This window comes from Lepus europaeus, chromosome 1 (assembly GCF_033115175.1).
Source record: "Lepus europaeus isolate LE1 chromosome 1, mLepTim1.pri, whole genome shotgun sequence".
NCBI lineage: Eukaryota > Metazoa > Chordata > Mammalia > Lagomorpha > Leporidae > Lepus > Lepus europaeus.
The window spans coordinates 160,757,777-160,963,551 of record NC_084827.1 but is presented as its reverse complement, the minus strand read 5'-3'; the positions used below and the strand labels follow the sequence as shown (position 1 = coordinate 160,963,551).

Sequence of the window (205,775 nt, the reverse complement as noted above, 5' to 3'; positions counted from 1 at the left end):
TCATGCTGCATCAGCCTGGGTAGGCCGGTTTGCCAATATCTGGTGACAGTTTTAACCTCAAGGGTTATAATTTTTCCAAGAGGGGCTGGTCCTTTTCTCTTTTAACTAACAAACCAAATGAGGCAAAGGTAGTTCCTGAGTTAATTGGTTGCTTGTCATGCACACGGAAGCAAATAAGCAAAAGGAATATATGAAAACGTAGGCAAAGAAATGGGTAAAAGAACATTATTCCAGCACAGAGTGCTAATCAAACAGTGTGTCCAGGAAGTCATTGTCCAGTGGGCCAGGGACTAAGTGCCTCCCCTGGGTCCAGAGGCTGCCAAGCCCTCAGCACTGCAGGAAAGCATTTTTGACTCCAGCGTAGCCTCTGACAGCCCATGCCTTTGCAGAGTAAATGTTCACAAAGAATGGAGTCACAGTGACATGTGGCTCAAATGGCGGTTTCAAGGCACTGGTATGAACCACCCCAGGAGGTGCATCATCTCAGCTGCCGAAGCCAGCCTTGGTGGGAAACGTCCTGGGCCCAAACTCTGTGATTTGCAGGTTGGGGCACAGTTGTCAGTGTGGCTGAACAGCCAGCCAGTGTAAGGTGAGTAACAGTCAGCCAGTTACAGCTGGTCACAAGAAAATGCTCAAAATGAAGTCAGTGCTATCAAATATTTGGGGCTGAGTAACACCCCACCCCACCCCCCGCTGCCAGGGGACTCAAGAGTTCCCACTGGACTCGGACCCCCAACTAGAATTAGTCCACATTCTTATCTTCCAGCATGTAAGAATACAACCAGGGGCCAGTGCTGTGGTGTAGTGGGTAAAGACACCGCCTGCAGTGCTGGCATCCCATATGGGTGCCGGTTCAAGTCCCAGCTGCTCCATTTCCAATCCAACTCTCTGCTACGACCTGGGAAAGCAATAGAAGATGGCCCAAGTCCTTGGGACCCTGCACCCGCATGGGAGACTTGGAGGAAGCTCCTGGCTCCTGGCTTTGGATCAGCACAACTCCGGCCACTGCAGCCATCTGGGCAGTGAACCAGCAGATGGAAGACCTCTCTCTCTACTTCTCCTTCTCTCTCTGCGTAACTCTGAGTTTCAAATAAATAAATAAATTTTTAAAACATTCAACCAGGAGACATAGATAAAGGTGAGAAGAAAAGGCCAAGGGACAGCACACACTCAGTGCCAGTGTGGGCAACCTTGAGAGAGAGAACTTCCACCAAGCAGGCTGGAATTGTCCTTTTTATGGGGTAGGGCTGATGCTCAGGGCAGGGACTGGCTGAAGACCCAAAGGAGGCAGAGTTTGAGGTGGGACTGCCCATGGATCTCCAAGAAGGTATCCTGGTGCCCGGAGCATGAGGGAGAGGCAGATAGGGAGTGGGTGTGCCGTCGCAGCCATGTGGAATCAGAAGGTGATAGGATTTGGGTGGTGCTGATGGCTTTGCTCTTGGCAGTCCTTAGCTCCCTGTCCCTCACTGGCTCTGTGCCTCGCCCACCTCAAAGCCATAGTGATGTTAGTCATAATTAAAATAGCAATTAGATCCACAAAAATTGTAACACAGAAAACACATATCACAACACTCTGGTCTGAAGGAAAAATTAGTATCTGAGACTTTCGGAGTCCATCCACCCAACTTCTGGGCACCAGTATCTGTTCCTCTGCACCATCAGATTAGTGGTAGATTTCATATTTCTTTACCACCAATACGTGTGCAAATGTTGCTGTTGTCCTGTATTCAAATGTGAATCATTCAAAAACAAAGACGTAGACCTTGACTGAAGGATTTGTTAACATGACCAAGACAAAATTGCTGAGAAAAATAAGCAATTTTGTACATTTGGAAAAAAAAAATTAAGAAAAAGGAAACCAGGCAATGTGTTCAGTTTGATCCATTAAGAAAAAGAGGAAGAAGAAAAAAGAAATTCTCATCTTTGCGTGAATGTAAACCACTGGAAAACATCTGGGAAGGAAATTTGAAAACTCACAAAACTATTTGGGAGCAAGCATGGCAGGGTAGAGTACACTTTGAAATTTTTTAGTCTCTATTTTCTGAATTATTTGAACCTGCTTTTTTTTTTTTTTTTAAAAAAAGACTATTTATTTGAAAGGCAAATTTACACAGAGTGGCAGAGGCAGAGAGAGAGAGAGAGAGATCTTCATCCTCTCGTTCACTCCCCAAATGGTTGCAGCAGCCGGATCTGTGCCAATCCGAAGCCAGGAGCCAGGAGCTTCTTCCAGGTCTCCCATGCAGGTGCAGGGGCCCAAGGACTTGGACCATCTTCTACTGATTTCTCAGGCCACAGCAGAGAGCTGTATTGGACGTGGAGCGGCTGATATTTGAACCGGCGCCCATATGGGATGCTGACATTGCAGGTGGTGACTTTACCCACTACGCCACAGTGCAGGCCCCTGAATCTGCTTTTTAATAATCATATAGAACTGTGTGACTTGAAACAATAAGTCATGTTTTAAGTGCCAAACACATTGACTGTATTATGAACTTAAGGGAGGTTTAACAATAGAAAGGTGTTCAAATGTCAACTCTACCTCCCTTTATTGGCCTTGCAACCACAGTAACTGCGCCTTTATTTTCTTGTCTAAAGCAAAGGTAGATGACAATCCCACCTTGATAAATCTTGTTGTTAGGATGGAAACAAGATAATGTGGGGAAAGTGTTTAGTGAACTGCAAAATCCCAGAACAGATGGGAGAAGATGTTGCTCTTATTTGAGGCAAATCGTCTTCGGTCTTTTCATTTCCCAACACCCAGCACCCATTTCCTACCATCTAAAGGGAACAGAAACTCATTAGCGAACACCTGTCTCTGCTTTTCCTATCTCCCAGCAGGGTCAGTTAATTTGCTAAGAAAGCTGGGTATGGTGCTCTTCACCAGTGTCTGCCAACAGCTCACAGTGGCTTTGTTCTACTGGGCTTCAGTTGTTTCTCCTGCAAAAAGATGGGCGGATCCTAATCTTGAATCCCAGAATTCCCACAAATTCAGGGGACTTAACCCCAAAATCCCAATTCAGTACATCTGGAATTGGACTAGATGTGATTACCTTTCCAGCTCTAACATTTTAGAATTCTATGGATAGGAAATTAAAATCAGAAGCTTTTTAAAAATATTTTACTTACTTGAAAGGCAGAGTTACAGAGAGGGAGAGGGAGAAAGAGAGAGAGAATGAGAGAGGGAGGGTGGGGGGACTGGGACTGGGCCAGGCCGAAGCCAGGATCCAGGAGCTTTTTCTAGGTCTCCCACGTGGGTGCAGGGGCACAAACACTTGGGCCATCTTCCACTGCTTCCCCAAACACATTAGCAGGGAGCTGGATTGGAAGTGGTGCAGCCAGAACTCGAACCAGTACACATATGGGATGCCAGCACTGCAGGTGATGGCTTTGTCTGCTATGCCAAATGCCAGCCTCCCAAGAATTCCGTCTAAAAACCATCTTCAGAAAGTAAACTAGTCAGATCTCACTAAACAGACACATCATTTGCTTTGGCAACAGCATTGTTTATTGAGGCCTTACTGTTTGCAAGACTTTTTATATTTTTCAATCTCTATTCTTCAGAAACTCTTAAAGCAAATTCTATGAAAATGCACTCAATAAAGTTTAAAGACTGGAAGGAAGCTCAGAGGCCAAGGAATGATAGCAGAGAAGAGCCATAGCAGCTGATCTGCAGTTTGGTCCTGAGCTTCTTGGCAGCAAAAGCAAAACTGTCAAGAACTTGTGCAAACCCGTCAACTAAACACAGCCAGCTAAAGTTCCCAAACATGCTAGCAAGACACTATCAGGCTTATCTGAAGCTTTACCTGCCTAAGAAACAAAAGGACAATGTGATAAATGTTTGTGTCAAGCTAAATCTTCATAATTAAATATAAAATCTGCAGAGGGTTGTATTAGCTTCTCATCACTATGATGAAATACCCGAGGCATGCTAATTCTGTAAAGAAAAAGTTTCCTTTGGCTCATGCTCTCAGAGGTGCAAGGTCTGGCGCCCTCACCTGGCGGGAGTCCTGAGGTGCAGGACACGGCAAGAGGCAGTGGGTGTGTCTATCTGAATCGCCTCTTTTAAAGCCACCAGGATTCAGCCATGAATCTTCCTAGGACCTCCGAGTCGCATGCATTTATGGCTTTGGGGTTTAAATTCCTGCATGAGCTCAGGGGCTGGATTCACACCATAGTAAGTTTGTTTTGTAGTTTTTAGTGTTTAAGAGCTTTTCTTTAGTAAAGTGGCAAGGATTTTAAATACCTTTATTTGGCAAAAATACAAAATTGTTTATCCATGTAAAAAAAAAATCAAATAATGTTTAGCTTGTGAAATCCAAAAATCTGGCAAATTCTATTGTCGGGGACATTCCAAGGTAAGTCAAATCTAATCCCGGTTCTTCCAAGGGGTTGATGTTTGGAGAACAAAAGACAAATCGCTGGGGTTGCCAGGTTTAGCAAATGTCCCAAATATTTGTCCCAAATATTGCCTGAGACACACTAAAAATAGGGATTCATTCTTTATCTAAAATTCAAATTTACCTGGTGTCCTGTATTTTTATCTGACAACAATGGAAACAGTGCACTCCTACTGTCAGGGGTTCAGGACTGAGTTGAACAGTGAGCAAATGTGCATTGATAAACAGATGATGAACACTGGAATTTCAATCTAGAAAGCCTTTAAAGTCCATGTGGCATCAGAGGTGGAGGAATAGAGGCCAGATGAGCTGCTGGTCCACCTGGTCGCTGCGTTTCTTTGCTGGGGCTGCCATCACCAAGTGCCATAGACTGGACAGCACTTCCTTCCTTGCCTGTAGTTTTGGAGGGTGGGGAGTCCAAGATCAGGTGTTGTTTATGGTGGGAATTCTCTTGCAGGATGTGTTATCTCCCGACACAGCAAGAGAGGGAGAGTTAGAGGGAAAAAGGAGAGAGAGCACACATATGCGAGCAAGAGAGCTCTGATGATATCTGCTTCTTCTTCTTCTTCTTCTTCTTTTTTTTTTTTTGACAGGCAGTTAAACAGTGAGAGAGAGAGAAAGGCAGAAAGAAAGGTCTTCTTCCATTGGTTCGCCCCCAGATGGCTGCTATGGCCGGCGCACTGCGCCAATCCGAAGCCAGGAGCCGGGTGCTTCCTCCTGGTCTCCCATGTGGGTGCAGGGCCCAAGCACTTGGGCCATCCTCCACTGCACTCCCAGGCCGCAGCAGAGAGCTGGACTGAAAGAGGAGCAACCAGGACAGAATCTGGCGCCCCAACCAGGACTAGAACCCGGGGTGCTGGCGCTGCAGGCGGAGGATTAGTCAAGTGAGCCGTGGCGCTGGCTGATATCTTCTTTTTTAAAGATTTCTTTATTTATTTGAAAGTCAGACTGGTGGAGAAGGAGTGAGATCTTCCATCTGCTGGTTCACTCCCTAAATGGCCACAACAGCCAGGGCTGGGCCAAGCAGAAGCCAGGAGCCTGGAACTCCATCTGGGTCTCCCATGGGGATGGCAGGGGCCAGAGTACTTGGTCCATCCTCTGTTGCCTTCCCAGACACATTAGTAAGGAACTGGACCAGAAGTGGACCATGCAGGACATGAACTGGCACTCAGATATGGGATGCTCGTGTCCCAAGGAGCAGCTTCACGTGCTGTGCCACAGCCCAGGCCCCGATGTCTGTCCTTTCATATCAGAGCCCCATCCTTTTGACCTCACTTATAGTATCATTTTATAGGCCCTATCTCCAAATACAGGTACGTTGAGGGCTTTACGGTTTAGACAAGATTTGGCTCTGCAAGCTCATGCAGACATTTAACCAGTCTCACACTTGATGCGTGAATGGATTCAGGGAGAAGGTTTGCTCTCACTACCGGAGTTGGAAGGTGGGCCCCGTAGGAGGTCCTGAGGTCCCTGGGGGCTTGTCATGGGAAGGCAGTCCTCACAAGAGGCTTGGTAAGAAGAGTGAGCTTGGGGAATTGCTCCGCCTCCTGGCTTTCCGTGAGCTCATCCCTCTGCATTGCCCTGCCTTGGCCAAGCCTCCACCAGGTGCCAGACTGATGTGGCCACCCCATCTTGGACTGTGCACCTCCAAGCTGTAAGCTGAAATAAACCTGCTCTCCTAAGGGGCTCCTCTCGAGTATCTGAGCTCAAATAATGACAAGCTGACTAATCCGAGGGACAGACCTTGACCTTATAAAGTTTAGGGAGACCCAATTTAGTTCCTCCCAGGACCTTTGTGAGTTATAAAAGCACACCCCTTCCTCCCAGAGCAGTAGTCTTGTCCCGGGGTTCACCACAGACCCCAGAGGGAACCTTGTGGAGACACAAGCTGGTCAAATGTAACTGGCAGTCTTTTTATTTTAGAAAGCTTTTATTTAATAAATACAAATTTCATAAGTACAACTTTTGGATTATAGCAGTCCTTCCCCCCATACCTGCCCTCCCACCCCCAAATCCTCCACCTCCTACTCCATCTCCCATCCCATTCTTCATTAAGATTAATTTTTAATTATCTTTATATACAGAAGACCAACTCTATACTAGGTAAAGATTTGGCAGTCTTGATGTCACCTCCGATAGGTAACATGATCTCACTAGTTCCTTATGTGGAAAGACTCTGCTTTGTTTTTTTTTTTTTTTTTTTAAGATTTTTTTTTTTTTTACAGAGTTCCGGAGAGAGGGGAGGAAAGAGAGAGAGAGGGAGAGAGAGCGAGAGAGAGAGAGCGAGCGAGCACTTCCATCTGCTGGTTTACTCCCCAAATGGCTGCAGACAGGAGCTTGGAACTTGACCCAGGTCTCCCACATGGATGGAGGGGCCCAAGCACTGAGAGATCTTCTGTGGCTTTCCCAGATGCAATAGCAAGGAGCTGGACTGGGAGTGGAGGCCTCCAGGGGGTGCTCATATGGGATGCCGCTGTTGCAGGTAGCAGCTTAAACTGCTTTGCCATGGCACCAGTCCAGGACTCTGTTTTTCTTCTTTCTTGGGAAGAACTGTCTCTTTCCATTTTATGCATCTTCTGGAGAGTGTTAATCAAAGGATTTGACCCTCTGCAAAGTGGTGGGTGCAGGATTTCAGTGGAATCAACCAGACTCTCGCCTTTCGTCTTGGGATGGGTGTGGGGTGATACACACCAGCCACAACTTTGAGCGCAGATTATCGCTTAGTGCCCGCTGTCCAGCTTTCCAGAGCTGACCTGACCCTGATATCCCAGAGACCTGATTCCTCTATTCAAGGCCTGCCTATGGTCTTCCAGGGCATTCTTGGTTCTGAGGTGGGGACAGGCGTGGAGAGCATAATTTAACCAAGGTCAGTTTCTGTTGCTTGCATCCAAAGAACCCTGACTTCTCTGAAGTCCGAGGGTTCTGCCCTCCCTCCCTTCCTTGCCTTCCTCCAGCCTTCCTTTCTAATACTATTTAGCTCAGAATTTACTATCAAATAGGATCTTAAACGTCAATGTTTACAAAAGGATCCAAAACCGTGTGAGTTTGTCATTCTCAGGTTCAAATCAAATCCCTTAGGTTTCCATAGTATTGTCTCTTTGGTTGGCCTGGACTCTGGCCCCTGGAGGATATGGGCTGCCTCCAAGACATATTCTTTGTAGTCTATGAATTCTCCAGTTTGTATGCTCTGAATTGTTCCGTGACTAATACATTTCTAGAGAACGTCTCTCGTTTTCTTTTCTTAACCCATAAAGTGAAATTTAGAGATGGTCTTAGCGACCGTTAATCTCCTCCCAGGGAAGTTCGTTATGCCTGATGCCACACGCCAGGCTGGAAGGAGGCTGGTAGGGGGCGTCTCAGTCTCACAACTGCACTCTTCCTACAGCTGGAATCAAATGCACAAAGCACAAGGTGTCTGGATGTCTACAGCAGATTGTCTCCCTGGAGCTCCCCTGCCGGGGATGACAGCGATGGGATTTCCTCCTCCCTCCCGGGCAGATTCCCTTTGGGGAGGGACTTTGACAGCTCATGGGCATGTCACTGCTGGGGTTAATTACAGCCTGAGCGTGGGGTAGACTTCAGGAGCAGCGCAAGACTTCGGGTGGATAAGGAGGCTGTTCCCTCCTCGGATGCTGCCAGTGGGGAAAGCCATTTGCTTACCCAAAGCACAGAGGAGCAACGGGAAGGTTTATAAGCCAGGAAACTCACCTTCCTTAGCGGTTGTTCCGTTCTGATGGGCTTAACAGCTCTGAGCCTGACGGTCGGGTTTTCCTGCCTCCTCTTGTCCGCCTCCTCCACGCCCTCCTCCCTCCCAGACGCCGAATGTCCTATGAGGACAGACCCCCGTCGCATTTCTACCCCGTGTTCTGCGATTTGGTGTGCGGGTTCTCCAAGAGCCTGAATTTCTCAACTGTTTGGGCTTGGTGGCTGTGCTTACTTCACAAGCCTCCCTCTCAAACGTGGCACATTTCCTGCTGGGATGATTCTGTATGCATGTCCTGTGCCAAAAACATCCCCCTCGACACCCTGCTCCAGTTTTCTTAGACTTGCAAAAATGTCACTTTTCTGTTCCTCCACTCTCACACATTTCACTTTATTCATCCATTCATTCATGTACAGTTGTCCCTTGGTGTCCACAGGGGATTGAAGGATGGGGTGGGCTTGTGGCTCAGCGCTTACTAAGTCGCTGCTTGGGACGCCTGTGTCCCATGTCGGAGTGCCTGGATCAAAGGTACAGGAGCTCAAGCCCCTTGTGTAAAACGGCACAGTGTTCACATAGAACCTCTTTGCATCCTCTGTATACTTTAAATCATCTCTGGATCACTTACTATCTAATGCAATTTCTATGAAAATAGGTGGTGTACTGTATTATGTAGGGACACCTGACAAGAAAAAAAAAAGGCTCTATGTGTTGATGAGTAATGAAATCTTTTAATTATTTACTTAAATAGAGAGCGAGGGAGAGAGAATCTGTCATCAATTGGTTCACTCCCCAAATGCCCACAACAGCCAGTGCTGGGTCTGGGCCAGAGCCAGGACCTGGAAACTCAATCTAAGTTGGCTTTTTGGGTGACAGAAAGTCAACTACTTGAGCCATCACTGCTGCCTCCCAGGGTCCGCAATGCAACTTAAAAATTATTTTTGATCTGGACTTGTTTGAATCTAAGATTCAGAACTTGCAAATACAGAGGGCCGACCATACTCACTTGACAAAAATCCAAGGACTGGGGCCCGCATTTACTGGGTGCTTAAGTCATTGCTTGGGATGCCTACTTCCTGTACAAGGGTGCCTGATTCCAGTCCCAGCTACTCTGCTTCCGATTCAGCTCCCTGCTAATACACAGGAGGCAGCAGGTGATCGTTTAAGTATTTGGGTCCCTGCCACTCACATGGGAGACCCAGATGGAGTTGCTAGCCCCTGGTTGTTTTTTTTTTTTTTTTTTTTTGACAAGCAGAGTGGACAGTGAGAGAGAGACAGAGAGAAAGGTCTTCCTTTTGCCGTTGGTTCACCCTCCAATGGCCGCCGCGGTAGGCGCACTGCGGCTGGCGCACCGCGCTGATCCGATGGCAGGAGCCAGGTGCTTATCCTGTCTCCCATGGGGTGCAGGGCCCAAGCACTTGGGCCATCCTCCACTGCACTCCCTGGCCACAGCAGAGAGCTGGCCTGGAAGAGGGGCAGCCGGGACAGGATCGGTGCCCCGACCGGGACTAGAACCTGGTGTGCCGGCGCCGCCTAGCCCCTGGTTTTGTCCTGGCTTGGGCCCTGGCTGTTGTGGACATTTGGGGAGTGAACCATAGGATGGAATCTCTTTCCCTCTCTCTCTGTCTTTTGAATAAGATCAAACAAATAAATAATGTGTATTTTTAAATTCAAGGACTCACTGAGGGCAAACACACTGTGCCAGGGCAGCAGGGTTGCCAACGTGCATAAAAATGCCACCATTTCTTCATAGAACGAGTTGGGGAGGCAGATCAAAGAGGGAAGAAAGGAAACAAATGGGGGGCAGCATGGTGGTGTAGTAGGTTAAGCCTCTGCCTGCGGCGCTGGCATCTCGCATGAGCACCGGTTTGAGTCCTGGCTGCTCTACTTCTAAGCCAGAGGCAATGTGGGCACTGCTGTACCCAGCAGTGAGGGCTGGGCCAATTTGAGAAGCTGCAGGGAGGCAGGTGCTCTGGAGGATGGTACAAGAGAAGGCAGGGGCTTAAGACGAGGCTGCAGAGGCAAGGACACAGTCACTTCCAGAGCCGTGGAATTTAGGTTTTGTGCTGAGCACGATGGGAAAAGCCACCCAGAGGGGTCCCACTGGCATGGAGTGATCTGATGTGTGTCCTCAGAAGGTTGCTCTGGCTGCCTGCAGGAAGTAGAGTCATTACAGAAGGAGGCTTTAGGAAGCCATCGCAGAGATGGGCTGGACAGCCAGATGGAAAGGGAGGGTGTTTGCAGGGTGCCTCAGTTTTCTGCTGCTAATGACACAATGCCATAGCCTAAGTTACAGTGAAAAGAGGTTACTCGGGGCTCGGGACAGATCTGAGTCCAGGTCAAGGGGCTGCATCTGCTGGTGGTGTTTTCACTGGCAGAGTCCTGAGGTAGCCCAGAGCATCCAGTGGCTGGAGACTGGGGTTGTGTGAGATGCGATCCAACTGGCTTTTATAACAGACCCATTCCCCAGATAACCCACCAACCCGTTCATGTCATGCTTGGATTGATCCCTTCATGAGGTGTAGAGCCCTGACCACCCCTTAAAGCTCTCACCTCTTAATATTTTGGTTGAGATTAAATTTGAACATGAGTTTTAAAGGGAACAACTCACAATCAAACTGTAGCCAAGGACCATTTCTCCAGCCCAGCATCCAGACTGTCTGAATCTAGTGCGCGCACGCACGCACACACACACACACACACACCTCCCCATTGGTGGCAATGGACATGGCATAATATGTTTTTCTGGATACTGTTTGTTTGTTTTTTACAGGAACATGAGTTGGGAAAATGATGTTCTTTCCTGATTGTTAAGGTAAAATTAAGACACAGGGAGCTAAGCAGCTGTTCAAGGGTATAAATATAACATGGGAGTCAGAGGAGCTGGCGCTGTGGTATAGCAGGGTGCTGGTTCTAGTCCTGGCTACTCTACCTCCCATCCAATTTCCTGCTAATGCTCCTGAGAAAGTAGTAGAAGGTGGCCCAACTGCTTGGGCCCCTGCACCCACGTAGGAGACCCAGAAGAAGCTCTTGGCTCCTGGCTTCAGATTGGCCCAGCTCCAGCTGTTGCATCCATTTGGGGAGTGAACCAGTGGATGGAAGGTCTCTGTCTCTCCCTCTCTCCCTCTCTGTAACTCTGCCTTTCGAATAAGTAAATAGATCTTAAAAAACAAAAACAGAAAGCAAACCATGGGAGTCAGAGCTAGATCTCCAATGTCCTAGTTGCTGCTGCTAGTCCAGTGCTGCTCTGCAGGTCCACAGCAGGAGGAGAGCCACAGCCTTTGCTCGGAGGCCTGCTGCTGATGTGATTTCATTCATCCCCTGGGAAATTGCCTCAGTCGTGACTTCCCATTTGTGATACAGATGTGATGTTGGATGGTCATTGGCTGGCTGACTGCAGTATCCCTGAATGCCACAAGGGGGCAAATAAAATTCCAGAAAGGTTGTCTGTCCCTCTGCACAAGCCCCTCTCTACTCCACGGGTCTGTGGAATGGTTATGTGCTGTCTCTTATGTCTTTCTTTTAATTTTAAGGTATATTCCTTTATTTTTATCTTTCCCTCTCTCTCTTTTAAAAAAAATCTATTTATTTGAAAGTCAGAGCTGCAGAGAGAGACAGAGACCACCTACTGGTTCACTTCCCAAATGGTCACAATGGCCAGGACTGGGCCAGACTGAAGCCAAGAGCTTCATCTGGGTCTCCTACAAGGGTGCAGGGGAATAAGCACTTGGGCCATCTTTTGCTGCCTTCCCAGACTACTAGCAAGGCATTGGATCGAAGGTGTAGCAGCCTGGACATGAACTGGTGCCCACATGGAATTCCAGTGTTGTGTGTTATGGCTTTACCTGCTTTACCACAATGTCAACCCTGCATCCATCATTCTCTGTCTCTGTATTTTTTTTTTTACTCTGTTCTTCTAACCCTATATTCAGCCTGGCTGCAGCATGAAACTAGTTTTTATTTTTAAAAATATTTATTTAATTGTTTGTAAAGCAGAGTTACAGAGAAAGAGAGGTAGGGAGGGAGAGACAGAGAGAGATCTTCCATCTGCTGGTTCTGTCCCCAGATGGCTACAACAGCTGGAGCTGGACTTACCTGAAGCCAGGAGCCAGGAGCTTCTTCCAGGTCTCCAATGTGGGTAACAGGGGCCCAAGGACTTGGTCCATCTTCTGCTGCTTTTGCCAGACACACTAGCAGGGAGCTGAATCAGAAGTGGGGCAGCTAGAATGCAAACTGGTGCCCATATGGGATGCTGGCTTTGCAGGCAGCAGCTTTACTGACTATGCCACAGCACTGGCCCCTAAAGTTTATTTTTAGTAGTAGTTGCAGTATGTGTTGAAGTGCTTCTGGTTTTCAGTTATATTCTTAGTAGAACAACAAGTTAAACACTGTGTCTTCCCTCCCACAGCTTTTCACCATCCTAATTTGTCTGATATTTACTTATATGGCTACTAATTTTGTCAAGTCCCCACCCCCAGTATTACTCAGCTTTTTGCTACTACAATGAAATACCTGGGGCAGCACAACTTTATGAAGAAAAGAGGTTTCTTTTGGCTAACAGTTTGGGAGGGTCACAGGCCAAGCTCAGTCAGGCCTCACTGGTTCAGTCCCTGGCTTCTTGCTGGCAGAGTCCTGAGATGGCCAGGGCATCATACGGGAAGCGACAGGGAGTGTGCGATTCTGTCTTATCTCTCTGCCTTTGTGTCCCTCCTCATAGAGCCACCAAGATTCAGTGATGAGGGCCCCACCCCAACGACCTAATCCAGTTTAGTCACTTTCCAAAGGCTCCCCCTCTAAACACCATGGTTGGAGGAAGGTTCCACACTTTCAGGACCATCAACACAGACTTTGGGGTTTGAACTCCTGAGTAAGGCAGGGAGCCAAATCATATTCCAACTACAGCGCCCCCTTAGACCTAGGTGGTCTTCAAAAGAAAAAAAAGGGGGCTCCACCCCTGTCTGGAATAAAACTGCACACACACACACACAAAGTCATTCAGTTGTTAAGGAATTTCAAGAGTAGAGAAAGATTTAAGAGACCCCGAGGCCTGCATCCTATCTCTGCTGTAACTAAGATGGCGTCTGGGTTTTCTATGGATCTGGGGAAAAGGCAGGGTTTTCTTTCCCACTGTAGAATTTCTGATTTCTTAGTGTCAGGATATTCCTCTTAGTATCCACTCCAAATTCTCTGCAAATCAGCTTTGTCCTGTCCATGGGAGACATATATACAGAGGGAGCTGTGGACTGTTTTATGCCCATGATGACCTGGGGGGTGTGGAGAGCCAGCCTGCCAGCTGCAGGGTCAGGCCTGAGGGTGGTGAGGCCACGAGTCTGGCTTTCTACAGCAAACACAGTGATTCACACCTGCATCTGATGGAGGCACGTTCAGACCAAATCAGGGAGATGGCACGGTCCCATTCATCACAAGGGTGAATGACCCTGGGTGAGTGTCTGAAAGCATGCATGCTTTCTAGGCAGTACTGCTGCTCCCGGCTGCAGTAACAGAAAACCGTGGCCATCAGATCCATTTGGGAAGAGCATCAGCATCCTATTTGCCTGCCTCCTTGGTCCTCAGCAGTGGTTTCCAGGAACTCAGCTCCCTCTTAGCAAGCAGTTCAATACGATTTGAGTTTTTATTTTATTTTTCTCATGTTAGCCTCTGAAACAAGATATTTGAGCTCCAGTTCCTATTCCATGTTATCCGTGTCCTTGAACAAGCTGTCTAGCTCCCTCTGCCTTAGTTTTACCTTAACTCATGTGTATAGCAATGGAGGCAAATTCCAGCAAGTAGCTCATATTCAACCTCCTTAGACTTCTGAATGAGGGAGCCAAGTCCCCACCTCCCACTACCTGGCTCTCTGAAACAGACAGTTCCAGAATTCCTCCTTGGGCCCCTTCCGGCTTGCTGCCTGTGGACAAATGAAAACATTTACTCGCTTGATTTTTGACAAATGTAGAAGATCTGTTTCATGCTGTCAGTTGGAGAAATGGCTCTTAAGAGAATATCAGTTTAAAAACATATGGTTTTGAGTATGCAATGCATTTACATGATTCAAACCCCATGTCCACATAGAATGAGGAACGGTGCACTGTTTCATTTCTGCCAGGAACAGATGAAGAATATGAAGCTGTTGAAGCTGCAGCCTCAGAGACCCTCATTTGCTTACACCCCTTCCAGGGCCGTGCACCTAACTTTGTATTCATGATTTTGTGTTAGCATTTTTGTAAAATGCCTCCTAAATTGTATTAGCTTCAGTGCACCCACAACTTGATTCTGGACTGCTCCCATCCCTGTCCCCAAGCAGTACCATTCCCTTCCCAGCAGGCAACAAATGCTATCCATTTCTTGCATATGTTCCAGATGTATTTTAGCCACATTTGAGTACAAAAACATATATTTATCCTCCTTTCCTATTTATTCAGATGAGAGCCCACTGCTGTACACACGGTTCTGCACTTTTCTCTTTGCATTTGTCTGGAAGACGATCTCTTTAAATTTTGCTTTCCCATCTACAAGGTAGACATATTGTGACTCTCTTGTTGACTTCCTCTTAGGATTAAATGAGATTATGTAAAGCATCTAACCCATTTCCTGGAGCACAGTAAGTAGTAGATAAATGTTGTTATTATTTAAGGTTTTTTAAAATTTATTTGAAGGGCAGATACAGCGAGTGAGTGAGAGAGAGAGAAAGAGAAAGACAGAGGTCCCTTCTGCCAGCAATAGTTGGAACTATGCCCAGGCCAAAGCCAGGAGCCAGGAACTCAACCCGGGTCTCCCATGTGGGTGGCAGTAACACAATACCTTGCATCATCACTGCTGTCTCCCAGAGTCTGCATCAGGAGGAAACTGGAGTTGGGAACTGAACCAGGGAATCAAACCCAGGTACTCCAATGTGGAAGGAGGGCATCTTAACCACCAGGCTAAACATCCACCTCTAAGTAATTTCACTGTTCCTATTTAGAAGATGCTACAAAGAAAGCCACAGCAAGGGAAACAATGTGCTTTTGATAACACAATGCAGACAGAGGAAACAAAGTAAGAAGGCTCTGCAACTCAGTCTTCATTATTTGAGTGCAAAATGCCATTGCCAATGATGGGATACAAACATGCAACAGAAAAAGAAAAGAAGGTTTTGTCTCAAGGAGCCCCTTGAGTTTGACATCCCCATCTAACTCTCAACTGCAAATAAAGAGGAAACAACACTTTATTATTTTTTGAAGTAATATATTTTTAATTTACATTATAAGGACCGGTATGGTGGCACAGCCAGTTAAGCTGCCACCTGTGATGCTGCATCCCATATGTGCACTGGCTCCAGTCCTGGCTGCTCCACTTCTGATCTAGCTCCCTAGTGTGCTTCAGAAAGCAGTGGAAGATGGCCCAAGTGCTTGGGTCCCTGCCACCCATGTGGGTGACCCAGATGGAGTTCCAGGCTCCTGGCATCAGGCTGGCCCTACCTGGCCATGGCGTCTATTTGGGGAGTGAATCAGGGGCTGAATGATCTCTGTCTGTCTGTCTGTCTCTGTGTGTGTGTCTTTCAAATAAATAAATGAAATAAATCTTGAAAAAAATTACATTTTAATCAAAGGCTTAATGGCTCTACTAACTAAAGAGTTCAGCAAATAAAAACTACAAAAGACCATAGTCCAGTAGGAAAATAGGCAAAGGTTATAAAAAAATCAAATGAAAAGATATTCAACTTCACTCCTATAAACTTTAAAATAATGACAAAATCATTAAAACCGTAGTAGTATATAATTCCTATCAATTTGTTTGACAAAGACTTAAAACGAAGTTAGTATCAATATATCTTTTTAAAGATTTGTTTATTTATTTGAAAGTCAGAGTTACACAGAGAGAGGAGAGCAGAGAAGAGAGCGGTCTTTTATCTGATGGTTCACTCCCCAATTGGCCGCAATAGCCAGAGCTGCGCCGATCCCAAGTCAGGAGCCAGGAGCTTCTCCTGGGTCTCCACATGGGTGCAGGGGCCTAATGACTTGGTCCATCTTCTACTGCTATCCCAGGCCATAGCAGAGAGCTGGATTGGAAGAGGAGCAGCTAGGACTAGAACTGGCGCCCATAGGGGATGCCAGCACCTCAGGCCAGGGCTTTAACCTGCTGCGCTAAAGCGCCGATCTCCCAACGGGCATCTTAATCACTCTGCCAAATGCCTGTCCCACCATGCTACGTTTGATAATGGTGCCTACCATTTGTTGAACACTTACAGCATGTAAGACACTGACCCAAACACTTTATATGCTTTATCTCATTTAATCTTCACAACAAACTATTGTTTTTAATTTATTTTTATTTTTTATTTATTTGACAGGTAGAGTTACAGACAGTGAGAGAGACTTCTTTTTTTTAAAATTTATTTTAAGGTAGAGTTATAGACAGTGAGAGAGAGACAAAGAGAAAGGTCTTCCTCCCGTTGGTTCAACCCCAAATGGCCACCATGGCTGGCACTGTGCCAATCAGAAGCCAGGAGCCAGGTGCTTCCTCCTGGTCTCCCATGCGGGTGCAGGGGCCCAAGTACTTGGGCCATCCTCCACTGCCCTCCTGGGCCACAGCAGAGAGCTGGACTGGAAGAGGAGCAACCGGGACTAGAACCCGGTGCCCATATGGGATGCCAGCGCCGCAGGCAGAGGGTTAACCAAGTGAGCCATGGCGTCAGCCCCAAACTATTGTTAAGATACTCCTTTTTAAAAAAGATTTATTTTATTTATTTGAAAGACAGGGTTACAGAGAGAGGCAGAGACAGAGAGAGAGAGGTCTTCCATCTGCTGGTTCACTCCCCAGATGGCCAGAGCTGCACCGATCCAAAGCCAGGAGCCAGGAGTTTCTTCTGGATCTCCCATGTAGGTGCAGGGGCCAATGCACTTGGGCCATCTTCTACTGCTTTCCCAGGCCATAGCAGAGAGCTGGGTCAGAAGAGGAGCAGCTGGGACTAGAACCGGCGCCCATATGGGATGCCAGCACTTCAGGCCAGGGTGTTATCCCGCTGCGCCACAGTGCCAGCCACAATGTTTTTACTTTAAAAAAAAAAAAAACTGTATTTTTTTGAGAAGTAGAAAGAGAGAGGAATCTCCTGCCTGCTGGTTCACTCCCCAAATGACCACAAAACCTGGGAGTAGGCCATACCTAAGCCAGGAACCCAGAACTCAATACGATTCTCCCATGTGGGTGGCAGGGACCCAATTACTTAAACCATCACCTACTGCCTCCCCAGGTGCACATTAGCAGGAAGTGGAGCTAGGAATTCAATCCAGGCCCTCCAACATGGCCTAGGTAGTGCTTAATTACTGTGCCAAACACCCATCCCAGTATCAATACTAATAAAACCAATCTGTCATACATAAACTCAAAGCCTAATCTTTAGCTAGCACTTTATCAATAATGTGTCCTAATTACATCTGAAGCTTTGAAAATATGCCTCAGTATGATAATTGCTGCAGAGCAGATTCTAGCTGAAAGGCTTATAAATTGCAGTTGTACAGAAGAAATAGGAAGCTTGGTAGCATCATCTGATTGCAGATGCAGATACTGATGGTACAGTGGGTGCCTCCAGGCCCTCCTCGCCCAGCCCCCATGTATCAAGTGTATAAGTAACATCACATATGCAAAATGGTCCAAAGGCCACCTGGCCATACCCTAAGGCCATACGGAGCGTTGGAGAAACTGAGGACAAAGCCATGTGTCAGTTGAAATGAAGCTTGTATCTTCATTCCATAAATTTGAAAGCCTGCAGCTAAGTGGGCTTCCAGACACACTCAGACCCCAGAGAAGAGCCGGTTCCCCAAGGCTTTGCCATTGGTTTGAGCTCATTTCCATTCTGAAGAGGAGGGAGCCCCTGAAGCTGAGCCCACCCCGCTACACACAGGGTGGGCTTCTTCTGTCCATCTGGCACCTCTTTTTCTAACTCTCTTTCAGTCTAGATTGCCCTGGGCTCCGAGTCCTTGCCCAACCCGTGTGTGCTGTTTGTGTGATCAGCAAGCCATTTAGGGAAAAGCCTTTTAATTAAGAGGAGAGCAACAAATTATTAAATCAGAGTCATTTATTACCCTGCCATCTGGCCAGAACTCCTTCTGGCCCCTCTTTCTCTCCAAGCCTGCACAGGCATAAAAAGTGATGAAGAGAATGGAAAAAGAAGAGACAGGTCTCTGTCAGGCTGACTTCCCAAAAGCAGGATGAGGGTTCTAGGAGGACGTTTCAGAGCCCTGTCTATATTGTCGAAGTGGAGCTTCGGTTTTCTGATCTGTAAAATGGGGATGATAATGTCTACTTCAATGCTGTGGGATGCCTGGCACCGTGGCTGGCATTGAGAAGGTGCTTGGGAAATGGGAGATGAATCTGAAAGCTATAAATGACAAGCTCTGATGGGTGATGGTGGCATTGATGGCCTGAGGGAGGTGCTAAATGTTTCCTCCCTGTGAATCCCAACAGTCCTCTTTTTGCTGTGGTCCACAGTGGCATATCTCTCTGTGCCCGCCTCTTTGTCTTTCAAATAAATAAATAAATAAATAAATAAATAAATATTTTTTAAAAAAAAGAGCTGAGAAGAACAAAGGATGTGTGATCTTTCCTTAACTACACAGTACATTCATTCTCATGTTCATTATCATTATATATGCAATGCTATTTTTCAAAAAAGATTTTGTTTATTAGAGAGGCAGAGTTACCGATAGAGAAGGAGACACAGAGAGAAAGGTCTTCCATCTGCTGGTTCACTCCCCAAATGGTTGCAACGGCTGGAGCTGGACTGATCTGAAGCCAGGAATCAGGAGCTTCCTCTGGGTCTCCCACATGGATGCAGGGGCCCAAGCACTTGGGCCAACCTCTATTGAACTGAATGAGAAGAAGAGTAGCTGGGCACCAATCAGCATCCTTATGGGATTCCAGCGCTGCAGGTGGAGGTTTAGCCTAATACACTACAGTGCCAAACTGCAACACTTCTTTTCTTAAAAGTCTGTTTACCTATAAAATAAAGTTACATCCTAAAGCTCAGATGACTGTAAGTAAATTTTCACCTCTATCGATACCTAGTGGGAGGTTTGAAAGTTGGGTGGAGCATGTGGTAAGTCCCCTGCAGGATTGTCTCACAAATTGCAAAAGATTGAGCTGCCTGGGGTCCCAGCTTCTACTTGTCAGGAGTGAGCCTCCTGCCCATCACTGGGACCACCAAAACCACTCCACATTTTTCCAAAATTCTCCCTATGTGGTTATGCCTTACTAGACTAAAAATTAAAATGTATGGGATGGCATTGTAGCGCAGTGGATTAAGCTGCCACCTAAAATGCCAGCATCCCTTAAACCAGCACCAGTTTGAGTCCCAGCCATTCCACTTCCAATCCAGCTCCCTGCTAATGTGCCTGAGAAAGTAGCAGAAGATGGCACAAGTACTTAAGCCCCTGCCACTCATGTGGGAGACCTGGATAGAATTCCAGGTTCCTGCCTTCAGCCTGGCCCATTCCCAGCTGTTGTAGCCATTTGGGGTGTGAACCAGTGGATGTGTCTCTCTGTCTTTCTCCATCACTCTGCACCTCAAATAATTAAAATTATATCTTAAAAATTTTAAATGTAAATCAAACAAAATTAAAAGAAAAAAAGCCACTTTGACAAATCAAGAGATTTTGCATCTTCATAGAGAGTACGCAATTGTTTATTTTGTTAGGTATGATAATAAAATGGTCTAAAGTTAATTTTTATTTATTGGAGATACAGAGAGTCCCCATCTGCTGGTTTACTCCCCCAGGTGCCTGCAATAACTGAGCCAAAGCCCAGACCAGGTCTCCTGAATAGGTGACAGGCACTCAGTCACTTGAGCCATCATCACTGCTTCCTAGGGTCCAAACTAGGAAACTGGAGTCAGGAGACAACAGTGGGTACCAAACTCAGGCACTCCAGCCAAAATCTGAACCACCAGATTGAAATGGCTTCATTAAAAGCCTGCATACATATGCATAAATGAATAGAAAAGTCAGTCTCACAGTACAACCTCAGTAGCAGACCACCTGAGTACAGAATGCCCATGATCTTTGTAGAAAATATTTCTTGAGGGTGGCTGCTCAGCTCCCAAAGGCTCACTCTTTGGGACACTCTTTGGGAGTGTTCTTAAGGTCATGTGCGAGATGAACCTCGGTTGTACAGTTTGAACTCTTACTCTCCTGTCCCTACATGATTGCCCAACTGCGGGTAGGACACTCCTGACCCAATTCAAGTCTACCAGTTCTCCTTCACTGGAATCTGGCATTGTGAAAGGAGAGAGGGGCGGGGTGTGGGAACCGAGTCCAACAGATGGCGACTCCTGGAGAAGAGCCATGTCCCACAGGTGTTGAGGTCTCCAGGGGTACCTTGCTGATCAGGAGTACCTGATCTTGTTGTTTGCAGGTAAACCCTACAAAGGGGAATGTGATTGAACTTTTCTATCTGCATAGATTGGAAGTTGTCCTTTAAATAGAATAGTTGTGACAGCCAGCTCCAAAGGGGTCTCCAGTGGTGCTCGCTGCTTGGTGTTCACATTCTTATTTCATCTCCTCCCCTATTGAGTAGGGATGACCTGTGCACTTCATGAAATATTGCAAAAAATTGCATGTTGAGTATAAAATATTGCATTGATATGAAAGACTTTGAGGCCTCTACTTTGTTCACTCCTGGATCACTTGTCAGGGAGGGAAGACGGTCCTCATGTCCTGAACACTTTCTAGGAGCCCTGTGGAGATAGACATGTGGTGAGGAGCTAAGGCTTTCTGCCAACAGCCAGCACCACTTTGCCAGGCACGTGAGCCCCTTTGGAAGCAGATCCTCCATCCCTAGCCAAGAGCCCTGAAATGAATATAGCTCCTGGCCAATCTCTTGATTACAATCTCTTGAGAGATGCTGGACCACTGAAACTGTGAAATAATACAGAGTTGCTATTGTTTTCAGGCATTGTTTTGAGAAAATTTACACTCCAGTAGGGAAATGATCTAACATAACAATTGAACTCACAATGATGGACAAAACCCTAGGTGTTCTGTCCCCTTCCTTTCAGCTACATCTTTGATGTCACCTCCTAGTCCTCTCACTCTTAGATTCTGCTTTGGGTATATGGGTCATCCTGTTTCCTTGGCACTTGCTCCCATCACACTTATGTTCTTGGAAACACTTGTGCCTCAGACACTTTGTGGAGCTCTCTGCCTGAACCATTCTCCTAGATATTTGACTTGCGCCTCTTACATCCCTCAATTATTTTTTTTAAAGATTTATTTATTTATTTGAAAGTCAGAGTTACACAGAGAGAGGAGAGGCAGAGAGAGAGAGAGAGAGAGAGAGAGAGAGAGAGAGGTCTTCCATCTGCTGGTTCACTCCCCAATTGGCTGCAATGGCCAGAGCTGCTCTGATCCGAAGCCAGGAACCAGGAGCTTCCTCTGGGTCTCCCACGTGGGTGCAGGTGCCCAAGAACTTGGACCATTTTTAACTGCTTTCCCAGGCCATAGGAGAGAGCTGGATTGGAAGTAGAGCAGCCAGGACTTGAACCGGTGACCATATGGGATACTGGCACTGTAGGCAGCGGCTTTACTCGCTTTGCCGATGCGCTAGCCCCGTCTCTCAAGTCTTGATTCAAATCTTGCTTCTCAATGCAGCCTCCCCCAGTCACCGTCTTGAAAATGAAAATCCTTTCCTTCATTTGCAAGTCCCATCCCCCAGTTATTTTCTCTATTATCCTTATCACCAGTGAACATACTAAATATTTTACTTCTCTGTCTTTACCTCCATGAGGGAAAAGGTTTGTTTGGATTTTCTTCATTGTTTCCTTAGTATCCAGAATGATGCTTAGCATACAGGAAGCTCTCAATAACTATCTGTTAAGTAAATGATTCAATGAATTAATCCAGTCAGCTTAAAACATGAGCAATGTGGTATGTGTTCCTTATAGACAAATTAGAAACAATAAGGCTTAGGAAGGGAATAGGAACTGCCTTCTGGAAATGCCAACGCTAATATTTCTCTCTGCATCCTTCCTGTCTGCTTTCATCTGTGCCCTTTGAACTCCAAGGAAGGGGCCTCCACTCTGGCTGACCCTAACAACGGGATATTAATGAAAGCCTGCAGTGGACTCTAGGGAGAACCACAAAGCACAGAATGCCTCTGGGCATTAAGGAGACCAGATTCCAGCAGACATTGGGGCTGCTCTCTCTGGCTCTAGGCTTTAGGCCCTTCCTCCTTTGGCATTTCTGCATCCTGTCTTCCACTGTGCTCTCCACAGACCATTTAGTTCCCACGTGGTCCCCATGTCTGTCCTGGGGCTTCTGTAATCTTTCAGTTTCACTGGCCCAGTCATTAATTGTCTCAGTTCCAAGTTCTAAGAAGACTGTTACCTTGCCAGCTTGGTGGATAGGGTCACAAACCTCTATTAGTTTTCTAGGACCATCGTAATAAGTACCAAAAACTAGGTAGCTCAAGCAGTAGAAACATATTTTTTCATGGTTCTGGCAGTTAGAAATCTGAGACCAAAGTGCCAATAGTGTTGGTTACACATTCCATGCCTCTCCTGGCTTCTGGTGTTTGCTGCAAGTCTTTGGAATTTCTTGGTTTCTACCACATCACCCTGATCCTTGCCTTCATCTTCACATGATGAAGTTACACAGAGAGAGAAGAGGCAGAGAGAGAGAGAGAGAGAGAGAGAGAGAGAGGTCTTCCATCTGCTGGTTCACACCCTAATTGGCTGCAGCAGCTGAAGCTGTGCCAATCTGAAGCCAAGAGCCAGAAGCTTCTTCCGGGTCTCCCACACGGGTACAGGGGCCCAAGGTCTTGGGCCATCTTCTACTGCTTTCCCAGGCCATAGCAGAGAGCTGGATAGGAAGTGGAGCAGCAGGTCTTGAACTGGTGCCTATATGGGATGCTGGCACCTCAGGCCAGTGCGTTAACCCACTGCACCATAGCACCGGCCCCCAAATAAACTCTTTTCTTTGGAGAGCCTATCTTTCTGGGTTTCTTTTTTTAAAAGTTACAATCTTTTTTTGATTGTTTGTTTGTTTGCAATGGTTTTTAAAATTAATGAAGTTTGAACTCTATCGGAATTTTTCTTTCTGCTTCCTTTCAATCCTATAATGCTCCAGAGAGGTCCTTCCACAGAAAGGATAAGCAATCATGTATGTTTCTTACTCTCAACCACTGTTCTTTTCTTGTTTGTTTAAAATGTTAGTTTTTATATGTTCTTATTCCTCTGATAAATTAAAAAGTGGCTATAAATCCTTTGCTACTCTTTGAGAGGTGGAGTCTAATTCTTCTCTTGTATCTGTTGTGGCTTTAGGAACTTGATTGGCCAATGGAATGTGGTAGGACTGAAGTTCTGGGAATTCTGAAGCTAGGTCATATTGCACAGGCATGTAGAGTCCCAAGTTTCCAACAAAGAAGTCTAACTACCTTAAGCCACATGCTGGAGAGGCTACATAAAAGCCCTTGACCTTCTCAACTGAGTTCAGAATTCCCATCAAATGCACAAAAGTAGCAGAAATGCAAGTGAATCCACTTTTGGTTTTTACTATCCCAGCTTATCTGAAAATCAAGTATCACCCCTGTCAATATTAAGTGGAGCAGAAGAATCACCCAGCAGAGCCCTGCCAAATTCTTGACCCATAAACTCATGAGACATAATGTACACAATTGTTCTTTTAAACCACTGATTTTTAGGGTCATTTGTTATGAACAATAGATAATTGGAACATTTCCTTATCTTTTGCTTTGAGTGTTGTAACATAGTTACAATCCTCTCTAAGATGTAGGAAAAGCACTAGAATTGCAGAAAAATGGAAGAGTTAAGAACTTCAAAAATACTCTCATCAACTGGTAATGACTGATGATATTAAAACCAGCAGAGTTTATAGCTAACATGAGCTTTGAGGCAGAAAAAAGGCAAATCAACATCAACCCCTGCAGATTTTGAAAAAAAAAAAAGCTTTCTTTTTATTATTGAAATATTTGGAGTATTTAAAATCTTTCAGACATAGAGATAAGCCCTTGATGCAGGTTCTTAAAAAATTTAATTTTCAACTGACTCCCTGAGAGTTGATGCATCATTGTCCCAATTTTATAGATGAGGAAATAGAGTCTTTAGAAGGTTCATGCCTGTGGTCCCTGAGCTGGCAGTAGGACTTGAATCCTGGTGTCTGTGCCTGCACACTTGGCCACAGCCTTCAGCTCCTCCCCTCTGCCTCTGAGTGAGGTTGATGCTCAGATATAAACTTGTAGAAAGTACCACTTTTATCAGTGAGAAGGTTTGAAACCCTCCTTCCCACCATACTCAATCATAGCATCTCTAAATCTGAAATCAGAGAGTTGAGCCAGACGCTGTCAAACCTCTTGTCAAGATCCTACAAGTCTCTAGTTCCTGAAGTCAAGCTACCAGCCTGGCACCATGGAAGGTGCACAGGAAAACAAGTGGTCATTCTGAGGCCAGGATTCAGTATGCCTTTTTTTTCCCCCAGCAGGCTTTGGTTCCAGGCACTGGAGGGACAGAACAAAGTGATTTGGGAGGGGAAGGTCTCTGAGGGTGGAGGTCATGGCTAATCCATTTTTGTCCTTAAGGCCAACATAATGTCAGTCCCCTCAGGACATGTTCCATGTGTAAGAGAAAGTATCTCAAAGCACAGTGGCTTGAGCAGAGACTTCAGACCCCAGAGATTCTCAAAGCATTTCAGAAAGTTCCCTGGATTGCTGCCTTATACATGTCCAGAAGTAAGTACAAGAGGTTATCTCACTCTACCTTGTCCCCTAGCCACTACCTCATCTACTGACTTTTCGTTGCCATCTGACTGGGTACAGCTGCCCTGCCACTGCTGCCAACTGCACTTCTGTGGCCTCTAGGAAGCGGATGCAGTGCACTGCTCTGTTGCTTGATCCAAGTGGGTGTCACTCTTCCCCCTTGCCCACTATAGCATCACTGAGATGTAGCTGTAAATATTTTTATTTTTAAAAAGATTTATTTCATTTATTTGAAAGACAGAGTTAGAGAGAGAGAGAGAGAGAGAATCTTCTATCTACTGGTTCACTCCCCAAATGGCCACAAAGACCAGGGCTGGGTCAGGCCAAAGCCAGAAGCCAGGAGCCAGGAGCTTCTTCTGGGTCTCCCACATGGGTACAAGGACCTAAGTGCTTGGGCCATCTTCTGCTGCTTTCCCAGGCATATTAGCAGGGAGCTAGATCAAAGTGGAGTAACTGGGAATCAAACCAGCGTCCATATGTGATACCGGCACTGCAGGTGGTGGCTTAACCTGATACACCACAAAGCTGACAACAAATCTTTTTTTTTTTTTTAAAGGAATTTATTTTGGGTTGGTGCTGTGGTACAGCAGGTTAAGCTACCATCAGCAGCACTGGCATCCAATATGGATGTCAGTTCGAGTCCTGGATGTTCCATTTCCTGTCCAGCTTCTTGCTAATGTGCCTGGGAAAGTAGCAGAAAATGGTCCAAGTGCTTGGGCCCCTGTACCCATATAGGAGACTCAAAAGAAGCTGTGGGCTCCTGGCTTCAGCCTGGCCCAGTTCCACCCCTCATGGTTATTTGGGGAGTAAACCAGCAAACCAGCTGAGGGAAGATTCTCTCTCTCTCTCTCTCTCTCTCTCTCTCTATATATATATATATATATATATATATGTAACAGTTGTATATCTTAAGGAAACTTCTAACTCTGGGACTAGTAAGAGGAAGTGATGCAAACAGAATAACCAAAATCTCTTGCCCCATATAAGGCTCATCCTTAGACTCTGCTTCCTTTCTAGGCTCCTGGTCTGCTTATGTTTAACAACAGGACAGCTGTTCTCCTGCCCCTGCACTTACCAGGAGAGAACCCAGGCCCCTCTTGGCTTTCAAATACCAGTTGGAACGATATCCTGCTCTAGAGAAAAGGAATACTTCTTTTCTTTCCAACATAAGCCCCTCCTATTTATATCCTTATAGCCAACAGCAAATTAAACTCTTGCTTAGATGATTGACAATGATTTCAAAACAAAGCCTACTTATCCCACCTCCAGGGTGTTGCTGGCCCAGATGAGATAATCACAAAGCAGTCTGACGTTAATCAGTTCCTCCAACTGGGGGGGGGGGTCTTTAGTCATATCCATGTGTCCCTTGTTAATGAACAGATGAGTGATCTGGCCAAAATCAAGTTGCTCAATCTGATTCTGACTAGCAAGTCCTATACCAAGTATCTTGTTAAGAATTCAGACAGCTTCCCCTTGAACCAGTACTTATAAATTCTCAGCACAACACACAACCCATCAACACTATTCTCCCCTCCTCTGGCCGTTGTCTTCAACTCATGCCCAGGATCATTAATCACTCTGCCGCCTGGCAGACCCTTGCTGACCCTCCCTGTCAGTCTCTCCGCTTTGCTCCAGCCTCTGACAGAGCTGAGTCGATGCTTCCACCTGTTGGAATGGGGTAGACAAAACCAATCAATGGGACTGTGACTCTCCCAGACAGCTGACCCCTGCTCCTGATATTTCATCCCTTTGCTCCTCAATTGCATGCCAGGGCCTGACACATTGGATTCTTAATTTTCTTCTGGGGCTGGCCAAGGGGTGACCAGAAGTTTTGAAGAACTTAAGAAGAAAGAGCAATGCTTGGAGGGGCCTGCAGAACTCTGGGACCACTCTGATATCTGCCCCAAGCACATGGATGAGCACTCTACCTGAGAAGCAGACACCTGCGGAAGAAGCCAGTTTCCTTGTGATTGCAAAGGAGAGGCTGCATGTGATACTTCACTCGCAGGGCTGCTGCCTTGTTTTCTATGTGGCCTGCTGCCCAATTTCTCAAGACCCTGGTCATGGGGCATGAATGCCTTGAGTGACTTGTGTCTCAGCAAGAGGCAAAATTGTAAAGCAGGCTGCTCCTGTCTTCTCTGAGGTTCTGGCAGTATTAGCTCTTTTTGTTGCAAGGGGGCAGACTCAAGGGCTTCCTGTCCACTCCCAGGAAACCTGCTTTAATGGTGATCTGCTGGGAAACATGTCCCATCCTTTGTCATCTAAAGCCTCAGCAATTCTAATGGTAGGCAATGTCGGCTTGATAGAAAGGGAGGCGATCCTGGGCAGGTGGGTAGAGGAGATATTTTTAGGCTAACAAAGCCATCAAATCACAGAAGCCCGCCTACTCCACCTGTGTGTCAGCTTTAAGTTTAGATTAATTTTTGGTGGCACAAAAATTCCATGCCTCTTGCCACTGGGAGAGACTATTCTCCCAATCTGCTGTCCCTGGCAATTCTGCCCCACACGCATCAAACTGGCTTGAGTCAGCCGAAAGAGTGGTCATGTGACCCAGCCGAGGGTAATGGTCCTGCTCATCCCAGGGCCTTCCAGGGCTGCTTCAAGAAGATTTGAAGGCCTGTGTTCCCATAGGTACTGCTGGCAGACAACTTGGGTGCATCAAGTGTCTGGCTAGATGATCTATGCAATACCTCTAATGATTCAATCAAGTTTGAAATTACAACCAGTGGGGCCAGCACTGTGCTGCAGAGGGTTAACGCCCTGGCCTAAGTGCTGGCATCCCATATGGGTACTGGTTCTAGTCCCGGCTACTCCTCTTCCAATTCAGCTCTCTGCTATGGTCTGGGATAGCAGTAGAAGATGGCCCAAGTCCTTGGGCCCTTGCACCCATGTGGGAGATCCAGAGGAGGCTCCTGGCTTCTGGCTTCAGATCGGCTCAGCTCTGGCAGTTGCGGCCATCTGGGGAGTGAGCCAGCAGATGGAAGTCCTCTCTCTCTATCTCTTCCTCTCTCTGTAACTATGTATTTCAAATAAATAAAAATAAATCTTTAAAAAAAAAGAAAGAAATTACAACTGGTGCCCAGATTTTTAGCCTACATTTTCCTTAGTTCTATTAATTCTTACACAGGAGCATTTTGTTGTATTTTGGAAAAGTGAGGAGGGGGAATGTTGCTTGTGCTTCATTCGACTTTATTTGCTCATATGGACACAACCAAAGGGTTTAGATGAATTTGGGTAGATTGACATCCAAAGTCTTTATATTTGTTCTCTGCTCTGAGAGGAATTCCTGATGCTTGAGGCTATATTCTTATCCTCTAGGTCACTTTTTGTTGCAAGAGACAGAAAACCCAACTTTAAAGCAATTTTTAAAAAGATTTGTTTATTTGAAAGGCAGCGAGAGAGACAGACAAAGAAAGATTGTCCATCTGCTGGTTCACTTCCCCAAATGTCTGCAACAGCCAGGATTGGGCCAGGTTGAAGTCAGGAGCTAGGAACTCCACTAAGGTCTCCCACATGGGTGTCAGGGACCCAAGCACTTGGGCCATCTTCTGTTGCTTTCTTAGGCACATTAGCAGGGAGCTGGATCAGAAGTAGAGCAGCTGGGACTTGAACCTGGCATTTATATGGAACGCTGGTGTTGCAGGTCACAGCTTAACAATGTGGGCCCTGAAAACCCAACTTGAAGGGACTAAAGCCAAGCAAAGATAAGGCATGGTCTTGTATGTCTGAATCTTTGTCTCTAAGATCCTCTTCTTTTCTCCCTTCTCTGCTCTACATCTTCTGTATTTTCTCAATTCCTAGATAGAATCTCCCTTATGATTAGAAGAGAACTTCCAGAAATTCCCATGGCTACATACATCCATATTGAGTCTATATCAACTGGGATAATTTGACTTACAAGCAGGAGAAAATCTTGCTCAAAGTTGTTTAAACAATGCAGAAATTTTTCATTTCCCAAAACAAGAAACCCAAAGATTGTAATGTGATCCAGAGTGGTTAATTAAGTGCCTCAACGAGGTGCCAAGTTTTTTCTACTCTTATTTTCAATGTCAAGTCATCTCTCAGGATGGCTTCCCTCATGGTCATCCAATGACTGTTGAAATTCTAGGTGTCATATTCAGACACTTCAATGTATAGAAAAAGAAATGAAATGATATCTTCCCTCTGTTCTTTATCTGGAAAAAGGAAATATTTCTCAGAATTTCCTCATAGACCTCATGTCTTATGGTATAGAATTGCATCATATGCCTATTCCTCAACCACCCATTGACAAGTTGGCCAACACTTACATGGTTAGCTTAGTCCAGTGGTTCTCAGGCATGGGAGATGTTGCTGCAGTAAGATCTATTGACAATATTCATAGTCCTTTTTCATTGCCCTAACTGTACAGGGGGATGCTACTGGCTTCTAGTGGGTAGACATCAATATGTTTATCAACAGCCAATAATACATAAAATAGCCCTCCCACAAGAAAAAATATCTTGTCAAAAATGTTAGTAGTGCTGAGGTTGAGAAGCTCTGGCTTAGACTATCACTTGGCTTAGACCATCATCTCTGCAGTGCCAGACCTGGAGAAAAACATTCTTTGCACTGGCATTTCTAGCAAAATCTCCTTTTGCTTTATTGGCTCTTATTGCATCACATATGTAGCCTTGAGCCATCTGAATACTGGTTACAGGAAAGTGGAATGCAATGATTGGCTTAAGCTTAGGTCACCTGAGCCATACTTGAGTCAACACTACCTAAAGCACATGAGTAGAGTGGGGTAGCTGGGAAGCCACAGAATCCTTGGATGTCTATGACTCCAGTCCTCTTACTGAGAAACTATGGGATAGACTTGTGTTTCTTCTTCAACTCAACTTAGCAGCAGCAGCAGATCACTAGACTGCCTGGGAGAACTTGGGGCTGGTGTCTGTGAATTGCTTATTCCACAAAGTGGGTGGAAGTTCTGTGGCTTTAATTGCCTCCATCCAGGCAGCACTTTTTACCTAAGATGAAACTCAGTCAATCTAACCAAGTAAAAGCAGGATGGGCAGAGAAGGATATGGGAAAAGAGGAGGTGGAAGCTGAGAACAGTGCAGTGAGAGGGAGAGCTGGGGCATAGCCACACTGTTTTCCCCTAACTCCAGATGATGTCTGCCTGAGAGCAAATTTCTATGACCTAAGACCAAGCCTCCCTCATCCTATAGCCCTCACTTGTGTTTGGCCAATGCGAGACATCAAGGAATAAGAGAGTAAGGGAAGAGAGTTGAATATTTCTTCTTCTCTAATTTGTCACAGTTCTGGCAGTGACTGCATCTCACCATGATTAGTGCTTTTGTAGGTGATTCCCCATAATGCCACTTCCTCCCATGGTTCCTTCAGGTCTAGAGATGATATTAACTTCCTAATGGCATCTTCTTGGGTAACTGAATACTTTCCATTGGTTCCATTTAATCCTATCTAGACACTTGTAAATATTACCTTCATCAGAAAGTCTCTGAGTGTGTCATCTGATTCCTATGCAAATCCTAACTGATATAACACGCAGGTGGCAGGCATAAGAGTCACTAGTCCCAACTGTCATGCCAGAGCACCACGTGGCTTGATCACACCCAGTGCTCCCTGAGCCTAAAGAATGGTCACTCACATGTTCTTTTGGACCTGGCTTTCTTTGGAAGCATGATGGACTTGAGAATTATTCTCTTTTCATCCAATCTCTGCCTGCTTCTTCTCCCAATTATATAAGCAAGTAGAAACTATAGGAACCATACCAGATTTTTCAAAAATTTTATTTATTTGAAAGACACTCAGAAAGAGATAGTGAGAGATTTTTCATCCACTGGTTCACTCCAGAAATGATGGCAACAGCTGTGGCTATATCAGGCCAAAGTTAGAAGCTGAGAACTCAGTCCAGGTCTCCCAGATGGGTGGCAGGGACCCAATACTTGAACTATCACTTGTTGCCTTTCAGGATGTATGTTAGCAGGAAACTGGAAAATGGAGCCAGGACTGAATTCATTCACCTTGATATAGGATGCGGGCACCCCAAGGGGCATCGTAAGCACTATGCCAAATGCCTGTCCCACCATGCTACGTTTGATAATGGTGTCTACCATTTGTTGAACACTTACAATATGTCAGACACTGTCCCAAGCACTTTATATACTTTATCTCATTTAATCTTCACAACAAAATATTGTTAAGATACTTTATTTTTTGACAGGAAGAGTTAGACAATGAGAGAGAGACAGAGAGACAGAGAGACAGAGAGAAAGGTCTTCGTCCAGTTGGTTCATCCCCCAAATGGCCGCTATGGCCGGCACGCTGCGCCGATCCGAAGCCAGGAGCCAAGAGCTTCTTCCAGATCTCCCATGTGGGTGCAGAGGCCCAGGGACTTGGACCATCTTCTACTGCTATCCCAGGCCATAGCAGAGAGCTGGATCAGAAGAGGAGCACCGACTGGCGTCGTGGCTCAATAGGCTAATCCTCCGCCTGAGGCGCTGGCACACCAGGTTCTAGTCCCGATCGGGGTGCCGGATTCTGTCCTGGTTGCCCCTCTTCCAGGCCAGCTCCCTGCTGTGGCCCAGGAATGCAGTGGAGGATGGCCCAAGTGCTTGGGCCCTGCACCCCATGGGAGACCAGGATAAGCACCTGGCTCCTGCTTTCAGATCAGCGCGGTGCACCCAGTGCGCTGCGGCGGCCATTGGAGAGTGAACCAACAGCAAAAGGAAGACCTTTCTCTCTGTCTCTCTCTCTCACTGTCCACTCTGCCTGTCAAAAAAAAAAAAAAAAAAAAAAAAAAAGAAGAAGAAGAGCAGCTGGGACTAGAACTGGCACCCATATGGGATGCCGGCACTTCAAGCCGGAACTTTACCCCACTGTGCCACAGTGCTCGCACTGTGTTCTCTTACTTTTCCCATTTCATACATGAGGAAACTAAGGATCAAAGAATTAAGGAACTTGTTCAAGAGCAAACATGACAAATGGCTATGGTAGTTAACAATGGTCACAGTACGTATGATTTTCTTTCCTTTCCTAATTACATGGAAAACTCTATTTCCCATCTCTCTTTGTAATCAGGTAGGGTCCTGTAACCCTGTAACTAGTTTTGCCAATATCTGTGACTTTGAGTGATAGGTACACCTCAGCTGATCTTTCAAGTTTTATTGCTCTGCCAAAGCAGTACCAGAAGCATGGTTAAATGGAAGTGCCAAAAGATTCAAGCAACCCAGTTGCTAAGGCCTCATATGAAGGCGTTTACTCTCATGTCACATAGGCCTGTAGAGTCACTGACACCTGAACTGACCTGGTGTGAAGGCAAAAGGAGCTTTACATGTGTCAAGAAGCCAAACATTCAGCTGTGCACGTTATTGAAATAAAACCTAACATATCCTCACTGAAACAGTAGAACAGCTGAGGTCAAAACCAACTTTTCCTGAACCAAAAGTTAGTGTCTTTAACCTCTGGGCAAAGCTATTTCTCCCTGTTTCTTTATCCAAGGAGATTTCTTGGGAGCTGTGGCCTTGGGAGAATGAGAGAAAGGGGACAAAAGGAAGCGATTCCCATGAGAACTAATGCTAGAGTAAGAAAAGAATTGGGAGGGAATCATGCCTATATTTTCTTTGGTCCCTCTATCAATCTAAAAACAAGGAAAATAAAAAAATCTTTAGACAAATGTTTATAGACAGCACTTCCAGGATTTTTGCTCTTGGCCAGGGAACTCATTCTGACTGCTCCTCAGCAAGAATAGATGCATCCTCCTTCTAGAGAATCATGAATGGGGATGCTGACTGCCTTGGGAGAGATTCTCCAAGTCACAGTCCTCCTGAAAGCAGGATAGCATCTCCATTCAAGTTATCATCTCCTTGTGTGGTTTATCTCTTTCTTGGTCCAATAAAGGTGATTTGTTGCTTTTAGGCCATTTATTAGTCTTAACCACCTCCTCCTTTCAGCCCTCTACCACCCACCACTCTCAAATGCCAAGGACTGAAAGGTTGTGTTGTTGTGTAAACAACCCAGGAGATGAGGCCAGTGTCCATCCATCTAAAAGCACTTTGTGCAATAAAAAACAGACTTTCAAGGTTATTAGGAAACCTGAGTTTAAAGGATTACATAGGAAACCATGATGCTACAATGACCTCTTTTGTTAGTGAAGAAAATGATACTGTCTATTGAAAAACCAAAAATTTGACAAAGCAGGTGGTACCCATTGGCTACATACTGTTTTACCTGTGGATGAGAACATGAGTGCCCAGTCTTATTCATATTCCTGGGCATGCACACATGGTCCTCAAAGTGGGAACAGTTATGAGAAGATTAGCTAACTAGCTCATGTGTACAACTTTTTGTCAACTATAACTACATGTTTATTAGAACACAGGCTTCACTATTCACTACAGTCATTATGATCTGTCAATAAGAAAAAATGTACTTGAATTTCACAAATATATGTAAATTGTACAAATCTTGCTAGCTCTTGCTAGGACCAACTCAATGAAAATGATCAGAGAAGAAAACTCTCCAGGAAGTACAGGATTTTATTTTGGTTCAATAAGGAGTTATCTGCCCCAACATAACTGCAAACCCTCTTTGAAGGGAGGAAATTGTAGCTTATTTAGTTATAACTCACGGCTCTTTCTAGTAATGTCAGTGCCAGGCGCTGTGTTAGTTACTGACTTGGTATTTGTGTTCTCATTTCCATTTCCACAGAAACTCTGTAATGTAGGAATAAACAGTCCCATTTTCTAGATAATAAAACTAAAGCTCAGAGAAGACAAAGTGACTTGCACTGAGGGACATGCTTAGAATCTATAAGCACACACACACACACACACACTCCCCACTCAGAGAGCACACTGGCAGAATGAGCTTTTCCTGCCTACATAACCTCAGATGTGTGTACAGGGGGAAATTACTGGGAGGGACAGGACCTGGAGGTAGAGTCTCTAGATCAGGGAGGAAGTGTGGTAAGGTAGGGGTACTGGTGATGAGAAGACGTGGTGCTGTTTGCTGAGGAAGTTAGAAAATCTGATGATATGCTGCCGAGTTAGAAGACCAAACTTTACTGGTTTGGCTATTGTGGATGGAATTGGACAAACAGGGCATTAAAGTCCCTATTTAGGTTTCTGGCTAAATCTAATCCTTTCTACTTTTGCAGATGTTCTGGGGAGCAGAACTTGTGGCTCAAAAATGGTACTGTGTATTGAGAGGGTCTCTGTGCCATTGCCAGGAGTTAGGAGTGGCTATGATTGTATTAGTAACAGCCAACTGTCACTGAGAATTATGTGCCAGCCACCATGCAAAATGCTGTACATTGCTTTCCTCATTTCATCCTTCTATGGCTCTGTGAGGGCACTTCTATTTTGTTTGCAGGTTAGCACAAAAAGGTTCAATGCCCAAGGTAACAACCTTGAATTATCAGAATCACAGATCAGTGCCCAGCCTTATCTGGAGTAACAGTTCTGAGATAGGCTCCCTAATTTATGTGCTTTCTATGGTTTGGATGTCAAATGCCCCCAGTTACCCAAGTGTCAGAGTGTCACTGCTGGGAGGTGGTGGAAGCTTTGGGAGGTGGGTCCTTTGTGGGAGGGCCTTCACTGGAGGTGTGCCCTTAGAAGGGTGCTCTCACATGACTCCTTGAATTCTCATGAGAGAGTTGTTACAAATCCCTGAATTTGCAGCAACCCTCTCTTTGTCCTTGACTTGGGGTGTGACCACTCGCCTAATATATGCTTGGGGTCTCCCGCCTTGTGATGTTTGCACCATCTCAGAATTCTGCAGCAAGAACGCCATCACCAGAGGCCGAACCAACGGCCTGTGAACCTCTAGAACCCATGAGCTAAAAGAAACCCCTTTCTTTATAAAGTTAGGCTCCTTCAGGTTCTTTTATTATAGCCACTAAAAGCCGATGAATTCCTTATTACCCTGGCCCCAGTTTATGAGACTGTATTCTGATTTCAACAGGCAACTTTTCTTTTTCTTGCTTTTTTTCTGGTGAGGTATTTACTTATAAATAGTGAAGTGCATGGATTTTTAAGTAGATAGCTTAATGGATTTTTACCCATTTATATAGCCATATAATAGCTCTTGATTTCAGTATCTAAATCTAATCTGAAAAGGTAGAGAAGACAAATATTGCAAGAAGTGCAGTTTTTAAAATCTCTAGGTAGTATTATTCAGAACACAGTTATATAGCATGCATATGTATTGTATTACATGCAAATTCTTGTTACAAGTCATATAATTCAAGTCTCTCTCATTTTGGAAGCTCAGGGTGTATGAGGTGCAGAGCATAAACCAGAATGTTATAGGACTTTCTTTGTCCTGTAATTAATTCTGCTTCATACCTCATGCATAGGTAAATGCGTGTGCTTTCCTCACAGGGGAAACTCAAAATATCCTGCAAATTCCCTTGGAGAAGGAGGTTATATAAATTCAAGGTTTTACTATTGTTATGTATGTGTCTAAAAATCAATATTTCTATCTGTCCAACTATCAACCTACATGTGCACATTGGATAGTCATTTCAAACAGGCTCTTTTTAAAGGCAAGTTGCATTAAGTGAACCTTCTGTTAAAATGGATCATGTATCATAGCTAAAGTTTGCAAGATGTGGGGATTATTGTATACACGTGAGCTGGGGGAGTTTGGGCTAAATATGGGTTATGTTTCCATTTAGGACCATGTGTGTATATATACATACACATCTCACTTATAAGCCCAAGTTACTTGAACAAGATAACATGTCACCTGTGAGAGATGCTTTGTGAGGGATTTGTATCCATGTTCCAAAGCTCTCACCTTCTGGGACTCCATTGGAAGAGCCCTTGGAAGCATTGGCCAAAACTACCCTTCCTTTGTCCCACCCTGACTCAGTGGGAAGCTTCCCTCAGCACAACTGAGAAGCAGGTTCTGCCTATCATGTCCACTGCCTCATTGCAGTCTTACTGAATATTTAATGTACCACTCACCTTCCCAGAAAAAGAGCTCTGAGAAGCCTGCGTGGGTACAGGAGATGGGCAACAGGGCTGGTGCTGACACAAAGCAGGCTGGTCAGTCATGTTTTCCAAGAACAACACCAAACTAGGAGCCACAGATGAGCCCTCTGGGTGGTCTCAGGCAATTGTCAGGAGATTTAGAAGAAGTGCTGAGCCGGTGTCCAGTGACCTTGACACAGAGTGAGCTGCAAACCAGAGGCTTATTACCTACTCATGTAGAAGAGCTTGATTTGAATTCAGGTCACCACATTCTTGGAATGGTGAGGCTGGACAGAACTGTATTGCTCATTTGATCCCCAGCCAGCATTTTACAAATTAGGAAACTGAGGACCAGGTTGACAGTAATATCTGGAGTCCTACAACTGATATATGGTGCAGCTGCTTCCATTCTGGCCTATTTCCTGTCCATTCCTTACTCAGTAAACAAACCAATCTTTTAAAAAAACTCTAAATCCATTACTTAAAATCCTTCAGTGACTTGCCAGCTCACTTAGAATTGGATGAAATCTCTTTCTCCCTTGTTACAGGAGCCTACATAGGACTCAAGTCCTCTCCAGTTTCATCTTCCACATTTGCCCCCACACTTCAATCCCTTGCCTCCTTGTCTTTTTTTGCTCCTCTTACGTGTCACATGATTCCATCCTCAGCTCCATTCTGGCCAGCTTCTCTGATGGGAACTCTCTGTCTCTGATGTTCACACCATTAGTTCTTTCTCTCCTTTTAGGTCTGAATTAATGCAAGCCTCCCCTGCCCTGAACATCTATTTTCCTCCCATCAACACAGAGGCTAGTAGGCCATTCATTCCCTATCATGTGACTCTGTTAGTTTCCTTGTAGCACTTATCACCATAGGAAATAAACTCACTTTATTTATTTGTGTTCTTCTCTGTCTTTTACACTGGACTGTGAACTTTGTGAGAACAAAAGCTCCATCTATTTTGCTGCCTGCTGTATGTCTACTGCTGGGAATGGTACAGGGCTCCCCTGGTGAATGGGCAAATCTCTGTTCAACACTTTTCTGTCTCACCATGTTGCCTCTTGTTGACATTGATTTGGAAATTGCTCTTTGCTCACTCATGTCCAGACAGTCATATTAACTTGTGGCAGGAGTAGCTGAGCCTGTTCACATGGCGGTTGATAACTGGAGGGTGAGGTCCTGGCTCTGAGTTTTATTGGCTAAGTCAGTGTTCTTCACAGTGGAGCTCAAGCACCACCCATCTCAGAATTGCCTCAGAAACTAGTTGTAGGCACATATCCTGGATTCTACACTAGATATACAAAATCAGAACCTCTGCAGGTGAGAGTCTATCCAGGAATCCACATTTTAAACAAGTACCACAAACGATCCTTGAAGCATATTCCTGGAGTAGGCATTGCAGCACAGCAATTAACATGCTGTTTGGAACACCCACATCCCATGTAAGAGTGTCTGAGTTCTAGTCTGGCTCTGTTTCCAATCCAGCTTCCTAATGATGCCCAGCCTGGGAGGCAGCAGGTGATGACTCAAATGATCGAGTCCCTGCTACCCATGTGGGAGATGAAGACTGAGTTCTGAGCTACCGGCTTCAGCCTGGCCCAGCCCTATTTGTTGAGGTATTTGAGGAGTGAACCAGCAGATGGAAGATGTCTATCTTTCTCTTTCCCTCTTTCTGTCTCTCAACTTTTCTTTTTTTTGTTTTTTTTTCTTTCTTTCTTTTCATTCAATCTTTCAAATATATACAAAATTCCCAAGTCCAGGTCCAACAATTAAGCATGCCAGGAGACTTTTCTTCCCCTGATGGGTTGTCATATTTACATTTGCAATGACTTGCATATGATCAGACTATCTGTGTGAGGTCAGTAGGAGTACCTTGAGGCACAAAAATCATGGGTATACTTATTGGTGCTCTGAGTGCCCTTGTGTGTGAGTGAGTTATCAACTGCTTTGTATCAAATTACCTCAAAGCTTAGTGTGCTCCTGTCATTTCGAGACACTTTTCTGCTTCCTAGAAACTTCCTGAGAAGGACACTGTAGGGTGATATGAGTCAAGAGCAGAATCAGGAGATGATATGAAAAAAATCCATTTCAGATCACCCCTTGCTAGCAGCTCAGTGAAAGGCTTGGATTGGGAGGAGGCTGTATATATTGGTTAAGGTGAGACTGTGGGGCCGACATTGTGGCACAGCAGGTAAAGCTGCCACCTACAATCCTTGCATCCCATATGGGTAGCTTCACTTCCAATCCAGCTCCCTGCTAATAGACTGGGAGAAGCAGCAGAAGATGGTCCAAGTGTTTGAGCTCTTGCCACTCATCTGAGAGACTTTGAAAAAGTTCCTGGCTCCTAGTTTGGTCTGTCCCACTCCTGGACATTGTGGCCTTCTGGGGAGTGAACCATTGGATGGAGGGTCTCTTTCTGTGTCTACTCCTTGGTCTGTAACTCTAACTTTCAAACAAATAAATAAACCTTTCTCTCTCTCTCTCTCTCTCTCTCTCTCTCTCTCTTTCTCCATCCTCCCTCCCTCCCTTCCTTCTTTTTCCTTCGACAGGCAGAGTTAGACAGAGAGAGAGAAAGACAGAGAGAAAGGTCTTTCTTCCGCTGGTTCACTCCCCAAATGGCCTTTACTGCCGGCACTCTGTGGCTGGCTCACTGTGCCAATCTGAAGCCAGGAGCCAGGTGCTTCCTCTTGGTCTCCCATGCGGGTGCAGGGCCCAAGCACTTGGGCCATCCTCCACTACATTCTGGGGCCACAGCAGAGAGCTGGACTGGAAGAGGAGCAACAGGGACAGAATCCGGCGCCCCAACTGGGACTAGAAGCTGGGGTGCTGGCGCCGCAGGTGGAGGACTAGCCAAGTGAACTGCAGCGCTGGCCCCTTCTTCTTTTTAAAGATGAGGCTGTAATTTTGCTCTGGGTTTCCTATGATCCCTAAGTAAAGTACGAATAGGCATGGCATAGTGATGACTATGGTTATGGTAGACATGATCCATTCAACAAACATTTTTGAGCACCTACTATAGACCATCACTGACATGGGATCAAAACAGAACAACAAGAACAACAAAAATCCCTGTTCTATGGAGTTAAAATTCTAGAAGAGGAAATGGGGAAAATGGAGGCAGCATTCTTTTCCCAATTTGTTGCTTTTCTTTCTCTAGGGTTCTTAATCATTAGGAACTCAGTCTCCATGAGGTTCAATGAGGTATTTCCAAAACATTTTCTCTTCTGAAGCTTGCAGACTGTTACCTGTTCAACTTACTCGCAGAGAAATGGACTCTGGCTGAGTGTAGTTATCTCTGTCAATGTGTTAGTGGTGGGGGCTGTGATATAGCACAGGGGTTACAACAGTTTCTGTGGGTTAGGAATTCAGGCACAGCTTAGCTGAGCCCTCTGGCTTAGATGCTTTCATGAGGTTACAATCAAGAAGTTGGCTAAGGCTGCACTCACTTCAATGTCCAGAGGGGAAGGCAGCCACTTCCAAGCTCACTCACATGGCTGCTGGCACTGTTGATTTCCTCATGGGCTGTGGGATTCAGTGCCTTGGTTCCTCTCTGGCTGTTAGATGTAGGCTATTCTCAAGTCCTCACCACATGGGTCTCTCTATAGGGCAGCTCACAACACAACAGCTATTTCCCATAATAGTGAGCAGTGAGAGGAGCGAGCAAGAGAGAGAGTGAATGAGAGAGGATGAGAGAGAAAGGTGGAAGTCACAGTCTTTTGTAACCTGCTCTCTGAGGTGACATCCCATCACTTTTGCTATATTCTGTTTATTAAAATAAGTCACTAAGTCCAACTACATTTAAGAGTAGGAGATTATTCAAGGGTATGAGTGCTAAGAGGCCAGGATCATTAGGAGTCATTTTAGAAACATCATACTTAGTGAAATAAGCCAGTCCCAAAAGGACAAATATCATATGTTCTCCCTGATCTGTGATAACAAATAGAGCTCCTAAAATGTAATCTATAGAAGTGAAATTAACATTTCGAGATGCAATGACTTTGAATAGCTTTTGTCTTAACTGTTGAGGAACAGTATTTTTTGCATACTATTTGTTGAACTTTTTACTTATTATAGAATTAATCATATGTGTATAAAGTTAATTGAAAATAGATCTTAGTAAAAAATAAGAATGGGAATAGGAGAAGGAGGAGGATGAGGGGTGAGAGTGTGAGTGGGAGGGCGGGTATGGTGGGAAGAATCACTATGTTTCTAAAGTTGTACTTATGAAATGCATGAAGTTTATATTCCTTAAATAAAAAGTTTTCAGGGAAAAAAGCTCCCTGCCTGAATTTTAAACTATAGGAGACAGTATGTGGAGATTCCAAGAGGTACCTTGAAGTTTTAAAAATTTTGTTTATGTATTTGAGAGGGAAAGAGACAGAGACAAAGAAGGAAAGAGAGAGAGAGAGAGAGAGAGAGAGTCCTGAAATGTTGATTCACTCTTCAAATTCCCCAATGGATGGTACTGGGCTGGAACCAGAGCCAGAAGCCAGGAATGCAATTTAGGTCTCCCACCTGGGTGGCAGGAACCCAATTACTTGAGCCATCACCAGTGCTTCCCAGAGTTTACATTAGCAGGATGCTGGAGCAGGAGTCAGAGCCAGATATCAAATCCAGGCACTTTAATATTGGACACTGATGCCTTAACTGGGTATCTTTTCTTTTTCTTTTTTTTTTTAACTTTTATTTAATGAATATAAATTTCCAGTGTACAGCTTATGGATTACAGTGGCTTCCCCCTCCCATAACTTCCCTCCCACCCGCAACCCTCCCCTCTCCCGCTCCCTCTCCCCTTCCATTTGCATCAAGATTCATTTTCAATTCTCTTTATATACAGAAGATCAATTTAGTATAAAGATTTCAACAGTTTGCACCCACATAGAAACACAAAGTGAAACATACTGTTTGAGTACTAGTTATAGCATTAAATCACAATGTACAGCACATTAAGGACAGAGATCCCACATGAGGAGCAAGTGCACAGTGGCTCCTGTTGTTGACCCAACAAATTGACACTCTAGTTTATGGCGCCAGTAACCATCCTAGGCTGTCGTCATGAGTTGCCAAGGCTATGGAAGCCTTCCAAGTTTACCGACTCTGATCATATTTAGACAAGGTCATAAAAGACAGAGTGAGGATAGTAATCAATGATCCTAAGAGTGGTATTTACCAGGTTTGAACAATTATACAGCATTAAGTGGGGAAGAGGACCATCAGTACACACAGGTTGGGAGTAGAGCCATTGGAGGTAGAGTAGAGGTTATGATTACAAATGAATGAGGCCCAAGTGCACTAGACAGGGCCTAGAACAAAGGACAGAGTCATTATTAGAGGAGCTAAGAAAGGTGCTGTCTAAGCTACAATTAAGTTTTCTGATTGAGAGGCAAATAGAACCTGATAGAAGGGGCTTGATAATAATCTGGTGGGTTTTAGGCCTTGTAAATTCAGAGGTCCAGACCTATCTATCTCTTCACATGGGGTATATCCTAAGGGAGGTGTGAACCTCCTAGGGGAAGGCACTCTGTTGACTTTCATTACTTGGCTGGCCTGGGAGGAGAGCTGGCCAGGTAAAGGCAAGGGGCATCTCTAACAAGAAATTTACAATTCTGCCTGCAATGTTGCTGACCCTACTTGACCATACCCTCAGCTGCAGTGGTCACTTTGGAAGTTGGGCTGAGTGAAGGGCTTTTCAGCTTAGAGCCAATAAGATCTGTGGCTCTGACCTGGGCATCCTTTGACTCCAGGGCAGGTCCATTTCCAGTGATCCAACTCTTGGCAGAGCTGCCAGGGCTCTTCACAAGCTGACTTCTGCTGAAGCCCAGGCTTACCACTTTGAAAGCCACTGCAGTGGACTGGCCTGTTGGGTCTGCTTGAGGGCAGATCACTGTACAGATCAGCCATTAATAGGCCTGCCACCCATTGCTTCTGATGCCGAGCTTTCTTTTCCTCCTGGTTTGTGTTAAAGCAGACCAGAGGATGCAAGTCAAGGGAGTGCCCGTTTCCCATCTCTAATCTTCGGTGGCCTGAACTACAAGTCTATAGTCACAGGCATGTTCTGTAGTAGTTTTTCTAAGGTAGACAATGCCCATGAGGAAAATTATATTCTCACTTTAACACTTTCTTTCCCTTTGGTCTGAAAGGGAGGTTTTTTCTACTTACTGTATACTTCGCTGATGGCGAAGTGAATCTAGCTATGAGATTATTAGTTAAGTTCTTATTTTGGCTATGCTATTACAGAAAAATGTTAGCCACCTCTTTTATAAGGTCTAAAGATTAAATTGTGCATCCTACAGATTCCTTCATAATAGAATTAGTTTCCTACCTTGAAGAGAATAGAGAAATGAAAGAACAAGTTGGGCTTAGAATAGAGAAATGAGGGAGCAAGTCCTAGATCGCTTGCTGACAATAGCAATATCACATGAATACTTAGCAAACCGTTTCAACCACTAGATAACAACTTAAGAAAACATTTACCAGAAGGTCCAATGCCTTCTATAAATTTTAAGAATCATGTATTTGGAAACACCTCTTAAATATCTAACATGGTGTAGTTTGTTTAGCCAGTAAACTTAAGCACAACCATATAAAATGTTTTTAGTTTCTTTCTACCAACACGTTTAAAACATATGATACACAGATTCAGGTCACTCAAATTAAAATGTATCTTTCATTGATTTTAGCAGCTTAAATTTATGGACAATCTTATCTATAAGCCATTTAAAATAAAACTCTTAATAAAATTTCCCCATGTGGACATACAATATGTACACACATATAATATAGCATAATAGACCAATATAGCAATTTTAATAATAGCTTTTAAAATCTTTAACTCTTTTTGTAGATTGCCAATTGATTTGAATTGCTTTTTGTTTTTAGTAACCTCAGTTAACCATACTTTCTCTCAGTTGGTACTGTTATTACATTATTGGCTTCATCTGTTTACAGAGCCATCCCAAAGTACTGAATACAATAGAAGTGGCTGGAAAAAGTCCATAGGAACCTATAGGAGGACAGCTAAACACAGAACCCACAACGCTTTAGTTTTATGAGCAGCACATCATATATAACTGTGGATGACAAAAGACTTTAAGTCGCCATGTTTAAAATTATAAACTCATCAACCAACAAGAGGCACTTGCTTACTTCACAGTATTTTTGAAAGCACCTGTAGGATTTTACAAGTATTTAACCCTTTAGGCCTCTGGGGCTTTCTCATTAAGATAACTATCATGTCTAGTAACACAAGATCATTAGACTTTTTAATTCTCAAACATTTGTATTAATAGCATTTTCCATTATAGAAACTTAAAGTTTGGTACCACATCACATCTTGACAGTCCTTCTAATATACTCCAAATAGACTGATTAGTTGGTGTCTCTATAAGATGAGAGACATAGGTCCTTCGATTTTTTCAGTTGGGCCCAAACTGGGAAAACCAAAGTCCAGGATTTACTGGAAATTTTAGAGACCAGATTGTTTGAAACTTTGATTTTTTGAATGCCTGTCAAGAATGCCAAGAAGGCTCAAAATGCAAAATATCTGGTTGAAATAAGATTTCTTAAAATCATGACATAACATAGACCAAATTTGATCATTGTTACAAGGTGATTATTCAAATTTTTGAACAAAGCACATATTTAAATAACCCATAGCTCTTAATAAAAATTCAGCTGTTTTTGAACAATTAGAATTTAACAGACATCAAGAGAACATAATAGATTACTTTAACACATTGCTTTAACAGAGCATCAGAGTTTAATTCTATGTCAAAGAGAAATTGAGCTTCCTGTGATCTTTTGCTGTGAGGTTTCCTTCCTTTACCTTCTTTCATATTGGTGACCATGTTTCTGTGTTTCTGTGTGTAAGACATCTTTAAGCATCTTTTGCAGGGCAGGATGAGTGGCAACAAGTTCTTTCAATTTCTGTTTGCTATGAAAAGTCTTAATTTCACCTTCATTCACAAATGAGAGCTTTGCAGGATATAGTATTCTGGGCTGGCAGTTTTTCTCTCTTAGTACCTGGGCTATGTCTCGCCATTCCCTTCTAGCTTGTAGGGTTTCTGATGAGAAGTCTGCTGTGAGTCTAATTGGAGATCCTCTAAGAGTAATCTGACGTTTCTCTCTTGCACATTTTAGGATCTTTTCTTTATGTTTCACTGTGGTGAGTTTGATTACAACATGTCGTGGTGAGGATCTCTTTTGGTCATGTTTATTAGGGGTTCTATAAGCTTCCTGTACTAAGATGCCTCTGTCCTTCTCCAAACCTGGGAAATTTTCTGCTAGTATCTCACTGAAAATGCCTTCTAATCCTTTCTCCCTCTCCATGCCTTCAGGAACTCCTAGAACCCGAATGTTGGTTTTTTAAATAGTATCCTGTAGATTCCCGACAATATTTTTTAGATTTCTAATTTCTTCTTCTTTTCTTTGGTTTGCCTGTTTCCTTTCCTGTTCTCTGTCTTCTAAGTCTGATATTCTCTCTTCTGCTTCGCTCATTCTGTTTTTAAGGCTCTCTAATGTGTTTGTCATTTGATCTATTGAATTCTTCATTTCATTATGATTTCTCGTCACTATCAGAGTTTCTTGTTCCACTAGTTGTTTCATTTCATTTTGATTCCTCCTTAATATTTCACTTTCACGAGAGAGATTTTCTATCTTGTCCATGAAGGATTTCTGTAGTTCAAGAATTTGTTTTTGAGAACTTCTTAATGTTCTTATCAATTTTTTGAGATCTGCTTCTTGCATTTCTTCGATCTCATCATCTTCATAATCTTGAATTGGGGTGTCTTTTTCATTTGGGGGCGTCATAGTGTCTTCCTTGTTCTTGTTAGCTTGGTTTTTGCGTTTGTTGTTTGGCATGTTGGAGATATTTGGTTTCTTCACTGTGGTGTTTTTTCTTGTTACACTATGGCTCTATATTAAGTGGACTGTCTGCTTTCAGTGGAGCCTTAGAGGCTTGAGATGAGTGTGGACTGAGAGCTGTGTTTGGTTCCTCAGGGTTGAGGGTGTGTCAAAGATGACACTCCCAGGTTAGGTGTGGTAAATCTCTCTTTCTTTTTTTGATTCATAAGGGAAGTAATTCCGCACAGCTGAACGGAATTGGAGGTAGTTAGCAGGCAAATGATATACCCACAGGAGCCAGAGATTGGAATCTCTTTCCCAAGGACCACACAGGGAATCTCTGCTGCCCTCAGTGTGGGCTCCAATTCTCCTGCAGTCTCCCACTGGGTTGCCAAGTTAGATGCTAATCTCCTGTTATTTCACCTCTCCCCCCAGAGTCAGGTTTTTCTGCTAGGCTCAGGGCTGGTGCAGACCTGAGGTTGCTCTGCTTATGACGTATGTCCAAAATGGCGCCTGCTCTGTCTTGCTTGCCTTTGAGAGGTGAGCGGAGAGAAACTTGTGTCTGTATCGGTCACTTTTTTTATTTTTTTCCTATCTCTCTTCTAGTTAGCCTGGTGAATTTTTCCCCACGGAGTTTCAAGCCTCATTCCCTCTAGCCTCCTCTTTCTGCTTGCCCGCTGGTGTCTCGGGCTATTGAGGTTCGGCTCACCTCGCGTTCCAGCGCTGGTGTGTTGAGTCTGCCGCTGGTGTCCCGAACTTGGGCTCCCACGCTCTCCACGCAGGTCCACTGTGAATCACTAGTTCTGGAAGTGTTTCCTCTGCTGTTTCATCCCCTACTCTTCCTTGACCCTGCAATATCTCCACTTATATTAAACTTTCTCTCCCCCCGGACTAATAGTGTGCTCCCTGCCTATTCCGCCATCTTGCCACTCTCTTAACTGGGTATCTTTGTCACTAAGCTACATGCTTACCCCAGAAACCTATAAATTTAATTTAAAAAGCAATGTTATATAGTGAACAGAGCATCACTTTCAGGTCCAGTGACCTATGTAGAAACTCAACTTTGGTGTTCACCAACTACATGACCTTGGACAGCTTCTCCAATTCTCCTTTTTCTTACCTGAAAAATGTGGGCAAAAAACACTACCATCTAATGAATTTTAAGAATCAAAAAAATCACTTGGTAGGGCCAGTGTTGTGTTGTGGTGCAGTGGGTTAAGCCACTGCTGTAACACAAGCATCCCATATCTGAGTGCTGATTTGCATCCCAGCTGTTCCACTTCTGATCCAACTCCCTGTAAAGCTCCTGAGAAGGCAGTGAAAGATGGCCCAAGTACTTGGGCCCCTGCCACTCATTTGGGAGACTTGGATGGAACTCCTGGACCCTGACTTGGGATTCTTGGGATTGGTTCAGACCTCTCTGTTGTGGCCATTTGAGAAATGAACCAGCAGATGGAAGACACCTCTCTCTCTCTCTCTCTCTCTCTCTCTCTCCCTCCCCCTCTCTGTTGCTCTGCATTTCACATAACCAAATCAATCTTTTTAACAAGCCACTTGGGTAAGAAACTCATCAAAATGTGGATTCTTAGATTCCATCTCCTTCTTCCCACCCAGTAGACTTTAGGGTGGCACTTAGGATTTTCTTTTTCTTTTTTTATTTGGGAGGTAGAGTTATAGACAGAGAGAGAGAGACAGAGAGAAAGGTCTTCCTTCCATTGGTTCACTCCCCTAGTGGCCGCTAGGGCCGGTGCTACACCAATCCAAAGCCGGGAGCTGGGTGCTTCCTCCTGGTCTCCCATGCAGGTGCAGGGACCCAAGCACTTGGGCCATCCTCTGCTGCCCTCCTGGGCCACAGCAGAGAGCTGGACTGGAAGAGGAGCAACCGAGACTAGTACCCTGCGTCCCAACCGGGACTAGAACCCAGGGTGCCAGCGCTGCAGGTGGAGGATTTTTTTAGCCAAGTGAGCCATGGTGCTGGCCAGGATTTTCAGTTTTTAACAGGTACCCAGGTATTTCTTTTCTTTTCTTTAAATATTTATTTATTTATTTGAAATGCAGAGTCACAGAGAAAGAAGGAGAGAGCGAGAGTGAAAGTGAGAGAGAGAAATATCTTTCTTCACTGATTCACTTCCCAAATGGCTGCAACAGCCCAGGAGGATGGGACAAGCTGAAGCCAGGAACCAGGAGCTACCTCTGGGTCTCCCATGTGGGTGGCAGGGGCCCAGGAACTTGGACCATCTTCTACTGCTTTCCCAGGCACATTAGCAGGGAGTTGGATCAGAAGTGGAGCAGCTGGGACAAGACCTGGTGCTCTTATGGGATGCCCACACTGTAGACAGTAACCCAACCAGCCGTGTCACAGCACCGGCCCTGGTACCCAGGTATTTCTAAGTACACCTGAAAAGAATGTGTGGCCCAGTATGTGGTAACTGTTGAGATGTACAGATCAGCAGAAACTTCACAATTATTCTTGAGGAACTATATGATGAGAGTCAACTTTGGTATAGTAGAAAGCAGGCTGCCTTGAGGGTTAGAAGATGTATGACCTCCAATCCCTATGTGACACTTTACATCTAGATCTTAGGCACAAAACTGTCTAATTGTTCTGCACTTCTTTCTTCTAAAAACTGTAAAATCCTCTCTAGCCATGGTGCCCTCTGTCCAGGCAAAGGAGAAACAATATAGCTCCCTTGGTTGGAGATTCAAGTACAATAGGTTTCTTAATGAGTCTTTTTTGAATCTCTGGTCTCCCAATATTTCTTCCTGAAGCTTATTTCTTGGAGCCTTTCATTCCTCGTCTTTTCTTCTAATTCATATGACCCCAGCATCTCTGTATGTAATGAAATATATCTGAAAACAACCTCATTTAAAAGAATAAATCTATTAAGGATCTGAGTAGTTTCTGGCATGAAATGAAAAATATTGATTGCTTTCCACCTGTTAGCAATGAAATCTCATCCAGTTAATTAACCTGCTCAGAGATAAAGTTTATTTTTGCCCTTCACCTTCAGCTTCAAATCTTTAAAACCATTAAAACAAGTACTTGGTCAATGAATAAATCTTCTCCCAGAGTGGCATTTAGGTTCTTCTGTAAGCTGGCTACAGCCTACTTTTCTTTTCTTTTTTTCTTTTAAAGATGTATTTATTTATTTGAAAGGTAGAGTTACAGAGAGAAAGAAGGAGAGACAGAGATTCCTTCTGCTGGTTTACTCCCCAAGTGGCCACAACAACCAGGGTTGGGCCAGGCCAAAGCCAGGAGCCAGGATTTTTTCCACGTCTCCCATGTGGGTGCAGGGACTCAGGGACTTGGGCTAATCTCTGCTGCTTTCCCAGGCACATTATCAGGGAGCTGAATCATAAGTGGAGCAGCCAGGACTCGAACAGGCTCCCATAAGAAATGCCAGTGCTGCAGCTGCAGCTTAATCCACTGTAACACAGCGCAGACCCCTCCAGCCTATCTTCCTGTCTTCAATAGCTACTTATCTTCAAGCTCTCCCAAATTGAACAGCTAGAGTATTCAGTATTCCTACTGCCAGGAATACACATCCCTCCTCTGAATTACACATATTTTAACTCAGTTCAAACCACTTCTCAAAAAAGGCTTTCCTAGAGCACTGGCATTTATTTGCATCTCCCTCTACCTTTCCTGATTGATGTGAATCTGCAAGCACTACTTTCCTGTGCTGATCATTCCTAAACTTTTTATACCTTTGTAGCAGTTATTATTGTAAATCTTATCCCTATTTTGTGACTATGTGCATATTTATGATACTAGATCCTTGAGGATGCAATTCCCACCAACTTTATTTCTATGCTCCCCGTGTCTTCCAACATCATTCTTCATATATGATTGGTGTTCAATAAATATTTTTTGATTGTTTTGATGGACTCCCATTGGTTTAACATGTTTTTATGGTAGTTTTTACTCTTGGTGATCATGATTCAACACCAACATAAAGAGAATCTGACTCAGAGAGGTGTTTTTCAGGATTCACATTTTATTCAAAATAAGACTTGCGTGCCTCTCTCAGGCTTTCCAAAGAGAATCCTGTTATTGTTTCCCACTCGTAAAGGTTTTCTGTTCCTATACATCTGTTTCCTTTCAGTCAGAGAGTTGGGAAAGCCAGTCTTCTTTTGTACATAGGCCATTTCAATGACTTTGTGGTGAAGAAAAAGAACTTGCAGAAGCCTGCACAGTCAAAGGAACAGGAGGTAGGCATCTGGGCTGCTGCTATGGCTTTTATATCTCTTGTCCAACTTACTGCACAACATACGAGGCACTAGCATTTTATAAGCATAATACATTAAAACTCAATTTTTGGTAAGGCATCTATTCAGTCTCATATGAAAAAACTTATGTACATGTCCAAGCTGAAAGACCAAAATCTGAGTGCTTCGCTGAAACAAAAAGGCCATTTATTCATGCACAGTCCATTTTGTTGATCATCTACTGGACTTCAGGCACTATGTTATGTGCTGATGTAAAAATATAAATACTGCATTCAAGGAGCTCTGAGTCACAGGAAGGGAGATGAATGTATGATGAGATAATTATTATAGAGTGTGATTTGCACAATAACAGAGGCAGATACAAGATGAGTGGAGTATAGAAGATTTTCTTTGAGGGCAAAGGAATTTTCTAAATAAAGAGGTTCTCTTTTATAGCACAGTATTCATACCAGTACATAAGTATTATTTTGTGGTTATTAAAACATCACTGTCATTTTCAAATCACTCACCTGGAGCTTGGTCTTGGCATCCTTAGTGGTTGATGGGTCATGATTCAGACCTGTAGCCACTCTGGGTTAACTAAGATCCAGACAGGTTCTCACTCCTTAAGGATTACAGAAATGAATCATTGATGGAGATGGCAGCAAATGAGTAGTTTTCTTATGATTCATTGGGCTGAACTTCATGCCAGTGATATTCTGGTGTAGATTTTGCATGCTCCTTGATGGCTCCAGTATTTCTAAAGGCATTACCACAGCTGTGCAGATGACTCATTGGAATGCATTCTCCAAGTCTAGGACCCTAGAGGTGTGTCTGTGTGTGTGTGTGTGTGTGTAAGAGAGACAGAGACATAGAGAGACAGAGGCAAAAAAAAGCAATCCAAACTTTTAAGTGATACAAATCTACAGGTGCAAGTACTGAAAATGTATGTAGACAACTTTAAGTTTCCTTCCTTTTCTAGCTCTTCACATTAGGGACACTTTTCTGCTCACTTGGGAAGGATCAGGTAAGGTGATATGAGTCAGAGCAGGTGCAGGAGAGGAAATTAAAATCCATTTTCAAATTACCTTTTGCCAGTGGCTCAGTGAAAGGCTTGGATAGAAGGGGCTGTAATATTGCTCTAGCTTTCTGTGACTCACAATTGAAAGAACTTAGCTCAGAGCAATGATAGCTGTAGTGATGGAGGCCACAGCCCTTTCAACGTGATGTATGCAGAGCAAGTGTGACATGCCACCCCTGACTGAGGGCCAGAGGATCCAAGTGGACCAAACGAGCCTCCAGCCCTGCCCACTGCAACTTAAATTTCTTGAGGAAGAAACTGAGACAAAATTAGTGCCAATATCCTTCTCGCTGTTTGAAGGTTGCAAGCACTTCCTTCTTTTGAGGTCTTCGTCAGCACTGAGGTCTTCGTCAGCACTTGTCTCCTAGCCCCAGCTCCATTGTGGAAGTCACACAACTTTATCTCCTCCAAGGCTTGCAGACTGGCATCGTCTCCAAACGTTTCTCTGGGTAGGGGAATGGACTCTGGCTGGGAGGTGACTGCCTGCACGTGTCGAGGGGGACAGGGACAGTGCACAGCGGGCAGAAATCCTGCAACCAGTCCATCCACAGGAGTACTTTGCAGCTGCGGGCAGAGGCAGGAGTTAGCGCGGAACTCGCGTCCCTGCAGCCCAGTTGCCTTTTCCTTTGACTCTGTACTTGGCTCCCTCTTCCTTCCCTCCGTGAAGCCCTCCTTCGAGAGGTTACCTCCCTTGCTCTCGGTCCCTCCCCATTCCCGGCTGCTGCTCGACGCCCTCTTGCTCCAGCCCCTTTCCCTCTCGCCCCCTCTCCCTCCTCCACCTCTCGGCGGCGTCGGCGTCTGCGTCAGGCCCCCACCGGCGTGACGCGGCCCGGGCGGGAGCTGTCCACTCGCCCGGGTGCTGAATGCAGCAGCGGCTTCGCGGCGGCCGCGGAGATCGCCGAGAGCCTTCCGGGCTCTGGGCAGCCGGAGCTCCAGTCCGCGCGGGCGGCCGCCGCCCCACCACCTCCCTTCCAGCGCCACCCCTCTGGGAAACGAGCCAGGGGGGCAGCAGTCGTGGCGGCGGGTGCCGAGCAACGGCGGAGGACAACACCTGGCGGCAGCCCGGGCTGCGCTCTGCTCCTCCGCGTCTCTTCCAAGCTATCTATTTATACACGGTTTCGGGGCGCCTCGAGGACCAAGCTGGAGCCAAGTGTCGGCTGCCTCCCACCTGGGCCGCGCTGCTTTGCCTGCGCCTGCCCACCTTCAGCCGGCGCTGCCAGCGAGCCTCACCTCGCTGCGACTGAGAGGAGAGAGGTAGCAGCCGCGAGCGGAGCCGACCCGAGACAGCGCGGAGCAGGGAGGGGCGCGCCGGGGCTGGGGGTCGAAAGCGGGCCGAGGCCGCCCTGGGCGGGGGCAGCGGGGGCAGAGCTGCTGAGACCTGCCAGCCGCCCTCCTTCTCCCCCACCCTCCGGAGCACCCTTCGCTCATTATTTGAGGACCGGATTATTGCACTAGTGTTATTGCATTTTTCCTTGCCCCCGCCCCGCCTCACTCCCCAGCCGCTCCCACCCCCACGCGCGCCTCGCCGCTGGTTGCATGGCAGCGCTGCCCGGGCGCCGGGGCTCAGGGCCGGCCCCCCGGGAAGGAGGAGGAGGAGGCGGAGGATCATGAAGCCGGGAGTCGCGGCCGCGCCGGACGGCGGGCAGCAGCCAGAGGACGAGGCGGAGCAGCCCCCGCCCCGGAGACACCCGGGCGCCGAGCAGCAGTCTGCGCCGACACAGCATCAGCCGCGGGCGCGGGCAGACTCGGAGAGGGACGAGGCGGGCCACGACGACCCAGAGGAGGACGAGGAGGACAGGGCGAGGCCGCTCGCCCGCGTGCACCTGCCCCTTTCGGGGCCCTTGCACCTCTCCCGAAGGGACCGTTGATGGAACCCAGCGGAGTGGGCCGCGGATTTAAGGACTGCAGCAGGGCTGGGTCAGGGGCTGAGAGAATGTAACTATTCCTTTCTCCTGTCCTCTCCCACACGCCCCTCTTCTCTTCCTCTTTGCTCTGCTCCGCCGCCTTCCCACCCCCACGCACGGATCTTAGCGCTCAGGAAGGAGGCGGTCCCGCAAGGGTTAAACTATCTTTTCTTTTTCTTCCTCCCCAACCTTCTGTCTTCCCACCTCTGCTCTCCTAATTGGCTCTCCTCTCTTCTGCGTAGCCCCTCGGCTGCACAGGCCAAGCACAAGCCCACTGCCCAGTTTCACCCTCAACCTATTCCCTAGCTCACCCGACTTCTCTCTTAAAAGCAACTCTGGTGCTTCTGGGGCTTCATTGCCCCAGTTTTCTGCCCAGCAGAATTAAAACTTCCCCCAACCTACCCTCCTGCACCGCCTTGCTCCCCACCCCTCAAACAACCCCCTCCTACTTGAGGAAAACTATCTTTTCTTTCCCACAGAACAACCTCGGTTCTTCATTGAACTAGTTTTCCATAAGCCCAGCTCAATCCATTCCAAATTTGGTTTATAATCTTCCCTACCGTTTTATAGAAAAGAGATTCCTCACTGCCTAGGGATTTGAGAAGGAATTCCTTCCTGGGGAACTTTTAGACATTGATCTTCAGGCTCCACCAGCCCCACCCTCAACAGTTCTTCCGTTGCCCTGCTCCTAGCAGCATCCTGGGTCAAGAGCAGAAAGGAGACACCTTGAGCCAAGCATGAAGTTGAAGTGAAGGTGCCAGGGCAAGGAAAACTTGTTTGTTGTTCAGAATCAGAGACTCACAGTTCTCAGTCCTGGGAGCCATCTATTTGCTGCTTGGAGGGGTTGCAAGAACAACCAGAGAGAAAGTGGATTTCCCCATTACACAGAAACACTGTGGACCCCCAAACCCAGCGTGCTCCTCTCTTCAAAGACTCCAGCTGCCACTCTCAGGCTCACTGCTTCCTCCAGGCACATGCTTTTGCCCCTGAGTGGGCTGCTCTGGTGGTGGTGGTGCTGCTGCTGTGGCTGGTACTGCTGTGAATTGTGCGCCCCAGCTCCCCAGATGTTGCGCCACCAGGGTCTCCTCAAGTGCCGCTGCCGCATGCTCTTCAATGACCTGAAGGTTTTTCTACTGCGGCGCCCTCCTCCAGCGCCCCTGCCCATGCACGGCAACCCCCAGCCCCCCCATTTGGCGGCCAACAATAACACCCTTCCGGCTCTGGGGGCCGGGGGGTGGCAAGGCTGGAGGGGTCCCCGAGAGGTAATGGGCAGGGAGACCCCTCCTCTGCCACCTCCACCACCTTTGCCGCCTTCTTCTGTGGAAGATGACTGGGGTGGCCCAGCCACAGAGCCACTTGGCTCCCTTCCCAGCAGCACCTCCTCTGATGACTTCTTCAAGGAGAAGGCTGAGGATCGCTACTCACTGGGCAGCAGCTTGGACAGTGGTATGAGAACCCCACTCTGCCGTATCTGCTTCCAAGGACCAGAACAGGTGAGTTCCTCTTTCCTTTCTGCCACTTTTTTGAGGTGTCTCCAGGTCTTGCAGATTGCTACTCGCCTATTTGCTCCGGGGGAACATTATGCTATCTGTAGTATGAGGACTAAGTTTTGAAAGCTCCTCAATGATATTTTTTGTGGTTAAGTTTGCCCATAGGTGTCTGGTTCCTGATGGAGCCTGTTTGTGGCTCAGTTAAAACCTAGGTTCGCATTTTTCTTCCAATGATAGTGTCTTCAATTCTATCAAAGATCCCATAAGCCTCTGCAGAACAGAAGATCTAAAAGGTGGTGCAGTGAAGGCACTTGGTGGTGTATTCATACTCGTTTCAAAGGTATCCTTTCATGTTATTTGTTAGTAAAATTAGTCTATGGTTTGCTAAGATACTTTTTTGGCCATCTCAAATTCTCCTATGTTGAAAATAGATAGGTAAGTCAGAGAGAGAGAGAGAGAGAGAGAGAGAATTTAAATGTCATGGAGAAGGGAGGAGGGGATTTTGTCATACCTGTTCATCATCCACCAGAAGTACATCAACTTAGAATATCTCATAAACTCTCCCCATCAAGGGTGAGAAATGCCAAATACTTCATGGACTAGAACTTTCTTGGTCTGGCAGGTTCTCTCCACTATATTCATTCAAATCTTCACAGTCACACCTCCTGTTCCACTCACAATCTTGTGTCTGCAAGGCTGCATAACATGCATGTATTCTTCAAGAGTCACGGGTTGTCAAAACACTTTCCAAACAATCCCAGATAGAAAAGGCTCACCTGAAAACCTGGTAGAATTAGAAGATTGGGTTGAAATGTAGGTAGGGTTATATGTCCATGTCATCTACTTCTTTAGTAGTTCCTCCAGTAGAGGGAAGGTCACCAGGTGTTCCCTGTCAAGTGGCAATGCAGCAGGTTGCCATGCTGGTGCTCCTGACTGGCTTATGTTCTTGCATAGGGCTTGCTTTGAGAAATGCTGACTTAGCTGACATCTTCATTCATTTGTATTTTTGCTATTAATGGACAAAGCACTTTGGGGACCAGTAATGCCTGGGCCCACAACTTGGAACATTATAAGAGGGAATGATGTAGATTACAATATGAGTAGATGTCTGATGGATCCAGACTGAGGGATGAGGTCCTCCTTCTTGAGAGTTGGACCATCTAAAAATATCAAATGCAGTGTTGCCTTGAGTTGAAAACTGCTGTTAGGCAAAAGTTCCAGGGTGCCTGCTCAGTACCTTCTGTCCACTTCCAGGGCTGAACCTTCAGTAGAGCTACAGGGTATGGTGGCTTGGCTGACAGCAAGGGTGAACTTCACTTTGGGTGTTCTGCATCAGGATCTTGCCCCAGCGGGCAACCTCATCTTTTATTTTTTTAAATTATCTTCCTATCTCCTTTAGCTATTTCTTTCTTCTCTCCATGGACTGACTCAGTCTGTATGCCACAAGGGTGCTGGGAATGTGGCTTCTGACAAAACATTATTGTCTCTTTAAAATGCAAGGACTTGGAATGTGTCCTGGATTAACATTTCACCTGCTAGGTGAGTGTCTTCTAATAGCTCCACAACTCTAGACCCTTCCCCAACTTATCTTATTTGAAGACAGCATTTTCTGACCCCTCCTTTCCCTATAAGTGTGTTGGGAAGATTCAGTAGATGATGAGCATGAAAATACCTAAGAAGGGATGAATATATGATGAGCATGTGCTTTGATAGTAGGAAAGCTATATTTTATCACAAAAAGAAAAGATTCATTAGCAATATCATGAAATGCTCTCATGTGCTACAAGGTCCAGTTGGAGGTTAGGCACTTTCCTTTCTTGTTCATTATTTTTACTATGTGTCATATGTAAAGCATTGAAGAAAAAAGCTCAGACTAATAAAGGAATGGGTTCTATTATGAAGGGAGGACCAGGGGGCCATGTCTGCATTAGGATTGGATCAAATGAAGCATATCCTGCACATGATTATTATGTTTTAGGGGTTTATTTTATCTGTGCAGGAGCTGGGAGGTTTTAATGGGATTGTGTTATACTTGGAATAAAAGCAGGGTGAATACTACCTTGGATGTGGAGAACACAGTTTCCCACTTTCTTCTCAGTTTTCTTTACAACATTTCAATGAGGAAGAGAGACAAAGGAGAGGATGTGTATGAAACTCTAGAAAAGAGGAGGAGAGAGAGAGAGAGAGAGAGAGAGAGAGAGAGAGAGAGAGAGAGAGGCTGAGATTTCTGTATTTTATCTTCTGTTCAGGGACAGAGCTATCCAGCAATTGCATACGCATGGCTGAGAGGGAGTATAGACAGCCTACAATCTCAGTAGCTGAATGTCTTGGTCTTTCTCCTGCCCAAACAAAGGAACTAAACAGCTGCTCCTCCCACTCATCGCCCTAGTCGTTTGCTCCTGTTCTAAGGGCTAAAACATTGACCGGAATGAAGATCTGGTCTCTTCCTGTGAAGAGCTTGCATTATATGTGGAGCAGGGAAGTGGGAGGATCCAGTTAGCTCCATCTTTGCACAAAAGTATCTACAAAGGACAGTAGATGCACTCACCCATACATACATTTATTTAACAAATATTTATTGGGCTCCTACAGTGTGCCAGATGCTGTTCCAGGTACTGAACATCCAGGAGTGAACAAAACAAATAAGATCTAAGCTTTCTTGAAGCTGACGTTCTGTGGGAGACATGAAGTAGACAAGTACACTGATAGATAAAGTAATTTCAGATAGCGTTGTGTGCTCTGATGACACTAACACAGGGAAATGAGGCAAAATGAAAGGGAGTGGCTGGAAAAGGTACAGCGAAGTTAGAGAGGGTGATCAGGAAAAGCTTCCCTACAGCCATGTGAGCCAACACCTATGTGATAGGGACCCAGAAATGCATAGGTATGAGCATGAGCACTCCAAATGAAGGAAAGAGTGAGTTCAAAAGTCTGAATGTGAACAAGCTTAGCATGTTTGAAAAACAGAAGAGAAGACAGGAGGAGACAAGGATGGGCTGTGAAAAAATGCTTTGAAAACCCATTTGGCTCCATGTAGGAAAGCTACTAAGTGGCCAACTGTCTTTCTCCCAGACATTGATTCATACTGCACAAGGGTCAGGGACCCTGGAGAGTAAGGGAAAGAGCCCAGTTAGCAGCTCATCGCTTTCTATGTTTGTTTGAAGCTACACTCATCTGCCTTGAGGGATGGTGTCAAGGGTAGGCAAGCTGAAGTCTTTGAAGCCAGGTGGTCCTAGATGAACACTCGGGCAAGTTGCACAGCCTCTCTGTACCTTGGATTCCTCACTTTAAAAACTGGAGTGTGGGCTGGCATTGTGGAGCAGTGGGTTGAGCTGCCACTTGTAAAGCCAGTGTCCCAGACTGCTGGTTTGCGTCCCTGTTGCTTTGCTTCCTGTCCAGGTCCTTGCTGATGTACCTGAGAGGGCAAAGAGGATACCCAAGGGCTTGTACTCTTGCTGACCATATGGGAAGCCTATATGGAGCTCCTGGCTTCTGCCTTCAGTCTGGCCCAACTCAAGGTGTTGCAGACATTTGGGGAGTGAACTACTGAATGGAAGATCTCTTTCACTTTCTCTCTCACTCTGCTTTTCAAATAAGTTAATAAATAGTTTAAAAACTGCGATAATGATAATAGGCCTTACGTCATAAGATTATTCTGAATATCAAGTCAATCAGCATCATTAGAGCAGTGCTATCACAGTGTTACATTATTATTATTACTATTGTTATTATAGTCTTGGATGCAAGAGTGTATTCTCCCTTCCTGTCTCAAGGGAAGAGTGTGCCCAGCCATCAGGCAGGCAGGAGGGCTGCTATGATTGTGGTCTGACTGTGATAGTGGATTGCTTCTTGTGCACTTTCAGTGCTTGAGGCATAGAGGGCTGCTCTGTTTCCGTCATCAAAGTCTTTATTAAACACCTACCTATGCTGAGCAAGGTCCAGGGACACGGGGTAGATGGAGCCCTGCCCTCTGGAAGCATTGCGATCTAACCCAGACATCATAGGGGCTGATAGAGATCAAGAACATACAGACAGTGAGCCTGAGTGAATTACAGTAATGTCAGGTACAATAGAAAGAGATGCAGCTGGTGGGCGGGGTGCCTATTCAGAGACGCAAGTCAGGGAATTTGCTACCTTTTCTCCAAATTAGTCAGGAATGGCTTCTCCGTGGCTGCTGAAGACCAAGTGAGAAGACATTGATTTAGGCTGCAAGGCTGAGTTTAGACAGATGGAAGCAGAAGAAATGTAAGACACGTGGACACAAAGAGGTGAAATTGCCTGCCAGTCTGGGCAGCTGTGTGGTGCCTAGAGGTAGGGACAAGGACGAAATTCACCGTGTTGGGCAGGAGTTAAGGTATGTCCAGAAGGGGTAAGAATTGTATAGAATATTTTAGCCAGTGTTCTGGGTTGTTGGGAAGGAAGATAAGGGTTTTACAGGGTTCAGGGAAACTTGGCAACCCTGAGAAGCACAAGAACCCAGGCAACGGAGAGTCAGATAGAGAATTTTAATGGAGACCTAGATGGTGTACTTTTTCTTAGTACTCTGGCTCAATTTTACATTTTTTGTGTGGTTATTTAATTAATGCCTATCTTCACAAAGCATAGATCCACCCCTACAATTTTGAGGCCTTAGGGAAATAGTATAATGGGGGTTCACATATCAGGCCAAAATATTTAGGAGTAATAAATCTAATTAATTGTCAGCTAACCAAAAGAATGCTATCCTATCCTTCAAAAAAGCCTCAAGATTTGAATTCAGAACTCTGAAATTTCTGTGAAATCCAGGCTAGTAAAGTGGGGATACCTGGCCTTGTTCACAGGCCACTCTGATTCTCTTTCCACCACTGACTGTATTCCACACCAAGGAACCTTGGCACACGTGTGTATACATTCCGGATGCCTCTGTGCATACCACCCAAACAACCACCCTTAGTGTATTCACCTAGGAAGGACCAGTTGATGGACCAGAAGAAGGGAGCCCTGCAGCTCTTAAGAGAAGGTTTGATGCTGTCTAAACAGGAGTTCCAAGGTAGCAGGTGATGGGAGCACAGTCCAGAAGAGGGGCATGGCTCCTTGTTCCTGTAGACTACCCCTTGGGGAAGAGGTGCAGATGAAGAGAAATGGGCAGAGTGAGGCCCTGCAAACCCGGGGGCTCCACTGCCTGTATTTAAAGGAGATACTGCAAAGGGACTGTGAGATCCCTGGAGGGAATGATTTGTATGTCCATGTTTGTCATTGGATGATGAACTCTCAGTCCAGTACCTTGCACCTGCTTCATGCTCTATAAATATTTGTTGAATGAACAAGCCTTCAGAGCTAATCCAATGGGTAACTCCACAGGTAGGGTTACTAATGAAAAGAGAACAGTCAGGAGAAAAATAACTGCTGAAAATGTGCTGTTCAGAAGAAGGGGCACAAAGGACAGTGCCTTGATCTGTGATGGAATATCCAGGAATTCAACTCTGGTTTTTATATTAGAAAGATCTTTCTATCAAAGCTGTCCCCAGACAGCTTAGGTTGCTTTAGAAGGGGAAGCATATAGGTGGCTGGGCCTGGGTGACCCTTAAGAACCCCTTCGAACTTGAGAGTTGAGGTTCATACAATGAGATTATTGTAGGGCTCAGGGAGATTTTAAAACAAGTAGAAAGTGATAACCCTTCATTCTTTCCAATTCAAGGGGTCATTGCATCCCAGGACATCTTGTCCTGGTGTACATATTAAATAGCATATGCAAATGCGTCTTCAGCAAATATTGCAAACAAATCTCTGTCCTGTGTTTATAGAAGTTCATAGTCATGTGATTGCTGCAACTGTAATTTGAACCATACACAAACCATTATAGGAAGGCAAACCCTTTGTGACCAATAGGCAACAGACATCATTGTGGATCTAAGGCTAAAGAACCATCTCAGAAAAGGGCAAACCCAGTTACCCCTGAGACTCATGAGATTTTTCACTGTAGCCTTTCCATTTCTTGCTATACCAAGCCTGGTCCTGCTTAAACTGGAAGCTCTAAAGACCATTTCTTTGTGGAAGGCTCTAACTAGTGCCCTAAATGTCTGTTGGGAGTTGGTGCAAGGTTGTTCAGCCATGACGATTAGGTCACCGGTTATTTCACAGGTTTAGATATTATTTACATGCATATGGATAAACACAAATAAAACATGGACTGCATCAGCCTTGTGTTCATAGACCGAACTCAGAGTGGGTGGAGGGGAGACACCTGGTGTCTTGACAGTTGTGGACAGTTCTCAAATCAATTGTCTGTGGATTCTTAACAGTATTCGCTTTGGAGCAATCCTTTGCTTGCCAGCCTGCATCACCGTGGGCTGGGTTGGCTAATTTATTAGGTGTGGCTTCTAAGGCCCTCATATGAAGAGTTACTTAATAAGACTGATAGGGGGAGAGTGAAATATGGATTTCAGAAGAGACTGTGAAAAGTAAAGAGAAATATGGGTTCTCACTCGCTCGCTCTCCTCCCTCCTCTTCCCTCTCTTCTCCCTCCTCTTCCTTTTCCAGCTGGTGTGTTGGAGAAGCCCAGCTGTGGTCTGTGTGTTAGGGGAGGGAGAGTATGTTGGAGGGGGAGGAGAGACTCAGAGGAATGTGGGAATGAGCGGGCTGCTTCTTGTTTGCTGGGCAGGAAGCCAAGTTGGAAGTAAGCCTGGATGTAAAGGAGCTGGCAAGCGAATATGTATGGCCCGAGCTGCACACCATCCCCCCTTGGAGATGCAGCCTGTGTAAGCTGGAGTTTCTGTGTGCACATTATGAATAGTGCATTTTGATACCTTCCTCTGTTGGTTAAAAGCTAAAGTGGGGTGCGCACGGGCCTGATCACCTCATGACAAAATGGCACAGTTGAATAATTTACAATCTTAGTTCCAGGTAGATGTAAATTGTCAGGGAAAAAAATAGAGTCTGCAAATATAGGCTCTGTCCAGTCCCCTGACCCAAGGAATGACCTCACACCCTAGAAGGGGGACAGATGGGCCCCAGTCTTGGACACAGGTGATTGTGCTCCTAAGTCTTTCTCCAGAGTCTGTTTGTAGAACTACTGGGGAGGACAAGCAAATTTTCCTTTCTGATGGAAGGATTATTATCATGTAAAGACTCTTGAGCAGTGCTCCAGAGGAACCTTTCTGAGGCCTCCTTTGTGGCTAGCAGATGGCTTTGTACACAGTAGGAGCTTTCATCATTTGTTCCTTGCTTTTGGCACACATGCACTCCAGAGTAGTAGTGCTATTTTTGTCCCTGGTATGTTCATGGTAGTGGTATGTAATGTGTGTGTGTGTGTGTGTGTGTATAAACTAAAATATCATCCAAAGGGGAGATGATGATCCCTTGAGGTCTCAGCCAACCTTTTTTTCTGATTCTGTAATGACAAGTGATGATTATCCCTGTCCTGGAATCATACTGATGATTATCTTGGCCTGAGGCCACTTGGCCGGAAGACCCTTGCTCACTGTATTGCAAAATGAGGAGAAGAATATGGGGTTTGAAGACAGAACCATGTCGGCTTCATTCCCATTGGTTGGACTTTCAAGCCAGGTGATCATTGGCTACTTATTTAATGTCCATGAACCTGTATTTCAGTGTTTTAGAAACAGGGATAGGGCCAGCACTGTGGCACAGTGAGTAAAGTCATTGCCTGCAGTGCCAGCATCCCACATAGCTGGCATCTCGAGTCCTGGCTGCTCCACTTTTGATCCAGCTCTCTGCAATGGCTGGGAAGCAGTAGAAGATGACCCAAGTGCTTGGGCCTCTGCGCCTGCATGGGAGCCCTGGAGGAAGCTCCTGGCTCCTTGCTTTGGATTGGCCCAGCTCCGACTGTTGCTGCTATTTGGGGAGTGAACCAGTGGATGGAAAATATCTCTCTATAACTCCACCTTAAATAAATCTTTAAAAAACAGGGATAAAATACTGAACTTGCATGCTTGTAAGGGGTCAAAAAGACGTAATAAATATCTAGGCATCCAACAACTGCTTATGAAATGGGAGTGATATTTACCCCATTCTGTTAGAGTTTCTCAGAATCCTGCAGTTGGGCCCCTAGACCAGAAGTCTGCTCTTCCTATTTCCCTTTCTTACTGGAGCCTTAAACGTTCAGATGCTCTAAGGCTATGCTTGGATCACAGTGAATGCCAGCTTCTTTTCTACCTGGCAATCAGGGTTATGTATTGAGACCCAGCGTCTCTATTTAACAGACTTTCTGCCTCTGTGGTACCTGGCTCAGCTGAACTCTGTCCTCTTCTCCCTAGGTCCCTCACTGCTTCAGAGTTGTCTTTATTCATTTCCATCATCACTGCATCCCTGGAAGATCTTTATTAGGCAGTGTTCTTTGCTTGGCAGGAACTGTGCAGAAAGATACTTTCCTGGACTCTGAATCCCTAGAGGCCAGGGGCAGTCCAAGCATGCAGAGGAGCGTGTAGAGGAAGAGGCAGGGGAAAAGCTTGCTCAACGTGTTACAGCAAGGTGTTTGCACTCAGGGTTGCCCCTAAACTAGTGTTTTTGGGACTCCAGGGTGCAATGGACAACCCCAGACAGATACAATGTTAAATAACATTGACCTCCAAATGGGAAGGTTGTTCTCTTTTCAGTTTGTTTTGTGTCTCACGATTGTGTCCAGGAGAAAATTATCACAGTGATAATATGTCTTTAGCACCTTTCCAGTGCTGTCAGTCTCTTTCGCAAACAAAACAAAGGTGCCAGACTTGGAGCCTTTGGACAGACACCAATATCTTGGTAGAATTTGTCAATCTTGTATTCTTTATATTTGTGTATATCTATTATCTGTCTTTTTTTTTTTTTAGAAAATAAGCTTTATTTTTAGAGCAGTTTTAGAGTCACAGCAAAATTGATCAGAAAGTACAGAGAGTTTCTACACACTGCCTGCCTCCCCACCACCAATAGCCTCCACGGATCACTATGTTTGTAATAAGATGAAACAGCATCCGCACGTCATTATCACTCAAAGTTCATAGTTCACTCTTGGTGTTCTAAGGGTTTTGACAAATGTGTAGTGACATGTACCACCATCTTAGTATCATGCAAAATAGTTTCATTGCCCTAGAAATCCCTTGTGATCCACCCATTCATCCTACTGCTTCCATTCCAAATGCCCACCACTATATTTTTGCCTTTTCCAGAATGTCATACAGTTGGACTCTGTAGCCTTTTCACGTCAGCTTTTTCAATGAGTGATAGACACTTAGGCTCCATCCTTGTCTTTTGTAGTCTGATAGCACATTTCTTTTTAACCCTAAAATACATTGCCTGGATGCCATACAGTTTGTCAATCCTCTTTTTTTTTAAATAAAAGTTGCTTATTCATTTATTTGAAAGGCAGGGAGAGGAAGACAGAGGGAGAGAGATATCTCCCAGCCCCTGGTTCACTATCCAAATGTCTGCAACAGCCAAGGCTGGGTCAGGTTGTAGCTAGGAGCCCAGAACTGAATCTAGGTATCCCAAATGGAATACTGGAACCCGAATAACTTAAGACATCATTTATTGATTCCTGGAGTGTGCTTTAGCAGGAAGATAATGGAAAAGGAGCCAGGATTCAAACCCAGGCAATCTGACAGAGTATGCCGAACTTCTTTTTTTTTTTTTTAACTTTTATTTAATGAATATAAATTTCCAGTATACAGCTTATGGATTACAATGGCTTCCCCTTCCCATAATTTCCCTCCCACCCGCAACCCTCCCCTCTCCCGCCCCCCTCTCCCTTTCCATTCACATCAAGGGCTTAGTGGCTGCACCAAACATCCGTTTCTACTTATTTTTTTATGGTCAATGATGACAGTTTTTCATTTATGGCAGTGTCAAAAAAATCTCCTTTATAAATAGATATATTGGGATCAGCATTGTGGGTTAAGCTGCCATCTGCAAAGGTGGCATCCCATATGGCCTCCGGTTCACGGCCAGGATGCTCTACTTCTGATCCAGCTCATTGCTAATGTACCTGAGAAAGCAATTCAAGGTAGCCCAAATCCTTGAGCCCTTGCACCTATGTGGGAAGCCTGGATGGAGTTTCAGGCTTCTGAATTTGACCTGGCCTTAGCCCCAGGCTGCTGCAGCCATTTGGGGAGCAAACCAGCAGATGGAAGATCTCTCTCTCTCTCTCTCTCTCTGTCTCTCTCTCTGTGTCTCTCCCTCTCTCTCTGTAATTCTCTTTCAAAATAAAGAAATAAATATTTAGAAGTAGATTTACTGATGTAAAATTGTGAGACATTTAGAGACAAATGTTAAGCTGGAAAAAAAATACTATAGCCAGTAAACCAACAATTCAAAGAGCGTAAATGCCTGAAATTCAAGTTATACTGTCCTAGGCTGCACACATTAAAATTGTTCTGAAATATTCATGGGAACCAAGAGGTGCCTCAGGAAGGGGATAAAATGAAGAGTCCTGGGCCAAGGTGCTGGGGAAGCGCCCGAGAAGCTGCATTTTCAACCTTTAGTTTTGGAATTCTAAAGTAGGTAACTCCGTTAGTATTGCTGTGGATTTGAAGGCAGCCAAATGGGAGAAGAAACTGCTGCATCAGACGTGAGGTTTTCAGACGGACATACAAGGATCGGGGACATTGGCCCCGGAGAAGTGGGGGTGCACAGCACCATGTGAGTAGGAAGGAAGTGTGTGTGTCACTCAGGGTAGAGGCAGAAGGCAGTGCCTCTTGCATTTCTCTCTTGCTCTGCCTCAGTGGTGTGAATGGTTTGAAATTATTTAGGCATGAAAAGTTAAAAAATAAAAGTAATTTAAAAGGAAGGAATTTCTCAGGCTTGGACAAATTCAGAATTATTACTATAGGAAAAATGGTATGGGTTTGGTGATTAGAAAAACCTAGTTAGAATCCTGACTCTTGTATGAGGATACTTCAAAATGTTCCTGGAAAATGGAATCAAAAGATAAGTTTATCTTGATGCAAGAAAATTCTGAAACCCAGGCATAGTTCTTTCATTTTGCATCAACTTTTGAAGACCTTTCAAATGCATAGATCTCAAATTTTTTGACAACAAAATAACTTAACCTTTAATTCTATTTTCCACAGACTTTTTCAAGTACCTTCATGTTTATTAGCTCTGTGGCTTTGGGAAAATCAGATAAATCCTCTGAACTCCAGTGTCCTCTATCTGTAACATGAAGCTAATAAAAAGAAACACTTTCAAAATCAATTTTGAGAATTTAAGCCATCAACACCACACACAGTGCGTACAGGGGACTCCTGAGAAGCATCAGTTCTCTGGTCCAAAGAGATGATAAATACACTTTGTTCATTCCCCCTGATATAAGTACTGTGTGCTGAGTGCTTTGAGATTGACAGGGTGACTCCTGAACAGTGCACAGCATTGAGAGGGCACGAAAGTTTTCCCAATATGGGGTATTAAGTATGTAAACAGAATTAACATGCATCAGCATAAACAGCATTGGCCATTATACAGTGTCTTTAACACTTGTTAACCTGCCACCCCAAAAGGAGCACTTTGACACGTTGAGTGAGTGTGGGCTGTGTATTTTGATTCATCCTGTGGCGATCCTTCCAGAAGCCACAGATTAAAGCCTCCGTGGAACAACGTGGTGCTTTGCAAAGAAAAGCTTTCTAGTCCTGGGGCTCTCGGCTCTCTAACGTGTTTGGAAAACAGCTGCCAGAAGCAGGCAGCTGCAGGTGAATGAGCAGGCGTGAGTGGGTGTGCAGAGGTTTCGCTGCTATTGTGTGCGCTTGTGGGTGGGAGAGAGTGAGAAGTGGGGCGGAGGAGGGGGGCGGGTGTCTGTGTGGAATACATGCGTTTACAGAAGAAAAAGGCACTTGAGGGGGTTGGTCCATTTGGCTGCACCTGCCTTCTGCTCATCTCTGTTCCAGAGAGAGCCCAGGGTCCTGGATTTTGTAAAGTCAATGTTGACACGCCATGTGACACTCACGGCCTTGTTTCTTGCTCCTGACATCCATTAACTGTTTGCCTCCAAAAAAATCAGTTAGGGATACTGAAAGAGTATATGATATAATTTTAAAGGTTTCCCACTATCGCTTCCTTCCCCCAAAAGAAACAATTTACCAGGAAATGAACCCAGAGAGACATTCCTCATAATTTAAATTAATTTTCATCCCTCCTGTGAATGAAACTCAAATCAGAAAGTATTTGACATGATGACTGTAATTTGTTTCAAAGTAATATAGTGACTTCAGGTGAAACGAGACTGGCCATGTGTATAATTGTTGTAGCTGGGTGATGGGTACATGCGTTTTATTCTAATGCTATTATAACTTCCTTTATGTGTGTTTGAAATGTTCTAGAATAAAATGACACGACCAATTGTTTGGTGAATAAAATCGGTGCTGGCATTTGGTGCAGTGGTTAAGATGCTGTTTGTGACATGCCACATCCCGTATCGGAGGTCATGGCTTCAATTCTCAGCTGTGTTTTTGATTGCAGCTTCGAGCTAATGCACACTCTGGGAGGCAGTAGATGATGACTCAAGCATTTGGGTCCCTACCACCCACGTGAAAGACCAGGATTGAGTTCTGGGCTCCTGTCTTTGGCCTTGCCCAGCTGACTATTGTAGGTATTTAGGGAGTGAGACTGCAACAATGAATAGCTAATCTTTGCCTGTGTCTTTCTTTGTCTCTGGACATAGCAAATAAAACTAAACAAATAAGCAAATGAAAAATTTCTAAAAATTACCAAACAGGATTTGCAATAAAGCAACTGGAGCTTGCTGACGGTGGACAAGGTGGCTTTGGGCACAATTATGTTGAAGACCACAGTCAAAGACAGGCAGGAACCAAGTAAGTCCTACTGTATTTCATCAGTCTTGCTCCATGAGGAAAGCACATTTGATGGCCTCTTAGGAGAGCTTCCATCCCCAAAGGTCATGATATAAAGGATGGAATGTCCTGTTATCCATTTCCTTTGGGGCACCTGATCTGGTGGTGGTGAAAAGACCAGTATGACTGCTCACTTTGCAGACATGGAGTGAACACGCTGGGTGCCAGGCTCTGGGAAGGCAGAGATAAGGTAGGAATGCATGTTTAGTGCAGAAGAATGATGTGTGAAGCAGCTGCAAGAGCAGCCGATGAGTGCCTTGGACCAGGGCTGCTCACATCTTCCTGAAAGACAAGTCAGGCCTGGGAGAGCTGCAGAAGGACCCCAGGAAACTAACTTTGAGTGAGCCAGCAGGAATGAGTAGAGATAAAAGGTAGTGAGGGGGAATTCTCCAACTTGCTTCCCAAAGTTGACTGCTATGGTTTTTTTTTTTTTTTTTGGACAAGCAGAGTTAGACAGTGAGAGAGAGAGAGAGAGAGACAGAGAGAAAGGTCTTCCTTTCCATTGGTTCACCCCCCAAGTGGCCTCTATGGCCCATGTGCTGCGCCAATCCGAAGCCAGGAGCCAGGTGCTTCTCCTGGTCTCCCACACGAGTGCAGGGCCCAAGCACTTGGGCCATCCCTCACTGCCTTCCCAGGCCACAGCAGAGAGCTGGACTGGAAGAGGAACAACCAGGACAGAACTGGCATCCCAACCGGGACTAGAAACCTGGGTGCCAGCACTGCAGGCAGAGGATTAGCCTAGTGAGCCTCGGTACTGGCCCAAATCTGTAATTTTTATTTCAGATTTTATTATTGAAAATTTTTATAAAATGTGGGTCTGCATTGCAGTGTTTTTGGACATTCCCTCAAGTGTCATTGATTTTGAAGAGTGTGCTTCTAGAAGACACAGGAAATAAACCTCTGGCTCCACAGATATCCTGTAGAAGCTTGGGGGGGTTTATTTAGACTGTGCTATCAACTCCTTTTACCTGTCTCCCATGTGAGTGGAGACAATTTCTGATTCATGTATTCAGCAAATGTGCAAGTGTTCACTGAGTGGCTGTCATGTGCCAGAGCTGTGTTGAGCCTTCTGATACCCTGGTGCTCTAGAACATAGTTCCTGGGCTTTTGGAGCTTTACCAATCTTGTGAATCCAAATGGGACAATGAAGACACACAGTGACATGGCTAAGAATTGTGAAAAATGCTGTGGGACACCAGACCTGAGGAGCTGGAAGACTGTGCAAGAGGAAGTATCTATAGTGGGTTGAACTTGGTCAAAACAAGGGAGTAGAAGGAGGAGCTTTTTGAAAATCGCGGAGGGAAGAGAGGAGTGTCTTAGGAGGAATGGAAAGGCCCACGTGGCTTTGAGACATGAGAACTCACTCTTCCGCCTTTCTCAGCACTCGTTGGCCCAGTAAAACTGCATCTGTCTCCCTGGTGCAGCAGTTGGAGAAGCTGTGAATTTTGCTCAACCTGCTTCTCCCAGCCTGATTCTTCCACTGGGCAGCTGTGTTTCTTAGCCTATTTGAGGATGGGGAGGCAAGGGGTCCCTCCGTGTGGAGTTTTCACCGTGGCACAGTCTCTTCAGGCTGCTGGGGAGGGAAATATATTGACAAGGGGGAGAGGTGCCCGAGGACGCTAAACATGGCAAGGCACTTACAGCGTGCTTGGTACAGTGTCTGACTCAGCGCCCAGGCACATGTTTATTTCATATCTCTTACCCAGAGGCCATTTTCTGGCCAGAGAAGATGTCAGCAAATGTGATGCCTGCCATACCATGTCTCCAGCACGTTGGCCTCTCCATCTCTGACATCTCCCTGTGCTTGCTCATCCCTGTGGAGAGCTGGTAGACACAGAACCAGGGGACTGTGTTTTCCGTTTTAAAAATTGTTATCCCCCAGTTGTCACCAGCATTATTACTACCTACCCTCAGACTAGCAAATGGTAACAGGTATGGTTGCTTATAGAAAAATACACTTAGAGAAAAGGATCTTCCTTCATTTTTTTAAGAGAAGTAAGCTTTTATTTCCCTGTTTCACAAATAAACCTGGGAGTGTTGGCTGCTTTTTGTGACTATGCAAAGAAACCAAATCTCATATCTTTGTCCAACCCTTCCAACTCTTTCTTGGCCTCAACTTTGGCTGGGGGGTGGGGGCTGCAGCAGCAGCAGGCACAGCAGTAGGTGCAGCAGCCCCAGGTACAGCAGCCACAGATGCAGATGGATCATCCAGGAAGGCCCTGACCTTTTCAGCAAGTGGGAAGGTGTACTCAGTCTCCACAGACAAAGCCAGGACCCACTTGTACCCATTGGTGATAGAATGGGGTACTGATGCAACAGTCAGATAACCAATCTGCAGACAAACACTAGCATCATTGTGGACATCCTCCAGGAAGCATGAGGGCAGGGTTTCCTCGGTGATGCCCAGCACTTCGGGGTTGTAGATGCTGCCATTGTTAAACACCTGCTAGGTGATCAACCCAAAGAAAGGCTAGATGTTCAGCATGTTCAGCAGTGTGACTTCACTGGCTCCCACTTTGTCTCCAGTCTTCATCAGCTGCACATTGCTCAGGATTTCAATGGTGCCCCTGGAGATTTTAGTGGTGATGCCCAAAGCCTGGAAAAAGGAGGTCTTCTTAGGCTCCAAACCAGTGTTCTGAGCTGGCAGTGACCTCACAGGGGAGCAGTGTCACCAGCACAGGCAGCAGTGGGCACCTTATTGGCCAACAGCATATCCCTGATGTCATTGAGGTCCTCCTTGGTGAACACAAAGCCCACATTTCCCTGGATATGAGGCAGGAGCTTCTCCAGGGCCAGGTTGTTTTCCAGATGCCTTTGGATGGCCTTGCGCATCATGGTGTTCTTGCCCATTAGCACCACAGCCTTCCCTTGGAGCAACATGCAGACCTGCTGCACCTGCTTGGAGCCCACATTGTCTGCTCCCACAGTGAAGCATTTGGAGAATCATCCAGAAGTTGGATGATCTTAAGAAAGTAGTCGGACTTCCAGGTGCCCCTGTCTTCCCTGGGCATCACAATGTGCATCACGTATTGTCAGGTGGGGTTTAAAACGATGTCACTCTCACAAGAACACCTGCCAAGAGAAAGGCCCTTCCTTTGCTTTTGAGATAAGAGTATCAAGACCCCAACAAAGGTGAAGTGATGGGTTCATGTTTCTGCTATGGACAGACACTAGGCCAGCCATATACAGTCATGAACAAGACAGATGCAGCCTCCACTTTTATGGAGCCTTCTGATCTAGCAGGACTGTGGCCCTCAGGTACTGAGAGTGGTCTTGAGAGCAATCCTAGGAGCCCTTGTGTGGGGCCAACTCCACCTTCTTGGCACTGTTCTGTTGTAGCTCTTGCCATCCCTCTGTTGACATATCTTCATCTTCTTGGATAAAATTGACAATTTTGGGGTCACCCTTCAGATTTGTTCTCCACTGCACTTCTGCCTCAAACATTCAAGACACCCTTTGTCTAGCACTCGCTGATGTCCGGCATGCAGCAGCCTCCCAGTGGCATTCATATCTGATCCTGTGTGTTGCCACCCTACAGATTCTATTGACTCTGAATAAATCATTATGGGTGAGGTTAGAGTGATGGGCAGGAATGTATCTATTCTGCTCCAGGAGTAGAATAAGATTGTCCAGGACAAATGACAAAATAGATATGATCATTCCTCGCTCCTTGTGTAGGAGGCAGATTGACTCAGAAAAGTCAGGCAACTTCTTTGTCAATAGCAGCTGTAAGTTTTGGATTCTGGTCTCCTGGCTACAAGTCCAGTGCTGTTTCTACTGCTTAATTAAACATAGTCAAACATTTTAGAAAAGGATTTGCTTATTTTATTTGAAAGGCAGAGAGAAGGAGAGAGAGAATATCTTTCATCAGCTGGTTCACTCCCTACATGCCTGCATCAGCCAGGGCTAGGCCAGGTCAAGGCCAGGAGTCAGGAACTCCATCTGGGTTTCCCACTTGGGCAGCAGTGACCCAAGCTCTTGCACTATTATCTTCTGTCTCCCGGGTGCATTAGCAGGAGGCTGGATCAGAAGCACAGTCCAAGATACCATTACCAGGGAGCCTCTTGGAGTACTAGGCTTCTATTTTCACTCTTATTTTCTCCATTCTGTTCTCTACAGGATTGTAGTATTTGACCATTCTTCATGCAAGTCTGGTTCTAAAGTTGGCTCAATGCTGGTTAAGATGCTGTCATCCCGTGTTGGAGTGCCTGTGTTTGATGCCCAGCATTGTCTACTGTTTCTAGCTTCCTTCTAATATACACCCTGGAAGACTGCAGGTGATGGTTCATGTAGCTGAGTCCCTGTGACTCATGTAGGAGATCCAGACTGAGTTCCTAGTGTTCAGCTTCAGCCCAGCCCCAGCCATTGTGGGCATTTAGGGACTGAACCAACAGCTGAGAGCATGCTCTCTCTCATAAGCAAATTAATTAATTAATTAGTTAATTAATTTAAAAATTGGCTTAAATCTCTTGTGGATTCGCTTCCCTTAAGATCACATCCCGTTGACTTGTTTTACAAGGTTGTTCATAGGCTGGCCTCTGCCTACCTCTCCAGGCTGATTCATTGTCCAGCCTTCTTTCCCACCTTCCATAGGATTTCCTTGGAGATCTTCACTCTCTTTCAGGTTCCAAGGAACCATGCTCTCAGCTTGTGGACCACTAGACTCTCTGTGTAGATATCTCTATTCCCCTCAACTGATACTTTCTCCCATCCCGCAGAACTTCTGGGCCAGTGTATGGTTTCCTTGCTCTTCCTGCAACCTTTCGCATGCATTCTTCTGTCTATAGCCTCTCTCTTCCCCTTGCACACCATCACTTCTGTATTCCCCTCTACAGGATAATCCTCCGAGGGCAGGTTTCCTTTCTATCTTGGTAACGTTGCTTCCCAGGACCTTACAGAGAGGATGGGATGCCAAATGATGAATTTTTGCTGAATGAATGAACCATCATTTTTAAAGCACTAACTGGATGCACAAAACACCAAAATCTCTTAGCTGTGTGTATTTGTGTGAGGGTGGTAGGCATCAAAGAGGCAGATCTGACCTTTGACAGTGTGTATATGTGGGGGGGGGGGTTAAAACCAGTTCAAATAATATAATGTAGAGCAACCAACCATTCCAGTTTGCCTGGGACTTATGAATTCCCTAAGATGTGAGACTTATGGTTCTAAAACTGGAAAAGTCCTGGACAAATCTGGACAGTTGGTCACCCTACAAGAATGGTCTAACTACACTGGAGACTGTTAAAGCCAAGAGACACCACTCTGACACAGAGGGTCTGCTTGCCCTTATGTCAGGAAGCATTTGACCATGATTGGTTGGTTGATGTCCATTTTCACACTTTCAGGGAAAACAGCCATCGGCTCTTTTGCCAGGCTTCTTAGTGATAAGGGGGTGTGACTCTGAGACTCTGTGGCTTGGGATGTGTAAAAGGATTAAAGAGATAAGAGCTCCAGCCCAGAGCTTCTCAGAACTCAGTGTGCATATGAATCACCTGAGATACATGTAGAAAATGCAGATTCCTTTTTTAAGATTTATTTTATTTATTTGAAAAGCAGAATTACAGAGACAGAGAGAGAGAGAGAGAGGAAATGAGAGAGATAGATATTTGATCTGCTGGTTCACTCCTCAAATGGCTGCAATGGCTGGGAATGAACCAAGACGAATCTAGGAACTGGGGGCTTCTTCCAGGTCTCCCATGTGTGTACAGAGGCCCAAGCACTTGGACCATCTTCCACTGCTTTCCCAGGCACATTATCAGGGAGCGGTGTTGGAAGTGGAGTAGCTGGGAATCTAACCAGTACCCATATGGGATGCTGGCATCACAGGTAGCAGCTTAACCTGTTACATCACAATGCTCACCCCAGAAATGCAGATTCTGATAGAGCAGGTGTGGGCTAGAGCCCGAGATTCTGCATTCCTAGAGGAACCCACATCAGCATGGATACTTCTGGTTCACAGACCGCACTTTGAGAAGTGGAGAAGAGGTTATCTTCCTTCACTGACAGACTTGACTTATTGAGGAGGAAGATTTTTACCCAGATGCCCAGCCACAAAACAAGACCAATTAAGTTAATCCCTGGGGTGGGACCAAGCATTGGTATTTTTAACTTTCCCCAAGCAATCCCAGTGTGCAGACAGGGTTGAAAATACCAGGAAGGGGAAGTGGAGAAAAATGCTGCTCAGTGATCACGGCTGATTGATTGGTCCAGATGGGTGAGGCTGTGCTGTCAAGAGATTTATTGGAAGTAGAGTCAGAAATCTAAAAGAAGGAGCTTATTTTGGAAACCCTAGCGGCAAGATTCCTTAAAAAAAGAAAATCAGAGTAGTATAATGGTTTGTGCTCCTTGGCTGTTTCATGGGGAATCAACAACACTCCCCGAGCCCGCACGGTGATGGAGGCTGCTATGCAGCCTTGGAGAGGCAAGGGTGCCCCTGCTACCCAACAGGACAGGGTAGGCACCCTTGGACACCAGCCAACCACAGGTTTCCCAGACCAGGGCAGAAGCACGGTCCTCTGAGTGTTCAGAATTTCTTTTACTTCCTTGCTTGTGGTTGCTTCCTAGAAGCTGTCCTGAGCATTTCCCATTCACATCGAATTGCCAACCTCATTCTCAGCAGATGACCTTGCCTCCTACTTTACTGAGAAAATTGGGGTCACCTGTTCTCATTCCATCAGCTCCCCCACCTGCCTCGCATCACTCCCTCTTCTCTTCTGCAAATGCCCATCTTTCCCTACCCTGTCCCCTTCTTTGTCTCCTTCCCAAGGTGATCTATACCAATAGATCTATGTCCCTGCTCACCCCAGCACCTTCTGCCTCCATGTGTACATGGCTTCATCTGCCACCACCTGCACCCACACACACCCCTCAGGCATATCTTCAGGCACTTCCTCCTCACCGGTTCCCTGTCCTCCACGTGCAAGTGTGTGTCTTTAATGCCCTTCTCCCTTTCATCTCTTCAGGGCCACCCCTACTTGTTGGTCCTGTTTCCACTTCCACCACAGACTGAAAGTGTTCCCTGGAAAGTCCCTGATGACTTAATTTGTAGAAATAAGTGGCTTTTAGGAGCCCCACCCTCTTTGATTTCTCTGCACATGTATTTTCTCCTTTTTTACCAATATTCTTTCCTTAGTTGGTTCTGTCTTTTTTAAAAGGATTTATTTGAAAGGCAGAATTACAGCCAGGTAAAGGCATGCAGAGGGAGAAGAATTGAGAGAGGGAAAGGGAGAGGGAGAGGGAGAGAGAGAAAGAGAAAGAGAGAGATCTCCCATCTGCTTGTTCACTCCCCAGATGGCCACATGGCCAGAGCTGTGCCGATCCGAAGCCAGGAGCCAGGAGCCAGGTCTCCCATGTGGGTTCAGGGGCCCAAAGATTTGGGCCATCTTCTAATGATTTCCCAGGCCATAGCAGAGAGCTGGATAGGAAGTGGAGCAGCCGGAACTCAAGTCAGAGCCCATTCGGGATGCAGGCAGCAGCTCCACCCACTACGCTTCAGCGCCAGCCCTTCTTCTTCTTCTTTTTTCTTTTTTAAGAGGAAGCAGGATTTATTTAAGTTGGAAACCTCCTGTCAAAGCAGCCAGGATAGGGTTCCAGAGAGGAATACCCAAAGGGGCTGATGGTAGTGGGGTTTTTAAGCATAATTTTCCTCACCAAATTCTTATGTCGAAATCCTAACCTCAATATAATAGAGTTTAGATGAAGTCATAAGAATAGAGTCCTCTGATGGAATTAGTGTCCATATAAGAAGAAGAATAGACTAAAGCTCTCTCTCTCTCAGCCATGTGAGGATTCAACAAGAAGCTATTATCTCAAGCCAGGAAGAGAGACTCACCAGAATCCAACCATGCTAGGACCCTGATCTTCACTTTTTCAATCTGAGAACCATGGAAAATAAATGTCTGTTGTTTAAGCCACCCAGACTTTGATATTTTATTACAGTTGCCTGAACTAAAACAGATACTCTGCTACCAAACCTTCTATGGCTGCCTGTTGCCCACTGAATAAAATATCTCAAATCTTTTCCTAGTCCCTTAAAGGTCTATCAGCTTGACCACAGCCTTCCATTAAGCCTTTGCTTTCTGCCAGTCACCGTCCTTCTGGACAGTGGGACAGTGTGCCATCTTCCACTAGACCTTCTCCTTCTTGTCTCTCTATTTTTCCCCCAGGTACTTCTTTGTGCCTGCTTCACCCTTCCCTCAGTCCCACCTCTCTCCCATAGATGTCATTACAGAACAGTCCTGCAGAAGGTGATCACAGGAGCCACCTCCTGGCTGGTGGGCCCTCTGGGACTCTGGGGAGCAGACTGGGCTGGAATCCAGGTGCAGCAGGTGTCCTGGAAGGCAAGTGTACTGCTGCGCATGCTAATCAGCTCCCTGGGGCCCAGTGCAGAGAAGGCAGTGTGTGGGCCATTCTGCTAGTGTGGGAAAGAAAAGCTTGGGGGAGGGCAGTTGGTCCCTGATTCCTGCACCAGGACCCAAGTTTGTTCATCCCTTTGTCTGGAATATGCTCCAGAATCTGTCACCCTTGCTACCACTCCCATAGTCATCCCAAGCCAGTCATAGCCATCCCTGGCAGGCTAGGGCCCATCTGCAGGACTGCCCTAGCCCCAGCCCATCCATCAGCATGTCAGGTGCTGTTTGGAGCACAGAAGTACTTGTGCACCCGAGAGGGTCCTTTCTCCCCTTGGGAGCCAGGCAAATTTAGGTTCAACAAGCTGCCGTCTCTTGTACCAGACAGGTGTCCTCATGGGCTCCCGTCACTTACTAGAAAGCAGATCCTTGGCTTTCTCATTGTTCGAGTAGAAAGAACAAAGGGGTTGTTATAGGTGGTTGTAAGGATTAGCTGCAGTTGTAACCTGGGAAGTTCATCACAGTTCCTGGCACCCTAAGGCCAGACAGCTCTGTGTAGGCCAAAGATACATTTTCTTTGACCCAGACTGAGTATGTAATTTTTTAAAAAATCAAGTATTCTTACAACACACACACACAGATACACACAGATGCACATCCCAAATCTGACTCCTCTTGAAAACTCCAGAACCAATGAGCCTCTTCCTCCCACGAGACAACTGTGGGTTGGTCCTGAACAGTGGTTGCCCCTAACCATGGGCAGTGGCCCAGAGTTACCCCCAAACCCCCATCAGGCCCTCTGTGTGCATGGCCAATAGTTAATATGGCATCATATTGCCTAAATTCTGTGCTGGTTGACAAGCAGGTGCTGTGCATGGTTTCACAATCCCAGCTACCCTAGCTCCACCCTTGGGACTCTGCCTCTCTGACCTCACCAGGATCCAGCAACAAAGTGTTAGTGCCCGGCACAATAGGGGACCTCTGGGACCCTTTTCTGGGCCATAGGGCAGCCGATTGGCTAGTGCCTGTTCAGGCTCAGTCATTCAACCTTTGGAATGATACCCCTTCCCAATGTGCATCGGAGTTGCCCCCTGTGTTCACTGCTGGGTCCCAAGCATTGAGTGCAGGGTCTGGCACAGAGCAGGCCCCTGGATGCTGACAGAGTCCTGCCTAGGCCTTCAGCCCTGCGGTTTCCTCTCCCTTGCTTCCATCTGCTCTTCCTGTGAAGCTAACAGAACACTGGCTGCCTCAGACCTCCATCTCCTGGCTCCCCTTTTCCCAGGCTCCATGCATAACCAACTGCAGGGGTGGTATGGGGTGGGGGACTCCTGGCCAGAGCCCCTCAGCAGCAAGCAGGTCTCTTCCAGAAGCCAGAGACAGAGGGCCCCAGATGGTGCCTTCTGCCTGGTGGGCAGCTGAAGTGGAGTCGTTCGCAGGAGACTGTGGGTGTAATCCAAGCCATTTCATCTCTCAGACAATGGAAACAAACAGAGCAGCCGTCTCAATCAGGACAGGGAAGCATCAGCAGGGAGCAGGCAGACTGGAGGAGCTGCAAAATGGTATAAATTAATGAAAATGATTCCACTGGTGCATTTCACTGCCTGCTTAGAAGGTTCTGGCACATACTTTCCTGGGCATCCACTCTCAGGGGCCAGGTATTCGGGGGTGGATGGGTGGGTGGGCAGACACTTGAGACCCAGGAAGAGTGAGGATAAGATGAGGCAGTGGAACTGGTTGACAACAGCAGAGTAGCCCTGGATGGAAACATTCCATTTGGGAAGCCAGGAGCCTTTCTTGTGAGCCTTGGCCTGCCCCTGGCTGGCTGTGTGATCTTGGGCAAGGTACACACCTCTCTGGGCCCTGCTTTGCACACCACTGAGAAGACTGGACTGGAAGGGCCAGCCCTGACATTGTGCAGTTCCCACTCCACTCTCGCTAGTATCTCATTCACTATTTTCCCAAAACTCTCCTCGGACAGGGGCTGCTCATGAGCCAAGTTCTCTTCCTGTCCCTGTTGGATCCTTAGACTAATCTTAGAGACTGCTCAGTGTTCACAGAGGCTGCTCAGCACACACAGAGGATGCACAGTGCACTGGGCTGAGGGATGGGTTAGCTGCAGCGTGGCTGGCAGGGTGCAGGCGGCAGCCCTGCAGGGCCGTTGGCAGGGGAAGGGTGAGGGTGGGCAGGCTTGGTTGAAATCACTGGTTTCACTGGATGGAGGTGAGGCTCCTTAGGTTCCTTCGGTTCCCCCTGCCAGCCTTTTTCCCCCTCTTCAAAGGTGAAGGGCCAAGGAGGAGCCATGTGAGTTCCTGGTTGAAATCGAGCTGCCAAACCTTCAAATTCATTTTGGGGTCTATATTCATCTATTGTCCTGGGTTAAACAAACTCAGGTGGGACATTCCCCCCAAGCTCCTCCAGAGACCCCTCATTTTTGCCCCCTCCATTTTAGAGTAGGTATCTGCATGGCTCCAAGAGCCCAGGCTGAAAAACGAATCTAGCAGCAGTCTTGGTGGACCCCAGCCTCTTGACTTCCTGTTTTCTGTTTGGGGTTTAGAGGTGTGGCGTGGAGGAGAGAGGCAGCTGAGGCTAGCAATTTGGCGTCTCCATCCCTGCAAACACGAAGGAACAGGAGGTGGGTGTTGGGGCATGAGCCCAGTGGGGAGGTGAGGCAGCTGCTGCTTGATTTAAGGAGTTTGTTTTTGAATCACCCCAGCAGGAGACCAAAGAAATTAAGTGCATCGTTCTCCTGAGACTCTGTGGTACCCGATTGCTCTGCCTGAGTCCCGGGTGATAATGGGGTCTCCTGAAGGGTCTCTGTGGGATCCCTGGTGATGTCAGCCTTACAGTTGAGAGACTCCAGTGACAGTCCAGAGCCCAAAGTCAGTGCCGGCCCCATAGTGGGCAAATGAATGAACGACTGAACAGATGGATGAATGACCAGGAGGGCAAATGAGGATTTGAAAGGATTGTAAAACTGCCAGACTCCCCGTGTTAATGCCACTTTCACTCTTGCTGAAGAAAAACACTTCTTGGCTCAACAGCTAAGACAGAACAAGCATGTTGCACAAAAGGAGGGGAGGAGGGGTAGAGAGAGAAGAATGAATGGATTTTGTGTTTTGACATATTTACTAAGAAATGTGAAAGCTATTTAGCACCTGCTAATTAGAGTCAGAGCAACCTGAATTCCCTGCGAAGTGCAAATGCCAACTGAGCTGGGGCCCGAGGATGGGTGGATTTCCCACGGGGGACCAGGGGCTTCTCCCAGCAGAGGATGGAGCACGTGGCAAGTGGGAGGGTAGAGGTGAAGAATGGGGGGAGATACTGAGAAGGGCAGGGTCCTTAACACCACGCCTTAGATTTCTTGGCATCTTTTTCTTCTTCAGAGGCCAAGCTTTTTTTTTTTTTTTTCCTCAAAGATAGGGCAGCTTCTGGGGGGCCCTGGGGACAGGGTCTTTTGGACTGGGTCTGTCCTCTGAAACCATCGCTCAGAACAATAGTCCGGAGCTCAAAGGACTGGTCCGAGGTCTTGGGCTCTTTCTCTGTGATGAGAGATGTTTCTCATCTCTCCTGAGAATCGCTCACACCCCCCTTCTCCCTTGTGTCCACCAAGAGAGAGCTGAGTGGTTGGGAACATGGGGCTGCGGTCCAGCTCTTCCTCCCCTACTCTCTTGCTGTGTCTTTTGTGAACATTTTTTGGGCTCCAGCTTCTTCTCTTGTCAGTGGGAGATAATAACAGCACTCACTTCATGGGCTTGTTGTGAGGATTAAATGAGATGATCCATTACCTAATACCCTGCCAGGACTCCATGAATATGGGCTGTGACCTCTGAAGACTTCGGAGTCCACAAAATACGATATCCTAGCTGACTGCGACTGTATCCTGGGTAAGTGGTGATTGTTGAAGAAAACAGGCCATACTTGGTGGTTCAAGGAGGGATTTGAATACAGGGAACTAGTTCTTTTTAAAGGTGTCGGTGGTGCCGTGTGTCCCGTAGGAGACATTGAGGCAGCTCAGGCAGGTGGTGCCATCTCCCAAGCTGGAGGGGGAGAATCCAGGCTTGTTATGTGGGAGGCAGTCTCACTGAGGATCAGCTGTCAGAGGTTGGAGTGTGGAACCAAGGAGACAAACAGCTACTGAGGAAGCTGCTCCCTGGAGGTCAGAGGAAGCCAGAGGAACTACCGTGGTTCTCCCTAGTCTCCATCCTGCCACCTCCCAATGGGCTGGACCAGTTGGCAATGGCACCTTGGAAGCGTAGGCCACAGGGCTCAGTGCCATGTGACAGCAGAAGAGGGCAGGGCCAGGAATGACCTGCACAGTGATCCAGGCAAATCATGCATGCTCTTGTACCTTGCTGTTCTCAACTGCTTAAGAAAAAATATGTGTGGGGGTAGGAGGGACAGCGCTGTGGCGTAGCAGGTAAAGCCACTGCCTGCAGTGCCTGCATCCCATATGGGATTGAGCCAGTTTGAGTCCCGGCTGCTCCACTTCTGATCCAGCTCTCTGCTGTGGTCTGGGAAAGCCATGGAAGCTGGCCCAAGTCTTTGGGCCCCTGCACCTGTGTGGGAGAACCAGAAGACACTCCTGGCTCCTGGCTTTGGATCAGCCCAGCTTTGGCCATTGTGGCCAATTGGGGAGTGAACCAGTAGATGGAAGACCTCTCTCTCTCTCTCTCTCTCTCTCTCTGTTTGCTTCTGCCTCTCTGTAACTGCCTTTCAAATAATAAATAAATAAGTAAATATTTACAAAATAGCTAAGCTGCGATGACCAATTGTAGTGCTAAGACTGACACTGTTTTTTTTTTAAAAAAAAAAAAAAAGAATAGAAACGTGGGGAAGAAAGAAGAAGATGCCTGGTATGGCTGCTGGGGGGATTCTGTGAGATAAGATGTGGAAAGGTCTCAGATCAGTGTCTGCTGGTCGGTACACGCAGCTTGTGCTGTGCCTCCCGTCTAGACCCAGCTCCCACGTGTGCTCTTTGAGAAGTCACTGCTGGCCTCTGTGATTTTATTTCACTCATTGTCTCATCAGAGCGTTTCTCACATCGCAGCACCATCTCTTCTACTAGAGTACAGGCTCCTGGGAGTGTCTTCCTTCTCTTAGTGTCCTTTGCTCCTGGAGTGCCTGCTGTGCAACAGGTGCTAGACGCAAACCCTTGATGTCAACACGTGATGTTCATGTTCAGAACTGTCTCCAAGCCATGCTGGAGCTTGTGGGGTTTGGATTTCTAGAATGAGTCACTCACAGAATTTATGAGGAGGGAAGAGATATGTGCTTTCCTGTCTTCAAGGAAGGTGAGAAGTACAGAGGCTTCGAGACAGATGGAGGGGTGTCTTCAAGATCACACACGTGGTGAGAGTTGTCAGGTCTCCTGGTTTCTAAGCTAATGGGTGATTAAAAACTTTTTTCCCCTCTTATAAAAACATCCACATATGCAGTGTGAAATTTTAGAAAATTCAGGTAAACAAAAAGAAAAAAATAAGCAGTAGTCATAATGCCAACCCCCAAAATAACAGTAAATATTTTGGAGTTTATTCACTTAGTCACACATATGGCATTTCTTTTTTACTACAGATATGTCAGTCTGTTACACAACAGCTTAACAATAATGCTTGAACAACTTTCCAAGACATTAACTATTCTTTCATGGCACAGATTTTAAAGTTTCATAATAGTCCATTGTACTGTTTGATTTATTTAGCCAATCCCCTCTTATTAAAATTTTAACATGTCTTTAATATTGTATTATATGAGATAATTCCATTAAGATAGCCTCGTAGCCTAATATTTTTGAATGTTGCTATTATTTCTTTGGTATAATCTCCTAGAAGAGGAGTTGTCAGTCAATAAAATGCTCAGGTTCACAGCTTCTAACAAGGGTTGCCAGGAAGCTTTGGGTGTGTTTTTTAACCTCGTGCTAGAGAAAATGGTTCTGGATAAATTTACCAACACTGAACTGATCTAAAGCCATTTTGTCAAAAATCAAATCATCAAATGACCAATTCATAAAATAGCCAGTTAAGAAAAATACATAATTATGTAGATAGATAGATATAGATGATAGAAGATAGATGATAGAATAGAATCGAATGGAATAAAATAGAGGCTCAGCCAATTCATGAAATTACTAATTAACAGAATACATAATTTGGCAAATCTAACGATTCAAGAGTTATAAAGAATTTCTTTTGTGTAGGAAGGTTTTCATGTTGCTTTTGGAGATGGCCATCAAGTTTGAGTGGACTGGTTCATTTTGTTCTTAAGACTGTGGCTTACAGATTATTTAGTTTGTTGAGATGATGGAATTTGGAAGTATCTTTAAATTCAAAAAGGGTATTTCCTTATTAGATACCAGAATGCTCTCTGTTTAAATGGGGCTCTGGGCTGGCGCCGCGGCACCTGTGGCACTGGCACCCTGGGTTCTAGTCCTGGTTGGGGCGCTGGATTCTGTCCCGGTTTCTCCTCTTCCAGTCCAGCTCTTTGCTGTGGCCCGGGAGTGCAGTGGAGGATGGCCCATGTCCTTGGACCCTGCACCCGCATGGGAGACCAGGAGGAAGCACCTGGCTTCGGATTGGCGAGGTGTGCCGGCTGCAACGTGCCAGTCGCAACAGCCACTGGGGGGGGGGGTGAACCAACGGAAAAATGAAGACCTTTCTCTCTGTCTCTCTCTCTCACTGTCTAACTCTGCCTGTCCAAAAAAAAAAAAAAAAAAAAAAAAAAAATGGGGCTCTGTCTGTTTTTACTGATTTCTCTTGAATTACTTTTTATGTCATCTTCCATTGTCACACTTAAAATTTTTAACAAGTCTTCAGCTACTTTCTCGATACTTTCTCAGTTTACTAATTTCAAGCAATTAGTAGACAAAAGTTCTTATTTGGTATGGGTGTCACTTCTTAGTTCCCCTTTTGCTTACTAATTATCTAGTCTTTTTAAGACTAGTAACTGATTTACTTATCTTTCCTCCACGGTTTTATTTTGGTGATGAATGTTTATCATCTTTGAGGCACTCATCACACTGTTGATTAGAGCAATCTCTTCTGCAGTCTTGGACTCTTTTCTGTTGCTTTGAACAGTGTACTCTTTCATGTCAGTTCTTCTACCCAATTGCTCCTAAGTCCATATCTCCCAATTACTCCCAGCTAGACACCAGAATGTCAGGATTTCATATTAGGTGTGACTCTTTCTTTTGATTTCTATAGTAAGCTGGTGAATGTCTTCAAAAATTTTCAATTATATACATTTCTACCATTCATTTCCTAATTCTTCAAATTGCCTATCAGCTTTAATGCATTCCCAGCAGTTAAATTTTTTCCATTTCAGCATTTCCCCTGTGAAGGGATTGTTTCGGACACTTTGACATGCCATTTTCCATTTACCCACTCTCTTGTCATTTGGGGCATTCTTTCATCAGTTCCTCAAGTGGATATCAGCTTTAATTTTGACTTTCTGGAATTAAACTGATGTGATTCCTTCTGCCTTTTTGTTGCTTAGCTTATCTTGTGTTTATAAGAGCTGGGGTCGGCCAAGTTTGGCTCCTGCCCCAGCTTCTTCTTATTTATGGTGAACCTGCATCCAGAGTTGTGTCACTGATACATTCTTTTATGTATTTGAACAGTTTTGTGATGAATTGTGAGCTCTATGGCTTGTCTGCAGATTGCTACAAGCTGATAGTACCACTTGCTTTTTTTTGCACCTGGAAATCATGCCTGATTACTAGAACTAGCAATAATCATTGAGGCAGTGGGAAAGTTCTAAAGGCTCCACCCCACATCAGTCCCCACAGTGTTCCAGAAGGCACTGGTTACTGTCAGTGCTGTTGTTTCAGATCCGTCAGTTTCCTACATCTGCTGATAACTGACTTCACTAATGGGCTATTTGGACTATCCATGTTTTAATGAAATGTCTTCTGGGAAAGCTGGCTGCTTTCTTTGCAAAGTACTATTTCCTTGCTTCCTTGTCAGCTGTATTAGTTTTCCACAGCTGCTGTCCTAAATTGCTTCAAACTAGGCAGCTTTAAACGCTACAAATTTGTTTTCTTAGCATTCTGTAGGTCAGAAGTCTGGGATGGGGCTCATGGGGTTAGAATCAAGATGCTGGCATACTGCATCCCTTTCTAGAGGCCCTAGGGCAAAACTCATTTTCTGCTCATTCAGGTTGTTGACAGAATTCAAGTCCTTGTGATTGGGGGAACAAAGTCTCCATTTTCTTACAGGTTATAAAAGGAGGGATATTCCCTCAACACCCCCCATGAAGGAATTGCTTCACACACTTTAATGTACCATGTTCTGCTTTCCCAGTCTTTAGTCACTTGGGGCACTCTTTCACCGGCTCTTCAAATGGCATATCAGCTTTAATTTTTGATCACTGCAAATTAAACAGAGGGAGGTCACCACGCTTCTCGGCCCATGGTCCCCTTTTTCTGTCTTCAAAGTCAGCCACAGCCGTCAGTCCTTCTCACGGAATCTGTCTGACCCACTCTTTTTTTTTATTTAATAAATGTGAATTTACAAAGTGCAACTTTTGCATTGTTGTGGCTCCCCCCCCCGCCCGCCCCAGCCTCCCTCCCTCCGGCAGCCCTCCCATCCCACTGTTCATCAAGTTTCATTTTCAATTATCTTTATATATAGAAGGTCAACTTAGTACATACTAAACAAAGATTTCAACAGACTGCACCCACACAACTGCACAAGGTATAGAATATTGTTCGATTAGTAGTGTTATCATTAACTCTCATAGTAACACACATTAAGGACAGAGATCCTACGTGGGGAGCATGTGCCCAGTGACTCCCGTTGTTGATTTAACAATTGATACTCTTATTTATGACATCAGTAATCCCCCGAGGCTCTTGCCATGAGCTGTCAAGGCTCTGGAGGCCCCTTGAGTTCACCAACTCTGAACTTGTTTAGTCAAGGCCATATCACAGTGGAGGTTCCTTCCTCCCTTCAGAGAAAGGTGCCACCTTCTTTGATGGCCCATTCTTTCTGCCGAGGTCTTGTTCACCGAGACCTTTCATTCAGGTTGTTTTTGCCACAGTGTCTTGGCTTTCCATGCCTGTGAGACTCTCATGGGCCTTTTAGCCAGATCCAAATGCCCCAAGGGTTGATTCTGAGGCCGGAGTGCTGTTTAGGGCATTTGCCATTCTATGAGTCTGCTGTGTGTCCCACTTCTCCCGCAGGATCATTCTCTCCCTTTTAATTCTATCCTTCATTATTTGCAGACACTAGACTTACTTGTGAAATCTCTTCGACACTTACTCTATCTTTTTGATCGGTTATGTATTTATACTTATCACTTTACCAAGTGAGCTGGCATTGGTACATGCCTCCTTGATAAGACTGAGTTGGAATCCCCTGGCACATTTCTAGCTCTACCATTGGAGGTAAGTCCAAGTGAGCATGTGCCGACCTGTATATCTCCTCCCTCTCTTATTCCCACTCTTATATTTAACAGAGATCACTCTTCTGTTAATTTTAAATGCCTAAGAATAATTGTGTATTAATTACAGAGTTCAACCAGTGGTATTAAGTAGGACAAAAAGAACAACAACAACAAAAATACTAAAAGGAATAAAATAGTAAGTTGTTCCTCAACAGTCAAGACAAGGGCTAATCATCTGACCCACTCTTCTACCTTCTTCCACATTTGAGGGACTGAGTGATGATTTAGAATAATCTGTCTATTTTAAGACGAGCTGGTTAGCAAACTTAGATCCCTTTGTTATGCAAGGTAGTATATTCACAGCTTCCATGGGTTAGTATATAGACATTTTTAGAGAACCAATTTTTCCCTACCTACCAAGCCAACAATAGGTACTACTGTTAGAGAGAGAGAGAGAGACTTGTACTAGGCTATTTCAGACATGAATTTAGGGGGAGTGATATGGGATACCCAGTGATTTCGTTGGCATTGTGTCACAAGGAAGTTCTCCTTCCAGTCCTATCTGGGAGTGATTCCAGTCTGTGATTTGCATTGAGCTGTGTCCCTGGTGTCTCTCAAAGGGCTGTATGAGCAAAATATAGGAGAAGAGATGCTCCTATTATGATCCTGAGGGAGAACAGGTGAGAAGAAATGTGGAGGATTCCAGAGAAAATGGGATCAAAGCAATCATTAGAGGAATGAGTCAAGCAGGAGCAACCAAGGAGCCAATTTTGTGATGCATGTCCCCAGCAATTGCTGGGAAAGTGAGGGTGTGTGATCAGCGGTGGAGCCTACTGAACAGCTATCCACATTTGTTGTACAGTTACACTCCTACCAGATATGATGCTCCACAGCTTCTCTAGGATGTGGCATCTTACATTGTTTTGATTTTAGTCAATCAAGTGGGGGTGATATAGCAGCTTATTATAATTTTAAATTCATTTTTCCATGATTACTGAAGCTGAGCACTTTTTCATAAATTTATCAACCCTTTGGCCATCTTCTTTTGTGAAGCACTTGTTCAAGCCTCTTGCTTATTTTTCTATAGGGTCATCAGTTTCTTTATTTTTGTTCTGTAAGAAAGAGTTCTCTTCATATTCTGGATTCCAATCCTTTGTCAGATATGTTTTTATAAATATCTTCTATTCTGGACCTTGTGCTTTTATTCTCTAAATTAAATCTTTGGATGAACGAATGTTCTTCCTTTTACCAATTTTCCCTCTATGTGGTTAATGTTGTTTGAGTGCTGTTTAAGAAAACTTTGCATGTCCCAAAGATCTTGAAAATATTATTTTTTTCTGGAGATTTTATAGAATTTCCTTTCACATTTAATCCATCGTGAATTGATTTTTGTCTATGGTTGAGGTGGGTTCCAGATTACTTTTTTGGGGGCTAGCATTTTGGTGTAGGGTCAGCTTGTGATGCCAGAGTCCTATATAGGAGCCAGTCCTTGCTCTTCCACTTCCTATCCAGCTCCTTGCTGGATAAGTAACAGAGGATGACCCAAGTACTTGGTTCCTGCCACACATGTGGGAGACCCAGATGGAGTTCGAGTCTCCTGGCTTTGGTGTGGCCCAGCCCCAGACATTGTGGCCATTTAGGAAGTGAACCAGCCAATTGAAGATTCTCTCTCTCTCTCTTTCTCTCTCTCTCTCCTTCTCCCTCTCCCTCTCCCTCTCTCTGTCACTCTGCCTTTCAGATAAATGAATCTAAAAAAATTTTTTTCTTTCCCCCTTGTATGGATCTACAGTTGACATAGGATAATTTATTGAGAAGATTAACTTTCCCCACTGCCCTACAATTCTACATTTGTCATAAGTCAAGTAAGCGTGTGCCTGTCTATGTGAGCCCGTGTCTGGTCACTGCTCTGCCTCAGTGGACTCTTTTAACTCAATTCAATGTTACACTGAATTAACTTCTATGGATTAATTGCTGGTTTTGATGTCTGATGGTGCAAACAGATTCATTCTTCTTTTTCGAAACTGTGTTGGTTACTCATGGCCATTTGCATGTCCACATAAATTTTCTACAGAAAAGGTGGGATTTTGATTAGGATTGCATTGAATCTGTGGATGCGCTTGGGGAGATTTCCCTCAGCAATTTTGTAGCTTTCAATAAAAGGGTCTTAAACATTTTTTATCAGATTTATTTTTAAGTAGTTGAGATTTTTGATACTATTGTAAATAAAGTCATGTAAAAATTCTTACTTTTTGGGAGCCAGCGCTGTGGCACAGTAGGTTAATCCTCCGCTTGTAGTGCCAGCATCCCATATGGGCGCCAGTTTGAGTCCCGGCTGCTCCTCTTCTGATTCAGCTCTCTGTTATGGCCTGGAAAAGCAATGGAAGATGGTCCAACACTTGGGTCCCTGCACCCACATGGGAGACCCAGAGGAAGCTCCTGGCTGTTGGCTTTGGTTCGGTTCAGTTCTGGCCGTTGTGGCCACTTGAAGAGTGAACCAGCAGATAGAAGACCTTTCTCTCTGTCTCTCCCTCTCACTGTCTGTAACTCTACCTTTCAAATAAGTAAACAAAATCTTTTTTTAAAAAAGTTACGTACTGTTTGCTACTGATAATATAAATTGTTTTTTATTTTAACCTTAAACTAAAGAAATTTTGGCAAATTCACATTTTTAATCATAAATTTTATGTTTTCCTGTATACATCCAATTCTTTTTTAAAAAAGATTTATTTATTTATTTGAAAGGCAGCATTAGAGAGAGAGAGAGAGAGAGAGAGAGAGAGAGATCTTCTATCTGCTGGTTCACTCCCCAACTGACTGCAATGGACAAGAATGAGCCAGACCGATGGCAGGAGCCAGGAGCTTCTTCTAGGTCTCTCATGTGGGTGCAGGGGCCCAAGCACTTGGGCCATCTTCTGCTGCTTTCCCAGAAGCATCAGCATGGAGATGGATCAGAAGTGGAGCTGCCGAGACTTGAACCGGCACCCATACGATATGCTGGTGTTGCATGAGGCAGCTTTACTTACTATGCCACAATGCTAACCCCTCTAATTCTTAAGTAATTTTTAAAGATTATTTTACTGAAGTGGCTAGGACTTCCAGTATAGTATGAATATAAATGGTGACAGTGAACAACTTTTTTTTTTAAAAGATTGATTTATTTATTTGAAAGTCAGAGTTACACAGAGAGAGGAGAGGCAGAGAGAGAAAGAGAGAGAGAGAGAGAGGTCTTCCATCCACTGGTTCACTCCCCAATTGGCCAAAATGGCCAGAGCTGTGCCCATCCAAAGCCAGGAGCCAGGAGCCAGGAGCCAGGAGCTTCCTCCAGATCTCCAATGTGGGTGCAGGGGCCCAAGGACTTGGACCATCTTCCACTGCTTTTCCAGACTTTAGCAGAGAACTGGATTGGAAGTGGAGCAGCCAGGATATGAACCAGTGCCCATATGGGATGCTGGCATTGAAGGTGGCGGCTTTACCTGCTATGCCACAATGCCAGCCCCAACAGTGAGCATCTTTTCTTAATTTCTGATTTCAGAGGGAAATCTTTCACTATTTTTGAAGTATTATTTTTGTTTTCTGCTTTTGGCAGATATTCTTTAAAAGATTTGGAATTCTTGTTTAGTTCTGGTTCATTAAGGACTTTCGTTATGAATGAGTGTTAACTTATTAACTCTTTTCCTTCATTTGTAAGATGGTCGTATGGTTTTTCTCCTTTATTCTGTTTATGACATCATTCGCACTAGCTGACTCTTATTTGTAATCTGAACAAACCAACTGGATCTTGATGTGCTGTTCATTTTGTGCAACACTAGATTCAGTTTGCTGATATTTTCTTTAGGATTTTAGTGTCAAATTCTCGGAAGAGATTGAGTAGATGTTTTTCTTTTAATGTTTGTGTTCAGTATTGATAGCAAAGTTGTACAGGCTTTATAGAACGTAATATTTCCTGGTTTTCAACTTTGCATAATATCAATTTTTAAATATTTGAGATGATTCACTGTTGAAGCCACTGGGGCCTAGCATTTTCTTTTTGTGAGATTTTAAACTACAGATTTAATTTATTGAGGAGATATAGAAATATTCAGATTTTCTATTTCTGCTATGTTGGTTTTATAAGTTGTGCTTTTCGGCCAGTGCCGTGGCTCACTAGGCTAATCCTCCACCTGCGGTACCGGCACCCCGGGTTCTAGTCCTGGTCGAGGCGCTGGATTCTGTCTCGGTTGCTCCTCTTCCAGTCCAACTCTTTGCTGTGGCCTGGAAGTGCAGTGGAGGATGGCCCAGGTTCTTGGGCCCTGTACCCGCATGGGAGACCAGGAGGAAGCACCTGGCTCCTGGCTTCAGATCGGCGCAGCGCGCCAGCCGCAGCGTGCTGGCCATAGTGGCCACTTAGGAGATGAACCAACAGAAAAAGGAAGATCTTTCTCTCTGTCTCTCTCCCTCTCACTGTCTAACTCTGCCTGTCAAAAAAAAAAGTTGTGCTTTTCTAGAAATTTGTCCATTTGACCTAAAATTTTTAAGCTTTTTGGCATAAAGACTTATAGTATTCTAGTATTAACTTATTTTTTCTGGAAAGTTTACAACCTTCATTCATTTCATAAATACAGTTTTAGGAACATATTGATTCTTCCCACCCTCCCACTCACTCTCCTACCCTTTCCCTCCCTCTTCTGTTTCCAGTCCTATTTTTCTCTAAGATCTATTTTCAATTAACTTTATACACAGAAGATTAACTCTATTATAAGTAAAAAGTTCAACAAATAGTATATATAGATATACATATATATACATATACTATATATATATATAAACTGTTCTTCAACAGTCAAGACAGGGCTGTTTAAAGTCATAGCATCTCAAAGTGTCAATTTCAATTCTATAGATTACCTTTTAGGTGCTCTATTAGTTACCGCAGATCAGGGAGAACATGATATTTGTCCTTTTGGGACTGGCTCATTGCACTAAGTATAATGTTTTCCAATTGTATCCGTTTTGTTGCCCAAGACAGTATTTCATTTTTTAAAAGCTTTTTTTTAAAGCTGTGTAGTATTCCATGGTGTACATACTCCATAATTTCTTTATCCAGTCTTCAGTTGACAGACATTTGGGTTGATTCCATATCTTAGCTATTGTGAGCTGCATATTATTAACTTTTTAATGTCTAAAATGTTTGTGGTGAACTTGATTTCTGATATAAGTAGTTTATGCTTTCCTCTTTTTCAAAAATATCTCCGTGAGTGTTGCTCTCCATCCATCTTATTATCCTTCTTTGATGACCCAATTTTTGGTTTTGTTGGTTTTCTCTATTTTCTATATCATTAATTTCTAATCTTATTTGTATGATGTATTTCCTTCTACTTTAGTTTGCTATTCTTTTTCTAAACTATTCAGATGAATACTTAGATTTTTATTTTTAACCTGTCTTCATTTCTAATATAATTGTATAAAGATATAAGTAAAGCTTTAATTGCATAACATATTTTAATGTAGTATATTTTTGTTATTGAGTGGAAATTTCCACTGTGATTTCTTCTTTGATTTATGATTATTTAGAAACTTATTACTTACTCTCCAAATACTTGGTGATAGCCTAGGTTTCTTTTTGCTATTGTTTCTTAATTTCATTGGACACAGTCAGAGAGAAATATGAGTGATTTCAGTTCGTGGAATTTTCTTAGAACTTTCTTTTTGGCACTATATATGTCCAAAATTTGAGAAATGTCTTATATACATTTGGAGGTATATTGTGTCAGCATTATGGACAGTTACATATCTATATGTCGTTTATTTTTCAATTTTTTTCAAGATCTTTCATATTCTCACTGTTTTCGTTTTGTCTGATTATTTTATCAGTTATCAGTGGAGATGTGTTAATAGTTCCCTTTGTGATTGTGGCTTTATCTTTTTTCCTTTTAGCTATGTTGACTTTTTGCTTTATATACTTTGAATTATATGAAAGTTATGTGGAAATTAAAAATTGTTATATATTTTTCTGTTATATATATACCATATTATCAATATTAAATTATTATCTTTGAAAAAATTGACCATACTAGTATTGTGAAATGAATAACCAAATTCATTATCACAGAATGAGTTTCTAGAAGTGCTTCCTGTTGTGAAGTACACGTCAGTATCAATTTCTTCTGTTAGTGTTTACAGGCATAGTTTTTTTTTAAAAATACTTATTTATTTATTTGAAAGAGTTACAGAGAGGCAGAGGCAGAGAGAGAGAGAGACATAGAGACAGAGAGGTCTTCCATCTGATGGTTCACTCCCCAGATGCCCACAACAGCCAGAGCTATGCTTTCCAAAGCCAGGGACCAGGAGCTTCTTTCCAGGTCTCCCATGCGGGTGCAGGGGCTCAAGCACTTGGGCCATCTTCTACTGCTTTCCCAGGCCACAGCAGAAAGCTGGATCAGAAGTAGAGCCAGCTGGGACACGAACCCGTTCCCATATGGGATGCTGGCACGGCAGGTGGCGACTTTACCTGCTACTACACAGTGCTGGCCTCTTGTCCTTACATTTCAAGAACAGGTAGTTGAATTTCCACTGTCTAATCTGGCCATATTTATAATTTAATTGAAGCATTCCATTTATATTAAGGTAAATACTGGTATGGTTGGATTTATATTTACTATATTTCTATTTGATTTCTATTTTTTAACTTGTCCTACTAATTTTATGTATTTATGCTTGTTTTTCTCATCTCTTGCCTTCTTCTGAACACAGTATTTCTCCTCTATTAGCGATTTTATTATAAATTTTTTTATTTCTTCTTCTAATGATCACCCTTGCTCTGTACAGTGTAACGTGAGTTGGTACTTTTCCCATTTCTGACACAATGCCAAGATTGAATGTTTAAGTCTGTCAACCACCTCTGGTTATTTTTGTTGTTTTTATCATAGATTTTAGGTCTGAAAATATTTAAGACTCTGTAAGATGTCATTGTTATTGCTTTGTGCCATCAATATTCTATTGTATTTGGCCACATATTTACATCCTGAGTTGCGCCTCATTTTTTCCTGCATTTCCCACAAACAATTAATAAACTACTGGTGGTGGCCTCATTCACCAAGAGGTGGACAAAGACTCTCACAGCCCTGGAGGGCAAAGCTAGGAGGGGTCAGGAGCCACAGAACCATAAGGCTTGAGCAGCTCAGTCAATGTTTCTGATCCTCAGTTTTTTCATCTTTGAAAGTGAAGGTTAGGCATTTGCTTGCCCTACCCATCTTGCCGGTAAATCTAAGATTAAATGAGAGACTAGATATAAAGACACCAGTAACTAAAGCCAATGCTGCATTGGCTGCAGGTAGAGAGTAGATGAATTTCTTTGGCCTACAGAGTGGTTTTTTTTTTTTTTTAATTTAAACCAAGACAATGGTAAAAACTATATTTCATATCAAAACACAGATTTCTGTCTTTCTCTACAGAAAAGCAAAATCTGAATACGTGACTGATAACTACAGACCCACCCCTTCATTTCTGGGGATGGGTGGAGCTGAGTAGAGCTCTCTTCCTGCCTGAGAACAAGCTCAGTGTGGAACTGCCGTGTGTATGGCACACAGGTGCGCTCACATTGCCGCATCTACGCCCCCCACCTTTTTCCTGGCTGTGGCCCTGGCTAGGTGTTATATTAGTGTTAGTTGTCATTACTCACTTCAAAACCAGGGACACATAGGCACAGAGCTTTCTAGTGTTAAGTGTTGCTAGGCGCTGAAACAGATGACTGAGGGAGGTTGTAGCAACACCGTCCCTGGGGACCTAAAGCTAAAACAGTTTTATTTCATCTCTTTGGGAGGCAAAGGAAGGGAAAAATGACTACACCAAATTCCTTCTGGGTTCTAAGCTGGACCAGGGAGGGGAAGAGCTGTTTTAGAATCTGTTTTGGAGGAAGAAGGGGTGGAGTTCTTTCACATAAAGGTTTTTCTATGACTTTTATCAGAAAGAGACGTGGATTTGTCAGAACTCATTGAACTGTTCATGTGAAGGCTCTGCATTTTGTTGTATTTCTCAATTTTTAAAAGGCACAAACTAAAAACATTTACAAAAGAGGCAATTACACTTTCCACCTGTATCAGGCATTTATTATGTGATAGCTACTGTAGTGGGTGGTGATTAATTGGATTATTTTATGCTCAAAATATCTTATAAAATTCATATGATATCATCCCCATTTTACCAAGTGCTGAAACTGAAGTGTGGGATGATTACATTACATACTGCTTTCTTTCGCTAGTTGGAAGAGCCAAATCTAAACTCCAGGTTGAAAAATGCAGATGCTCAGGTTCTTAATCTATGTCCTAATCATTTGGATGATTACAAAGGAGAAAATTAATGGCTACAAGCTTGTGGAGGAGGGATAATGTAAACGAAGTGAACACTCTTTGAGTGAACATTCTTTGCTTACTCAATACTTGGTAGCTTCATTCAGAAAAGCCAAGCCACCAAGGGTGTTACCATTGGGTCCTTACAGTCAATTGAAGCAGACTCCATTCCAGAGAGAAACATTCTTCTTCACTTTGGTCGTGACTTCCCAAAGGATGTTGCAGCATCTTTGACCTTAAGGTAAAGAGCTTTGTTTTCTGATTTTATGACAAGATACTTCGATCTTCACAGAATACAGTGTCACACCCAGCCAGGTCATATGTGTATCTTGATACCAGTTCTTATTTTCTGAATCTGATGAATGCTAATAACTCTTCCATAGAAACAGTGTGCATATGCACATGTGTGCAAAATAATACTACAATTTTAGTAGGTTTCTATACCCCCTGAAAGTCATTGGTGAACACCAAGTATAAAATTCTGTGCTCTAAACCAAAATGCGGCAAGATGTGAGGGAGCCTAAACTAGTTTTCAACTTCTCTGATTCTTCCAAGCACCTCATCTGGTAGGCTCATCATCTAATTTTAGTTGTCTTCTATCCAAATAATTAGCTTTTTCCTTTTCTCCTTGTAAGCTGGTTCTGATGGACATACTCCAGGAGACACGGGCTTTGCTACTTCTCATTTATGCTACTCTCCTTGGTCATGTCTGGCAATTTATATGTGTTCAGCAGGGAACACACACACACACAACACACACACACACACGCCTAAGTATGCATCATCATACACAATGCTATTGATCAGTCTAGTCCTTGTTTCACAATCATCTCAGTTCCTGGACTTGTATAACAAAGGTTTGTTCACAGGTGCACCACTTCTGGACATGCAGGTTATTCACTGACCCAGAGCAGCTGGTTTGAGTTAGGACAGTTTGTCACTGGGTTAGAAATCTAGCCCATGCTTTCCTCCTCAAAGTCAGTGCCCTGACTCAAGGCTAGTTTTTCTTGAATGAACCGACATCTTTTCCTATTGATACAGTATTTGGGACAATGACAATTTTGCCTGATTAGCAGTATCACCAAGGTGCATAGCAGAAAGACATTTCTGAGGATAAAATACCAGTGTCCCTATTCTAGTGTTGGATCACCAGCCACCTTGTCTCTTCTTTCTTCTCAGTGAGTAAAACTTTCCATGTTCCTAGGGCTACATTTGCTTGGAAGAATGAGAGCTAAAGGATCCGCTTCTTGTATTGCCCTATCTTCATTTCACAGGACTCAGGTTTCTGCCATGGCAAGCTGAGAGGGAGAAGGGACAGGAATGGCTGGATAATGCAAGTAAAGTTTTCCCTCCTCTCTTTGCCTAATTAATTCCCAGCTATCGCTCGTACCTTGGCTCAGGCATCACTTCTTCAAGGACAGGTCAATCCCCTCACACTGCTCTTGTAGCACCCCATTTAATCTCTTGTGCAGTGGACTTAATGCCATTGCAATATAATATTTATTTTAGATATCAGTGAATAAATAATCTGTATGTAATCTCCCTCAAAACCACAAACATCATGGGAATGGGGGCCACACTTTTTACTTGCCATTGCAATCTGATTGCCTGGTGCATGGTAGGTGTATAATTAAATATTTATTTGAATGGATAGGTGGGAGGTAATTAGTGCAGACTGTGGGATGCCTTAGAGCCTTGACTGAGGGGTTAAGGCCCTCCTACAGATAGTAGGAAGCCTATTTCCCAGATTAAACAACCTTCTTGTCTCAACCCTATCATCTGTCTTCGAAGTGTATATTAGAGTCCTGGCTGTCCAACATTATTATTCCTCTTCACTCTAGCCTAACTGCCTAGAAATTTCATAGAGCTTACTTGAAGGAAAATGGACTACGACTATACATTGTTATCTGCTCTGAGAAGCTATGTTGGCTGGTGGTTTAAAATAAGAGTTTTGAAATCAGGTAGACATATGTTTTAAACCCCGGTTGCCCACTTGCTGAGTGAGTGATTTTAAACAAGTGACTTAATGTCTTCAGTCCTATTACTTCGATCTGCAGAATGAGAATAATATCTTCCTTATCTGACCAAGTGATTTAATCTACGTGAACTGTTTATCAGCGATCCTGACCTGTAGTAGGCCTCTAGTCATAGAGGTTTTCCTTTTCAATTAGACTGGATCCTCATAAGACAGGTGGAGAACCAAGTGTCCACAGGAACTAGCCAAGAAGAGTTAATATGAAACATCCTCCATTCTTATGTGTTTCCCATCAAATATGGAAGGAAGAATACCTTGACAGCTGATGTAATGTATGGGTTTATTTAGTATTAGGTCCTTGGTGTTCCGTAAATGTCCTTGCGTCTTACAATGGTTCTAGGTCTTCACCTTCCCCTTGACATGCAGCACACTGGGGAGCTGCGGGAAAAACTGAACCAAGGCATTGCCTAATGATGCAGTTCATAAGCCCAGAGAGGCTTCCAGATTAAAGGAGCCTGTCAAGGAGCACCCTGGCAGCAGTGAGGGTCCCGGTTAGGAGTTTGGGTCCCTCACATGACACTGGCAAGTGCTGCCTGAGGGGTTCAGCTAAGCAATTGGAAGCATGGTTTCGTCTATGCTGCAGAGAGGTGAGCCCGTGATGGTTGGCACCTTGGTCCTTGGGGAATAAGACAGTGTGATGGGCTGGGAAATTAAATTCCAGCGTCTAGTGGAGATTTCCTAATCCAATTTTGTTTCTTTCATTATCAGTTTTAGCAGAAAGTCTCACTGCTTGTTTTTCCCACCATGTTTTCATCAGAAAGTCCAGTAGCCTGAAGTCATGGAGGAAGCTTATTGTGTTTCCCAAGAGGCAAATAGCTTCCCTGATCAGAATCATAGCATTTGTCCAATCATCAAACTCTACAGAGCATGGATAATTTAAGCAGAGCAGAACTCTAAGGCTGAGGAGCTAGGATTATGGTGAGCTGTTTCAGGAAGGGCCTGAGGAGTTTCTTGTTCTTGGGCTCCAGGCAGGGAGTACAACCCATCTTGAGAGTTACATCTCAGTTCCATGGCATTTATGAGTGTCTGCCTTGCATTGGGTTCAGTTCCAACCCCTCGGGATAAAAAAACAGCCCCCTGCCCTGATGGTGGATTTGCAGCTGTCACACTTTTTTAAAAGATAAATAAATTCCCCCATCCCACCTTCCTAACATAGACTACTTTTAGCTTCATGTGCTTCTTTATTAACATCTTTGTTCTTTAGAAATATTTAATGAAATAGGTTTGTTGATTTAGATTTTAGATGTTTCTGTGTGTAGCACATTCTTAATCATCTTTTGTAAGGCTGGACGGGTGGTGACAAATTCTTTCAATTTCTGTGTAAGTTATGAAAGGTCTTCATTTCACCTTCATTCATAATTGAGAGGTTTGCAGGGTACAGTATTCTGAGTTGATAGGTTTTTTTTTTTTTTTTTTCCTCTTAAGACGTGGAATATATCTTGCCATTCTCTCTTAGCCTATAGGGTTTCTGATGAGAAGGTAGTTGTGAGTTTTAACTGGAGATCCTCTGAAAGTAATCTGGCGTTTCTCTAGTGTACATTTTAGAATCTTTTCTTTATGTTTTACTGTGGAGAGTTTGACTACAATGTGTCATGGCAAAGATCTTTTCTGGTCATGTCTATTAGGAATTATATGTGCTTCCTGTACTTGGACATTCCTTTCTTTCGACAATTTAGGAAAGTTGTCTGTAATTATTTCACTAAAAAGGTCTACTAATCCAATCTCTTTCTACACTTTCAGGAACTCCTAATACCCATAGATCCCATAGATCTCCAACACTGTTTTTTAAGTTTTCTAATTTCTTCTCTCTCTCTCTCTTTTTTTTTTTTTTGGCCTGACTGTAAAATTTTCAGAGATTTTTCTTCTGCTGCCTCACTGATTCTGTTGTTAAGGCTTTCCACCACATTTTTTATTTGATCTATTGAATTCTTCTTTTCCAATATTTCATTTTGATTTCTCTTTAAAATCTCAATTTCGTGAGAAAAGTTTTCTTTCATGTCATGTATGGATTTTTTTAGTTCATGGATTTGCTTCTGATTACTTCTAACTAATCCTATGATCAAATTTTTAAATTCTGTTTCTGGCATTTTTTCAATCTCTTCATCCTCACATTCTAGTATTGAAGTGTTGTTACGCTCCTTTCAGAGTGTCATGTTGTCTTCCTTATTCTTGCTTCTTGAATTGCTGCATTTATTTTTAGGCATTTATAGAGATACTTGTTGGTTTATTTTTTCCCCCTGTAATGGCTTTTATCTTTGGATTATGCCTCTGTGGATTAGTGGAGTGTCTGCTGTTTCAGTGAGTACCCAGAGGCATGTGCTGGGTGTGGCCAGGAAGCTCTGTTCAGTTCTCCAGAGTGAAGGATGTGTCCAAGGTGACTCCAAAATTGGGCATGGTAAATCTTCTCTTAATTTTTTTTTTTATCAGAGGGAGTTTTTTTCAGATCTGTTGGCATAGTCAGACTCACCTCCTCTCCCCCAAGGAGACCAATGAGTGGGCGCTAACCCCAGTGAGTACAATATTCATCCACACTACCACAAGAACCAAAAAAAGGATCTGTGCAGTCCTTGGTGTGAGCACAGATCCTGCAGCAATGACCCTCACCAGGGAATCAGGGAGCCCTGAGTGTGTAGAGCTGCCCATAGTGACTGCCCAAAGACCCAGTCACACCCCTGTGCCCTCACATACAGCCAGTGTTTTCACAGTCCCTACACACAAGGCTCCCTCAGTATTGAGCACCCAGCTCCCTGTCAGTTCTCCCAGCCAGGCTCAGGCATCTCCTCTCTGCTGGTTGCTGGGCATGCAGACATGAGCTGGTGTAGCTGTTATGTATGTACACAATGGTGCCTGCCTGCTCTCTGCTAATTACAGGACACCAGTGCCTGGTGGCCAGGGAGAGAGAAACAGCCCCCCCCCCTTTTCCCTCTAGGTTGGCAGATATACTGTCCCCCATGGGGTTCCAAGCCAGACTCATGCCAGGCTCTTCCTGCAGCTTTATTGCCAGTGGCTTGGTCTGCTGTAGTATGGTCTCACCTTATTCTACAAAGCTGGTGCTGAGGCTCTCAGCTGCTGGGGAACTGAGTCGTGCACATCCACACCCTCCACGTAGATCCACAGTGTCCCTCTAATTTGCATGGAATTTTGTCTACCATTTTCTCCCTAACTCTCCCCTGAAATTGCACTCTTTCCACTTTTTTTAAAAACTATCTTCCCCTAGACTAGAGCAGTAAGCTCCCTCCCTATTCCTCCATCTTGGTGCCTCCCATGTATATCACCATATATATTTTTAAAGTCCTTGTTTATAATCTATCTCCTTTGGTTGGTATGAGTCACCTGAGAACAAAGGATTTGTCTGATTTATTCACTGCTATGTCTCCAACCCTTAGAGTAGTAGCCAGCCCAAGAGAAGCCCTTATTGACTCATTGAAAGATGCTTCTACTTTGGTTCCTTTCCCTTATATTTTGCTAAGCAGAGGTTGTGAGGCCCTGCCTGCCTCCCTTGGCATAACATTCCTTTAGAGATAAATTATGCATAGGTGGGGAAAGCTAAGATATAAGCATTAACTTGCAGGGTCTTCAGATTAAAGAAGCCTACTCTGCTTTCCGTGGGTGACTTGCCTGGAACTTTAAGAAGGGATGATGCTGTGAGTACAGCCCACTACCGTTTCCATGGTCAGCAGGGAAGGGGTCATTGTATTTGCTTGGCAGACCTTCTGTTCCTGGAGCACAGGACCTGCTCAGGTTGGACAGCTGGAGCAATGGCCAAGATTTCCTCACTACCTTTCATCAGCACAAAAGGCACGGGATTGCAGAATTCTCTAGATACTCAATGTGTTCACTGCTCACTCTTTCATTTATATCCTCCATATCCTTTCCACATGACCTGATCTGTATCTTTCCTCTCTTGAACTTGCCTATGGAAAAGCGCAACATGAATTTGCTTTAAAATATACATGGGCACCTCCATTAGCCTTTAGGAAGAGAGAGGGTTTAGTGACCACAGAAATTGGGTTTGGTGTTTTGGAGCTCAACAACCCTGCTGTACTTCCCTGTGGAGATATGAGAAAAGCTAAATACGTACACACACAAATATTCCTGTTGCACTAGAAACTTCTGTGAAAATAAGAAAAATCACATAGCTATAGCTCTGCTATAGGGTAATTGTTCAACCAAGGCATCAGTAGAGAGAAGGCCCTCTGTAAAGACAACAATAAAAGATTATGGCTTGGGAGTGCATGTTTAGCTTAGTTGTTAGGATGCCTGTGTCCCATGTCAGAGTAGCTGGGTTCAGTTCAGGCTCTGGCTCCTGACTCCAGCTTCCTGATACTGCAGAGCCTAGGAGGCAGCAGTGATAACTCAAGCAGTTGGGTTCCTGCCATCCATATGGGAAACCTAGATTACATTTGCATTACCCACCTTCAGCACTGGCCCAATCCTGGCCATTACAGGCATTTAGGAGAGTAAACCAGCAGCTGGGAGCCCTCTCTGTCTGTCTTTCTTTTTTTTTTTAATTTTTTTAACTTTTATTTAATGAATATAATTTCCAAAGTATCTGTCTGCCTGTCTTTTTCTCTCTCTTGTTGTTTGTGTCTCTCTGCATCTCAATTTATAGTTATATATGTATATGCATATTTTATTACACATATATAAAATATTTTTTAAAAGATTTATTTTGTTGAAAGTCAGAGTTACAGGGAGAGAGAGAGAGAGAGAGAGAGAGAGAGAGAGATCATTCCTCAAATGGTCACAAGGTCAGGGACTGGGTCAGGCTAAATCCAGCAGCCAGGAACTCCATCTTGGCCTCCCACATGGATGGGAGGCAAATGCTCAAGTACTTGGGCCACCCTCTGCTGCCTTCCCAGGTGTATTAGCAGGGATCTGGGTCTGATGTGGAGCAGCCAGGACTTGAACCAACATTTCCATATGGGATGGTGGTACCACAACACTGGCCTGAGCTCCTAATTTCTTGCACAGGTTCATCCTCATCTCTTGGGATGGTATTCTTAGGCAAGATACACAGACTCCTCCTTCCAAATCATCCTGGGTGCTTTTTCTTGGATTGTGCATACCCAGGCAGTACTTCTGACCTGCAGAACCAGTGTCTGGGGTGGAGCCAGAAGCACATCCCCGTTGGAGAATTCCAGAGTAGCTTTGTGCACTGCTCTTAATTCTTTGCTCTGATGGTGTGTGATTTTGGGGTATGTCTATTCTTTTCTGCTCTGTTGTTCTTTGCCTGTTCCCACACACTCTGCTCCTCAGGACTGCATATTTCTTTTCTCCAGATTTGCAGTTTTCTTCTTCCACCATGCAACACCATTCCTAGGAATTCACCTTGCGTCTGTTTTGTTGAATCAGAGAGCTACCCTGTTTCTACAAGGTTCTGCAACCCTTGGCAGTTTTTCTCCCCCATCATCAGGAAAGACTGGGAGGAAGTTAGAGCCAGGATTCTAAGGGGCTAAGGCAGCAGGGCCTCCCCCCAGGAAGCACAATTAAGAATGTTCCCAGCAGGAGGGCTGTTCTCTGGGAAGTGCAGAGAGCTGTCAGGACAAGTGACCTTTCTAATCACGCCTGACATTTCACAGCCTCCAGGACGGAAGGGCTGCCCTTATTCCAGAGGGGTGATGTCGCACTGTGTCTCCCCAGACACCTGCGTCTAAGGCTGCAGTGACTTGGCCTCCAACTGAGCGGTGAATCAGAGCATGCAAAGGGCTTTGTTTCCCAGGAAAAGAGAAAACACCGAGCAGGGGGCTTATGTGGCAGGTGACCGCGACTAAACCAAGGCTAGCAAAGCGTCCGAGGAGGATGTTGCCTCCCCTGGGGCTTAGCCCTGATCTGCAGAGCTCAGGGATGCTGATCAGGTCTGCCGAGGAAAAGCAGAAGAAATTGAGGGGATCATCCTCCAGCCCCTTCTGGCCCAAGGGCACCGTGATGACTCACTTTTCACCCCTCTCAGTAGGAGAACAATTTTTTCCTTAGGATAAGGATGTGCTGATTGGAAAAAGGTCATACAACATGTAAAGGTATAAGGAAGAAAGTAAGAACCAATACAATCCCATCACTTGGCGATAACCATTACTAACATTTCAAGGCCATTTCTGTGTGAAAATATAATACTTTAAAACAAGGTTCAGTCCTATCATAAAGATTGTTTTGTAAGCTGCATTTTTTGTTTAATGCCTTGAGCACATTCCTTTGTCAACAAAATATAAATTTAACAAAGTCATTCTTAACGATTTCTCTGTATTCCATTGTACAAATGCAAGGGACCCCACAAAGTGCATGGGAAAATGGAATTAAAAGGCAGTGCAAATTTGCCATGAGCTTTTTGAAGCCTCATGAGGTTTTCAGTCATTATAAAATTTATGTTCATGAACATCCTCATAATTTTTTTAGAGAAAGAGTTCTTTATTTTTAAAGACTTATTCATTTATTTATTTGAAAGTCAGAGTTACAGAGAGAGGGACAGAGAGAAAGAGAGAGAGAGAGAGAGAGATATCTTGCATTCACTGGTTCACTCTCCAAATGGCCACAACAGCTAGGGCTGGGGTGGGCCTAAACCAGGAGCCAGGAGCTCCATCTGGGTCTTCCATGTGGGTGCAGGAGCCCAAGAACTCGGGCCATCTTCTGCTGCTTTTCCAGACACTTTAGCAGGGAGCTGGACTGGAAGTGGAGCTGCTGGGACTTGAACAGGTGCCCATATGGGATGCTGGCATTGTAGGTGGTATCTTAACCCATTATACCACAATGCTGGTCCCTGTAGTTATGTAAATTATTTGTCTACTTATTCAATGTCTGCATCGGCATCTGCACTGTTGAATCTATGGAAGGCAGCAGTCACATTTGTTTTGTGTTCCAAGCACCTGACCTAGTGTCTGGCACAGGTTAGATATACAAAAGGTATTTTCTAAGTCCTTGAATGTAAAATCTATCTAGAATTTATTTTGGTGTAAAATGTGAGCTAGATATGTACTTTACATTTTTTGAAGTAGTATCTTGTAAGTACAGCACACACAACTCCAGTGCACACTGGCTCTCTTCTCATCCCTGTTTCACCTGTCGCTAAGAAACCCAGGAAGCAGGAAGGGGGAGAATCGACAGTTCTCGCTCTTGCTATTCTCCAGTGCCATCATTTCCTCTCTCTACAGTGACTTCCCTTTCTCCATTATTGCCTTAGCCCTAAGTGCTTCCCATAATGTGTATTTCAGGGCTTCACCTAGGGTGGATCCGTAATTAATGCTATTTACTGGCTGATTCAAGTCATTTAAATGGCAAGGGCATGAGCTACCCCGGATGTGTTTCTTACCATGCTCACATCAGCTTTTGGAAGCCCTGGAAAAAAAAAAATCTATGCTCCCTCCACAGCTCCCAGAAACTGGACTTCCTGGCACACCTTCTGTACCTGTCAATTGTGAATAAATCCAAAAGTGGGGGAGAGTTGTCAGAGACGGGGGGGAGGAAGGTGGTGACATTCGCCGATGTGTACATTGAGCACTTCCAGTGCCCTCGGTCACCTGCTTCACCACTGGGTGAGGAGCAGCTCTGGCAGCTCTGCAGACAGGCCTAGGGAAGCCACAGCTTTTAGTCTTTAAAAATTTAATAGTTAACTTTTTCCAATTCATGAAAGTGATATCTTAGGCTTAAAATAGTGGAAGAAGCTGCAAAAAAGTCTATTATTCTCCATTTGAAAATTGTTCTAATGAACCTAGCAATCAAAGGAGTGTAACTTAAATAATAGAGCTCTTTTGCTGCAAGTGATGGAAAGTCAACTGAAATGGTATCATACAAAGTAGCAATGAAGTAGCTAAAAACAGAGAAGCTGAAGGGAATGGACTTGTTCCTATTCCCATGCCTGAGTTGGTGTACCTGGTCTGGCTGCTTCCAGAGAGAGAGCCTCTTTGTGTGGAAGTGAGATGGCTTCCGACAGCCTGCAGCTCATGCTGTAGCTGCAGTTCCTACCAAGAGAGCATCTTCCCATAAAGCTTAACAGGCATCCTTGGGAAGACCTTCTTGAATGATCTGGGTCATGTGACCCCTTCCTAAACCGACTGCTGTGTCCCAGGATGGGAGCCCTCTGATTAGTGAGGCTGGGTCACGTGCAAACCATTGGGATCTGGTGTGGTGAGGACAAGTGAGCCTCACATGGACCACTTGGGTCTAAACAGGCTACAGAAAGTAAAGTGTCTCATCTCCACTACAGGGAGATCTTGCCTGTGTTAAAAATATTTCGGGAAAAGAGAGGTACCAGCTACCATAGCAATCTATTTCATGTCCACGCCATCTGGCAATTCTACCTCTCTTCTATCTTGAATTCCTTCTGCTGTAATCTTGTTCAATGGCATCTTCAGGGTAGATTTAGATCCAAACCTCTTCCTCACAGACACACTGTGAGGATTAATTAGATTTTCTAGGAGCTGTCTGTGAGGAGCCATGGGATCATCAGGACCAGATGCATGATAAAGACACGTTGCCATTAGGATCAGTTCTTCATTTTTTGTGCTTTATGGGAGATGGGAGAACAAAGATAGATCAGAAGACAAGGAGGTGGAATTTACAAATCATCCTAAAACTTCATTTTCACTGTGATGCCTGTTCTCTTCCCTCTCAGGGTACTGTGTCTCTGCAGGTCACTAGGAGCAAACATGAATTTCGTGGTGGGTTTGAACGTCCACAAGTTTGTCTGAGAGAAATAGGAAACCTGGGGGAACAGGGAGCCAAGAGTGGCTAACCAGGTTGTATAATCCAAACGAAGCCAGGATCAGTGCCTGCAGGACTGGCAGCTGGCAGTGTCCAGTGACTTTCCTTTTATAGCTCAGGTTAATGAGCTATGAATGATATATAACTCTCTGGGCGGTATGCAAACATCGTAGTCTGGGCTCCTCTGTCGTCCTTTCTGGGACTGTCAGGGACCAATGCTGAAAAGCAAAGAGAGTTAGTGGGAGAATCACAAATCAGGATTCAGGAAACAAAGTACAACCTGGCCCACAAACCACACCTGAGGCTGGGCAGGGTACACTGGAGGGCTCGTCTGTGCAGCCTGCTTGCTTGGGTTGCAGGGGCCTGTTATCACCATTCCAAGACACAGGTCGCCTTGGCTCTTCTAGGGAGCAAGGTCTGGAGTCCAGGACAGGGCTCTGTGTGCCTGATTTTTTGTTGTTGTTTTTTTTTTTTAAAATTCCCCCCTAAATTTAGTTTTAAAACATTCAAACACAGAAAAGTTGAAAGAATGATACTATAAAACTCATACGCCCTCTACCCAGATTCTACATTTTGCCACATTGTGCCCTCTTGCTTTCTTTGTCTCTCTCTCTATAGATATGTGTACTTACATATGTACATGTGCACGTATACACATACATATCTCTACTATCCATCTATCATCTATCTATCTGCTATCTATCATCTATCTAATCTATCTAGAATTTTCTCTAAACCACTTGAGAGTAAATTGCATACGTCAAGACACTTTACTCCTAGATATTTCTCTGTGAATCTATGAGTCTACTAAGCACAAGCCTTAGTCTTCTATATGCACAATACAGTTATCACACTCAAGAAATTTAGTATTAATACAATGCTAAAAGTAAATGTAAAATCTATATTCAAATATCCCAGATATCACTGTCATACCCTTTAAACTGATTTTCCCCCCTATCTAGCTCCTCTCTGCCAGTTTTGCCTATCAGTCAGGATGTTGGCATTTTTGCAGAGTAAAGGAGTGCAAGCTGTTTTGTAGACTGTCCCTCAGTGTGGACTTGTGTGATGGTTTCTTCCTGATGAGATTTAAGTTAAATTAGGATATTTGAATATGGATTTTCTATTCGTTTTTAGCATGGATTCTTGGCTATGTGCTTGATAATTAGCTTCATCATTGCTATCACTACCCAGAGCCTGATGAACCAGTTCCCAAATAGTTTTTCATCTTCTTTGGAAGCTTTGAGAATCCCTAAAACCATTCCCCACATCTGCGAATGGGAAGTAAACCCATCCTCAGTTACAGCCTGGGCTGCTGTGAGAATAAAGCAGGAAATGTGATCCAAAGCACAGTGTAGACTGGAACATGATAAAAAATGTAAGGAAGCATCGTTATTCTTTTCTGTGCTTGCATACTATTAAATTACCCTTTTGTGTAACAGAAAACCCCTGAAATGAGGCTTAAAATGAAATCAGCATCTCAAAAAAATCTTATCTGTCATTGTGTTTAACTAATGCAGTAATTTTCTGACATTTTTGATAAGCAGAACCTAATTCTCCAATGAAATTCATGGACCCCTAAAATATCAAGTGGATTAAAAATAAAACTATTCTGAGTTAAGTTTGGGGTGAATGCAGAGTACCCTGGGCCTTGGTTCACCCCTGCAGAGCCCCCAGGTCCATCCCCAGGTCCTGGGATGGTGAAGACCTCCCTGGGGTAGCCTTAGTCTCCCCTTGAGATATGCTCACAGAGCCACACATCGTTTGTCTTCTAGCTCTTGCTCCTGGACTATTTCTGCTGAGGAATGATAACATCTATAAACCTCAATGATGATTTACTCAGTTAATTATTAGTCATTATTAATTGCTTATCAACATCCTTCCCCAGAAACAGCAGTAAATGTCATGTATTTGTCAAGGCAGACATTGACAGATCACATAATGAGGCACCCGTGATGTTTCTGATGCAGCAGCTCATTCCAGGAGCCTCCAGCATAAGCATCACCTGCACCTGCTTGGCACGCACCCCGCCTTAGCCTGAAAACCACCCAACCTTACTCTAAAGGGGTAGAACGCCATCTAACATTCCAAGCAGCTGTTGCTTACAGCAGAGCAGGGTCACTGGATAGGACAGAAAACAGACATGAACCCAGTTCCTGATGTATGCCAGAGGGGTCACCCATATTTCATCTGATCTTTACAACCAGCCCCACCAGCCCAGACAGCAACATTCTCTCTTAGGGGTGGGTTTTTGGCACAGTGGTTAAGATACGGCTTAGGATACCCATATTCCATGTTAGAGTGCCTGGCTCTGCTCTCTATTCCAGCTTCCTGTTAATGCACACCCTGGGAGGCAACAGGTGATGGTTCAGGTACTTGGGTCCCTGCTACCCATGTGGGAGAACTGGATTGATTTGGGGACTCCTGGCTTCAACTTAGCCCATATCCAGCTGTTGGGGATTGAACCAGCAGTTGGAAGATATCTCTCTGTCTCTCTGCCTTTTAAATAAAACAAAAATAAATAAAGACAAAAATCAAAAAAATATTCCCTCACTTAGGAAAACTGTTCAAAGTCACTGAGCTGTAGCAGAGTGGGATTCGGACTAAGGTCCTTTAGACTCCAAAGACGCATTTCCATCCCAAGGGTCATGGACTGACGTATTTTCTTAGTAGAACTGTCTGAGCCTCATGGTACCTGTGGCTCAGTGCCACAGCCATCTCCTTTGATCTTTCCAGCAATCATGTGAGCCAAATATAATATTAGCTAATGCTTGGGTGTTGCCTAGCATGTGCCAAGTGCCACCTGTGTATTACATCATAGATACTATTTATTTACTGAGAAGGCCGGGGAGGAACTGAGAGGTTCAGTGGTGAGTGCAGAAGCGTGCTGCATAGGTCGTCAGTGGCAGAGATGGCATTTGAAGCCAAGGAGTGTAGCTTTCGGGGCAGGCTCTTAATGACTGCCAAAACCAAGCGAGGGTTAATTCCTCCCTGCAGCTTCCAGACAAGGGAACTGAGAGGTTCAGAGTTTTGGGTGGTCTGCCTAGGATCGTATCGCTGTCTTTATAGGACAGTATGTGGAGGGTATGCAGGGAGGTGTGGGCAAGAGGCCAAAATTTGGTCCATGAAATGAAAATGGAATTATCTTCCGCTAGTTGGAGTGAGGGCTAGACTAGCAAAGCAGGAACAGCAAACTAGAGCAGGGTATAACCAAGGGTTGAATTCTGGAGGTGAATCTGAAGTCAAAACTACTAACAGCTGACAAGAAGACAGAGCTACGTCACTAGGGCCAAATATATTTATTCTGGTGAACTAGAGAAGGGATGGAATGGGAAATCCTGGTAAGGTGTCTTTTGAGGGCCTGGGATCCCATCTTTAGGCCAGTCTGAAGGTCTCAGACCTACTAAGGTCCAGAATTGCGTGATCGACCATTCAGAGTTGGGCCACAGAGTGGGAGCACAGTCCTTTAACTCTGCAGCCAAGCCTGAAGCTAGGTGGGAAGGACTGCTTGGGAGACACTGGGGGAGGGGCTACTGGAGGAGGAATATCAGCTGGGTTGAGAGACCAGTGAGGGAGACATTGCTCCCTTTGGTCTCTCTTCCACCACAGACCATCTTTCTCATCAAAGTGTATACAAGAATGTTCATAGGAACCCCAAGCTAGACCCTTTCCCAGATTTTACCAACAGTGGAGTGCAATATGGCTACATAGGGCCACATTATACAGCAATGAAAATGTCCATATTGCTGCTATATGCAACAATGCAAGCCCACTGGGACTGGGGTCTACTGAACAAGTACCCACCAAAGACTGGGGTTGGGAGCATCGGAAAACCTCCAGGGCCTGGCCAACACCACACAAGGCCAAAGCTGAGCCAAGCTGGAGTCAGGTGGGGAGAACAAATATAATCACTGGGCCCAAAGAGAAGCTGAAAACAAATATGTGGTCCGAGCCAGAGAGCCAAGGTGGGGTCAGGAGTGGGTGTGAAGTGGCTTCTCCTATAGACAAATGAGACTGGCAGGAAAGGCCCTGGTACCTGAGGGGCACAGCAGAATAGGCAGGGCAGGATGGCTTTTCTCTTGGCCAGACAGTGTGTTCAGACAAGATAAACCCTTTGCCAGGGTGCCTGGGGTTGAAGCAGGGGTGAGAAAGAGGCATGCCTGCTTTTAAAAGGGAGCAAATGTGACCTTTGACTGTATCTTTCTTTAGTAAAGCTTTTGTATTACAAAGACTTGTGCAATAAACTTTAAACCAATTATCGTTTTAGTTGCAAGCTGTCTATCTGTCATCACTGTGGACAGAGAAGCTCTGAGAATCTGTAACATTTGGTAATGTCCTCCCCTGGTTCCTGGGGTCCACATGGCCAGGTGGGTCGTGTACTGTGTAGCTCCAAGGGCTCCACTCACATGGCCTACCCTGGGGGTGGTGCCCCCTGGAGTTGTGCTTCCCACAGGCTGCACACATTGTGTGGAGGCTTTGCCTGAGTAACAAAGTTTTCGTTGTCTCTGGCCTCTTCCCACATGGCTGTTTCCCATTCTGTGCTCTGGGCACATGGCTGTCTTTCAATCCCTTCTGTTCACTGGGCTGCAACAAAGATGTGTCAAATTCTTTGACACGCTCCCATCACGAGATGGATCCACGCTCCCTCCTCTTGAATCTATGTGGGGTTCACCACTGCTCTTGCCAATAGAATCTAGTAGCAGTGCTGCTGGTTTTGTGGTCCAACCAAGAAATTAGCAGTTTCTACTTCTGTGTAGGGAACCAGACCGGAGGAACCGTGCCCCTAAGATGGCGCCGACTCCCTGCTTTAGAACCGTCGGTATACACTACTGGGGCTCCCTGTAAGGGCTTTTGGGATGTGGACTTTGGAAAAATAACTGGGTGAGACTGAACAAAGGTTAGCAAAGGATCAGAGGGTGTTCTGTTTGTAATAGTTGCGGAAGTGGAGCAGACTAAAACCGCCCAAGCATCAGTACAAGCGATTAGCACACGTACCTGTTCCATGGAATAGGGGACAACAATGGTGGATGGTTCGCGTCCAAAATGTTGGATAGCCCTCTGAATGGCTAGGAGAGTTATCTCCGCCACTGCCACGGGATAGTAACTAATAGATCTAGTAGATGACATTGAGGGATGGATCCAGAGGAGAGGCCCATCCTGCCATAGGACCGCGGTGGGCTGTTTAAGGGTGTCGAGGACCCAAAGAGTAAGGTCTCCCGCAGGGTCCCAACGTTTTAGGGCAGCTTTACTAAGGGCATCGTTGACAATTGACAGTGCTTGTTTGGCCTCAGAGGTGAAGGTTCGGGGGGAAGCAAGATCCGGGTCTCCTTTAAGTATATTAAAGAGGGGCTGCAATGCAGCATTAGGAATGTTAAGGTAGTGCCTAATCCAATTGATATCCCCTAAAAGTTTTTGTAAGTCATTTAGAGTGGAGATAGCATTGATTTTTATTTGAATTTTTTGAGGTCTAATTTGAGTAGGGGCGACTATAGCCCCAAGATAAGAAACTACAGACGACAATTGCACCTTATTAGGTGCAATATGCAGCCCTGCCCCTTCCAGCACTTGTTGGAGTGTACTGTATAAGGCCAGGAGCCTCTCTGCTGTGGGGGCTGCACACAGTAGGTCGTCCATATAATGTAGGCACCTGCAGTCGGAATATCGGTCTCTAAGAGGTTTTAGTACTTGGGCTACATAGACTTGACACATGGTGGGGCTATTAGTCATACCCTGAGGCAAGACTGTCCACTCCCAACGCTTGTCCGGTTGTTCCTGGTTCTGGGTGGGGACAGTAAAAGCAAAACGTGGGGTATCCTTTTTGTCCAATGGAATGGAAAAGAAACAATCCTTAAGATCTATTACAATAACAGGCCATTGGTTGGGAAGTGCCGAAAGCAGAGGAAGACCACGTTGCACAGGGCCCATAGGCTGCATCTGTGCGTTGACTGCCCTAAGATCATGTAAGAGTCTCCATTGACCTAATTTTTTGCGGATGGCAAAAATAGGCGTATTCCATGGAGAGGTGGATGGGATCAAATGACCAGCGTTGACCTGCTCCAAGACCAGAGTGTTGACTGCCTCCAGTTTCTCCTGAGATAGGGGCCACTGTGGAACCCAGACGGGTACGTCCGTTAGCCACGAGATGGGTAAAGGCTCCACTGGTTTAGGAGGCGAAACAGTGACCCCTAGGAAAAACCCAGGCCAACTTTACTTGGTCTTTGTTTTGGTTCAATGGGGGAAGGGTGGCCCTGGAGCTGGACACCGAGTCCCTTGCCTGGGACGTAACCCATATTTTGTAGCATAGATCGTACTGCAGGGGAAGTGGTGACCAAAGCAACATCCATTTCTGCCAGGACGTCTCTCCCCCAAAGGGAAATGGGTAGAGGTAAAATGAATGGAGAAAACTGTCCTCTATGACCCTCGCTATCCTGCCATGACAACAAGGCTGCACTGATTTTTGGGAAATGAGCAAAACCAAGTCCTTGCAAGGTTTGTTCCGCCACATTTGTAGGCCATGTACTAGGCCAGTCCTTTGTTGCTATAATGGATTTGTCGGCTCCTGTGTCTAAAAGTCCCTTAATGTCCTTGCCATTAATCTGCAACACTAAAGTGGGACGTTCATTTAAAAGCATATGTAAGCCGGTAAAATTAATGCCAGAGGACCCAAAGTTACCAGTGCCGCGAACGTGGTTTTTAGCTGGGATTAAAGAGTGAAGACTGGGCAGTAATAACATTTGTGCGATACGGTCTCCAGGATTGATTACTAAAGGTCCCTGAGGGGCCTGAACCATGATCTTTACTTTACCAGTGAAATCAGAGTCAACTACCCCGGGGATCACAGCTAGCCCTCGGAGGGCGGCGGAGGACCGACCCAACACTAATCCAACCGAATCCGGGGGCAGAGGACCGGAGCAGTCGCTCTCCACTAATTGTACCCCCATCTCCGGAGTTAAGAGGAGAGGGGAGGTGGCGCGGAGGTCCAGGCCTGCGGACCCGTGAGTGGCACGGGCTGAGGGTGCACTGGGTGTAGCGCAGACACGGGAGGTGGAACCTGAGAGTAGATTTGATTTTGGGGGCTCCTCGCTGGGTTGGGGAGCCCCCTCTGGCCGTTTTTTGGCCCCTGGGCGCTACCTGTAAGTGGGTTGCCATCGATATCGAAAGCAGAACGGCATACCTCTGCCCTATGAGGGCCCTTGCGGCAACGGCGACAAGGCTCTATGCCTGAAGGCTGTGCCGTGGAATACCCATGGCTGAGATTGGGGCAATCGCGTTTTCTGTGACCCGGTTGATGACATTGGAAGCAAAGTCCTGAAGATATGGGGGGTCGGGTCGATTTAGATTTTGGACTGTTTTCTTTGACTTTTGCCAGCATCGCAGCTAGGCCCGCATTAGTAAGTGGCCCACCGGTATCTCTGCAGTATTTTAACCAGGAGTCCAGAGATTTATGTCTATATTGTCGAAGAATGTTTTTGCACTCTTTATTAGCCTGCTCAAAAATAATTTGTTTGACCAGTGGCTGAACGTCAACCTCGGAAGGGAAAATACGCGACGCAGCCTCAAGTATGCGAGCGACAAAATCAGCGAAGGGTTCGGCCGTGCCCTGAACGATCTTGGTGAGGTGGCTAGCTGAGTCACTTGGATTGGACGCCTGCCTCCACGCACGTTGGGCACAGTTGGAAATTTGCCTGTATACTTGTCTAGGGAATTGGGTCTGGTCAGCCTGATAAGGTCCACGCCCTAAAAGCATATCAGCATTCCACGTAGGGTGGCCGTCCTCAGCATTTTCATCTGCCTGGTCATGACAGCACTCTGTATTCATAGATTGCCACAAAAGAAAGCCGCCTGGACTTAAACAGGCCCGAGCCAATTGGGTCCAGTCGCTAGGTGTTAAAATGGACTGGCCGACTGATTCAAGGAGTGACAATGTGAATGGGGCTGTGGGTCCATAGTCATGGACCGCAGCCTTAAGTTGTTTTAATACTGTCATGTCCAATGGTTCGTGCCGGGCCTCTCGCGTGCCCAAAGCCAAAACAGGGTAAGCCTGAGCGGGGGCAGCGGGAGCGCCAGTTCGCAACTGTTTCCAGGCTTGTTGATGAAACTGTCTGCCTGAAAAAGGTGGCACATTTGGGACGTTTAATGGCCATGGCGGCACGGGTGTTAGATGGGGCTGAGGCACGCCTACATGACCGCCAGTAGGAGGCGCTGCGTCTTTAATCTGATGGGCGGGCACGACATCGATAGGAGGAGCCGTAGGCACTAGAGGGCGTAAACAGGCATCTTTTAACTTTTGCCGCAGCTGCGCATACGTAGGAGGCGGGGATTTAGGATCGCCGTCCCCTTCCCCCTCAGACTCAGAGGAGGCGGAGCCACATTCGGAGCCTGAGGCCAGTGAGGAAGTCTGGCATCCCGTGTCCTTAAATTGTATGAGGTCCCGGGCGCCGTCCGAGCTCTGAGAACGAACTTCCTCGAGAGCCTCGCGAACCGCCGTAAGAGTCGGGCGGTCCGCTCCCACCGACCTCTCCTCTTGGAGGCACGCCCGCAGTAGTTCCCATAAGGGGAGAACAACGGGGTCGATATCGGGTTCCTGGGGATCGTTAACTGTGCGCCGGAGATCCTTTCCTAATTTCTCCCAAGACTCAAGAGTTATTTGGCCCTCGTGGGTGAGCCACGGCGCAAAGAAATCAACACTTCCAAGGAACCTGACAAGTGTGGTCTTAGAAACCTTAATCCCTTTGCTACGCAATAATGCTTTTAACGGATTAAGCAACATTGAATGGCTAGATGAATTTCCCATTTTCAGTTTAAAGCGGGAAGACACGTCCGCTATCTTATTTTCAGTTTAAAGCGGGGAAACAAGTCTGCTATTCTTTCAGTTTAAAGCGGGGAAACAAGTCTGCTATTCTTTCAGTTTAAAGCGGGGAAACACGTCCGCTATCTTAGGGTGCGTCCACCCTCCAACCACGAGATATACCTCACTCGCGGGGCCCAGACGGTAAGACTGACCTCGCTTACCTTCTACTTACCGGGCAACGTAGAGGAAGCTCCCCGTACGGGCCACCAGCTGCTCGGCGCCGTCCTCGTCCAGCAAGAGACAGAGACCGAACACTTTGCACGGGGTTCCTTTATTGCTCGGCAAGCAGGAGATCCAGCTTCGATCTCTTCTGGGCAGGAACTTCCCTTACACCCGCGTAGCAAGGGTTTATATGCACAATACACGTCACAAATCAGGTGATAGGCTAGAAGCGCGGGGATAGGACAATCTCGTGGCAAGGCGGGAAGGAGCGAGCTAGAGCGGGAAATCTAAGGCGGGAAGGAGCGAGCAAGAGCGGGAACTCCCTGAGATGAGGAAGAACCCGGAAGCAGGGAGTCGGCGCCATCTTAGGGGCACGGTTCCTCCGGTCTGGTTCCCTACACTTCTGTCCCTTGGAACTATCTCTCTTGGAAGCTTGTGCTTCCATGTAAGAAGGTCACCTCATGAGACACTGCCTTTCTGGAGAAGCCACATGCAGGTCAACAGTCTCAGCCGAGCCTGGCCTTCCAGCCTCCCTACCAAGATCCTCAAACCCAGAAATGAAGCCATCTTAGACCCTCCAGTTGAATACCACCAAGTGGAACAGAAATCATGCCTGGTCAAGCACTGCCCACATTTCTGATCCACAAAATTGCGAGGTTAATAAAATGTGTATTGTTTTGCCATTGTAATCCATAAGCTGTACTTTGGAAATTTATATTCATTAAATAAAAGTAAAAAAAAAATGTGTATCGTTTTACGCTGCTGGATTTTGAGGTGCTTACTAGGCAGGAATAGATAACAGGGACCCAAACAGTGCTGTATCTCAGCACAGGACACTGGAATTTGTTATTGTCTCTTCCCAGAATGTCCTTCCCTCTCCCTGCCTGTCTTTCAGCTCTCAGCCCACACATAGCTCCCTTAGGACAGCCTCCCACTAGGGGCCCTCCTGGCATCACATCCTCTTTTCCCTAGGACTTGCCAAAGCTGCAGCTTTGTGTTTGTGTGATGATGTGAACCTCTGCTTCCCCTCCTGGACTGTAACCAGGGACTGGTGTCTGTTTCACTCACCAGGAGATCCCCTGGCTCCTAGCACAGCACCTGGCACACAATCTTCAGCCAACATGCATCAGAGGAACACGTGGGAATATGACCCTTTTCCCATGATCTGCTCAATAGTTTCAACCTGCTTTTAGTGGGTCTGTCACTGGGGCTACTGTGTGCTCAGGAGACAAGACAGGTAGGTGGAGATCTGGAAGCCTCTCCCCCGCACTGCCATCAACAGCTCCCCTATCACCTGTTGTGCATTCTTCGTAGGACAGAGTTGGGAAAAGGTTCCAGCTACTCACAGTCCTCCCATTTTTTCTTTCTTTTTCCTTCTTCATAGAAACTTCTGCAGAACTAATGCCTGGCAAGGGTATAAAAATAGAAACCCCTCTTGCTCCCCCTCTCCCTCCATTTCCTTCCCTTCCATCACCCTGTAATTTGCTGTAAAAAAGGAATTATCTGGATGTGCTCCACTGAGCAGACATGCTCCTCCTCATCAAATAAAACAACCTGTGGATGCATCCCCCAGCCAGTGGTCCGAGCCCCTGGGAGGCAGTGTGAGCCGCGGGGCTGGGGTCTGGGCTCCTCCACCCTGTGGAGGTAGGGCACCCAGTTGTGTGCATACTCATGTACACACCCATGTGGCCACCTCGTTCATGTTTCCTGGTTGGAAATTGGATGCGTGAGCTGGTGTGCACCTGTGAGGGCCCACCTAAGGGGCTACCACTAGGAGCTTCCTTCAGGTGAGTAAGTCATGCTGCTCCCGAGGTAAGGCCTGGAGCCTGGTAGCAGTCTGGTGTGCTTTGTAAGAAGTACAAGGTGTGTGTAGTGTGAGTGTGTGTGTGAGGGAGAGAGAGAGAAAGAGAGAGAGAGAGAGAGAGAGACTGGAGGCAGGCAAGAGCCAAATGAAGTATGTCAAGAGATGTGTGTGCAGCCAGTGAACGCATAACGTTTATGAAAAAAAGCAAGAGACACCATGGTATACCTGAAGAAAAAAAGAAAGCATCCAAAGGCTTAATTTTTTCTTTCCTTCTTTCTTCTTCTTCTTCTTCTTTTTTTTTTTTTTGCACAGGCAGAGTGGACAGTGAGAGAGAGACAGAGAGAAAGGTCTTCCTTTCCGTTGGTTCACCCCTCCAGTGCGGCCGGTGTGCTGCAGCCAGCGTACTGCGCTGATCCGAAGCCAGGAGCCAGGTGCTTCTCCTGTTCTCCCATGCGGGTGCAGAGCCCAAGGATTTGGGCCATCCTCCACTGCCTTCCCAGGCCACAGCAGAGAGCTGGACTGGAAGAGGAGAAATCGGGACAGATTCTGGCGCCCCGACCAGGACTAGAACCTGGGGTGCTGGCACCGCAGGTGGAGGATTAGCCTATTGAGCTGCTGCGCCGGCCCAAAGGCTTAATTTTTTAACTCCTTTGTCCATCACATAGTTACTATGACAGTAGACAAGTGAAATCACTTCTCTTAGCATCAGTTCACTTATCCATAAAATGGGACTAATACCTCAGCATTATTGTAGGATTAAATGAGACACAGTTTCCTTGATGCCTCCATTTACCACCTACCTTTCCAAGCAGTTCATAAAGTACCCTTGCTATTATGTGACAGAACATCATCACTTTTATGGCGTTTAGAAACAACACCAGATAAAACTGATAGTGGCTAAAATTGCTCTCCTTAAAATGCATGATTTATTGAAATCTTGCAGAAGATTACAGCTTCTTGACAAAATTCAGATCTGTAAACTCTGTTCTAGGAAGCATTAGATTTGGAAGGATTATAAAGCCACAGAATAAAGCATGCAATGATAGAGCTATGATTAGTAAATTATGATATCGACCAACTAACCAAAATACTTAATGTCTATTTTACTTATAAAATGATTTTTCCCAATACAAAGTTTCAATAACATTAAAGGAAACATGGAGGGAATGTAGAAACGGATTAACTGCTCACTCAGCATGACATCATTTTGTTACAAATGACTGGATTTCATTTTTTTTTTTACTGCTGTATAGTATTTTATAGAGTACATATCCCATAATTTCTTTATCCAGTCTTCTGTTGATGGGCATTAGGTTGATTCCATGTCTTAGCTATTGTGAACTGAGCTACAATAAACATTAAGGTGCAGACAGCTCTTTTACTTGCCAATTTAATTTCCTTTGGGTAAATTCCAAGGAGTAGGATGGCTGGGTTGTATGGTAGGGCTATATTCAGGTTTCTGAGGAATCTCCAAACTGACTTCCATAGTGGCTAGGATCACACAAGACAGACAGCAGCACAACTTGCTCAGTTTCCATATGAGCGCATGATGAGTCTGGGCTAAGAGGTGGTGAATCAAAGATTCACAGATTCAGAGCCCTTTGCCTTAAGCCGAAGTCTGTGTGTGCATATGTCCCAGAGTAATTTGGGGAACAAAGGGTCTGTCCACCTGCTCCACTCCTTTTCTTGGTGAGTCTTTAACATCTCCTGAGTGCCCCAGTTGGGCTCTTCTGTCCTGTGTTCCCCTCCTCTTCTTGGCATCTCCTCTATTCTTTTTGCTTCTGGCATTTTTGTCTGGGGGTTAGAGGCAGCACAAGAAAAGTGATGTTTATGGATTCAGCACAGAAGACAGGAAGGACAGTGATGGGGAAGCTGTTGTGCAAGTGATGGGAAAAGGCACCTGTGCCATGTACCAATGGCCACATGAACATCCAGACAGGCCCAGTGTACAACTTTGAACTTGCATCTGCCTGTCTCCTATCCTGGTTCCCTGTGCACACCACTTCCAATAGTACATCATGTTTGATGACTGTGTTCAGATCTTTGGTCGCTCCTCCTTGCCCTGACTTACACATAGCCTTGTCCTCCTGCAGCTTATAACCTGGTATTTTTCCATTCCTCCAGCAAGTGGGACTTGTTTTTAAAACCACAATGGGTAACCTTGGGAGGTAGTAACTTCCTCCTCACTCAGAGGCCAGTGAATGATTAGGAATGGCACAGAGTTGTTCACATGTTGAGTTGAATGACTTCCATTGAGTTTATTAATTTTTCCCACACTTCCATAGGGACTCAGATATCAGTTTTGCAAGACCAGAAACTTGGTTAAATGACCTTTTACTCTAGGCACTCATATTCTATGAAGATATAATTTAGCCCAAGCAAACTCTTAAGAAACTGAGATAGACTCAGACAGTTGACTCACATTTACAGTGGAAAACACTCCCTTTCAATAGAGCATTTATCTCAAGGTAGTTCATTCTAGGATCTTACTGAGCTGAGAAGCCAAACAAGAGATAAGAAATAGGCTGGGTGACCTGGGGCATGAGAAAGTGGACAGATGCTTTGTAAAAGTGATTTGGGGTGATCGATAGAAATCTTTTTTTTTTTTCCACTCTAGGGAGCAAATCATTCCGTTGCCTTGAGTATTCCTTTGGCAACATGTCTTTCCCTCTGCTGTGTTGCAGATGCATGACCCCAATTACTCTCTAGGTCCCCTGTTTCAGGATTCAGGGGTGGGCGGGGGTTTCCAGGCATCGGTGGAGCCATTTCCAGGTGACTACCTGACCTGCCTGTAGAGAATGCTGCTGCAACTGCAAAGCCCTCCTCCTTCCATGCCTCTGGCTACTTCCCATTCAAGCAGTTCCTGGAATCTGGTGTTCAGTTGTTGTTCATCTACAGAGTCTTTGTGTAACTTACAGTAAAAAAAAAAAAAAACAGCAACTGTGGAGACAAGTGGAGATGAATAATCCAACACCCATTCAACCAGTGAGAAAACAGCAGCTCAAGAATGAGAAGCAGATTGCCCGAGTGGCAGGGAGAGGCCAGACTGAAAGCCAGGCATTCTGCAGGGCTGCTCCCAGAGCTTCTTCGTCTCTTACACTCCAGACATTGACACTGTCTGGGGCACTAGTTTTATGACCTGCAGCATCACATCCAGTCAGGTGGCCCAGCCATGCTTCATTTCAGTACCTCCAACAGTGGGGGAAGTGCAGGCACAGCCTCCACTAGCCCACCCTGACCTTTCAGAGACCCAGGAAGGGTGGTGAAAATCATCCCTCGGAGGGGTGAGCTGATTTGTGCAGCCAAGTGCTTCTTTACATTGTCCTCCTGCTCTTTTCACCGCCATTGAGGGTCTGGGTAGGAGGGCTGAAGCATGGGAGTGTGAGCACCCTTGTGTGAGCTGAGGCCAGGTTTGGAGACGGAAAGGGCTATTTCCAATAGTGGGAGGCCTGTTCTGTCTTCTGAGGGCATGCAACAATGCTGGTCTTCCTCAAGTTCTTTTTCTCAAAGGTCAAGGAGTTCCATCTGCATTTGTAGGAGATGAAATTTGCACCCCTTCAGAGGGGATGCTGTACAATGGTTATTTATTTTGTTCTGACTGTTCTCATTCCTGTGTTCTGAACTTAGACCAGAGAGAAGGCTTGTTGCTCAAGGAAGACATGAGAAGCATGAATGGGGGAGGGGGCGGTGACAGAAGAAATGAAATTGAGTTGTACTTTTTTAGGGGTTGCAAATTAGAAGCTTGTCTTTATATATGAGTATTTATAAAATATAAAATGCCATTTGTAATGGCCCCCTTCAATGCTGCTCTTTCCTAACTGAATTTGTGATGAACTTTCAATAAAAATCTGATAGTAAAACTCAAAATACACCATAAATATAAAACTGCTTTGTTATAAATGATGGGTTGTTGCTTTGAGTTTTAAAGTATTAATGAAGTGGTTTCCTTGAAAATGTAAAATTTTCTCAAGCTTTTATCTAACAAAAATAGTTTGCTGAAAGCATTGATTTTTCTTGTGTATTTGTTGCTGTTCTGCTTTAGTTTTTGCCAAGAAGTTCATCACAGCACTAGGCCAACAGAGCACAGATGGGCCAATGATTCGTTCTGCCCCTTTTGGCCCAACTGCCCCACTTCTGTAGAAGTACTCATGAAAATATATTTATTGGGTGTCTGCATTATTGTAAATTTTTTTAAAAAGTTTGATTTATTGATTTGAAAGGCAGGGTTACAGAGAGGCAGAGGGAGAGGGAGAGAGAGAGCAAGCTTCTATCTGCTGGTTTACTCCCCAAATGCCTACAATAGCTGGAGCTGGGCTATTCCCAAGCCTGGAGCCAGGAGCTTCTTCCCAGTCTCCCACTCAGGTGCAGGGGCCCAAGCACTTGGGCCAGCTTCTACTGCTGTAGGACCCCAAAAATTGGTGTCCTATAGAGAGAGACCCCCAGAAGCACGAATTCCAGTCCAACCGATGCAATAAAAGCAAGAGGAAGTTTATTACATCTGCGCAGATGGGCCAACTCTAAGCACAACAACACTCTCTGGTGCAGTGTGAGAAGAGAGGCGGCAATCATCAACCGCACAGCGTATTTAAAATTGAAAACCACAATATTAGCATATCTCCATAGCATGACACAAAGAATCACAAGATAAACCACAGCATGACAAACCATCATAAGATGCATGACAAACTTCCAGGGTGAGGGGACAGAAGACCTTGAGTAGGCATAAACACGGGGTCATCATAACCAAAAACTCAACATAGCTCCTAAAATAATTATCACATGCTCCATTATCTCATAAAAGCATTAGCACATTCATCACATGTTACCAAATCAGCTAGCACAGTCATCACATGTTACAAGGTCAGCTAAAGTCTAGTTATCTTAAACAAAATGCATTTTGCAAGCCAAAGCATTTTGCACAGAAGCAAGATATGCAGTTAGCTCAAGCAACTTCATTTTAACCCTATCCTGCCTCAATTTCACATTCCCCCCTTTTTTTTTTGGTCAAATTTTAATCTTAAAATTTAGGAATAGCTGTATTTTAAAATTTATTTTCTATGTCTTGTGATTTTAAACTTTGATGTTGTTGTGTTAGAATTAAGGCATGGGTGACAGACAATCTATCGTTAACAAACTGAACAAGCCTATTTAGTATGCAGGGTCCGATGGTTAAAATTAAGAGTAATATTACTAAGGGTCCTGCAATAGAGGAGATTAAAGTCGTAAGCCAAGGGGATGAATTAAACCAGCTCTGAAACCATGATTGCCCTGCCTCAAATTGGCTCTGCCGTTGTTTTAATCTTTCTCTGAGTTTTGCCATGCTATCTCTGACCACCCCAGTGTGATCCGCATAGAAACAACATTCTTCCTTTAAGGCTGCACAAAGTCCTCCTTCCTTTAGAAATAATAAATCTAGCCCTCGTCTGTTTTGTAATACTACCTCCGAGAGTGAGGTTAAGGATTTTTCTAATGCACTGACCGATTCTTCCAGAGCTTGTAAGTCTAAATGCATGGCTTGCTGTAACTGATGATAATGATTTGCCTTTGAAAGGGCAGTGGCTCCGGTACCTATGCCTGCTCCGATGCCTCCGACTGTGAGTCCTCCCAATATGAGGGCTAGGGTTATGGATACGGGTTCCCTAGGGAGCCGGAGATTTCCCTCATAGTGTCGGTAGACTTCCTCAGAGTTATGTATCGTAACTCGAGGCCATACTTCAACCATGATGCACCATTCATGTGTTTGATTATGAGCTTGTCCTGCCAGGCAGGGGGTTAGGCCAGTATTGCATGCCCAATATACCCCATCTGGCCCTGTTAAATAATAGGCGCCCGGTTTGAGGGTCATGGTTTTGTTACAGAGGCCCTGATATTGAGGGGGAACGGAGCCTACACAAAGCCCCCGTCCTGATACTTCGGTAAGAGTTAGCCGGTGAGATGGCAGATTAGAGCACTGGGGAGGGACGGTAGTATGGTTGGTCCAATTTCCAATGACAGCCACTCCCTCATAATAAGGGGGAGGTGAGGCAAGGCACATCCAACAATCCTGGGTCCTATCGGAATCAGAATTATTTAGTGCTTGGTAGGCCCCATGTATTAAGCTGAGGAGCCTATTCTCCGTTTTGGGTAAAGAGGGAAAAGGGGGCGCGGTTACTACGTGCTTATTTGGAAATGCGGGTGTCGGGGAAACCAATCTAGACTGATTGTTAGTGGACATCTGACTGGGCTGATTCCTGACAAGTACTTGCCCGTGGGGTTTTCCCTTTTTAAACTGTCGGGAGGTTGGGCTCTTATGTTTTGTTAATATCTTATTTGGTCCAACCGGTACGGACGCGACAGTAATCGTCCGGCTCAAGGCGAATAGGGCAAAGGGATCTTTAGCCGGTCTATACAAGTAGATGCCCCATGATTTAGGCCCCACCCATTTGTCCTGTTTGCCCTTATCAGTGAAGCGAAGGACCTGGAGGTGGCACCTACCCATCGTCCCATCCAGGCAATTACTACAATCCCTGCCCCCGCATTCGGTAAACGTTATGCCTGGAGCCGCTCCGATAGTAATCATGTCCCATGAAGAGGAGGGTTTCCAGTATGCACTTCCAGTGGTTTCACATCCCCATGCCCCACAGTACCCCACCTCAGGGCCCCCGCAACCTGGGATAGATTTTCCATTCTTTCCCCCGGGACAGGCATAGGTTCCTCCCTTCCACACACATATATCTTCAGCATCAAAAAGTTGGCAAAGATCAAAATACAAGTCTGGAAAGAAATCACTAAGAACATTAAAACTGGAGGAGCTGTTAACAGTCACTCCGTTTCTTAAATTAATAAGTCGCCAAGTAATTTGATAAGGAGTATGAGGGCTTGAGCTTCCTATAACCATGCTAAAAAAGAACACTAAGAGCAAAATGGGCAAAATAGTCTTATCTCTAGGGGTTTTTGAGTGCGTTGTGGTGGTGACAACAACCGGGCGCGGTCGGCGGCACATCTTGTACAGACAGCAGCAGGAGCGGGTGAAGCAGATGATAATGGAGTCAGAGGGCACGAAGACGGCCAAGGCGATGGCCACCGTCACGCCGATCCTTAGGTGATGAATCCGTTGACTTTTACTGTTGGTGAGGTGGTCCGGCGCAGCTTCGTGGTTTGGTGCCTGCGAATGTAGACGGTGTCCCCAGCCTGGAACGAGTGTGGCAGCACAGGGCACTTGGACTGGTATACGGCAGCCAGCTGCTTCCCTATAAAAATTGTGTAAAGGCATCAAAATTTTCCCTGAAGAAGTCATACAAATTTGGGTTGATACCTGGTGCCTGTCCAGCTGAATTGGCCCAAATACTTTTTGTGACTTTCACACACCCTCTTCGACTTTCACACACCCTCTTCGACTTACTGTAAACATTTTACCATTTTCACTTAACTTTGGCACTGCTGGGTCAGCGGTACTCTCTTAGCAATGACAGTATCCCAAATCTGTACGGTAACTCCCAAGTGGCTGCGCAGGACGGCCAGCTCCTCTGTGAGCTGCTTCACGCATTCGCGCAGCCGCTCGTTCTCCAGCCTGTACTCCAACACCTTCTCTTGCAGCTCCCGAATGTGTTTGGCCCTGTCCCTGCTCTTACGCACGGCGATGGAGTTGCGCTCCCGCCTCAGCTGATACCCCTGGCTGTCCCTATGCGAGGAGCCAGCCGGGGAGGGCTCCTCAAGGAGAGGGCTGCGGGGGGGCACGGTGGTGGCCAAGGGGGCCCCAAAGACGCGTGGGGTGTCCAGCTGCTGTAGATGCCAGGTCCCAGCGCCTTCCTCTGAGGGCCGAAGGTCAGGCGACAAGTAGCAGGGGAAGGCAGAGCTTCCCGGTCCCTCAAGGCCCCGTGTCTCAGGCGCCGGCTCCATGGCAAAGAGATCGAAGAGTAGAGTCAGGGACTGCTTCTTCCAAAAGTTTTTTAAAATCCTGGGAGGTGAGCATTTAAGCAAAGCCTTAGCCAAATTAATAAAAAGTTGCAAGCCTTAAACAAAACTACCGGCAGCAATCTGACCCAGTCTCTAGTGCCAGTCTCCACTATTAATTTAGTCAAGGTCTCTTTACAGAAGCTTGAATGCAGCGCAAGTCAGCACTGCCCAGTTTGTTATAGTGCTGTGCCTGTCGCTGCATCCACGCCCCCGCATCCAGCTCAGACCAGATCAATCAGCAACATCTCGACCCAGTCCCTAGTGCCAGCCCTCCGTTATGGTCAAAGCTTCCCCTAGCTGAATAAAGCTTTCTTTAGCTAACCCCCCTGCACCCTGGCCACCTCTGGCTTGCCCGGGAGACAAAGCTGGGTCCATTATCTGACCCCAGTACCTTTGGTTGTCCAAATCGGGGAAACATTGGCGCTTCGTCGGAAAAGCCTTTGTCTGTTCTGAGTTCCCCATGGGTAGTGGCGAAAGCGTACCTGCTGTTCTTGTGCATTTTCACCCACTCCTTTTTCTTGGCTGCACGGTGTGCTTGGTCCATAGCGATCAGTTCAGCCCGCCGAGCAAAGTTCTCAGGAAGGGGGGGCTGGAGATAGAAACCCAGACCACTGACCTCGTTCGACCACCTCTCACTGTTGTCCCCGTTGTTCTCCGGAAGCTAGGGGGATGTCAGCTCACGTGGGCCCGTCCCGGACACCGCAGGAGGTGATAGAGTATTATCCACAGGAACCTGGGCAGGGCCTGCATTCCCAACAATATCCCCAGCCGTGTGACGGACCACACATATCCCAGCGAGGGAGGAGCCGCTGTCGCCCAGCCTCACCACTCCGCTGCTGCCGTCTTTCCTCTCGCTGGCTTGCAGAGGCCGTTTTTGGTCAGTTCAGTCCCGTGTGGCAGACGTGCACCACTGGATTTCCGTTGTTAGTCGGATCTTAAGCAGACCTGTCCTTCTGGGCACTTCTCTGTGCTTTTGTCGGTCTCCCGGGGTCCCTGCCTATTCTGATTTTCCCTTACTCTGCTTTCCTTGAACTGTGGTGGCCAGAATCCTAATTAGTTTCTGCTTCTTAGCCCATCTTAAACTTCCCCTTTTGTTTTTAACTAAATAACTTTAACCCCTTCAGCTAATCTCTTCAGGAGAGTCTGGCAGTAGAGTCTGAGTCTCCTAAGTATAGTAAAATTAATATTAGTAAAACAGGCCCTGCAAGTCCTGTCAGGGCTTGTGATCCCAGTTATAAGGTGGAGAAGGGCGGCCAGTTAGAACGGGCCGGGGGTCCTCCCTCCTCTATTTCATCTTCCTCTGTTTCATCGGATTCTTCCTCCTCCATTTTTCTTCTGGTTTCCAAAAAGGGCACCGCGGGCCTCTTTGGGAAGCGGGGGATATAAGGTGCCCTCCTAAGGAGGCGAGGGGAATAGGGTGGTGGAACATCAAAAAGGTCTTCCTGCCTGCCTGGAGGAGTTGAGGGTGTTTCAGGTTTGAGGGTGTCCAATTCCTGTAATGGATTTGCAATTTCCGATACTAGGGGTGTTGCGGGTAGGATCGGAGGGGGTTTGGGGCTCGACGCCACCCCCAGAGCAACTGCTGACAATTCAGAACTGGGCTTCATCCTCAGGGCGGTGGTGGGTGTAGTAGGATCAAGCTCTGCCACCGCCCTGTTAGAAAGGAGGAAAGGTTTTACCCAGTCTGGGGGGTTTTTCGCCAGGTCCTCCCACACAAAGATGTAGGGCACTTGTTTCGGGCGCCCTTCTTTACCTCCCTTGCAGACCTGGCTCTTCACCTGTAAGATAATTTGAGAGTCAAAAGTCCCATCCCGTGGCCACCCGATGTTTAAGGCTGGCCACTCGGACGTACAAAAACTTGTCCAGTTCTTCTTCTGCACTCTTATAGACAAGTTTTGGGCCCGTTCCCGGACCTCTCTCCAATGACCTAGAGTAAGACTCAAAGGTGTAGTTAATTCCTGTCCCATGTTGGAGGGGAAAGGCAATTAAGGTTAGTATATTAAAACACAGAAAACAACCACAAGACTCACAAATCACAAGACGTCACAAAGACACTGCGCACAACACTGGAACGAGACCTGCGCGCCCTAATGAGACGAGACCTGCGCGCAACAAAACTGAAACCAAAACGGGAGTGGCTGCTGCCACCAGCTCTTCTCCCGGGAAAAAAACCCTACTAAATCCTAACCAGAGCTTCCGATGAGAGCGAAGCGGCTGCCACCCGCCACGCTCCCCAGGTAAGCTTAGTGATGGGAGCGAAGCGGCTGCCACCCGCCAGGCCCCCCCCAGAATACCGCCAATGGAGCGTCCTCCAAGGGCCTGAGCCAGGGGTCTTGACACGTCTGTCCTTCCTACTACTGGCTCTTTTCAGATACAGGTCCTGCAGGCACAACCTCAGTAAAACATGAACCTCCGGTACGTCAAGCGCCCCGGGAAAAAATAAAAAATCAACAAAATCAACAGAACACAAAAGAAAAACACTGAAAACAGCAAAAACTTACCTCCGATTGGAAAATGGAGCGTGGGTCTGGGGTCTCCAAATCCCGGACGAGCCCCCAATGTAGGACCCCAAAAATTGGTGTCCTATAGAGAGAGACCCCCAGAAGCACGAATTCCAGTCCAACCGATGCAATAAAAGCAAGAGGAAGTTTATTACATCTGCGCAGATGGGCCAACTCTAAGCACAACAACACTCTCTGGTGCAGTGTGAGAAGAGAGGCGGCAATCATCAACCGCACAGCGTATTTAAAATTGAAAACCACAATATTAGCATATCTCCATAGCATGACACAAAGAATCACAAGATAAACCACAGCATGACAAACCATCATAAGATGCATGACAAACTTCCAGGGTGAGGGGACAGAAGACCTTGAGTAGGCATAAACACGGGGTCATCATAACCAAAAACTCAACATAGCTCCTAAAATAATTATCACATGCTCCATTATCTCATAAAAGCATTAGCACATTCATCACATGTTACCAAATCAGCTAGCACAGTCATCACATGTTACAAGGTCAGCTAAAGTCTAGTTATCTTAAACAAAATGCATTTTGCAAGCCAAAGCATTTTGCACAGAAGCAAGATATGCAGTTAGCTCAAGCAACTTCATTTTAACCCTATCCTGCCTCAATTTCACACTGCTTTCCCAGGCCATAGCAGAGAGCTGGATTGGAAGTGGAGCAGCTGAGACTTGAACCAGCACCTGTGTGGGGTGCTGGCACTGCAGCCGGCCCCCACTGTAAACTTTTTAAGCTCATGTTTCTTTCCAACAGTCATACTCGATAAATGCTACTAGTGCCCTCATCTCATTTCCTCGCTGATGAGGAAACGAAAGCACAAGGAGGTTAGATAACTCACCCAATAGTCTCCAAAATGCACTTGCATTATTATACACCTATGCTAAAAAGCTGTTTTTCAGTTTTATCTGTTGACCTTCACACATCATCCTTTGTTGTATTCCTTTCAGGAACTGCTGTGACAGAAAGAACGTACACACATTGCCATGAGAATGCAATGCCCCCAAACATTATCAAATTAATTTATTTCAGTGAAAAAGTCAAAGAATGCTGGGCCCCATTGCTTCAAATCACACAGACAAATGAACGCAAATACACGTGTGCATACATATGAATGCCCTGGGGGGTTGAGTTTCTATTCGGAGAGCTCTCTGAAGTAGAAGACTGGATGAACAAATGATAGTACCCATTTAGGGCTTCTCTCACAGACATCACAGGGAGGAGAAGGTTCAGAGGCTCCATGCTCATGTGCTGACCATCACAAGTGTACTTGTGAGAGAGCCCTTCACCCTAGGACTGGAACTATCATGTTCCGGTTGGCACAGCTCCTGAGTGTGGTGGGTCCTGCCTGCCATGTGCCTCCTTTGGGCCCTACATCCACCTGCCTGGGGGGAAGAGGACCAGTGCTTCTGCACCTCCTGCCATGATGCTTTCACAGCCAATTAAAATTCTATTCCATTCTCAGCAAGAGAGTTGGCAGCTTTGGGTCTCCCCAGCAGGACTGGCTGGCTGCAATTAATGTCTCTTCTGGAGCCTGATTAGCCAAGGAGAGGCCAAAATACTTAGCCTACCTCCAAGGCCACATTTAAATTAGGAAATGGGTATTCCCTGTCCTGTTGTGTCTGCTGAGTTAATGAAATAGTTAGCCCTTTCCATTTCACCCTGTGTAGTAGGGCTCTACCAGAGAGCCAAGGGGTCTTTTCTTGCCTGGACAGTTCCAGGAATAAAGGGAGGAGAGACTCCTCAACTCTTTTATTCTCCAAATTCCAAGTCATTGGAATGGGCCTTTTTTATTTAAAGATTTATTTATTTTATTATTTGACAGACAGAGTTACAGACAGGGGGAGAGAGAGAGAGATAGAGATGGAGAGATCTTTCTTATTCTGGTTCATTCCCCAAATGGCCGAAATAGCCGGGGCTGGCCCAGGCCAAAGTCAATAGCCTGGAACTCCATTCAGATCTCCCATGTGAGTGACAGGGGCCCAAGCACTTGGGCCATCTTCTGCTGCTTTCCCAGGTGCATTAGCAGGGAGTTGAATGGGAAGTGGAACAGCTGGGACTCGAACCAGCACTCATGGGATGCCAGCATTATAGGCGATGGCTTAACCTGCTGTGACATAATACTGGCCCCTGGAATGGGCCTTTATTTCATATAGCACAAGCTAGGAGTTGTGGATCCCACAAAAGTCACAGACATAATATTTGGTATTATTTTGTTGAATCTTTCAATGTAAAATGTTATGCATAGGAATGGTGCATTTTCTTTAAAAAAAAAAAAAAGACCAAGTTTAAATGATGGAAAAGGAAGGTCAAAGAAAATTAATAGACATGGAATGCTTATCATGTAGCAAGCATTTGACATGTTATGTTATATATAACATATGTGAAATCCTGCAGAAATTCTTCATATTTACACATGTTGGAAATAAAGCTTAGAGAAGTTGAGAAAACTGTCCAAATTCACAAAGCTAAGGTGATAGATTTATTGTGTTAATGGCCTAGATCTTTATGCCTCTCTGTAGCCCCTTCTGTTGTTAAGCCTATTAAAAGAGACTCTGCAATAGACACATGACTTGCTTTGGCCAATAAAACATTAGTAAACTTGTTGCAAGTGAAGGCTTGAAAAGCGTTTTGCATTGAAACTCGCCCTCTCTAGTGGGCACTCTTCAACCATCACGCAAACCTGGGCAGTATGATTGGGTGTTGAGAGATAGGTGGAGCAGCAGTGGGCAATCTTGTCCTGGATGAGGAACCCTTAACCAACTCACAGATGCTTGATCAATCCAGCCAAGATAAATTAAACAAAATCACAGAGCCTCCTTGTAGACCTGTAAAAAATAGTAAGTGGTTATTTTAAGGCACTGATTTTGGATGCAAATACAAGATGTGATAGTTATCAGCTGGTGTAACTGATATAGCTAGGAAATGGCAGAGCCAGACGTTGTCTGATGTTAAAGCCTGAGCATTGTTCATTCAACATGAAAATAGAGGAAAAGGCTGAAATTGCAACTTAGATTTTGTGGTTTTAACTACAAAGTCTCCCGGTCACACAACGTCTTACTGGAGAAGAGAGTGGAGTTCCCATGTCTAGGTATCTTAAAGGGCAGTGGTGGGGAGTTATATAGTTGTCTTGCCTTCAGTGTGGAACCCTTCAGTTCAGGATGTCTTAGCCTATAGTTCACCATCTCAGAGACTGAGCTATGCTGAGACTCTTGATGAGAATACTGCAAGTCATCCCTAGCATCCATCAGTTCCCCAGAGAGGGGGAGGCACCCAGGCTAAGACTAAACAGACTCACACTGGCTAGGTGTTCCTGGTGTCTCTCATGACTGATTCCATCGCTTAAGATTGCCTTGATTGCACTGTTACTCATTTCTCATTTGGCACTGTCTTGGCTCAGCAGCCTTGTCCTGCTCCCTCCCTATAGTGCAAAGAAAGGTATGTAGGAAGGGGCAGACTCGGCATTTTCTGAGCTGTTCTTCTTTGGCTCACAGCTGTGGCACTATGGAGAGCTACCCATGAGAATGTGGAGAAAGGACTAGATCTTTTTTAAAATTTATTATTTTTTTAATTTATTTATTTGACAGGTAGAGTTACAGATAGAGAGAGACAAAGAGAAAGGTCTTCCTTCCGTTGGTTCACCCCCAAAATGGCCGCTACAGCTGGTGTGCTGCGCTGATCCAAAGCCAGGAGCCAGGTGCTTCCTCCTGGTCTCCTATGTGGGTGCATGGCCCAAGGACCTGGGCCATCCTCCACTGCCTTCCCGGGCCACAGCAGAGAGCTGGGCTGGAATAAGAGCAACCGGGACAGAATCCGGCGCTCATATGGGATGCCAGCGTTGCAGGCAGAGGATTAACCAAGTGAGCCACAGTGCCGGGCCCAGGACTAGATCTTGAATGGAGGCAACAGTAGCACACACCAACACACTCTGGTGATAGAGATGGAAATTAGTGTCATTTCTCTGACGGCCAATTTAGCAAAGCTGTTTGAACAGCCTTAGAAGTTTCCATGTTGGGGCAGGCATCTGGTGCAGTGGTTCAGACACCACGACACCTGCAATCCATGTCAGAATGCCTGGGTTTAAATCCCCATTCCAATTCTGATCCAGCTTCCTGCAGGTGTACATCCTTGGAGGTAGCAAGTGACAGATTGGGTACTTGAGTCCCTGTCACCTGTGTGGGAGAAGATGGAGTTCCAGGCTCCTGGATTTGGCCTGGCCTAGCCCTAGTGTTGTGGGCATTTGGGGATGAACCTACAGATAGAGCAATCTCTCTTCCTCTATCTACCTTTCAAATATAAATAAACAAATAAACATTTAAAAAAATCCATGCTATTTGAATTTGGAATTCTATTCCAGGACAGTCTTCATGGATTGCCCTGAGAATGCTTTCAATGTGATGGAAAATTTTACAAGTTTAAAAGAGTTGTATGTTATATTCCTGACCTGGGGTGGAATTTTGTATGTGGGAAGGGACTGTAGTGATGAGGAAAAATTTGAGTTCCAACAAATATATGCACACTTTTTTTTTTTAAGTTTTTTTAACTTTTATTTAGTAGATATAAATTTCCAAAGTATAGTTTATGGATTACAATGGTTTCCCCCCATAACTTCAATCCCACCCACAACCTTCCCATCTCCACCTCCCTCTCCCATTCCATTCACATCAAGATTCATTTTCAATTATCATTATATATAGACGGTAGATTTAGTATATATTAAGTAAAGATTTCAACAGTTTGCACCCACACAGAAACACAAAGTGCCAAATACTGTTTGAGCACTAGTCATATCATTAATTCACATTGAACTATACATTAAGCACAGATCCTACATGGGGAGTAAGTGCACAGTGACTCCTGTTGTTGACTTAACAAATTGACACTCTTGTTTAAGGCGTCAGCAATCTCCCCAGGCTCTAGTCATGAGTTGCCAAGACCATGGAAGCCCCATGAGCTTGCCGACTTTGATCTTATTTAAACAAGGCCATAGTCAAAGTGGAAGTTCTCTCCTCCCTTCAGAGAAAAATGCCTCCTTTTTTGATAGTCCATTATTTCCACTGGGATCTCACCCACAGAGATCTTTCATTTAGGTTTTGTTTTTTTTGTTTGTTTTTTGTTTTTTGTTTTTTTTTTGCCAGAGTGTCTTGGCTTTCCATGCATAAAATACTCTCATGGGCTCTTCAGCCAGATCTGAATGCCTTAAGGGCTGATACCGAGGCCAGAGTGCTGTTTAGGACATCTGCCATTCCATGAGTCTGCTGTGTATCCCACTTCCCATGTTGGATCGTTCTCTCCCTTTTTTATTCTATCAGTGAGTATTAGCAGACACTAGTCTTGTTTATGTGATCCCTTTGACTCTTAGACCTATCATTATGATTTATTGTGACATGAAATTGATCACGTGGACTAGTGAGGTGGCACTGGTACATGCAACCTTGATGGGATTGTATTGGAATCCCCTGGCACATTTCTATTTCTCCTTGTCAGCTTGTGTCTTGGACATAGCAGGAAAAATTCCCTTAAAAATCTAATTGGCTAGCAAAGGTCTAGGAAAAAAGTGATTGAAATGATAGATGCCATGTGAATAAGATCAAAAACTAGAACTTTGCTGGGTGGATGGATAATGGCCAAAGGGAAGATGAATAAAGTTTTTTTTAAAGATTTATTTATCTATTTATTTATTTGAAAGGCAGTTACAAAGAGGCAGAGAGAGAGAGAGAGAGAGAGAGAGATCTTCCATCTCCTGGTTCACTCCCCAAATGGTTGCAACAGCCAGAGCTGGGCCAATCCAAAGCCAGGAGTTTCTTCTGGGTTTCCCATGTGGGTGCAGGGGTCCAACTACTTGGGCCATCTTCTGCTGGTTTCCCAGGCACATCAACAGAGAACTGGGATGGAAGTGGAGCAGCTAGGACTCTAAATGTTGCCGATATGGGATGCCAGTGCCAAAGGCAGAGGCTTTGCCCACTATGCCACAGCACTGGCCTGGAATAAAGTTTTAAGTAATGGTGATGTATAAGAGAAGGGAGAACCTGGACTTGGGTCACTAAATCATAGAAGAAACTGAAAACAACCAGTCCTTATTTCTTGCCTAACCATATGATCATCTAACAGAGATGAAAGGCAAAATACAAGGAAGCGATACTTTCCATGCCAGCACAAATGAAGTGAGAGACAAGCACCCAAACCGGGCAAAATCTGAGAATCTGGGTGGGTTTAAAAAGTGTGTTCTTGTGTTCGAACAGCTCCTGGGTCTGTGCCATGTGAGTTCTGAAACACCAGAGCCGAGAGTTAGAGATCAACCCGTGCTGCCGAGGACTGAGTTCTGGGGCTTCAGTCCCCTGGAGGGAGGCAGTGCTGGTCCAGGAACAGCCCCCAATTCCTGAGTGCAGAGGCTCGGGCCACTCTATCAACTTTGGCCTTGGTCCACACTGGTTTTCATTTGTGGCTCTGCACATGAACTTGGAGGCACCAATGAGCAATGGGGACTCAGGCTCCTTCCATCTTCTGTCAGGGTTGGGGTGTCTGAGAGATAGGGAGGAGGACCCTTGAAGATGCCCCTCCCCCTTGGTTCTTCCCAGCTTCAGAAGTAAGGAATACAGAACTTTAAAAAAAAAAAAAAAGAAAAAAAGAAAATAAAATTGCCAAGATGACAGAAGCCACAGCCACTTGGAGCGACTTAGCAGAAGCTTGGAGCCAGCAGACCGGCGTCGATTCACACGCCATAGTAATACAGAGTTTACTTAGCATGCTTATTCCTGACAGGGAGCTGGTGCCAAGATTTCAGGAATGGGATGCTTCCCAGAGAGGAGCAGGGAGAACTGGGCGGGCTTCTCGGCCGACTCTGGTGTGGGCATCACCTGTGGAGCAAGGCGGGGCAGCAGTCCTGCCGGGCATGGGAGCCACTCTTTACAGCGCTGACTCTGAGACTTGGGGGGTCAGGTCTGAATTGTTTCCTATCTCAGTGTTGCTCCGCTGCCCGTCCCAGGAAAGGCTGGTGCCCTCTCCAGGCTTCAAGATTTTGGATTGAAATGGAGTAAGGTGCTAAAGATGAAGAAAGGCAAATCTCTTACAGAGGCAGCGGGTCTACCCCATCTCCATAAAAGCAGACAGAGGAAATGAAACCACAACAATCCTTCTCCTTCTACTGATCCCTTCCCTGCTAAGCTCTGGAGGATGCAGGTCATTTTAGCCTCTTGGCTCCGCTTTCGCTTCTCCTTTCCCGTACACATCATGAAGCTGTTAGTTGGCCCTGAATGTACAAGTTGCCAGCCCTACCTGCAGGGAAAGAGACAGAGTGATGGCTGTGAGCACTCACAATTTAATGCCTTTTCACCTTGCCCTGTCACGTGCAGGTGAGGGAAGACAGCCTGGGGACAGATGAATCCCATGGAAGGACACAGAGTCAGGCAGGTGAATGCAGAGACATGCTGTCTGCTGTCTTCCTTCCTCACTCTGATAACAGGGCAGTTGGCAGCACCTGGAGACGCTGGGTTTCACCACAGCATCATCCAGACTCCCAGGTAACTTATGGACTCCTGGGTTTCAGACTGATGAGCTTTGTTTACAAGGCAGTAAAGTGAGGTGGTTAGTAAGGCAACAAATTACAGAGGCCTCTTGTCCACAGCATCCTGTACCACACTTTTGTCATTGCTACAGTGAGCACTCCTTGTGTGTCAGAGAGGGTCTAGGGACATCTCATTATGCGTTATCCCATGAGAGCCTGGGGTAGCAGGTACTGTCCTTGGTCCCACTTTACCTTTGAGGAAACTTGCCCAAGGTCACAAATGGCAGAGCAAGGATTCAGCCTAGGGAGCCAGGGTCCATGGATACCATTGACCAAGCTACACCATCTCATGCATGAAAATTTCTGGATCCTAGCACATGTTCAAAATTCTAAGCTGGCAAGAGAGGCAGCAACAATAGCAGAAGCACTAGCTAAATTGCATAGGTGTAAGTGATGGGACTGGGGCCCAAGGTGGGTATGTAACTTGCACAACACCTGATTTGCTAAGTAGGAAAACCAGGATTTGAACCCAGTAGTCAGGGTGTATGGACAGAGCTTGGCATGCAGTAAGTGCTCAATTGATTTTAGCTGTTGGTGTTTATTTTCATCTTTGTGCAGGTAAGAGTTGTAAAATGATGTAAGAGACAGGTTTGCCACAGAGTATTTGATCCAGATCTTCACAAAGGGCGTCTCAGCTAGCCTTTGGCTTCAAGAGACAAAGAATGATTGTTCATGGGATCTGAATTTCTGGAATAAAGCCTGGGAATGTGAACTTTTTTATTTTTTATTTTATCTGGCTTATTACAAAGGATACAGATGAACAACCAGATGGAAGAGAGGCAGAGCAAGGTATGAGGCAAGGAGCTCCCATTTTCTTTCTAGAACTTCGGCATTCAGCTATCTGAAAGCCCCAGACTGTGGATTCTTAACAAGATCCTCAGGTGATTCTTATGCTCACTAAACTCTGAGAACCAAAGAATCAAGGCCTTGATAGCTTAAACCCACAGTCACCAGGCAGAGAGCGGAAGAACTAGGGTTGGCACCCAGAATGCCTTGCGAGAGTCAGCTACACATAGAGGTGCTGCTGAGTGCCTAGGGCTGTGACCCAGAACTTGTGTGAAGTGTAACGCATCACAGCAGCTCATTTGCACATGTAATATCTCCTGTCTCCCTTAAAAACACTGAACACTATGTTAATTACAGTGACAGAAATTTACATCCTGGGAACTTTCACTCCACTTCTTTCAAAGAACACCACGAGGGTTTTTGCACAACTGAGGCTGACAGCTTGTAAGGAACACAGAGGACTGACCTTAGTGGGTGGCTGTCTTTGCCCCTGAACTTGGCCAGATGACTTGTGCCCTTGGCTTGGGAAATGCAGAGAACACTGTGACCTGGCATCACTGAAATTTCAGTCTGCTTGAGTGGACTCTGGGAGACAGGTCCAGCCCACCTATACAAAGAGCCTGATTCTGGTCAGCCAAGGATTATCTAAATTATGTTTTCTTATTGAGCCAGGCAGAGGACTGAAGGCAGATCAGTCTTCAGTTTCAGCTCTTTGATAATTATGGTGATGGTAATGATGACTTATACAGAATGACAAACGGACAGAATAATGTATTCATGTCATTAGAAATACAGATATTATGAAAATACACATTAAATATGACCTTCTCTCTTTCCACCAGCCCCTAGATAGCTTCACTTGTTAATTATGCAGATCATGTTTGACTTCATAGAATTGGGTGTTATTTAAATTCAATTATTGTGAGGTTAACATCTTCTTTCTAGTACCAGTTGAGTAAATTTAGAGGCAGTTAGAGGCAATAGGTGCATTTGTCTTATACCAGTTAAATTACAGGGGGAAAAGCACTGCAGGAATAAAATAATTATTGTGGAAATGAAAAGCACAGTCTAGAGGGTTTGGTTGGGGTCTGTTTGTTTTTCTTTGTCTTTATTTATTTTTTGCATTCCTTTTTTTTTTTTTTGAGATGATGAGCAGATAGGAGGGAAAAGTTTCCATAAAGATGGAGGTTCATTGTGTGTGTGTGTGATTGGTGTGTATGAGTGTGTGTGTGCGTGTCTGTTTATGAAAGGAAGGTGCTGGCATGAGAATAGAGCTAGAAATAATTATGTGGTTAATTGGATTTAGTGTGGATAACTTCATCTCATTAAGACATCACATCTCTTTTTTTTCTTGGTAATGGAGTTTTTTCTTTTTAAAATCAGATTATCTCGCAACAATCCCTCATTTCCTTCTTGCAGTGTTGCCACAGTTTCTTAAAGCCAAGATTTGGCCCTGGCATCATTGAAAGAGGAAGTGGGAAGCCTGGGGCTGACCTGGCTGGGACAGGGGGCATGTCTGGTGCCATGGATGGGTGGGGGAGCTCAGAGTGTGGCAGGAAAAGACCCCAACCAGAACAAAAGAGCTGTCCATACCCTGTCTGACACAATGTGCAGAAAATTCAGAATGGTTGGTCTTTGAACAGCAATGGATTCTAGGGCCATGGGGGTTTTGGAGGTCATCTTGCTAACCAGCCTGCTTCCCACTGATAAGGGGAAAGTTACTTTATCATCCTCTAGGGCAGCCAGGAGTCACATGTTCCCCTAATTCATCTCTCCTCTGTAATCTTTGCTGGCAAGAAGGTCTTCATGATCAGTTATTTTTCTTCATCCTGATGCTGACACATTGATGCTGTGGAAGCACAGGTCTATAAAATCAAGAAATCATTGCCTGATGTACTGAAGGAAGAAGACACTGGAATCTTCTAGACTTTCCTAGTTTCTTCCTTCTATCCATTGGGTCCATTGTGCTCCTCCTTTGTCTTCCTCCACATCCCCACCCTTCTCCAGCAACCCAGACCTCAGCTACACAAATAGTCAGTCAATATCATGGACCAATTTGGTTGTGGCCATAAAGTTGTGAGGGCATGCTACTGGCAAACTTTACTGACAACTGCTCCCTCAGATATGGAGAGTCCAAGGAGTAACACAAAACAGTTCTTTACTTTCACCATCAAGTCAACCATTCATCATCATCATATAAACTACTGAGGATGGACACTGGGGAATCCACTTTCTTGGTCACTCCTCCTTGTTCTCCTTCACAAACCCAGTGGACTTTTCCCACTGTTAATCCCATTTCTCCCCACCCCAACACACTCAGGTTCCAGCTCCACCCTGGAGGAAAGGTTCTGATTTTAAGGCTTTAGATCCCATGAATCTTCACAGTGGACAATCTACAAGGCAACTGAAACTTCCTCCGGTGATATGTGGGTACTTAAAAGTTCATAGAAAAATAGAATTAAAGGATAAGTTTGTTTTGGTACAAAAACTTTTGAAATCCTTGCATATTTTTTTTTCATAATATGTGTTCTCCATGAACTTTATAAAGATCTCATGTATAGACTCCATCTTGGAGAAAACTTTGATGGACTGCTAGGCTTACCACAATCTCTGTCACTTTGTCTTAACAAATGTCTCTTCCTCATCAGGAGTGGGGGTGTGAAGAAGTGAGAGGAAAGTAAAACCCTACCCTGTCCTCCCACCCACACATACACACATCAGTTAATGCTGGTGAACACTGCCTGGAACCAGGTTCAGAGGAGAAGGGTACGGGGAAAGCATACTAGGGTTTCTGTCTTTGTGATTATATCTCAATGGGATGTCTTGGTATTGGGACTGGAAAGGTTAGACCTTGATGGACAGGCTGCCACGGGTAGGAGCAGGGACTGGTGTAGAGATAATCTAGATGAATTAGAGGAAACCTGTTGGACAGAACTGGGTTCAGAGCCTCACTCTTCCATGACTAGAGCAAGGAGCAACCTCTCCGAGTGGGTGTCTTCATCCGAGAAATGGGGCTAGCTTCACTTGGGTATTGAGGTAGTAGGTGACACAATGTCTATGAAAGTGTTTTGTCAGCCCCTGAAATGTTTGTATCCCTAAGATTACAAATAAAAAGAGAATGTTACAGAAAAGAGGAAGAAAGGAAGGGAAGAATTTGGTCAACATTTGCAGTAGGTGAGAGAGTGGCCTTAGAGACAAGGAGCTCTGCCATAACCACAATATAATTCCTCACATGTTAGCCAGCACTTACTGAGAACTTACTATGTGCTAGGCACGGAGCTAAATATCCTCCTGCAATGTCATAGATGAGCCACCTTATTTTGATGGAAAACACCCCTGATGCTGCCTGCAGTCATACTTGATTTATCATCACTCCAAAACTCCCCCAGAAGACTACTTTATACCAGTCCCCTGCCTCCAACATCTCTTCCCCTTCTTCACTCTCAATCCGTGACTTTTCTTCACATGTCACCTAGAAAATAAAAGAAATCCAGAGGAGAATTCGTCAAATCAATGGTCACTACTCAGTTCTCATTCAACACAGCTCCTCAGCAGCATGTGACAAGGTTCGCTGCTCCCTTCTTTGTGAAACACTGTCTTCTGAGGCTGCTGGAACATCAGCTCTCTTCCCACCTCACTGACCTTCCCTGCTCAGTCCCTTCTGCTGTTTCCTCCACGTTTCCTGACCTCTGGACATCGATGTGGTCCACAGATCAGCCTTGGTTTTCTTTCCTTTTCCTAACTACACTCACTGTTTGGCTATTTTATCCAGGCTCAGGGCTTCAAATACCAGTGACTCTCCAGTCTATATATTGAACTTAGACCTCCTGCTAAACTCCAGATTAGCCTGCAATGCATTACTTATTTGACATCTCTACATGATCTGATAGGCATTTCAGAATGGACATTTCCAAACCTCAGCTCCTGATCTTCCCTCCAAAACCTGCTGCTCCTTCAGTTTTCCCCATCTCAAGGAAAGGCAACTTCCCATTCTTCTCATTGTTCAGGTCAAAAGTAGCATCATCCTTGACTTTCCTGCTTCTCTGATGTGCCACATCCAATCCATTAACAAATAGTAATGTCTGTGTCTTTCACATATATGCAGAAACTGGCCATTTCTCAGGAATTTCACTGCGACCACACTGGTCCACAACATCTCACCACTCTCCTGGGTTATTGCAACAGCCTTCTGTCTCCCTGTGATGCCCTATTTGCCTCCAGCTTGTTCACAACAGAGCAGCCGGAGCATTCCTGTCAAACATAATCCAGTAATGCCACTGGAAGTAGATGAAAAGGTGGGCTTACAGGCAGAGAGCTGCTACAGCACTCTGCTCAAAATATTTAGGATTTCCATTTAATTCATGAACACATGCCCTTTTAAAAAAATTATTTATTTATTGAATCAAGATGTGATTGGAAGGGGAGAGGGAGTGGGAAAGGGGAGGGTTGTGGGTGGGAGGGAAGTTTTGGGAGGGGGAAGCCATTGTAACCCATAAGCTGTACTTTGGAAATTTATATTCATTAAATAAAAGTTTAATAAAAAATTATTTATTTATTTAGGAATAAAAATTTCATAAGTACTTTAGGAATATAGTTATTCTTCCCACCATACCCGCACTCCCACCTACTCTCTCACCCCTTGTCCTCTTCCCTCTCCCCTTCCCAGTCCAATTATCGATTAAAATTCATTTTCAATTAACTTTGTACACAGAAGATCAACTCTATGCCAAGTAAAGATTTCAACTATTTGCACACACACACATACACACAAAACTGAGAACAAGTTTTACAGTTAACTCTCATAATACAACTCGTTGAGGACAGAGGTCCTGCATGGGGAGTTAGCGCACAGTGATTCCTGTTGTTAATTTAACAATTAACACTCTTATGTATGATGTCAGTGACTGCCCGAGGCTCTTGACATGAGCTGCCCAGCCTATGGAAGCCTTTTGAATTCACAAACTCTGTCAGTATTTAGACAAGGCCATAAGCAAAGTGGAAGTTCTCTCCTCCCTTTGTTTTTTTTAAGATGTATTTATGTATTTGAAAGGCAGAGTTACACAGAGAGAGGAAAGGCAGAGAGAGAGAGTGGTGAACCAGGTCCGCTGGTTCACTTCCCAGATGGCCGAAATGGCCGGAGCTGTGCCAATCTGAAGCCAGGAGCCAGGAACTTCTTCCAGGTCTCCCAAGCGGGTGCAGGGGCCCAAGCACTTGGGCCATCTTCTTTTTTTTTTTTGGACAGGCAGAGTGGACAGTAGAGGGAGACAGAGAGAAAGGTCTTCCTTTTTGCCGTTGGTTCACCCTCCAATGGCCGCCGCAGTAGGCGCGCTGCGGCCGGCACCGCGCTGATCCGATGGCAGGAGCCAGGTGCTTCTCCTGGTCTCCCATGGGGTGCAGGGCCCAAGAACTTGGGCCATCCTCCACTGCACTCCCAGGCCACAGCAGAGAGCTGGCCTGGAAGAGGGGCAACCGGGACAGGATTGGTGCCCCGACCGGGACTAGAACCCGGTGTGCCGGCGCCACAAGGTGGAGGATTAGCTTACTGAGCCACGGCGCCGGCCTGGGCCATCTTCTACTGCTATCCCAGGCCATAGCAGAGAGCTGGACTGGAAGTGGAGCAACTGGGTCTCGAATGGAGACCCGGCGCCCATATGGGATGCTGACGCTTCAGGCCAGGGCATTAACCCACTGTGCCACAGCGCCAACCCCATCTCTCCTCCCTTTGGAGAAAAGTACATCCTTCTTTGATGGCCACTTCTTTCTGCTGGGGTCTTGCTCACAGAGATCCTTCATGTAGAACATTTTTTGCCACAGTGTCTTGGCTTTCCAGAATGCATGTCCTTAAAATGATCCACAGCCTTTTCTGATCTGTCCCCTCACCTTTTGATCTCATTATATCTCCTGCCTTACCTCTACTTCCCTTCCTCTCACTTGCTCTACCCTCCATACACTACCCTTTTGTGTGTCTCTAGAACAGAGAAGGCATGATTCTGCCCCAAGGCCTTTGAACTTGGTGTTCCCTCTGCCCAAAATGCTCAATCTCCAGATATATGCATGGCTTGCTCCTTCACCTTCCTCAGTCTTCACTCGAATGTCCCCATTGTGTGAAGCCTTCCACAGTCACCCTATTTAGAGTGTGGACTTTCCTCCTCTCACACATTCCATTTCTTTTTTTCCTGCATAGCACATGATAGCACCTTAGGTACTTACTTTATTCATTAATCTTATTTATTGTCTTTCTCTACTAGAGAATTCTAGTCTGTTCTAACCACTGCTTTATCACCTAGAACAGAGCCTGGAACATAGCAGATGAATATTTAACGAATAAGGGAATTTTGAAACAAGGCCCAGAGAGATTCAACAACTTGTCTAGGGTCACACATACTGTACAAACCTGGATGTACCTGAGTCTATCTAGGATTAGAATGCAATCTCCTAACTACCATATTAGTCTCAATAAAACACACCCCTAAACTGCATGCCAAAAAGGCAGTGTTTCTATTGGCTCCTTTGTTCTGATTTCCCAGAACTGCAAACTCTGCCGTGGTCTGGGGCTGTTCTTGCTAGACTAGGTTTTGTTTATTTCTTTGTGCTCAGTGCCAGGGGTGCCTGGTGCCTGTGTGAGTACAATGGGAAGTCTTTGGCTTATTTACCACTGCCATGGCAACCAGGTAGCTTAAGGACTTCAGAAGCAAGACCTTCTGATTGAAAGAGAACTGGGGGTGGGGGGAATGAAGCAAGCCTAGAATAAGCAAGGAAATCTATGAATGGATAAACAACCAGAGTCTTGCTCCACCATTTGCAGTGCCATTGGCAGTGAGGAGAACCATCCTACTCTCTCTGCCTCCTACCGATCAGTCACAGCCAAAGGCTAGAGGATTACCCTGTCCTGCTTCCTTCGTCCAGCGTGATCCACTTACCCTACTTGCCTCATCCTGGGGGCTTCTCTCTTCCTCTGTACAGTATCTCCAGATAAGAAGGTCCTCCCAATGCTCTCAGTGTCCCCATGTAAGACAGGGGACAGTCCTGGAGTAGAAGTCAATAAAACTCTTCTGATCCCTTGACCCAGAAGGGCAGACTCTCTCACAATCTCTCACAATCCGGACTCTGTGGCTCAGCTGACCCTTTTCTTAAGGCGTTTGTTCCCTTCCTTACCTACCTGACCTACTTTAGAGTGACAGTGAGAAAACAAAACAGAGTCGTAGTAGAAAGAATGGTGACCTTAAAGTTCTTACAGAAATGTTATTAGAATTGTAATGTTCTGTGAAGAGGTCTTACAGTGGAAGGCACTGGCTCTGACACTCTGCACGCATGATTTAATTTAATCCTTACAACTGCCTTTGGGGGGTTCAGAGCCACCTGCAATGCAAAGATGAAGAAATGGAGCCTCAGGCAGGTTAAGAGGCTTGGCTAAGTTTGTACAGCAGCAAGCAATGAAGAGGCATGCAAAACCCAAAGTGTCTGCTTCCAAAAGCCATGTGTTCAACCACTCCCCTACAGTATCCCTTGGAGGCCAGAGGATTAGAGAAAATCCCATTTTTTCTTGTCTTGGTCATTCCCACAGCGGTCTCTGGCCCCAGAGCTCCAAGCAGATCATCGAGGAAGTGTCAGGTGCCTTTTGCATTTAATGAGCCCCTTTGATCTGAGGAGTGTACTGAGCTCCGCAGACAAGATCATAGTAAGTCTCCCAGGCCAAAGGCTAGTGAGTCTGGAGCTGGACCAGAGGGGCTGGTCCTTTCCCATCCCCTGGTGCCTGTCCAGTTAGTAAATGCCTTTCCTGGGCATGTCTGATGTGCCCGGTTCCATGGGGTATGTAGGAACAGCCCAAATCCCAGAGGATTTGAAGATGACTGGGTGCCAAGCTGTGGGTGGTGCTTCAGGGACAGAAGCAGGTTTGTAGCTAGTGGTCATGGCGGGTGGGTGTAGAGAGGAGGGGACAGATGACTCACAGCACAGGTGCTGGGGGTCAGCAGGAACGGAGGGGCAGAAGGCAGAGAGCAGGTGTGGTGGGGCTCAGAGTCCGACATCAAAAAAGAACGGGCTTTACATTCCAGCCATGTGTGGCCTTGGGGTAGCCATTAAACCTTTCTCTTCAATAGGGATCTTTCTCGCACGGAGAGATTTTTACCAGGAGTGGGGCCGGTTGGGGGTGTCCATCGCGGTTTCCACTTTCCACCTTTTTATTATTTTTTTAAATTTTAATTTTTAATTAGTTTTTAACAGATTCAATGTGATTTGTAGATACAATTCTAAGAACATGACATTCCCTTTCTCCCTCCCTCCCACCATCCTTCCTTCTCCCATTCCTTTTTTATTTTTATTTTTTAAGTTTTGGGGATAACATATTTTAAATCTACATTAGTAAAAAGGCTTAATACTTCACCGAATAGGGGTCTTTTTGCTTCTTACTATTTTAGCTTTAACGCTTTACTGCAAGGATCATTTTACATCTAACCTGGATCTGCATGGCTGCTGGGGTGTTTCCCCTTCTCTTGCTCTTACCCTGGTTACAGCTCTTTAGAAGTCTTGAACACTGAAAGATAATGGTCCTCCTCCCAAATGCCCATAAAATTATACCAAATCGTAAAATGCAAAACTTGCATGAATGCCGAGGTTAAAATAGCTTCTCTCTGGATTTTTATTCCCCTGAAGTCCTGGATCACCTCTTTCACTGAAGTTAGCCTTTTCTAGCAGGTTCGGTGTCCTTGCCTCCTAAGATTTCTAGTGCCAGCAGCGAGTCTGGGGTCGTCCAGCCTCAAGGGCACGTGGGGTGGGGGTGGGGAACAAGGAGCTCCAGGGGGAGCAGCACGCCCCTGGCCCTTTGGTCCCTTAGCCAGGCCCTGGGACCAGGCCAGGTCATGCTCCCCGCCACGTCCAGAGCCAAGATAGAGGGCCCGAGGCACATTCGCCGTTGTGCCCCAGCCAGCCGCGCTTCCTGCCACGTCTCATACCTGCCTCCCGGAGCGCAGTCCTCACTGGGCTCTGTAGCTCCGTGGCTCTGCACAGTTGCCAGGGACCGGAAGTAATGTCTCTTACCTGATCGGCAATTCGACACGGCTGCTTAACAACCCGATTAATCAAACCCAGCTCGTCCTGTTAGAATTAATGAGCCCAGGAAATGCTGCCGTGAATAATGAGGGCTTTTGCCCCTCCCCCAGCGCCTCTCCCCATTCACCCCCTCCGGTGTCCTTCTCAGAGCTGCAAGTACAGCAGCTAGGAAACACGGAGGGGCCTTAGGCCCTGCTGGGCGTGCTGCTCATCTCCGGTGCACCACAGCTGCCCCACCTGGAGCCCAGAGGCTGGCCATGTTCTGGAGCAGCAAAACCTCTGGCTCGTCACACAGATATTCGTGCATTTAGCTGTCAGATTTGGACTGAGTGTCAAACTGTATCAGGCCCTGTGCCAGGTGCTAGGGATGCAACAATGGATAAGATGTTGTCCTTATGAGAGGGTCGTAGTGTGAGTGCCATAACAGGGAACATGGGAAGGGCCTGGAGATGCAGGGAAGGGACCCTGCCAATAGGAGGGAACGTCAAACAGTTCACAGAGGAGCACACATTTCGTGCAGTGGTTAAGATACTGAGCAATATGCCTGCAGCCCACATCAGAGTGCCTGGTTTGAGTCCTGGCTCCTCTGCTTCTGATCCACCTTCCTGCTGTTGTGCATCCTGGGAGGCAGTGGATGATTGCCCCAGTACTTGTGTTCCTGCCACCCATGTAGGAAACCCAGATGGAGTTCCAGGCTCCTGGCTTCAGTCTGGCCCAGCTCCAGCTAATGCAGGCATTTGAAAAAGAGTGAACCAGCAAATGGAGATCTCTCTCTGTCTCTCTGCCTTTCCAATAGAGTGAAAATATGTAAATAATAACTTCAAGATTGGGGGCCAGCGCTGTGGTGCAACGGGTTAACGCCCTGGCCTGAAGCGCCAGCATCATCATATGGGCACCGGGTCTCGGTTCGAGACTCGGCCGCTCCACTTCCAATCCAGCTCTCTGCTATGGCCTGGGATAGCAGTAGAAGATGGCCCAAGTGCTTGGACCCCTGCACCTGCATGGGAGACCCAGAAGAAACTGGCTCCTGGCTTCAAATTGGCACATTTCCTGCAGTTGCAGCCAATTGGGGAGTGAACCATCAGATGGAAGACCTCTTTCTCTTTCTCTCCACCTCTCCTCTCTCTGTGTAAATTTGACTTTCAAATAAATAAATAAATCTTAAAAAAAAAAACCTTCCAGATAAAAGTACATGGAAAGTGGAATTAATTAAGTAAGTTTATTTTGGTACAAACAATTTTGAAATCCATGCATAATTTCTCATAGTATGCATTTTCATCAACTTTTTGAAGATCCCTCATGGACTTGTTGTTAACTTTGGCTACTGGGAGGTTTCACATAGAGAGTTCCCCTAGGTTCTCACATCTATAGCTGGCTGCAGCTGGTGGTCCTGTCCCTCTCGCCTTGGTCTGGGCCCTCCAACCCACCCTCGTCTCCAACAGCTGACATCTGTCACTTGTGTTGCTCGTCTAGCCCCAAGGGCATTTGAGTTTGTGACTCCCAGCTGAGTGTTTCCACAGAAGCTTGTCAAGCCTGACACCCACTTTAGACAGCAGAGGGTTTCCACGGAAACCAGCCCACTCCAGCAGACACACTAGGACTGGAGCCATGCAGGGAAGGCCATCCCGTGTCTTCCCAGCTAGGAGCGGGGCGGAGTGGGGGTGGGAGGAGGGACTCAGAACTGTTAGTTGATCTGACTGATGTTGCTTGGCTCCCAGACTGTGGCCTGGTCAGGTGGCCCAGACCAGTTCCCTTGTCGCCACCCACCCACCAGATCGCTCTGGGCTCAGATCTGACCACCTTCTGCCTCTCTCCCTGTAGGGGGAGCTGTTGAGTCCATGTCGCTGTGATGGCTCTGTCAAGTGCACGCACCAGCCGTGCCTCATCAAGTGGATCAGTGAGCGGGGCTGCTGGAGCTGCGAGCTGTGCTACTACAAGTACCATGTCATCGCCATAAGCACAAAGAATCCTCTGCAGGTACAACCACTGGCTCTCCGCGGACATTCGAAGCTTCTGGGAGAAGCTGGTGTGGTCTGGGTGGGTGAGCACTGTGGGCAGCATGCAGGCAGGAGGGGACGAAAGAACTTTATTTTCCATCAAGGCCCAGCAAAAAGGGGGAGCAATAGGACACACAGAGAGAAGTAGATGCAGAGGAAAAGAAGGGTGGGGAATCAGATGCAAGAGAGAGAATGAGTGAGTGGAGGAATGAGTGAGTGAGTAGATGAGGAAAGCGAAGGAAGGAGGAGGGACAGAAGAAAAGAAAAGTAAGGGAAGAAAGAAAGGAGGGAGATGTGGAGGGAATCAGGTGGTGATGGTGGGGGTGGGGCCTTGGCTTGGAGGAGTAGCCCTGAAATGCAGGGGTGGGGGTGGAGAGCAGAAGGACCAGAGAGACGTAGAGTAGGGCATGGAGGGAAAGCAGAGGGTGGGGGCAGTGAGCAGGAGGGCTGAGCTAAAGGGAAGGGCAAAAGGGAAGAAATCAGGAGAGCAGACTCAACAGCCCTTGCCACACCTTCAGGGGTGTGTGATGCCGCCGGAATCTTGTCCAAATGCAGACTGTGCCGGTTTGGGAGGTCTGGGGCAAGCCTGAGATTCTGCACTTCTCACAATGCACAGGGTGATGGTGACATTGCTGATGCACGGACTGCACTTCCTGGGACCTAGGACAGAGGCACAAATGGAGAAGAGAGAGAAGAGGGCAGCAGAGGAAGGCAGGAAAATGGACAATCAGGAAGCAAGAGAAGGGGAGAGAAAGAAGGAGAAAGGCCGCTGGGAGGGGCACATGCAGGCACAGCCATGGCTGGGTGGGGGTCTGCCAAACAGATCCCGAGAGGATTGGAGGCTCCTGATGCCACCCCACCCCTCAGCCTTGCCCTGACACTGTCAGTGTCCCCAGAGCAGCTGTCAGGCTTGTGCCACCTTTGTAGCCTCCTGCCTCAAGCAGGTGCACACACACGGAGGAGCACTGTGCATCTGGAAATGCCTCCACATCTTCACGGTCAGCCGGTTAATCCGTGTGTAATCAATTAGCCAGTGTGAGCGTGAGCAGGGGGACTTCAGCAGCCTGGTCCAGCTTCACTCCTGCTCTCTAAGGGGTGTGGGAAGAATCCATCCTGCAAGCTGCAAGGGTCAGGGGTTGGGTGGGGAAGGCGGGGTTGGGGTCTTCGCATGGAGAGGCAGCCGGCAACACCTGGGGTTGGTGTCCAGGGCATTCTATCTGAGACCCCAAGGAGTGAGTGTGAGAGGGTCTATGTGAGTGTGGGAGAGTGTGCATGCTAAGGTCAGGGAGCTGTTTCTGGATGGTGGCACTAGAAGCCCCAGGCCCCTTAACCATCTCCATGGTGTACCCAAAGGTCAGAATAAGAAGTACCGCCTCCTGCCAGGGCTCTGTCTTCAGCCACTCATTGCAAAATCTTGAAGCATCTTAAAATAGCTGTGTCACGAGACAGCTGATTCTGCTGCCTCTGGGGCGTGAGCAGAGGCCTGAGCAAGTTAACCCTCCGCTTCCTCTCCAGCTGGCTCAAGCCCCCAAGAAGAGTCAGATTGCAAACCCAGGAGCCCACCTCAAAGGGCCTGCCCCCTCTTGGCTCACAAAAGTGAAAAACCATTTAGGGCTAACTTTCTCCTTGAGACAAAAAAGAAAAGGCTATTCTAATCTCATCAGTCAGATAAGGGAATGGCAGGGTAGGCAGTGTTGATCTGTGAGTCAAGCCGTAAGTGAACATGCTATCTTGAACCGTGAGTTTCTGAACACTGGGGATACGCTCCAGTTTTGCTGCTCCTGCAAATGCAATGGCTATTGGCCAGATAGCACCAGAGGAAGAAAGTAGCTTGTCCTGGAAGCAGTACTATGTAGTTGAGGCCTGAATTGTCCCCGTTGTGTGTTTGGAGTTCCTTGGGCCCAGCCAAGTGTGAGACAGCTGCCTGCTCAGCCACAGTGTGCAGCTTCTGTCCCCACGGCCTGGCTGGCCGTCTGCAGTGCAGGATGGCGCTGGCAGGCCCTACTGCAGACGTGTGCAGAAATGGGTGGGGATCCCAGAGCTACCTCTGCTCTCAGACAATGGAGGTTCCGTGCAGGTCTGTCACCCCATACAAAGGCGTGAGCAACAGCACAGCTGCTCACCCTGGGGCATCGTCTTAGATGTCATGTGCTTGGCCAGAAGCACCACTGAGAAAGGACCTGCCGCACAGCCCTTGGCTCCATGGCTGCTTTCCTCTCTATGTTGCATCCAAATCGCTATTAGAGGAAGGATCATTTCATTGTGGATTATTGGGTGCCAGTCAACGTTCTAACTGTTCACATATATTATTTAATTTAATCATGGAAACAGTGAAGGGGTACAATTATTACTCCCAATCTACAGATGATACTGTGGAGGCACAGAGGGGTTGGGCAGCTTGCCCAAGGCTGCATAGCTCTTCACTGGTGGTGCCCAGTAGCACGCAGGGGTCTGAGTCCTGGCCCAGACTCTTTGCTTCTTTGCCATCATGCACATGCCTTTAGGACACGTATGAATGTAGGATGCAGATGCATTTAGGATTGCCCTGCTCCGAGTGCCTTTCTGTATATTTTTTGCTGGAAGATGATAAAAAGCTCTGGGTTTCATGGTTATTTCAAAGCACTGGTTTTAAAGTTGTTTTGTTTCACCCTCATAATACTCTGGGAAGTAGGAGTAGGAAGGACCAATTATGTCCACCTTTTCAGAAAGGAAACTTACAGTCCTCCTCATTTCCCGACCCCCCCTCCCCCCCGCCAGGTGACACTCAGCAAGCTGGGGCAGAGCTCAACTAGAATTGGGCCATCTCTCCCCTTGCTTGATGTCCCTTCCTGCTATAAAGAAGGAAGTTTCTAGTCCTGGTGCCCTTTTCCCTTAGTCTCTCCACTCCAGGGGTATGGAGAACTTTCTGTCTGCCAGGGCCATTTGGATACTTGTAACATCCATCACAGGTCATACAAACTTATCAACTTAATTATAGAAAATTAGCCTACTATAAGATTTCTTGAATTTCGAGTCCCACCTTGGGTTGCCTTGGCAGGGCCAGACGCAATGATTTTGCGGGCTTTATACAGCCCATGGGCCTGATGTTCCTCACCCCTGCTCTATGCATTGATGCCACATAACAGGAGTTCAGGGGCTGGAGAAGTCTCACAACACTGGGATCAGAATCTCTCAGCATTGCAGGTGTGTGGTGTGGCAGAGCCTGGTCCCTTGGTCCCTTGGTCCCCTCTTCCTTTCCCAACCTCCCTTACATTGCCTGCCCCCACCTCTCTGAGAGTACCCAGGAGTCCTGCATAGGGTCCACAGGTGGCTTGGGGGCTGGTTGGTGGTGGGGGGTTTAGGGATGTGCCTCTCTAGATGGAGTTTCTGACATCTGGGAGAACAGGGTGGGGGTTATTGATCCTTCAATGGTAGAAACAAAAGGCCCTCTCAGAAGCTTTTTCCTCTTTCCAAGCAGTGGGCCAGGCTCTGGAAAAAGCATTTGCTTGTACAAAAGCGAAAGCTGAACAATTGGGCCATCTTCTGGAACATTCCTTTGTTATGTGTAACCCTAGGCTAGGGGAAACAGTGGAAAATTAAAAGGCCCAATTCAGTGTAATGGGATGTTATCTGCATAATTAAATGTAAAGGCTGACATCCTGCATCTGGACTAGCAAGTGAAATGTCTTCCAACGGTTACCCCTCCTTGGGGCCGCTGGCCAGTGCCGGCAGGAACCAGAGTCAGTGCTTTCACCCAAGCCGTCAGATGCACAGCGAGGGTCTCCCTGGTGGCAGATGGAAGATGCTCTGCCTCTCCTCTGCGTTCAGGCACAGATGCTTTCTGGGGATGTCCCCTGCAGGGCATGAGGCAGATCTCTGCCAGCCGATGTCCTTCCTTCCACCTGCCCAAATCTGACCCTGCCACGTCCTTGCTTACAGCCGTTCCCAGCATCGCTTTTGCTCCTAGGGAGGAGTTCTAAATCTGCATAGTCTGAGAATCTACGTGCTGGATCCTTCTTACTTCTCATGTTGTCTCACCCCATACTTTCGTCTGCTCTCTCCACTCCACTCACTCTGGTCTTTGCCCAGGTTTTCGTACTCACCGTGCCTTCCTCTGACACAGGGCCTCTGTACCTGCTCTTCCCTCTGCCTGTAGCATTCTCCCATCCTTTCTGTGCTTAATAATTCCTACTTGGTTCAAGCATCATTTTCTCTGGAAAGTCAGATCTCAATGCCATGTACCTCCCTAACTCTTGACAAATTGCAACTGAGAATAATTCATTGATTGTTGGTACTCCCTAGGCTATAAACTCCATGGGATCTGAGACTTGTCTTGTTTTGCCTAGTGGTCTGTCTCCGGCACCTAGCATAGTGATCAGCACATAGAAAACATGCAACTGTTGTGTGGCTGTGTGAATAAATCCTGTTTTAGTCAGTTTTTCAATACGTTAACTAAAATACTTGAGAGGAGCATCTGAGGAAGGAAGGAAGTTTATATTGGCTTACAGTTTTGGAGATTCACAGTCCAAGACCAGGTGGCTCCATTAGTCTGGCTTCTGATGAAGGCAGAGTATAGGTTGAGAAAGGATCGCAAGGCCAGCAGGTAGCTGAGTGACTCAAAGAACAGCTCTTCATCAACCCTTTGTATGGTCTCCCCTTATAAAGCCATCATGATCTGGTCATGGGACTCAACCCTAACAACCTAATCCAATTCAGTCACCTGGCAAAGGCCTCACCTTCAGACATCTCCATCAGATTCAGCCTCCACCCTAACTCATCAACCATTAGCATTAATCCATTAACTGTCCACAGAAGACTTTGGGGTTGAAATGTCTGCATGTCTGGGGATCCCATTAAAACCGTAACAACCCCCAAGCTAAAATCTAACTCCTGGCTCATTTAGGCTGGCACTGTCTGGACTAGCCAGGAAATCATGGAATTTCAGAGTTGAAATTCACCCACACCTCAGCTTTTTTTTTTTTTTTAATTTATTTTATTTGAAAGGCAGAGTTGGAGAGAGAGGTATTGATTTTCCATCTTTTGGCTCACTCCCCAAATGGCTGTAATGGCCAGAATTGGGCCATACTGAAACCAGGAGCCAGGAGCTTCTTGGGCCATCCTCCACTGCCTGCAAGCACATTAGCAGGGAGCTGGATCAGAAGTGGAGCAGCAGAGACTTGAACCAGTGCCCATATGGGATGCCAGCACTGCAGGTGGTGGCCCAACCCCCTACACCATAGAACCCGCCCCCACATTCCAGCTTTCAACCCATCCATCAATAATGCTGTATGTACACTGCTGCTTATTGTGTAAAAAAATGTAAATGTCCATATTAATACACTTTCAGAAAATTATAAACTATTTTTCTTATCTCTTTCCCTCCTCTCTTTGTTGGATTGGTCATCTCTGACATGTATATGTAATGACATGCAAGGTGTTATAGAAACAAACAAAACAGGCAAAAGAAAGGCCTGTGTGCCCCCAGCACTTATTAGCGCAAAAAGAGACTCTGGAAAGAAGATTCTAGAGCCCTGGCCACCACCCACTCATTCTGTGTTTTCATTTCTGCCCTCCCAGTGTTCTCCACATGACTGCTAACCTGCCCTTCTCTTCTCCCACAGTGGCAGGCCATCTCTCTGACAGTCATCGAGAAGGTCCAGATCGCAGCCGCCATCTTGGGCTCTCTCTTCCTCATCGCCAGTATCTCTTGGCTCATCTGGTCGACCTTCAGTCCCTCAGCTAAGTGGCAGCGCCAAGACCTCCTCTTCCAGATCTGCTATGGGATGTACGGCTTCATGGACGTGGTGTGCATAGGTGGGTCTGGGGGCTTGTCTCTGTGGGAAGCTGGGAGCCATGTGCTCACAAGGTGGACAACCCCTTCAGGATCCCTTCCTGGTAGTGGGGGCGGTGTGGGCAAAGTGGGGAAGGTTGCTGTCCTGAGACCTGAGAGCTCAGGAGAGGCTTAGACTTGAGTGACGAGTGGGAAGGGGCAAGAGGCAGGGTGTAGAAGGAAGAGCTCAGTCATTCCCAAGCCAACGTGTTTTGCCCAGTTGAAGGCATGAATACAGAGGCTTGCCTGAGAAGAGCTGAGAGAGGTGGGTTGCTCCATGTGCTGCCTCGAGCAGGTGTTGGAAGGGCTCTCCTCCTTTGCGGACCCGTGGCTGCTGAGCCACAAGAGAGATGCCTACACCTTTCATTTCACCCTTTTCCCAGCAAAATGCCACAATGATCTCTGCCTCTTCCCCACTTCCAGCTTTCTCTCAGTCTATTCCAATGCCCCGAGCTTTCTCTTGTGTAGTGGTGGGGTTGCACCTCTGGAGGTGGGAGAGGAAATGCCGCACAGCCAGCCTCTGACTGCTCACCCCGCTTTGCCTTGAGTTTCTGTGTTTTCATCTACATAGACGAATTTCTGTTCCAGGTAAGATGTTTAAAAGGCTTCAGTGTTTTTGAAAACAGCTGGAACTGACAGAGATGCTTCCTGCTTGCTCCCTTACTCCATCCCCCAAGCTTTGCTCCTCTCTCTTCCACAATGGTTGGTGAAGAGCTTGGTCCCTTTTTTCCACAACAGATCAGTATGGCTGGGAGTCTGAAGGCTTGGCCCAAGTGGCTGAGCAGGTGGGAATGCCTGGTTTGTCTGGGTAAAAAGAAGTGTGCATAAGCCCTGCTATCCACCCTAACCTGGAACCCTCAGATTTTGCCCTTGGTATCAGTGCTAGGAGTATGAGACTTCCACTCATTGTCTTCTCTGGGCATTGGTGTATTTGTTACATCAAATATACTGCACTGCTCTATTTAGCAGGAAAACACCTATTAGCTGGAATTTGGCTGAGATGGTGTTGATGTGCATTTCTTTGGGGTCTTCTAATATTAGGAGTCAGAAAGGCCAGGAGTCTGGCACTGATAAAACCAGTGGTGCTGGAACGCATAAACTTGTATTCGCCATCTTGCTGCCTCTCCATGCTAACAAAATCAATATATCAACTCCAAGTTCAAGAGCCTTTTAATTATGGCACCTAGGCAGTAGAGAAACAGATGGCCCAGGTTTGGAGGACTGTGGGAGAGAGAGGACTGTGAATGGGGAGGAATTTGACATTGATGCATTTTAATTTCCTTCTCCCTCCCACCAAACTCCCTTCCTACCCCTGCAGAGGCCTGGGTTGGTGATGCCAGGAGCCAGGCGTGTCTCCATATGGAGGATTACGGCAAGTCTGCCAGGGAGGGGGCGGGGGGACTTCCTGCAGAGCCCCTCCTCTGTCCTTCACTCTCCTTCAGGCAGACTTCAGCTCAGTCCCTGAGGCATGCTTCTACGAGACACATATTCCTGTCACATGGCGTATTAGCCAACTTTGGCCTCGGTAACAAACAATTCCCCAAATCGCAGTGCCTTATAGCAAGCATTCATTTCCCATTCACACATCTGTGAGATGGCTGGGGCTCTGCTGAGCTGGGCTGCCAGGCTTAGCTTCTGGCTGGCTGTGCATTGGGTTCAGGCCTGCTCCCAATGTCTCCTCCTGCTGGGATCCAGGCTAAGGGAGCAATGACTACTGGGCTGTGCTTTTCTCCCAGCCAAGTGTAGGAGTACAAGGAGGCTGGCAGAAAATCTTGCTTCTCAAAGTGTCTGCTCAGAACTGGCACACACTGCCTTCTGCCCACAGCACATTGGCCAGTGCAAGTCACCAACAAGCCCCACATCAGTAGGGTGCTGAGGCAGGGACGTCTCCACAGCATGGAGCTGGCTCTGGTGAGTTCTTCCTCCCCCACTCAACCTTGGCTGTAGTACGTCACAGCAGGAGCTTGTGTATCTATGTATGTCTCCATCTGGATATTTTTCTCTCCCTCTCCTTAAGAACCATGTGATTCAATCACAAGGGCTCCACCCTCGTGACTTTTGCCAATCTAGTCACTTTCCAGAGTCCCCACCGGTAAACACCATTGTTGGACTCAGTTTCCATCCTCTGAGTACAATGGACACAAGATGTTGGGATTACACTCCTGTAGGAGTTCAGGGAACTGCACAACTTATGTCCAAACCATAGCTGGCCTCTTGGAGCAGACAGCAGGGGTCCCACGACTTCACTTGTGGGATGCCTACAGATGACACCCATGACATCGAGTGCACCTGGGCCCACTTACAAGGGGAATCTTCATGAACAGGGCCAGCTCCCCAGGATCTGGGTCACCCAGCACCCCCACTCTGCCCGGCCTGGTATTCCGATCTCGCCTGCTCCTGATGTCTCTCTCTGAACAGGGCTCTGTGTCACCACCTCCTCTGTCTCTTTCTTGGCTCCCTCACTCTCTGGCTGTGTTTCCCCTGGCCCACAGCTATCTCTCCAATTCTTTCTCACATACGTGGAGTGCTCAATCTTTCCATTTCTGGGAGAAGCAGAGTGGGCTGATGTTGAGTTTTCACATTGGTTTCCTTTCTTCCCTGCTGTCAGGAAGATATAATTTCTCAGGATCCAAAGCCACACTAGAGCTTTGATCCTGCTCAGACAAGCCACTGGTAGTTAGAGAGAGAACCACTGGACAGGAGGGCAGTGCATGAGGACCCTCCCTGCTTTTGATGCCACCCAAAAGCAGTCAGACAGACTGCTGTTTAGGCAGCCTCACCTTAAAGGAGTTCAGACTGCTCTGTTATGTTGTTGATTATAGTTGGAGCTAGTTCTATTTCAGAGCATGTCCCTGGGAATAAGGACTAATGCTCCCATTTTGAGAACACGAAACACTGAGACTGAGGCCGAAGGGCAGCGGAGTAAGACTCTCAGCTCAGTGTTTTCCTGGGAGAGGCTGACACCCAAGGGACAAAATGCTGCAAGATGAAACAGAAAAGGGAGGGTGGCAGGTGACAAGCAACAGTGGAAACCCACAGACAGATTCCTGTGGTTGTGATGATGGTGATTTTTGTTTATGGTGATAATCAGTAGTGATAATGGAGGTTTTAAGTGTGAAATTCAAGTATCAGTCACTCCTTCTCTGCAGTGTTCTGGCCCATAGAACACTGCGTGAGTGTAAGTGTCTGTCTTTTAAGGGTCCTCTGCAGGGAGAATCAGCTGGAGCCTGCAGAGCCTACCCGGGGCATCCTTCATTTAAAGACTGGCCAGCGGGAATCAGAGGGACTGCCAGGGAGGACACTGGACATCAGATTCACTACAGGGAGTACAGAACAGGAACTATGGCCTCCCTTGCAGGAGTCCTGACTGCACTCCACATCCCAGTCCAGGACTGGGCTCTTGGCTCCCACACAATAGCTCAGGAGCAAGCAGCTGAGGTCTACATCGTGGGGGTTGGGTCTACCTGGCTATAGTTTCCAGGCTCCCTGCGAAAGTCATGCTCGGCTCAAGTCATTGTGCTCAGGGAAACCCAAAGCCTCAGCCTTGCAGGAGGCATTCATAGCACCCACCCATCAAGGGCTATCCCACCCGGGCGGCACTGTAACACTGCAGACACCTGCCTTCATCAGACTCTGAGGGGAAAGCCAGAATGTCCATCCAGGGCCAGTTTGTTCCAAGAGAAGGAGAAATACCCCGTCACTCCTCACTGCCCACTCCTGTCTCCCTCTATGATCCTGGCCTTCTGGCCACACCCTTGACCTTTGAATCATGAGAGGCAGAACAGCTGGAACAGGAAGCACAGAGCTGGCTGGGCCTTCCAGAAGGAGGCACAGTGTTGCCTTCTCACTGCAAGAAACAGAGCCAAGAGAACCCCAGGGAGACTCTGCCTTACTTTTGAGGTTCTCACCAGTTTCAAAGCCTCCCAGGGAGAGGGAAAGCTTGAGAAGATGATGTGAATGAAGAGGAAGGGGAGAGAAGATGAGGCTCCCTGGCAGACAGTGGGGTGAAGGGAGCCTGCTCTCAAGAAATATTGGTGGAAAAAAATGGTGGTGAAAGAATTCATATTTGGGGCCGGTGCTGTGGCGTAATCGATTAAGCTACGTTCTGCAACACTGGCATCCCATATAGGCACTGGTTAGAGTCTCAGCTGCTCTACTTTTGATCCAGCTCCCTGCTAATGTTCCTGGAAAAAGCAGTGGGAGGTGACCCAAGTGCTCAGACCCCTGCACCCATGTGGGAGACCCAGAAGAAGCTCCTGGCTTTTGGTTTCAGCCTGGCCCAGCCCCGGCTATTGAGGCCATTTGGGGAGTGAACCAGCAGATGGAAGATCTCTCCCTGTCTGTGTCTCCCTCTCTCTGTAACTCTGCCTTTCAAACAAATAAAGATTAAAAAATTTAAAAAGAATTCATATCCCCAGGCACAAGCTCCTTGAAGGGATAGAGGAAGTCTAGCACCTGGGTAAGAACATTGTCATCCGGATAAAGGAAAATGAATCTAATCCCATGTTGTCAGCTCAAACGGCAGAGGTGGGAAACATGAAAACACTCTGCTGCTATGCGTCTCTGGATGTTCTGTGCTTTTCAGATATCAAGAACAATTTGTGCATTCTCTCAAAGACAATGAAATGACCATGGGTGGTAAAGAACACGAGTCAACATGAAGTGGATGGTTTGGGGGAATCCTTACTATGCACATATACCTGGGGCTCTAAGCAAAACCATCCTGAGCCAACAGCAGCCTAGCAGATGTTCCCCACCATGAAGCCAAGAAGGTGGGGACATGGGCTGCTTGTGAAGCTGTGTCAGCCCACCCGTGGCAGTATCCATGCAGCTAGCTTCTGCTAAAAAAAAAAATCAGTGGTCAGTGATTATTCTCTCAGAGAATGGTCCACGGTGCTCACCAGTGGATTTTGCCTCAAAGGTTACCAGGAAGGTCCAAGTTCCCTGTTTGATACAGCCCAGCTCCGGGGCTGAGAACATAGCTCTGGACTTGGTCATATCAGAGGGACTTAGTGATTGATACCAGCTGCCCCTCCAGACAAAGCATCTCTTGGAGTAGAGTCCTAGCTTCCTAGGCTAGTGCACACCACTATGAAAGGCACACGTAAGCTGCTGTGAACAGAAGAAACCACCAAACCCCTTCCAGGATGGATGAACTGATTAAGGGTACAACAGCATGACTATTACAACCCAGAGTTAACAGGTGAGGAGAGACTTAAAGCAACTGTGCTCCAGGTCACACAGCTAAGCAAGCGGTGGAGCAATGATTGGGCCAAGAAACTCTGGCTCCAGTACCAGGGCACTTTCTACTGCCTATTTCATCTCTGGTAGCTCCAGGAAATTGCAAATGCAGAGCTTGTATGGGGAGGCAGGTTGGGAGGAAATTAACCCAGTAGTACCCTGACCCCCAGTGACGCCCAGCTGCTCCTGTCCTCCTGTGTTCAGGGTTTTGGGCATTAGTGATTGTTGCATTTCCTTTTGGATCAATGCTGTTCTGATTCCAAGAAAGAGGCTTGAGAAATCAGGATGAAATTTGAACAACCATGGAAGGCACTTGAGATGGAGAAGCTAACTCTGCTAGTTGACATGAATTTGGGTAATCCTTTTACTCATTCAAAAATAGTTTTTGAGAGGGCACTGGATAGACACAGTCAAATAAGAGAGTCACCTACTCTCAGGGATCTTGCGTGTCATGGGGCTTGCAGATGAGGTCATCACTAAATCCCATGTGATAGAAGCTGGGCTGCTGTCTGGCACCAGGATGAGTGAGCCCAGGAAAAAAGAACCCGGGTGAGAAAGCTCTGGATGGACATGTCTATTCATTCAGTTATTCAGCTGTGGAGCTTTAGCAGAATAGCTGGCAGTCTACATAGATCACAACACAGTGGGAGTCTGCATACTGCAGTTAGCTCTGGCTGGGGGTGGGGACAGTCAGGTGGTCTTACTGCAGGAAGGAACCGTACTCAAGAGGTAAATCATAGCTTGTCTGGAAGGTGGGGAGAGAGCATTGCAGGCATAAGCTCTTGCTGCGTGGAGACACAGAGGTAGAGTGAACAGGATGTGCTTGGAAAGCTTTGGACAGGCTTGTATGGCTCAGTACCAACAGGTGGGTGATGGATGATGGCACTGGGAGGTTGGCAGGGGCCAAATCCCACAGGGTCCTGAGTCCTGTGCTAAGAACTCAGACTTCACCCTGTTGGGGAGAGGGTAGCTTTGTAACAATTTTCTTTAAAAGATTTATTTTATTTATTTGAAAGGCAGAATTAATGAGATAGAGGGAGAGACAGAGAGTGAGGTCTTCATCTGCTGGTTCACTCCCCAGTTGGCTGCAATGGCCGGAATTAAGCTAGTCTGAAGCCAAGAGCCAGGCACTTCTTCTGGATTTCCCATGTGGGTGGGGCGCAAGCACTTGGGCCATCTTTCTCTGCCTTAGGTGCATTATCAGGGAGCTGAATCGAAAGAAAAGCAGCCGGGACGCCAACCGGCACCTATATGGGATATGGGCATGCAAGCCTAACCCTCTATGCCACAGCACCAGCCCTGTGTTGTAACATTTTAAATGGTAAAAATGGTTTGAGTCCATGTGTGTTTTAAGCTAGCAACTCTGGCAGTTGTAAAGAGGATGGATCAGAGATCGACAGATGAGGTAGAGAGAGACTAATTGGAAAATAGATGTAATAGTCTAAGCAAGAGGCAGAGAGGTGCATCTCAGTGGCAGTGGGGGAAGACGTGGAGGGAGGTTGTGATCTTAAAAGGCACTAAGGAGGTGGACTTGCCAGGACTGTCTGGGCCCCTTTGAAAGAGTGGGAGCCCTGGGGTTCTGGGGGCTGGGTGCCTTAGCTGAGCAGGAGAATGGGTGGACAATGGGGTGGGCAGAAGGGAGCCATGGGGTAAGTCCTTGGCAAAGGCACCAAGAACCATCTTAAGTCTAAATTCCAGGTAGAGAAGCAAGAGCCAGTTCCTAAGCCAAGAGTTTTCAGTAGAAGAGAAACAGGATGCTCAGAGGACAGTATGGGCTGCAGAGGAGAAGGGAAGGGAAGGGTCTCTGTCAGGACAGAAAAGGGGAAGGGGCTTTTATGGCACACAGGTGATTCCCTCATGTAAGGCAGAGGAAGCTGCAAGGGCGTCAGGGTAGTTCTGACATGGCTTGGTGGCTGTTGGGAGGAGAGGAGGTAGTGGTGATATGGACAGTTAAGACCCTAGTGCATGTCCAGGTTTCTGCGGGCAGCTGGATAAGAAGATGTGAAGACGGCTTGGAGGTCATCAGCAAGGGTGGTGAGAGCTGTGTGTTTTGTTGAGATGATGTGGGAGGAAGGCTCAGAGAACAGGTTGCTAAGGACAGAGGGCTGGTATGCATTAAACAGCTAAGGGATGGGTAGACACAGAGAATGAGAAAAAAGAGGAGGGACTCAGTCCCCAAACCCACAGTAGTGAGCTTCCAGAGGGGTAAGGGGGTGCCATGGAATGGCCCGGAGCTCAGGTGCCTACTTACCTTGTGACCTTGAGAGATTTGCACCACCTCTCTGTTGCCTTTTCCTTGTCTGTGATGTGGGATAATAATACCATCCTCAGTGGGTTGTGCAGAGGACTGTAACAGAAGAAGCACTCGGAAATGTCCCTTGATCGGGTGCATTCCCTTCCTAGTGGGCACTCTGTAGAGCTTTGCTGAAACTCGAAGTCCTGTCACAGCCTAGACAGAGCGCGCCTGACCTTGAGTGCTCACGTAACGCAGGCTCTGCTCTTACCAGGAGTGCAGCCTTTTCTTGAAGGTTCTCAGTTCCCTCTCCCTTGCATCCCCTCACTGAGAAGATGTGATTACATCCCATGGCCTTGCGCCACCTGCCTCCTCCTCTGTCTTCTCTAATGACGCTGCCCGCTGCAGCAGGGAAGCTGACAGGGCCTCCCAGCAAACAAATGGGGCATTCTCTGCTCCAGTGGGTCAAGTTATTAGGATTTAACAAGAGCAAATTAATTAAGGGCTTTGGCACAAAAAAAAAAAAAAACTTTTTTTTTTCACTCCACAGATCTAAGTGATTGGCCATGAAAAAGTCAACTCTGCAAAAATCAGGACCTTCCCCTCATCCTGCTTGTTACTCGTGTGGCAGAGGGTCAGGGGAGGAAGGCGAGGAGAGTTTCTGAGATTGTTTGCAAAGCTTTAAAGCAGTGGACTGTGGTACTTATTTGTTGTGTGTGGTTCCCGGAGGTAATTCCAGTGATGTAGAGATGTCTGGCCCTTGCCCTCTGAGATAAAGGGATTTAAGTCTCTCTGCAGGGCAAATGGGCAGGGAGTGGAGCACTAGGATTGCAAAAACATTCTTTGTTCCAATCCTAATTTAAATTCTCATTAACTAAAAAACACGTATACCACAACATTTCTTCGATGATACACAGCAGGGTGCAGCAGAAGAGACAGGAAGGGGAGGATCTGGGTCTGATCCCTGTGAGCTGTGAGCAACTCATGTCCTCTCTCTACAGCTAGTCTCCTCTGCAAAATGAGAACATTGAGCCCGATCCCCACCTCGCAGGTGTGCCATGCCCAGATTCTGAAGTTACTTCCATTGTGAGGAACTATGGAGGCTCTCAGAGGCTGACCGGTGTAGCTGTGTGGGATCCCTGTCAATGTCAGGCAGGGCCAGCCAGCCCCCTGGAGAAGCATCACTCACCTAGCAGGGCACCGTGATGCTCAGCCCGTGTTCTGGCTCTTCTGGTGTTCCAGATTCACTATTAGCTCACGGCTCACCCACCAGGGGCTCCCTAAGGGAGGCCCCTCTCTCCACTGCTGCATGGTGGAATACTCGGAGGAAGGAGGTGCCTGATTGAGAAGCTGGTACACCAAGCAAGCTCTGTCCCCTCCAAGGAGGCGCTTCACCTATTTCATTGTAGTGATGAGGCTTGAAAGATTTTCTGAACCCCTTGTAGGAACCGTTGTGAGCACAGAACAGATGCAGGAGGGGCATATCTGCCTGATGATGCTGGGGTTTGTTGTTAGAAAAAGCCCCAAATGATCACCAAAGTGAGTGCTTGAGCCAGCCAATACACTTTGGGGGAAACTGAAACATACCATTAAGCCACACGTTGCTCTTCTCTTGTGGCCCCTAACTGAGTACTGCGGGCATGGTTAGTGTGGTAACTTCAACAGATGTTAGTGGTTTAGCATAATAGGAGTTTCTGGGTTGTGGAACATTCTCCTCCATGTAGGGATCAGGGACCCAAGCTCCACACTCCCATGGGGCCTTTAAGTCTTTTGCCCTCCTGCCAGGAGACATAAGAGAGCTGAAATAAGGCATTGCCACACTCACACAACTTTTCTTTCAATACCTAGTTCTTTTTTTTTTTTTTTCAATACTTAGTTCTTAATCCCTGGCCTGATTCCCTTTCACATTCTGAACACCCTGGCTCCATGCAGGTGCAAATATCTGAAGGATAGAATTCCGCCCACAGTGACAGCTCCAGCTAAGGAAAAGGAGTGTGAACCTTCAGTGGACACTGAGCAGTCTCCATCGCAGAAGGTTAGCCCATCAAGAAGTTTCTAGAAATCTTATGAGCTAGGATAGTCCAATAGGAGCCTGGTTCCTAAGGGTAACTTTGTAAAGTCCTAGAGACTTTAAAAGACAAAACTCTTCCTGTATGTAGAAGTCCTGGCATATCTGCTCACATTGTTTGTGTAACTTTATCATTACTTGCATGATAACACAGCCCGGTCACTCCTGTGAGAAGCACAAAGCTGTTCCTTGCAGGATAGTAGGTAGGGGGTGACTTTACCAGCCTGGCACCTGCCAGCAGCACTCCCTGAGCCCACCATGCATAGCTGCTTGTGTTTATTTATTTGTTATTTATATAAAATGAAGTACCTTAATACTTATTTAATAGCAATGATGACACTGTTGATAAAATAACTAACATTTGTTATTCATCATGTGCCAAATGCCATGAAAAGTAGGTTACGTGCTGTAAGTGCATTATCTTATTTATTCCCTACAACCTTATGATGTACTTTCTATTATAACACCCACTTCTCTGATATAAAAACTGAGGATGAGATGTTAATCACCCCAAGTCTTACAACTAAAATACAATTTCATCTGATTCCAAAGGCTGAATCTTTAACCACTCTGTTAGAACAATGTAACATCTATTAAAACACATATTGCAAAACCCTCTTATTATGAATTCCTATAGAAATTATGCATGTACAACTTTTAATTAATGAATGAATTTGAGAGGCGGAAAAACAGAAAGGGAGAGGGAGAATCCACTGGTTGACTCCACATGCCTGGCTCCAGGTTTCCCACATCAATGACAGGGACCTAACTACTGGAACCATAACCCACTGCCTCCCAAGATCTGCATTAACTGGAAGCTGCAATTAGGACAGAGCTATAACTGGAAACTAGCCATTCTGGTACAGGATGTGGGTGTCCTAACTGCTCTCTCAACACTATACCAAATGCCCACCCTTACTTACAAGTTTTTTTTAAAATGATCTCTGTGGCTGCTCATTGTTGGAGAGGAGCACATGACCCTCATCATGGAGGAAGAAGTGATTCCAGACATGTGACCCTGTTCTGTTTCAGATGAACCTGGAAAAGCTGTGTGTCCTTGGGTAAGACAATCAACCTCTCTGCACTCAGTTTCCTCTTCTGTAAAGTGGAGAAATATTGCTGACATCACAGAGTTTCTGTAAGAAGCATCCTGTATTTGCAAGGTCCTTTAAGAGTGGTAGAGCTTAATAAGCATTCAATAAATACTTATTATCATCACCATCACCACCCTCATCACTATGACATTCATCGTCACCTGCAAGTACTGATGCCACCCAGAGTGGCTGGGGATGATAACTCCAGTTCCATCCATATCCGTCCAGATGGTGAGCAATCTATGCCCGACATAGAAATGCCCACAGGAAAAAAAGTCCACAGTCTCTAGAGGTATAAAGTCACAGGCACACTTCCAGGAATGGACCCCTCAACTACCTCAATGCATAGTTGGGGCTCCAGAATGTCCCTCTCCTACTAACTATTCTTACTGAGTTAAGCTCACCCCATTTCAAAGCATCTCTGGCTCTTAATGGTTTCCTAGGAGAGGGCCTCTCACAGGGCTCCAGACTGACCTGGGTAAGCAGAGTGTCTGGGATGGCTCTGACTCAGATGTGTGGAGACACTCTCTCCAGCTCTGCGATCAACCGGCCCAGCAGGGGCCCTGCTAGGGAGAATGCTCTGACAGCAGCAGTCACCGCCGCCCTCTCCCTGGGCACTGACAATAGAAGGGAAGGTGGCTTTGCATTCACCGCTCATCAAATGTTTCCTGTGTCTTTTGTCCTTGAGCCTTCATTGCCAAAATCATTCAAGCCAGGGTGAGCCTACCCACAGAGGACCCCTGGGTCCACATCTCAGCACCTCCCCGAGGAGATCTCCAGAAACACTGCCCAGCTGTACCTATGAGAAGCATGAAGATGAGCCCTTGGAAAATATTGGGCAAGTAGTACATTGCCAATCTGGCTTCTGACAGTAGCAGTCCCCTAAGTCTGCTCAAAATAGCTGATTACATTTCTTTCCCATACTTGCTGGCTGTGTTTTTTGTGCAAGTTCTGAACAGACTGGGTCTTTGAAGTGTTGAATGGCACAGAGCAGGGAGTGGCGAGGTGGGTCACAGCCGTTCCTCAATGGACAAAACCCTGAGACTTTCAGTGGTGGAAGAGGAGGCGAGTGTGCGTGTGTGTGTGTGTGCGCGCGTGGGGATTGTTTCTAGATCTGTGGCCTCAGTTGGCCTCTAGAGCACTTTTTAGCTCCAGCATATTACTCATCTATCAATGATGACTCAGCCTGAGGATCAAGGAGGAAAACAGTTACATAGAAGACAAGGGCTTGTGTTGGATACAGAGTTGGTAATGAAGAAGGAATATGAGTGGACTTCTCTGTGTCCTGCAACCTTCCCCACAGCCATCCACATCATGCAACACAGAGTGTCAGGTGTGTGCCAGGCACAATGCCAGGACTCATCAACTCATCATATTTCACAGCCACCCCAGGAGGAAGGGAGCATCAGGCTCAATTTAATGATGAGAAAACTGAGGCTCAGAAAGAGAAGTTGTTTCCCTAAAGCCACAAGACCTGTATGTGCCAGCACTCCCAGGCTCTATACAGGCTTATAGGTGAGTGAACTCTGGGCTGGTGCCCACAGGTGTCAGGATCTAAAAATACCTGTTTCTTCAGTTACCTTTGGTGTCTGGCACCTATGGAAGGAGGGTCTTTTTCAAAGTTCCTCATTGCTCTTTTTAAAAATCAGGCAGTGGGCAGAAGAAAGCCTGTCTGAGTCTGCTTTGTGGTGCTGACACAAAGCCCCCAAGACTAGGTGGTTTATAAAGAACTTACAGTGCTAGAGACTGGAAAGCCCAGGTTCAGGCACCAGCAGGTTCTGTGTGCAGTGAGGCGCTGGTCCTCATAGGTGGCACCACCTGGGTGTCCTACATCATGAGACGGACACAGGAGGGGCCAGATGCTGGGTCCCCACATGGTGGAAGAGTGGCAGAGCCCACGCTGGTTCCATCCAGCCCTTCCTGGATGGGTACTCATCCATTCACAAGGATGCCCCCCCAGCAGACCCCACCTATTGTATCAACACAATGGGGACTGTGCTCAGACACAGGTTTTTTTTTTAACTTTTATTTAATAAATATAAATTTCCAAAGTACAGCTTTTGGATTACAGTGGCTTCCCCCCCCCCCATAACTTCCCTCCCACCCGCAACCCTCCCATCTCCCGCTCCCTCTCCCATTCCATTCACATCAAGATGCATTTTCAATTCTCTTTATATACAGAAGATAAATTTAGTATATATTAAGTAAAGATTTCAACAGTTTGCACCCACACAGAAACACAAAGTGTAAAGTACTGTTTGAGTACTAGTTATAGCATTAATTCACATTGTACAACACATTAAGGACAGAGATCCTACATGAGGAGTAAGTGCACAGTGACTCCTGTTGTTGACTTAACAAATTGACACTCTTGTTTATGGCATCAGTAATCACCCTAGGCTCTTGTCATGAGTTGCCAGGGCCATGGAAGCCTTTTGAGTTTGCCAACTCCAATCTTATTTAGACAAGGTCATAGTCAAAGTAGAAGTTCTCTCCTCCCTTCAGAGAAAGGTACCTCCTTCTTTGATGACCTGTTCTTTCTGCTGGGATCTCACTCACAGAGATCTTTCATTTAGGTTTTTTTTTTTTTGCCAGAGTGTCTTGGCTTTCCATGCCTAAAATATTCTCATGGGCTCTTCAGCCAGATCTGAATGCCTTAAGGGCTGATTCTGAGGCCAGAATGCTGTTTAGGACATCTGCCATTCTATGAGTTTGCTGTGTATCCCGCTTCCCATGTTGGATCGTTCTCTCCTTTTTAATTCTATCAGTTAATATTAGCAGACACTAGTCTTGTTTATGTAATCCTTTTGACTCTTAATCCTATCATTATGATCAATTGTGAACTGAAACTGATCACTTTGACTAGTGAGATGGCACTGGTACATGCCACCTTGATGGGATTGAATTGGAATCCCCTGGCACGTTTCTAACTCTTGGGGCAAGTCAGATGAAGCATGTCCCAAATCAGACACAGGTTTTGGAGAGGATGCACTCAGACTGCTGCAAAGACTGCATTCTAGGTAAGGCTGCAAGAACGCGGTCCACCTGCAGGCAACATCATCATTGCCTGAAGATCCTTGGATGTGCAGATTCTTAGGCCATATCTCAGACCCACTTAGGATCTCAAGGGCTGAGGCCTAGGATTCTGGGTTTTGCTAAGCTCTTCAATGACTCTGATGCTTGCTAAAGTTTGGAAGCCACTGCACTAGAGCTGTCAGTAACCAGGAGGCCCGCAGGAGAAGGGGTGGGTGGGCAGGAGCAGTCTGGGTACAGGAGCAGCAGCTTCTCTCCAGACTCCTCAGTCTTGACCTGTTGTTCTGTATGTGATGGGAATCAGTGCTCTGTTCCATCACAGGTGCTCACAGAAGCCACTAGTAACTACTTAGGAAAGACAAACTGAATTAGATTGTATCTCACTGCTCTGGACACAAGAGTCCATGGCCAAAAGGCCGTAGGAATTGGGGTGTCCAGTCAGGAAGAACACAGCATTGCTGTCGTGATGTGTAAGGGGTGGTGGTGGTACCAGGCAGGCATAGGACCACCCACTCACATCCTTGAGGACTAAGATAAAGGCTCTTTCAGCTGGAGGCAGGGGGAGAGAGATGATGACAAATGAAGGTCTCTGATAACCTGTGGAGTATGCAGCTACGTGAAGGTGATAAGCCCTAAAAGTTGGGGAGACATTACAAAGGCGACAATTTTTCTAGAACTGAATTTCCCACAGACACAGCCCAGGGTTGGCCACATTGTAGATGGTTATCAGATGATTGTTAAAGTAGAAAACTCCAGAAAAGTACTCAGTCAACACTTACTAAATTTCTGGTTTTACCACTTTCTTCTGATACTTCTCTGCTCCCTTCACCATAGCCTTCGCTCTTCCTAATCTAATGTTCAGCCTCTATCCATTGCCATTTCCATCCCGCTTCCTTCTCTCCCAAATCTTCAATCTTGTCCAGGTCACCTGCTCCACTGGGTGGGCCCCGGGCCCCACCCATCTTCCACCATTTTCTTGTGATTTTTGCCACCCAAGAAATCACTAAGTAATTTGTCCAACAGGAAGCAGAGGGTGGGTTGAGGGGAGCAAGATTAAATGAGGTAGTGTATACTTTTCCAACTTTTGCCAAACAAGCCTATCTAGAAAGACAGGTACACCTTCCTCCTGTTTAGCCACCTAGCCATTAAAAATAGTTTAATTACTTCCTGAACACTGGACAGTTAGATAATTAGAAGGCAACATTCAGACCAAAAATTCAAGCCACCCTCTTCAATCAGAGGGAAACTGTCTGATCAAGAGCTAATTAAGAATCCAGTGTGTGGCTGTTGTCAGAAAGAGCTCACTTGGGGCTTCAAAAGATGCTACATCTCCTGGTCTAGGCCCCTGTCTTCTCTGTTATCACCAGGGCTCTACTAGGCCCCCAGAGCCATGATAGCTGCCCACGACTCAACCAGGCCTGGCCCTACCCCCGAGGGGCTCACAATCTAGGGAAAAGCATGCCAGAGTGTTCAAACAGAGCTTGTGAACTGGAAGAACAGCTCCAGGGCCATGGGCACTTGTGTACTATTCAAAAGGTACTAAGCAGATGGAAATGATGTGAGTTGACACACTTGGGAGAGGGTGAGACAGAGAGGAAGTCTCCTTGTCCAGACTCTGCCAGACTAAATCGAGAGGCCCACAGGTGGGCTTCTGGAGATTTTCAGACCCCCTAACACGATCAGGACCATTCAGACACCAGTTGTGACTTCTTGGTGAGTTGATCCATACCTTTCATCAGTTCTTTCAGAAGGTGACCCAAACAAAGGGCTGGGGACCTTGAGTCCGTCTCTCACAGAGCCTTTGAAGACTTGTTGAGCAAAGAGTGATGTCGGGAACTGCGGGAAGACGCAGAGTGGCAGTGGGTGGCAGCTCTTGTCTCCCAGAAGCACTGCGGGTCGGAGATTGGAGAGGTTCCATGGTGCTCCTCCAGGCTCTCAGCTTCACGTTGAGGGGGCTGAGGTGACTCAGCGCTGTTGGCTCTCGAGAGCCAGCTCCAGCCCTGGAGTTTCCATTGTTGCAAGACAAGCCCATGGAGCCTCACTTCCCCTTCACCTGGCTCACCTCCTCAGGCCCAGACTCCTGAATACCCATCATCCCCTTCCTGGTTTGCTCATCCCATCTTCCCACAATGCCCTCTTGACCTCAGAGTCCAACATGAGCAACTTCATCTCTGTTCCTTTCATCATCTTCTGATTGAAATGTGGCTGTCTCGGGAGACATGGGGCCTGGGGTTGGAGCATGCACTGCTTGCTCTCTCCACCACTTCCAAATCACCTCTCCTGCTCTGCCCTTCAGCAGCTCCAGCCCTCCGAGTGCATGCCACCTTTCTGTCCTGCCTTTTCCGCTCCCTGGTGCTGTGGGAAGCCTATGCTCTCCTCGATGCACCTGCCTCATGTGCTCCCCCCCATCGGTCCTTTCCTCAACATCTGCATGAATCAGTGAGCCCAGCCCTTTGGAGCATTTTGGAAATCTATGGCATTTTTCTGTTTTCTAATACAGTGTGCCTCAGCATTTATACCAAAATTTATGTTGTCTTGTTATAAATTATCCACCCCTTTTTTACATTAACTATTAGCACATTCTATTATTTTTTTTAAAAAAGAAACATAACAACTCATAATATCTTATGAATTTCATTTCAGGATAGGAATACATTTGTTATCAAAAGGCAGCATTTAGTTTGATGCCATTAAGGATGGCTGATGCCAATCACCTGTCCTACTCCCTGGCTTCCCTGTTACCCCAAAGATCTTTTCCTCAAGCCCATCCCGATCCCTAATCAGGTGGTCACCCCCCCCCAGACTCATTATCACCAGTAAACATAGTTTCTGTGATTTCCCACTCTGTGACCTTCACTCCCTAATCTCTGTAGTTCTCTCACTCCAGCAGGCCTTGTCCTCAGAGAGACCTCCCGGCATTGACCCCATCACTTTCCATTTTCGTCATTCTCAATCCACTTTGTGTTCTCACTTCTGATTGTAAACTTCCCAACCTGGGCTCCCCTGTCCAGCATGATGAGAAGTGCCCTGCAAGCATACATAACTCTCATGTCCACTTGCCTGATAAAAATTCTATAATAGTCAAACCCAACTTTCTTCTTACTCCACACATGTACCTGAGCAAGCAGTTGAAGGTGTGGAGAAAGATTTAAATTTATGGCCACAAACCTCAAATGGACACTCAACACAGATAATTCTGCCACTTCTCCCTTATAAATTCAACTTTCCAACATAATTATTTACCACCTTCTCCTTCTTCCATAACCATTTTTTTAAGATTTATTTTATCTTTTTGAAAGATAGAGCTATAGAGAAAGGGAGAGATAAAGATGTTATATATGTTGGTTCACTCCCCAAATGGCCAAAATGGCCAGGACTGAGCCAGGCCAAAACCAGGAGCTAGGAGCTTCATCTGGGTCTCTCATTGGGTACAGGGGCCCAAGGACCTGGGCCATCCTCTGCTGCCTTCCCAGGAGCATTAGCAGGGAACTGGATCAGAAGTGGAGCAGCCAGAACTTGAACCAGTGCCTATGTGAGATGCAGGTACTACAGGCTGCAGCATAACCCACTATTCCATGAGGCCAGTCCCAACTTCCATAAATGTTTACCACTTCCTTTCTTATCCCTCCAACCTTAACTGATGACCTCATAAGAAGCAAATATGTGCTTGGGTGAGAACTACCTGATTTCCCATTATTACTTCTGTCATCCTCTTTCTGTCTGTGCTCATCAAGCCAATGGCTACTTCTCATTTTATTTGAGCTGACCTCTTAACAGCATTTAAAAGAATCATTATGAGGCCAGCACTGTGGCACAGCAGATTAAAGCCCTAGCCTGAAACACTGGCATTCCATATGGCGCCAGTCTGAGTCCCAGCTGCTCCACTTCCTACCCAGCTTTCTGCTGTGGCCTGGGAAAGCAGTGGAAGATGGCCCCAGTTCTTGGGCCCCTGCACCCATGTGGGAGACCCAGAGGAAGCTCCTGGCTTCTGGCTTCAGATCGGTGCAGCTCCAGCCATTGCAGCCATCTGGGGAGTGAACCAGCAGATGGAAGACCTCTCTCTCTGTCTGTACCTCTCTCTGTAACTCTGCCTTTCAAATAAATAAAATAAACCTAAAAAAAAAAAAAAAGAAAGAATCATTACACTCTCTTGGAATGCACCCTTCTCTAGACTTCTAGAACTCTTGCACTTGCTGGTCTTACTTCTACACCATTGGTTGCTTCTTCAGAGCTTCCTTTTGGCTGGCTGTACCCCCTCCAAGACCTCCAGCGAACCTGTAAGCATCAGCAGCCCAGGGCTCCGTCATTGGCCTTTTTTCCTTCCCCAAGAGATCGCAGCCATTCTTGAGGCTTCAAGTTCCACCTGTCTTAGTCTGTTTTGTGCTGCTAGAATACCCAAGAATAAAGGTTTTATAAAGAACAAAAATGTATTTCACACATTGGGAAGTCTATGATCAGAGCACCAGCCTCTGGTGAGGGCTTTCACAAGGAAGAAGGTAGAAGGGCAAGAGAAAACCAACTCTCTCTCTCAAGGCCAAATACAAGGGCACCTGACCCCATTCATGAGAGAGGAGTCCTCAGGTCTAATCACTTTCTAAAGATCCACCTCTTCATGCTGTCACCTTGGTAATGCCTTAATTTTGGAGCAAATTCAAACCATCTCAATATTATGGCTTCCATCTCTCTATGCTTCAGACTCATAGGCCCAAATGCCCACCTGGCACTTCTGGTTGGATTTCAGACATCTTAAACTTGCCATGACCAAAATATAGCTATTAGTCACGTGGTCCGCTGAATGATGGCCCCCAAAGACATTCAGGTCATAGTTCTTGAAACTATTAATGCTACCTTATATGTCAAAAGGGGCTTTGCAGATGTGATTAATTTAATAATCTTTAAATAATGGTGTTGTTTGGGGTTATTCAAATGAGCCCTAAGTGTAACCACAAGTTTTCTTATAAGAGGGAAACAAGGAAAGATTTGATGGTGGAAGAGAAGCAGAAAATGTGCTAACAGAAGAAAAGACAAAAAACTGCAGGCAACCTCTAGAGTCTGAGAAAGGCAAGGGAACTGATTCTCTCTAAGCCTCCAGGAAGAACCAGCCCTGTTAACACCTTTGCTTTAGCCCAGTGAGGCTTCCTCTCCGGGATTTTAAGAGAATGCATCTGTGTTGTTTGAAGCCAGTAAATGCATGGTCATTTGTTTTAGCAGCCACAGGAAACTTACACATTCTCTGCTGCCACTATCCCCACTAAATCCACACTCCTGAAACTGATGGCCTCCACAGCTCAGCACGTGGCACCCCTACCCATCCAACTGGGAAGGACAAAAGCTTCAGCAACATCTTTTTTTTTTTTTTTTTTTTTTTGGACAGGCAAAGTGGACAGTGAGAGAGAAAGACAGAGAGAAAGGTCTTCCTTTCCCGTTGGTTCACCCTCCAATGGCCACTGCGGTCGGCACGCTGAGGCCAGCACACTGCGCTGATCCAAAGGCAGGAGCCAGGTGCTTCTCCTGGTCTCCCATGCGGGTGCAGGGCCCAAGGACCTGGGCCATCCTCCACTGCACTCCCGGGCCATAGCAGAGAGCTGGCCTGGAAGAGGGGCAACCGGGACAGAATCCGGCGCCCCAACCGGGACTAGAACCTGGTGTGCCGGCGCTGCAAGGTGGAGGATTAGCCTGTTGAGCCACGGTGCCGGCCTTCAGCAACATCTTTACTCATGCCTCACCTGCCAGCTCCACCTCCACCTGTCAGCTCCACCTCCAGCATACATCCTGATGCCAACAATTGCTCACTGCCTCCACTGCTAGCACCCTCCCTACCCTAGGCAGCCAGCAGTTCCTAGCTGAATGAGTACACCACTTCCTGTTTGGTGCGCAAATCTGGCTCTTGTTCCTCTTGGGTGGGTTGTTCCCATGGGAGCCAGCATGAATTTTCTGAAGGTGAAGTCAGATCGCATCCTCCCCCAATGAACCCTTCAGTGGCTTCCCCATTATACTCAGGATAAAATACAAATCTGTTGTCATGGCCTCCAAGGTCCAATCATAGATTAGCTTCAGCCCACCTTGTCTCTGTCTATGTCCGCACTCACACCATAGTGTAGTAGTCACCCCAATCCTTTTTTTTTTTTTCTTTGACCCTTGTTCATCCACCCCACCTGCTGGCACAGTTCCTACACTGAAGTGCTGTCTCTGGAATCGTGCGCGATCCCTCCTCATCATCACTGAAGTCTCAACTCAAATATGGCCTCCCTAGAAAGGCCATTCCCTCCACCCTTTCCCAGGACTGTCAAGGCCTGCAACGAGTGGACATTTAACTGTTTTTATCCTTCTCATGTGTAGCATTTGTCAACTCTTCAAATGGTTTTACTGTTTTTTTTTTAAATGTGTCTGTTGTGTCTCTCCACTCAAACACAAGCTGCCTGAAAGCCGAACTCTGCCTCTCTCACCCACTGCGGTGTCCCCAGCGCTTGGCACTCAGTAGGCATGCAATTAAGATTTATTGCCCATTTTCCTAGAGTGGCCTATTTCAGATGACCACTGCCTCTGGACTATATAACTGAAACAAAGTGGCCTGTCCTGGGGCTGTTTGTGCATGGCTAACTGGTGGAGTTTCAGGGATGGTTCAGCAGCAAATAGGGAATGACTGCACGGCTTCTTCTGTGGTGCCCTGAAAACCACACCCTTCGTTCAGTAGCTGCTGAGGGCTGACTGCCATGGATATGCAAAAAGTGAGGAAAGGGATATCTCTATTATGGCTCAACGGATGATTTGGGTTGTGTCAAGCCAAGAGGGGTGGAGGGTCGGGGGACGAGTAGAAGGAGGCAAAGGCCTTGGATGTAGGTGCCAGATGACCCTGTGAGCTCAATGTGGAAGCCCCTCCCTGCCAGAGACTCGCCAAGCGAGGAACCTAGGGCTAGGAACTCTATGACTCATAGCTGGAAGGTAGATTTTTTTAAAAAAGACTTATTTATTTATTTGAGAGTCAGAGTTACAGAGGGAGAGAGAGAGAGGTCTTCAATCTGCTGGTTCACTCCCTAAGTGGCTGCAATGGCTGGAGCTGTGCTGATCCAAAGCCAGGAGCTGCTTCTGGGTCTCCCACGTGGGTGCAGGGACCCAAGCACTTGGGCCATCTTCCACTGCCTTCCCAGGTCAAAAACAGAGAGCTGAATGGGAAGTGAAGCAGCTGGGACACGAACCAGCACCAGTATGGGATGCTGGTGCCACAGGCAGAGGCTTAGCCTACTATGCCACAGCACCAGCCCCGGAAGGTAGATTTTAAAGCACAAATCAAAGCAATGGAGCCTGAGCTTGCCCCAGCTATATCTGTCAATGAAGGGAGACCACGGTTTTTCCCAGCAGCAGCTTTGCTGTCTCTGAATGACTTGGCCTTTGTCTCTCTCCTCTCCCTGCTGCCTCAGGTCTCATCATCCATGAGGGGCCCTCCGTGTACCGCATCTTTAAACGGTGGCAAGCCGTCAACCAGCAGTGGAAAGTGCTGAACTACGACAAGACAAAAGACCTGGAGGACCAAAAGGCAGGAGGCAGGACAAACCCACGGACCTCCTCATCCACCCAGGCCAACATCCCTGCCACAGAGGAGGAGACTGCAGGCACGCCTGCCCCCGAGGAAGGCCCTGCCCGGCCTGCCAGCCACCCCTCAGGCCCTCTGTCCCACCACCACTGTGCTTACACCATCCTGCACATCCTGAGTCACTTGAGACCTCATGAGCAGCGGAGCCCGCAGGGCGGCAGCCGAGAGCTCGTCATGAGAGTCACGACCGTGTGAAAGGAGAGACCGGCGAAGGAGTGTGACCGTGCGCGCGCGCAGGGCCGCAAAGGGGCCAGAGGGTAGCAGGGGGGAGGCATATCGGGACCCCAGGGCCCAGCGCAGAGAGCAGGCAGAGGGTGACAGGCCTTGAGGGTGCCCTGGGGTGGGGTGGAGCTGGAGGGAGGGTGGCACCAGGAGCGGTATCGGGCTTTCCGATTAGTTGACCCGGTTCTCCAACTGACCGGCAACAAAACCCGACAAACTCAGCAACGAAGTGCAATACAGGTGGAGCCTAACTCAACAAAAGGAAGCCACCCAGATGCACGCGCAGGCAAGACCCCTGGAGGAGAGGCTGCGGAGGGCAAAGCCGGGTGAGGCAGGTGGCGGTGGTGCCCAGGGGTGCACTGTGGGTGCAGACACCAAAGGGAGCTGAGCGGAGAGCGCGTTTGTAGCTGCCGTTCCAACCTTGAGTTTGTTTTTGTTTCTCTCCGGGCAGTGGGGGGTGGGTGAGGGATTGGTGTGGGCTGGTAGGGAGGACACAGCCTGTGGGGTCTCCGGGCTCACCTGATGAGCAGCATTCATTGGCTCACATGGCTTTAGGGACTCGGGTGGAGAGTGCTGGGAGGGGGGTTTTGGTGTGAGCGCCCAGAGGCAGGCATCTCCCAATGCTAGGTGGGCTCAAAGAGGGCTTAGGTTTGGAGATGAGTGTCTTTCTGTGCCCTTGTGACTTTATTTTATGGTGATTTGGCTCAACGATGTTTACAGGAAATAGACACACACACATACACACACTATGAGAGAAAAGTACAGATTTCTGGTGGGCATCTCAAGCACAGTTCTGCTGCTGTGGCTTCAGCCTCTGAAGCTGCCACTCTAGGAGCAACTTCCTCAACTACCCAAGCCAGGACAGGCTCAGTGCCACTTCCCTCCTGCCTTGGCAGGTGCACAGACCCAGGCCCCCTCGCAGGGCACCTCCCACCTTGGGGTCTGCAGGAAGGCTGCAGCTGCGCATGGGAAGTTGAGCAGTGTGCCCCAAGGATTAGAGTGGAAACCGATCTAAGTATTCTTTGCTGCTTGGGACCCTCCCCAAAGAGGCCAGCACTCGGTGCTCCGTGCTCGCTGGTCCTCCGCAGTCAGGCAGGCCAGGGGTCCTGGCAGGGAGCACTGTGCCTGGAGCCCACCTGCTTATTCCCAGGATCCTGCCAGGGAAGGCCACTGGGTGGCCCCCTGTGGAGTTTCTTGTTGTCATTGCACAATGGCTGCGTCGTCTGTGCGTATTAAAGGGACACTGTCACGTACTTTTTTAAACTAGTTTTTAGGGTTTTTTAAAACTCTCTGTTGTTTGTAATATTCTCTTAAAAGCTTGAAAATAAACTTTCTTTCCCTACCACGTGTCCCTTTCCATATGTGAGTTTTTGCTTCCTCTTTCCCATCCTTCTCTCAGATGTAACCTGCCTTCTTTCTCTGTTCTCTCTGCTCTATGCCTACAGTTTCCTCCATAACTGGAAATCAGGGGTGTTTTCATTTCTCCATGGAGGGTGCAGGTGTGGCAGGGCAGGCAGGCATGTTCCCTTCAATGTGCGTGCATGCATGCATGTGTGTGAATGTGTCCATGCATGTGTGTGGTGTGTGCATGTGTGTGTGTGTGCTTATGTGAGTGAACCTGCAATGAAGCACCAGGACTGCTGGCTTCCTAGCAGATGGATTGCTTCAGGTTTAAAAGAGAAACAGCTTCCAAACTCTCCCAAGGGTTCTGCTCAGCCATCCTAGAGGCTGAGACCCTTCGTTCTGGGAGGAGGACTAGGGAGCTCCACCCGATTGGGCCGTTTCACAGAAGCTGGGAGAGCCAAGACCTCTTTCCCTTGACAGTTTCCCTTTGACTATCCGAGGGCAGCACCCAAGTCAGAGTCTCCGGAGAGGGCTTGGGCAGATCAGGTGGCAGCCTTCATAATGTTTCCTCCTTTCAGTTTGCCTGGACCCTCCTTCCTGGTGGCAGCAGTTGGCCATGCAGTGTCCGCAGTGGGATATGACCAAGCTTATGATGCTTCCTCCCTGATGAAGCCCACAGTCCAGAGGGTTAGGAGAGGTGCGATTATGGAAGCTCAGCATTTCTCATCCAAAACCTTTCTCGTGAGAGAGCCTGGCAAACTTACTGAAACTAACTGAAAGCAAGTAAGCTCATAGCATGCCCTCTCCTGGAGAATTTGCATTTTTAAGAGGAGAACGCCCATAAGCAGGAGCCATGACTGTAAGTGTTGGATTTGGGACCAACCCTGAGCAGGCAAAGGGTTATGTTGCATTCTTCTAATGGGGAGGACCACAGCCCTGTGCGTGCATTTCAGACATGGCTTCACATACAGAAAGACATAAACAGAGAGGGTGATTGACAGACGCATTCCCTAGAAGCTGGCACTGAGTTGAGGCTTTTTGACCAAGCACCCCTTTGCTCTTCCACAGGAGAATCAGAACCCTCAGGAAACAACTGGAAAGGGGTAGGAGGGGGGATGTTTCTACTAGGCCCTCTGAGCTCCATTACATTTCTCGGATTGAGCACTAAGGGGTGACTTGTTGAGAAGGGAGCACCCTTGCACCCCCGTACAAGTATCTGTGTCTTTCCCAAGAAGGGCTGTAGGGATTCCCTGAGCATGCAGTCTGCTCCTGCCTACTGAATCATAGTGAAATATTTGTAAACCTGAATCCCTCCCTCAGTAGCCTCAAGGCCGTGGCATTTGCTCCTGCCATTTTGGTGGACACCTGTTGCTTTTGTCATCTAGCACATAGAAATCCTTTTCCCAAGGAGAACCCCATCCAATGTGGTTTTGGTCTAACTGAATCCCCAAAACCACCCTTGCCATAGAAGTGGGACTGAGATCCAGGCTCGGATAATTAAAGTGTCTTATTTCTCTGTCCACAGGTATTGGTGCAGAAATGGACGTTTGACTGGAGGCAGTATGTCCTCCCTAGGACTTCCCCATCAGAGCTGGTGGAAAATACTGTTTTCCTATAATGGATTTGTAGCTGGGAACCTATGAGTCTGAGAAAATACAAATCCTATTCTGCCTTGTGGAAAGCACCTATCTTGAGAATCAGGTCAAGTAGAGGCACACAAAGCCAGGAGCAGGTGAGAGATGGCCCCACATCTCCCAGATATAGCCATGACTGAGCCACTACCTCTGCTATACTTCCTAGGACTTCAGTCAATAAATTCCATCTTTTGCTTTCATTAATCTGAGTTGGATTTTTGTTACTTGAAACAAACAAAAGTCCATTAGGAGTACCACAGCTTTCCTATATCTCCACGAGAAAGCTTTGGGTTAAATCCATTGTGTGTTGGCTGGGAAGCCAAAGTAACCATAATAGTTGCTTCCTTGTCTAATAGGGGCTCAAGTTTGCATAGTGGCAGCACTTAAAATGGTTATCCTAATTTTGTTTATGAGTCTGTTCAAAGTTAACAATTAAATTGAAAGACAATATGCATAGACATACACGTATTTTCAAAGAATGTCTTTCTAAAAATCTCTCAAGATTGCCTAGAGGGAAGATTGAACTGTCCTAAGGTGATGATGAGCAGACAGAATTCTGATGTAAGGGTTTAAGAAGGGGCAGGACACAGTTATGAAGACACAGGACAGAAGCTAGGATTCCAGTATTTTTTTAAAATTTTATTTAAAGTATAAAAGTTCCATGTTTTTCATATATACACATTTAGAGACATAGTGATGTTTCCCACCTTACCCTCCCTCCCACCCATGCTCCATCCCTTCTTCCTCCTCCCTCTCCCTTTCCCACTTTTAATTTTTACAAAAAATCTATTTCCAGTTTACTTAATGATTATAAAGTTAAAGCCTACACTAAATAAATTTGTTCAACAAATAGTATAAAGGAAAAAATACTGTTCCTCAATGGAAGTGACAAGAGCCATAAACAATCATTGAATCTCAAAATGTTCATTGCACTTCAATACATTACATTTTAGGCACTTTATTATTGGTTACCTTGGATCAGGGAAAATACATGATATCTGCCTTTTGGGGACTGGCTTATTTTGCTAAGTATAATGGCTTCCAGTTGTGTCTATCTTGTTGTGAAATACAGATTTCATTTTTTTTTTTTAACAGCTAAGTAGTACCCAATAATGTATTTATACCATAATTGCTTTATCCAGTCAACAGTTGATAGACATTTGGGTTGATTCCATATCTTAGCTATTGTGAATTGTGCTGCTGTGAACATAGGGGTACAGATAACTCTTTCAGATGCTGATTTCTTTTGGTTTGGTAAATTCCCAGGAGTGGGTTGGCAGGATCGTATGGTAGGTCTATATTCAGATTTCTGAGGTATCTCCATACTGTCTTCCACGGTGGCTGCACCAGCTTGCATTCCCACCAACAGTGGATTAAGGGCCCTTTTCCCCTACATTTGTTTTTTCTTGATTTCTATATGGAAGCCATTCTAACTGGACTGAGGTGAAACCTCATTGTGATTTTTGATTTGCATTTCCTTGATGGCTAATGATCCAGGGCATTTCTTTAGGAGTCTGTTGGCCATTTATTTCCTCTTTCGAGAAATTCCTGTTTAAGTCCTTTGCCCTTTTATTAACTGGATTTTTGCTGTTGTTGTTTTTGAATTTCTTGAGCTCCTTATAGATTCCGATTTTTAACCCTTTATCAGTTGCATAGTTTGTAAATATTTTCTCCCATTCTATAGGTTGCCTCTTCACTTTGCTGAGTGTATCTTTTGCAGTGCAGAAACTTCTCAGTTTGTTGTAATCCCATTTGTCAATTTTGGCTTTGATTGCCTATGCTTCTGGGGTCTATTCCAAAAAGTCTTTGTCTATGCCATTGTCTTTCAGAGACTGTCCAATGTTCTCCAGTAATTTCATGGTACCTGGTCATAAATTTTGGTCTTTGATCCATGTTGAGTGGATTTTTGTGTAAGGTGTAAGGTGGGGGTCTAGTTTCATACTTCTGCATGTGGAGATCCAGTTTTCCCAGCGCCATTTGTTGAAGAGATTGTCCTTGATCCAGGGATTGATTTTAGCTCCTTTGTCAAAGATAAGTTGGTTGTAGATGCACGTATTGATTTCTGGAGTTTGTATTCTGTTCCATTAGTATACACATCTGTTTTTGTGCCAATACCAATCTGTTTTGATTATAACTGCCCTGCAGTATGTCTTAAAATTGGGCATTGTGGTGCCTACAGCTTTGTTTTTGTTGTATAAGGTTGCTTTAGCTATTCAAGGTCTCCTGTGCCTCCCTATGAATTTTAGCATCAATTTTTTTAAAATCTGCAATGAATGTCATTGGTATTTTGATTGGGATTGCATTGAATCTGTAAATTGTTTTTGGTAGTATGGATATTTTGATGATGTTGATTCTTCCAATCCATGAACATGGAAGATTTTTCCATTTTTAAAATATCTTCTTCTATTTCTTTCTTTAATGCTTTGTAATTTTCATTGAAGAGATCTTTGACATTCTTGGTTAAATTTATTCCAAGGTATTTAATTCTTTTTGTAGCTATTGTGAATGGAATTGATATTAAAAGTTCTTTCTCAGCCATGACATTTTCTGTATATACAAAGGCTATTAATTTTTGTGTGTTGAGTTTATATCCTGACACTTTACCAATCTCTTTTATGAGTTCTGATAGTCTCTTAGTGGTGTCTTTTGGAACTCCTATATATAGAATCATGTCATTTGCAAAAAAGGTACTTTGATTTCCCCCTTCCCAGTTTGTAACCCTTTGATTTTTTCTTCTTGCCTAATGGCTCAGCTAAAACTTGCAGGACTATATTAAATAGCAATGATGACAGTGGGCATCCTTGTCTGGTTCTGGATCTTACGGGGAATGCTTTCAGATTTTCCCCATTCAGTAAGATGCTGGCCATGGATTTGTCATAAACTGCCTTGATTGTGTTGAGCAATATTCCTTCTACATTCAATCTGCTTAAGGTTTTCATCAAGAAAGGATGTTGTATTTTATCAAATGCTTTCTCTACATCTGTTGAGATAACCATAGGGGTATTGTTCTTCAGCTTGTTAATATGATGCATCAGATTGATAGATTTGCAAATGTTGAACCATCCCTGCATACTGGGGTAAATCTCACTTTGTCTGGGTGAATGATCTTCCTGATGTGTTGTTGGATTCAATTAGCTAATATTTTGTTTAGAATTTTTGCATCTGTGTTCATTAGGGCTATTGGTCTATAGTTCTCTTTCACCTTTCATATCTTTTTTCTGGTTTAGGAATTAAGGTGATGCAGGCTTCATAGAAGGAATTTGGGAGGATTCCCTCCCTTTCAATTGTTTTTAATAGCTTGAAAAGAAGATCACTTCTCAGCATTTTGGCTAAGGTCAAGTGTAATAGCTTGAGAAGAATTGGAATCATTTCTTCTGTAACTGTCTGCTAGAATTCAGCAGTTTTCTGGTCCTGGGCTTTTTGTTGGGAGTGTCTTTATTACTGATTCAATTTACATCTTGGTTATTGATATAAGATTTCTGTCTTCATAACTCAATTTTGGTAGACTGTATGTGTTCAGGAATCTATCCATTTCTTGTAAGTTTCCCAATTTGTTGGCATACAGCTGTTTGTAGTAATTCCTGATGATTTTTTTCATTTCTATGCTATCTATTGTAACATTTCCTCAGTCACCTCTGATTTTATTGATTTGGGTCTTCTCCCTCTTTTTCTGGTTAGTCAGGCAAATGGTGTGTCAATTTTGTTTATTTCTTCAAAAAATCAGCTCTTTGTTTCACTGATCTTTTATAATTTTTTTGTTTCAATTTTGTTTATTCTTTAATTTTAATTATTTCTTTTCTCCTACTACTTTTGGGATTGGCTTGCTCTTATTTTTCTAGATCCTTGAGATGCATTGATAGCTCATTTATTTGGTACCTTTCCAATTTCTTCATGTAGGCACTGTTTGCTATAAACTTCCCTCTTAACACTGCTTTTGCTGTATCCTATAAGTTTTGATATGATGTATTGTTGTTTTCACTTGTTTCCAGAAATTTTTTGATTTCTCTTTTGATTTCTTCTGTGACCCAGTGTTCATTCATGAACATGTTGCTCAGTCTCTATGTGTTTGCGTATGATCTAGAGATTCTTGAGTTGTTGATTTCTGGCTTTATTTCATTGTAGTCAGAGAAAAAATATTGTATAATTTCAATCTTTTTTGAATTTGTGTAACTTGCTTTATGGTCTAACATATGGTCTATCCTAGAGAGGGTATTATACACTGATGAATGTGTATTCTGAGGTTGTGTAATGTAATGTTCTGTAGATATCAATTAGATCCATTTGGTCCATAGTTTCAATAAGCTTTGCTGTATCTTTGTTGATTGGCTGTATGTTGACCTGTCCATTGATGAAAGTGTGGTGTTGAAGTCCCCCGTTTCTACTCCATTGGAGTCTATGTCTCCCTTTAAGTCCATTAACTTTTAAATAACTAGGCACCCTCTAATTGGGTGTGTATACATTTATTATAGTCACATCTTCCTGTTGAATTGATCCCTTAATCATTACATAGTGCCCTTCTTCATCTTTCTTAATATTTTTTGTGTTAAAGTCCATTTCGTGTGACATTAGGATGTCAACACCTGCCCTTTTTTGGCTTCTGTTAGCATGGAATATTTTTTCCAATCTTTCACTTTCAGCCTCAGGTATCTTTGTTGGTAAGTTGTCTTTCTTGTAGGCAAAAATATATGTTTCTTGTTTATTAATCCATTCAACTAGTCTGTATCTTTCAACTGGAGAGTTGAGGCCATTTACATTTAAGGTCACTATTGATAAGTAACAACTTGACTCTGCCATTTTTTTAACTTTTATTTAATAAATATAAATTTCCAAAGTACAGCTTTTGGATTACAGTGGCTTTTTCCCTCCCCATAACTTCCTTTCCACCCGCAACCCTCCCATCTCCCGCTCCCTCTCCCATTCCATTCACATCAAGATGCATTTTCAATTCTCTTTATATACAGAAGATCAATTTAGTATATATTAAGTAAAGATTTCAACAGTTTGCACCCACACAGAAACACAAAGTGTAAAGTACTGTTTGAGTACTAGTTATAGCATTAATTCACATTGTACAACACATTAAGGACAGTGATCCTACATGAGGAGTAAGTGCACAGTGACTCCTGTTGTTAACTTAACAAATTGACACTCTTGTTTATGGCGTCAGTAATCACCCTAGGCTCTTGTCATGAGTTGCCAGGGCCATGGAAGCCTTTTGAGTTCGCCGACTTCGATCTTATTTAGACAAGGTCATAGTCAAAGTGGAAGTTCTCTCCTCCCTTCAGAGAAAGGTACCTCCTTCTTTGATGGACCGTTCTTTCCGCTGGGATCTCACTCACAGAGATCTTTCATTTAGGTGTTTTTTTTTTTTTTTTTTTTTTGCCAGAGTGTCTTGGCTTTCCATGCCTAAAATACTCTCATGGGCTCTTCAGCCAGATCTGAATGCCTTAAGGGCTGATTCTGAGGCCAGAGTGCTGTTTAGGACATCTGCTATTCTATGAATCTGCTGTGTATCCCGCTTCCCATGTTGGATCATTCTCTCCCTTTTTAATTCTACCAGTTAATATTAGCAGACACTAGTTCTTGTTTATGTGATCCTTTTGACTCTTAATCCTATCATTATGATCAATTGTGAACTGAAACTGATCACTTTGACTAGTGAGATGGCATTGGTACATGCCACCTTGATGGGATTGAATTAGAATACCCTGACCCTGCCATTTTTTCATAAATATCCCTATTGTTGACTTTGGATTTCTTTTGTACTTTTACTGGGAGATTTTCTGCCCTCACATTCTTCCATAATGATGACAATCTTTCTGTGTTTCTGTGTGTAGCACATCCTTAGTCATCTTTTGTAAGGCTGGACAAATGATGAAAAATTCTTTAAATTTCTGTTTGATATAAAAAGTCTTTATTTCACCTTCATTCCTAAATGAGAGCTTTACAGGGTACAATATTCTGAGTTGACAGGTCTTTTTATATTAAGGCTTGGAGTATGTCTAGCCATTCTCTTCTAGCCTGTAGGGTTTCTGATAAGAAGTCAGCTGTGAGTCTAATTGGAGATCTCTGAAAGTAATCTGACATTTCTCTCATGCACATTTTAGAGTCTTTTCTTTATGCTTTACTGTGGAAAGTTTGACTACAATTTGTTGTGGCGAAGATCTTTTGTGGTCACATATATTAGGAGTTCTATGTGCTTCCTGTACTTGGATGTCCCTTTATTTCTCCAATAGGCCTTCTAGTCTATTTTCTCTTTCCACATCTTCAGGAACTCCTAAGACCCATACGTTGGGTCATTTGATAGTATCCCATAAATACCCAACACTGTTTTTAAGTTTTGCAATTTCTTCTTGGCTTCTTTTTTATCTGACTGAAAGATTTTCAAAGATTTCCATAGGTTTGTATTCTAGCTTAGATATTCTTTCTTCTTCCTCACCAACTCTGTTGTTAAGGCTTTCACCACACTTTTTTTTTGTTCTATTGAATTCTTTATTTCTAATATTTCAGCTTGATTTCTCTTTAAAATCTCAATTTCATAGGAAAGATTTTCATTCATGTCATGTAAGGTTTTCTTTAGTTTGTGAATTTGCTTCTGATTGCCCTTGAGTAATCCTATGATTAATTTTTTGAATTCCATTTCCAGCATTTCATCAATCTCTTCATCTTTACATTCTTTTTTTATTATTATTATTTGACAGGTAGAGTTATAGACAGTGAGAGAGAAACAGAGAGAGGTCTTCCTTCTGTTGGTTAACTCCCCTAATGGCCGCTACAGCTGGCGCTGCACCGATCCAAAGCCAGGAGCCAGGTGCTTCCTCCTGGTCTCCTATGCAGGTGCAGGGACCCAAGCACTTGGGCCATCCTCTGCTGCCCTCCGGGCCACAGCAGAGAGCTGGACTGGAAGAGGAGCAGCCGAAACTAATCCTGGCACCCCAACCGGGACTAGAACCCGGGGTGCTGGCGCCGCAGGCAGAGGATTAGCCAAGTGAGCCATGGCGCCAGCCCATCTTCACATTCTAATATTGAAATGTTGTGTTCCTTTGAAGGGGTCATGGCATCTTCCTTATTCTTGTTTCTTAAATTTTTGCATTTACTTTTAGTTACTTGTGGTGTTAATTTTTTTTTTCTCTGATTACTTATCTTTGAGCTATACCTCTGTGGCTTAGTGGAATGTTTGCACTTTTGGTGAATACCAAGAGGTTTGTCATGGGTGTGGCCAGGGAGCTCTGGTCAGTATTCCAGGGTGGGGTGAGTACCCATGGTAACACCCAAGTTGGACATGGTAGATCTCTTACAGAAGGAGGGCAATGGTCACCTCTGTTGATATGATCACTCCCTCACCTCCTCTCCTCCAAGCTGAGCAACGCTCAGGTGTTAGTCCCAGTATTTCAATACTCATCCACACTGCTGTATTAACCTCACAAATGATCTGTGCAGTCCTCACTGTGTGCACAGTTCCCACTGCAATGACCTGCCCCAAGCAGCCAAGGAGCTCCGAGAGTTTAGAGCTGCACCCAGTGATTGCCCAGAGACCAGCAAAACCCCATACCCTCTCACATAACCACTGAGTCCCCATGATCTCAGCACATAAGGCTTCCACAGTTGCTGGCTGCAGAGGCTTCGCTCTGCCCTGCCAGCCTGTCCAGTCAACAGAGAGGCAGATGTTATCCAAGCCAACTCTGCTTAGGCATCTTGATCCAAGGAGCCTGTGGTCTCTTTGGAGGCTAAGGTTGCTGCCTAGCCACCTGCCACACCTCCCAGCCAGGCTTAAAGTCAATGGGAACTTCAGATTTTTCCTTCTGCTAGAATCGTTGGATCACACCTATACATAAGAGCCATTGGCCAAATGTTACTCTTTCCCCTCCACTGCCACCAGTACTGACAAGAAAATGGTGTCCTGTCTCAGCCAGTTGCCGTGTGTGCACACAAAGTTTTTCCCAACTTCCTCCCAAATCTAAAATGGTGCCTGTCCTTTTTCAGCTGAGCAGCAGCCATTGTTGTGGGGGGGTTGTCGTGAGATAAACTTGCCCCCTCTACTTCCACTGCGTCTGCAGGCAACCGCTAGGAACTGCTAGCCCCCAAGGCTCCAGTCCAGACTCATGCCACAGTCTCCCTCTGGCTATATCACTACAGATTGCTGCATCTATTCTTCCTACTGTCTCCAAGCTGCAACCTGTTATGGCTCTCGGCTGCTGTAGTCGTGTGTTGTGTCCATGTTCATGCTTCATGTCTACACCTTCCACATAGGTCCACAGCATTCCCCTTCCTCTTGTAGGATGTCCAATGTGGTTTGCTCTCCAATTCTCCCTGGAAAGTACACTTCCTACACTTAAAAAAAAAAACAAAAACAAAAACAAAAAAACAAAAACCTATTTATCCCTAGCCTAGCATAGTATGTGGTTCCCTAATCTGCCATCTTGGAATCTCCTCCACTATTGTATCAGATTCCAGTGTTTAGAGAAGATTAAGTGGTGAACTTGGAGCACGACCTTGATACATCAGCCAAGCCCAAGGGGTTCTCCATTATTCCTGGCATTGCCTCTCCCCACAAACATGGGTCACTTTACTGCCACTGTTATGATTCTTCCTGGGACAAGTAAGCCAACACAGCTTTCTAACTTTAAGAAGAGGGACCCATGGAAGCCACCAGAACTATTTCAGAATCCTTTGGGAACATGGGCAACACCTTTTTTTTTTTTTTTTGGTTTCTGGTTTCCTCATCTCTAAAATAGTGAATTTGCCTCCTAGGACCTTTTTAATATTACATATAATGTGCATAAAATAGGGAGTGAATTATTTATGGCTATTTTTGTTTTTAGTGTCCAACAGAGTAATAGTAAAGTTGCCACATCCCCATAACACATTAAGATTAAGGCTGAATCAAAGCAAAAATGGGCACCGGTACAAATATTCTGTCTCATTTATGTTTTCATTCAACAAAAAGTAATAGATACCCAACTGACAGGAGCTTAAAAAATTAAGGGTCTGTTTTTTCTTCTATAATGAGACATCCAGACTAGGCGACTCCAGCTGCTTGGTGATGCCAGCTAGGAACCAGAGCTCTTTCTGTGTGCTCTGACTTCCTTAGCATGGCTGTAACCCCATAGTTCCAAGTGGCTGCTATGGCTCAAAGCAGTCATGTCTCCCCTTTGTATCAGGGAAAGCAAAAGCTTTTTAGAATCATGTTTCAACTCCTAGGTGCTTCCACATGCATCATTTTGGCTACAAATGTGTCATACAGCTACTGTTAGCCACAGGAGGGGCTGCAAACGTGATTATTTACCCGTTTCAGCATCTGTTGTGGAATGTGTCAAGGGAAAAGAGCTGGAATCAGAGGCTGGGCAGGCCAGTGAGGGGCCCCACTCCAAGGGAGGGAGGGTAAATTAGCAAACTGCTACTGAGGGCCATTTGGTAGTATTCTATTGAATTTGAAATGCACATACCCTTCTACCCAGGGATTCCATTTCTTTGGAACTTTCCTGGAGAGATAGTAGCAGATGTTGCACTTGCAAAGAGCTTGGGAAATGAGAGTGGAAGCACTATTATCATATTAATGAAATAAATTGGAAAGAACCTAAATGCCTGTCAACATGGGAGTGATAAAGTATGAGATCCTGGAACCACGGGACACCGTCAGCATCAGCGGGAACGTCATAGAACACTAAGGAGTGACAGGGTATGATCTTGGAATCCCATTGTTAATTGAAAAACACAATCTGCAAGACAGTATGCACAATGATCACATTTGTCCAAGAACCACAACAAAAATCCCAAAACCCATACCCACATTTCCTGTGTCAAAAATGCCCTAATCCAAAAGAACAGGGAAAAATAACCCAAAACTCATTTCAGCTATTTCTGGGGAGAGGATTATGAGTTGGGAGATGTGAGGGGAAATTTTCTCTCTGCATATATTATTGTATTTTAATGAGAATTCATTCATATATTGTTTGTGTAAAGTTTTAAGTTACAATAACACTTATATAGGGGCATATTAAGCAACCATTTAAGAACAATGACAAATATCTTTTTCGACAAACAAGGGTACTTCAAAATCTCCCAGAAAATGGAATGAAAAGATGAGTTTATTTTGGTGCAGAAATTTCTGAAATCCACTGATAGCTTTTTCAGAATCCACATTTTCCATGAACTTTTTGAAAATTTCTTGTATCTGTGATTTCAGAATTCTTTTTACACTGTAACAACTTTATCTTTGAATCCATTTGTCCCTGACATTTCTGGATGCTTGCCCATGGAGGAAGTCCTAGTGCTTCTCTCCTGAAAACTCTGCTTTTCAGGAAAGGCTTCCCTGAAGGGCATGGAGTGGAACACTGCAGGTTTCTGTGTTTCTCTGGTTCTGGGATAAGGACATTTGCAATGGAGACTTTATTTGCTGAGCTTGTGGAAGGCAGGAAGCAGAGAGGGGCTCTTAAGTTGGATGGATGATAGACATAGCTTTCCCACCTCAGTGGGCCATCAGCCTCCAGATCAGAGGTTCTCTAGAGCAGCCTCTGGTGGTACCAGGCACCTGGAATGTTTGCTACCAGCAGCACACACTCTAGTGAGGAGCTTGTCTGGTGCCAGGTGCAGGCTGCCTGCTAGTCCAGTTCTGTCTGTGCCCAAAAGAAGCTGCAGGCAAAACTGGCAGGCTCACTGGTAGGATCATCAGGCTGCAGGCAGTTGCTTCTTTTCCCTCCTACTTCTCTTGTCTCACCTTCCAAAACCTCCCTAGGCAAGACTTTTCCTTCCAACAGCAGCTGATGGCAGACAGGATATATGATGCCAGCACCCTCTCTCCAGACTTCCTCCAGGCTGCAACACTAAGGAGACATTGGGCTCTAAGAACAGGAGCCAGTCAGCTCTCTACCCAGGGACCCATCTGCTGGAGACAGCATGGAAGGCTCCACTTGTCCAGCCAAATGCCTGAAGCCTCCCAGGTGCCAGTCCTGGCTTCAGCACCTGCCATACATGACTGGAGAAATTCACTCAAGGAGATTGACAATGCGGAGTAACTGAAAACAAACAAGGTAGATGCTTCCTGGGCTCTGAGGCAGATGGAGACCCTGGGGAGTTGACATCATAAACAAGCAAACATCATAAATAAGGCCTTCTTCAGCTAAAAACTACAAAAGGGGAAAGTAAAACGAGCAAGGCATCTTCCGTTTTGTGTGCATTTGTGAATTTTCAAAACACAAATGAACAAAAATATTCCTCATCACATCACCCTTCTGTGCTCTCGTTCTGCAGTCTCTCTGGCTGAAGGCCCTCCCTCTCACACTTGTGTATAAATCCTGTGGATTCCAAGTGACCCATCCAAATGCTGCTTTCCCTGAATCTCCGCCTGCTTCCTTCCCCCTCCTTTGCCACTCAGCAAGAACAATCGTGCCTTCTCTGGGCTCTCATTTGATTTTGCTCGTACCATTCCGATGGAAGTTATTCCATCCTCGTTAAGACGTTCTCTGCATGCTGAGCCCACTGAGCGGCAGAAGAGTGAGTGTGAGGCAGGGGTTCTGCTTCGTTTATTTCCTTGTTCTCAGAATATAACACGGAGTCTAGCACAATGAGACCTGATAAGTGAATAAACAGATAGCTCACCCGTGTCGTAAACATTTATGGTGCATCTGAATACGATGGGCATTGTAGTAGGCAGTGACTTTTTAAAAGATATATTTATTTATTTGAAAGGCAGAGTAGGGGAGAGAGAGGAGAGAGGAGAGAGGAGAGAGGAGAGAGAGAGAGAGAGAGAGAGAGAGAGAGAGAGAGAGAGAGAAGAGGTCTTCCATCTGTTTTACTCTCCATATGGCTGCAACAGGTAAGTCTGGGCCAGGTGGAAGCCAGGAGCCTGGAACTCCATCCTGGTCTCCCATATGGATAGCAGGGATCCAAGTACTTGGGCCATCTTCTGCTGTCTTCCAAAGTGCATTAACAAGAAGCTGAATCAGAAGTAGAACAGCCAGGACTCAAACCAGCACTCTGATATGGGAGGCCAGCATAGCAAGTGGTGGTTTAACCTGCTGTACCACAATGCCAGCCTCTAGGCAGTGATGCTAACAGGATAAATAAGACCATGAACACCCCCGTGGAGTGCATAGGCTGGGAGATGAAGGCAGCCACATAAACAATCATTGGAGCAATCATAAGAGTGCATACAAGGCAGTATGAAGGAAAGAGGTTCAATTCTACCTGAGAGAGAACAGGAATGTCTTCAAGAGAAAAAGTTCTAACTCAGTACATTAGTTCAGGTCTTCAAAAAAGCAGGTACAGGAGAGTGGGCTTCTAGTCTAACAATTAAAATGCCTGTGTCCCACATTGGAGTGCCTGGGTTCGATTCCTGGCTCTGGCTCTTGACTCTACTTTATCACCAATGCAGAGCCTGGGAAGCATTAAATAGTGGTTCAATTAATTGGGCTCCTGTCACTCTCAAGGGAGGCATAGATTGAGTTCTCAGCTCCTGGTTTTGACCTTGTCCAGATATCCCGGGCACTTAGGGAATTTACCACTAGAATGAGAACTCCCTCTCTGCTGCCTCCTGCCACCATTCTCTGCCTCTCAAATGCAAAATAGTACTTAAAAAGCAGATGCAAAGAGAGGGTGCCTGGCTTGAATGTGTTCTCCAAAATGCACGTGTTGGAACATTATATTTAATGCAACAGTTTTGGGAAATGAGGCCTCATGAAAGGGGTTTGGGTCACGGAGGGATAACCCTCACGAATGGAGCAATGCTGTTTTTGCAGGAGCGGGTTCCTCCCCATGTGATCCCTTCCATCATATCATGGTGCAACACATGGCCCTCATTGGATGCCAGAGGCTTGACCTGGGGCTTCCCAGCCTCCAGAACTGTGAGGAAATAAATTCCTGTTCTCTTAAAATTCCCCAACCCATGTAACCAAGACATAAGGTTAGACACACAAGAGAGTCACTGGGGAAAGGAGTCAGAAAAGGCAGGAAGGGCTATCAGATCACAGTGCAGGCCTGACACTTATGGAAGAAAAGGGGAAAAGGCAGATAAGGGTAGGGGAAAGTCCCAGGTTACGGAGCAGGTCCATGAGAGATTTGGCTAGACCACTGGCGAGTCCTTGAGCTAAAGTTATTCACTGGAGAACCTCATATCTTATCAGATGGAGTTGCCTTATCACTCCACTGTTCTCAGTCATTGGCTGAGAGCAGCCAGGCATTGCATGGCCTCATTGAACATGGTGGCAGAACCATAAGGCCAGCTACTGGGGAATTGTCAGTTCTGCTTTCCACAGCAAGAGGTTTGAGCGGGAGTATCATCAGGCATATAGATGGGGGAAGATGGGAGAAGCCAAAAATGACAATGTCCCAGGAGGAGGAACTTGTTTAAACAGATACCAAAGCATGCAGCAATGTGGTTCATTAGTGAGGATGCAAGAAGCCCTGTATAGATGGAGTGTGGACTGGGGTGCAGAGAGGGAGAGATGTGTAGCAAGCAACAGATGAAGTGGGCTGGTTGGGAGCAGCTTGATTGCGATAGGCATTTCACGTGGGCAGTGGGGAGGCAGAAGGGATGGCATCAGGGGAGTATTAGAGCAGATCTGGATGTGCAAAAGGCTCTGGCAACCCTGTGATGAGGGGCTTATGGGGAGGCAGCTTGGCCATGTAGAACGTCCCATCAAGCTTTCAACAGATACACCAAGAGTGGATGTACTGAGGGGCTGTAGCAGTGGTGATGGGAAGGTGAGGAAGAGACGGAAGAATAGAAGGATGGGTGGATGGAAGGCTGGAGGAGTGTAGGAATGAATGACTGAATGCAAGTGGCCAGAGGCAAACCAGCTGTGCCTGTTCTATCCACAAGCACCATTGTATTCAAACCTCTCTATTCTGCTCTATGAGGAGATGGAAGTGAAACACCATCATGTCTTCCTGTTAGAGAGTTCCATGAAGTGGAAATATGCCCTGGTACATGAGCCGGGGAAAATGTCTCTCCCACATGTCCAGCTCTGCAGAAACACATCAACATCGTCCCTCACCCAGGGTGGTCTCAGGCAGGCATGCATGCTGCGACTCTGCACCCAGTTGGAGCACGAATCCCTAGGAGGCAAAGCTGTCCTTTGTGCGCCACTCATTTTCTTTTCTTTTCTTTTTTCTTTCTTTCTTTTTTTTTTTTTTTTTTTTTGACAGGCAGAGTGGACAGTGAGAGAGAGTGACAGAGAGAAAGGTCTTCCTTTGCCATTGGTTCACCCTCCAATGGCCACTGCGGTCGGCACACCGCGCTGATCCAAAGGCAGGAGCCAGGTGCTTCTCCTGGTCTCCCTTGGGGTGCAGGGCCAAGCACTTGGGCCATCCTCCACTGCACTCCTGGGCCACAGCAGAGAGCTGGCCTGGAAGGGGGGCAACCAGGACAGAATCCGGCACCCCAACCAGGACTAGAACCCGGTGTGCTGGTGCCGCAGGCAGAGGATTAGCCTATTGAGCCGCGGCACCAGCCCCACTCATTTTCAAGGTCAGATGGTGTTTGCCTCATTGACTTTCACTGCTGCTTTAGTCTTGTTTGCTGGTTCTTCACAGGTTGTTTCACTTCCTTTATTCCAATTCTTTCTTCCACTTGCCCCACTTTTGTGCTCTGTACCCAGTTCATCACGATGGCACAGAGACAACTGGAGTTCTCAGCAGGTGCAAATGTTCAGGGAGCCATCCAAACCCAGTTCCTGCAGCTCAGCACCCTCACTCCCAGCTCTGGGAAAATACTGCACAGTGGGAGCCCTGAGAACAAACAGTAAGCCCAGTTTCATTGAAAAACACTGTTGATGAAAGAGGATGGCAAGGCTGCCAAAACCAGCCACAAACACAAGGATGATTTCTGGTCCCAACAACTTCCTTCTTCACAGCTTCCATTACCATCTAGAGGACTAAATCTGCAGAGCAGCTTCACAGATGTTCATGACCTAGGTGCCCTCTGATGGTGCCCATTAGGTCACCAGCAAGGACAATCAGCTTATCCATCTGCTCAAACAGTGCCTCCCACTTCAAGGTACTCCCACATCCAAAGTGCCATCCTTGTTTTTCAGTTGAATAATACCCCTCCCACCTTTAAAACTCAGTCCTAATTCTGTTACAGCCAAGATGCCCAGCATCCTGTTACTTAAGTCCACAGTCTGGTCCAGTTGTGTCTAGCTGTTGACTTACTTTGGTCTGAGTTTCTTCAAATATTAGGTGTTTTTTGTTCTGTCATCATCACCAGGTTCTCAGATCCCCAAGGGTGAAAATAAGGTCCAGTCTCTCTTTTTGGGCCCCCTTTGGGGGAATATATCATCTTCATTGTGTAGCAAAGTGACATCAGCGTATGTGACTTGCCTCAAGTTCCACTCCAGTCAAGCTGTTAGCCTCAGCCCGCTCTGATCCTTGTCCACTCGGTGGAAAGAATACCTTCTGCTCACCCACCTGCGAGCATGGTCAGGATCTGGGCTCAGTGAGTGTGAATGTAGCATGCTCTGAGCGTATAAGAAGAAAGGGGACAGTGAGACTCATGATCACCTCCACAAAATGGTCAACTCTGGGCAGTAATGCTGCCTAAGAGTTTTCTTCTATTTTCACTAATCTCAGATGCTCTGGTCCTTCTTATCTGGCCCTGCCATTTGCCTTTATCAATCCCTCCTCCTTGCACGCATTCATGGTATTATATAACTGTCTCATTTGAATTTAATTGACTCTCAGTGTATTGTTCCAAAATCTTTCACTGACTGGCACATGGTTCCCTGGGCACTGACTCTGCACTTGTGTGCTGGTGACAGTGGTGCGTATATCAGTGGAACTGAGAGAAAGAAAGCAACCCAGCAAGTGCCAACTGGAAGCCTCTCTGGATCAATAATATTAACGATTTCAGAGACTTCCAAAGAGTCACTGCCAACTCCTTTGGATTTTTTCAGTATCAGTACACTGTTACATGGGCACCCCAAGGTCCTTTTATTTAGACGCATGAGAGCATGCACCACATGAGAGGACTATTGGTTTCTGTCTTCAAGGGTTTCAGCCTCAATGCTTTCTACCAGGGAAATGTAGTTAGGTTAGGCTTGATCTTCATTTTGGGATCCAGATTTTGGATGATTGGATGGAATGATTTCCTGAGAGCTCATTTTGCAGCTGGTATCCATGTGCCAACTTACTCTGCCTTATCTTGAAAATTTCTACCTGCCTTTATAAAGACATGTTTACGGAAGTTGAAGGCTTCACTGACACAGCAAAGTAGTGTTCAAGTGCTTAGGCTTTGGGTAGACATTTTGGTTTCACTCTGTGCTCTATCATGTACTGGGTGTGTGTTACTTTCAAGGCCCTTCATCTTTTCAGCCTCTGCCCATGCTGTGCAGAGTGTAGTACTGGGAGGATGTCTAATGGTGAATGATAACTGAGATTCAGTGGTGGCCATTCATTGTAGGGGCAGGGGAGCTAGAGAGAGAGAGAGCAGATGGCTCAAGTAATAAGACAAAGTCCTGATAAATCTATAGAAACTATCTGTTCATTCATCTATTGAACATTTATTCCTTGAAGGCCTACTCTGGGTCAGGCAATCTCTAGTTTTTAGACTAACAGAAATTTAATGCAAGCCACATACATAAATTTAAAGCTCCTAATAGCTACATTAAAAAGAGGGGATGGGTAAAATTAATTTTAATGATAAATTTCATTTAACCCAGCATACCCCCCAAATTATCATATCAACATGTAACCAATATATAAAGTACTAGTGAGAAATTTTATGATTCCTTTTTCATAGTAAGACTTTGAAATCCAGGGTGCATTTTATACCAACAGCACATCTCAATTCTAGCTACACACTGAGTGCTCAATAGTCACATGTGGCTAAGACAGTTGTACTGGACAACATACATATTGGAACATTTTCTGGTGGGAATGACGTGGATGGGTGAGTCTGTCTGAAAGGCCAAATGTTAAAGATGAGAATGGCGGTGATGAACAGGTAAGGCCAAGCATGGTGCTCAAATAATGGACTCCCAGGCTTTGACATTTAACACCTTGGACTTGGATAACAGTTGTTATGGCTGACATTTATGGAGTGCTCATTGGGAGAGCGGCATTGTGGTAAGCACTTTTCATATATGAAATAATTCCACTTACAATACATCCAAGAGGTGTGGCTTTAATGCTTATTTTATGAAATGAGGAAACAGAGGCCTAGAAACTCGAAGCTGCTCCAAGCCATCTGGCTGCTGAGTGCTGAGCCAAGGCACCCAGTCTGTCTGATTCCATGTACTTGGACACGGATTTACTGTTTCATTACTGTGTCCCTTTGGGGGAGTTAGCCCATCTGAATCTGTTGACAACATGTGGTTTCTTCTTCGCTCTTAGGCTGTTGTGAGGGATAAGACGAAACTGTTGGAAGTGGTGTGAATTGCTTGCTCTGCCTTACTTAGGATGCCAAGAATGGTCACATCCCTTTGCTTCCTCCAATTTAGATTAAAGCCACCCATAACCTAATTGGCAGGCGTTCAATGTCACATATTTGGAGTTCTTCCTGTGCCTGGGACTTACAGAGTCCTACAAAGAGATCTGCCAGGTTCCAAAACCACCTACCACTGTCCCTGTGTACTATGCAGGGTCATGCGAGGGTATGGAGCCTCTCCCAGCAAGAGCTGTTGGTTTAGGTGGAAGTCAACTGGAAGTCACACTACAGGACATCACCCTCCCACAGTGGGTTCTTCAAGTCACAACAAAGCAAACCTAGAATGACGAACTTCTGAGCCCACATTAAAAACAAGGACATTTAAAAATCTGGGTTATGGTTACTCTAAAAAGTTTTATATTTATTTTTTTACTTTGTTTATATAAAGGAAACAAATTTCATGGTTTCATATACAGTTTTTTTTTAACTTTTATTTAATGAATATAAATTTCCAATGTACAGCTTCTGGATTACAATGGCTTCTCCCTCCCATAACTTTCCTCCCACCCACAACCCTCCCCTCTCCCACTCCCTCTCCCCTTCCATTCACATCAAAATTCATTTTCAATTCTCTTTATATACAGAAGATCAATTTAGTATATATTAAGTAGAGATTTCAACAGTTTGCACCCACATAGAAACACAAAGTGAAACATACTGTTTGAGTACTAGTTATAGCATTAAATCACAATGTACAGCACATTAAGGACAGAGATCCCACATGAGGAGTAAGTGCACAGTGACTCCTGTTGTTGACCCAACAAATTGACACTCTAGTTTATGGCGCCAGTAACCACCCTAGGCTCTCGTCATGAGTTGCCAAGGTTATGTAAGCCTTTTGAGTTCGCTGACTCTGATCATATTTAGACAAGGTCATAAAAGACAGGGTGAGGATAGTAACCAATGATCCTAAGAGTGGCGTTAACCAGGTCTGAACAATTATACAGCATTAAGTGGGGAAGAGGACCATCAGTACACACAGGTTGGGAGTAGAGCCATTGGTGGTAGAGTAGAGGTTATGATTACGAAGGCATGAGACCCAAGTGCGCTAGACAGGGTCTAGAACAAAGGACAGAGTCATTATTAGAGGAGCTAAGAAAGGTGCTGTCTAAGCTACAATTAAGTTTTCTGATTGAGAGGCAAATAGAACCTGACAGAAGGGGCCTGGTAATAATGTGTTGGGCTTTAGGCCTTGTAAGTTAAGAGGCCCAGACCTATCTATCTCTTTGCATGGGGTACCTCCTAAGGGAGGTGTGAACCACCTGGGGGAAGGCACTCTCTTGACTTTCATTACTTAGCTGGCCTGGGAGGAGAGCTGGCCAGGTAAAGGCAGGGGGCATCTCTAACAAGAAATTTACAGTTCTGCCTGCAATGTTGCTGAACCTACTTGGCCGTCCCCTCAGCTGCGGTGGTCACTTTGGAAGTTGGGCTAAGTGAAGGGCTTTTCAGCTTAGAGCCAATAAGATCTGTGGCTCTGACCTGGGCATCGTTCGACTCCAGGGCAGGTCCTTGGCAGAGCTGCCAGGGCTCTTCACAAGCTGACTTCTGCTGAAGCCCAGGCTTACCACATTGAAAGCCACTGCAGTGGACTGGCCTGTTGGGTCTCCTTGAGGGCAGATCACTGTACAGAACAGCCGTTAATAGGCCTGCCACCCATTGCTTCTGATGCCTAGCTTTCTTTTCCTCCTGGTTTTTGTTAAAGCAGATCAGAGGATGCAAGTCAAGGCAGTGCCCAAGTCCCATCTCTAATCTTCGGTGGCCTGAACTACAAGTCTATAGTCACAGTCACGTTCTGTAGTCGTTCTGTAGTAGAAGAATGGGAGTGAAGGAAGGAGGGGGGAGAATAAGGAGGGATGTATCTATACTGTATATATACTGTTTTAAGAGTGTAAAAATGATACATCCCTCCTTATTCTCCCCCCTCCTTCCTTCACTCCCATTCTTCTTCCTCCTTTTCCTACTTTTCTTTTAATTTTTACAATGACATACTTCCAATTTACTTTATGATCACAAGCTTAACCCTCTACTAAATGAAGAACTCAACAAGTAATAAGTAGAAAAACCACTGTTCCTCAAGAGTATAGACAAAGACTATCAACATATGACGACATTAATATTCTAACATGGCTTCCAATATCTGGCACCAACTAGCAGATGACCCTTTTAGAGGGATGCACACAGTCCTCACTACTCCCTACTGCCTTCTAGGCACTATGGAAAATTACACTTTTCTCTATCAGATGCTTGTGACTGCTTTTACTCATGGAAACTCTGCCTTTCAAATAAATGAATAAATAAATCTTAAAAAAAAGTAGTGGGGAGTAAGTGTAACCCCCTACACCAGACTATGGAGGATGATATGCTACTAGGCAATGGGCCCAACACAACAGTCCCTATTTGCTACCCAGCAGATAGACGTGTCTGACAGAGCACAGTGGGCACCCAGACCTTGGCACCCAGGAGAAGGCCCAGGCCTGCTCCCCTGCATGTATACACTTCAAGTGGACAGCCCGACTCTGTGGCCAATTATACTTCAATGGCTCAGGCTACAGCAGGAGAGGGGCTGCTGGCAAAGACACTCTTCTAACCATGAACTATAGAGAAAGAGGGATTCTTCTCAGTAGAAGAACACCCAAACGCAGCCCCCAGGGGACCAGTAGGGGTCCAAGATCAGCTGGACACACGGAGGACTGTTTTAAGTGACCTGGGTGAGCCAGGTTGTGGGTGGAGTTTCAGGCAGCCTGGCAACATGGAATGATCAGGACTGGGGGCCAGCTGAGTGGCTGTGGACAAGTCCTTTGTCCTGCTGGTCCTCTGACTCCTCAGGTAGGGAGGGGGTGGGAATAAAACCCCCATAGTTCCTTCTAGCTTGGCACTATGCAGGCACTCCCTGACCTCATACGTGAGTAGCCATGTTTGTTACTTATTCTGTCTGCCCTGTAAGACCCAAGTGCCAATTCAAGCACTGCTTAGAAGCTCAGACCCAGCTTGGGATCGTGCAAAGCTGTTTGTTTCATAGTGGTGGCTTCTCAAATTTTTCACATCTTCATCTATTCTTTCATTAATTCAACATTGACAACACCCTGTTGGCCCTAGGAAGGATAAATCAGACAGCTGTGTAACATACAATCTATAAATTCACCCAAAGCCATGATCCAAACCTGGGACGTAGGTTAGAGCAACCTCTCACATGCTTGCTCAGAATACATGCCATGGCACACCCTATGTCATCAGGTGGGTGCAAAATGTGCCAGCAAGCCAGGCTGTCTCTAGCACCATCAAAGGCATCATGCTATTGAGACCTCTTCCTCCAGCCTTAGCCACAATCCCTTTTCACATCACACCTTCCCTGTTTAAGTGCTAGTCTAAAAGCAAGATATTTCCAGAGGTTTTCCCCAAACTGTTGGTCTCTGGTGCTAGGAGTCTCTTCTTTTCCCAGAAGCCTGGATGGCTTCCCACTGATGGAGCCTAATAATAAATGAGTTCATTACCCTGGCTGCTGGGGCCCATGACAGCCCATCTGCTGGCATGATTAATTAAAACTTTGACTGGCAATGGAAGTGCTATCACAGGGCTGGAAAGCAATTAATTGGAACATCTTCCAGGCCACCATTTCTGTGGGATCCTGGAAAGACGAACACCAAGGGAGAGCAGGGTCTTCGTGGGTCAGTCCAATTGCCTTACTCACCTCGATATTACCTGCAGGGTCTCCTTCCCCAGGCAAAGCTACCTCGATTAAACAGAGGCAGAGTGGTGAGAACCAGATCCCCCAAGTGGCGTAGGGGAAACATTTCCCTGGAGGAGGATTTTCCATGCCTCCTAGGAGCAGGGAGTGTTGGGGTTTGAAAGAGAGCTCTACTCTCTTTACCTGATCCCTGCACTCAAGCACAATGGACTTCCTACTTTCCAACTCTGTATTTGTCAGAGGAGCAGAGTACACACACACACACACACACTCATATATTCCCTGGCTTACAATGGGGTTACATCTATCAAAAATCCACTATAAATTGGATTTATCCTATATTGGAATATCTTACACTGAAAATACATTTAGTACCCCTGAACATCATAGCTTCACAACACAGTGCACAGTAGGGTATCAGTTGTTTGTCCTTGTCACCGTGTGACTACCTGGGAGCTATGACTCACTGTCCCTGCTCAGAATCATGGCAGGTTATTGTCCCACCTATCACTGGGAAAAGGTCAAAATTCAACATACAGTTTCTACTGAATTCATATTACTTTTGCACCATTGTAAAGTTGAAAAATCATAATCAAACTATCATAATAATTCCCCTTATAATATATACAGAAATTGGATCACTTGTGTATGGAGACAGAAGTCCCAGGATCCACTGTCTATAGCTGGTGACTCAAGGAAACCAGTGGTGTCAATGTCTGAAGGCCTGAGAACCAGGAGTGCAGACTTTTGAGGGCAGGAGGAGACAGATGTCCCAGCTCCAATAGGAGAGAGAGCAAATTTACCCTCCCTCCGCTTCTTGTTCTATCTGAGCCTTAGTGGATTGGATAATTTCTGCCCATGTTGGTGAGTACAGATCATCTTTCCTCTGTTTATCCATCCAAAGGCTAGTCTCTTCCTCAAGCCTTCTCACAGACACACCTAGCAATGATGTTTTAACAGCTCTATGGGCATCGCTTAGCCCAGTCAGGCTGACCAATAAAATGCCCATCACAGGCACCACGTGGAAATTTCCCCATCACAGGCCCTTTGTCCTGTCAGTAGCTGGTAAGCTGCTAGAGAAAGCTGCAGGCTCAAGCAGTGCTCCCCAGTCTGCAGTGCCAGAAGCTCTGTGTTTGGGAGATGTTGGATGCTTTCCTAGTCATAAATAAGGACACCACTTTGGTTCCCAACTGGCTATGGCGAGAACCTGGAATGGGAGGAAGTTCTCAGACTATGAGAATAAACTCTCTCCTCAGGGAAGACAGAGAGTGGTGCCACACTTTTGTCTTTTTGTGTAGCCCATGGTGCTGGGACGAGAATGCCATCCGGTGTGGGTTTCTTATTTGAATGAATTTGTACTCAATGACTAAGTACCTCTTTTTGCTCTTACAACGTAGAAAAGCTAATTTTGCCTTTGAAATACAGATACCCTGTTGTTACTATATCACCCCTTCCCCAAACCTCAGCCTCAAATGCTCTTCTGCCACTCCTGAAATACAAAATTGAAGCTGGATTCATGATCCACACCAAGAATCAAATAGCTGATAACAGTCAGAACTACTGTCTTTACCAAGAACATTTTGGTGGTAGCAAGGTCCAAAGCCTTAAGCTATGGAATGAGCTAGGTGCAGGGTATGCTTTGAGTGTGTTCTCCAAAGATCATGTCTTGGGAACATAATTCCCAATGCAACAGTGTTGAGTGGTGGGATCTTTGCGAGGTGATTACACCATGAAAACTCTGCTGCTGTGAATGGATTAGTGCTGTCATTTTGGGAGTGGCGTCCTCATAAAGGATGAGTTTGCCTCCTTTCCTTCTCCTTCCCTCTCCTTTGCTCTCTCACCATTGATGCCTTTCCCACCATGTGATGATGCCACAGGAAGGCCCTTGACAGATGCAGCCCCTTGATCTGAGACTTCCAAACCTTCAGAACCATGGGCCAAACAAGCTGCTTCTAAACTACGTGGCCTGTGATATTGTGATAGCAGCACACAACAGATGACAGCGCATTTTCAGAACGGTGAGTCAGGAGAGGGAGTTTTGAGGTCTTTGGGACCTCATACTAACACATCACAGCAGCCCCTCTTTCCATATGCCCAAAAAACCCTTTATTGGAGTTAGCACCATTTGTCTATATCTTCACTAGATGAAACTAGGGTGCAATGTTCCTCCTGGGGCTGGACTTGTCACGGGACACTCAGATACTCACAATGTAGATGTAGATGAAGATGTAGATGTCCTGGATTGAGCCGTACCTTGAATTAACCTAACTATACACTCTAGCAGGTTCTTGAGCTCCAGTAAGCATTTATGCTGTTTGGTACCATAAATAGGACATGGCTCAGACAATAGTGGGAAGCGTCACGCTGAAGGTGTGTTGAACAAGTAGAGGAGCCAAGGCGGGCAAGAAATTAGGGCCATCCATGTGGGGCCACCTAAATTCACACCAAGAGAAGGCTTGAGAGCTCAAGTCAAGGGACAGACTGAAGGAGGAATCCCTGTCTTGTGCCCTTGACCTTGGGGTAGAGTGCAAACATCTCTAAGATGTACAGGAAGGAGCAACGAGGTAGACTTTCTGCAGTCTGTCTCCACAGATGTTTGGAACCACATATTGCCACCAGGAGGAAAACACCAGGAAACAGTTCCCAAACTTGGCCATACGTTGGAATCAACTGGGAATCTTTATTATTGATTTATTATTTGAGAGGTAGAGAAGCAGATTGAGAGACCTCCCATCTTCTGGTTCACTTTCCAGATGCCCACAATGGCTAGGGCTGGGCCAGGGCTGAAACTGGAAGCTGGGAACACAATCTCCCCTCTCAGATGGATGCCAGGAAGCCAGTCACTTGAGCCATTACCACTGCTTCCCAGGGTGTGCATTAGCAAGAAGTTGGAGTCAGGAGCCAGAGTGAGGAATCAAACCCAAGTACTCTGATATGGGACATGGGCATCCTAGCCCCTATGCTAAAAGTCTGCTCCCTGATGAGTCTTTATAAACACTACTGCCGCCTGGCTGCTACACTCTGATTCAGCCGGGTTTGTGACCTGGATGTTAGCAATTGTCAGAGCCAGACAAGACAGAGTTGCCTGGTGCTCATGAGGATGGGGGCCGGTACACCTGCAGCCCTGGGAAGACAGCAGCTTACTCTGGCTTCCTCCTTCCCAGGCCACACAGACAAAGGTGACACAGATGAGAGTTTTGCAGGAGGAGACTGCAAACAACGGGAGGTTGCAAATGGTAAACATTGTCCTGGAAGAAAGTAAGTCAGGGAGGGATGTTGTTGAGGAAGGAAGCTGGACAGGTGTGTCACGGTGGGGAGGTGAGCAGGCTTGCTCTGAGAGGAGGAGGGGAGAGGCTGCGGACAAGCTGGTCCAGCCTGACAGGGGGCTTAGAGGCACGTGCCCTTGATGGTGGGACACCTTTTCCCAGGAATCCCAGGCTCAAAGGGGAAGGGTGAGAGATTCCCACCACTGAGTGGCTGTCAGTGTGGCCGGCCTCCTGGCCATCCTGTGCCTCTAATCACTGAGCAGCTGCCCTGGTTTGGACCCTCATTATCTCTCTCAAAGACTAGTCCAACAGCCTCTGCAGGGCTCTCCCTGCAATCTGCCTCTTCAAAGCTTCCCCACCCACCCCCCTGCACACCGCTGCTAGAACCACCTTGCTGACATGTGCCTCTGATTGTCTTTATCAAAAACCAGGTTTCTCCTGGAATAACTGCCCTAACCTATCTTTGCAGTCTAATTGCTGCTCACCACTTTCCACCCTGCATCTTACCTCCAGGTAAACCAAACCACTTACCTTTTCCTAAACCGAGCCTGAACTCTGCTCTGACTTCTTCCCTGATACCATGCTCCTCTCCTCTCTCAGACATTCTTGTCCCATTCATGGTTTGTCTTGAACGCCTCCAACTCCAGAAAGCATCCCCTGGTACCAAGGCTGAGATGAACCTCTTCTGGTCTCAGAAACTCTTCTCATGTCTCTTTCACGGTCCTCATCTCGTGGAGTCTGGCTATTTCTAAACTTCTCTGCTCACTTGACCATGAAGTTCTGGGGACAAGTGATGTGTGTTCTTCAAATTCCAATCTTCTGGAATGCCCAGGAGGGCTTTGAATCTAACAGATGCTTAATACATGCTTATTAAGTTGAATGTTATAGACAAGGAACCAGGACAACCACCAGGGAGTGCGACAGCACATGGACCTGCTTGTGAGGCAGCTGGAGTCAGTTTTGGTGTGGGTAAGAGCCCCCAGTGCACACATCATCTATAAGGACAAGCATAAGAAGACAAGGCCATAGGCATGGACCCAGGTTAGACACTGACTACATAATACACACGAATTCATGAATAAAACAACATGGCCACATAGCCACGATATGGAAGAGGCAAGATCCTGGATGTAGATTTGAATTGTTTCTCCTGATAAAGGAGGCAGAGACAGCGGGTCCTATCCTTGCCACTTCCTTCCCTACCCTTGAGAGGGAACTAGATGAGGGGAAAGGCCAGAGGAATCACTGTTTTCAGCCATAGCATTATTCAGCCACAGAGTCACCGCAGCTGCCTAGGCCGGACTCCTGGTAGTGTGGAGAAAGGAAAGCCTCCCTTGATTGAGACCAGTGCTGGTCGGGACTCCATTTTCAGCCCAGCACTCCTGACTGACCTGACTGCGAAGCTCAGATCCCTGCCACACCAGTGAGGATGCCAGACACAGGTGCTTTACTTCATACGTGCACTTTAATTTTTTTTTTTTTTTTTTTTTTTTACCATTTATACAACTGGGATGCAAATTAAAATGGGCTGCAGCTCCGTGTTTCTTTCTTAACTCTATTTGAAGAGATCCTGTGAAATGGATGGACTGACCTCACCAGGGGTCTGGGTTTTCTAAAGCTCATTTTGTTCCTCCCATTGCTTCGTTGGCTGGTGCCAAACAGGGAGAAAGACAGGGGCAAGAGGCCATGGGTTTGTGTGAACAAACACAGGGCCCAGGCAGCTTCTCACTGCTGAAGAACAGGATCCCTTTGAAAAGCAACTTAGGCCACTTGTACCAAAATACATCTGTGCTGCTGTGGGGTAAAATTTTCTTTCAAATTGTATTTGGAGGCTGGGATACAACCCTCTGGTTCTCTCCAGTGGTCTCTAACTTTTCAAAGCATATTTGATGTTTGATAACTGCAAAGTCACCTCTGGTCAAGCCTTCTGAATAATGACCAAAACAACGCATATCATTAGCTTTAAAGGACGGCAAAACCAAGTATCTTTCCTCCCAAGATTACTTTGAAGACCACTGAGAACATGAGCCCTTTTCTGTTTCTAAGCACCCGTACCACCCATCACCTTTGGATGACCTGCAGGTGCAGTATCTCCAGGGGTCTGAGGCCTCTTCCTCCCACTTTGAATGCCCCACCTTCCTGAGCCAGGGGCAGGAGACTCTGTCTTTGTTCTGTCCTTTTGATACGAACATCAGGAGTAGACTGGCATTTCCAAAGGCTTCACATAGATTCCATCCTTCAGCTCTTTGTGTGGCCCACATGGACTCCAATCTTCTTGAAGGCAAGGCCATTCTATTCTCTTCATTTTGTCTGGAAAACGTTGGGACACAGGCTACGGGAGCATTGTGTTGACAAGATGACACAAGTGGTTCTTGTGTGTTGCAAAAGCTGCGAAAATGACAGGACAGACTGAAGAGAGCTTCTACTGTGTTTCTCCAGCCCCTAGCAGCCATTCCCAACTGGGGCTGAGAATTTTATACCACCTGGCTTCAGAAATACTCCCATGGTTCCTTCTTAGCTCCCACCCTCTGCCAACTTCTGATAATGCAGACTAAGAAATGGAAGATGCTGTTCAATCTTTTGCTCTTTCTGGGACAGAGATAGAGAAAAGTCAAGCATGTGTCACACAAGATTGTCTAGATTTGCCAGCGACTCACTCGGCTGGTTCCTCTGCCTCTGGGCATGGCCACTTCTAATCTGAGTGGGGAGACTATAAGGGAAGGGGGAGAAGAATCTCTTTCCTGCTTTTAAAATCCCCAGACGAGAACCCTCAGCAGTCTTAAACTAGTAACAGACCCAGCACCCTTGAAATAAACAACAAAAGCACTGAGGCCACGTGGAGCATGTGTGTGATTCTTTGAGCATATGTTTGAGCCCCCCTCCCCCCAGCTTGCTCTCACTTAATGAAATCAAACCCAAAGCTTGGAATGCAATTTTAAAATCCTGCGCAATGACAAACATCTTGGATATGCTACCTCTTGTGCTTTCCTGCTCAAGCTGTTATCTCCAGTTACTTTCAAGAATTGAGTTGATTTTTATTCTTTTGAATGAGGCGTTAGTGATATGGGTGCTTGACTTGGGTCATGGGTGGAGGCAGTGGGGCTCTATTTTGACCAAAGGAGCAGCCGGGTTCATTGCCACCAATGTTTGACACATTGTAGGTTTAAACAGCAGGGGCCCCACAAAATCGTCGGGTGACTGGACTCCCCCTGGCCAGCTTGTTTTCACTCTTGCCTTCTTTGACATAGGTTACAGTTCATGGTCCTGATCACGATCCCCTAAAATAACCAACTTCAAACACGTTGGTGAGAAATGGATGTTGCCCTGAATATTCAGAGGGGAGCCCGGGACTCACACTGCAGCCTGGAAGGTGCAGCATCTGTGTGCCCACAGGACCTGTGCTTGCTGCTCCCTAGCTGCCACTCTCCCCTGTAGCTGCCCCTCCCTCTTCCTGTCCTTCAATGGCCTCCAGCTTATCTAAACTGTGCCCTCATTTTTAATACAGCCTTCATCAGCACGACGGCCAGCAGCCAGCCAGCACACCACCCCTACCACCATGTCCTCGAGCTCCCCAAGGGTGCCAACTTCTCTCTACATTCCTCTCCCCGTCTTGCCACCATCCACTCCTCCTGAACAGTTTATCACTTATACAACTAATCACATCTGTTCCTAAGGAGGGAATCCCACTGTAACGAAAGTTTTACTTGCAATCCTGCTTTGTCAACAGACCAGATGATGTTCACACTACACACCTGTGAATCCTACCAATAATCCTGCAAGGGCGGGGCTCATTCCCAGACCAGATGATGTTCACACTACACACCAGATGATGTTCACACTACACACCAGATGATGTTCACACTACACACCTGTGAATCCTACCAATACTCCTGCAAGGGCGGGGCTCATTCCCAGCACACTGAAAGTTTCCCAGGGACAGGCCTGGAGGCATCTAGAGCCTAAGACACGATAGAAGAGGACTCCATTCCAGGTCTGTCAGGTGCCTGTGCCTGCCACAGGGCTTCCGTGCAAAGGCAGGTGGGCCTGGGGAACGTAAAATGTGAGACAGTGTGTGGGGCATGTGGCTAGGCCTGCCCCTCCACACTCCAGGCAGTATCTGTGCCCATTACTCAAGCAGCTCCTGCAGAGCCACCCAAAAGGCCCCTCTGGCTGAGAAGGTTCTGTCTGCTCCCAGGCCATCTTGCCTTCAGATGAAATGCAAGTGATTTTCTTATTTTGTTTTTTACAGAGGTTAAGAAACCCCTAATGCCAGGTGGCTGTGTTAGGTGCTACTGCTGAACCTAGGGGTACTCAATATCCAGGTGACACTTTGCAACACTGTGCCACTATGCCTCTCTCAAGTGCAGAAGAAAGTCTAGTCTCTGGTAATTTTTTTTAAAAGATTCATTTATTTATTTGAAAGTCAGAGTTACACAGAGAGAGGAGAGGCAGAGAGAGAGAGGTCTTTCATCCACTGGTTTACTCCCCAAATAGCTGCAACGGCCAGAGATGTGCTGATCCGAAGCCAGGAGCCAGGAGCTTCTTCTGGGTCTCCAAAGCGGGTGCAGGGGCCCAAGGACTTGGGCCATCTTCTACTGCTTTCCCAGGCCACAGCAGAGAGCTGGATCGGAAGTGGAGCAGCTGGGTCTTGAACCGGTGCCCATATGGGATGCCGGCACTTCAGGCCAGGCGCTAACCCGCTGTGCCACAGTGCCGCCCCTCTGCTAATGTTTAGATGGAGAAGCAAGGGTTTTTTCTTTCTTTCCCAACCAACTGCAGAAAGACAACACTGTCCAGACATTGGCAACTCTGCCTCTGAACAGCTGGACTGACATCTACAGAGGTGAATGTGCAAGGCAGGGGGCAACCCCCTGTAACCCCTCCTGACATTCTCCTGCCTGCCACAGGGAGGGCTTAGAAATACAACTGGTGAGTGGACCTATTTGTTCACAGACTACCTGTGTGTGTTAAGCACCACATGCATTTCCATGCTGCTGGCCAGGTAAGAAAGCCAGGGCCAACAGAAGCAGTCTTGGTAGGGTAGTCAGCTGGTGGTAAGATCTGGATGTAGGAGGGAGGCCATAAACCTAAGCCATGAGCTAAGATCGAGTTGTTCCAACCATCTCTGGAGCAAGGTCACAAGAAAGCAGGATGTTGATTTCCACCCTGCTATGGAAATGCTCTTTGGTGCAATAAGCTCCATGGAGAGCTAACAGGAGAGGAGTGGAAGGCAAGTTAGGATATGACTACTCCTGAGGTGCTCGTTGTGCTACTAACTTAACATAATCAAAATCCAGGGTGACATACAATCTGTAATCCACACAGGACACTTTTGGGCGTGAGAGAGCACTCATTGTCAGTTATGCAGACAAGAATATCCTAGAAAATTGGAATGCATGGTCACTCTGTTAAAAGTGACAAACCTATCGTGGGTCCTACTTCATCACCTTTGCTCACACAGAGGCTTTAATTTTTCATGTAATAACTGGACAAGAAAACCTCAGTTCAATAGCAACATGTAATTGTCAAAATCAGCACTACAACACTCAAGATTCTAAAGGAAATGAGGTAAAGGAAGACAGCAGACAGACCTGTTTAAGAATTCCCATGTTCAGACCATGCCTTCTCTTTGGAGTTTTCACCAAACCCCCTCAAGGGTGGCAAGCATTTTTAGAGGTAACAGCCTGTTCCCTGGGCATGTTCTGACCTAATAAGCCTGGAGGGCAGGTCAAAAGTCAGACCTCCACAAAGGTCAGCAGCAAGCTGCCAGAGGCAAACCTGGAACCTGGGCCCCAGGCTAGCCCAATGTTCCCTTCCTGACCCACCCGGTGTCCCCTCATGGTATCCACTCTAAATAGGCCAGCAGCTTGTGTTCTCAACCCAGAGTACCTGGGGGAGAAGGGAATAATAGGAAACGAGGTCCACAGGAGAGAGTGCACTAAACAGAGTATCTGGTGCTGAAACAAAATTAGCTGCAAAGGCAGTGATTAGCACAGCGTACATTCAAAATAGAAGTAGAGATCTGTGTCTGTATATTTTCAAATCCATTCTGGACTGGATGAAAACTGCTTGACCCCCAATGTGGTCTTCTGAAGAATTTTCCAAGATTCTAAACTGCATGTGTAAATTAATCGGCATAAGATTAAAATCCAACATTTAAAATAATACCAGTTTTGTAAATGCAAAATAACCTCAAAGTTGTTGTTTTGTATGTAGAGCCACTAGCAAATTTTTAATAATTTTTAGTAATTTTTTTATTTTTAATAAGAAAATCATGGTTCTCAACACGGGAGCATCTCTAAGGGGCACTGGAGATGCACAGGGTCACGTGCAAGTGCTAGAGGGTGCGTTCCCTCTGATCTCTGCCCCTTCTCTGAGTCAGTCAGTAAAGTTAATGATGTGTTAGTGACATTAGAAGATCAAAGACAACTGGGACAGCAGTCAGTGATCTGCAAATCACATTGCAGGGAAATGGGACCCTGGTGTGTTAACACAAAATACGATGTCCTTACTCAAAACACCACGCTATGACTAAGCCTACAAAGCACATACACTGCCTGCATGAAATGGATTTGGAAATTACACAGCCAATTTAGTCCTTTCTCTCTCTAGTCTGTGAGACTCACTTCTTCTTTGAGTTATTCAGATAATTTAGGTAAAGGCAGGGGTACAGAAGCAGAAATCTTGCTATGGACAATCTAAATAAAAAAGTGTCAGAAGGTCTAAAGGACTACCTTGGTTCAAGCTTATCCTGGTCTGCTAGACGGACTGATGTTTGCGAGAGGAACTCTCCAAATTGCCAAAAGTGGGGGGTGTTCACAGAGGACAAGGGCTTTGCTATTTCCTTATGTTGGAAAAGGAAATACCATCAGAAGATACGACAGCTGATTTAGGCAGAAAAAGGAAAAACTGAGACATTAAGAAGTGTTTTAATAAAACTAAATGTTCTCTCTTTGAGACCCACAAATAGAACAATGAAATGATATAACCCTAATTACTGCTCATTAATTTTTCAGTTTTTGATCTTTGTTCAAAGTTCACTGATATGGAAGAAGTGGGGCAAGAAGGTCTTTTCTCCAGAAGAGCAACACTGTAAGTCACTGCTTACAACAGGCACGGGGGAAACGGGGCTCCCCCTCCCATCCTGCTCAAGGAAAAGCACCTGGATACTGAATCAAAATAATGTGTCAATGAAAAAGGTTTAACTATAAAGAGCAACGGGGCAGTCCTCATCCATGATTCTGCTAACCCAGCTACTTGCTGGTAGAACAAATGCCACTGCTCCATCAACATCAGTTCTGATCACGGTTGGAGGAACAAAGTGGTCCTGGGTTGAGCTGAGAAACTCACCATTGACCATGGCATTGACCACTGACCACTGAGCATGGCATGGTCCCAGAGGAGGTGCAATCATGAGGGCTGCAATCCTCATCAATGTTGGACCTCTCAGTTGTAGAGATGCCCACTTGCTCGAGAGGACGCCCAAAAATCCAGACTCCAGACCAGTTGATGCAAAAAGCATGAGGTATTTATTGTACGTTTGCGCAAACGGGCC

The 205,775-nt window shown here is 45.8% G+C and overlaps 2 protein-coding genes and 1 pseudogene across 3 annotated transcripts; 1 reads left to right on the top strand and 2 right to left on the bottom strand.

Annotated features, from left to right (window-relative positions):
- The first annotated feature begins 52,804 nt into the window (after window positions 1–52,804).
- On the top strand, window positions 52,805–170,842 carry MARCHF4 (membrane associated ring-CH-type finger 4). The gene is made up of 4 exons (XM_062201851.1): window positions 52,805–53,323; window positions 143,403–143,558; window positions 149,179–149,371; window positions 170,475–170,842. The coding sequence occupies exons 1-4, from the start codon at window positions 52,805–52,807 to the stop codon at window positions 170,840–170,842; spliced, it is 1,236 nt and encodes a 411-aa protein (XP_062057835.1).
- Window positions 68,190–69,146, bottom strand: LOC133756770 (large ribosomal subunit protein uL10-like; annotated as a pseudogene).
- LOC133759808 (MLV-related proviral Env polyprotein-like) lies at window positions 118,304–124,797 on the bottom strand. Of its 2 annotated transcripts, none has more exons than XM_062191389.1 (2): window positions 124,162–124,797; window positions 118,304–121,661 (listed from the first exon to the last, which is right to left on the bottom strand). In XM_062191389.1, exon 2 carries the CDS (start codon window positions 120,999–121,001, stop codon window positions 118,767–118,769), a length of 2,235 nt encoding a protein of 744 aa, XP_062047373.1. In that variant the 5' UTR covers window positions 121,002–121,661; window positions 124,162–124,797; the 3' UTR covers window positions 118,304–118,766. The 2 variants fall into 2 exon arrangements, with proteins under 2 accessions (XP_062047373.1, XP_062047382.1); XM_062191398.1 differs by having other exon boundaries at window positions 121,026–121,661.
- Window positions 170,843–205,775: the final 34,933 nt, after the last annotated feature.

What these genes read in the sequence shown, in the direction of transcription:
- MARCHF4 (XM_062201851.1), top strand. Translation starts at nt 52,805, where the DNA reads ATGCTTTTGCCCCTGAGTGGGCTGCTCTGGTGGTGGTGGTGCTGCTGC. An exon ending in GCACAAAGAATCCTCTGCAG is followed by an intron (nt 143,559 to 149,178) that starts GTACAACCACTG and finishes CTTCTCCCACAG; the next exon opens with TGGCAGGCCATCTCTCTGAC. An exon ending in CATGGACGTGGTGTGCATAG is followed by an intron (nt 149,372 to 170,474) that starts GTGGGTCTGGGG and finishes CTGCTGCCTCAG; the next exon opens with GTCTCATCATCCATGAGGGG.
- LOC133759808 (XM_062191389.1), bottom strand. Translation starts at nt 121,001, where the DNA reads ATGACTTCTTCAGGGAAAATTTTGATGCCTTTACACAATTTTTATAGG.